This window comes from Orcinus orca, chromosome X (assembly GCF_937001465.1).
Source record: "Orcinus orca chromosome X, mOrcOrc1.1, whole genome shotgun sequence".
Lineage (NCBI taxonomy): Eukaryota > Metazoa > Chordata > Mammalia > Artiodactyla > Delphinidae > Orcinus > Orcinus orca.
In genome coordinates this window covers 73,019,444-73,307,801 of record NC_064580.1, presented here as the reverse complement: position 1 = coordinate 73,307,801, position 288,358 = coordinate 73,019,444, and the positions used below count along the sequence as shown (strand labels likewise).

The 288,358-nt window shown below is 37.1% G+C and overlaps 2 protein-coding genes across 11 annotated transcripts; one reads left to right on the top strand and one right to left on the bottom strand.

The window, feature by feature from the left end:
- Nucleotides 1-8,601: 8,601 nt before the first annotated feature.
- On the bottom strand, nt 8,602-10,966 carry LOC105748469 (uncharacterized). The gene is made up of 2 exons (XM_049705120.1): nt 9,009-10,966; nt 8,602-8,695 (listed from the first exon to the last, which is right to left on the bottom strand). The coding sequence occupies exons 1-2, from the start codon at nt 10,104-10,106 to the stop codon at nt 8,657-8,659; spliced, it is 1,137 nt and encodes a 378-aa protein (XP_049561077.1). The 5' UTR covers nt 10,107-10,966; the 3' UTR covers nt 8,602-8,656.
- An 83,593-nt stretch (nt 10,967-94,559) lies between these two features.
- RPS6KA6 (ribosomal protein S6 kinase A6) lies at nt 94,560-266,071 on the top strand. Of its 10 annotated transcripts, XM_049705089.1 has the most exons (24): nt 94,560-94,895; nt 95,085-95,354; nt 97,008-97,117; nt 126,734-126,793; nt 162,995-163,111; nt 170,008-170,089; nt 170,755-170,835; nt 181,236-181,315; nt 191,754-191,860; nt 192,154-192,191; nt 199,264-199,406; nt 202,009-202,079; nt 202,314-202,402; nt 203,425-203,483; nt 205,164-205,266; nt 205,897-206,027; nt 206,468-206,590; nt 207,121-207,210; nt 208,392-208,550; nt 210,841-211,002; nt 215,650-215,726; nt 217,516-217,633; nt 259,580-259,720; nt 260,999-266,071. In XM_049705089.1, the coding sequence occupies exons 3-24, from the start codon at nt 97,037-97,039 to the stop codon at nt 261,122-261,124; spliced, it is 2,238 nt and encodes a 745-aa protein (XP_049561046.1). In that variant the 5' UTR covers nt 94,560-94,895; nt 95,085-95,354; nt 97,008-97,036; the 3' UTR covers nt 261,125-266,071. The 10 variants fall into 10 exon arrangements, 8 of the variants coding, with proteins under 8 accessions (XP_049561046.1, XP_033259930.1, XP_004278957.1 ...); XM_033404039.2 differs by having other exon boundaries at nt 94,560-95,354; XM_004278909.4 differs by lacking the exon at nt 97,008-97,117 and having other exon boundaries at nt 94,560-95,354.
- The last annotated feature ends 22,287 nt before the right edge of the window (nt 266,072-288,358 follow it).

Below are 288,358 nucleotides of genomic sequence, written 5' to 3'. Positions count from 1 at the left end.
TAAATATGTTAAAAAAAGAAAAAATGGAGAAGACTCAAATCAATGGAATTAGAAATGAAAAAGGAGAATTAACAACTGACATTGCAGAAATACAAAGGATCATGAGAGAGTACTACATGCAACTCTATGCCAACAAAATAGACAACCTGGAAGCAAAGGACAAATTCTTAGATATGCACAACCTTCTGAGAATGAACCCAGAAGAAATAGAAAATATGAACAGGCCAATCACAAGCACTGAAATTGAAACTGTTATTAAAAACCTTCCAGGAAACAAAAGCCCAGGACCAGATGGGTTCACAGGCGAATTCTATCAAACATTTAGAGAAGAGCTAACACCCATCCTTCTCAAACTCTTCCAAAATACAACAGAGGGAGGAGCACTCCCCAACTCATTCTACAAGGCCACGATCACCCTGATACCAAAACCAGACAAAGATGTCACAAAAAAGAAAACTAGAGGCCAATATCACTGATGAACAAAGAAGAAACATCCTCATCAAAATACTAGCAAACGGAATCCAACAGCACATTACAAGGATTAAACCATGATCAAGTGGGGTTTATCCCAGAAATGCAAGGATTCTTCAATGTATGCAAATCAATCAATGTGATACACCATAGTACCAAATTGAAGGAGAAAAACCATATTATCATCTCAATAGATGCACAGAAAGCTTTTGACAAAAGTTAAAAACCATTTGTGATAAAAACCCTGCAGAAAGTCGGCATAGAGGGAACTTTCCTCAACATAATAAAGGCCATATATGACAAACCCACAGTCAACATCATCCTCAAAGGTGAAAACCTTAAACCATTTCCACTAAGATCAGGAACAAGACAAGGTTGCCCACTCTCACCACTCTTATTCAACATAATTTTGGAAGTTTTAGCCACACCAATCAGAGAAGAAAAGGAGATAAAAGGAATCCAAATCGGAAAAGTAGAAATAAAGCTGTCACTGTTTGCACGTGACATGATACAATACATAGAGAATCCTAAAGATGTTACCAGATAACTACTAGAGCTAATCAGTGAATTTGGTAAACTAGCTGGAAACAAAATTAATGCACAGAAATCTCTAGCATTCCTATAAACTAATGATGAAATATCTGAAAGTGAAATTAAGAAAACAGTCCCATTTACCATTGCAAAGTGAAGAATAAAATATCTAGGGATAAACCTACCTAAGGAGGCAAAAGTCCTGTATTCAGAAAACTATAAGACACTGATGAAATAAAGTAAAGGTGATACAAATAGATGGAGAGATATACCATTTTCATGGATTGAAGGAATCAACATTGTGAAAATGGCTCTACTACCCAAAGCAATCTGCAGATGCAATGCAATCCCTATCAAATGACCACTGGCATTTCTCACAGAACTAGAACAAAAAAATTCACAATTTGTATGGAAATGGAAAAGACCCCAAATAGCCAATGCAATCTTGAGAAAGAAAAACGGAGCTGGAGGAATCAGGCTCCCTGACTTCCGAATATACTACAATGCTACAGTCATCAAGACAGTATGGTACTGGCACAAAAACAGAAATATAGAACAATGGAACAGGATAGAAAGCCCAGAGATAAACCCATGCACATATTGTCACCTTACCTTTGATAAAGGAGGCAAGAATATACAGTGGAGAAAAGACAGCCTCTTCAAGAAGTGGTGCTGGGAAAACTGGACAACTACATGGAAAAGTATGAGATTAGAACACTCCCTAACACCACACACAAAAATCTCAAAATGGATTGAAGACGTCAATGTAAGGCCAGACACTATCAAACTCTTAGAGGAAATCATAGGCAGAACACTCTATGATATAAATCACAGCAAGATCCTTTTTGACCCACCTCCTAGAGAATTGGAAATAAAAATAAAAATAAACAAATGGGACCTAATGAAACTTAAAAGCTTTGGCACAGCAAAGGAAACCATAAACAAGACCAAAAGACAACCCTCAGAATGGGAGAAAATATTTGCAAATGAAGCAACTGACAAAGGATTAATCTCCAAGATTTACAAGCAGCTCATGCAGCTCAATAACAAAAAAACAAACAACCCAATCCAAAAATGGGCAGAAGACCTAAATACACAATTCTCCGAAGAAGATACACAGATTGCCAACAAACACATGAAAGAATGCTCAACATCACTAATCATTAGAGCAATGCAAAGCAAAACTACAATGAAATATCATCTCACACCAGTCAGAATGGCCATCATCAAAAAATCTCCAAACAATAAATGCTGGAGAGGGTGTGGAGAAAAGGGAACACTCTTGCACTGCTGGTGGGAATGTATATTGATACAGCCACTGTGGAGAACAGTATGAAGGTTCCTTAAATAACTACAAATAGAACTACCATACGACCCAGCAATCCCACTACTGGACATATACCCTGAGAAAACCATAATTCAAAAAGAATCATGTACCAAAATGTTCATTGCAGCTCTATTTACAATACCCAGGAGATGGAAGCAACCTAAGTGTCCATCACCAGATGAATGGATAAAGAAGATGTGGCACATATATACAATGGAATATTACTCAGCCATATAAGAAACAAAATTGAGATATTTGTAGTGAGGTGGATTGACCTAGAGTCTGTCATACAGAGTGAAGTAAGTCAGAAAGAGAAAAACAAATACTGTATGCTAATACATATATATGGAATGTAAGAAAAAAAATGAAAAACAAAGGAAAACAAAAACTTCATGAAGAACCTAAGGGTAAGACAGGAATAAAGACACAGACTTACTAGAGAATGGACTTAAGGATATGGGGAGGGGGAAGTGTAATCTGTGACAAAGTGAGAGAGTGGCATGTACATATATACACTACCAAACGTAAAATAGATAGCTAGTGGGAAGCTGCTCCATAGCACAGGGACGTCAGCTGGGTGCTTTGTGACCACGTACAGGTGTGGGATAGGGAGGGTGGGAGGGAGGGAGATGCAAGAAGGAAGAGATATGGGAACACTTGTATATGTATAACTGATTCACTTTGTTAGAAAGCAGAAACTGACACACCATTGTAACTCAATTATACTCCAATAAAGATGTTAAAAAAATCTACAAACAGTAAATGCTGGAGAGGGTGTGGAGAAAAGGGAACACTTTTTTACTGTTGGTGGGAATGTAAATTGATACAGCCACTATGGAGAACAGTATGGAGGTTCCTTAAAAAACTAAAAATAGGACTACCATATGACCCAGCAGTCACACTACTGGGCATATACCCTGAGAAACCATAATTCATAAAGTGTCATGCAAGAAAATGTTCATTGCTGCTCTATTTACTATAGCCAGGACATGGAAGCAATCTAAGTGTCCATCATCAGATGAATGGATAAAGAAGATGTGGCACATATATACAATGGAATATTACTCAGCCATAAAATGAAACGAAACTGAGCTATTTATAATGAGGTGGATGGACCTAGAGTCTGTCATACAGAGTGAAGTAAGTCAGAAAGAGAAAGACAAATACCGTATGCTAACTCATATATATGGAATTTAAGGAAAAAAATGTCATGAAGAACCTAGGGGTAAGACAGGAATAAAGACACAGACCTACTAGAGAAACGACTTGAGGATATGGGGAGGGGGAAGGGTAAGCTGTGACAAAGTGAGAGAGTGGCATGGACGTATATACACTACCAAACGTAAAATAGATAGCTAATGGGATGCAGCCGCATAGCATAGAGAAGTCAGCTCGGTGGTTTGTGACCACCTAGAGCGGTTGGTTAGGGAGTGTGGGAGGGAGGGAGATGAAAGAGGGAAGAGATATGGGAACATATGTATATGTATAACTGATTCACTTTGTTATGAAACAGAAACTAACACAACATTGTAAATCAATTATGCTCTAATAAAGATGTTAAAGAAAAAAAAATGAAAACCTAAATGTAAAATGTTACTTCTTTCAGAATAATTTTCTTCCCTAACTAAGAAGTGTACTAGCTGGTTAAGAGCTATGATCACCAACTGAACTAGCTAATTGCAACGGTAAATGAGACATATATGCATATTGCCATTGGGACCACAATTGAGAAATCAGGAAAATATGTTGCTCTTGCCTTTCTGAACTTTTCCTTCTCTTGGCCGTATACTTTTTTCACTCCCCTACCCCATTACCCACAGGTCAGCTTCCAAGTGCTTTTTTATATGCCCCTTCACCTATTTGAAGATGCCCTCAACTTTTTTCGTGTTCCTGAGAATGTGCCTGGCACATGGTAGACACTGTAAGTGTTTTATTAAATGAATAAACAGACCTTGGAGCATTAGCAGTTTAATCGAGGAAGACATTTTGGGAATAATTGTGCTTTCTCACTGTACCCTTAAATCACACCGTAAATGATCCTCCTTCTTCTTATTAGTACAGTTCTTAAAATCAGAAGAAACATAAGTGGATTTAGAGTCCCTTAATTTTACTTTGACTTTCTAGTGGTAAATTTCCTTTCACACCACAGACTAGATCAGAGATAGATTTTTGGAGGGAAAAGGTATATTGCTGATTTTGGTTCTTAGGTCTGTTGACTGAAAAAAGATGCACAACCTAAAAGTTGAGAATTATGTTTTATTTGGGGCATTACTGAGGACCATAGCCTGGGACACAGCCACTCAGCTATCTCTGAGAAACTATTCTAAAGAGGTAATGGAGGAGACTATATATATACATACACACATACACTTATTTATTTATTTATTTATTTCAGTTTTGCTGGGAAAAAAAAGTGTAGTTGAACATCAAAAGATTACTGCTAATAACAAAAAACAGTCCTCTCAAGTTAATGATTTTAGTGCTGTTCTATGTATAGGAAGATGCAAGAGTACCGGCTCATTGAAATTATTCCTTTGATATGCATCTTAACTATCTAGGACCAGAATCTTATTTTTCTACATTCTGAATTCCCCTCAGGGTACACTGTTGGGGGCTGCTGCAGTGGCTGATGGCTTTATGGCCACAACATCCTTTGTTTACTGAAATGTCAGGTGACATTTTGTGTCCACAGGTCAGATGTAAAATAAAACTCATTTTGGAAGAGTGGTGACATGATAACAGATATTAACACTTCATAGTCTCAAAGTTTATTTGTTGGTATATCCATTCCACTGGCTTAGTTTATTGTTTTTCTGGTCTGAGTCAGGACAGTGAAAGACTTAAATCCATCTGACAAGTATGTCAATTACAGCAGGAACTGCAATTTCCAACTCTCAGGGGAAGTCACACCTTGTTGTAATGACTAAAGCAATGAGAAAGAAGCAGATAGACTTGGGGTGCCTATGGAAATAGCAATGTGAGGCCAGTGACACACATCATAGTGGAGCGGTGTGTGTGTGAATATCATTGATATATTTTCTTCTGTTCAGAGCTCCATTTCAAGGTAAGTCACTTGGAAACCAATGAAATCGTTGAATGCAAGCCACCTTGGATCTCAATGTACAGCACTTCTCAAAATGGCCACAGCTCTCTTTAGAGGAGTTGGAAAGGAGAATCTTCACATTTTGATTCGTTGAGTTAAATATTTGGCTGACCTCTGGCACAAGTATCAGGTGAGGAAATGTTACACTCAGGGCCCTTCCACTTCTGTATGCAACCCATACTAAATCCCTGGGTAAGGCATATCAATAGGCAGATGCCTGAGTGATATCATTTGAAATATCCCTTCTTTTTTAATGGGAATCATAGATACTTCTAAAAATGAAGAAAATTAATACTAATAACCTACCTAGGAGTCAGAAACTTCATGCAAAAGAAGTAGAGGGGTGTCTTACAGAACATGGGAATTCCAGAGGGGATCTCACTCCAGATAAGAATCCCTGCCCAAGTAACTGGCTTGAGTCCTCCCCCTTTTGTGGTTTTCCCTGTGCTCTACTCCCTGCTGGTGGTGCTTCTCCTACTCAGCTTCCAGGGCTACCTCAGAATTAGACAAGCTGTGAAATGCCCACGGTCGCGAGACCCCTCCACAAGACCACCAGAGTCGAGAGTCAAAGCCAAACGGCAAGGGTCATTTATTGCAGGTTCGAACCTGGACCTCCGCGCACTCGTTGCCGGTGACGCTAAGAGGTCCCGATGGAGTTTAGTTCAGCTCTTTTATAGACAGGTACAAACAAGTTCGGGACTTTCCAAGGGTGGGGAGTACTGATTGGTTAACCTTTAAACAAAGACACTAGTCGCCGTCTGATTGGTTGGATAATTACAAGGGGGGGTCAGCAAGCGTAGTTACAGAAGCGAGAGCGGCTGGTTAAGTTTCGGTTTCCTGAGGTTTCGTTTCTCAATTGGAGATACTTAAGACGGGGCCATGGTTACAAAAAGAAATAGTGCAAACAGGAAAACTGATGCAACCCTAGCAGCGCTGCGGCCTCCACCAGCCCAACGGCAGGGCGGCGGGAGGCTGTGCGCCCAACTCCGGGCGGCGCTCCCAAATGTGGCAACCCAGCGCTGCGCCCTGGAAGGGCCCTTTTTCGGCCCTTCTCCTCCGAACAAAAAAGAAACTCCAGGATAAAGCACAGACTGAATGCAGGGCGTCAATTCAGTCTTATTCCCACCAAAGTAGAACGCAGTCCCCTCATTCCCCCCTTTCTCATGAACCAGAGGAGCCAATCTTGGGTCCTCAAGGCTCAGTTTCTTCAATTTCTGAGGCCTCGCAGGGCTGATATTGTGTTCTTAATATCATTAGGTGGACTGTATTTATTCTTTCGTGAACAAAATCCATGACTTTACTGAGTATGCAGGGGCCTATAGTGAAGAGGAGAAGGAGGCATAGTAGAGGGCCCAGGATGGGGAGGAGGTAGGGGAGCATCCCATGAAATCCTGACCAAAGGGGGTTATCCGCTAATTCTTGCCGGCGGCGAGCTAGGTCTTCCTGGAGCTGGTGGATCTTGGTTCTTACAATGCCTGATTTATTTGCATAGAAACAACATCTTTCTTTTAGGGCAAGGCATATCCCACCCTGTTCAGCTGTCAGCAAGTCTAAGCCCCTCCTATTTTGTAGGACTACCTCGGCCAATGAATCTAATTGGTCCTGTAAGTCCTGAATGGTACCAGAGAGGGCTCCTATATCTTCTATTAATTGCCTAGATAGCTGATTATAGGAATGAAGGGAAACCCCAAGGCCTATACTTCCTGTGGCCACAGCTCCCGTAATTCCTAATCCTACCAGGAGGGGTATGACTGTAATGGCTCGTTTGGTTCTCCCTGCCCAAAGGTCAAAGCTGGGAATGGGCAATGGGGTGTCTCCCGAGATCAGGTCTACATTGGGGAGGAGGGTGGCTAGGGTGCAGACCCCTGTCCAGTTCGGGGGTAAATAGGTGTATGCTATGTTATTTCCGCAGACAAAAACAGTGGTGTTAGGACTACAGAGGGAGGAGTTCACGGGGATATACTGACTACATCTAGTGGATGAAAGGATTCCCAAGTCAATACTGGCGTTAGAGAGGGAATCGTTCTCGACAAAGCACGAGGTATTAAAGGTGGTTGAAAATTCTGAAAATTGTATGGGGAATGGCTCGGGGAGTAAAGTAGGGGTACATTGTTCGTTGATATTTAAATTGGCGAAGGTGGGGATGGCTATAGGGCGGGGCGGTCCTTGTGGAAGGCAAAGCCAGCAATCCTGTGCTAAGTTGGGGTTGGTAGCATTCAAAAGTATAAAAGTAGCTTTTAGTATAATCATGGTCCGGGGGTCCAATTCAGAGGGATTGACCTTAGGGAGAATTAGGGGGTGGTAGTTAAGCTTTGGGTACAGATGTTGATAGACCTCTTCTATTTGTCTTCGGGTTTCTATCTGGCGTATTCCGTCCTGGGGCCCCCCACCGTCTGACATATGTAAGGGGGCCCTGATATTCCAGCATACCGGGGTCCCGGGGGTGCCAGTGCATCCAGCCTGAAGGTATCTATTACCTTCATTAATGGTGGGGCTTTTATTATTCTGTAGTATGTCAGTGAAATAAGTCTGGTTATTGGCCCCTATACATTGTTGGTAAGAGGAATAGCACATGCTATGCATTGATTCCTGGAAGGTAGAACAGGGGCAAGTAGCAGGTTCACGAGGAGGGAGTGGGTATGGCTGAGGGTTACGGTAGCATTTCCAGCCTGAAGGGGCCCCGGTAACCCCATATGTCTGCTCAAGATATGCAATTATGCCCCCACAGTTCTGCATAAGAGCATGAGCATGGGGGGGGGAGCAGGAGTCTCGCTAGTACCTCCCCTACAGTCGCACGGTGCACCATATAGTTGTTGCATTAAAGTATTTTTATCGGGGGGAGGGTTGAGTCCTCCCCTCGTGGCCCAAGGATTGAGGGTTAGGACTATCATTAGGGCTATCAGCAGTACCTTGGTCATCATGTGGGAGGGTACGGCGCAAGGTCAGTTTGAGGGGATTGTCCTTACTCCGGTCAACAGTCCAGGTGACGTCAGCTTTAGTGGACTTGATGAGGTCAGAAAATGGATCCACCGGCTTGACGTGGGTGTAATGGATCCAGGCAGCTATGCTGTCCACCTTGATGGCCGTCAGCGTTGTCAGGATGATCTGGTAAGGTCCTTTCCACCTGGGTTCTAGGGTCTCTTGTCAATGGCGTTTGACAAGGACCCAGTCACCTGGCCAGAGCTGGTGTGGAGTAGGCGGGGGTCCTGTTGCATATAGCTCTTTTAGTTTGGGCCAGATTGTCTCGTGTGTCTGCTGTAAGGCTTGGAGGGAAGACAGGAGATTATTTTCTGGGTCCAATTGGATAAGGTTAGTCTTTAGGTTAGGGATGATAGGAGGAGGCCTACCATGCATTATTTCGTAGGGAGTAAATCCTAGCTTATAGGGGGAATTTCGCACCCTAAACAGAGCGTAGGGGAGTAGGACTACCCAGTTAGCACCAGTCTCCATGGTCAATTTAGTCAAGGTCTCTTTTAGAGTTCTATTCATTCTTTCTACCTGTCCTGAACTCTGGGGGCGGTATGCACAATGTAATTTCCAATTAGCCCCAAGTATGGAAGCCAGATCTTGACTTACCTTAGAAACGAAGGCTGGCCCGTTGTCGGACCCTATCATAACTGGAAAGCCATACCTGGGCAGGATCTCTTCTAGTAGTTTCTTAGCTACTATTTGTGCAGTCTCTTTCTTGGTTGGGAATGCCTCAGTCCAACCTGAAAAGGTATCTATAAACACCAGTAAATATTTATACCCATATTTGCCAGGCTTTACCTCCGTGAAGTCCACTTCCCAGTAGGCTCCGGGCTGGTTTCCTCTTTCCCGGATGCCAGTGGTTGACAGGTGGGTGCTGGCATTATGGAGTTGGCAGACTGCACAGTCAGCAACCAGTCGTTCAGTCTTCTCGGAGACATTTTTAATTTTAAGTCCAGTCTGCCTGATGAGATCCTGTAGCCGTCGGGCGCCCAAGTGGGTGCTACGGTGGATCCGTTCAAGGACCAGGGTTCCTAGTTTCTCAGGAAGGAGGATATTGTTCTTAGCGTCCCACCACCATCCGTCTCTAACCTGGGTTAGAGGGAGCTTGCTCATCCATCTGATGTCATCCTCCGAGTAGTCGGGTTGGGGCGGTAGTTCCCGGGGCCCTGGATCCGGCAGTTGCAGGGGAAGTAATGGTATTGGAGTGTGTGCCGCCTTTCGAGCCGTCTGGTCTGCCAAATTGTTGCCTCGGGCGACTGGATTCGTGGGTTTTTGATGCCCCGGGCAGTGTACAATGGCTAGCTTTTTGGGTTCCCATATGGCCGCTAGCAAGGCCAGGATTTCCTCTTTGTTCTTGATGTCTTTGCCCTCTGCTGTGAGTAGTCCCCGCTCTCGGTATATTGCCCCATGTATATGTGCGGTAGCAAAAGCATACCGGCTGTCTGTATATATGGTGGCTTTTTGGCCTTTGCTCATCTTGAGAGCTTGGGTCAGGGCAATTAATTCAGCTTTTTGGGCTGAGGTCCCCGGGGGGAGAGTCTCTGCCCATATCACCTCAGTCTCTGATGTTACCGCTGCCCCCGCATACCTCTGACCTTGCTGGACAAAGCTGCTGCCGTCAGCAGCTTTGTGCATCCGGTAGGGGCTGGTCACGTAGGTCTTCCCAAACCCCATGGATCTGGGCCAGTACCTCTGCACAGTCATGGAGTGGGGAGTCTAAATCTGGGTCAGGTAATAGGGAGGCAGGGTTTAATGCCCGCGGCGGAGTGTAGCTGATTCTGAGGGGATTTAACAGTAGACCCTGGTAGTGGACCAGTCGAGCATTGCTCATCCATTGGTCGGGAGGCTGTTTGAGAACCCCGTCGATGGCGTGGGGGGTGGTGACATGCAACTCCTGTCCCATAGTTAGTTTGTCAGCATCCTTTACCATTAGGGCCGTGGCGGCGATCATCCGGAGGCAAGGAGGCCAGCCGGCAGCCACTGGGTCCAATTTCTTTGATAGGTAAGCGACAGGCCTGGGCCAAGGACCGAGGGGCTGGGTCAACACGGCCTTAGCTATGCCTTTGCTTTCATCCACAGAGGTGGAAGGGTTTGGAGACATCAGGGAGACCCAGGGCGGGTGCGGATAGCAAGGCAGTTTAGATCTGCTGAAATGATTGCTCAGCCTCCTCTGTCCATTTAAAGGGCGTCTGCTCTTTGGTGGCTAAGTATAGCGGTTTGGCCATTTCAGCAAATTTGGGTATCCATAAACGGCAGAACCCCGCTGACCCCAAAAATTCCCTCCCCTGTCGAGGCATGGTGGGTCTGGGGATGCGGAGGACGGTTTCCTTCTGTGCATCTGTGAGCCATCGTTGCCCCCCTTTCAATAGGTACCCCAGGTAAGTTACCTCAGGCCTGCAGATCTGCGCTTTCTTGGCAGAGGCCCGGTATCCCAGGGTGCCGAGAGTCTGTAGGAGGTTTCTGGTTCCCTGCAGGCAGGCTTCAGCGGTTTCAGCAGCTATTAAGAGATCATCAACATACTGCAGGAGGGTTACATTGGGGTTTTGTCTCCGGTACTCACTGAGATCCTCGTGTAGGGCCTCATCAAACAAGGTGGGCAAATTTTTGAATCCTTGGGGAAGTCTGGTCCAGGTGAGTTGTCCGTTTATGCCTCTCTCGGGATCCGACCATTCGAAGGCAAAGAGTTCTTGACTTTTGGGTGCCAAGGGTAAACTAAAAAAGGCATCTTTGAGGTCCAGCACAGTATACCATTGTTTTTCTGGACTAAGGGCGCTCAAAAGAGTATATGGATTGGGCACAGTAGGATGGATGTCTATGACCCGTCTGTTAACTTCCCTCAGGTCCTGCACTGGGCGGTAGTCTTTACTGTTAGGTTTGCAGACTGGCAGCAGGGGTGTATTCCAGGCCGACTGGCAGGGACACAGTATCCCCAGGTCAAGAAGCCGGCGAATATGAGGAGTGATACCAGTTTTGGCCTCTAGGGGCATGGGATACTGTCAGACACGTGCAGGATCTGCTCCTGGTTTGATCTCTATGAATAGGGCTGGGCGATGTTTGGCTAGTCCCATCCCACCTGTTTCTGCCCATGCTTCGGGGAACTGCTGAAGCCATGACTCTATATCTTGATTTTGGGAGGGTGGTTCCTGGTGAAGTCGGTACTCATCTTCCAAGTTCAGGGTGAGCACAGATATGGGTTGATCGTGAGGGTCTGTTACGATTGGCCCCTCTGGCCGAAAATGAATTTGTGCTCCCATTTTAGTGAGTAAGTCTCTCCCCAGTAAGGGGCAAGGGCTATCGGGAATGACCAGAAAGGTATGGGTTACCCTTCCTGTGCCCAAGTCCACAGTTCTCTGAGTGGTCCAAAGGTAACGTTTGACTCCCATAGCTCCCTGGACCCAGGAGGATTTGTTAGAAATTTGCCCGTGGGGCTTAACCAAGACCGAATGCTGTGCCCCCGTATCCACCAGGAATTGGACTGGTTTCCCCTCCACTCGTAGGGTTACCCTGGGTTCGGGGAGGGGGTCCGAACCCCGTCCCCCCTACTTTGTATCATGTGTAAACAGGACTGGGGTGGCCTTCGGTTGCCATTGCCCCTGGTTGGGGCGCGGCTGCCTTTTCTTGGCGCACTCCCGAGCCCAGTGGCCCTTTTCCTTGCAATAGGCACATTGATCTCTGTCCAATGGTCGCCTGGGAGGTCGAGTGGCTGGGGGGCCCTCTTGGTCTTTCTGAACAATGGCGGCCAGGACCTTAGTCATTTTCTCAGTGGCTTTAAGTTGTTTATCCTCTGGGGCGTCTCGGTTATTAAAGACGCGCTGGGCGATACGGAGTAGGTCCTGTATCTGTTTGCCCTCCAGATCTTCTAACTTCTGGAGTTTCTTTTTAATATCAGGGGCTGCTTGGTTAATGAAGGACATTACAACGGCAGCCTGATTTTCGGGGGCCTCTGGATCCATAGGGGTATACTGCCTAAAGGCTTCCATTAATCTTTCTAAGTAAGAGGAGGGACTTTCTGTTTTACCTTGTACAATTGAATATACCTTGGCCAAATTAGTGGGCTTGCGCGTGGCAGCCCGGAGACCCGCCATTGGAGTCTGGCGATAAATGAGCAGTCGTCCCCTACCTTCTCCGGTGTTATAGTCCCAATCATCCTGCGGGGGGCGAGTTAAGGGAAAGGCTGCATTGATGAGGTCAGGGTTAGCGGTGGGTTGACCATCATCTCCAGGAACCAGTTTTCTCGCTTCCAGCTGGATTCGCTCCCGTTCTTCGGTAGTGAATAGGATCCGGAGGAGCTGTTGGCAGTCATCCCAGGTGGGCTGATGAGTGAACATAACGCTATCTAGAAGAGCTATCAAGTCTTTAGGATTATCAGAGAAGCGGGCATTCTGGGTTTTCCAATTATATAAGTCACTGGTAGAGAATGGCCAATACTGGAGTCGGGGGTTCCCTGTCTCATCGGGAGGGCCTATTTCTCGCAGGGGTAGGGCTATGGTGGAATCCGGATGGCGGAACCCTGGGTCGCGCTGAGTGCGTCCACGGGTGCGTCCAGCCGGCCCATGGGAGTTATTTTCATTGGGCAGGAGGACCGGTAGTGCTTCTGCCTCTCAGTTCTCCGGTTCTGACCTGGGTGGCCCCTCGGGAGGGGCCGCAGGAGGTTCTACCAAGGGGAGAGGAGCAGGGCCAGGAGCAGGAAGGGGGGCCGGTTGTGGGGCCAAAGGAGGAGGTTGATATGGGGGGGGTCTAGGAGAAGGAGGTCTTGGCTATCAGAGAGTATGGGTGCAGTTGGGGTCTGAGGCTTGGGAGGTTTAGTTGGTCGGGCCGCAAGGATCTTACATGACCCTGATGACAAAAAGGGGGTCATCCAGGGAGGTGGGTTTTCTGTCAGGTCCTGCCATACCAGGATGTAGGGGATCTGGTCTGGATGGCCTTCTTTTCCTGGCAAGAAAACTCTAGATTTAACTTTTAGGATTATAGGAAGACAAAAGGTACCCTCGGTGGGCCAGCCAACCCCGAAAGTTGGCCATTCACAGCGGCAGAAGGTAATTAGTTTTCTTCTCCGGATGTCCAGACTGAGGTTGTGTCCTCGGGACTTTACATCCCCGAAATTAGCGAGAAGGAGGGAGAGGGGGGTACTCTGTGCTTGGCCCATGTCTAGGTCCTGGAAGAGATTGGTTAGAGAAGGTTACTCTGAAAACAAAAGTGATTAAGAGCGGTCCCAATAGTGGAGCCTGTAAAAGGAGGAAGGGGAGGTTATCGCGTGCGCGCTTCAGATGGGCTATCAGCCCCAGATGGGTCGTGGTGGACGCCTCCAACCACACCCGACTAGGTGTCCTATAGCGCGTCCGCCAGGACTGTCCTAGTCCCCAAAACAGAAGGTACCCTGAGCCGGCTTACTTACCGATCGGTTGTCAGCGATGACCCGTTGACCTGATGTCTGGTGGGCTCGGGGGCATCCCGGACGAGCCCCCAAATGAAATTCCCACGGTCGCGAGACCCCTCCACAAGACCACCAGAGTCGAGAGTCAAAGCCAAACGGCAAGGGTCATTTATTGCAGGTTCGAACCTGGACCTCCGCGCACTCGTTGCCGGTGACGCTAAGAGGTCCCGATGGAGTTTAGTTCAGCTCTTTTATAGACAGGTACAAACAAGTTCGGGACTTTCCAAGGGTGGGGAGTACTGATTGGTTAACCTTTAAACAAAGACACTAGTCGCCGTCTGATTGGTTGGATAATTACAAAGGGGGGTCAGCAAGCGTAGTTACAGAAGCAAGAGCGGCTGGTTAAGTTTCGGTTTCCTGAGGTTTCGTTTCTCAATTGGAGATACTTAAGACGGGGCCATGGTTACAAAAAGAAATAGTGCAAACAGGAAAACTGATGCAACCCTAGCAGCGTTGCGGCCTCCACCAGCCCAACGGCAGGGCGGCGGGAGGCTGTGCGCTCAACTCCGGGCGGCGCTCCCAAATGTGGCAACCCAGCGCTGCGCCCTGGAAGGGCCCTTTTTCGGCCCTTCTCCTCCGAACAAAAAAGAAACTCCAAGAAAAGCACAGACTGAATGCAGGGCGTCAATTCAGTCTTATTCCCACCAAAGTAGAACGCAGTCCCCTCAGCTGGAAACCAGAACTCCCCCTTACTTTAACTGCTACCCCTAGCTACATTTTCCAGAGAATTCCATTTTCATGTATCCTGATTTATCTTGAGATGGTATTTGCTTGTAAAAAAAAAACACCTTTAAGCAGAGGATTTGTTAAATTAGGCACAGTTGTACTCCTGGGAACAGCAACACATTAAGCCACCCACACCTTAGGGGTATTTGTTTGCTAAATGACCAGAGGAAAGGTGGTATTAAAAGAAGTAAGAATTAGCTGGGGGAAAGGGTACAAGTGGCACTGACAAATCCACAGTTTTGGCTAGGGCTGGATTTGCTCTCTACTCTTCTTAGTTCCCTCCCTTTGTTTTATAACCACCCCCAGCCCCATGGAGGTGTCTAACACATCCTCCTATGAATTTCTACCTTAGTTTCCATCCCTAGTTTTCAAACTTTGTAGGATTCCCCAACCCCCCCTAAACTCCACAGATCCTGTCAATGAAGTCCTTGATAATAGCTAATCTTATTATTCTAACTAAAGTGCTAATGGCTTAAGTGTTCTCTCTCCCAGATAGAGTGTTTGTATGCTAATGGATGCCTTTAATGACTTTACTGAAACCTGGTATGCTACGAATATTGCGTCCAGGCCACACTGTGTGCCAGTGGGAAAAGTAGATATTATTGAGACCCTACCCTTGGTAGTCTACTTTAACAACCATAAAAGAAGCAGTAAATGGGGTGGAGGAGGTGGTGAGCAAGTGGATTTGATGATGGTAATAATAAGAGCTACCATCTATACTGAATTGCTATATGTCAGATACTTGTACATGCAAACCTATAAGGTAAATACTAATTTTTTTTAACATCTTTATTGGGGTATAATTGCTTTACAATGGTGTGTTAGTTTCTGCTTTATAACAAAGTGAATCAGTCATACATAAACATATGTTCCCATATGTCTTCCCTCTTGCGTCTCCCTCCCTCCCACCCTCCCTATCCCACCCCTCCAGGCTGTCACAAAGCACCGAGCCAATATCCCTGTGCCATGCGGCTGCTTCCCACTAGCTATCTACCTTACTACGTTTGTTAGTGTGTATATGCCCATGACTCTCTCTCGCCCTGTCACAGCTCACCCTTCCCCCTCCCCATAACCTCTAGTCCGTTCTCTAGGAGGTCTGCGTCTTTATTCCTGCTTTACCCCTAGGTTCTTCATGACATTTTTTTTCTTAAATTCCATATATATGTGTTAGCATACGGTATTTGTCTTTTTCTTTCTGACTTACTAATTTAATTGACATTTTAATAATGAGGAAACTGAGGCACGGAGATTAAGTGGTTGTGTCATAATTCAAACCAAGGCAATCTAGCTCCAGAGTACTTGAATACTTGCCCTTAACCATTATGTTATACTGTTTCTTCCTCTTTCTGTTTTTTTTTTTTTTTTTTTTTTTGGCTGCACCTCACAGCTTGTGGGATCTTAGTTCCCTGACCAGGGATCCAACCTGGGCCCTCGGCAGTGAAAGCACAGAGTCCTAACCACTGGACCTCCAGGGAATTCCTGACTATCACGTTACACTGTTTCTTGACATGTGAATTAGAGTTAATATATTTATTATCCTCACAAGAGCTCCACAAGGGAGCTATTTTAATGCCCATTTTACAGATGAGAAAAACAAGGCTTAGAAAGGTTTACTAACTAATTTGAGGTCAGATAGCTAGGAAGTAGTATTTTTGGTGTTTGAACCCATGTCTGCAGTTCTAAAGTCCATGCTTTCTACCATGATGGCACACTGCCTCTGTAGGCACTCAGGAGACTTGCTTTGCATCTAGATTTTGCCTCTAAATCACTGTAGTACCCTGGCCAAGTCATCTTGTCAATTTTAAAATGAGAGGGTTGGGCTGAATGATCTCTAGTAACCTTCCAACTCATCTCTGTAGGCAATAGGTCCTTGCCCTCTGTGTTGTAACAGAAGATTGAAGATTACTAAACTTTTGTTTACTTTTCATGAATTCAGTGGAGGACATTCTACTTAGGTATCAATAAATGTTGAAAACACATCCTTTCTCTGCTAAGTTACTATAAGGGCTGGGAGGGTTTTACTGCACATCTGTAAATATGTATATATATAGTTTAGTGAGAATGAGGTTTTCTATCCTATGATACCACTTTCATATGATGGTCAAGGCATTTCTTCTATGTTCAATAGATCGTGGTGAATCATCAACAGATTGAAAATTTGTGAACCTTTTCTCTTCTTGACTGCCTGCGCAGGGAGAGACATTACTTCTCATCAATCCCATTCTCTGAAAGAAAGTTGAAACTTCAAAAACTCATACTTTATTTCTAGTTATTAAACACTATGTATAGGCATTTGACACTATGAGAATGCAGTTCCTTCATTAATACAAAACCAATGTGTGATTCATTGGGTTTTTACCAACAGACAGATCAACCAGCAAGTTATTATTTAAGTCTTTCACTTGTTTCACATTCCCAATCAGAGTGCTTGTTAACAGTAAGTACACTAGGAACTGAACTTTATCAGAAACTAAAGGCCCTATATCACATTGTGAAGCAAAAATCCCAGAATGTTAGCCTCCGAAGGAGTTTTGATATTACCTAGTCCATCCCCCTTATCTTAACAAATGAGAAAACTGAGCTCCAGAGAGCTCTTACCAAGTGTTTGGTCTTCAGAGCTTTTTCTCCCTCCACCCCATATTCCCATCCCAAAATATCTTCTTGTGTCTATACCTTTATCCAACACTTTCCTCCACCCTATATATCCATTCCACGAATACTAGATTCTGAGGAGCCCATCTCATACCTCCTCCTTCAGTTTCTCCTGGACTTTACCATCCCTTCCCAGGTCAACCTTAGATGGAATATTAGAAAAAAAAAAAAAAAAAAACCTGTTCTCAGGGGTTTCCCCAATACAATCCTGCCCTTCTAAATACCTTCCCACCAAAAAAGAAAAAAAAACCTCAAAAATCTAAACTTCTGTGGATTTATCCCATTCCCTTCAGGCCTTGCTCCAAGCAAACCTGATAGAGCTAATCTGAGAAAACTAATAAATGTCAATGGTGTGAACTGGTTAATATGTTACCTCTTCCAGGAATGATATTTGCATTTTAAAAGAGACTATTGAGACAAAGCTAATGAACTGGAGTGATTCTTTCCTGGTAATTTCAGACCAGGCTAGTTAAGAATAAGGTTCTGAGTGGGAACCCTTTAACCTCGAATCACAAAATAGAGCCTATCACTGTACCTCAGGCTAACAGTGTTACCCATCTCTAAGGATTTTTCTGTTTGGCAAATTAATATATGACCAACCATGTGCAAAGGCATCTGAATGTTTCCCTTAAAAAAAAAAAAAAGACCAGTTCTTAAAGATGTTTTAAGGCAGGAACAACCTTGAAACCAGCTTTCAACTTCAAGGAGAAAGTCATTTGTATGGGTAAAATGGTCTTCAGTGGGCCCTATTCCAGATTAGGTACAGAATCAAACTATTTTTCCTTTCATATGACAAATTAGAGTTCTCCTCAGAAAACCATTTACCTAGTTTTCTTCTTTCTCCTTTCCAGCTTTGTTCAATCCCAGTCTCTATTCGATATTTTACATGGCTTAGCCTTCTCTTTCTCTTCCCATAAACTCTCTCTCTTTGATTAGGTCCTTTCCCTGACTCATCTGTCATTTTCCATATTCTTTCTCACATTTTCCTTTTCCTCTAGTTCTCTTTCCATTATTTATCCTGCCAAACTTGGCACCTCACAGTACAGAGAAGCCCCTGATGATTTGGCTTTTAAAGCATCCAGGGAAATCCCACTTTCCAAAGGGAAAATTCCACAACTCCAGTGCCACATTCCTGGTCTCTGGGGAAAAGTAGTGTGTAGTCCCCTTAATAAAATCAGGGCACCTTAAAGATGTTACTACCAGTACTCTCTACAAGTGTAATATCTTTAACTTGAGTGATTTTTTTAAACGTTAAATGTTCACATTTCATTTTTCCCCTCTGAATATTCATTCTCATGTAATATTGTGCTTAGTTTCAAGCTTACTATGTTCTTCAATTGTTTTTAATGTTCTTTTTTATAAGCAGGTATTTGTTTTTCTCATACTGAGTGTGCTATCTCCTCACCCACACTCTTCCCACCTCAGCAAGCATTGTTTTCAAGGCATGATTATTCTGCTTCTCCCTGTATCTGACATATTCTTGAATGACTCTAACTTTGTACCCCATGATTTTCAAACTTTAGTGGACATTAGAATCAGCTGAGGACCTTGATAAGGTGCAGATTCCTAGTCCTCACTGACCCAGGATATTATTATTTATAGCAGGTTGGAATGGAACCATAGAACATGCATTCCATGTGATTCTAATGAGGATAACCCCAGGTTACACTTTTTGAGATGTTGCTGTGTGGGTGATTACATAACATCAATCCAAGTACTCTGAAAGGCCTTGTGCAGTATCTAAAGTTGACAACCAGGAGAGTACTTAGACAAGTACTTTTTGCTAAAAGCGCCATGTCACATAATGAAATAATTAGCATGTGCATGTCCTTTGACATCACTCACCTAGGCCAATGGGCAGAATTGTATCCTATATTCTCAGGCATGGAAATTCAATTGATGGAGGTGGAAGAGACCTTAGATATCTTCTAGCTCAGTAAATCATTTTAGTTATAGAGGAACTATGGTCCTGAAAGGGAAAGTGACTTGCCAAATATAGTAAACATCTGGAGCAGGACTAGAACTCAGGTCTGCTAACTCAAACTTTATTATTTGCTCTTCTGAAAACTGAGATTTCCATAGGTAAATCTTATTTTTCCCTTACACTTATGTCCTTTCACTGACCTATATCAATTTAAAGAGTTCATTGGTGTTTGGGTTGTCCAGCCAGATTGCGATGTAGTTAAGGAAGCAGAGGACCAGGAGAAAGATTAAGAGCTAGAAGCATTTCAAACCCATTGCAGAGTACTTTGAAATACCAGGACCTAGGCCCTATAAGATTGACCGTGACTTCAAGATCAGGAGAATACGTTTTTACATTTAAAGACTTTTAACACTTTCCCTTTGAATTTATACAAAGTCTTGGAATGGTCAAAGAGCTTCAGCAAAAATATATCCAGATAAGGTGAAATCAATAACTACTGATATAAAGCATTTAGAGCAAAATAATTATCTACTTTCTCATATTAAAATTAAATACAAAAATAGCTTCAATAAACAAATTGTACTAGATCACTTTTTAAAAGTTAAATAGAGGGCTTCCCTCATGGCACAGTGGTTGAGAATCTGCCTGCCAATGCGGGGGACACGGGTTCGAGCCACGGTCTGGGAAGATCCCACATGCCGTGGAGCAACTGGCCCATAAGCCACAATTACTGAGCCTGTGCGTCTGGAGCCTGTGCTCCGCAGCAAGAGAGGCCGTGATAGTGAGAGGCCCATGCACCATGATGAAGAGTGGCCCTCGCTTGCCGCAACTAGAGAAAGCCCTTGCACAGAAACGAAGACCCAACACAGCCAAAAATAAATAAATTAATTAATTAATAGTAATAAAATAACAAACCCTACATTAAAAAAAAAAGTTAAATAGCATAGAGCTATCTAAACCTGCATTTAATTAGGAAGTGGTGATAGTCTAAAGCAAATTTGGACTTCAGCAGCCTACTCATAAATCTTGCAGAGGCTACAGCAAAAGTAAAGGTAAATAATTGCTCTCTCTCAAGCAATATATCTTCCAGAATCTAAGATTGATCATGGACTATTTTTCCTAAAATAGGGCTTTTTTGTTTTTGTTGTTGTTGTTAAAGATCTTTAGCTTCATATAATCCTTGTGAAAATATATTAAATTACAGCAATTCACTTCAATTCAATCTTAATAAGTACATATGTGAAAATGTCCAGCTCTCTGCCTAGAACTGTGGGGAAAAAGGAAAACTATAAAAAAAAATACTCAACCTTTCTTATACTGGTCTAGCATTTTATCATTTACAACATTCTATATCATCTATCATCTCATCTGATCCTCTCATTCTCTCACCTCAAATATATGAGCAAGGCAAAACAGCACTATCCCCATTTCACAGATGTGAAAAGAGAGATTGTGAGACGTGATGAAACTAGGGCCCAAAAATGTGCACTAGGTGTTGTTACCTGGTGGTATTTGAGTTTGCTTAGGGCTCTCAAAGTATCTTTAAATAAATGCCTTTCCAGATCCTATAGAATGAATCTCTCATGGTATGATTTCCAGCTAGCAGAAAAGATAGTTGTTTCTGGGCCAGAACCTGTCTTCAGATCATTATACTTGGACCCAGGACCTAGCCTGGCACCCCAACTCTTGGTGCCCTTAAGTCTTTTCACCCCAGGCCTAGTGCTGTTTTCCTGCTGCCTTCCATCTCCCCAGGGTCCCCTTACAATGTACATTCAGGTACTACCTGTTCTCTGAAACTTGTTTACTCCTTTTTTCTTCCTAATCAATATTGCTCTATTTTGTGCTTGTGACCCAGTCCCTCAGGGCACTTTGCTCCTCGATAAGAAATCTCTCTCTGAGGTGTTAATAAGTGTTAATGAACCAATGCATTACCCTCCCAGGGAACATAATTTGCATTTTAACTGAGGCTTTTTAGAGAATTGTGCTTCATCCTGTTCAAGTCACCCCCTGGACAAAACCTTCAAAGTCTCCCTACTATCAATCAAATTAATTTCAAATGCCACAACCATGAGGTATAAAGCCCCACACAATCTGATCTCATTTTAACCTTTCTCTCCCAGAAACCTACTCTGTGTGTCCAGCAAAATGGACTACTCTCTTTGCCCCAAATAGTCACACTTCAGAAGTTAACCACTCTTCTCCGTAAACGCTTCCCTAATCCCTTCCCACTTCCCCACCTTCAGCATTTAAACTATTATCAGCTAACATTTGAAGAACTTTAGGTTAGCTGTTGGAAGAAGTGGGGGAGGAATTGAAACAAGCAGCAAAATTAGAAGTGCCCACAGAATTAGGAAGATGGAAGGATTCCAGAGATAAGCTTTGCCAACTTAATACTTTTGCCAAGTATTATGCCTGGAAATGGATGTCTAGTAGTTACCAATTAGGAAAATTTGTCCTAGATTCGGCCTTGGTGAAAAAGTGGGCCTGTGGGTATCAGAGATTCACAAATATCAAGAATATCCCCAGAGATAGGAAAATTGAGGTCTGCTTCCAGAGAGGAAGTGACATACACAAGATCATATAGCCAGTAAAGTGGCAAAACAGGACTTGTCTCATGATTCACTGCTCTTGAAGCTCCCAATGGGAAGAAATTTGCCCTGTAAAGGTATGCCTTTACACAGAGAAAGAAACCATCAACAAAACAAAAAGGCAACCAACTGACTGGGAGAAGATATTTGCAAACAATATAACAGATAATGGGTTAATATCTAAAATATATAAATATCTCATACAACTCAATATCAAAAACACCAAAAAATACAATTAAAAAACAGGCAGAGGACCTAATAGACCTTTTTCCAAAGAAGATATGCAGATGGCCAACAGACACATGAAGAAATGCTCAACATCCCTAATCAACAGGGAATACAAATCAAAACAACATGAGATATCGCCTCACACCAGTCAGAATGTCCATCATTAAAAAGTCTACAAATAACAAATGCTGGAGAGGGTGTGGAGAAAAGAGAACCCTCCTACACAGTTGGTGGGAATGTAAATTGGTACAGCCACTATGGAAAACAGTATGGAGCTGCATCAAAAAATTAAAAATGTAACTACTAAGATGATTCAGCAATTCCACTTCTGAGTATTTATCCAAAGGAAAAAAAAACACTAATTCAAAAAGTTATATGCACCCCTATGCTCATTGCAGCATTACCAACAATAACCAGGATTTGGAAGTAAACTGCCTATTAATAGATGAATGGATATATATATATATATATATATATATATATATATATATATATGATTAAATGGAATAAATGTTTACTACTAGTCCTTTTCCTACAGATTCTCCACTCTTCTTTCAGTTGACCAGCCATTCATCATTTGGTAGGGTTTTTTACTTTAATGAAATACTTCATTTGGTAGTTCTCCCCCTCTAAAAAATGTTCTCATGTTAGTTATATAGTCTGAGTTCTTTCATGCTTTAGAATGTGTGCCTGTTAGATTTACATTTAAACTTTGCTGGTATTCTTGTATCACAATGTCTTTTAGAACACTTTAATTCTTTTCCATTTTCTTCTGGCATTAGCTGTATCTCTGGAGAAGTACCATGTCAACAAGTTTGTTTTTATTTTCCCCTTGTGTATATTATTTGCCTTCTGTGCCTGGTTGCCATCTTTATCCTTGTTTAATAATGTAATCAGGATATGACTTGATTCCAGTCAATATCTGTCAGATTCACCTCAAACACAGAGTATATTCTTTAGATTTGCAAATGCAGTTCTTCGATTATTTCAGGAAATATTTCTGCTGTTTTATCTTCTAATATGTTCTCTGTTTTATTGTAGAATAGAAGTTATTCTGCTTCAGCATTATTATTATTAGATTATCTTTGATCCCAACTCTATTGTTTTGTAACTAATTAGTTTAATTTGTCTTTATCCTTTTCATTCATTGTGACTACCCCAGAATTTTTCTTCATTTTATTAATTTGATTTTTAACAATTCTACTGAGTTCCTTGCTCTTTACATTAGTTCTTAAATGATCTTTTGGGGTCTCAATTTGTTTTCTCAACTATTTACAGATACTTTCTCAAGTCCCTGCTTTCAATTCTTTTGGATATAATCCTAGGAATGGAATTGCTTGGTCATATGTCAACCAAGATTTTATGCCCAGGAAAACTGTCATTCAAAATGAAGCAGAAATTAAAACATTTTCAGATAAAGAAAAGCTAATGGAGTTTGTTGCTAGTAGTCCTCCCCTACAATAAATGCTAAAGGGAGTCCTTCATGCTGAAAGGAAAGGAAACTATATGGTAACTCAAAGTCATATGAAGAAATAAAGATCTCCAGTAAAGGTAGCTACATAGGTAAAAATAAAAGCTAGCATCATTGTATTATTGGTTTGTAACTTCTCTTTTTGTTTTTTATATGATTTATAAAAACAAATGCATAAAGTGATAATTATAAATCTATGATAATGAGCACACAAAGTAAAAAGATTTAATTTTTGACAATAACAACATAAAGGGAGGGATGGAACTGGATAGGAGCAGAGTTAAGGTATGGTTCTTGAAGCTAATTTCGTGTCATTTCAAATTAGATTGTTATAAATTTGGATGTTAACTGTAATCCCCATGGCAACTACTAAGAACATAACTAAAACATGTAGAAAAGAAAATAAAGATGAAATCAAAATGTTACACTAAAAGAAATTAACAAAGACAAAGAAAAAGGCAATATTGGAAGAACAGAGAAACAAAAAAACATATAAGATATATGTTAAAACAGCAAAATGGCAGAAGAAAGTCCTTCATTATCAGTAATCACTTTAAGTGTAAATGCATTAAACTCACTAATAAAAAGACAGAGACTGGCAGAATGGACAAAAAACACAGTCCCACTATATGCTGCTTACAAATTACTCATTTTACACCCAAATACACAAATAGGTTGAAAATAAAAGAATGGAAAAAAATATTCCATGCAGAGTAACCAAAAGGTAACTGGGATAGCTATAATAATATCAGAAAAAATTGACTTTTTAAAAAAATTTCATTTTATATTGGAGTATAGTTGGTTAACAATGTTGCATTAATTTCAGGTGTACAGCAGAGTGATTCAGTTATACATATATGTGTATCTATCCTTTTTCAAATTCATTTCCCATTTAGATTGTTACAGAGTATTGAACAGCGTTCCCTGTGCTATACAGTAGGACCTTGTTGGTTATCTATTTTAAATATAGCAATGTGTACTTGTCAATTCCAAACTCCCAATCTATCCCTCCCCCCAACCTTTTCCCCTTGGTAACCATAAGTTCATTCTCTAAGTCTTTGAGTCCGTTTCTGTTTTGTAAATAAGTTATTTTGTATTAATTTCTTTTTAGATTCTGCATATAAGCGATATCATATGATATTTATATTTCTCTGTCTGACTTACTTCACTTAGTATGATCATCTCCAGGTCCATCCATGTTGCTGTAAATGACATTATTTCATTTTTTTAATGGCTGAGTAATATTCCATTGTATATATGTACCACTTCTTTTTTTAATGTTGCCATGAAGTTATTAATTTATTCTGGGGAATATTTTTAGCTTTTAACGTATCTGTTTATAATTAATAACCTAAGTAACAGGAGAAATATTTTTTTAAGATTTTAAAAAAATTCATATTGGAGCATAGTTGATTTACAATGTTGTGTTAGTTTCAGGTGTACAGCAAAGTGAATCAGTTATACATATACATATATCCACTATTTATTTTTTAGATTCTTTTTCCATATAGGCCTTGCAGAGTATTGAGTAGAGTTCCCTGTGCTATACAGCAGGTTCTTATTACTTATCTATTTTATATATAGTATTGTGTATATATCAATCCCAATCTCCCAATTTATCTCTCCTCTGACTTACCCCCCTGGTAATCATAAGTTTGTTTTCTATATCCATGACTCTACTTCTGTTGTATAAATAAGTTCATTTGTACCCATTTTTTTTAGATTCCACATATAAGCGATATCATATGATATTTGTCTTTCTGTGTCTGACTTACGTTTGAGGTATGTCACACTGAGGTATGACAATCTCTAGGTCAATCCACATTGCTGCAAATGGCATTATTTTGTTCTTGTTTATGGCTAAGTAACATTCCATTGTATATATGTACCACACCTTCTTTATCCATTCATCTGTTGATGGGCATTTAGGTTGCTTCTATGTTTTGGCTATTGTAAATAGTGCTGCAATGAACATTGGGGTACATGTATCCTTTTGAACCATGTAGTAAAAATTGATTTTAAATCTGAACAGTTACAAGAGACAAAGAAGGGTATTATATATTAATAAAAGGTTTAGTTCAGTACAGCTAGAAGATATAACAATTATAAACATTTATGCATCTAATAACAGATCCAAATATACGAAGTAAAAATTGACAGACTGGAGGGGAGAAATAGGCAGTTCTACAAGAATAGCTGGAGACTTCAATATCACACTTTCAGTAATGGATAGAATATTTAGACAGAAAATCAATAAGGAAATAGAAGACTTGAACAACTCTATAATCCAACTAAACACAATAGACATATACAAAACAGTCTGCCTAACAACAGACTGTGCATTCTTCTCAAGTGCAGATTGAACATTTTCCCTAGGCCATAGGTTAGGCCACAAAAGAAGTCTTAATAAATTTAAAAAGATTGGAATTATACAAAGTATCTTCTCCCTCAACAGTGGGCTGAAGCTAGAAACCAATAACAAAAGGAAAACGAAAATTCACAAATATGTGAAATTAACAATATGTTCTTTCTTTCTTTTTTTTTTCATTAACAATATATTCTTAACCACTGGGTTAAAGAAGAAATCCTAGAGAAAGTAGAAAATACTTTGAGGTTAATGAAAAGGAAATACAAATAACAAAATTTATTGGATGCAGCAAAAGCAGTGCTCAGATGGATGTTTGTAACTATAAATGCCTACATTAAGATCTCAAATCAGCTGCCCAACTGTACACTTTAAACAACTTGAAGAAGAGGAAGATTGTGAGAGGGGAAAGGGAATATATTTTTGAGAGGTAACTCTATTATCAAAACTATACATATAATAATCTCATTTAATCCAGAAAACAACTCCATGTTTACAGGGGAAGAAACTGAGATTCAAGGAAGTTAAATAATTTGTCCAAGATCTCACAGTAAGTTGTTGAGCTAAATCCAAATCTAAAAAGACCTTTGTTTAGGCCAGTGCCTATGAGGACATAAAAAAGGGTACATATTGAAAGAAATACCAGAGACTACTGATAAGACGTTATGAGAAATTACATGTAGGTACCAAGAGAGGGAAAAAATTCAAAGAAAACTCACCCCCAGTTTTCTGACTTGAGTGAGTAGATTATGATGTCAATAACTGATACTGGGAAATCAGGAGAAGCTGGTTTAGGGAAGGAAATTCATTCAGTTAGGAGCATGTTGAGTTTGAGGTGCCAGATGGACATCTAAGTTGAGTATGTCTAGTACCTAAAAGTACGTCTAACACTGTTTGATCACCACTGTATGCCAAGTACTTTACATATTTACATTCATTTATGTAAGGTGAGAGATAAAGATTTAGAATTCATCAGTCTGGAGGTAATGCTGTTGAGAATGGAAAGGAAGGAACAGATACAAGAGATCTCACAAGGGAAGAATCTCCTAGATTTAGTAAGTGCCTGGATTTGGAGAAGTACTCCAAGTCCCAGGCCTAGGTGCCTGGGTAAACAATGTCCTTGACCCTGAATGAGAAAAACAATACTTTATATTTGTACTTGTCCTTATAGATGTCAAAACATCTTTCCCACTTTAGTGGGAACTGGCTTGGAACAGAAGGTGATAAATCTGACATTTGATGGGTTTGAAGTGGTGTCTAAATGTCGCTGTGGAAATGTCCAGGAGGCAGCTGTGATACAGATTTGGAGTTAGTGTGATAGGATAGGGCTGCAGATATAGATTTGGGAGTTGTCCACATAGATATGATAGTTGAAGCCATGTTAGTGGGCAAGATCTTAAAGGAAGAGAATGTAGAGGGAGAATAACTCCCAGAATAACTCTTGGTCTCCAGTGCTCCACGCCTTTTTGGTATGTCAACCAAAGGCATGAATTTCTCTTCTGGAATATTATTCCCTGTTAGTAAGTTGTTATTTATGACACTGAAATTCATATATCAAGGCTTCCCCTCCTTCAAAGCCAGGCTTTTGGCTGAATTCTCAGTAGATTCAGAGGCTGTTTGCTACATTGTTACTGGTTACCAATTTGTGCAGGGTTGGTCTCCTTCACTCTTGGAGGAGAATATTTATTTATCCCCTGGCAAATGTTTCATATCTGAACTGAAAAGCCACACATTTCTCCCAGTTTTTCGGTTTCCTGATGAAAAGGCTAAGCTCTTCCCTCCCTTGACCTATGACTCAAAACATTCCTCCTTCTTCTCAACATCACTAAGAAAAGCATTGGCATGCCATGGCCCTTTCATGCAATGTAAGGGAAAGAACTGATGTGGGTTTTTTGGCTTTTAGCTGCTATTTTAGCTGCCACTGGAGATTTCAATATTCCTTTGATGGGAGACTCTTAACATGTTAGAGCTACAGGGGACTCTAGAAATCAACCCAATCCCCTTATTTTTATGAATGTGGAAGCTAAGGCTCAAAAAAATGTTGTAAAGCAGCAGCATTTCCTACTGGTTAAAAGTGTGAACTAAGGAGTCAGATGTACCTGAGTTTGAATCCTGGTTCTGATACTTACTAGCTGCTTGAACTTTGGTTCTGAAAACGTCCATAGCCTTAGGCTATGTGAAACTTTGGGCAATTTTCTCAACTTCTCTGAGTTTCGGTTACCTAAACTACAAATATTAATTATAATAGTTTATATCTTGTAGAGGTGTTGTAAAGATTAAATAGAATAGGGCATCTAAAGTGCTTCTTTAATTGCTTGGCAGATAGTAAATAGGCAATACACATAAACTATTATCATTGTTGCTGTTGTTATGCTGGGAAAGGAAAGTAACTTGCCTAAAGTTACACAGGAATTAAGTGATGCATATGGGACTAGAATGGAGACCTCAACTCCTAGTTCAGTGCTGTTTTCTCTACCCTAGGCTGCTTCTTTATCAAGAGTTTCTTTGAGGCATCCTCATGTCCTCCCCAATACAACTGAATTATAGTATTCAATGCTGTTATTATTACTTAGAACATTGTTAGTGTTAGACATTTTTAAATATATAGTATATAAAATACAGAAGAAGAAATGTCCTTCTAATAAATCTGCATAATTCACAATTAGAATAAAGAAAAATACTACTGAGAAACTAGAAAAATATTGAATGAGAAGATGGAAAATTTTTCTCAACATTTGGATTTGAGTTTGATTCTGTCCAGTCTTTCCTGTCAACTTGATATTTATTGGTTTATAAATGAAATATGGGTCAAGGGCATCCTGAAAAATCTTGGTTTAAAATGACTTTAGAGAAAGTGATTGGCGATAGCTCTGTGAGGCCAACATATCCCAGGGAGCCAAGGAAAAGGCAAGAAATGAGGGGCAGAGGGCTAGGCAGAAAGGGGAGAAACAGTAAAACAGTCAGTGGAAGAGGAACTGGAGGATGGAAAAGGCAGCAAACTTGGGGAAATACAAAGAGTGAGCTCAGCCAAGAGATAGGCCCCAAGAGGTATCACTAAGTTGCAGGATAAGATGTTTAATGACTACTGTTTTCCCTCTCAGAGAAGGGACCAGGTAAAAAGAGACAATAGTGTCCTACTATCTCCCACACTGGTTTTCTAGTAAGGGCAGAATTCACCAATAATCTTCGTAATTTCTTCTGGCTGTGATCTACACCTGTACAACCACACCCAGCAAATAGGTTAAAATCAACCAGAAACAAATAGATGTTGCTCTCAGATGAAAGCTAATTGACCTTACACATCTTTCATCCTCTTAACAACTTTCAGACCTCTAAGCCTCTGGAATCTGCTTTCCTTCATAACCAGCCTATGCCTAAATTTAGACCTGTACATCTGTCCAATATCTTATTTTATGGGGCAGAGCATATTAAACAATTAGAATATTGTTAGCCAAGACATGGAAACAACCTAAATGTCCATCAATAGATGAATGGGTAAAGAAGATGTGGTATATATATATATATATATATATATATATATATATATATATATTCACAATGGAATATTACTCAGCCATAAAAAAGAGTGAAATAATGCCATTTGCAGCAACATGGATGGACCTAGAGATTATCATACTAAGTGAAATAAGTCAGAGGGAGAAAGACAAATACCATATAATATCATTTATATGTGGTATCTAAAATATGACACAAATGAACATATCTATGAAACAGAAACAGACTCACAGAACATAGGGAACAGACTTGTGGCTGCCAAGGGGGAGGGCAGGTGGGCGAAGGAAGGATTGGGGGTTTGGGATTAGGAGACACAAACTATTATATATAAGAAGTATAAACAACAAGGTCCTACTATATAGCACAGGGAACTATATTCAATATCCTGTGATAAAACATAATGGAAAAGAATATGGAAAAGGATATATATGTATAACTGAATCACCTTGCTGTACAGTTGATTATAAATCAACTACACTTAAGTAAAATTTTAAAAAAAGAATTATAATAGTCTTGATTGGGAAAGGAGCTTATATTGAATATAATCAAGGGAGTTTAGAAAAGTAATTGTTGACTTTAAAAATCCAGGAAGGGAATTCCCTGCAGGTCCAGTGGTTAAGACTCAGCACTTTCACTGCAGTGGCCGGGGTTTAAACCCTGGTCAGGGAACTAAGATCCCGCAAGCTGCACAGCAATGGCCAAAAAAAAAAAAAAAATCCATTAATATATTCTCCCCCCCACTTTTTTTCCCTTAGCCATTTCTTTTTGCAAGAATAAGCTTTTATAATTACATTAGCAAGGTGAGGAATAGTTCTCTTCCACTCTAAGAAGCTTGGATTCCTTCCTATCTTTGATTGGTTGTCTTCCTCTTTCTTCCATTGCCCACTAATCTCAGTGGGTCTTAGATAGTTTTTCCCATTACACCTAAGGAAATAGTTGTACATAACTGAGGAATTTAAATCACGAGAGGATAAAAATAAAACTTCAGCTATGTAAAATAACATCTCAAAGTAGTTGATTCAATATATGAGGAGTTTTACCACAACTTTACGTCCTTTTAACAGCTGTGATTAAAGAGCTTGGAAAGTTTTGCCTGGCTGATTTAGTGAGTAATTTATAATTCTATTCAATCAAAACCATTTATTGGGTGCCTACAATACAATGTGCCAGGCTCTGTGCTAAGTAGGCACTATGCCAGCTTCTACAAGGAAAGCTTCGTGTGGGTGTTATTTTAAATGGAGCCACTTGAGAACAAATTCAGTTTTTCTCCTGTATTTCTATTTACACAATCTATTTCAACATCTGGTCACCATTTCACACCTTCAGCCCTTGGCATGTTATTTTGCTACCACTTGGCCCCTTCTTTGCCAAATGCTTTTCATCAGTTCTCATTTCCATGGAGAACAGGGATGTGTATAGTTGTTTTTATAAATGAGAAGCCTGGTCTACATCAGATATAGCCCTGAGACACCTCTGGCAGGGACCAGTTTTACCATGACAAGTCCTGCCAAGAGTTAATACTATTTCCTCTCCCGTTCTTGTCCCCTATGGCCATTGACGTGGTGAGGAGTAGACTTACCATAGCAGACCTCTTTCCTGGCATACTATCTCAAGTCCTGAGTTATATTCTGTGACAAACTAGTCTGAACTTGGAATAAGTATGAAGGTAAATGAGCAAGAAGCAATAGAGAGCACCAAGAGATAGAAAGAGAAGTATTTTGCCTACAAGTCATCCAGGACTGAATATAAGTTGGGATACCCTAATCTTCAAACCAGAAAGACAATCTTTATATTCTATCTAGGTAGAGCATTTGTCCCAAGATTTAGTTAGACCCAGTATAATACCCCAGAACACTGTACCCTGCTTGGGCTTCAATTCTGAATCCTTATATAGCTCTACTTCTTTCTCTAGAGTTCTTGCTTTTCTATACCAGGTGAGGTACTGAAAATTGGTACTCCCAGCCTAAGAATTTCAGACATATTATGGCTTCTGTACTATGGGGACCTATTTGAGTGTATCAGAGGTTAGGCACTATTATTAGACTCAGTTTGTACCCTGTTTTCCCCCTGTGTTTTATCTTTAGACTCCACTTCTGTTCATGCCGGTTAGGATGTCAAGTTACCAAATTCTGTTTGAATGTTAGGACCCTTCTTTGGTATGTGCTTTTGTGCCAAGCCTGGATCTGTAAGCATTAAACCCACTGCCAATTTTAACTTTGTCCGTATCCTATTCCCTCTGTTTTAACATGGCACACGGGTCTCTGACCTTAGTTTTTCCCTTTGGATCCATTATACACTTGAGCCCCTTGTTCTGTAGGACTTGACTTCTCTCTTATTCTCCTCATGTTGACTGTGAGTGAGACTTGTCCTCCAGAGGAATTGTCTGTGAGAACTGGGGGACCCAGGTACAGGGTCTGGACAGCAGGCATGAGACAGCAGCTTCTTGATTTTGAGGCCAAGTCCTGCCTTCAGTTAGGAAGCTGACAACACTGATGGAATGTCTACATAAACAGGTTTAAATCAGACATGGTCAAAAATTTGGGAATTCTGACTTACGATTGGTGAGGACAGAGATTCCTGGAGTCCTGCCACTCCCAGGAGTGTATAAATAGGCAGCATTGAATTAGAATCTTCACAGGTGGTAGAGAGAAGGCAGACAGAGTGACCAGCACAGGCTCAGGAGCACAGAGCAGCAATCAGGTAAGATTTCTGATTGCTATGGTATATGAACAGCCTGAGCCTTTCATTAAGATTGTGTGTGTGTGTGTGTGTGTGTGTGTGTGTGTGTGTGTGTGTGTGTGTTCTGGGCACTGAGAGCTTCTCAAGCAAGTTTCACTCAAATCACAGATTTCTCCCCTGGAGAGTGTTCCAGCTTTCTTTCTACCCTGCTTCACACCTACCACATAGGTAGTTTGCGCCTGAAGAGTTGTTGGTGTTATAGAAGATGGAGTCTTTTCCTGAGGAGGACTGGACCTCTCTAGGAGAGACTAAAACTGATGAAGAATAATTAAATTCAGCTGGCATCATTAAGGAGGAAGCTGGCAAGAGAAGGCTGGGTGGGAGGGGTGGTGAAAGCTTCTGTTCCCAAGCCAGGTAGGACTTGGAGGGAGCAACCAGGGATTTGGGGATCCTGTGCCAAAGCTGAGGAGGCCTCGAGGGTGATACCAGAAAGGCTGGCATGAAATCTACTTGGATAATAATCCCTCACACTTGTACAGTGCTCTTTGCTTTGCAAAGTGCTTCCACCTCCGTGATTTCATTGTGTTCTTCTAGTACCTCTGTGAGGTGGTTAGATCCGGTATTAGAGGTGAAGGAACTTGCTCAAGGTGACAAAACGAGTCAGTGACAGAGTTGGAACTAAAAAACCTAGGCTCTCGCTTCCCTGTCCTGTGCCCTGCCACCGAAGCAGACTGCTGCCTCTGCATGCCTATCAAAGGCCAACTTCTCTGTGGTGAGTAGTTTTTCAAGAGTGTTATTAGAACAAGCGTGGAAGCCCCAGAGTGAAGGATTAACTTGTCACTTGTTATTCCTGGGGACTGGAGCTCCTTTTTCTCAGTACACTCAAAGAGCTTTCCAGAATTCAACTTTGCTTTCTTTAGCATCCATTTTCTAACAGACAGTTGTTGGTTATTGCTTTCTTTTATTCTTCCATTTTTAAGAAAATGTTTATTTCTGCTATTCAAGCTGATAACCTTGCCAAACATTGATTTTTCTTCCTGCAGAGCACTGGAAATAAACAGGCAGGTCTTACACACCCCTTGTGAGGACCACTAGGCTGTCTTTTGATCACAGCCAGCCATTTGAAGTGTGGTTGCTGTTCTAGAGAAGTACACCAGTATTGGCATTCAGAAACAGAGAGACACAGAGATTAAGCAGATAATCTCTCTTTGAATCATTATCTTCAAGCATTGTTCTGGTTGTTAAGGTGAGCTGAAAAATGGGCATTTTCTCTCCCCTAGTCAGTAGGCAGAACTGTTCCTAGAATATGACAAGCGGTACTGAGCTTCATGGGGTTGTAACTTTTAGGTACCCCTGTGGGCAGATAGAAAGTAAGGGAAGCACTTCATCAACTGGTACTAAAAGATCTGAAGCATATGTATGCAAACACATAAACATCACATTCCCCCTCTGCAGCCACCCCCACCTTCTGCTCCAAGTTACAACAGGGAGGGGTGGCTTCCTTTCCTCTCCTTCATACATGCACCCTGAGGCTGGCCTCTAAGTGACTACTCTTTCACTCTCAGACTCCTTGTTATTTCTTGTAACACAAATGTTGAAAGAGGGAGAACAACACGTGATTCCCCTAGGGCTCTCAATATCCTAGGGATGAACCTACCTTTAAGCAAGTTATTGAGCACAGACATACCTAGGAAGACTGCCTACCTACTTTTCTTCTCATTCATAATTGCAATATGAATTATGATAGATATGATAGATATGATAGATAGGCCTTTCTATCTATCCGTAACTACAGGTATAGCTCAGCTTCTCTCCAGAATCAAGCAACTCCCTAACTATAGAAGTAAATTTGGTAGTTGCCCTAAATTTGAATCCCTCTAGCTCCTGAGCTATGTCACTATTGTTTAAAACTAAATGAGAGCATATAATAATAATATCTGAAAGAATAAGAGAAAATCTCAAAAGTACATCATGTATATAAACAAGTAGTGACTTAACACTCTGGAAGAATCTGATTTACATTACCCCACATGGGTCTCATGTTTCAGTTATTAAAACACTGACAGTGCTATTAATTGATGATTTAGATATTAGCCTTATCAAAATGAGAATAAATCAGTCTTTATTTCTCAGACCTTAAAACTTTTGAAAGTTGCTACTGGGCGCACAATCCCCTTCCCCACCTCCCAACCCTCCAGTTTCTTCCTTAAGGATGGTTTCCTGCCTTTGTTTACATACAGTTTGTCAATGTCCTGATTCTTCAAATGTGTCCTCCCTCATATATATACACAGTGGATATGGTATGCTCCATTCAGAGAACTGTGTTAAGAGCTTGATCTGGACTGTACTGTTTTAAATGACATTAACTTTGCTTTAAATTGCATTAGCTTTGTCTATTGGTGGTGGTGTTTTCTATTCCTGGATTTATTTTTTTCCAGCAGGTACTGGCTTATTGCAATTACAATCAACAAAAAAAAACTTCCAGTGACCATTATATTGATACTGCTGTTAAGGCAGGTCTCCTTGTATAGATAATTTCATAAACTAAGATATTTTGCATTAATTACTTTTTCCATTTCATGTGGCTAGATTTTATCCATCCTTTCAGATTGGCATCACACTCATGTGCTCTCCCTTCCAGTTTTGTCATCTGCCAATTTAAAAAGCATTCCTTTTCTATTTTAATTTTCGGGCCCCTATAACAATGTGAATAAAATAGGAGAGCCTATAACTTTCCACTCTTGTCAACAACTAATTAATTAATACATTTGGTGGAATGGTTGGTTACCTAACTACAAATCCTCCTATTACCTCAGGCCACACTTTGTCTGTCCTAACAACAGGAAGATGATGTTTTGTTCAATTCAGATATGCTAGCTATAAGGCATTCATCTAATCTTTCAGACTATTCACACTATCAAAAAAGGAAATAAGGTTAGTTTGGCCCAACTCATTCTTTGTGAACCCTTGCTAACTTATTGAAGGTGAAATGATCTCTGTCTTGCCAGTTCAAGTTATCTGGATTTAACAAGCATAAATTATGTGCCCTCAGACTTCAGAGCACTTGTACTGTCCTAACCAACCCCAGAAGTGGAACTAAAATTCCAGTCGACAGAGCTCATGTTTCAGAAGCAGCCATTTTTGATACAAAACTGACCCAGAAGTCAGGGTGACAGACAGAAATAAAAGCTGGAAAATTATGAGAATATGACCTTTGTCTAATAGGAAAGAAAAGGAGAGAAATACTAGTCTGTCACATTTTTTGTCCATTTTAAGCTTGGGTTAGAGACCAGGTGGAAATTTAAAGTATGTGTGTTAATAGGAGGATTGAAGCAGCCTTAAACAACAAAAGGAAGCAAAAGAACTTAAGGCAGCTGTGGTCTAGTAAAAAGAGAGTAACTTGAGGTAAAAACTTGATCTCAAATATGAGACTCTAGTACATATTAGCTAAGTGACCTTGGGTAAGTCATTTAATACTTTTGAGCCCTGGTTTCAGGGTTTTTGCTTTTTTTCAGATGGATGGTACCTCATAAGGTTTTTGTGAAGATTAAAATCCTTCTTCACAAAATATAAAAGCAAAGAGAAACTGTACTCAACAGGGACTTATTTTCCTGCTCTTCTAATTTTGGGTACTGTCTTTTTGGAGAGTCTTAGTTTGCCATTTCGTAAAGTTTCACTAGTGCAGGATACACATGTGAAACTGATAAAGTGTTATAGGAATCTCCATGCCTTTTGAATTGATGGCAAAGCTTGAAATTCAGAGAGCATTATTAATGATGAGTATTTTACTATTTTTTTACCTTAGAAATTCAAAGTATGTTTTTTCTATAACCTGAATTTCTTATCAATAACCTCGGTTAGACAAATCAATATTTTTTTTTCAGTTTTTCAAATTGGAAAGACAAGGTATAGCTAAATTATTTAGATAAGCGGTCTGCAACATGGGCTGTGCAAAACAAGCTATTGGAATATGGTAAGAACAATAGTATAATTATTTACAGTTACTTTTAACTCACTCTTTTACATTTTCTACTTTTTGTATAAGTTTTATATATAATTAGATTGATACATTAATATAATTGCCCTACAAATTTAGGGGACACATATCCAAAAGTTACTGATAGGGTGTACAAAGTTTAAAGATCAGTGGTTTGGAGGATGAAGAAATAAGATTGGAGAACTTTTGCCAGAAATTCATCATGCCTGAAATCAAATGCCTCTGTTTCCCTTATGAATCTACTTTTCCTCTTGAACTACCTGGTTCTATAAATGATATGATCATTCTCCTAGTTATCAAAACTAGGAACTTAGGAGTCATTCTTTGCCCCCTCTCATGCATCACATAAAATTAGTTGCCACGTTCATCATTTCTGAAACATCTTTCACATCAGCCTCTCCCTTTTTAATTCTACTGCACTAATTCATGCTTTAGGTTTTTTTTTTCTTATTGCTTGTTTGTTTGTTTTTAACGTGGGTTACTGCAGTATTGTAACAGCTTCCTAACTGCCTCCTTTTCTCTTGACCCAATTTAACCTACCCACTTTTTTGTATGTATGCATGTCTTATCCCTACTATTTAGAGTATGAGCAGGCATGGGCATGTCTTTTATCTCTTCTTATTTGGTGTTTTGCATGTGGTAGGCACTCAAATATTTCTAAGTGAATAAAATTAGATTGGGATTTGTTTTTCTGTCTGGAACTGAGTTAGGGTTCAGGCCTTGGGGTTTAGAGCTCACATAATTCTCTCCAATTTATACAATCAAGTAAGTTTAGAGTTAATATGGCACTCTGAAGAAAGCAGTGCTTCCTAAGATCATATTCAGCTATTTATTTATTCTTGTTAGCTACTCTGAAGAATCTCACTTTGTCTGAGAAAAGTATTTCATGAAGAAAATAAGCATTATCATGGATGAAATGACACTTCTCTTTCCCAAAACATGCTCACAGGGAGCATTCTTTCATTCTTTCTCTTTGTCTTGGAAATCAGTGTTGAATTCTGGGCTGTACTTTTTATTCAACTTCCTACGATTACCTGGGTGAATTGTTACAAATCATAGGTTTGCTGTTTATAGAAATAATCAGATCTGCCCTTCCACCTCCCTTTACCTACCTTCCTCCAGCTACCTTATAGAGATGGAAGAAATGTGATCCTACATCTGACATGGCTTAATATTCTTAGAAGAAAAACTCTTTATAAATTCAGAACAATGTGATAAAGTTGCCTCTTGGGAAGAATGCAGAATGAAAATAAGATTGAACTGGATCATTCCTGTATAATTATGAACTTGCATTTTTATCTTGTTTAAAGATCTTCAGAAATAGTGTATATCAAATAGTCTCCATGAAAAGGACTTATTGAATGAATAGATAGTAACGCCTATAGTCTTTCATATTCATGTTACAAATACACTTGGTGAATTCTGCCCTCCCACCCTCTACCTACCCAGCCACCAGCTCTAGCATTTCCCTTTGAGTTCCCCATGACAATTCCAATCCACTTCTGTATGATATTTAGAATATAAACCATGTTCTTTCTATAAATCTCTCCTGTTTTCATTTTAAGCACTAATTCACATATTTAATATACACATCTTTCATTTCATGTTTCAAGCCCAAGTCTTCTTCCTTTTGTTTTTATCAGATCGTTTTAGCACCAGTGAAACTGAGCACTCAATGCTGATGATGACAGCAGTGGCTTCTCCTTGCTTAAGACTGATTATAGCCAACTTCTTTAGGTCTGCATGACAAAGAGGCTGCTGACATCACCATTGATTGCTGTGTTTCTCCCACACCAAAGCAATCTGTTAAATCAGTGCAAAATTGATTTTTGCAACTGAAGCTACAAGGATACAATTGGTTTCTAAGCTGCCACATCAATCAGATGTTTTAAAAAATCGTTAGTGAGCCTGGGTGTGATTCATGGATGTGCCTATCCATGTGATTAGATGATGTGTTCTATCTACATACATTTTTTCCTTGAGGATCATGTAATATGTGCAGAATAAAAAAATGCAGGGAAGTATACCATACTGTGTAGGCTACTTCACGTAGGTTACTTGTCGTGAATCACAGCAATTGTTATAGCAAATTTCTAAGCAACACTTGACTGTTCAAGAGAGTATGTTCTTTAGGCCATTTTAAGCTGATAAAATCCCAGAGGCATTTTCTTGACCAGCTTCTAATTTGGTGAATTAAATTTTGCCATAGATCTACTGCTTTTAGTAGTTCCAACTGAGTAAGGTATAATTCTCTGGAGTCATTAGGGCTTCTACAGTTATCTCCATTTCACACATCCTATCGAAGTTTATTGTAACAGTTTGCCTGAGCTTTAACTCTGTCAAATGTACTCTACCACAGAATTAGCTTTGTTATAAAGATGTATGGACAAATTTCTACAACTGTTATGTTTGTGAAGAGTTTTTAGGCTGTGGAGAGTACAAATAACTTCATAGTATTGAGAAAGATGGGATTTTGGTTTCTTTCCAGGACTGAGATTTTATGAAACTGTCACACATGTTAGAAATAGGAATTTATTGTTTTGTAGGCATTTTCCATGTGTATACAGAGGGAACTGAAAAGATTTATATGATGGTAAACAAACTAACTAAAACTTCAGACAACTAGAGAAGTTAATTTATTCTAAAATTTGGATCCCCAAATCTATGAGAGCAAACCTAGCTTATGTGACTGGTTTTGGAAAACAAGAACTAATGAAAGACAAGTACATAAATTGTTTCCTGATTGATATTCCTTCCTACTGGCTTCCTGGTGATTTATTCATGAGTTCTTAATAGCTGAGACCCTTGTATAAGGGTCCAATGCTTCATGTTATTTTAAGATCAGCTATACTTACTGCCACTATGTTCACAAGGAGAGGGAGTGCCTTAGTTCTGCCCCTCTTACCTCCTGTTTATGCACAAGGGAGTGTCTTTTCTCTGATCCACAGACTAAGAATTAATTTTATAAAATTAATGAATTAATTAATAAACTAAGAATTAATTTTATAAAAATGACATATTACATGCAAGGTATTTTCATATAAGCTATAACTATTCATCTCCATTACAATCTCCATTTCACAGTTGAAAGAAGTAAAGCTTACATATGTTAAGTCACTCATCCAAGGTCACAAATTAATAAAAGGCAGAATTGTTATTGGAGCCCCTCATCCTCTTGGATTGTTAATGATGAGACTGGAAGAATTTAGCTCTACCTGGACCCAAATACAAGCACCCAGGAAGAAACCGTCTCCTAAGAGATGCTCTTTGTTTGTTGCTAATCTGGCGTAAATTCTTCATAACATGAAATCAGTTGCCCAATATTCTTACAGTAATTTGCTTTGGGGATATAAATATCCTGATAACTTGAAATAGTCTCTATAAATGTCACTTTGTAGATTGCACATGGACATGATCTATAACCAGGATTTATCAACCCTCTCTAGTTACCAAACTGATGCCTGGAAATTTATCTCCCCATTTACCAAAGCTACATTCTTAATTATTTTTTATGTAAGTTTTTAAATATATACGTATTGAGAGACAACTGTGGAAAAGCAGCATGAGAGAGACTTAGAATCCGAAGGTCAGATTTTATGTTCTGGCTCTGTTGCTGTGACCTTGCACAAGCTAGTTAGTCTATGGGAAACCAAGCTTAATTTATTGGTTGTAATGACTAACAGAGATGATGTTTGTGAAAGGCTTTGTGAACTGTGAAAGTACTATAAAAAGTTTAGATAGTAAGCATAATAGCTACATCTGAATATTGCACAAGTGAACAAGTGAACTATGTCAGAGGGTTTGCTTAATGGCCAAATTCTTTGTCTCTTGGCCAGACTTTTTTGGTTTGTTGTTATAGCTCCTCCCCAATCCATTTCATGATGATGATGAGAAATAGCCATAGAGTTCTTTTATCAGCTTTATTTGAGAGATAATTATTGGTGAACCAAATGTGGTGAGGTCTTGTCTCTTGTTTTAAAATCAACCCTATATTTTTCACGTGTCAGTCTCTCTTAATTTGCTGGTGAATCCTGGGACCATTACTTTTATTTTGGTCAATATAATTTAAGAATTGCCAAATATATTTGTAAGTTAAATGTGTGCCTCAATCACTCTTCCTTTTTTTTTTTTTTTTTTTTTTTTTTTTTGCGGTACACGGGCCTCTCACTGTTGCGGCCTCTCCCGTTGCGGAGCACAGGCTCCGGACGCGCAGGCTCAGCGGCCATGGCTCACGGGCCCAGCCGCTCCGCGGCATGTGGGATCCTCCCGGACCGGGTCACAAACCCATGTCCTCTGCATCAGCAGGCAGACTCTCAACCACTGCGCCACCAGGGAAGCCCCACTCTTCCTTTTTAAAACAAAATGGAAACTTTTAGTTTATCTAAAGGATGTGTAGTATTTTTATAAATCTCTGAAGAATTTGATCTGAATGTTATTTTCAATGACCATCATCCTAAATCACCAAACCCTTCAGTGTCACTAACCAAGCTATCTGTTTTTAGCCTTAAGATTAATTAGATGTATGGGCTTCCCTGGTGGTGCAGTGGCTAAGAATCCACCTGCCAATGCAGGGGACACGGGTTCGAGACCTGTCTGGGAAGATCCCACATGCCGTGGAGCAACTAAGCCTGTGTGCCACAACTACTGAGCCTGAGCTCTAGAGCCCGCGAGCCACAACTACTGAGTCTGTGTGCCACAACTACTGAAGCCCACGTGCCTAGAGTCTGTGCTCTGCAACAAGAGAAGCTGCTGCAGTGAGAAGCCCATGCACTGCAACAAAGAGTAGCCCCTGCTCACCACAACTAGAGAAAGCCCACGTGCAGCAATGAAGACCCAACACAGCCAAAAATAAATTAAATAATAATTTTTTAAAAAAGATAATTAGATGTAGCTTTACATTTAAAATATTGCCTAAGCCAATATAAATCAGAATAATGAAACTCAGTTTTCAAGGTGGATTTTCCTCTTAGGTTGTTGTAGTATAATTAAGGAACAAATACACCATCACCCACTCTTATTTTAGTGGTGTAGAGCTAGTCATTTCCTCAATACTATTATATAGATTATAACCATACTTGCCCTAAAAGGTTTATTTCAAGTGTGACAGTTTGGGGGCAATTTAAATTTTCAATATTTATTATTCCTCTCCTTTGCCTCCATGTGAAAAGCCTATGGTTCACTTGCAGCTTTCAGGTGAGACATGATATTTTGTCATTAGTAGTCTGAGACTTCTGTCTGTTTTGTCCATTATTATAAGCCGGCAGTCAAGTGTCACCAAAAAAAGTTGAGATTCTTTATAAACCTCTATCCCATTTCCAAATGATTACTAGTAAGTATCCTTAAGTCCTAAACTCCAAACTCACTTTCTCTTTCAGTAGTCCTTACATTGACCTTGCCAGGATGTTCGTATAAATGAGTCCTTTTTCTTCTCTTCACCTCAAATCTCTATCTTTTCACTCTCTAGCATTTCCACATTCCTTTCTCGCTATGGAATGTGTCATTCCTTTATTTACATTGCTAACCCCTATATCCATGTCCATAATTTTACTTTTATTCTGCCTTTACAGGAATTTTGCATCACCTATTATCAAGGTCTGTACACAGGACCAACTTTTGGCCCAATAACAAATCAAGTAAGCAAATTTTTCTTCCTCCTTCCTTTATTTTAATATCTTCTGCTGCAATCTTGCCCTAAGGGTCCTTTCCACCATAAAGTGTAGTACTCTCAACTAGTAGTCACATTTGTGAATTTAACTGTTAAAGTACTATGGTGTTAACAATTGATAATTATAAAAAGATCAGTGTTTGGCCTTCTTGTGGAATAATTACATTTCAATTTGGGGATAAAGGACGTGCTGAAATCTACCAGATTTGGAAAACTTTTATTAGTGAATCCTTAAGGATGGAATTTCAACCATTAGTTAAAGCGGTAATTTGGGGCATATGCCTTTCCCAATGTCTCGTAAATCACGCCAGATAGGCAAGTGAGCCTATTTTGGCTACTTTAAAATCAGCCTTGTTCACCATTCATATTATTCTTGTCACAGTTTGAGTGGGTATTTTCTAGAATTATTTGGTAGATGGTAAATGTCCACATGGTGGAATTTAAAACAGTGCTGTCTAGTGCTGTTTTTTACAATATTACCTAGAAATATTTTGCAATAGCTCTGGGTATTGGCATGAGCATCTTGTATTAACAATTCTGCAACAGTTCAGAACCCAGTACTTTCAGATGGCTAATGGGTGTGGATAGAAAATTTTGTCCAGATAGTCTAGTGGGTAACATTTGAATAATTATCCATTAAATAAGTTCCCATTTTGTTTAAAGCATGTTGCTTCAGTGCTATATTTTGTTGTTTCCTAAATGCTTGCCTAAAATTCCAAAATCTTATAATTGAGTGCCCAACCTCCTAATATTCAACTTGGAGCAGTTGTAATCAGTATAGCTTTTATTTTGGTTCTTCTAGAAATTCTTATTGAACTTAGCATGTGAATACTTTTCTAAATAGGTGACTTGTCTTCCCCTTCTGTCCAGCTCAGCTCCTGCTCCTTGAGGCTGGAGCTTATGTAAAATTCCAATTTTCATAAAAAAATTAATCGAGGGGGCTTCCCTGGTGGCGCAGTGGTTGGGGGTCCGCCTGCCGATGCAGGGGACACGGGTTCGTGCCCTGGTCTGGGAGGACCCCGCATGCCGCGGAGCGGCTGGACCCGTGGGCCGTGGCCGCTGGGCCTGCGCGTCCAGAGCCTGTGCTCCGCGGCGAAAGGTGGGGGGTGGGCGGCCGCAGCGGTGAGAGGCCCGCGTACCGCAAAAAAAAAAAAGTTAATCGAGGTTATTCATTAACACTTCTTGTAGATAGTGCTGTGACGTCCATAATCTCTACTATTATGAGACACAGCTTTCTTTTTTTTAAATTTATTACTATTATTTTTTTAGCATCTTTATTGGAGTATACTTGCTTTACAATGGTGTGTTAGTTTCTGCTTTATAACAAAGTGAATCAGCTATACATATACATATATCCCCATATCTCCTCCCTCTTGCATCTCCCTCCCACCCTCCCTATCCCACCCCTCTAGGTGGTCACAAAGCACCGAGCTGATCTCCCTGTGCTCTGCAGCTGCTTCCCACTAGCTATCTATTTTACATTTGGTAGTGTATATATGTCAATGCTACTCTCTTACTTCATCCCAGATTTCCCTTCCCCCTCCCCGTGAGACACAGCTTTCTATTTGTGGCCTTTAAACTAGCCTATTCTTTCCTCTTTATTTGCAAACCTTTAAGTAAATACTTAACAGGGAATGACTAGAGTTTAAAATAAATTCACAATACTTGCTTTGGAATATTTTTAATATTTGACAGATTTGATGATATGTAACTTTTGGAGGAGAACATCCCTGGAATTCTGTCCAATGGAGCTTTAATATTTTTAAATAAGCTCATGATAACATTAAGATAGTTTTCTATTACGTCAAACAGTTATAGACTCTTCATCCACAGGCACCACTTGATCTTTCTTTGTCTTCTTTCATCATTCCAAGCAATAGCTTCATCTTCTGATTCATCAGCTGCAGGGGCGCCTTCATTTACTATTTGGTTAAGTTTCCATTCTTCTGCGACCTCCTGTTTAAAGGCATTGATTTTATCTGTAGATAGCATGTTTCTTCCACTATGGCTTGCTGCCAATCTGAAATATTTTGTTCATTTTACCTACTTTCCTGTTCTGAATGAGGATGCAAGGGAAGGGGTGGAGGGGAGCTGTAGAGATCCATTGCTGGCCTATCCTTTGTTTTATCAGTTTCCAGTTGAATGGCTTAATAAGAATAGCATAATTCCATCCCACTTGTCTATTTAATGTCCTGGGAAATGTGACTGGGTGATTAGTTGACTTGTATTTCAAACAATCACCCAGTATTTCCCAACCCCCTCTGAGACTATTGTACTGGATCTCTTGAAATCTTTTGTAGTGCCTAATCACTGGGTAGTAACAGTCATTCCACTGTCCACAATTTGAGAGTGACTTTTGGTGAAAGCAATCTTTCACTTTTGCTCTGCCTCTTCTTATTTTGGTCATAGTAATCAAGACCTCCAGGAATGAGCCTTCACCATACTAATTTTATTTTCTCTCTTTCGGGATTGTAAAATCATCTTAAAAGGAATAAAATGGCAACCATTTCTTGATGAGGAGCCACTTGTATTTAACTGAAGGTTGTGATGGTTGCAGATATGCAGGGAAATACGAGTTGCTAATTTAAATGATTAGTTACCCCTGAACCAGATTGTTGCATGCAACCTCCCTCCACTAGGCTTCTCTGTAAATCTTAGAGAGGAACATGTGATTGGAGAAGCGGACCTACATATCAACCTTTCAACCCTTGATCTACATGGCTTGGAGACCACCCAGGTAAGGCTTTGAGATCTACTAGTAGATCATTATCTAATTGTTGGGGACAGTTGACCTAGGCTGATAGGACTATAAGATGTTATATTTTGAGAGGATTGTTATTATTATTAATGACTAAGAATCCCACTAATAAAGAAAAAGCAGACGGAAAAAGCCATAGGGGAATAAGAAAGGGCATACTGACTCATTCTGTTCTACCCAAGCTGCTGTTCTTATCCATAAGGGATTGTGGCTGATGATGCAAAGTGGATGGTATAACATCCCTCTGTAAATGATGACTAAGATAATATCTCCAGAAACCCTTATCATTCTCTTCATAATGAGGGATTCATTCAAAACTTATCCTGAAAAAAAAATATTTTAAAGTATTTGAAAAGATCTCTCTATTTTCTTTTTTAAAATTAGTTATCATTTCAACCAAATGATTTTGCCTAGATTAAGTATCAGCAAACGAGTCATGAAACTCCTGAGTGGTAAACCATCAAAGCTTGAAATTACAGATAATAAAATGGATTAAAATGACAAGAGGGGAGGCCACAACAGCGAGAGGTCCACGTACAGCAAAAAAAAAAAAATTAAAAAAAAATGATAAGAGGATTTCAAGAGTTGAATAAAAAACTTAAAAAGAGATAGAAGAGATTATTGCAGAAAAAGTAAAGATGAATAATGAGAATTCCAAAAACAAAGAAGAGAATGATGGTCAGTAGGGAAATAGAGATAGACAGTTATTGCCAGGAGAGTTAGAGATTTCTAAAAAAAAAAAAAATATATATATATATATATATATATATATATATATATGTATATATATAGTTTACCAAGAATAGAGGGAAGGAAATAAAATATTGATGCTTCCTCCCTATTTACCCCTCCTCCCCCAAATAATTTTTTTTCTGGAAGAAAGGAGGAGGAAAATGATTATTCAAGAAGAGAATAAAAAGGAAATGAAGCATCTCAAAGCTGTCAGAATTCAAGGACTACAGAACAGATTGCAAAGAAACTTTTCAATCATTGCTTTGAATGAGGAGATGTTAAATTTGAAAATCGAGCAGGGAGAGGGAGATATGAAAACTAAAAGAAGGAGAATGGGGTGGGCAGAAAGCAATGGTAGCTGGCATATCATGTGGTAACACCATTAGAGAGGAGAGTGAGCAGGGGAAGAAGAATTAACAGCTTCAAAGTTATTGTTAGAAAGTTATTGGATTTTTAAGACATCTGAAATCTTTGGGCTCAACTCAAAACTTTATACTGCTAAAAACTTGATCAAACTTAAGTACCTCTGAAGTTTTGAGCTCCTAGTTTGGGCTCACAAGAAAAATAAACTCTTAATTGGAATCTTATTTAACAGCAATCTACCCACCCCTACAGTATTCACTTAGCAGAGCAGAGCAGGCACTGAATATGGATTGAGTAGCTCAGGTTTTCTAATGATTCAACCCACTGTTAATGAAAATGCATCCCTTTATATGACTGCCTTAAGTGATGAATAATGAACCGCTTTCTTTACCTCTCTATATACCTTCATATCTGGTTACTGTAAACTGTGCTTTTAGGTACATTCAGAAGTAAGGGATTCTGGTTTGTGGACTGCTTTATCCTTAGGTCCTTTTGTTATTGCTGTTCCACAAGTATGAGCTATTTGATTTTCTTTTTTTCCTGCAGCTCTAGAAGGTAGACTTCATTTGTAATTTGAGAAGACAAAGCTAGAGGGGCAAAAATGGCAGTGTAAGGATTCAGTTTGGAGCCTGCAATTTCCTTTGAGAATTGACACTCTTGTCAACAAGTATTTATTGAACACATAATGCAGATTGGACTTTTTAAAACGTGTGTAATTAAGACATGGAACACTTTCTTTTTTTGCCAGCTTGTAGAGTTTGAAGTAGCAGGAACAGTGCAGTTAAGTGATTTTCTTCTATTACTCTGTAAGTAGAGGAAAAGAGGTAGGAGTTGGGGGTTGTCAATGAACCAGGCATCCCTATTTTCAATCTAGTATTTCCTCTGGTGGCTCTCTGCTTCTCACTTCAGTCTACTCTAATTCAGCCAAGGACTATACTCATAGAAATAATAAGTAAAATCTAGAAATCAATTAAACATTATATCTAACCCCTCAAATGACTATTCCTTTTAAGACCACAGCAGTCTGCCAGATTGGATATCCAGAGCCTCCAACTAAAAAGAAAGCTTGAATCTCATCCATTACCCAAATAGAGAAACGCTTGGAATGCTGTTTGTGTATGCACTGAACTTATTGGGATAAAAGTTTGAGACAGGCAATTTGTATGATTTGTAAAGTATTTGTCATATCAGAGCTTACACCAGATTTCTAATTTTGATTGCAAATCTAAGAGAGTTTACCTATTGTGGAAATATTTCTTCAAGGGAGACAATAATATTTGCCTTCATGGCCATAATCTTCCCCAGGAATGTTGAACAGGTTATTAATTTTAAAGAATATTTGGATTTCAATCAGTGCGTGCATCAGTAAATGATTCCACATAGCCTGAGTTAGTATATACCGTTCAGAGGAGAAAAACATTACTCATGTGTGCATTAGCATTTTCACTTTTACTGCAGCAATACATCATGCCTTTTTCAGGATGCTGAGAAGTGTTGCTGCAAAATGCACTCCAGATCTCAGGTAAAAGTCCATGACTAGCTTTTAAAAAGCTGCTCATTTAAATACAAATATCAGCTGAAAGGCAAGGGAAATATGCTTCATCATCTTTGCCTATTTGTTCACCCTCTCCCAAGAGAATTAATACCTTCTGCTTCTTCTGTGTGATTATTAATTGCAATTTCTGATGCAGTGCTTGGTCAGTAATTAGGCAGATGGGCAGGAAGGGTTCTAGCACCACTAGTTGACTCCAACGACTCAGAAAAAGCAAGTGGCATTGGTTACAGCAGCTGCAAAGAATGATCATTTAGTCTCTGACAATGTGGACTGTAAATGAATATGTAGGTATGAGTATGAGGGAGAAAAGAGACCTAGAGATAGAAAGGGAGATGGAGAGCTAATAGTGATTCATGGCAAGTATAAAAACAGAAGTAATTTTAAACGCAATGGATGACAGACTATAAAATAAGCCCACTTAACTCAATACTAAGGAGAAATTGTTGTGCTTAATGCTACCAAGTATTTTTCCTTAAAAAACCCTGTTTGGATGATTTGTATGACTTTTCATTTTAGAATTTCTATGATAGGTGTTATATAAAACAGAGCTTAAGCTAGAAAAATCTGAGGTGAGGTAATAAAAAATAAAAATTAAAAACTTTCCCATCCACCATTTGAGTTAATAACCAACAGGGAGAAAATGGATTTTCTTGACTTGAAATAAACAAAAAGAGCTTTCAGAATTGTGTTTATGGGAAATAACTAAGCAAACTTTGAACTTTAGTGCTTTCAATTGAGCATATGAGCAGTTCTCAAATGGGTTTGGATTTATCCATGGTACTAACGTTTTAAAATGCCATCCCTAACATATATGTAAGTAAGTCACAGAGTGTAGCCGAATGATTTGATTAGTGTAGTGGTGAATGGGTCTCTGCAAGGGATGTACAGAGACCTGACTAGGCACGGCCTCTCCTTGCAATGCACAGGCACTAATTGGGTATTGCCAGGAATGTGGGATTGAAAGGAGCACTGAACCCAGAGTATCCATTTGCCCCTAAGTGCTAACCAACATGATCCTTTTACTGGTTTACTTATTCTTTCAGTTTATTAAGAAAAAGAAAAAGCCAAATGCAGAGGACTCTTGAGCATATCCATAATTAATAACATAGGTGTCTTTGTCCAGGCACTTAACCACTTGCCAAACAGGGAGAATCACAATGTTAAGGAGGGAAAGAAAGGAGGAGATGCCCCAGGCAATATTTGATAAACTATAGAGGTTCTTTACTTTCACTGATTGTAAGTGATAGGTAATAAGGTTTTTTTTTTTTCTTTTCTTTTTTTTTTTAACATCTTTTTTGTTGTTGTTGTGGAGCACAGGCTCTGGACGCGCAGGCTCAGCGGCCATGGCTCATGCGCCTAGCCGCTCCACGGCATGTGGGATCTTCCCGGACCGGGGCACGAACCCATGTCCCCTGCATCGGCAGGCGGACTCTCAACCACTGCGCCACCAGGGAAGCCCTAACATCTTTATTGGAGTATAATTGCTTTACAATGGTGTGTTAGTTTCTGCTTTATAACAAAGTGAATCAGTTATACATATACATATGTTCCATATCTCTTCCCTCTTGCGTCTCCCTCCCTCCCACCCTCCCTATCCCACCCTGCTAGGTGGTAATAAGGTTTGATAGGTAAGAATAAAAGGAGAGAAAAAGGAAACTATGTGCCTGCTATCAATCTGCAAAGAAGCTCAAGAGATTCTGGTTGGCCTCTGCAGGATGATTTAAGGAGTACTAGAGAAGGCCGAAATCTCTCAAGTCTTCCATAGTGCCTGAAACTATTGCACTTTGGGGTTAAGAAGATGTGGAAGGCTCTTATCACAGTCCTAACTTGCTACCTCAAAGCAGAAACTCATTAGGCTTTTATCATCTATTATCTTAATATGGGTTATTTTCTCAGATCAGTTTCAATTACCTAGCAAATGCTTGAGAGAAAAGAACACAATAATAGGTGAGGGTTGCTAGTGAGAAACAGGAGGAGAAATAGCCAGAGCATAAGTGGTTACTCCAGCCAAACAGGTTTGGGTGGGGAACCTAGACAGTCTAGGTGATAATATAAAGACAATGGAGGCCTAGGCATCGTATAGGCAGGGGCTAGAAGAGGTAGAAAAAGAAGACATAAGCACAAGGCCAAAAAAGCTTCTCTCTCTCTTTTATAGCTTAGCTGAGCATACTAGCCAGTCTAATATACTGTCTTCTCTCTATGGCATCTATTTTTTTCACCCTTTGTTGAACAGATGATGGTCATGGTAGTGAAAGAAGACGCTTAGTAACCACAGGCCATCTCTTCACCTTTCTGGTCCTTTACTTTTAAGGTTGACAGAGAGTGAGGAAAAATATAAAACCAGCCTGACTCACAAGAGGCTAGGACATTGTTATTCCTTGTGGGCATAGAGTATAAAGCTGAGGAGAAAAGTCTTGAGAAAGCGTAGAGTATAATATCAATTAATTGGAAACAATTTTGTCAAAATTTGTGGGTTGGTTAACAGACTTCTTTGTGAAAAGCCACCTGTAAGGGAATAATCAGCTTGCAGAAATTCCATAGTATTAATATTGCCTTCACGTGGAATCTGGCTGTAAAGAAGAGTGACATTGATAAAGAGCTAGAAGTTGTATACCATGAGTAATTCATTAGTGTTTTTTTAACCCCTACACACTCTCATTTGCAGACTGGGATTAATAAGAAAAAAAATAAAGACATTGCCTTTGTGTAGTTCTGAATAGAGGATTGGAAAAGACAAAGGCATTCCTGTTGTTTTGTTAAAATGCAGGTTCTCATCCTCTAAGCTGGATATCTTTTATTACTATAAAATGAGTCTTTAGTTAATTTGCTTTTTGGAAATAACATTCTATTTGGTTTAAGACTTGGAAAAACTGGAGGGACTCTCCTGAAAATAATCAGCAAGACTGAGACTCAGCCCTAACACAATTAAGGCTACTCTGTCCAAAGAAGACAATAATAAGGGATAATGTAGTTGCTGTATACAAGAAAATGTAGGGGGGTTATGTAGAGGAAAGAGAGATGCTGACCACTTGTCTTCTATAACTATGAAATAGTTTGCAGAGGGAAAAAACAACTTAATTTTAAAGCAGAACAGATCTGGGTTGACCCAAAAATGTTTTTGAGCATTAAGTCAAAAAAATTCATGGGAATGAAAACTATGTGACAAAGGTTGGGGAGTCTCTGAGTTCTTGAGGGATAATAATCATGAAGACACAGGAATTTGCTATAATATTCTTTACAGCTTTTTGTTATAATATATATATATATATTTGCCACACCATGCGGCATGCGGGATCTTAATTCCCCGACCAGGGATGAAACCTGTGCCCCCTGCAATGGAAGAGGGGAATCTTAACCACTGGACCACCAGGGAAGTCCCTGTTATAAAAATATTTTAAAATAATAAAAACAGAATAATGATACCATTGTAGGAGATTATTTTCTTTTTAAAAATGTTCTGTATTTTCTGATAATCCTACAATGAACACTATCTTTTTTATAATTAGATAAAAAGTGATTAAAGAGTGTTTATGTTGAGAAAAAAATACCTCTATTTTCTATAGATTGGAAATTTTTATATTTCCTTACCAAAACATCTTTGACATTTTTCTCTAGTTTTCATTTGTCTGCCCTATTCATTTTGTTAAGATTTAAAAAAAATATTCAATAAATTTTTATGTGCCAATGTACTGTATGAAATGCATGGATACAAATATGACCAAAGCACAGCCTCTACCTTCACATTACTTGCAGTCTTATGGGGGATACAGAGAAGTCAATGAAATAAATGGGATAATTATCACAGTAGAGTTGTGAATAGTCGGTAATGGAAACCTAGAGGAGTGAAGTCTTGGAGGGATACTTAATATAAAATCTGCAAGAGTCAAACTGAGTGAGATAAGTAGGAAATGTCCTAAGAAAAAAGAAAGAAAGGGGAGCATTTTAGGCACAGGAGCACTATTTGCAAAAGCAGAGTGTAGGGAATGTCTAGAGAAAGGGCTGACCATGTCTAGAGAATGGTGAGAAGTTCAGTGAAGAAGGAGGAGTCAAGGTTGACATCTAGCTTTCTGGGTTAGGAAAACATTTGGTTGGCGAGTCCATTTACTGAGACTAGAAACAAAGGGGGAGGAGCTGTTCCAATATTTTTGGGCTGGAGATGGGTGTTGATAAATTCAGTTTTGGTTATGTTGAATTGGAGTAGCCTGAAAGACGTTCAAGTGGAGAAATCTAATAGTTTAGAAGGGAAGTCTGGATTGAGGATGAAGTTTGTGATATATTAACATACAGTAATAAGATCACATGGAGAAGAGAGTGTAAAATGAGAAAAGTTAAGGGCTAAGGGTAGGACATTTAAAAAGACCAATGTTTAAGGGACTTTTGAAGGAAGTAGAGTTCCCACCAAAAAAGACTATGAAGCAGTAGCTAGGAGGAAAAGCAAGATAGTGTCTTTTTTTTTTAAACACCTTTATTGGAGTATAATTGCTTTATAATGGTGTGTTAATTTCTGGTTTATATCAAAGTGAATCAGTTATACATATACATATGTCCCCATATCTCTTCTCTCTTGCATCTCCCTCCCACCCACCCTCCCTAACCCACCCCTCTAGGTGATCACAAAGCACCGAGCTGATTTCACTGTGCTATGTGGTTGCTCCCCACTAGCTATCTATTTTATGTCTGGTAGTGTATATATGTCCATTTCACTCTCTCACTTTGTCACAGCTTATACTTCACCCTCCCCACATCCTCAAGTCCATTCTCTAGTAAGTCTGTGTCTTTATTCCCATCTTACCCCGAGGTTCTTCATGACCTTTTTTCTTAGATTCCATATATATGTGTTAGCATACGGTATGTGTTTTTCTCTTTCTGACTTACTTCACTCTGTATGACATACTCTAGGTCCCTCCACCTCACTACAAATAACTCAATTTCATTTCTTTTTATGGCTGAGTAATATTCCAGTGTATATATGTGCCACATCTTTATCCATTCATCTGTCAATGGACACTTAGGTTTCTTCCATATCCTGGCTATTGTAAATAGAGCTGCAATGAACATTGTGGTACATGATTCCTTTTGAATTATGTTTTCCTCAGGGTATATGCTCAGTGGTGGGATTGCTGTGTCATATGGTAGTTCTAGTTTTAGTTTTTTAAGGAACCTCCATACTGTTCTCCAGAGTGGCTGTATCAATTTACATTCCCACCAGCAGTGCAAGAGTGTTCCCTTTTCTCCACACCCTCTCCAGCATTTATTGTTTGTAGATTTTTTGATGATGGCCATTCTGTACCGGTGTGAGATGGTATCTCATTGTAGTTTTGATTTGCATTTCTCTAATGATTAATGATGTTGAGCATTCTTTCATGTGTTTGTTGGCAGTCTGTGTGTCTTGTTTGAAGAAATGTCTATTTAGGTCTTCTGCCCATTTTTGGATTGGGTTGTTTGTTTTTCTGATTTTGAGTTGCATGAGCTTCTTGTAAATTTTGGAGATTACTCCTTTGTCAGTTGCTTTATTTGCAAATATTTTCTCCCATTCTGAGGGTTGTCTTTTGGTCTTATTTATGGTATCCTTTGCTGTGCAAAAGCTTTTAAGTTTCATTAGGTTCCATTTGTTTATTTTGTTTTTATTTCCATTTCTCTAGGAGGTGGGTCAAAAAGGATCTTGCTGTGGTTTATGTCAGAGAGTGTTCTTCCTATGTTTTCCTCTAAGAGTTTGATAGTGTCTTGCCTTACATTTAGATCTTTAATCCATTTTGAGTTCATTTTTGTGTATGGTGTTAGGGAGTGTTCTAATTTCATTCTTTTACATGTAGCTGTCCAGTTTTCCCAGCACCACTTATTGAAGAGGCTGTCTTTTCTCCACTGTATATTCTTGCCTCCTTTATCAAAAATAGGTTGACCATATGTGTGTGGGTTTATCTCCCTGCTTTCTATCCTGTTCCATTGATCTATATTTCTGTTTTTGTGCCAGTACCATACTGTCTTGATGACTGTAGCTTTGTAGTGTAGTCTGAAGTCAGGGAGCCTGATTCCTCCAGCTCCATTTTTCTTTCTCAAGATTGCTTTGGCTATTTGGGGTCTTTTGTGTTTCCATACAAAACTACAGGCCAATGTCACTGATGAGCATAGATGCTAAAATCCTCAACAAAATACTAGCAAACAGAATCCAACAGCACACTAAAAGGATCATACATCATGATCAAGTGGGGTTTATCCCAGGAATGCAAGGATTCTTCAGTATACGCAAATCAATCAATGTGATACACCATATTAACAAATTGAAGAAGAAAAACCATATGATCATCTCAATAGATGCACAGAAAGCTTTCGACAAAATTCAACACCATTTGTGATAAAAACCCTCCAGGAAGTAGGCATAGAGGAAACTTTCCTCAACATAATAAAGGCCATATATGACAAACCCACAGCCAACATCATCCTCAATGGTGAAAAACTGAAGCCATTTCCACTAAGATCAGGAACAAGACAAGGTTGCCCACTCTCACCACTCTTATTCAACATAGTTTTGGAAGCTTTAGCCACAGCAATCAGAGAAGAAAAATAAATAAAAGGAATCCAAATCAGAAAAGAAGAAGTAAAGCTGTCACTGTTTGCAGATGACAGGATACTATATATAGAGAATCCTAAAGATGCTACCAGAAAACTACTTGAGCTAATCAATGAATTTTGCAAAGTAGCAGGATACAAAATTAATGCACAGAAACCTCTTGCATTCCTATACACTAAGGATGAAAAATCTGAAAGTGAAATTAAGAAAACACTCCCATTTACCACTGAAACAAAAAGAATAAAATATCTAGGAATAAACCTACCTAAGGAGACAAAAGACCTGTATGCAGATAATTATAAGACACTGATGAAAGAAATTAAAGATGGTACAAATAGATGGAGAGATATACCATGTTCTTGGATTGGAAGAATCAATGTTGTTAAAATGACTGTACTACCCAAACATTCTACAGGTTCCATACAATCCCTGTCAAACTACCACTGGCATTTTTCACAGAACTAGAACAAGATAGTGTCGTAGAAACCAAAAGGCAAATAAGCGTTTTGGTAAGAGAGAGAGGTCAATATAACCTTTGGATTTAGCAATAAATTGGTCATTGTAGACTGTGGAAATTCCAATGGATCAGAGGAGTGGAAACAATATTATAGTAAGTGGCAGAGTAAATAAGAGGTGTGGACATTGAACCAGTGAGTGTAGACAACTCTTTAAAGAAACTTGGCTCTTATGCAGAAGGAGTAATATTTCAGTAACTAGAAGGGGACATCAGATTAAAAGGAGTCATGTTTGTTTGCTTGTTTGTTTTTTTGAAATAGAGACTTAAGCATGTTTCAGTGCTGTTGGGAACTAGCAGGGAGGTAAAGATTAAAGATACAGGAGAGAAAAAGAGTGAGTTTTGGATGGGGTCTTGATAGAGTGGCAACCCTGAGATATCAGGAAGCAGTAAGATTAAGAATATATGTTATGTGGCAGAAGTGGATCATCTGGAGAGACTGAGAGCTGAGCAGGTATGTCTATAGGTGGCATGGCAGAAAATTTGAGGGTTTCTCATATGATGGTTTTTAATTTCTCTACAAGCAGGAGGTGAGATTGTCTAAAGAGACTACGGGGCAGAGGGGTGGTGGTGGTAGGAGAGATGAGAAGATTTGAAATAGCTCTTAAAAGAGAGGGAGATAGGAGGATAACTGGGTGGCATTGAAAGCAAGTCAAGATTAGAGACAAAGAATTTGCATTAGACCAATTTGTAATTTTATCCAACAACATTCATGAGTTCAATACAGTAGGGCTAGAGACGTGGACATTTGGGTTGATATATATTTTGGAATTTACTGTGTGGATGCTACATAAAGACAGTGAGTATGAAAGGTGAGGGCATTGGCATACTGAAGTGATAGATAATGGGATCTAGGCTGGATAGGGCAGGTAACATAAGGATGGTCTCTTGATTACTCTGCTTTTCCACTGATTGTGTTTCCAAGGGATATGTAGTCCAAGAAAGCAGGTAGACAGTGGAATTACAGTTTCTGGGTTCTTAACTATGTCAAAACATTAGTAATCTTTATTGCCTAGCAGGGCTACTCGATATGTTGTATAGCCTTATCAGAAGAGCAAAGATAAAAATTGAGTCTTGGAAGGCAATAAGTATTAAATATAAAACACCAATCCTTGTAACTAAGATTTTAGTGGAGAGTCTTGGCAGAGGGAAGTGCTCAATGTATAGTGATTTGGGATAACAGGGTAAGTAGTACAGTGAAAGCATGGGATTTGGATTTAGTGAGATTCTGGAGGCACAATGCAAAATGCTGGTGGTAGCTTTGTATGTCACTCTAGCTGTGGCTTGGGCAGGTGTGTCCAATTGACCTAAAGGCATAAGAACAGTGGGAAAGGAAGAATTTGATAGGAGTTGGTGATTGACGTGATAAAATGGGTAAGATGATGAATTGTAGATGGAAGAATGTTATGAGAGAGAGAGAGAGAGAGAGAGAGGGTGGGAGACAGGAAAGGGACATTTATGAGGAAAATATGATGAGTTTGTTTTGGACTTGAAGAATCTATAGTAATGATTATTAGCCATGTAAACATTTTTAGTAAGATGTGTGAGACTGGATATTGCCCAAAGATCTAGATTTAGCTGTCATCAACACAGATGTGATAATGAACGAAATTTCTAAGGTAAAGAGTGAAAAAATGGCAGGGACATTAAAAACTAAGTCCACAGAAACATGTAGAAGTAAGAATAACCAGTGAAGTAAATAAAGAATAAATATGTGGGAAGAAAGGAAAAGAATCAGGATAGATACTGTTATGGAGGTCAGAGGAAGAAAGAGCTTCAAGATAGAGGTGATGGGTAACAATGTCCTGTGAAGAGAGAATGTGGATTTTCTTTTTATTAATTAATTAATTAATTTATTTTTGGCTGTGTTGGGTCTTCGTTGCTGTGCATGGGCTTTCTCTAGTTGCAGCCAACAGGGGTTACTTTTCGTTGCGGTGCACAGGCTTCTCATTGCGGTGGCTTCTCTTGTTGTGGAGCACGGGCTCTAGGCACATAGGCTTCAGTAGTTGTGGCACGTGAGCTCAGTAGTTGTGGCTCACGGGCTTAGCTGCTCCGTGGCAAGTGGGATCTTCCTGGACCAGGGCTTGAACCCATGTCCTCTGCAATGGCAGGCAGATTCTTAAGCACTGTGCCACAAGGGAAGTCCCAGAATGTGGATCTTTTAAGAAAGAGGTTAGTGGTGAACTCTGAGAAAGCAGTTGTCCTAGTGGGGTGGGGCAAAGTAAAAATTGAAGTACTATGTATAGGGAGGTTACATAGAAAAAGGAGAACGTTTATGTACACCATTTGAAAAGTTTGACTATGAAAGAAAAAAAAAAACGGTAGTAGCTAGAGAGAGCAATAGGATATCATAATAGTTGTTTTCAAGGTTGGGTATACCTATGCTTCCAAAAAGTTGTTAAATATTAAAATATTTAATTATTACATGCATGTTCTGGTTATAAAATCTTCTAGTTATTGTTCAGATCCATCAAGCTGTCATCCAATGTACAGAGCCAATAAAGACCTTTAGCTGATTGCACATTGGTGCTAAAATATTAATGCTACAGTCATGTCAGCTCATGTTTAATCATGTATAATATACCCTGACAATGTTTTCCTTTAATTTGATCTTTGGAATAGAGTCTCAAGAGTTTATGTGTCGGTATAAATGATTAGATTATAAACACAGGCTAAATTTGGAGGCTTGGAATATTAATGGCATTTAATGCTTAGAAATAACAGTTCTAAGGTTTAATCCTTAGGATTCATTTTTCTGTTCTTTATTTCTAAATCCAGGAAAGAAAACTCTGAATCCATTTTTATAAACATAATTTATTTAGAAATCGTTCAACTCTGCAAAAATATTTTGGAACTGAATAGAGAAACTATATTATTTTGTTTTATTGTTCAGTCAAAATAGAAGAATAGTGGGGAAAGGAATGAGTAGCCACTCTATTGGAAATTAGTTTCTGTTTTTGTGCCTCATTCTTCATTATGTTCTCCCTTTACCAGAGTGGTGAGAGATGGAAAAGACACAGCCTTTGGGCTCAGATTTCAATTCCAGTGTGAACTATGCCACTAATTAGCCGTGGGTACTTAACCTCTCTGAACTTTAGTTTTCTTACCTGCAAAATGGGGATATTATCTACTTTACGATTTTGAGGATTTAAATTGTGTAAAGCATCTAGCTGATTGTCTAGCCTAGATTTTTTTTCGTTTCTTCTTGCATTTTCTTCTTCATATCAGCTACAAGGCTTATAGCCAACTATTAATTCAATCCAGGGTCATTAACAGTCATGAATTTGGTGGCCTTGGTAATGGATTCTAACAAATGTGAAGAAATGTTTTCAAAAAGTAATGCTGGGCTTCCCTGGTGGCGCAGTTGGTGGGAGTCCGCCTGCCGATGCGGGGGACGTGGGTTCGTGCCCCGGTCTGGGAGGATCCCGCATGCCGCGGAGCGGCTGGGCCCGTGGGCCATGGCCGCTGAGCCTGCGCGTCTGGAGCCTGTGCTCTGCAGTGGGAGAGGCCACAACGGTGAGAGGCCCACGTACCGCAAAAAAAAAAAAAAGTAATGCTGATGAATGAGGAAAAAGACAATGTCATATAGAAGTCATATCTACCTCTAATAGGGTGAACTCTTTTTTTTTTTTTTTGAATCACATTGTGTTATTGGAGAGAGTTGAAAAGGAGGGAGATAGGGACACATTAGTTTGATGGAGAAAAATGTTCTATCACCCATCCATTCCTTAAAATAAAGATCTGCTCTTGCAGCAATACACTTTGTAATCCTCATCATCACTAAATACTCCTATAAAAAGGATACAACCATTTTTCAACCTAGTTATTTGGGGATATTTAAGTAAAAATAGAAATGGTGCAAATATACAGAATCTTTTAAAAAATATTTGAATGAAATACTTCAAGAGTAATTGATGAAAGCACATCTCCAATTCAATGTCAGCTGCTGCCTCTAATCATTTTTAGAAGTACGTATAGTATGTTATAAATAAATAAAATAAAATTTCAATGTCAGACTCCAGCTGTCCTCTGTCCCACATAAATCTAAGTGCTTAAAACTGCAAATTAACTTTACCTACATCAATACTAGGGAAACTGAAATGCCAAGTATCTTTTCAATTAGTACATACTTCAATCTCCCCAAACGCTTAATACTTGGTATTATCTATTTTAAGTTTCAGCACAAACTTACATTGACATAATAATACCCTGGTTTATTGTTAACTTAGTATATATTGAATGTGAATGGCATAGTAGATGCTGTCGATCAGGTTCACAGTCCAAATTAATTACTCATGATGATATTTGTAACATCTAAATGCTGTATAATTAGGGATAATCTAATTATTGATAGAAGAGACATGCCAGTTGGCTGGAGGCCCAGAAGGTCTGAGCTGAGGTGGAAGGGTATATTTATGCCAGGAACTGCCCAGGGATAGAGAAAGTTCTGAGATGGGAATGCCAGGAATTTAAGTGAGAAAGAGTAAGTGAAGATCCCAGGAGAAAATAGATGAAAAGGGAATAATTCAGCCTATTTTCTCCTTCCGTGCCTGAGAAATACGTAAAACCCAGGCTTTATAGAGGGTGAAGTCTCATTCAATTTTTCTCCTGCCTTCTCTTCCCCTTGTCCAAGAGAGAGAGTTAACCTAAAGAGTTGCATTATTATTATTATTATTGTTACAGCAAGCATAAAACTTTCTGCATCCCCAGAGAGTAAGGGTTAAGGTAAGATCACCTATTCTGGAAACTTCTTCCCCCACTCCATCTCCTCTCCCTTCCCATTCATTGAACTGGTGTGTTTTCCAGCTCCACCACTGTTCTCCATCCCAGTCACATGTTTTTTTTCAGGCTGTACTCCAGGGGGAACACACTTATAGATAGTATACACTTTGAGGCACAATGAGTTCTAGAAGGACACATAGTAGAGTGTCTGGCAATAGGTCCAACTCCAATTTAAGCCTGTGCTGTTGCCTTCCACACTTCAAATATCATTGGGGACCTGAGAATCAGGTAAGAACATCTAGAAACAGGGCTTTGGGTTGTTTTTTGTTTTGTTTTGTTTTTAAATAATGCTTTAGCCATCTCGGCTTTTATTTTTATTTTTTATTTATTTGGCTACGTTGGGTCTTTGTGGCATGTGGGATCTTTCGTTGTGGCAAGTGGGCTCTTCGTTGCGGTGCACAGGCTTCTTTCTAGTTTGTGGTGTGCAGGCTCTAGAGCACGCAGGCTCACTAGTTGCAGCATACGGGCTTAGTTCCCCTGCAGCATATGGGATCTTAGTTCCCCGGCCAGGGATCGAACCCACATCCCCTGCATTGGAAGGCAGATTCTTAACCACTGGACCACCAGGGAACTCCCAAGGCTTTGGGTTTTATTAAGCTGTGACTAAGGGGCAAAAATTTGGGAAATGTTGAGTGTCTTTGTATCATGACTGTGCAGATCTGCTAAATAGGTTTATCATGCTTGAGAGTTTTTCTAAGGAACTCATACAAGTCCAAAGAATTCTGCCTTTGTGGGTGGGTGTGGGGGATTGAGGAGGTGGGATAAGATTGGGATTCCAAACAATTTTGACAAGCTGAAGTGGGTAAAAATAAACAAAACAAAGTCTATTAAAGGCAAACTCACTTAGGGAGGAATACCAGATTACAGAAATGAGTACAAGATGGTTCTGGATTGGTATGTATAAGTATAGGAAATAATTGCCTTGGGACTGTGGGAGTCATGAGTCAAAACGTCAGTAATAAAGTGCCATATGGCTGAAAATGGTGAACATTATCTCCTATATAGATATAGAGATAAATTAATAGCATGAAAGGGCTGAGATGTAATGTTCTTTTTGTATTCTGTATTAGTTAGGTTTTTATCATGTCTTCTATATGATAATATATTCTATATATAATATATATTCTATAATATATTGCTTAAGTATCTATGGCTTAAATGAGATGTGGGGTATTTAGAGAAGGACCAGGGTAAGCTAGCCAAAGTGATTCCTTTGAAAGATTTAGAAAATTTTCTCTGTAAAATAAGCCTAAGAGAACTGAAGGGTTAGCTTAACCACGTCTTCAAATAGTTGGAAAGATATCATATGAGGAGTGGAAGGGGTGGGTCAGGCAACTGTTCAACATATCCACTCAAGTCAGACCAGAGGAGATAAGCTTTAATTATAGTGGGGCAATCAGAAGTTTGTTTTTATGTAATAACACTTCTCACTCTACAGTAAGGAAAAAGTAGACTTCTTTAATAGTAAAGATAGATTTAAAAATTTTCCCTTTTGAGATTTCTTTGAATAGAGCAAACAGCTAACTTTATGAAATGACTTTATTGCAGATTGGCCATATGGCAAAGTGAATCTATTAGTAGATTTTTGGAAAGCCTTTTAAATAATAGAAGTCTGTGAAATAAGATTCATTTGCGTTGGCATCAACAGTTCAAAGGAGAAAATTGGATTCCTAAACATCTATTTTGTTTCTCATTATAATTTTGATAGCATTTGCCCTCAGGGGTGTTGTTAAACAGTTTCATAGACTTTAAGATTTCCCGAGCTCTTTTACGTTTGTAAATATTTAACAATGACCTTTTTTTTTTTTCAGTTCTTAATGTGTCTACGCACTTGTAATTTGTTTATCCTAGGCTGTGTTCTAACAACATAAACATGATATATGTGAAAATATTTCTATTTAATCATCACATTTCTGGTTTATCAGATTATTCTAGTTTTACTTAGTTTTCTTTCTCTAGAATTTTTCTCCAAGTCCAAAGTAGATATTTGTGGTAATTGCTAAAATAAAGTGAGCTACTAAGCTGCCCCTCAACTCATTTTTTATTCTGTACTGACATAAATTCTCATAACATAAACTTATTTCAAGAGATAAAATGAGCAATTGAAGAAAAGTAAGAATTTTTAATGTTCTAACTCACTGAATATATATGATTGAGCACTGTGGTAGGCATGCTGAAGGGATGCTTATTTTTCTTTATTCCAATTTCACCACGGCTATATCTAAATGCACTAAGGCTGGATAACCAAACAACTGGTAATTTCAGGCAATTAGCAACTTGTTTGGGCTTAAAGATACTCAACACTGGTTTGTGACTATTTTTTTTTCACTGAAATTTTCAGTGGAAGTTTCACTCAATTAGTTGTTTCACTCAAAGTGAAGTGAAGAATTGGAGCAATTATCCACATGATTTAAACAAAAAGATGACCTGTTTGACCTCAATTATAGTACCTGAATATTTTAAGCAAAATGTGAGTTTTGCTTGAAAACTGGAAAGAATGTTGGTGTTAAACATTTACAAATGTAAAATTTGTTGAGAAACTGCCTAAATTCTCAAATTATTTTTTGGTGTATGTGTGTGTGAACATTAACTGCAATAATGCTAATTAATGCAATGTATAGTATACTGATTCCTGATAAGAAAGGCATTGTTTGAAGACAAATAGCAATTCTAAACTATCCTTGTGAAAACAAGCTTATTAAAAAAGGAGAAAAGATAACAGAGATTCTAAGCTGTCTATAGTTACTGGTGTGGTATTGTACCAAAAATGTGTAATAAGGAAAAATAGCCTCTAAAATTAGCATTTGAAATGGCAGCAAGTCAAATAATACACAGCATACTAACAAGTGGCAACAAACAGTGGTGGCTGAGTAATTGGAGGGTTTTTTTCTCCACTACAAACATGTATCGTTATTTCAGTGAGCTGAAATAGGGCAACAATAGTCATTTATTGCTGAACAGAGCTTTAAAACAATAGAAAATGCAACATAATTAATTTATAATCATTACTTAGCAAATCAAGAAAACAGGAAAGCAAATCAGCCCAGATAACATGACTATGGAATAAGTTGTAGAGTCAGTGAATTTAGAATTTTGAAATTGAGGGTGTTTGTATAACTACAGAAAAACAGACAACACAATTATATAAATTTTGGCCTAGTGTGATCAATATAAATTAGTAACAGAATGGGCATACATTTGCAATAATTAACCATTACTATGGCACCTTCCATCCCCACCTCCCCCTCCTTCCAATTGCTAGTGGGCATTTTCATATATTATCTTTTATAATTCTCACAACTACTCTACAAGATAGCTTCAGTTACATAAACATAAAAATTGAGGAATTGGAAGTTAAGAGAACTTAAGTAAATTTCCCAATATCACATAGCCAACATGTGGTACAAGCCATAATTTAAATCCAAGTCTGTCAGAAGATACATCACACTGCTACTTGTTGATGACAGAAAGTCTATATAGAGAAGTAGCTATTAAAAAAATTGTTAGTGAATAGATGCCACTGTTTCTGAATACATTTATTATGTTACAAGGTTTATTTGGAAGCCAATTTGTAATATTTACTAGCTGTGTGACTTTGGGAAAATCTTTTAATCTGGGCCCAATTTTCCTCACTTATAGAAAAAAACATGCAAATGTATAAAGCCTTTTCTTGGCACTTCCATCTATATCATGTATGTAATTTCATCAAAACCGCTCTGCTTTCAAGATAGTAGAATAGTCATGTACACAGGTAAGTGCAATAAGAGAGATATGTACAAAGTAAAGAAGTGACACAAAGGATCAATATTTATTCATCCAAAAATTGTTTATTGAGCATTTACTATGTGCTAGGTGCTGTGCTGGATGATGGAAATATGCAGTGGTGAGAAAAAGCAGATATGGCCTTATCATCTTATAGTTTACATTTTAGTGGAAGACTCAGATAATAATAAAATGATATCACAATACTTGTATGTATACAGACTATAAGTGCTCTGAGGGAAAGGTATGTGATGTTATCAGAACAAAAAGGAGAGGAATTTGGCATGATATGTTGAGTTAAGAAGGCTTCAGAGAGGAAGGGTTCCTTGAAGTAGGCTACAACAGAAATTTAGGAGTCATTTGAGTAGGTAAGGAGGAGAAGGGAGAAGTACAGAAATGGCTTATACCAAGACACATAAACTTAAGCAACATGACATAGTTAAGGAAATACAAGAAGTAAATGGAGAATTGTCAGAAGATGAGGCTGGAGAGGTATACAGGTACCAGTTCATAGAGGGTCTTATATGCTACTGAGTTTAGATTTAATTCTGAATGTGATGGGAAGTCGGTGAAGGCTTTTTAAGCCAGGAGATGATGTGATCAGATATATATGTTAGGAAGATCATCTTACCCTTCCTTCAAAGTCCAACTTAAATCTTAAATTCTAAAAAGCCTTCTTTTATTTTCTCATCTTGTAAGAATAAATCTTTTCCTTTTCCATAATGACAACATACAATCTGCTTTCTATCAATATTTCTGACATATGAGTCTGTCTCCCACATTAGACTGTAAACTTCTGAAGGTTGGGACATATCTTGATCTCCTACCATATCTTCAGGGGAAAGGCACATGTGAGAAGCCAGAGAGATAAAAAGAGGAGTCTCAGAGGCTTCACAAGTTAGACTCCCAGTTTAGGTCCAGAAAGCAAGTTAAGGAGACTATTTGGAGGCTCTTGAAATAGTCCAGATGAAAAATTATTGTGGGGACCAGTAAAAGGAGGAATGGAGAGGAGAGGACAGATCTAAGAAATTCATTTATACATGCATTTAATTTTTTCACAAAGATTTATTGAGCCCCTTATATGTGTCAGAAACTAACTTGGCTGTTGAAGATACAGCATCGAACAAGACAAATATAGTTCTTGTCCCAGTGAAGTTGATGCAGTACAATATGGTAGTTCAGAGCACTGGCTCTGAAACAGCTGGGAATTGAATCTAGGTTCTCTCAGTTAGTTGTGTGACCTAGGACAAGTTATTTAACCTTTCAAATCCTCCTCATCTATTAAATAGAGATATAAAAATCACCTGTCCCATAGTAAGTTTTCAATAGATATTAGTAAAATTATTATTAATAAGTGATACAAAAGTAAAATAGAGTGGCTTGAAAGTGTTTGGCAGGAGATTCTAATCTAGTGGAAGGGGTGGAGCCAGAAAAAGCTTTCCTAAGGAAAGGAAGGGAGCAGTTACATTGGGCACCCATGGATGAGTAGGAATTAGCTAAGCAAAATCTGAGGCATGGGGAAGAAGGTGGGAAAAGGGTCAGTGTGACTGGAATTTAGTAGTAAAATTAGGCTGGAGAGATACACAGAGCCTAATAGGCCATTGAAAGGAGTTTGGATTTTATTTTAGGCATATTGAAGATCTGGTGAATGTTTTCAGAAAAGGAGATAGGATGGTTTCATTTGTGGAGAACTGACTGAACTTGTCAACTGCATGTGGGAAATGAGGAAGGCAGAGAAGTGAAAGATAATTACAATGTTTCTAACATAAATGGCTGTGTGGAAGATGATGGGGAGAAACAATGAATTTGGTTGGTTACACATTGAATTTGAAATGACTGAGGGATTTCATGTAAAGTTGTTTAGCAGGTGTTCAAAGATTACACTCAGAGTCAGGGAGAGGGTCTGACTGAAGACATTGATTTAGGAGTTATCAGTGTATAATGGTATAATGGGCTGGTTGAAGCTATAGGAGTAGATGATGGATTGGATATGAGAGAGAGAGTATGAGAGAGAGAGAGTGAGAGAGAGAGAGAGAGAGAGAAATAAAAGGGAAAAAAATGTCTATATTTTAGAGGTGCTCAGAGAAAGAGGAGTCATCATAGAAGACTGAGGAAAGGTCATAAAGTTATGAGAGAACTTGAAAGATACATCGAGAGAGAAGCTAAAATGAAATATAGTGAGGCCCAAACATATTTTATAATCTTTCAGACACAATCTGAAATGGATCATCCTGTTGAGTGTTTGGTGTGAGCACTCTGGCATAAATATTTATAGTATATTGTTCCCTGATGAAATCTGCAATCCCCAGTTGTCTGGAATCTTTCAAAAGTCGGTCAAACCCACCTTGCATTAGTTCTATTCTGGGAAATGACCATTCATCGTTGAGGAAATAATATATCTCAGTTGAGTGCTAAATATTGCTAATTTCCATCATTTAACTACTTGGATAATCATATGTAGATGAAATAACAGGAAAAGGTAGAACAAGTGATCTACCAAGAGAAAATGGTCAAATTGCCAGAGTGAATACAATGGACACGAACAGAAGTGACTGCATTGTAAATCCATACTTTTCAGAAACATTATGTATCATGCATGCCAAAACACACATACACATAAACACAAACTCACCTTCTGTTCCAACACAAAGAAATTATATTCAGTCCCCCCAAAGCAACAGGCTTTCTCATGCTTTAAGACTTTTGTATATGCTGTTTCCTTTTGCCTAGAATATCTCCACTAATCTTCCTCTTTCCCTGCTCTCCCTCCTTCCATCTTCAGGACAGATGCAAGCAAATCTCCATTTTCCCTTAAAGACTAATCTCTTGGAAACTCTCCAAAGATCTCTGTCACTGAGGCTGTCCCCAATTGCCACAACACTGAGTACTGTCGCCTTTCCCGTACTCCTAAATCACATTATACCTATAATTATAAAATTTATCACACAGATATACTTTTATTTATCCATTCTCCAGTATTCTTCTCCCACTAGACCATTTCATTTGTAATAAACTTTTTACTCTAAAACTGTTTTAGATTTACAGAAAAGTTGTGAAGATAGTACAGAGAGTTTCCATATATCCCACACCAATTTCCTCTATTGTTAACATTTTACATTAATAGGTACATTTGTCACAACTGATATTGATACATAATTACTAACTAAAGTCCATAATTTATTCAGATTTCCTAAGTTTTTATTTAACGTTATTTTTTTTTGTTGTTCTGGGTTTCCATCCAGGATATCACATTACATTTTCTAGACTGTTTATCAACATAAGCTACCATGTTTTGTTCATTTCTCTATCACCACTACCTAGTAGAGTGCCTGTAGATGCTTAGAAAATATTTGTTGGATTAATAGAAGAATGAATTAATACAGAAATTGGTGAATAATATTTTGAAGAGGTAATATGCTCTCTACCAAGGGCAACTTTTATCTCTCCTGATAGTGTTAGATTATAGATTTGTGACTTTAACTACACCAAGATAAAAAATACATATTGCAGATTTCATATTACACTACATATTATTAAATCTGTAATTACAAAATAAGATACTGCAAATGACTATGAAAGTCAGCTGGAAAAATGATCCATTGAAACAGAAAATTAAATAATTAAATGGCATAATTTATTGTATTTCTCTAATATTTTATTTGCAGAGCTCTTACACATGTATTATTTTACTTGAGCTTCATAACAACGCTATGAAGATACCTTAATACTAAACATAAAGCAGAATCAAGATGGAACTGTTGAGGATTCCTCTACTTATGCACACTTAGGACATTGTGAAAGGAATATCTCATAAATTATGTGTCCAAAACAAGGCTTCTGGCAGCTAATTTCTATTTCTGCACAGAATAACTGTGGGTGAGACCATCTTGTACCCAGGATGAGGGCTAGGATCTTCCCTGTAGAGTTGGTCCTAGGCTGGATCAAGAAAGAGGAGAATGTAAATGAATAACCAAAAGTAGTAGGTTAAACAGAGATTAGGTCTGATAGAGATAGGTCTGGAAGGAACAAATAGTAAAGGAATCTTCTGTAGCAATAAGGTATTATCTGAAGAAATGGGCAGGAAGTGAAAGTAAAGGAATGGAGGGTGGGGTTTGGCAGAGATATCTTCTACTGAAGGTTTTGCAGAAAGAGTAGCTCATCCTGGACCAGATGCTACAATGCGGGGATTTCCAAATGGATTCGTTGTGCTGACAAAAGTTTGTAGCCAAATACTTCTGGCAACACAGTGGTTACGGCCTTTTCTTGACATACTATACACAGAGTGAGCTTTTCTGGCTTTAAAGACTCCCAGCCCTTGGGGACAAAAGTCTATGCCTTCTTTAGACTAGGAGTTCCTACCTCCCCCTTGCCCCCTGAAAAAATCTGTTTTAGAAAAATGGCATTCTACACTAGAAGGGAGTTGAAGAAATTGTCACTCTCTGATTTTTCCTTTGGGGTCAAGCCAGCCTCCTTGCAGCCTTGTATTTGACCATAATACTGACAACTCAGGCTCGATGGGGAGAAGTACTGGCAATGTAAAACAAGTTTTATATTGTGATATTTTACTTGTATTTTGTTTTCTATAAATTATCCTTACTTATTTTATTCACTTAGTTCTAGGACAGACTAAAGCAGGGAACAACCATAAATATTTTAGCTATAAACAAGTTCTTCCAATGATTGAAAAAGAAGACCTGCCAGAACATATGTCAGGGATGATACACAGTTCATTTCTATAATGGTTATAAGGTCAGGTTCATTAAATATTTTCGGGCAGCTTGATTTTTATCTCTGAAAACAAGATAGGATTATTTATCATAATGAATGAATATTTCTAAATCAGGATCTTTATTCAGGTAAATGGGACTTACCATATATAATTGATCTAATTCTAATTTATCCTTTAGGCATGTAAATCAAAATGCAGATTATTGTTAGAAGTATAAGTAGAAAAGTGAAAGTAATTTGCTTTAAAATTGCAAGTATATTAGCTTCTATGCTAGGTGGAGGTGATCTAATCTAAGCACAGCCCTGTGCTTCTGATAAAGGTTTTAGTGCTGGTTCTAATCAAGTTGACATCAATAGTGCATTGTTCTCTTTCTATAATTCAGATGAAACAAATGGGTTACATTAATTCAGGCCTGAGTAGATGGATAGCCATATCAGAGTAACACAATTAAGACTGAAAAGTATCCTTAATTGAAGAGCTAACATAGATGCAAGTACTGAATAAATTCTAAAGACTCCACTCTTCTGTCTAGTCATTCATATAGAGTTTACCAAAGTAGCAACTGCCTGAAATCTCTGTAGTAGGAGAGAGATTCAGTATGCTAGGAAGAAAAGCATGCTATGGGTGGGTAAATGGATTAAGAATGCCCTCTGCCAGTAGCAGATGGTAGCCATGGGTGGGCCATTATGAAGGCCTAATAGTCTGATGACCCCTCTTTCCTTGCTGATGTCGGGATGAAAATTTTTCTGACTACATGTACTATACTGACTCTTTCAGGTAACTGGAGCTCAGTATTGCAAGACAAGTGATTTAATAGAGATTTTATGATAGTCACTACATTTTCAGGAATTTGAAGAGAGTATGGCCCTAAGTTGTAGTTTCTTTTATTAAGAAAAAATTTTAAGAACACTTTTAGGTTTATAGCAATATTGAGAGGGAGGTACGGATTCCCATATATCCCCTGCTGCCACACATGCATAGCCTTCTCCATTATCAACATCACTCACCAGAACGGTACTTTTTTTTTTTTTTAACCATGGATAAACCTACACTGATACATCATAATCACCCACAGCCCATAGTTTACTGTAGAGTTCAATCTTAGTGCTTTATATTCTATAGGTTTGGAAAAATGTATAATAACATGTATCCATCATTATAATACCATACAGAGTACTTTTCTCTGCCTGAAAAATCTTCTGTGCCCAAAGTTCTTTCTCCTTTTGCATAAATTATTGATCATCTCTTTTTCAAAGCTTACCTACTACCAGTTCTCCACCCCAATGACTAAAGGAGAAATGTATTTAGACTTCACAATGCTATCTTTTAAAAAAATTTTATTTATTTATTTAATTTTGGCTGCATTGGGTCTGTTGCTACGTGCGGGCTTTCTCTAGTTGCGGTGAGCGGTGGCTGCTCTTCGTTGTGGTGCGCAGGCTTCTCATTGTGGTGGCTTCTCTTGTTCCGGAGCACGGGCTCTAGGCACGCAGGCTCAGTAGTTGTGACGCACGGGTCTAGTCGCTCCGTGGCATGTGGGATCTTCCCGGACCAGGGCTCAAACCCGTGTCCCCTGCATTGGCAGGCAGATTCTTAACCACTGTGCCACCAGGGAAGTCCCACAATGCTACCTTATCCAGGCAATATAAATCACTATCATAGAACATGAGTAGAATTGGAAGGTTTCCATATGCAACTTGATATTACATGTATCACTTCTGTATTGAAATCAAGTCTTTTCAGGAGATGTGATACATTTTTTTCAAATTCCTTGTATTAAAAACCTGCTTGTTGGTCAGCAAGGGAATATTATTTCTACCACCTTAATAAAATTGGAAATTGGATTATGTAACACACAATATGTTCTAAATAATTCTTTACCCATTTTATTAAAGATACTCAGATGTTCTAGCATCCATGTTTACATTATATTCTGTTGTAAGAAGAATAGCAATCAGAATATATGATCACCACTGTTTATGTCAGAATGGGAACTCAGAGGAAAGCATGATAGACCATATGCCATGAGAGGCGAGTAACTGGAGTCTAACACGCCCAGTGGGATGGCCACTTTGGAATAAGTTTAGTTGCAGATAATAAAAAGACACACTGAAAGGCAGGTGGGAGTGTTTAGAAGGCATAGTGGCAGCTAAGAGTTGGTAATCAAAGTAGTAATAGGGAGGTAGTAAATGAGTGTTCCCCAAATCAGATGAGGGCCTAAGAGGAGAAGGGAGGGAGGGCAGGAGATCAGGGCAGACATAAGGAATGAGTGAGAAGGTGGCAAAAGGTTAGGGGACTGGGCCTGATGAGAAGGGAATGAGGGAGTAAGGAGAGAATGCAAAGGAGAGAGAAAGGGTGAGTTCTTGAGGGAAGAAGCACGGTAGAAGGGCATGGAGAGAGTGCAAAGGGGCTCAGGAAGCCTGAACATGGAATAGGGAGAGAAGGAAGTGGGAAGGCAGAAGCAGGAGGGGGTTGGGAAGGGAGGTTGAAGGAGATGAGGTATTGTGGAGGCAATCAGCTTGTTATTACAGATTTTATGTTTTGCAAGCAAAGAGGATGGATGACATCTATGGATAATTTAATTTCTATTAATTTGAGTCACTTATTTAATTCCTATTTCTTTGCTCCAGTGAGTTTAAACAATGTGGCTCCTCAAATTGTTTTGGGGCATAGGCAGAGTAAATAAATTATATATGTAAACAAAGTATTAATAAATAATACAATTCTTTCACTACTAATCTACCTTCTAAAAAGAGGTACAATTAAGATTAAGCAATGGGATAATTAGCAATGGCATGTAGCCACCTGTTTGAAAGAGATGTTAGTTACTGAGAAGACTGGTATTATAGCTATCTTTTCTTTTCAAAGAAGATTAAAGTGTTGCTTCTTTCTCTGAAATACTTCCATCTTGAATTTGTGATAATGTGAGAATGTGCACAGGCTTAAATGGTCATAAGAAACTACAAAAGGCAGTGTGCAAGAAGTAGCGTTAGCTTTTACTTTAAGAAAATATTTGCAATATCGGTGTTTATTAAATCTGTATGTACAGCATATTTATTTCTCTGATATTGAATATGAATGTTACATTTTAACGATATTGTCTTTCCCAAACATACATTCTTAACTATACATATTTCAAACACTTTCTAAAGGAAATTAAGATCATTCAAATAATGATTTTTATTCCTTTTGTAAAATATGTTAAAAGGTAAGCAATTTCTTTGCCATTTAATAAAGCAATTTATGCTCTACTGTGGCCTCATTTAAAGAAACATATATAAAATGTAAAATATCTAAATTTGAATGTGCTCCTTTCTGGGTATATCCAACAAAAATTTTTTAGGTGGAACAGTTGATGCTAGGGTGTAGCATATCAGAGCTATCCCTCTGGGCCTCCCATTTTAGGATGCTGTGCACTATTGTAGGGAATGTGTTGCTTGCACTGCACAAATACTCTGGAAGGACAGTGACTCAGTATGTTAGTGGGAGGGAAAAATCAGGTGACAGAACAGGCTATTGCTAAAAGGATTTGAGGTATTCTTGTATAATTAGCACATAAACACCCACACCCATAACCAAGGTAACAAGGCTAGTTTGGTCACAAGGTTTCCTGCCCTTTAAATACTTTCCTTGGGCCTCAAAATGCCCTTTTGCAAAATCCACTCTTTGTACTTCCTTACACACTCCTCAACTCTCTTTACATTACCCTTTACTATTGTTCACATTTTGTGTGTGTGTGTGTATTTCCTTTATTTTGGTCTGTTTGATGCCCTTTTTAAAAGTCAGGTTTATTGAAGGATACTTTTTATACAATAAAACACTATTTTAGGGTATAGTTCTATGTTTTGATAAACACATAAAGACATATAATCAAAAATACATAACTTTTCCATCACCCACCAAAACATCTGCCTCTTTGAACAAAGCCCTTCCTTTCACCTCCAGCCCCTGGCAACCACTAATCTGTTTTCTGCCCCTACAGTTTGCCTTTACCAAGTTGTCACACAAAAGGTATAAGAGAGTATGAAGCTTTTTGAGGGTATGATTTTTCACTTAAAATAATGTATTTACACTTCATTCATGTGTTGCAGGTACCAGTGGTTCCTTCATTTTTATTTCTGACTAATATTCCTTTCAATATACCACAGTTTATTTATCCATTTTCCAGTTGAAAGGCATTTTGGTGGTTTCCAGTTTTTGGAGATTAGGATTAAAGCTGCTATAATCATTCACATGCAAGTTATTATGTGAAAATATATTTTAATTTCCTTGGATAAATCTAGGAGTAAGGTGCTAGGTTATTTGATAATTACATGTTTAACTTTACAGGAAACTGTTTTCCTAAGTGGCTGTAAAATTTTGCATTCCACTTAGCAATCAAAGACTGTTCCAGTTGCTGTGTGTTCTCTTTAGCTTTTGGTATTGTCAGGTTTTTCTTGTTTGTTTTTTTAGTCATACTATTAGGTATTGTCTTAGTCCATTTGGGCTGCTACAACAAAATACCATAGATTGAGAGGCTTAAACAAAGAGCATTTATTTTTCACATTTCTTGAGGCTGGGAAGTCCAAAACTAAGGTGCTGGCAGATCTGGTGTCTGGCGAGGGCCCACCTCCTGGTTCTTAGATGGCTGTCTTCTCATTACATCCTCACACGGCAGAAAAAGGACAAGAGAGCTCTCTTGAGTCCCTTTTATAAGGGCACTAATCCCATTTATGAGGGCTCCACCCTCATGACCCAATTATTTCCCAAAGGCCCCATTTCCTAATACCATCACATTGGTGTTATGGTTTCAAAATATGAATTTTGGGAGAAAAGAAACATTCAATCCCTAATAGGTGCTCAGTGGCATCATATTGTGGTTTTCATGTGGATTTCCCTAATGACTAATTGTGTTTAGCATTTTCTCATATGCTTTTTCTTCATCAGTATATCTTTTTGGTGAGTTGTCTGTTCAAACAATTTGCACTTTTAAAAAGTTATTTTTCTTTTTATTATTGGGTTTTGAGAGTTCCTTATGTATTCTGGATACAAATCCTTTGTCAGATATATGATTTGCAAACATTTTCTCCTACCCTGTGGCTTGTCTCTTCATTCTCTTAATCATATCTTACAAGAGCAGACATTTTAAATTTTGATGAAGTCCAATTTTTTCTTTTATGGATAATGCTTTTAGTGTTAAATCTAAGAAACATTTGCCTTAAAAATGTCACAAAATTTTTCTTCCTTTTTACATTCTTTCTTCTAGGAATTTTATAGTTTTAGGTATTACATTCATGTTTATGATCCATATTGAGTTACTCTTTGTATATGCTATAAGGAGTGGATCAAAGGTCATTTTCTTCCACATGGATACCCAATTTTTACACCACCTGTTGTTGAAAAGTCTACTCTTTCTCCACTGAATTGCTTTTCCAACTTTGTAAACAGTTGACTATGCATGTATGGTTCTATTTCTGAGTCTATATTGTGTTCCATTGATCTATATCTAATAATACACTCTCTAGATTACTGTATTTTTATAATAAGTCTTGAAGTCTGACACTGCACATTTTTTAACTCTTGTTTTTGAGTTGTTTTGGTTATTCTAGGTCTTTTGCCTTTCTATATCAATTGTAGAATCAGCTTACAAATTTCTATAAAAATCGTGCTGGGATTCTCATTTGAATTGCATTGAATCAATAGAGTATATTGGAGAAAATTATGTTAATAATATTGAGACTTTGAATCCAAATGCAGTCCATCTCTCCATTTACAGAGGTTTTCTTTGATTTCTTTCATCAGTGCTTTGTAGTTTCATCACATAAAGTCTGAAAATATTTTGTTAGGTTTATATCTAAGTGTTCCACATTCTTTTATGCTATTATAAATGGTAGTTTATTTAATATTAATTTCCAATTCTTTGTTGCTAGTATTTAGACATAAAAATGATTTTTTCATATTGGTCTTGTAACCTGTTACCTTGATAAACTCACTTACTAGTTCTAGTAGATTTTTAATATATATTTTTGGTTTTTCTGAGGAGATACTCGTTTTCTATGAATAAAGAGTTTTAATTTTTCCTTTCCAATCTATATGCCTTTTAATTATTTTTCATCTCATATTTCATTGGCTGGAAGTGCCAGTGTAATGTCAAACAGCAGTGGTGAGAATGGACATTCTTACCTTTCTTCTCCCTGACTTTTTTTTTTTTTTAATTTAAGGTAACATTGGTTTATAACATTATATAAGTTTCAAGCGTACAACATTATATTTCTACTTCTGTATACACTGCAGTGTGCTCACACACACAACATTTTAGTTTCCATCCATAACCATCTGGTTGACCACCTTTACGCATTTCACCCTCCTCCCCACCCCTTTTGCTCTGGTAACCACTACTCTGTTCTCAGTATCAACATGTTTGTTTTTGTTTGGCTTCATTTGTTCATTTATTTTGTTTTTGTTTTCTGTTGATTTGTTTTTTTATATTCCACATACAAGTGAAATCATATGGTATTTGTCTTTCCCCATGTGACTTATTTCACTTAGCATAATACCCTCAAGTTTCATCCATGTTGTCACAAATGGCAAGATTTCATCTTTATGGCTGAGTAGCATTCCGTTGTGTGTGTGTGTGTGTGTGTGTGTGTGTGTGTGTGTGTGTGTGTTTGTGTGTGTGTATCTTACATCTTTATCCATTTGTCCATTGATGGGCACTTAGGTTGGCTCCATGTATTGGCTATTATAAATAATGCTGATGATCTTGGTCATGATCTTAGGGGGAAAGCATTCGGTATTTTATCATTGAGTATGAAGTTAGCTGTATGTTTTTCATAGATGTCCTTATTCAGGTTGAGGAAGTTTCTTTCTGTTCTTAATTTTCTGAGAGTTTTTATCATGAATGGATGTCAGATTTTGTCAAATGCTTTTTCTGCGTCATTGAAACAATGTGATTTTTTCTTCTTCAGTCTCTTAATTTGTTGAAGTACACTGATTGTGTTTCCAATATTGGACTAATCTTTCATTCTCATGAGAAATATCTTTTGGCCATAATGCCTTTTATTTTTTTTAATTTACTTGGGGACTCTGCTCATATTTTGGAGAAGATATTTGCTTCTATGTTCTTGAAGTATACTGTATTTTTATTTTCTTGTTATTTCTCTCTGTTTTGGTATCAGGTTAATATTGGAATTAAAAATAACTTGGAAAGTGCTTCCTCCTTTTATTTTCTGGAAGAGCTTGTGTAGAACTGGTATTAGTTATTAACTAAATATGTGTTAGAACTCACCTATTGAGCTATCTGGACCTAAATTTTCTTTGTTGGAATGTTTTTAACTATGAATTCATTACTCTAATAGATACAGGATTATATTCATGATATCTATTTATTTTTATTGATATATAATTCACATACTATAAAATTCACCCTTTTGAAGTGTAGAATTTAGTATATATACGAGATTTTATCACTGACACCACTATATAATTCCAGCACATTTTCATCTCCCCCAAAAGAAACCCACTACCCATTAGTAGTCACTCCTCATTTTCCCGTCCGCCCAGCCCCTGGAAACTACTAATCTACTTTCTATCTTTATGAACTTGCCTATTTTGGACATTTATATAAATGTAATCATAGGGGACTTCCCTGGTGGTGCAGTGGTTAAGAATCTGCCTGCCAATGCAAGGGACACTGGTTCGATCCCTGGTCTGGGAAGATCCCACATGCTGCAGAGCAGCTAAGCCCATGCACCACAACTACTGAGCCCGTGCTCTAGAGCCCATGAGCCACAACTACTGAGCCTGCATGCCACAACTACTGAAGCCTGCGTGCTCTAGGGCCTGCATGCTGCAACTTCTGAAGCCTGCACTCCTAGAGCCCGTGCTTCACAACAAGAGAAGCCACCACAATGAGAAGCCCACGCAGTGCAATGAAGAGTAGCCCCCTCTCACCACAACTAGAGAAAAGTCCACACACAGCCAAAAATTAAAAATAAATAAATAAATGGAATCATGCAATATGTGGTCCTTTGTGTCTGGCTTCTTTCATTTAGCATAATGTTTTCAAGGTTCATCCATGTTGTAGCATGTTTCAATATTTCATTCCTTTTATGGCTGAATAATATTCCACTGAATCTTGAGTGAGCTTTTGTTTGCTTCTTTCAAGTAACTGGTCATAACTAACACAACATTATAAATCAACTATACTCCAATATAATTTTTTTTAAGTAAAAAATTTAAAAAATATAAAATGAAAGAAACTGGTCACTCTTATCTATTGGATTTATTGGCATAAAGTTGATTTAGTATCCTTTATTATACTTTTCATATATATAGAATTTTTAGTGATATTTCTTACTTCATTCTTGATATCTGTAGCTTGTGCCTTCTACCTTTTTTTCTTGATTGGTGAAGACAGTGGCTGATAAATTTGATTCACCTTTTCAAAAAGTATCAGATTTTGGTTCTATTGATTTTCTATATTGTTTTCTGTCTTCAATTTCATTGATTTTCAGTCTTATTTTTATTATTTCCTTCTTTCTGCTTGCTTTGAGCTCAATTTATTCTCCTTTTACTACTTTATTAAGGTAGAACTTTAGGTTATTTATTTGAGAAGTTTCTTCTTTTCTAATATAAGCATTTAATGCTATCGATTCTAAGTATTTATCTAATATTGGGGAGACAAAAACATTCATACCATAGCAGTTGAATATCTTATTTTTAAAAAAATAGACACTTTAAAGAGCAATTTTAGGCTCACAGCAAAGTTGGGAGAAAAATACAGAGATTTCTCATATACTCCCTGCCTGTATATATGAACAGCCTCTCCCACTATCAACATCTCACACCAGATGCATTTGTTACAACTGATGGACCTACACTGAAACATCATTATCACTAAAGTCCATAGTTTGCTTTAGTGTTCACTCTTGGTGGTGTACATTCTATGGGTTTTGACCAATATGTAATGGCCCGTATCCACTATTATAGTATCACACAGAATAGTTTCACTGCCCTAAAAATCCTCTTCGCTCCACCTATTTATCCCTTCATCCTCACTGACTCCTGATAACCATTGTTCTTTTTATGGTCTCCATAGATTTGCCTTTTCCAGAATGTCATATAATTGAAATCATAATCTTTTCAGATTGACTTCTTTAACTTAGTAATATACATTTAAGGTTCTTCCGTATATTTTAATGGCTTGATAGCTTATTTCTTCTTAGCACTGAATAATATATTATCTGGATATACCACAGTTTATGTATCCACTCACCTACTGAAGGGCATCTTGATTGATTCCAAGTTTTGGCAATTATTAATAAAGCTGCTATAAACATCCATGTGCAGGGTTTTGTGTAGACATAAGTTCTCAGTTCCTTTGGGTAAATAGCAAGGAGCACAATATCTGGATCATATGTTAAGAGCATGTTAAGTTTTTTAAGAAACTGGCAAACTGTCTTCCAGAGTAGCTTGTACCATTCTGCATTTCCATTAGCAATGAATGAGAGTTCCTGTTGTTCTACATCATTGCCAGCATTTGATGTTGTCAGTGTTGAATATCTTTTCATGTGCTTATTGGCACATATGTTCTGTCTGGTGGAGTGTTTGTTCTAGTATTTTTCCTATTTTTAAATTCAATTTTTTTGGTATTTTTTTTCCTTTTGAGTTTACAGAATTCTTTATATATTCTGGATCAAGGCTTTTGTCAGACACGTAATTTGCAAACATTTCCCCCAGTTTGTGGCTTATGTTTTCATACTTTTAATAGGATCTTTTGCAGAAAAAAATTTAATTAGATGAAGTCTAATTTATCAATTTGTTCTTCTATGGATCATAGCTTTGATGTCATATTTAAGAACTCTTCATCTATGACTTGTGACCCTAAGTCACAAATATTTTTCGTATGCTTTCTTCTAAAAGTTTTATAATTTTAAATTTTACAATATGATCCATATTAAATTAATTTGCTGTTGCTTTTTATTTGGTACATGCTAGCATAGTGGTAGGACAAGGGGATTTCTCTGTTGTCCCGGTGTAGCCTCAGTCTTAGACAGACCTTGTGTACCTTGGTTTACCAGAGTGGAGTTTTCTCAGCCATACTGCCTCTCCTCTGCATGGCAGCTAAATATTGCCTTATATCTTTGGTGGGCCTTTGAAGGAGAGTTTTCTGCCCCTTCTCATTGCTAGGAAGCCTCTAATTGTCTGGGTCTGGGACAGCTTTCTGCCACTCTCCTAAGGAACAGGGGGATTTTTTTTTCCTTTTACCCTTCTTTGGAAACAGTGGGTGTTCACACATTTCCTGAGGGGCAACAGTGTGCACTGCCGCACCTCCCCCTACCAGCTAGTAGCATTTGTGCAGAATTTTTGCCTTTTCTGTAGCAATGGCTTCCCCTCTCTTCCAGGCCTGCAATATTCAGAGAGTCTTTACCTGGTGTTCTGCCCTGCCACCCATCTTTCTCATGATCACCAGGTGTAAGTCTGTGGAGAACAGCCTGAGAGTGGATGCAAACTTCCCTGGTCTTTGCAGTTCCAAGTTTTATAATATCATGGCACTCCACATTTGGACTTTAGAAAAATCATTTTAAAATTTAACTCAATTCTCCTTACTGCTTTATGGCATCATATATCTTTTACTCCTGTGTTGTGCTACGGGTGAACCAGTGCTAGCATTCCATCTCTCCTTGGAAGGCTTGTCTTTGGATTTTAGGCTACTCTGTTGCCCTGTAACCTCAGCTTTCTGATGGGTTCAAGAAAAGTTATTACTTTGTTCTTTATTTGCCTTTTTTGTTGTTGTTAGGACAGAAATGATGCAGTTACCATCTTTTCTACATCCTAGGCTGAAGTGGAATTCTGGGTGATATCTTTTAAAAAATCAATTTGTTTAAAGAATATTTAGGGAGAGGTCATATAGGAGTTTCCTTTGGCACTGTATGTCCTTGTTTATAAGCCTAGTCATCTATTTTAGTTCTAAGATGTATTGCAATGTTAATATTTTATTATTTTTAAAAGGAGGTCAAATCTTCCTTGAGTTAAGGTATAATATTTATGTTTTTAATGGGATTTTTTCTCATTTAAATGCCATTTGATAAACAACAAAGTGTTTCTAAGGTATGAAATTAGATTCATTTTGAATAGCTATTAATTTAAGTAAGGCTTTAACTTAAATTCTTTTCTTGAAAGGGATTAAAATCCAAAAGATAAGAAATGCCATTGCAGGACCTCTGATTAAGGGTCAATTTTACTAAAAATTGAATTACCATATGAACCAGTAATCCCTCTTCAGGGTATATACACAAAGGAAATGAAATTAGTACTTCAAAGAGATATCTGGACTCCCATATTCATTTCGGCATTAGTCACAGTAGTCAAGATATGGAAATGACCTAAGCGTCTATTGATGGATGAGTGGATTAAGAAAATGTGATATTTGAAATATTATTCAATCATAAAAAATAAGGAACTCCTGCCATTTGTAACAATATGGATGAATCTGAAGGACATTATGCCAAGTGAAATAAGTCAGCCACAAAAACAAAGTACTGCATGGTCTCACTTATACGTAAAATCTAAAAAAGTTGAATAGGGCTTCCGTGGTGGAACAGTGGTTGGGAGCCCGCCTGCCGATGCAGGGGACATGGGCTCATGCCCCGGTCCGGGAGGATCCCACGTGCCGCAGAGTGGCTGGGAACATGGGCCATGGCCGCTGGGCCTGCGCGTCTGGAGCCTGTGTTCCGCGGCGGGAGAGGCCACAGCAGTGAGAGGCCTGCGTACCACACACACACACACACAAAAGTTGAATACATGGAAACTGAGAGGAGAATGGTAGTTACCAACGGCAAAGAGGTGAAGGAAATGGGGAAATATTGTTCAAAGGGTACAAAGTTGCAGTTATGTAGGATGAATAGGTCTAGAGATTATCTTCAACATGATGACTCTAGTTAATAATACTGTATTGAATCCTGGAAATTTGCTAAGAGAATAGATTTCAGGTGCTCTCATCAGACATCAAAAATGGTAAATGTGAGAATATATGTTAATTAGCTTGACTGTAGTAAATCTTTCACTATGTATATCGAATTATCGTATTGAACACCTTAAGCATATACAATTTTTATTTTAAAAATACATTTTATCTTGCTTGTATTAAATGTCCAATTACATATACTAGATCATACTCAAAGATGTAGAAATCACAGAAGTTAGGTAGAAACTGTGTTGCCTTTAAGAACTTTTCCTGATTATATAGGCTGTATTTTCTAAGAGTGTGCTAAAGAGTTACAAGATTATTCTCTATAACATTCACTTTGAAAATCTCTTGAAACTAGACTTCAGGTCAATTCAATAAATAATTTAGGAGCTAAATGAACTCTGAACCAATAAATGCAGGAACAAAATAATAAAAATAATCTTCAGTTTTAGGATGGAAAGCCAATTATTGTTTTTTTATTTTAACACCTTTATTGGAGTATAATTGCTTTACAATGGTGTGTTAGTTTCTGCTTTATAACAAAGTGAATCAGTTATACATATACATATGTTCCCATATTTCTTCCCTCTTGTGTCTCCCTCCCTCCTACCCTCAATATCCCACCCCTCTAGGTGGTCACAAACCACCTAGCTGATATCCCTGCGCAATGCAGCTGCTTCCTACTAGCTATCTATTTTACGTTTCGTAGTGTATATATGTCCATGCCACTCTCTCACTTTGTCACAGCTTACCCTTCCCCCTCCCCATATCCTCAAGTCCATTCTCTAGTAGGTCTGTGTCTTTATTCCTGTCTTACACCTAGGTTCTTCATGACCTTTTTTTTCCTTTTCTTAGATTCCATACATATGTGTTAGCATAAGGTATTTGTTTTTCTCTTTCTGACTTACTTCACTCTGTATGACAGACTCAAGGTCCATCCACCTCACTACAAATAACTCAATTTCGTTTTGTTTTATGACTGAGTAATATTCCATTATATATATGTGCCACATCTTCTTTATCCATTTATCTGTTGATGGACACTTAGGTTGTTTCCAGGTCCTGGCTATTGTAAATAGAGCTGCAATGAATATTTTGGTACATGACTCTTTTTGAATTATGGTTTTCTCAGGGTATATTCCCAGTAGTGGGATTGCTGGGTCGTATGGTAGTTCTATTTGTAGTTATTTAAGGAACCTGCATACTGTTCTCCATAGTGGCTGTATCAATTTACATTCCCACCAACAGTGCAAGAGTGTTCCCTTTTCTCCACACCCTCTCCAGCATTTAATGTTTCAAGATTTTTTTGATGATGGCCATTCTAACAGCTATGAGATGATACCTCATTGTAGTTTTGATTTGCATTTCTCTAATGATTAATGGTTTTGAGCATTCTTTCATGTGTTTGCTGGCAATCTGTATATCTTTTTTGGAGAAATGTCTATTTAGGTTTTCTGCCCATTTTTGGATTGGGTTGTTTGTTTTTTTGTTATTGAGCTGCATGAGCTGCTTGTAAATTTTGGAGATTAATCCTTTGTCAGTTGCTTCATTTGCAAATATTTTCTCCCATTCTGAGTGTTGTCTTTTGGTATTGTTTATGGTTTCCTTTGCTGTGCAAAAGCTTTTAAGTTTCATTAGGTCCCATTTGTTTATTTTTGTTTTTATTTCCCTTTCTCTAGAAGGGGGGGCAAAAAGGATCTTGCGGGGCTTCCCTGGTGATGCAGTGGTTGAGAGTCTGCCTGCTGATGTGAGGGACATGGATTCGTGCCCCGGTGCGGGAGGATCCCACATGCCACAGAGCGGCTGGGCCTGTAAGCCATGGCCGATGAGCCTGCACTTCAAAAATAAGGATCTTGCTGTGATTTATGTCATAGAGTGTTCTGCCTATGTTTTCCTCTAAGAGTTTGATAGTGTCTGGCCTTACATTTAGGTCTTTAATACATTTTGAGTTTATTTTTGTGTATGGTGTTAGCGAGTGCTCTAATTTCATACTTTTACATGTAACTGTCCAGTTTTCCCAGCACCACTTACTGAAGAGGCTGTCTTTTCTCCACTGTATACTCTTGCCTCCTTTATCAAAGATAAGGTTACCATATGTGCTTGGGTTTATCTCTAGGCTTTCTCTCCTGTTCCATTGATCTATATTTCTGTTTTTGTGCCAGTACCATACTGTCTTGATTACTGTAGCTTTGTAGTATAGTCTGAAGTCAGGGAGCCTGATTCCACAGCTCTGTTTTTCATTCTCAATATTGTTTGGCTATTCGGTGTCTTTTGTGTTTCCATGAAAATTGCGAAATTTTTTGTTCTAGTTCTGTGAAAAATGCCAGTGGTAGTTTGATACGGATTGCACTGATTCTGTAGATTGCTTTGGGTAGTAGAGTCATTTTCACAGTGTTGATTCTTCCAATCCAAGAACATGGTATATCTCTCCCTCTATTTGTATCATCTTTAATTTCTTTCATCAGTGTTTTATAAATTTCTGCATACAGGTCTTTTGTCTACTTAGGTAGGTTTATTCCTCGATATTTTATTCTTTTTGTTGCAGTGGAAAATGGGACTGTTTTCTTGATTTCACTTTCAGATTTTTCATCATTAGTGTATAGGAATGCCAGAGATTTCTGTGCATTAGTTTTGTATCCTGCTACTTTACCAAATTCATTGATTAGCTCTAGTAGTTTTCCTGCAGCATCTGTAGGATTCTCTATGTATAGTATCATGTCATCTGCAAACAGTGACAGCTTTACTTCTTCTTTTCCAATTTGGATTCCTTTTATTTCTTTTTCTTCTCTGATTGATGCAGCTAAAACTTCCAAAGCTATGTTGAATAAGAGTCATGAGAGTGGGTAACCATGTCTTGTTCCTGATATTAGTGGGAAGGGTTTCAGCTTTTCACCATTGACGACGATGTTGGCTATGGGTTTGTCATATATGGCCTTTATTATGTTGAGGAAAATTCCCACTATGCCTACTTTCTGCAAGGTTTTTATCATAAATGGGTATTGAATTTTGGCAAAAGCTTTCTCCGCATCTATTGAGATGATCATACGGCTTTCTTCCTTCAATTTGTTAATATGGTGTATCACATTGATTGATTTGCGTATATTGAAGAATCCTTGCATTCCTGGAATAAACCCCACTTGATCATGGTGTATGATCCTTTTAATGTGCTGTTGGATTCTGTTTTGTTGAGGATTTTTGCATCTATGTTCATCAGTGATATGGGCCTCTAGTTTTCTTTCTTTGTAACCTCTTTGTCTGGATTTGGTATCAGTGTGATGGTGGCTTTGTAGAATGACTTTGGGAGTGTTCCTCGCTCTGTTATATTTTGGAAGAATTTGAGAAGGATAGGTGTTAGCTCTTCTCTAAATGTTTGATAGAATTCACCTGTGAAGCCATCTGGTCCTGGGCTTTTGTATGTTGGAAGATTTTTAAACACAGTTTCAACCTCAGTGCCTGTGATTGATCTGTTCATATTTTCTATTTCTTCCTGGTTCAGTCTCGGCATGTTGTGCATTTCTAAGAATTTGTCCATTTCTTCCAGGTTGTCCATTTTATTTACATAAAGTTGCATTTAGTAATCTCTCATGATTCTTTGTATTTCTGCAGTGTCAGTTGTTACTTTTCCTTTTTTATTTCTAATTCTATTGATTTGAGTCTTCTCCCTTTTTTTCTTGATGAGTCTGGCTAATGATTTATCAATTTTGCTTATCTTCTCAAAGACCCGCTTTTAGTTTTATTGGTCTTCACTATAGTTTCCTTCATTTCTTTTTCCTTTACTTCTGATCTGATCTTTATGATTTCTTTCCTTCTGCTAACTTTGGGGTGTTTTTTTCTTCTTTCTCTAATTGCTTTAGGTGTAAGGTTAGGTTGTTTATTCAAGATGTTTCCTGTTTCTTAAGGTAGGATTGTATTGCTGTAAACTTCCCTCTTAGAACTGCTTTTGCTGCATCCCATAGGTTTTGGGTTGTCGTGTCTCCATTTTCATTTGTTTCTAGGTATTTTTTGATTTCCTCTTTGATTTTTTCAGTGATCACTTCGCTATTAAGTAGTGTATTGTTTAGCCTCCATGTGTTTGTATTTTTTACAGATCTTTTCCTGTAATTGATATCTAGTCTCATAGCGTTCTTGTCAGAAAAGATATTTGATATGATTTCAATTTTCCTAAATTTACCAAGGCTAGATTTGTGACCCAAGATATGATCTATCCTGGAGAACGTTCCATGAGCACTTGATAAAAATGTGTATTCTGTTGTTTTTGGATAGAATATCCTATAAATATCAATTAAGTCCATCTTGTTTAATGTATCATTTAAAGCTTTTGTTTCCTTATATATTTGCATCTTGGATGATCTGTCCATTGGTGAAAGTGGGTTGTTAAATTCCTCTACTATGATTGTGTTACTGTCGATTTCCCCCTTTATGGTTGTTAGAATTTGCCTTATGTATTGAGGAGCTCCTATGTTGGGAGCAAAAATATTTCCAATTGTTATATCTTCTTCTTGGATTGATCCCTTGATCATTCTGTAGTGTCCTTCTTTGTCTCTTGTAATTTTATTTTAAAGCCTATTTTGTCTGATATGAGAATTGCTACTCCAGCTTTCTTCTGATTTCCATTTGCATGGAATATCATTTTCCATCCCCTCCCTTTCAGTCTGTATGTGTCCCTAGGTCTGAAGTGGGTCTCTTGTAGAGAGCATATATACGGGTCTTGTTTTTGTATCCATTCAGCCAGTCTGTGTCTTTCGGTGGGAGCATTTTATCCATTTACATTTAAGGTAATTATCGATATGTATGTTCCTATTACCATTTTCTTAATTGTTTTGGGTTTGTTATTGTAGGTCTTTTCCTTCTCTTGTGTTTGTTGCCTAGAGATATTCCTTTAGCATTTGTTGTAAAGCTCGTTTGGTAGTGCTGAACTCTCTCAGCTTTTGCTTGTCCTTAAAATTTTTAATTTCTCCATCAAATCTGAATGAGATCTTTGCTGGGTAGAGTAATCTTGGTTGTAGGTTTCTCTTCCTCATCACTTTAAATATGTCCTGCCACTCCCTTCTGTCTTGCAGAGTTTCTGCTGAAAGATCAGCTGTTAACCATACCCTTCTGTGTTATTTTTTGTTTTTCCCTTGCTGCTTTTAATATGTTTTCTTTGTATTTAATTTTTGACAGTTGGATTAATATGTGTCTTTGTGTGTTTCTCCTTGGATTTATCCTGTATGGGACTCTCTGTGCTTCCTGGACTTAACTATTTCATTTCCCATATTAGAGAAGTTGTCACCTATAATTACTTTCAGTATTTTCTAAGTCCCTTTCTTATTCTCTTCTCCTTTGGGACCCCTATAATTCAAATGTTGGTGCATTTAATGTTTTCCCAGGGGTCTCTGAGACTGTCCTCAGTTCTTTTCATTTTTTTTTCTTTTTTCTGCTCTGCAGTAGTTATTTCCACTATTTTATCTTCCAGGTCACTTATCCGTTCTTCTGCCTCAGTTATTCTGCTATTGATACCTTCTAGAGTATTTTATACTTCCTTTATTGTGTTGTTCATCGTTGTTTGTTTCCTCTTTAGTTCTTCTATGTCCTTGTTAAATATTTCTTGCATTTTCTCTATTCTATTTCCAAGATTTTGGATCATGTTTATTATCATTATTCTGAATTCTTTTTCAGGTAGACTACCTATTTCCTCTTCATTTGTTAGGTCTGGTGGGTTTTTACCTTGCTGCTTCATCTGCTGTGAGTTTTTCTGTGTTTTCATTTTGCTTATCCTACTGTGTTTGGGGTTTACTTTGCGCAGGTGCAGGTTCGTAGTTCCCGTTGTTTTCGGTGTCTGTCCCCAGTGGCTAAGGTTGTTGCAGTGTAGGGTTCCTGGTGGAGGGGACTAGTGCCTGTGTTCTGGTGGAAGAGGGTGGATCTTGTCTTGCTGGTGGGCAGGTCCACGTCTCGTGGTGTGTTTTGGGGTGTCTGTGGCCTTATTATGATTTTAGGCAGCCTCTCTGCTAATGGATGTGTCTGTGTTACTGTGTTGCTAGTTGTTTGGCATAGGGTGTCCAGCACTGTAGCTTGCTGGTCATTGAGTGAAGCTGGGTGTTGGTGTTGAGATGGAGATCTCTGGAAGATTTTTGTCATTTGATTTTACATGCAGCTGGGAGTATTCTTGTGGACCAGTGTCCTGAAGTTGGCTCTCCCACCTCAGTGGCACAGCCCTCACGCCTGGCTGGAGCACCAAGAGACTCTTCTCAACACGGCTCAAAATAGAAGGTAGAGAAAATGAAAGAAAAAAGAAAGAAAGAGGATAAAATAAATAAAGTTATTAAATTAAAAAATAATTATTAAGGAAAAAAATTTGTTTTATTTTTTAGCATCTTTATTGGAGTATAATTGCTTTACAATGGTGTGTTAGTTTCTGCTTTATAACAAAGTGAATCAGTTATACATATACATATGTTCCCATATCTCTTCCCTCTTGCCTCCCCCTCCCTCCCTCCTTCCCTATTCCACCCTTCTAGGTGGTCACAAAGCACCGAGCTGATCTCCCTGTGCCGTGTGGCTGCTTCCCACTAGCTATCCATTTTACATTTCGTAGTGTATATATGTCCATGTCACTCTTTCACTTTGTCACAGCTTACCCTTCCCATATCCTCAAGTCCATTCTCTAGTAGGTCTGTGTCTTTATTCCCATCTTACCCCTAGGTTCTTCATGAGCTGTTTTTTTTTTTTCTTAGATTCCATATATATCTGTTAGCATACAGTATTTTTTTTTTCCCTTTCTGACTTACTTCACTCTGTATGACAGACTCAAGGTCCATCCACCTCACTACAAATAACTCAATTTCGTTTCTTTTTATAGCTGAGTAATATTCCATTGTATATATGTGCCACACCTTCTTTATCCATTCATCTGATGATGGACACTTAGGTTGCTTCCATCTCCTGAGTATTGTAAATAGAGCTGCAATGAACATTTTGGTACATGATTCTTTTTGAATTATGGTTTTCTCAGGGTATATGACCGGTTGTGGGATTGCTGGGTCATATGGTAGTTCTATTTGTAGTTTTTTAAGGAACCTCCATACTGTTTTCCATAGTGGCTGTATCAATGTACATTCCCACCAGCAGTGCAAGAGTGTTCCCTTTTCTCCACACCCTCTCCAGCATTTATTGCTTCTAGATTTTTTGATGATGGCCATTCTGACTGGTGTGAGATGATATCTCATTTTAGTTTTGTTTTGCATTTCTCTAATGATTAATGATGTTGAGCATTCTTTCATGTGTTTGTTAGCAATCTGTATATCTGTTTTGGAGAAATGTCTATTTAGGTCTTCTGCCCATTTTTGGATTGGGTTGTTTGTTTTTTGGTTATTGAGCTGAATGAGCTGCTTGTAAATTTTGGAGATTAATCCTTTGTCAGTTGCTTCATTTGCAAATATTTTCTCCCATTCTGAGGATTGTCTTTTGGTCTTGTTTATGGTTTCCTTTGCTGTGCAAAAGCTTTTAAGTTTCATTAGGTCCCATTTGTTTATTTTTGTTTTTATTTCCATTTCTCTAGGAGGTGGGTCAAAAAGAAAAAAAAATTAAAAAGTAAAAAACAAAGAAAAATACGGACGTACGGATCCCTAGGACAAATGGTGAAAGCAATGCTATATAGACAAAATCTCACACAGTAGCATACACATACACACTCACAAGAAGAGGAAAAGGGGAAAAAATAATCTATCTTGCTCTCAAAGTCCACCTCCTCAATTTGGGATGATTCCTTGTCTATTCAGGTATTCCACAGATGCAGGCTACATCAAGTTGATTGTGAAGATTTAATCCGGTGCTTCTGAGGCTGCTGGGAGAGATTTCCCTTTCTCTTGTTTGTTCGCACAGCTCTTGCGGTTCACCTTTGGATTTGGCCCCGCCTCTGCGTTTAGGTCGCCTGAGGGCATCTGTTCTTTGCTCAGACAGGACGGGGTTAAAGGAGCCGCGATTCAGGGGCTCCGTCTCACTCAGGCCTGGGGGAGCGAGGGGTACGGATGCAGGACGATCCTGCGGCGGCAGAGGCCAGCGTGACGTTGCACCAGCCTGTGGCGTCCCGTGCGTTCTCCCGGGGAAGTTGTCCCTGGATCTCGGGACCCTGGCAGTGGCAGGCTGCACGGGCTCCCGGGAGGGGCGGTGGGGATAGTGACCTGTGCTCACACACAGCCTTCTTGGTGGCGGCAGCAGCAGCCTTAGCGTCTCATGCCCGTCTCTGGGGTCCGCGCTGGTAGCTGCGGCTCGCGCCCGTCTCTGGAGTTCCTTTAAGCAGCGTTCTTAATCACCTCTCCTCACGCACCAGGAAACAAAGAGGCAAGAAAAAGTCTCTTGTCTCTTCGGCAGCTCCAGATTTTTCCTGGGCTCCTTCCCAGCTAGCCATGGTGCACTAACCCCTTCAGGCTGTGTTCACACCGCCAACCCCAGTCCTCTCCCTGGGATCTAAACTCGGAAGCCCGAGCCTCAGCTCCCAGACCCCGCCCGTCCCAGCGGGTGAGCAGACAAGCCTCTCGGGCTGGTGAGTGCCGGTCGGCACCGATTCTCTGTGCTGGAATCTCTCTGCTTTGCCCTCTGCACCCCTGTTGCTGTGCTCTCCTCCATGGTTCCGAAACTTCCCCCCTCTGCCACCCGCAGTCTCCATCCGTGAAGGGGCTTCTGGTGTCTGGAAACCTTTCCTCCTTCACAGCTCCCTCCCACTGGTGCAGGTCCCTTCCCTATTCTTTTGTCTCTGTTTTTTCTTTTGCCCTACCCAGGTACGTTGGGGAGTTTCTTGCCTTTTGGGAGGTCTGAGGTCTTATGCCAGCATTCAGTGTGTGTTCTATAGGAGCAGTTCCACGTGTAGATGTATTTCTGATGTATCTGTGGGGAGGAAGGTGATCTCTGCATCCTACTCTTCCGCCATCTTCTCCTGTCTCCAATTATTGGTTTTAAATGTCTTGTTTTGTCTAAATATGTCAGGACCCTGACATAGGCCTACTTGGGATTCTAGATGTCTCTGATACGGGTTCTGAATGTTACTTGGGAAATTAAAATAATCCTCTGCCCCCTAGTATCCACGGGGTCCCCTTTCATAAATGTGTGAGCTCCTTGAACATTCATAATTCTAACAAAGTGTGAGGTTCTAAATAGAAAATAAAAAGTCTTTGGTGAGGCTAGACTTAAACTCAAAGCAAATTCTCCTCCAGGGAGCTATCCAGGGTACTACACTACGTTTACCTGAAGTTGTCCTGATCCCCTGGACAAGAACCCTCTGCCCATATCAATGTCTATGTATCTTCCTAATTTCAACTTGCTTATCTCTGACTTGTTGACCATAAGTAACCTAGAAGCTTTGTCACCTGTCCCGGTCTGTGCCCAATCTGAATCTGAATATATATATATATATATATCTTTTTCTTCTGTAGCCACCCCCAAATTTGCCTATTTTCCCAGTTGAACTCCTAATATAGGGCATCACAAAAAAGGCACTTTTATTACCTTCAACTGTATATACTAATAATAAGTTGTTAGCTTGCCAACTGTTTTTATATAATGAGGTCTTAAAGGGCTTCAGTGGAGTTTGTACCTTTTATAAGATTTCCTTTGTAGATTTTTTTTTGCAGTTTAAATTCGCATTTACTGTCCAATACCTATAATTTTTTATATGAGTTTAAAAATCTGAAATTTGAATGAATCATATAGGCTTTTTGAACAAAATTACTCTCTAAAATATCTGTCTCTTACTTTGGCTTATTCTAACTTAAAACAGTGGTTCTCAAAGTTTGACTCTAAGACCAGCAGCATCAGTATTACCTGGGAACTTGGTAGGAATGCAAACAGTCAGTCCCCAATCCAGATTTAATGAATCAGAAATACTGGGGCTCAGCAACCTGTGTTTTGACAGAGCCCTGCAGGTGATTCTGATGTGCACGAATCTTACCAACGACTTAGAGTACAATGTTAATAAGACCATGACCATAAGTCTGAAATTATCTGGTTCAGTTTAATATAATTCCTATTTAGAAACTTTAAATACCAGGGGAACCTAGTGAACACGTATGGATGGGCCCAGGGAAATCTTTTATCATTACCTCAGTCATGGGAACTCTAATCACATGTTTTATTGTAGGTGACAAGAGTCTTGAAAATTATATGCAAAAGACAGTCTGACACTAGGTAAATTGGTGGATGCACAAATTTACATTTTTTATTGCTTTACAGATTTATGAGTTATGTTTGAAGTCTTAGCAGGGTAACATGATTACTCTCATATCCTTAATCAAAGAATGGTCCACTTTTATCTCAGAAAGAACTCTCCTCAAAAAAATTCTAAGATTTGCAAGGGACCCAATTGAAAAATTGTGAGCTAGGGAAGAAACATTATATAACCAGTCAAATTAATTGGCTCTACCTTGGTTAATAATGCTGTGAAGGATGTGGGCAGCCAGATTACCTTCAAATCTGGTGCTATTGCTTGGGCTTATAAAAATGTATCTGTTTTGTCAACTATGGCTGGTTATTACATTTATGTATGTCATCCTCGGAATTCATTTCCTGTTTAGTAGATCCATCATTCTAACATTTTGGCAAACCCACTATTAAGATCAGCTGTTTTTTTTTTTCCAGAAAATGTCATTATAACCAAATATGTTGGCTGGATTTAAAGGTATTTAGAAATAAAAAGAAAATAAAATTTTACTTTTTGATATTTTGCTTGTACATAATACAGAAGAACTCCTTTGTAACTTGTGCCATTGTTAAAATGAAATGAGTTGGAGTTCTAGCTAAATGGTAAAATGTAAGTATCTTTCATAAAAATCTTAGGAGTTAGACTACAAACAATGGTTAATACTCTTCCCCCTCTCTAGTATTATTAAGTGATTTTACTCTCTGTGTACTATAAACTTTACTGTCCAAAGAGGAATAACTACTAAACTATGGTCATATCTATCATCTATTTACTGTTTAATCTCATTCATCTCAACAAAAATGCAATAATGAAACATATTTCACAAGTATGTGTGACTTGCTCCCCCTTTTGAAGTTGATTTGTAGAGGGACCGAAGTTACTTAGTATTTTTAGAGAACAAAAGTTATCTGACAATCCTAAGGAATGATTTAAATATAAGTATTTGCTAAAACAAACGTTTCCTGTTTCTCTACATAGATCCCGTTTTTATATTTTTCAATCAGAGTATCTCCAAAATAAAATATTTGAATATCTTTCTAATAGTGCTTTTATGCTCTGTGTTGGCTCATCACTTTCCAGCTATGGATTATAAACTTCGGGGAACTAAGCAGAGATTACTGAGAGATTGTGTGGCTCTTTCTATAATTATACCCTAAATATGCATTACTTTGTATATGTCACAGTTTTGGAATCAGAACCACAATGTAGGATCTGTGGGTGTTATGTGATCTTCTGATCAACGGTCCTTGGTTCATATTTCACACCCCCTTAGTGGAGCCAAGATGGGTTGTGTTTTATCTCCATATGGGTCAGTTAACTTTTTTCAGCTAAATTGCATGATCACCCACTTTCACACCTGACCCTGATCATCCAGTGTGTGCCATTTGTCACAGGCCAAAGAAGTCAGTGTGGAGGTTTGTGTACCCTTTCCCTAGTCCTGGAAATACTCAGAAAACATGCTCTAATGATGGTAGAGTCCATCTTATCTTTTTTTTTTTTAGTTTTTGTAGCTGAGCATTATTTTCTTAATTTTTAAATGTATTTTATATTGGAGTATAGTTATTTTGAACAATATATTATTTAGAAACTAGTTATAGTACATCCCAGTTACAGAACCACCAAAATATTGCCAAATATTTTGTAAACTTTTAATGCTACGCTACAATAATTGGAAATCCAGAGATACATAGGCATATAGAAATTTTGAGGCAAAAATGTCCTGAAGACTGAAGGGAAAGCAACAAACTCTGCTGTGTGTACTTTGTAGAAGATTTAGAATTTCCACTCTTCATGTACTTTGTAGAAGATTTAGAAGTTCCAGTCTTCCTTAGTATATGCCTTTGTGCTTAAGTAAAGTCATCATATTTTTCACCAACAATTCAAGGGTCTTCTCGGCTAGTAGAAATTAGATCTAATAGTCCCTGGTTACTAATAACTTAAAATCAGACAATACATCTTTTATACAGGGAGTCAACACAGAACAAATAGGCATTAAACTTTGCAGAGTTAAGTACTGTCATACATTTTTATACCAGATCACAGCTTTAATACAGTGTCTGGCTAAAGTAGAGACGTGTTGTTTGTCCATCCAACATATTTATTGAGCACCAGCCATATGCTGTGAATGCAGAGCTCAATATGTTAATACAGTAACATAAAACAGCTCAAAGTTCTCTGGTAAAGAAAGATAAAGAAGTGCTAAAATTAGTATATGGAAAAGATATTATGGAAGTACAGAGGAATGGGTGACTAATTTATCCCTGGGATGAGTGGAAGGATGGAATGAAGAGGGGAAGTTAAGCTCAGAGAGGTTTCACAGAGCACCAGAGTGGGGTAGAAGGTTTGACACCAGGTAGACCTGGTTTTAATTCTAGATTTTTCATTTAATATCTGTGAGGTCTTGGGGAAATCACTGAACCTTAGGCTCAGGTTCCTCGTCTGTAAAATATAGATAATATAAATTTTCACAAGTTGTTATGCGGGCTAAATGAATTCATGATGAGCATATGTCTGGAGCATAGTCAGCTCTCAGTAAGTAGTAGTTAATGTTGACTGCTATTAAGAGAAAGTTGTCTAGGAATACTAAGATAGGGAGGAGACAATAACATATGCATAAATTTGACTGGAATATGAACTGGTAGATGAAGCTAGGAAGATAGTCAGAGACCAGATGGGGAAAACATTTAAACATTTGCATTTAGAGCTAAGGAGTTTGGATATTTTACTGGAGATGATAGAAGAAACATTGGAGAATTTTGATCAATGGGCTGCCAAGTGAGGAGGATGGATTGGGGACAGTATAAATTTAGAGTCAGAGAGATCAGTTAAGAGGAATCATTGTTATCATTGGTTCAAGTAAATATTTTACAAGGTGGACTGAGTCAATGGCAGTGGGATAGAGCAGACATTGAAAAAATATTTGAGATAGAAGAAAAAAGACTTGTTAACTGATGGAAGATTTGAAAAATGGGAGTCTATTAAAATCATTGAGTTGAGGAAGGGATTTTCATTAATTTTTTAATAAGAGAGACATATATATGTTTATATGCTAAGGGGAATGTTGAATGAATAAACATATATGAAGGTTAAATTGTATATAGAAGCAGAGTAATACATTCATAGTGAGGAAGCTCCTTAATATAGTTGATGTGGTGTATTTATCAAATGCATAAAACAAGAGCAAAGGACAAATTCATTCATTCAGAAAATATTTACTAAGCCTCATTATGTTCCAATTATTGTGCTAGGTGCTGGAGGGAATAAATACATAAATAAATAATATACCACATGTTGATTGGTGTTATGAAGAAAAAGCAGGGTGAGGTTAGATAGTTATGGGATGGTGTTTTAAAATGGATGGTCATAGAAAGACTCTGAGGTGACATTTGAGCAAAAAACTAGTGGATGGTGGAGGTCATTAATTATTCTGAAGAAGACTAGGTGAGGAGTTGGTTGGTTAGGGTCGAATCAAGAATTCAGTTTGAATGGGTTGTTTGAGATACCTACCAGGTATCCAAACAGAATAGGCAGTTGCATGTACAAGTCTTGATTTCAAGAAAGAGTTTATGGTTGGAGGTAAAATTTGAGAGTCCTCAGCATACAGATGGGATTTAAAGCCATGGAACAGGATGGGATATGGAAATGCCTAGAATGTTGGGGAAGGTAGAGGTCAAGGACTAAGCCCTGAAGTTCCAACTTTTAGAGATTAGGAAGGCGAAGGATGATCTGGCAAAGGACACTGAGAAGAAATGGCCAATGATGGAGGAGGAAAATGAACAATGTTTTGTTCTGGGGGCCAAGTGAAGAAAATGTTTAAAGAGTCATGAACTGCATCAAATGCTAATGAGTGGTCCAGCAAGTTGAAGTCAGTAACAGCATGTTTTTTGTTGTTGGGAAATGTCCAGTAAAGGGAGGAAAATAGATGTTGTGAAAGGGGCGGGTGGGGGATTGCAGAACAAAGCCTTTGAGTAGGCAAGAAAAGATGATATCCAAATCTCAGAAGCATTGGCCTAAGACCGTTGTCAGTTCAGCCAAAGGGGAGTTTATGTGCGTGTGCGCACACACTCACATATTTTCACTGTTTATAGCCCCATGCCCCCACTACTTTCAAAACTTTCATTTTCACAGAATCATATTCATAAAGCTCACTTTCTCCCTGGAATTTTAAGCAGAGTAGGTGGGAGTGACCTACTAGTGATCTTTGTTTGCGATTCAGGGACAATCTCTGTGGTCCGCTTTACTTTGCTAACGCTGGACACTAGATGGTGAAATAAATAGAGGGCACAGTTCAACGTTTTCCGCGAGCACAGCACCACAGCCCTAGGTGTAGTAGGTGGGAGGGGGTGCTTTATGTCTACCATTAGAAACCTCTCCAAGATACTGAGCTGGCTTAGTCGCTGTTACAGTTGCTTTTTAAGTTCTTTTAAGTGTCAAATATGGAATAACTTTTTAACTTTAAGTTCTGAAGTATTTCCATGAGCAGGATCTTGATCATCTCCCGTGTATGAGGCTGTCCTTTATCTCAGTTAAATTGCTAGCGCCTAGTACAGCGTGTGGCTTAGAGTAGCAAAGCAGTAAATGTTTGATTTGGAGAAGAGAGAAAAATGATAATTACTGTCACTATAGGTCCAATATACTCAGAGCGGGGTGGAGGTGAGGTTAGCTTCATACATTCTGCCTTTACTGCCACAAGTAGAGTCCAATAAGTGGTGGTGTATGTGAATACTGGAAACATTGTGTGTCATCAATAATATGAAGACAACCAGCGTAAACACCAACACCGTGAGCGGAACAAGCGGGGGGCCGGGAGTTAGGGAGCGCAGGTGTATTGATTTATTTTAAAAGGATTTTATTCCTGTCACCAGCTTCTAGGAGGATAATGTAAAATGGATTAAAACCCCCGCCCTAGTATTTGTCACTAAGTACCAAAACGGGCGTGGTTGGGTGTATAGGGCGCCTGCTTTTGCGAGCCCGGCAAGCAGATATTCCTGGAGTCCTCCCCTGACACTGACCCCTCCAACGCTCAGGAGGGTCCCCGGTTCCCCCAACCTTTTTGGGAATCCTCCCGCCGGCAAGACTGCTCGGTAGACTTGAGAGGGCCTGCTGAGCATGTGTGAACAGCGCCGCGCATGCTCCGTGGAGAGGGCAGGTTTACCGAGGAGCTAGCAGAGGATTTTACTACTCCTCTCCCGCCTCCCCCGCCCAGCACGCCCCCCTCCCCTCTTTCCCACCCCCCACCACGCCGTCTCCCACACCCACCCACCCCCTCTTTCCCACCCCCCCCTTCACCCCAGGCTGGGGAATCTCCATTGACGTTCGGGTGACGCTGCTGTGCCGCCGCGGTGGGGGGTTCCAGGCGCTGCACAGGTAAAGCCGCCGCTGCCGCCATATTGACAGAACTGGGAGCTGGGAGGGGGCCCGAGGAAGCGGGGTGGCCGCGGGGGGAGTCACCGCTGAGCGACTGTCGCGGAGGCTGCAGCGGCGGCAGTGGTGAGCACGAGCCAAGCGGCAGCTCTTGGAGAGGCAGCACAGAGTTGTCTTCTCTATGGGGAGCAGCAGCCTGCGGCGGCGGCGACCCCTCGCTCCGAGTCTCTGAGGGACCCCACGGCGAGGGCAGCTGTCGCAGAAGGCAAGGCTGGGGATCCCGGCGGCGGCAGCGGCGGCGGCAGTGGCAGGCAAGCTCCAAAGACGGGATGCGCGGCCGCGCGGGCGGTTGGCAGCTCCTGTTCGAGTGCTCCTGAAGGGGCGATGCTACCGTTCGCTCCTCAAGACGAGCTCTGGGACCGAGAAATGGAGCTGTTCGGCGGCAGCGCAAGCAGCTGCGAGGTTAGTGCGGTGGCCAAGAGGGGCTGGAGCTGCCACCCTCCTTCTCTCAGGACCATTGCCGGGGGCCCGAGAGAGAAGGGGCGTGGGGCTGGGAAGCGAAGTGCCCAGGCCAGCCTCCTTGAGGCTGCGGGGCGGCGGAGCACGCTCTGCCCAAACCGAGCTTTCGCCTGGGAGCCGGCGGGGACTGGGCGGCGGGCTCTCGAGTTGGGAGTGAGTGCAGCCCGGGCCCGGGCTCGGCCTCGGGCGGAGTGACTGCCTCGCGGGCCACGCCAGAGTTGTGACTAAGTTTCTTCACTTTGCGACCTGAAGTGGAACTGGGGGAGGCGCCAGGTGCCGCGCCTGGCTCCGCGTGTCCCTCTTTCTACGCTGCGCCAAGTTTGCTAGTTGGGAACATTTTGGGGGACAGCTGCTGACTGCAGCTCTCTATTGAACCCCGGGCGCCTTAGGAACCCAGCGCAACAGAAACACAGCAGAGTGACAAACTCTGGGGAGATATGCACATAGGGATGAGTGCTCCTTACTTTTCTCATTTCTTTGTGGCTTATTGTGGTTCTTTGTAACAACCTAAGTGGAGATTAACTGGAGGCGAGGTTTCTTTATCTACATTCAGGTGATGTTCTGCAGCCTCCTTTGCGGTCCCCTGAATTCTACTGCCCTCTTCCTCCCGCCCCTTCTCCCTTGCCCAACTGTTGTCCCCGCCCCGTTGGTCAGTAAAAGAACACGCAAAGTAAACCCCAGCCCTTATGAGACCAATCTTTGGTAAGACAGCGAGGTTCAACCGAAGTATTTTGGTTCGCCTCTTTTCCGTTCTTCTTACTTTGAAACTGTTCTGGTTGGGCTTTGGTCAGCTGTACAGTGAGAACTTAGATGTGCACAGGTACTTTGTTTTTATTACTGCTGCTTTGTTGTTTGTTGTTCTTGTTATTAAAGCAAGAGACATTTAAACACAAAAACGAGACTTTGTGGATAGAAAGTCAGATATTTTTCTGATAACCTAATCATTGACAGCCTAGTAGTACAGTAGAGACCATCACAATCACAGACCTAAAAATACTGAATGCCAAATTGATTCACAGTAGGATATTTTGAGGTAGGACTTGCAAGCCTCCACATCTCTAGGTGCAAATTTGTCTTGAAGTACTTGCTTCATCCTTAAAAATACACGTTGGACTGCTGTCTAACTTGTTCTTTTTTCTTTTCAAATTTCCAAGTGAACTGGGGTTAAAGTTACATGCCAGAATAACATTTAACAAGAAATGTAGTGGAAACATGGAAGGAGTCTAAAGTTGAACCCTCTCTACTTATAGGAAATATTTTACTAGTACAATAAGGAATTCCTAAGTACATTTTAATATTCTACATCTCTTAAGAATGGGATAAATGAAGAGGGGTTTATTTCTTCTTGGAATGTTTCATAGTTGCAAGAATTTTCTAGAAGACTATTCAAGGGGAGAGGAATTTTGTTTTATTTATGTATGTAATCTATTGACTTGTAGTTCCAGGCATCTGGTTTATAAAAACAGTTAAATGCTTGGATATAAGGTTGGGATGGGGGGGGAGCTTTCGCATGCCTACTCATTATTTTTGTTAACTTTGAATGTAGAAATGTTTTAAATTGTAATTACTGCATATGGTTTTTTTTATTGTTTGCAGTATGTTTTAGGTATTATAGAGATTTAACAATGGGTCTCTCTACCTCAGCAATTTGGAAAAATACTGGAGTGGAAATTGTTAATCCCTATGAAGTAAAACGAAAGGTGAAGGTAATGTGGTAAAGATAGTATTTCTGCCTTCTTTGTCTAAAACAGTTATGATTGGTTAGATTTAACCCTGCAAGTGACTTAATTAAAAATATTCTTGGTGAAAACTAAATGCTACATCTGAATCTGCTTAGACCTGCTTAGTACTTAGAAGAGGGTTTTGTTGTTGTTGTTGTTGTTGTTGTTGTTGTTGTTATTGATGTTTGTTTATAATGGTATTCTTTTGATAAGAAGGAAACAATTTTACTTCCCAGAATTTATATTTATTTTAATTACATGTTTGTTGATGTTGGCTTTAGAAATGTTAACCTTGAGCATGAGCTTTGCAGCCCTCAATCGTGATAGTTTTTAGGACTAAGGGTGCTTTCATTGTAGAATATATTTTTTGAAAATGTGTTGGAGTCCTTAAAGAAAATGTAAGTAAGAATCTGTTAACTTTAATGTCAAAGGAAACTTTAATGTCTATTTCTGTGTGTGTTAAATCTTGGTAAAATTAAAGATTATATACACTATTATATATTGTGGAGTGTTTTTCAACATCTTTTACCTGTCTTGTTTCATGGGCAGCTGTTAACCTTTGAATTATCATTCAGAAGTGTGAGAGTTGGTTGTTTAGACTCAACATATTTTTTCACAGGAAAAAATTATTAAGGATAGTTACATTTTTAGACCAGTGCACAATAGTGAGGTATAGTGATGAAGAGTCTAATCATTGTTTGTAAAATTGTCCTATGGGAAAATGTGTCAGAGGTTTCAAACAAGAATTAGGTTGGCTCCAGTGAGAGGTGGAGAATGGGCCTGAAAAATGGAAATATGGGCTCTATTGACTCCTGAGAAGAGGGTTCTTGGGAGAGGGGAAATAGGATAAGCAAGAAGCTTTGGTTGTGAGAACTCTTACAGGGACTGTCTCAATTAGGTCTACTGGGAATAAGGACTTCAAAGGGTATCAACCCTCAGGCAGCCATATTTTACCTGTTGCCTGGATTCTGTCAGGATCAGGGAAGAGGTATAATGATGAAGAGCCTAATCACTGTTTGTAAAATTGTCCTGTGGGAAAATGTTTCAGAGGTTTCAAGCAAGAATTAGGAGGTGTGATAGGTATTGGTCATTCCTGGACAAGGGTCATTAAGAATAGCCTGTTTTAGTAAAGTGGACTTTTCATGAGGTAGTGCCATGTACATGGTTTGTGCGTTTTGTGTTTTGGTGAGGGAGTGCTTGGTTCCTGATGGAGTTTACTATAGAGTTTTCAAATTGTATATTATATCATATCATCATATTATATTAAATTTTAATTGGTACTTATTTCTTTAGCAATACTGCTTTTGTTTAAGAAGTTAGCTTTGAAAATAATACAGTTCACTGCTAAAAACAGTTTGGAGCTAAAGCCACAGACTCTAAAAATTTAACTAGGATGTCAAATATATGTCAGATTGGGAAAAACTGCTAGTTTTAATTAACTTCATGAGACCCTGTAGTAATAGGGGAAAGAATATGGGCTTTGGAGGCCAGTTTAATCTGGGTTCCAATCTCACCTCCAACGTATACTAGCTATGTGGCCCAATGCAAGTTACCTAACCTCTCTGAGCCTCAATTTCTTCATCTGTAAATGGGAGAAGAACCATCTTCAAGAGTTGTTATGTAAAAACTGAATACTGTACTGTGTTTAATTCACTTGGCAAGGTGCTTTGCACATAGTAGTCCTCCAGTTCCTTCTCTTTCCCCACAGTCATCATCATGCCCCTTGCTCTGCCGCTAAACTCTGAATTATTGTCAACTATGTTAAAATCTTAGGATTTAGATAGCCATGGTCATAGCTCCAGCTTTCCCTTTTATGAGCAGTTTTTCTTAAGACCTCCTTCGTAGATCTGATTATTTCATTTAAGTATGGTGATCACATTTGTAATCACAGGATGATTAAGGATGAAATATGAAGTCATATTTAGGACTACTTTGGGGGATAAAGAGAGAAAAATAATTTAATTTGTTATAACTGGCCAGTGAGGTGTTTCACTGACATTTATTTTTTCCTATTCTAAACTTTTGTCATGGTAGGAATTGGTTCAATTCATGAAGTGTTTATTTGGTACAAGGCAGTGCAGTACATAGCATTGTGATGTGAAGTGTCTAAAGATATAACATCCTGAATCCCATCCCAGCCCCATGGGTTTACATTCACGTGGGCTAGATAGACATACATAGAAACTGCTATTATACAGATCACAAGACCATCAACAATGGGGTGGTTGTGGTGGTGGTTTAGGGATGGATCTAGTAAGGCCTTGTGAAACAGGTGGAATTCGAGCAGGGCGTTGGAGAGTGGATTATATTTTCACAGACAGATTAAAGGAACATATTTCTGGTGGATGGGGACAATATAAACAAAGGCATGGAGGTGTTCTTGGAGGAAGGAGGAATCTGATATTGCTAGGATATGTCTGTGATGTGAGAATGGGGATATAGTGTGAGATGAGGTATTCATCTAAAGGTAGGCAAGGCCCAGATTGTATGGGGCTTTTAAAGCTAGTTTAAGGGTTTTCAGTGTTGTTCTGTAAATGGGAGCTACTGAAGATTTTTGAGTTCATGAATGACATGACCAGACCTATGCTGGCGATAATGGATGGCAGTGTATAGGATAGATTGGAGTTGGGGAGAGACTGAGGGTAGGGAATATTAATCAGTGGAAGTAGTAATGAGATTTTTAAACTAGGACAGAAGGGGTAAAAGGTGAAGACTGATGGGAGATACCTTGCAGACTTAAAATAGTTTGGCAACTGATTAGATGTTGGGGAGTAAGAGAAATTAGGAGTGTTGTGGTAGGACTTAATTCAATATAACAGATATTTAATGCTTGTCTGCCAATAAAAGGGTCTATGCTAGCCACTGGACAAATATAAATAGATATTTGCAGCATAGGGAGATAGAAAGCTAAAATGATCCCCGCACCACCATAGTGTCTTGAACAAGAGCAAGCCACTCTAAAGATTTCTGGTTATGCTTGGCATGTTTAAAATCTTTACTACTAATGGTGAATGCACTTACTACTAGCTAAAAAGTTTTTCAGTGCTTTTAAAATGGTGCTCAGGCCTGTAATTTTTGCTTTATCAATATTCATCTTAAATAGCAGCCCCCAGTGCAGAGGGCTGTGCTGAAAATAGTGACTGGTGCTTCTTTCTAGAATGTGGAAAAGAGAACAGGGACATCTATATTTCTTATATACTTTCACCAGGTTTATTTGGACTGGAAAGTGGGGAGTGGCCAACAGGGCCCTGACCCTTCACCACCACTGGTGCCTTCCCAGTTTCTCCAACACTATCTTCCTTTGAACCAGCCTGGTCTGGAAATATTCAGGTCAGTTCCTTCAGGGCAGGACCTCTATATTTCCCTACCTTGATTATTTCATCGAGAGGTAATCATTACCTCACCATTCCAAAATAAGGCCTGACTTGGTGCCGTTTCTCAGGCCATATTGTTGTTTCAGTACCACCCCTCTCAGTCTCTCTCATGTATAATTTTGAGAGGGAAGTATAAGATTTTTTCCCTTCTTGTTATTTCTCTCTTGGTGGATGCTGTCATTATCTTTAGCAGCAGTTCTCAGGATCTGGTAAGTACTTCGAATCTTGAAGTCTTACATTTTAGTACTTTGTCAGAATTTGCAGTATAATATTTACACATTTATGGTATTTCTAAAGATTATTTACTGTTCTTGATGATAGTAGTTTTTTTTCTTTGTCTATATTGTTTTATTTTGTTTGTTTTTAGGTGGGAAGGGAGTTGAATGGGAGAGAGATTTAGAGCTAAGCTTAAACTGGCTTTTGTAGATAATAGAGATGTTTTCTGAATTGCCCTGGAGGCATTCTATGTAACTGATTTTGCTGCTGGATTTTAACTTATATCTGTACATTTGAAGTAGGTCCTGCTGTGTGTGTGTGTGTGTGTGTGTGTGTGTGTGAGAGAGAGAGAGAGAGAGAGATAGAGAGAGAGAGAGAGAGAGAGAGAGATTGAGAGGGAGAGTGTGTTTTGCTTATTCCTTGCTTCATTTCATCAAGTATTTGAGATGGTTTATAGGAAATAAAATCCAATAAAAATCATTTTGATATTCAGGATACAGGAAAACATAAAGTAGAAGGTATATGGAAAGGATGGAGGATGGAGTTGGAGGGCGAACTAGAACACAGGTAAGCAGGTTCTAGAGGTTTGCTACACATTTAAAATATAGTTGAATTGCAAATTTGGCCTTGAATTTCCTTGGGCTGGTAGTTCTCAGTTCTGACTATAGATCAGATATACCTGGGAATTAAAAAAAATTTTTTTCCATGCTAGTGCCTAACACAGAGATTCATATTTAACTATCTGGTGGGTGCCTGGGCATCATTTCCCAGATGATTATGATGTACAGCCAAGGATAAAGAACCATAGCTCTAGGCCAAAGTAAAAAGAGAAATAGTCATATAGTTCTCATTATTCAACAGGAAAAAAGCATATCAGTTCCTAAGCTAGCAATTAGCTCTAAAATAAATTTTCTGTGAATTGTAATGATTTTCTGTATGTTTTATTCTGTTGTTGTTCTAAGATATGACTGGGGCAAAGGAAGTATTTGAACTGTCTTGTATGCTCTTGCTGTGTAGTTTTGAGGAATTTGCTTTTCCATAAGAGAAAAAAAATATAGTGTCCCAGCTGATTTTTGATACAGTTTAGCCTTATAATTTGGAAGCTAAATAATCTGCATACCTTATTTCTAGCTAAGTAAGGGGATAGTGACTCCGTTGTGAATAAAATATCCTATCACATCTCTAACAAAAATTTCAAAGGCGGCAAATAATTATTCTTACTATAGGACCTGTCTCTCTCTCCTATAAAGTGGTTGGGGACAGACTTTAAGAGGAAATAGTAATTTTAACACCCAGTGTAAATTTTTTTACCCAAAAAGACATTGGACTCCATTCCATCTTAAATGTATCGCTTAACTTAAGGGAGAAATAAATGACATTTATTGAGCATGTATTATCTTTTCAGTTTTATTCACTCTTCAAAACAGTTTGGTGAGAAAAGGTGTATCTTTTTGATACATCTCATCTTTTAGACAGATGAGAAAGACATATAAATTAGTGGAAGGCACAGCTGGAATTTGAACGTAGATCGTTTTAAATTCATGCTTTTTCCTCTATACATTGTTGTCTCCCTTATAAGGACGATATTGAAGATAAGGAGAAGATACAGACAAGTTGTTGACAACCATATCAGATCAGTAAATCAGAGCTGCTGATTCAATAGCTATTTTTACTCAAAATGAAGGTCAATAAAATCCAACAAGGTTTTATGTAGACATAGACAAGTTTATTCTAAATTTCATATGTAAAAGTACAGGACCTAGAATATCTATAACAATATTGAAAAAGAAGACTAAAGTGTAAGAAATCACTCTATATGGGATGGTAATGCAGTAACAAGTAATTAAGGCAGTGTGGTATTGGAAGAATAGACACATAGATCGGTGGAACAGAATAGGGAACCCAGAAACAGATATACACAAATAGGCTCAACTGATTTCTGAGAAAAGTGCAGAAGCAGAGTAAAGGTCTTCAGTTTCCTCATATATAAAATGGAAATTAATGTGTTTATCTCCGATTATTTTGAGAATTAAATAAAATGTTCTTTATGTATAATATTTGACAAGAATAATAAATTTATTGTTTTCAACTCTTGTCTTAACTCTAAGATTTAGGTGTCCTAGACAAAGTACTTCTTTTAGCCAGATAAATAACTCAACGGACAATTTAGACTTATCTCACATTCCCCAAGGTTATATTTTAATGAAATTTCATGGACCTCATATCTCTAAGAAGTTACTACGGTAAGAAGAATTACTGCTAAAGAATGCTATGTGTGTACACATGTCATATATATATGTGCATTCATCTGTACTACACACAATACGTGTATCCTTTGAAAGTAAAATTTCCAAAGCATATGTTGTAGTTCCTATGAGACTGGCCAGATGGCCAGTGCCTTGGCATGGGGAACATTTTGGAGCTATTTAGAACCATTAAAGTCATTAGCTCTGATTTCAACCACACAGAGTAAACATATTCCTGCCTGAACAGTAACCAGGGAAGCTGCTTTACTGTCACTGGACCAAAGTTTTAAAATGTTCCACAGATACCTTCTAATGTATATATAATATTGATATGCTTAGCTCAACTCATAGTAACCTATCATTTGCACAACTACCAGTCCTTTTAAAAGCATGATGATACTTAGATTGGTTTTAATTGGTTCTAAATATTATTTTGCATGCATTAATTAAGCAAATGATCATTAAATGCCTACCTGTGTAAGTTATTGTGTTAGTTACTAGATAGGATTCATTTGGTTATTGCTCCGGGTTTCTACTGTGATAACTGAAAACCAATTAACTGTATATCCATCCATTCTTCATAGTCACAAGGAAATGTCTGAAAGGACAGTATATTATGTCACAAAGACCAACACATTTAGGCTGACAGAAAGCTTTTTAAAATTTTAATTTTTCTGGGGTATTAATGTCTTAATTCCATACTCCTGTGAAATTACTCACAGGTTCACTGATAACTCCTTCCAACTCCTTTGCTTTTTAAAAATATTGATAGTTTTAAAAAATATTAATAGATTTCCACCTATTCAAATCAGCTATCAAGAGTGGAGCCTCAGTATGTATGGCAATTCTATTTGTCTTATTTTTGCTTTATGTACCTCCACTCCTGGCAGTGGATTATGGCAGTTGAGGAAGATTATTATTTGGGGGCATGTGTCCCTTTTGCTTTTATTTAGTACTCTTCTACAGCCATTTTTGCTACATGGGAAAGGAAATATATTTTCTTAATGAATTGTCTTTGAATTTGGGTCTCTTAGTTATTGATATAGAAATAATGAAGAGTCTACATGTTGGTTTTCTGGGTTAGCAAGTTACCCTTCAAGTTGCTAGTGATGGTTGTGTTTGATCTTGTATATTTCACCTCCAAGTTTCTGAGGTGTATGCTAAAATATGGCAGAGAACATAAATGGCTATTGTAGTAGTAGTAGTAAAATTTTGAAATTAGGTTTATCCTCATTGTTTTCATAATGAGATTATTCAGAAGCTGGGTAGCAAGATAAATAATAGCTTATGTGACCAATTTTAACAGATAATGTAAGCAGCGGCTGGGAAACATGGGCTTGGCTAGATAACATAGGACTGACTTAGGCCCTTTTATTTAAACTTTTGGGCTCTGTGTTGCAGAGAGATTATTAAGAGGGCCATGGCATGACTCTTTTTCTAGAAATAACAACGTCTCTGAAGATACAGAGTGATCCTGAATTAGGGTATTATTTTGAAGACTCATCCCAATTGAATAAATTTAGTAACTTTAGAGTCATTGTTTCTTTTTAATTTGAGAGAAACAGAAATGTCATCATCATTATTTCAGTTTTTACATTTTTAGATTCTTTGTTTTTAAAAAGCAGTGTACTTGACTCTATTTGTTTTAAATCCTTGTAACACTTAGTATGACCCAGTGAAATACTGAAAATGATTTGACTGAATTATGCCAGTTCCAAAAAGTGAACTAAATATTCATTAGTCTCTTATTAGGGCTAACAACTTCTAAAAATCTAACATACTCTTCTTCCTGCCTTAAGGGAGGTGATTATCACAAGTTTCTGTCAATAAAGTTATTGGTTTCAAAAAGCATGGAAAATAAGAATCCATTCTGATGGCCTTTTTTTTTTTTTTAATTTACAGGGTGCAAGGGACATTGGAGTAAAAGTAAATTGAAAATACAGGTGGAGTGGTATGAAATTATGAATATAATCTGGATGAAGCAATATTTGTGTGTACTGCAGCAATTATAATCCCATAGAGTAGATAATTTTAGTTTGTTATTTCTTTGCTAGGCCAATTTGGTACTCTTTTGTGCATTTTTAAAAGTAAATGCTTCTAATTACTAAAAAATTATATAGTTTAGACCAAGGAGTGGTAAACTTTTTCTGTTAAGAGTCAGATAAATATTTTAGAGTTTGTTTGCCTTTTATAATCTCTATTGAATATGTTTTAAACAATCCTTTAAAAATATTAAAAAAAAATTAGCCTATGGGGCCCAGTTTAGACAACTGGCTTTAAAATGTGGTTTGCAAAGTTAAGTTTGTACTTATCTGCTGACAAAATTTAGGGTTATGAACCTTACTGAAAAAAAATATGAACCTTTGAAATAACTCCCATGCAGTATATGAATTATCAAGAATTTATCATTTTTTTCTGAAAAATATCTTACGAATGACCAAAGCTATGTGTTTTCAAAATGATTTTGAAGAAGTTCAATTTCTGTTGGCTGTTAGAATTTAAAATTCAGTCAGAAATGATAAGCAAAATGACTACTGGAAATACTTCATGAAATTAAGTTTCAAAGTTGCTTTTAAATGTTTCAAGTAAGAAAATTAATAAAAACTAAGGAAAACCTATAGCAGCTACTTATTACTGAAGTTATTTTTACATTTAATTCTTTCAGATTACAAATTCAGTCATTCCATTCCACAAATATTTTTCCAGGATCAATTATATTATAGATAATATGCTAGATATTGGGGTTACAAGAGTCATAAGACATGATCCTTTCCTCAGGGAACTTACAGTGTGATAGAGGAATGCGACAGACACCTAAGTAAGACAGTATTTATGGATAGAAGTCTGTGTGTGGTAAGGTGGAAGGAAAAAAGGGAAGATGTGACATTGAGTCTTGATAAAGGTGAGTTAACATTCAAAAGCACAGGTATTTTAGAGATTAATCCTTTGTCAGTTGCTTTGTTTGCAAATATTTTCTCCCATCTTTAGGGTTGCTTTTTGTATTATTTATGGTTTCCTTTGCTGTGCAAAAACTTTTAAATTTAATAGGTCCCATGTGTTTATTTTCGTTTTTGTTTTCATTACTCTAGGAGGAAGGTCAAAAAAGATCTCGCTGCAATTTATGTCAAAGAGTGTTATGCCTATATTTTCCTCTAAGAGTTCTACAGTGTCTGGCCTTACATTTAGGTCTTTAATCCATTTTGACTTTATTTTATTTTATTTTTTTATGATGTTATCTATAGGTTTTTTTGACATCTTTTTTGGAGTATAATTGCTTTCCAATGGTGTGTTAGTTTCTGCTTTATAACAAAGTGAATCAGTTATACATATACATATGTTCCCATATCTCTTCCCTCTTGCGTTGCCCTCCCTCCTACCCTCCCTATCCCACCCCTCTAGCTGGTCACAAAGCACCGAGCTGATCTCCCTGTGCTATGTGGCTGCTTCCCACTAGCTATCTATTTTACGTTTGGTAGTGTATATATGTCCATGCCACTCTCTCACTTTGTCAGAGCTTACCTTCCCCCTCCCCATATCCTCAAGTCCATTCTCTAGTAGGTCTGTGTCTTTATTCCCATCTTACCCCTAGGTTCTTCATGGCATTTTTTTTCTCTTAGATTCCATATATATGTGTTAGCATACGGTATTTGTCTTTCTCTTTCTGACTTACTTCACTCTGTATGACAGACTCTAGGTCCATCCACCTCACTACAAATAACTCAATTTCATCTCTTTTTATGGCTGAGGAATATTCCATTTTATATATGTGCCACATCTTCTTTATCCAGTCATCCAATGATGGACACTTAGGTTGCTTCCATCTCCTGGCTATTGTAAATAGAGCTGCAATGAACATTTTGGTACATGACCCTTTTTGAATTATGTGCCCCTCCCTCCCCCCGGCCTGAGTGAGCCAGAGCCCTTGAATCAGCTGCTCCTTTAACCCTGTCCTGTCTGAGCAAAGAACAGATGCCCTCTGGTGACCTACACGCAGAGGCGGGGCCAAATCCAAAGGTGAGCCCCGGGAGCTGAGCGAACAAAGGAAAGAAAGGGAAATATCTCCCAGCAACCTCAGGAGCAGTGGATTAAATCTCCACAATCAACATGATGTAGCCTGCATCTGTGGAATACCTGAATAGACAACGAAACATCCCAAACTGAGGAGGTGGACTTTGAGAGCAAGATTTATTATTTTTTCCACTTTTCCTCTTTCTATGAGTGTGTATGTGTATGCTTCTGTTTGAGATTTTGTCTGTATAGCTTTGCTTTCATCATTTGTCCTAGGGTTCTGTCCGTCTGTTTTTTTTTTCCTTACTTTAAAAAAAATTTTTTTTCTTAATAATTATTTTTTTATTTTTTATTTCAATAACTTTATTTTCTTTTATCTTTATTTTATTTTATTTTATCCTCTTTCTTTCTTTCTTTCTTTCTACTTTTTCTCCCTTTTATTCTGAGCCGTGTGGATGAAAGGCTCTTGGTGCTCCAGCCAGGAGTCAGTGCTGTGCCTCTGAGGTGGGAGAGCCAACTTCAGGACACTGGTCCACAAGAGACCTCCCAGCTCCACGTAATATCAAATGGCGAAAATCTCCCAGATATCTCCATATCAACACCAGCACCCAGCTTCACTCAACGACCAGAAAGCTACAGTGCTGGACACCCTAGCAAACAACTAGCAAGACAGGAACACAACCCCACCCATTAGCAGAGAGGCTGCCTAAAATCATAATAAGGCCACAGATACCCCAAAACACACCAGTAGATGTGGACCTGCCCACCAGAAAGACAAGATCCAGCCTCATCCACCAGAACACAGGCACTAGTCCCCTCCACCAGGAAGCCTACACAACCCACTGAACCAACTTTAGCCACTGGGGACAGACACCAAAAACAACAGGAACTATGGACCTGCAGCCTGCAAAACGGAGACCCCAAACACGGTAGGATAAGCAAAATGAGAAGACAGAAAAACACACAGCAGATGAAAACGCAAGATAAAAACCCACCAGACCTAACAAATGAAGAGGAAATAGGCAGTCTACCTGAAAAATAATTCAGAATAATGATAGTAAAGTTGGTCCAAAATCTTGGAAATAGAATAGACAAAATGCAAGAAACATTTAACAAGGACCTAGAAGAACTAAAGAGGAAACAAGCAACGGTGAACAACACAATAAATGAAACTAAAAATACTCTAGAAGGGATCATTAGCAGAATTACTGAGGCAGAAGAATGGATAAGTGACCTGGAAAATAAAATAGTGGAAATAACTACTGCAGAGCAGAAGAAAGAAAAAAGAATGAAAAGAACTGAGGACAGTCTCAGAGACCTCTGGGACAATGTTAAATGTACCAACATTCGAATTATAGGGGTTCCAGAAGAAGAAGAGAAAAAGAAAGGGACTGAGAAAATATTTCAAGAGATTATAGTTGAAAACGTCCCTAATATGGGAAAGGAAATAGTTAATCAAGTCCAGGAAGCACAGAGAGTCCCATACAGGATAAATCCAAGGAGAAACATGCCAAGACACATATTAATCAAACTGTCAAAAATTAAATACAAAGAAAACATATTAAAAGCAGCAAGGGAAAAACAACAAATAACACACAAGGGAATCCCCATAAGGTTAACAGCTGATCTTTCAGCAGAAACTCTGCAAGCCAGAAGGGAGTGGCAGGACATATTTAAAGTGATGAAGGAGAAAAACCTACAGCCAGGATTACTCTACGCAGCAAGGATCTCATTCAGATTTGATGGAGAAATGAAAACCTTTACAGAAAAGCAAAAGCTGAGAGAGTTCAGCACCACCAAACCAGCTTTACAACAAATGCTAAAGGAACCTCTCTAGGAAAGAAACACAAGAGAAGAAAAAGACCTACAATAACAAACCCAAAACAATTTAAAAAATGGAATAGGAGCGTTTTGAGTTTATTTTTGTGTATGGTGTTAGGGGGTGTTCTAATTTCATTCTTCTACATTTAGCTGTCCAGTTTTCTCAGCACCACCTAATGAAGAGGCTGTCTTTTCTCCATTATATTGGGTTGGCCAAAAGTTCCGTTCAGTTTTTTCTGTAAGATGGCTCTAGTAGTGCTTAGTTGTCGTTAACTTCATTCAAAACATTTTTGTTAGATTGCATTGTGACAGCTGTCATAGCATGCATGTAAAAAAAATCTTATCAAAATAGGTGAATTTTTGTGTAGCCATTTTAATATTGAAGATGAAAGGAAAAAAGCAACGTTTTCAGTGTATTATGCTTTATTATTTCAAGAAAGGTAAAAGCGCAACTGAAGTGCAAAAACAGATTTGTGCTGTGATTGATCAAACATGTCAAAACTGGTTTGTGAAGTTTTGTGCTGGAGATTTCTTGCTGGACGATGCTCCACAGTCTGGTAGATCAGTTGAAGTTGATAGCGATCAAATCGAGACATTAATTGAGAACAGTCAACATTATGCCATGTGGGAGATATCCAACATACTCAAAATATCCAAATCAAGCACTGAAAATCATTCGCACCAGCTTGGTTATGTGAATCACTTTAATGTTTGGGTTCCACGTATGTGAAGCGAAAAAAACCTTCTTGACCGTATTTCTGCATGCAATTCTCTACTGAAATGTAACAAGAACGTTCTGTTTTTAAAACAAATTGTGATGGGCCATGAAAAGTGGATACAGTACAATAATGTGGAATGGAAGAGATTGTGGGGCAAGTGAAATGCACCACCACCAACCACACTAAAGGCCAGTCTTCATCCAAAGAAGGTGATGTTGTGTATATGTTGGGATTGGAAGGGAGTCTTCTAATATGAGCTCCTTCCAGAAAACCAAATCATTAATTCCAACAAATGCTGCTCCCAAGTAGACCAACTGAAAGCAGCACCCGACAAAAAGCGTCCAGAATTAGTCAACAGAAAATGCATAATCTTCCATCAGAATAATGCAAGACTGCATGTTTCTTTGATGACCAGGCAAAATCTGTTACAGCTTGGCTGGGAAGTTCTGATTCATCTGTCATATTCATCAGATATTGCACCTTCAGATTTATTTCAGTCTTTACAAAATCCTCTTAATGGAAAAAATTTCAATTCCCTGGAAGACTGTAAAAGGCACCTGGAAGAGTTCTTTTGCTCAAAAAAATAAAAAGTTTTGGGAAGATGGAATTATGAAATTGCCTGAAAAATGGAAGAAGGTAGTGGAAGAAAATGGTGAATATGTTGTCCAATAAAGTTCTTGGTGAAAATAAAAAATGTGTCTTTTATTTTTACTTTAAAACTGAAGGAACTTTTTGGCCAACCCAATATATTTTTGCCTCCTTTGTCATAGATAAGGGGACCATAGGTGTGTGGATTTATCTCTGTGCTTTCTATCCTGTTCCATTCATCTATATTTCTGTTTTTGTGCCGGTACCATGCTGTCTTGATTACTGTAGGTTTGTAGTATAGTCTGAAGTCAGGGAGCCTGATTCCTCCAGCTCCATTTTTCTTTCTCAAGATTGCTTTGGCTATTCAGGGTCTTTTGTGTTTCCATACAAATGGTAATTTTTTTTTCTAGTTCTGTGAAAAATGCCATTGGTAATTTGATAGGGATTGCTTTGAATCTCCAAAATATACAAGCAGCTCATGCAGCTCAATAACAAAAAAACAAACAACTCAATCAAAAAATGGTAGAATACCCAAATAGACACTTCTCCAAAGAAGACATATAGATGGCCAACAAACATATGAAAAGATGCTCAACATCACTAATGATTAGAGAAATGCAAATCAAAACTACAGTGAGGTATCACCTCACACTGGTCAGAATGGCCATCATCAAAATCTATAAACAGTAAATGCTGGAGAGGGTGTGGAGAAAAGGGAATCCTCTTAAACTGTTTGTGGGAATGTAAATTGATACAGCCACTATGGAAAACAGTATGGAGGTTCCTTAAAATACTAAAAATAAAACTACTGTATGACCCAGTAGTCCCACTACTGGGCATATACCCTGAGAAAATCATAATTCAAAAAGAGTCATGTACCACAATGTTCCTTGCAGCTCTATTTACAATAGCCAGGACATGGAAGCAACCTAAGTGTCCATTGATAGATGAATGGATAAAGAAGTTGTGGCACATATATACAATGGAATATTACTCAGCCATAAAAAGAAACGAAATTGAGTTATTTGTAGTGAGGTGGATGGACCTAGGGACTGTCATACAGAGTGAAGTAAGTCAGAAAGAGAAGAAACAAATACTGTATGCTAACACATATATATGGAATCTAAAAAAAAAAAGTGATTCTGAAGAACCTAGGGACAGGACAGGAATAAAGACAGATATAGAGAATGGACTTGAGGACACGGGGAGGGGGAAGGGTAAGCTAGAATGAAGTGAGAGAATGGCATGGACGTATATACACTACCAAATGTAAAATAGATAGATAGTGAGAAGCAGCCACATAGCACAGGGAGATCAGCTCGGTTATTTGTGTCTACCTAGAGGGGTGGGATAAGGAGTGTGGGAGGGAGATGCAAGAGGGAGGAGATATGGGGATATATGTATATGTATAGCTGATTCACTTTGTTATACAGCAGAAACTAACACTCCATTGTAAAGCAATTATACTCTAATAAAGATGTTAAAAAAAGACACATGCACCCCAGTGTTCATAGCAGCACTATTTACAATAGTCAGGATATGGAAGCAACCTAAATGTCCATCAACAGAGGAATGGATAAATAATATGTGGTACATATACACAATGGAATATTACTCAGCCATTAAAAGGAACGAAATTGGGTTATTTGTAGAGATGTGGATGGACCTAGAGAGTGTCATACAGAGTGAAGTAAGTCAGAAAGAGAAAACAAAAAACAAATATTGTATATTAACGCATATATGTGGAATCTAGAAAAATGGTAAAGATGACCTTATTTGCCAGGCAGAAATAGGGACACAGAGGATAAATGTATGGATAGCAAGGGGGAAAGGGATGGAGTGGGAAGAATTGGGATATTGGGATTGACACATATACACTATTGATACTATAAATAAAATAGACAACTGAAGGGAACATACTGTATAGCACAGGGAACTGTACTTAATTCACTGTGGTGTCCTAAATGGGAGGGAAATCCAGAAAGATGGGGATATATGTGTATGTATGGCTGATTCATTTTGCTCTGCAGTAGAAATTAACACAACATTGTAAAGCAACTATACTCTACTCCAATAAAAATTAATTTTAAAAATAACGTTATTGTCAACAATACGAAAGAAAAAAGCACAGGTAACCTGAAATGGTAAATACTTCAATGATCATTCATATTTAAATTTGGACTCTGTTATTATGCTTTGATTTGAACATGGATGTGTTTTATCAGCTATTTTACTTTATAGCAGAGTCTCATATTTGTTTTTAAATACCTGACTAACCGAATAGCTCAGAGGTGGTTCTCTTTTTCCCAACCCGAGACTCTCTTTTAAAAAGATAACTCTTTCAGAGGAATTCCTGTGCTGTCCAGTGTGTGACCTACTAGCACGTGGACTTGAGGATATGGGGAAGGGGAAGGGTAAGCTGTGACAAAGTGAGAGAGTGGCATGGGCATATATATACTACCAAACGTAAAATAGATAGCTAGTGGGAAGCAGCCGCATAGCACAGGGAGATCAGCTAGGTGGTTTGTGACCACCTAGAGGGGTGGGATAGGGAGGGTGGGAGGGAGACGCAAGAGGGAGGGGATATGGGGATATATGTATACTTATAGCTGATTCATTTTCTTGTACAGCAGAAACTAACCCACCATTGTAAAGCAATTATACGTCAATAAGGATGTTAAAAAAAAAAAAAAAAAGACTCCACTCTTCCTATCCCTGGTCAGGGAACTAAGATCTCACAAGCCGTGTGGTGCAGGCAAAAAAAAAACCCCAAATAATAACTCTTTCAGATCGATTTGAAACACAATTGCCCTTTCTTAAATCTTCCCTGAAGCAGTGACAGTGGTTAGGTGGGTATGTTTGAAAGGACTAACCTATTGGGATAAAAACAACAGGAATATTGTATAATTAGAAAACCATAAAGATCAAAGCAAATCATTTTAATGAATATTGCAGGTGCTATCAAATCATCTATAAGTAGTCTGTTGATTGTAGAATTCAATCTAAAATATTAAAAATATAAAAAGTCTACTGGGGAAATGGCCATAACTATTAATAAACCTTTGAAAATATTTAGTAGTTTAAAACTCAGGATACAAATTAAACCTTCTATGTGGAAAGCAAAACAAAAAGACTTATTTTTGGAAATGCCCAACTAAAAGACTGTTAGTGAAATTGATAAAGTGTGTTATAGTAAAAATATGCAAAGATAACTTCTCACTTCACTCCAATTTGTGATTCTTAAAGTAAGGCATCTATGCATGAATGTATGTACCTTTATGGGTTGATTTGGAAGATTGTTTTCAAGTTGACCAAAAATGATTCTATCATTATTTAAGAGTAATGTTCCCACGATAGAATGTCAAAACTAAATCTATTAAATCAGTAGCATATGATGATGTAGCAGTAAGTTTTGACTCACAGATATATTATTTTGCACACAGGTAGCATTATGCACCTTTGGTGAATTATTAACTAAAATGTTTCATATACTTTTTTCCTGTATTTTCTTTTTGGCAAGAAAACATTCACACATCAGGTATTTATTGAGCACATGTCAGACACTGTGCCAGCTGCTTTAAGAACATTATATTCATCCTGAAAACAAAATGGGGGTTATCATGATAATATGTTTTGTTGTTGCACAGTGAGGTAAATGTGGGTGTTTGGAAGCTGGATCTGATGTTTCCAGGTAACCTCAGGATTCTCTTGGAACAAATGTTCCTAAGGAACTGTTGGGCATTTGGTCTAGTTCTGTTGACCAAACAGGGAAAGGGAACTGTGGATTTGAGTAGATGGACACAATATGCTAGGAGAATAGATGAATTCTAAACAAGACATGGTAGGGGGATACCAGTAAGATTGGAGGTAACTAAGGTAAGGGGATCTCAGTACTCAGTGAGTAGTCTGGAGCACTGATGATATATCCAACAGTCTGTTTGATTTCCTGCAGTGGCTAGACTTTGGGAAATGTGGATTAAGGGATTATTTTCCCAGGCGTAAGGGGTCTGTATGGATATTAAGAGAGACATTATAACAACATAACTCTAGTGAAAGAACTATGCCAAGAAAAGTCAGCCATTTTAATATAAAGGGGAGTAAGGGTGCCTCATTGGCCTTGGTTATTGAAAGAATCCCAAGCTGAACAGATTAATCAGATGGCCAAGAATTGGGGCCAGAGGCTTATTCCCAGCAGAGTTAAAGCAAGATCTATGGTTTTCATAGAATTACCACCAACAGAGGATGCCCCACTGTATGTAGTAGGGCACAGAGCATTAAGAAACCTGTAGCCACAAGGAAGAGTCCCAAAAGTTCAGTTCTCCAGTCCTTCAAAATTAGGGGACCAAAGGGCCAGGGTCACTTTTTCTGAACTGTCATTCTAGTTGTAAACCCATTCATGAAAATTTTCACTCTTTGAAAATGTGTCTAATATAAGAAGGAGTATAAGGAGAGTGGTAGGTTGATGCATCACCAGATATTACATGATGAAGGAGATATCACAACTCTATGGTGACCACAATTAGAACAAGGGTAATGAGAGAAATTTCATTTCTGGGGATCATGGAGAGTACTGGCCTGGTCCAGAGTCTTGGAAGAGCCATCTATATCAGGTGTCATCTGTTTCACTTCTGGGTCAATTTCAGCTTTAGGTCTCCAACTGTTTCAGAGGCCCACTCAGGTGGAAACACCTTTTTAAAATGTGAAAAATGAATCCAAGAATCAGTGCTTTTAAGTTTAGCAGCATAGGGGTTGGTTAAAAGTATTATGATAGGGTCCCTTCCATCTGGGCCGTAAGGAGTCCTTTAAAAGATGTCTTTTCCAATAAACATAGTCCCCTGGTTGTAAATTGTGGTGGTCTATACCTTTGTCCCCTGGGAGCACAGTGTGAAAAGATTTTTCAACCAGGTGCTCATTTTTCTTTAGAGCTGTAATGAGACTTTAACAATAATGTAAAAGGTCTCCCTCGACTAGAAGTGGCTCATACAGTCCTGAGTCGTGAATCATGGGCCTTCCAGTGATTATTTCAAATGGTGACAGTTTCTGTTTTCCAAAGGGTATAGATCTTCAGTTTAATAGAACTATGGGTAGCAATTTAAGCCAACGAAGGCTGAAGGCCTTAGAGAGTTTTGCCAATTGAGTTTTGATTATGCCATTGGTCTTTCTACTAGACCAGAAGATTGAAGATGATAGGCACAGTGGAAATGTAATACAGGCCAGATCACAAACAGCATTTAGAATTTGTCCAGTGAAGTGGGTACCTTTATCTTTATGTAATTCCAAGGGCATTCCCCAAGTAGGAATAGTCCTTTCCAACAGTATTTTGTCTACTGCAAGGGCATTTGCTCGTTTGTAAGGAAATGCTTCTAACCAATGGGAATACATGCAGACCATCACCAGAACATATCTGTATCCTTGAGAGTGAGGCAGCTGGATAGAATCCAGTTGCCAGACAGCAAAGGAACAAGGAGGCAAAGGAAAGTGGCCTTGAGAAGTATGAGTAGGTTTTACTTAGGACAGATCTGACACCTCTGACATATTTTGGTTGCTACTGTGGGAAAAGGTTTCAAAAAGTATTGTTTTCCCCAGGCTTTCATTTTATCAGTTCCCCAATGAGTCATTTCATATGTTAATCTTAACATGGTTTCTTGAGTGACTTCAGAAAGAGCAGGGCAACCATTTGGCCCATACCAAAGCCCAGTATGTTGATCAAATGTGCATCCTTCAGAAACTCACCTCTGTTCCTTAGCTGTAGCATGCAATTGCCCATCTCTGATAATACCCTTTCAATCTTGGTGTCCTTCCAAGTAGTAGGTAACATGGTGTAAATAGAATGACCAACAGGAGGAGGTTCCTTTATGGAGCCTGAATCTTGTAATGCTGCCACCTTAGTGGCTCTATCTGCTCATTAGTCCCCTTTCCTTCCTCAGTGTTGTCTTTGGGACATGCTAGGACCATTATTATTGTCAGTTGTTGTGAGCAAGATTGCATCCTGTAAGGCCTTAATAAAGGGGCCACTTTAAATTTAATTCCCCCCTGAGGTCAGGAGACCTCTGTTTCCAAAGCATTCCAAAGTCATGAGCTACTCTAAAAGCACACCTGCTTTCTGTGTAAATGTTAGTGTGTTTGCCAGAGCCCAGAGTACAGGCATGAGTGAGTGCTTATAGTTCAGCTTGTTGGGCTGAAGAAGTAAAGGGCCAAGCATTGGATTCTATTAAAGTGAAGGGAATAGTGATAGCATACCCAGTTTTCAGATGCCCATCATCATTTCGTAAGTAGAGGTCATCGGAAAACTAAGAAGCATCGGAGTTGTCTAAAGGTGTTTCTTGTAAATCTGGATGTGGACTAGTCAAAAGATCAGTTGTGGTTATGCAGTCATGTGGGGTCTCATCTCTTGGTGATGGTAAGAGAATAGCAGTATTTAGGGAGTTACAGTGAGACAAAGTGACATTTGGAGAGGAAAGCAATAAGATTTCATAAGATGTAAGTCAGCTAACAGATTGTGTTGTGTATAGTGTGAGTTACTGAGTATCTCAACAGAGTGAGAGACAAACACTTGTAAAGAAGACCCTATAACTGTCTGTTCTGTAGTCTGCAGAAGGGCAGCAGTGGCTGCTGTTGCTCAAAGGCAAGGTGGAAGTCCTTGAGTTAAGGGTTCCAACTGTTGGCTATGATAGCCGATAGGCATGCTTTTGTCTCCGTGCAGCTGAACGAGCACTCCAAGGGTATTTCCATTAACTTCATAGTATAAAGGGAAGAGAATAATTAGGATTTCCTAAAGCAGGGGCTGTGGCCAACTGAGTTTTTAAAGTTTTAAAAGCTGACTCAGCCTCATGATTCTAAACAAGAGGATTGTGTCTCTTGTCCTTTAAAAGGGAATAAAAGGGTTTTGCATAAAAGGAGAAATTGGGGACCCAACTCCTATAATAGCCTGCTAGCCCGGAAAAGCCTCTCAACTGGCATTTGGTGACAGGAAGGGGAAACTGTGATATGCCTTGGATGTGTGTAGTATCCAGCATTAGCCTTTGAGGGGTAAACAAATGACTCAAGCATCCTACCTTGGTTTTGCTGACTTAAAGAAAAACACACAACATAAGAGTTGTGAGTTGAAGTTTTATTCAAGGACCTTAATGAACACCTTTTTATATGCCCAGGAGACAGCCTCTCCATAGGTCTGAGGGAACTGCTCCACGGAGGTAGGGGAGAAGCCAGTATATATATGATTTTTTAGCTGGAGAATATGTGCAGGCAAGCATAATGCATCTTCCTTAAAGATTACTGCTAGTCACGAAGAACAGATATCTCAAGTTATGATTTCAGTGCTTTTCTATGTATGGGAAGATGCAAGAATCTGGGTTCATTAAAATTCTTCCTGAGATATATATCTAACTATTTAAGGGGCCTGCTTGTCCAAAGCACAGAGCATCCTGTTATTGTCTTAATTTCCTCTCAGACCGTGCTGTTGGTCAGTGACTGCAGTGGGTTGTGACTTAATCCTTGTAGAACTGGGTGGTGAGCAGAAACACTCTTTGCTCTTCTTTGTTTATATCTCGAACAAATTGGAACTTAGCCCTTGAGACCTTATGTTCTTTATGTGCTAGCTGAGTGAGGAGCTGTAGGCTATCCTTGAGGCTTGCTTTCTCAATGGGGGGAGCATAACAAAAGGTCATCACCATATTGGAGTAAAGTAGAGCCTTGGGAAAAATATAAATTGGCCAAGTCTTGTCTCAGGATCTGTGAAAAATAAGTAGGGCTGTCTGTGTAGCTCTGAGGCATAACGGTCCAAGTAAATTGATGTCCTTCCCACATAAAGGCAAACAGGTACTGACTATCTGGGTGGAAAGGAATGCTGAAGAAAGCACTACATAAATCTCTGACTGTAAAGAACTGTGTGTTTAGAGGGATTAACTTGAGAATGGTATGAGGGTTGGGGACCACAGGGTGACACGGTATGACTGTATTGTTTATAGCTTGAAGATCTTGAACAAAATGCCAACCTTGACCATGAGGCTTGCATACGGGAAGAATTGGTGTGTTGCAGGTACTGGGGCATGGGCTCATTAGGCCCTTCTGGAGGTGTGCCTCTACATTGAGATAAATTCCTTCCAGGACCTCAAGCCTGAGAGGGTATCATCCGAGGTGAGGCAAAGTTTTATTAGGGTCTACCTGGATCTTAATTGGTGGTGCTGAATGAATGCATCCTATGTTATTTAAAGAGGTGGGCCATAGATAGGAAGAACAGAATTTAGCAAATCCTTGTGATTGGGAGTTGACAAGACAGGAGCAAGGAGGGGATCTCAATATTAGGACTAGAGTTAGAAGTAGATCTTGAGGAGTCAAGGATATGTAAGTGTATTTCCCCTTTTGGGAAAGAGGAAATATTAGGTTTTAATTTTTCCAGGAGGTCTCAGCCCAAAAGGTGTACATGAGCAGAAGGAGCAAGAAGGAACTGGTGAGTTCCCTAAAGAGAGCTTATCTTGAAAGACAAGGGGGCCACCATTTGTACTTTTTCTGTACTCTGAAGAAGGGGGGCCTTGAGGCTGGTGGGATTCAAGACAGACAAAGTTGCTCCTGTGTCCATAAGAACAGTAATAGCCGTGGCTCCTATAAAAAGGTCCAGTTCTCCCAATGGGAGTACTGGGAAGACCCCGACACTTTCCTCAGAGCATCCCTATTCATGAGTCTACAAAAAGGAGGCACTTCTCAAATTTCTCAGAAAGTTCATGAAAAAAGTCAGAGCAAGGGGTCTCGGGCTGCTAATAGGACCTTCTTTTTAACTTTAGGCAATTCTTCCAGTGGCCAGTCTACTTACAATAGTGGTGGGCACTTGGCTCCTGGAAGTGGCCCTTATGGGAACTCTGGTCTTTCCATTGAGGTGGTCACTGAGCAGCAGCAGCCAGTTGATGCAGTTGCAAATTCATGATTTTAGTGGTCTTACATTTTTTTGTATATTTGATTGTTAGATAGCTGATTAGCCAAATTGACTAGATCAGGAGAGACCACTGTTTCCCAATTTGATCGTACCCATTTCATCAGCAGTCCAAGTTCCTCATCTAGTCCCCAACAAAGATTGAATTAAAGAGGGTTGAATATTGTTTACCCCAGCATGTAGTCTGGAGTTTTCCCAGAATACTAATTTTAGGTATGAATGATAATCATGGACAGTTTTATCAGGTCTTTGTGTAGTAGACTGAATTTTCCCGTCAGTGGGGTGCGGAAAAGCCTAAGGAATTGCTTCATGAAGGGCTTGAGCCACCTGAGAAGCTGGTGCCATCACACTGATATCCTTTCTGTGGATATCATCTAAAGGGTGAAGCCAGCTGGCAGTAGTTTGCAGTGTCTGGCTTGATTTTCTCCAACTAAGATTCCTTTTAGTTGATACAAGTCAGAGAAGCCTGGATCATAGGTTTATATCACAAGGTTAAATTCTTCTGCAAAGCGGAGGGGATCCTCAGTGACCTTGGGAAATTCCTTGGCTATGACCCGTAATTCTGCAGGGGATGAAGGCCTGTAGTCTACCAGATGGCAAATGCCATCAGTGTTCAAAGTAGTGACAAAGGGAAAGGTTTTTATTGGAGGGCTAGGAGGTGGGGGTAAAGATTTTGGAGGAGGAATAGGAGAAACAGAAAGATAGAATGGCAGCTCAGCAAGTTTAGGATACGTAGGAGCCAAAGGAGAAAGAGGGGAGGAAGAGGGCCCTTGAGCCTTTTCTGGAGTATTTAGATGAGAACATAGATCTTTATTTGCAGCAGTGAGTTTGGAAACAGTATCCTGAAGTGAAGCAGTTTTAGATTTGCAAACCTTTTGGGTTTCATGAGCTCACTGGGAGGCTTCAATGTACTAATTGAAATAGGCTTCCCATTCTATTTGTTTAGTTTTAAACCCTTTAGCTTCTAATTGTGCACATAAAAAGACCAATTTTGAAATTTCAGAAGTTCCCCATTGTAGCCAGATGTTATCTCTGGTATACCATTGCCATTCATCTAGCTAAGCACAAGAGGCAGCACCATACTTTTTGTACAGGTACCCAGCTGGAGGCCCAGATGGGCGAGAATCCTCCCCCAAAACAGTCTTAGACTATGAACATCCCATTATAGTGCACTCACCAAAAGGGAGCAAGCCCTTAAGCAATTGACCAAACAAAAGACACCCACAATATGGGCCTGACTCTCAACCTAGGAGGGGGGTTTGGGACTGAGAGGACTTATTACCCAGACCCAACGCCACTGGGGAGGCGACAGAGCACAAGGGGCTCATGCAAGTATCTTGCTCGAATCCACGGCGGCTTTGGAGATGGGAGGAAGACTGCTTTGGATCCCAATTCTGACACCAAAAACGTCAACCAAAAGGACCATAAACTGTAAAGAGGCAGAAAGACAGTTTATTTGGGGTCTTAGAATTGCAATTCGGGGATCACAGATTCTGGAGGAACCCAGAATAGTGTCCCACTGGAAGAAAATAACAGGTTTTTTAATAGGAAAAAGAGGGCAGTTAGCATAGGCTTTCATAGGTTGTTTACCAAGAATTTGGATTGGAGGGTAAAATTGTTCTTTACATGCAATTGGGTTTTGAAATGTATCTCATTCATTACTAGGGAAAGGTTTGTTTTCTTTAGTCCAGAAAAAATCCAGTTCTCAGCATTATTCTTTGCTTTTAGCAACACAGGAACTATTCAGCAGTTTTAACTTAGAGCGTTCAGCAAAAGTCCAGCATGAACAGCAAACATGGAGGTCCTCAGGTCACATGTCATTCATTCCTGACATAGTTCTTTTCACAACTCATACCAACTTTCCCAAAGTAACCTGGATGATATTTGTAAAAGTTGATCCTGTGTTGATGCATGCCACCAGCATTACCCTGGCCTCCTGGATACTTCTCGTGTTTGCCAGTGCAGTCATGGCTATGGCTCACATGGCCCTTAAGTGTTTGGGTCTTCCTTAGTCTGGATGGCATGTCGGCAGCTAAGATCTGTGATCAGTGATCTTTGATGTTACTGCTACAATTCACTGAAGGCTCAGATGATGGTTAGAAGTTTTTAGCAATAAACTATTTTTAAATTAAGGTATGTACATTGTTTTTTAAGACAATGCTATTGCACACTTAATAGACTACAATATAGTGTAAACATAACTTTTATATGCATTGGGAAACCAAAACATTTGTGTGACTTGCTTTATTGCAATAATCTCTTTATTGTGGTGGTCTAGAACTGAACCTGCAATATTTCTGAAGTATGCCTATATACAGACAAAGACCTTTGTTTTAGGCAGATGTGGACCCACCTCCAAATTTAGATCTGATTTGCTGTAGCTATTTAAATGAAGTGAAAATAATCGAAGAACTCTTGTTTCTGAATCTTTTAGCAACTAACCTGTAAACATGAAGCTTATTTGAGAGAGAACATTTTCTTTATATGTGAACTTCTTAAACATTTTTAACATTAGGTACTATATAAATATAGGACTTTTGTCTACTGGGTGGAATTTGGGGATCCTGGAGACTACTTGAAAGTTTAATACTATCAAATTTGTTGTGAATACTGGTGTCCTAGGTATGTTTTGTTAATGATTTACATCACCCATACTTCTCACTTACCTTGTACCTTGTTCTTCCTTGCTTGTTTATCTCTCTACTTCTTTCTTCAGTATATCTGTCAACACCAAGTCATGAGCTTCTTGAGTTTGACACTGAGAAACAGATGTATGCTTAATAGTGTTAGCATGGCCAGATTGCAGTCTTTTTACAAAACTCTGTGCACTTATGTGTTCATTTCCCACACCACCTCCAATTCTAAGGATCTGAAGGGAAAATATTTTTTCTCAGTTTAATTTTCCATGATGAGCTGCTTTTGTCATTAGCAGTAAGAAAATGATAGTTTTGGGGTGACCTATATGATTTTCTGAGATCAGGTGAGTACTTTGACTCAGTTTAGTATTTCTATTTGTCCAGAATCTTTTAAAGTGATCTATTTAATTATTTTCTGAGAGGATGAAAATAATTTAAAAGAATTCTCCACTAGGCTCTGATATGAGAGGGTGTTCACTTGGGTTTGAGTATTTGAGTAAATTATTACTATCTTTATAGTTGTTGATAAGCTTTTCAGAATCTTATGTAGGAATTTTTTTCTTCCCTATTTGGCACTTAATTGGGGAAAACAGCCTATCTGCCTGCTTTTTCAAATTATAAATTTTATTTTTGAAATAAAGGTTTATCATCCCAGAGAATTCTGAAAATGTTTTTGTTTTCATGCAGGTAAAAATGACTTAATTTATAGTAAATATCACTGAATACTGAGGTCCTTTATAGGAATGAATATTCTTATGCTTCATGCTAAATTAATCATAAGATGGTATGAATTGGAAGTAACCAGTAACTGAGGTAACAGAGGAAAGCAGTATTACCTTTTTCTACAGATAGTCCTGAGAGCCATTTTGTAGTAAAATTTCAGTATTCTGAAATTTCAGTATTTCTGTCTTAATATTGGTTTGTGGACTCTCTTGCTGAATGTGCCTTTTCCTATATGCTAGTGATGATTTCATTACCGTGTTTTTTTTCATTCCCCATAGTCTATATGTGCTTTTGAGTTAAGATGATAAATAGTGGTGCTGTTTATTGAAATCGGGAACCCTGGGGGAAAGCAGATTTATGTGTGTGTGTGGGGGAGATCACTAATTTGTTTTTGTATTGGTTATTTTTGAGACATGTGAGATGAGCAAGTGGAAATGTCAAATAGGCAGTTCGTTATATGGATCAGGAGCTCAGAAGAGTAGTGTCTGAGTAAATGTTAGTCATGTCAGTAAATTAGCTATCTGGGGAAAGAATGAGGAGCGAGATGAGAAGGTGAGCCAAGTCCATTTCCTGAGGATCTACAATGTTTCAAGGATACTGAAAAGAGCAAAGAAATTGGAGTAAAAGAAAATTAAAGTATGGTATCACAAAAACGCAAATAGAAGACAGTGGTTGGTCAACTGTGACATGCTACAGCAAGGTCAAGTAAGATAAGGACATAATTGGTGATGAACCATCATTTATTTGGTTCTTGTTGAGATTTTAGAAGAAAGATGCTAGCCAAGTAAATAATGCAGGGTAAATTACTATTTAATAAGTTAATTTTAAAATTTACCTACAGTAAAATTCACTCTTTTTCATGTAAGGTTCTGAGCTTGGACAAATACGTAGAGTTGTGTAACCACCACCACAATCAAGGTATAGATTAGTCCCATCATTCCCCCCCGCCACCCCCCGTGATTCCCATTGGTGCCTACCCCTGGGCCTAACCTCTGACAACTGCTAATCCATTCTCCATGCCTTATAGTTTTACCTTTTCAAGAATGTCCTATAAATGGAATCATACAGTATGTAGCCTTTTAAGGCTGTTTTTTCCCATTTACTATATAATGTATTTGAGATTCACCCATGTTGTTGAATATATCAATAGATAATTCCTTTTCATTGCTGGATAGTATTCCGCCTTCCTCTCTCCCCTTCCCCTGGAAACCAGTGATATGAATTCTTTCCCTATAGCATTTTTCAGTCTCATATACATGTAATCATACAATATTTAGCCTTTTGGGTTTGGATTCTTTGTCATCACAATGCATTTAAAATTTATCCATGTTGTTACAAGTATCAATAGTCTTTTCCTTTTTATTGAGTAGTATTCTATTCTTTCTCCACATTGAAGGACATCTGGAATGTTTCCAAAAAAGTTATGAACAAAGCTGCTATACACATTCATGTATAGAGATTTTTATGTTAACATAAGTTTCCATTTATCTCAGGTAAATATTCTCTTACTGGTTTCTGACCTCCATGATTTCTCATAAGAAGTCTGCAGTTATTTAAGTTGATGTCTATGTAATGTGTTTTTCTCTCATTACTTTCAAAACTTCTTCCTTTTTTCTTTTGATTTAGAGTAGTTTAATTCAGGTATGTCTTGAGGTGGCTTTCTTTAATTTTATACCTTTTGGGTTTCACTGAGCTTCTTAAAACTGTAAATTTATAGTTTTCACCAAATTTGGGAAATTCTCAGCCTTTTTTTTAAAAAATAGCTTTATTGAAGCATAATTCACATATCACATAATTCACCCTTTTAAAATGGACAACCTTGTGTATACTTAGTATACAGTTCACAAATATGTACAACTGTCACCACAGTCAATTTTAGAACTTCTTTGTCACATCAAATAGAAAGCTTTTACTATAGTTTTAGCTATCACCCCCATCTCCCCATCCCCCAGCCCTAAGGAACCACTGATTTACCTTCTGTCTCTACAGACTTTCCTCTTAACATTTTATGTGGATTGAATTGCCATTATTTATTTAATTTTTTCTGTGATGTTAATGATATAGATTTTAGATCTTCTGGTATTGTTCCACATGTCTCTAAGACTCTGTTCATTTGCTTTTAATAATTTTCACTCTCTTCTTCATATTGGTTAATTTCTATTGATCTGTCTTCATTTATGATTTCCTCTGCCATCTCCATTCTTTTATTGAGCCCATCCAGCATTTTAAAAATATTTCATACATTGTAATTTTTAGTTTTAAAGTTATTTACATTTGATTTTTTATAATTTCTTTTTCTCTGTCTATAACTTTTAATCTTCCCATTCAAGTGTATTTATTTTCACCCAAAAGAGCATAGTTATAATAGCTGCTTAAAGTCCTTGTTAGCTATTTCAACATTGGAGTTGTCCTGGAATTGATACCTGCTGATTTTGATTGTTTCAGCAGACAGTCTGTGTGGTTAGGTTCAGACTCCCAAGTTTTATCTCTCCCTTTTGGGTGTTGGTTCCAATGTTAAATATGTTTTCAGAGTGTTTGGGTCAGCACCCTGCATTTGCCACTTAGTGCCTGTGCTAAGTCAGTGGTTTAGTCTGAGACTTGAGCAGTGATTGATATTGCAGTTCCATTTTCAAAGCCTGTTTTAGACTTCTTTGGTTCTGTTCCACACATGTGCAGTTTGCTGTTGAGGCCAGGACTGTGTCTGTTCATACACAGAATTAGGGAATATCCTTTTCCCATTTGATCTCCTCCATGATTTCCTCTACGGATTCTCCAGTTGACATGGACCTTTTATTCTTCTTCCTCTGACCAGAAATGTGAATTTCTTGCATAGTCTTAGCCTTTCATGCTGTTACATAGCTTTGCACTGTTGGGGCTGCCTGTTGGGGTGAAGTGAAGGAGAGAGTGAAAAAAACAACAACAGGGATTACTCCCCATACTATTCTTATACGAGCCTCTTTTTCTGGTTCCTCTGACCAGAGAGAGAGGTTTTCTCATGAATGAGGCTTGCCTTGGAGCAGGAATGGCAGTCAAAAAAGGGGAAAAAAGTGGGAAAGAAAGAAAACGTAGGGTTCTCATTATGCTCACCAGCTTAAAAGTGTGTCTTTTTCTGGTCCTCTGTTTAGGAAGTGGGATTTCTCTTGGAAATTTTGTTCATACAGGTGTTCCATGACTCAGTCTCTCCTTGGTTCAAAATCAAGAGATAAAGGTGAAAAATAAACCCAAGAAACTCACCAGAGTACTAGTTACTATTCAAATTTTGATTTCCCTTCCTAATCTGCTTGCTATTATTTAGTTTTCAGAGTCCTCAGGTAGTTGCTTTTTGTGTTTTCTCCAAAGTTTTTAGTTAATAATCAGAGGAGAGATGGTCTTATTCCATCTTGGCTGTCGTCAGAAGCTCTATTTAATTTACTTTTTTCTTCTCTCTTTCTTTTTTAATATTTAAAAAATTTTCTGTGGACTCATAAATAGACAGTGGTAAAATTTATTTTTTAGACCATCTTGCTGTTGCTTAATTTTCAAACATTTTAAATCAGTGGTTGGCAGACTTTTTCTGTAAAGGGCCAAACAGTAAATATTTTAGGCTTTGCAGGCATAGGTTCTCTGTCAACTGTTCAACTCTGCTGTTGAAGTGAGAAAGCAGCCATAGATAACATGGAAACAAATGGATGTGTCTGTGTTCCAGTTAAATATTATTTATAAAAACAGTGGGCCAGATTTGGCCCATGGGCTACAGCTTGCAGACCCTTGATCTAAGTTCTCTATGCTTACTCATTCCTGAAGTATTGCTTGAAGAGTAGTATTATACACTAAGCTTTGTATTTTGAAATAATTTTGTTTCCATGGCCATTTATATTTTTCTCCTATAGTTTATTATTTCTTCTGTAGAGTAACTCAAATTTTAATTGAACTGATCGAAAGGAAAGGAATTCACAACAGTGCAATTATATGAAACTCTTCCCATCCTAATTTGCTTTGAATATATCCTCACAATAAATTTCCTCTGTGGTATTTTTCCTGTCTCATATATATTTGGTTTGGGACAGTCCTAGTGAATGTATACAGGTCATATGTTCAGTATATGTTCATTCACCATAGCAAAGCTCTAAACAATATGAAATGAAATACACAGCTCTGAAATTCAAGGATTTTCAAAGACAATCTGGAAATCATATTAATAATGTTCCTTTTTTAAGTACCTTCTATGTGTCCTTTGTCCTTTTGTGTTTCAGTAAGTGTGGATCTTGTTAAATTGTGAAGGGCAGTGCCTAGGGTTATATTTTTCTTAGTTACTACTCTTGTTCTATTACTCTTGAACTTCAGTTTTTGAACAATATTTTTCAGGTGAATGGTCTTAAAATGGTTGATGAGCCAATGGAAGAGGGAGAAGCAGATTCTTGCCAAGTAAGTACCCATGTTAACTTATTAAGCTACATTTTTAGACTATAAGGAAAGAGAATAATATGAAAGGAGAAAATCTATCAAAGAAATGTATTTAGGTAAGTTAATAAGCAAATTCAATTATTAATAAAACGGCAACAGTTCAAAATATAGGCCAGATTTTCTTGCCAGAAATTCTTATCCATAAAGTTTTTTTTAACAACTTTATTGGGGCATAATTTGCATGCCATGAAATTTATGCATTTTAAATGTAATGGATGAAATTTTTATTACCAGTATATGAGTAACTGGATTATTTAAATATAGAATCCACTGAATTAAATAAGACTGTCTTCAACTTTAGGGTAGAAAGGAGATCTAACGAGAAAACATTTAACTAAAAGGATAAACTGAGGTCATTTAAAATCTATTTCCTGGCTTTCAAAAAGGATTGCATGTAAATTATTTCAGAAATTTCTAACTAGTTTAAAAGACTGCTTAGCTATTAGGTCATTCTATGCAAGGCCTGCAATCCTAGTCTCTCATTTTACAAGATCTAGTTATACAGAAGAGAGTTCTTAAGATTTTAGGGAGGGTCTGACTAAAGTAGACATCCCCATCGATGTTGTTATTTTGATTATCATTTCTGTAGATATTTTCATAGAATTGTAGATTTTGTTTAAACCTGGAAGGAGCCTCAGAGATAGTATTCTATAATACCTTCATTGTATAGATAAGTCTACTGAGACCTGTAGAGGTTATTATGATTTATACTAGGCCATAAAACTAACAAGTAGCAGAATCAAGGCTTAATGACCCAGTGTGCCTCATGTTAGGCCAGTTGTGTATTGTGTAGATGCAAAGAAGTGGAAAATAAGGCAAGCACTGTTCTTTTCTTATTTAGTTGTGGATAAAATCATCCTTCATGTCTTTATTTTCCCCCTGAAACAGGTTAAAGTGAATTTTTCTCAGATAGGAACCAGCAGAGAGATTAAAATTGGGTTTGTCCAAGACTCTCCTTTGAAATGTCCTATGTAAAAATCAACTTTCTCTGCAGATACTGACGTTATAACAATAATCTCAGTTCTGATTAACAAGATGGGAGGTAAAATGTTGTCATTTTAGCTTTTGTAATTTACATAATAACTTTTATGTTAATTTTGAATGTAATTAAATGTAAACTTCTATCAAAATCATCTAGAGCTTTATCTGCAGATCATATGCGCTAAGGCATAGTAATATTTATGTTGTTAGTTTATAAACAATAGAGTGTAAGGAAATACAAAGGCAATGGGGAAGTGTGCATTTCAGTATTAATAAATTAACAGAGAAATACCATGCCCCACAACACAGGAGGGAAAAAAATGTGTGTGTGTATGTATGTATGTGTACATGTGTAGCCAATGTAAACACATAGACATATACATAGGGTTATTGCTAAATATTTACCTTTCTAAATTTAATTAAAAAAATGATGGTACAAAAGAACTTATTTACAAAACAGAGTCACAGATGTAGAAAACAAACTTATGGTTACCAAAGGGGAAGGGGGGAGGGATAAATTGGGAGATTGTGATTGACATATACACACTACTATATATAAAATAGATAACTAATAAGAACCTACTGTATAGCACAGGGAACTCTACTCGATACTCTGTAATGACCTATATGGGAAAAGAATCTAAAAAGTAGTCGATGTATGTATATGTATAACTGATTCACTTTGCTGTACAGCAGAAACTAACACAGCATTGTAAATCAACTATATTCCAATAAAAATTAATCTTAAAAAATGAGCCAAGAAGTACAGTTTTAATGGAAAGACAGTAAAAATATAGTGCTCGATGTTAATGTGATTTACATTAGGCAGTCAACTTCAATGGCTAGAAAGGGGAATCTAAAGTTTTGCAGAATAAGGAACCTAGAATCACTTCCAAGGATTTGATTTAATTTGTGGCCTGAGTTATTGGTCCTTAAAACATTATGTATTTCTGCTGTGTGAGAGTTCAAATATTCATTTTGTGTCAGTTAAATGATCTGGGTGATAAGAAACACTAACCATATAAATTTTATTTTATTTTAAAATTATTTTGCCTTGCCTCACCTGGCTCCTGAGTCTAGCCCATAACTGATCACAGGGCCATGGGAATACTTGGTGCTGCGTGGATTGGATTTGACCAAAATCCTGGGTAGAGAACAGGGGAAAAGTGGGTTCCCAAAGGAAATTCTGGGAGCTGTTTTACCAGATGAGTGATGCTCCCTACTCTCTCTGAGGGAGGCAGGACAGAGAGAGCACTGGATTGAGAGGAGGCCTGGGTTCCCATTCTGGTTCTGCTGTGGACTCACTGTGTGACCTTGAGCAAGTTACTTATTAACTTCTCTGGGCCTGGCTGTAAAATGAGGGGATGAGGTGGGATGCTCTCTAAGGGACCTTCCAGCATCAACAAGCTTACCACTCGGGGGCTTTTCCCATCTGTTTAGTCCATCTGTTTTCTTGTGCCTCTAGATTCTAGTAGTAAGAATCTTTAGAAAACCCAGTGGGTTTTTTGTAGGGAAAGTTTTGGAGAGTAGGGCTAAGTTTGGGAACTGTAGCAGGGCTAGAGAGGTTTAATTTTCCACATGAAAGACTGGGTTCATGGGAGAATTTGGGGCCTGAGCATATGTCCAGGGGCTACTAAGATTTAGGGCTTGTCTGCCACTGGGATTAAACCTCACCCTGTGCCAGGTGTCAGGGCTTAGTATGTGGCCAGAGTTGGGGTCATTGTGAGCGTTGGGTTTTTTTTTTTTTAATTTTCGAATTTTACTTTATTCTTTTATACAGCAGGTCCTTATTACTCATCAGTTTTATACACATCAGTGTATACGTGTCAATCCCAATCGCCCAATTCATCACACACCCACACCCAAACCCTGCCGCTTTCCCCCCCTTTGGTGTCCGTATGTTTGTTCTCTACATCTGTGTCTCAATTTCTGCCCTGCAAACCGGTTCATCTGTACCATTTTTCTAGGTTCCACATATATGTGTTAATATACGATATTTGTTTTTCTCTTTCTGACTTACTTCACTCTGTATAACAGTCTTTAGATCCATCCAATTCTCAACAAATCACCCGATTTCGTTCCTTTTTATGGCTGTGTAATATTCCATTGTATATATGTACCACATCTTCTTTATCCATTCATCTGTCGATGTGCATTTAGGTTGCTTCCATGACCTGGCTATTGTAAATAGTGCTGCAATGAACATTGGGGTGCATGTGTATTTTGAATTATGGTTCTATCTGGGTATATGCCCAGTAGTGGGATTGCTGGGTAATATGGTAATTCTATTTTTAGTTTTTTAAGGAACCTCCATACTGTTCTCCACAGTGGCTGTATCAATTTACATTCCCACCAACAGTGCAAGAGGGTTCCCTTTTCTCCACACCCTCTCCAGCATTTACTGTTTGTAGATTTTGATGGTGGCCATTCTGACCAGTGTGAGGTGATACCTTATTGTAGTTTTGATTTGCATTTCTCTAATAATTAGTGATGTTGAGCAGCTTTTCATGTGCTTCTTGGCCATCTGTATGTCTTCTTTGGAAAAAAATCTATTTAGGTCTTCTGCCCAGTTTTGGATTAGGTTTTTGTTTTTTTAATATTGAGCTGCATGAGCTGTTTATATATTTTGGAGATTAATCTTTTGTCCATTCATTTGTTTGCAAATATTTTCTCCCATTCTGAGGGTTCTCTTTTCATCTTATTGTTTCCTTTTCTGTGCAAAAGCTTTGAAGTTCTATTAGGTCCCATTTGTTTATTTTTGTTTTTACTTTCATTACTGTAGGAGGTGGGTCAAAAAAGATCTTGCTGTGATTTATGTCAGAGAGAGTTCTTCCTATGTTTTCCTCTAAGAGTTTTATAGTGTCTGTTCTTACATTTAGGTCTCTAATCCATTTTGAGTTTATTTTTGTGTATGGTGTTAGGGATTGTTCTAATTTCATTCTTTTACATGTAGCTGTCCAGTTTTCCCAGCACCACTTATTGAAGAGACTGTCTTTTCTCCATTGTATATCCTTGGCACCTTTGTCATAGATTAGTTGACCATAGGTGCGTGGGTTTATCTCTGGGCTCTCTATCTTTTTCCATTGATCTATGTTTCTGTTTTTGTGCCAGTACCATATTGTCTTGATTACTGTAGCTTTGTAGTATAGTCTGAAGTCAGGGAGTCTGACTCCTCCAGCTCCGTTTTTTTCCCTCAAGACTGTTTTGGCTATTCGGGGTCTTCTGTGTCTCCATACAAATTTTAAGATTTTTTTGTCCTAGTTCCATAAAAAATGCCATTGGTAATTTGATAGGGATTGCATTGAATCTGTAGATTGCTTTGGGTAGTATAGTCATTTTCAAAATATTGATTCTTCCAATCCAAGAACATGGTATATCTCTCCATCTGTTGCTATCATCTTTCATTTCTTTCATCAGTGTCTTATAGTTTTCTGCATACAGGTCTTTTGTCTCCCTAGGTAGGTTTATTCCAAGGTAGTTTATTATTTTTGTTGCTATGGTAAATAGGAGTGTTTCCTTAATTTCTCTTTCAGATTTTTCATCATTAATGTATAGGAATGCAAGAAATTTCTGTGCATTAATTTTGTATCCTGCAACTTTACCAAATTAATTGATTAGCTCTAGTAGTTTTCTGGTGGCATCTTTAGGATTCTCTATACATAGTATCATGTCATGTGCAAACAGTGACAGTTTTACTTCTTCTTTTCCAATTTGTGTTCCTTTCATTTCTTTTTCTTCTCTCATTGCCATGGCTAGGAATTCCAAAACTATGTTGAATAATAGTGGTGAGAGTGGACATCCTTGTCTTGTTCCTAATCTAAGAGGAAATGATTTCAGTTTTTCACCATTGAGAATGATGTTTGCTGTGGGTTTGTTGTATATTGCATTTATTATGTTGAATTAGGTTCCCTCTATGCCACTTTCTGGAGAGTTTTTATCATAAATGCGTGTTGAATTTTGTCAAAAGCTTTTTCTGCATCTATTGAGATGATCATATGGTTTTTGTTCTTCAATTTGTTAATATGGTTTATCACACTGATTGATTTACATATATTGAAGAATCCTTGCATCCCTGGGATGAATCCCACTTGATCATGGTGTATGATCCTTTAATGTGTTGTTGGAATCTGTCTGCTAGTATTTTGTTGAGGATTTTTGCATCTATATTCATCAGTGATATTGGTCTGTAATTTTCTTTTTTTGTAGTATCTTTGTCTGGTTTTGGTATCAGTGTGATGGTGACCTCATAGAATGAGTATGGGAGTGTTCCTTACTCTGCAATGTTTTGGAAGAGTTTGAGAAGGATGGGTGTTAGCTCTTGTCTAAATGTTTGATAGAATTCACCTGTGAAGCCATCTGGTCCTGGACTTTTGTTTGTTGGAAGATTTTTAATCACAGTTTCAGTTTCATTACTTGTGATTGGTCTGTTCCTACTTTCTATTTCTTCCTGGTTCAGTCTTGGAAGGCTACACCTTTCTAAGAATTTGTCTATTTCTTCCAGGTTGTCCATTTTATTGGCATAGAGTTGCTTATAGTAGTCTCTTAGGATGCTTTGTATTTCTGCGGTGTCTGTTGTAACTTCTTTCTCATTTCAAATTTTATTGATTTGAGTTCTCTCCCTCTTTTTCTTGATGAGTCTGGCTAATGGTTTATCAATTTGGTTTATCTTCTCAAAGAACAAGCTTTTAGGTTTATTGATCTTTGCTATTGTTTTCTTTGTTTCCATTTCATTTATCTCTGCTCTGATCTCTATGATTTCTTTCTTTCTGCTAACTTTGGGTTTTGTTTGTTCTTCTTTCTCTAGTTCTCTTAGGTGTAAGGTTAGACTGAGATTTTTCTTGTTTCTTGAGGTAGGCTTGTATAGTGATAAACTTCCCTCTTAGAACTGCTTTTGCTGCATCCCATAGGTTTGGGATCGTCGTGTTTTCATCGTCATTTGTCTCTAGGTATCTTTTGATTTCCTCTTTGATTTCTTCAGTGATCTCTTGGTTATTTAGTAACGTATTGTTTAACCTCCATATGTTTGTGTTTGTTATGTCTTTTTTCTCTGTAATTGATTTCTAATCTCATGGCGTTGTGGTCAGAAAAGATGCTTGATATGATTTCAATTTTCTTAACTTTACTGAGGCTTGATTTGTGACCCAAGATGTGATCTATCCTGGAGAATGTTCTGTGCGCACTTGAGAAGAAAATGTAACCTGCTGTTTTTGGATGGTATGTCCTATAGATATGAATTAAATCTATCTCGTCTATTGTGTCATTTAAAGCTTCTGTTTCCATATTTATTTTCATTTTGGATGATCTGTCCATTGGTGTAAGGGAGGTGTTAAAGTCCCCCGCTATTATTATGTTACTGTTGATATCCCCTTTTATAGCTGTTTGCAGTTGCCTTATGTATTGTGGTGCTCCTGTGTTGGGTGCATATATATTTATAATTGTTACATCCTCTTCTTGAATTGATCCCTTGATCATTATGTAGTGTCCTTCCTTGTCTCTTGTAACATTCTTTATTTTAATGTCTATTTTATCTTATATGAGTATTGCTACTCAGCTTTCCTTTGATTTCCATTTGCATGGAATATCTTTTTCCATCCCCTCCCTTTTAGTCTGTATGTGTCCCTATGTCTGAAGTGGGTCTCTTGTAGACAGCATATAGATGGTTATTGTTTTTCTATCCATTAAGCCAGCCTGTGTCTTTTGGTTGGAGCATTTAATCCATTCATGTTTAATGTAATTATTGATATGTATGTTCCTATGACAATTTTCTTGTTTGTTGTGGGTTTGTTTTTGTAGGTCCTTTTCTTCTCTTGTGTTTCCCACTTAGAGAAGTTCCTTTAGCATTTGTTGTAGAGCTGGTTTGGTGGTGCTGAATTCTCTTAGCTTTTGCTTGTGTGTAAAGCTTTTGATTTCTCCATCGAATCTGAATGAGATCCTTGCCAGGTAGAGTAATGTTGGTTGTAGGTTCTTCCCTTTCATCACTTTAAGTATATCATGTCACTCTCCTCTGGCTTGTACAGTTTGTGCTGAGAAATCAGCTGCTAACATTATGGGAGTTACCTTGTGTGAGTTTTGTTGTTTTTCCCTTGCTGCTTTCCATAAGTTTTCTTTGTCTTTAATATTTGCCAATTTAATTACTATGTGTCTCGGTGTGTTTCTCCTTGGGCTCCTCCTGTATGGGACTCTCTGCATTTCCTGGACTTTGGTGGCTATTTGCTTTCCCATGTTAGGGAAGTTTTTGACTATAATCTCTTCAAATATTTTCTCGGGTCCTTTCTCTCTCTCTTCTCCTTCTGGGACCACTATAATGCGAATGTTGTTGTGGTTAATTTTGTCGCAGAGGTCTCTTAGGCTGTCTTCATTTCTTTTCATTCTTTTCTCTTTATTCTGTTCCACAGCAGTGAATTCCACCATTCTGTCTTCCAGGTCACTTATCTGTTCTTCTGTCTCAGTAATTGTTCTATTGCTTCCTTCTAGTGTAGTTTTCATTTCAGTTATTGTATTGTTCATCTCTGTTTGTTTGTTCTTTAATTCTTCTAGGTCTTTGTTAAACATTTCTTGCATCTTCTCGATCTTTGCCTCCATTGTTTTTCCGAGGTCCTGGATCATCTTCACTATCATTATTCTGAATTCATTTTCTGGAAGGTTGCCTATCTCCACTTCATTTAGTTGTTTTTCTGGAGTTTTATCTTGTTCCTTCATCTGGTACCTAGCCCTCTGCCTTTTCATCTTGTCTACCTTTATGTGAATGTGGTTTTTCTTCCACAGGCTGCAGGATTGTAGTTCTTCTTGTTTCTGCTGTCTGCCCTCTGGTGGATGAGGCTATCTAAGAGGCTTGTGCAAGTTTCCTGATGGGAGGGACTGGTGGTGGGTAGAGCTGACTGTTGCTCTCCTGGGCAGAGCTCAGTAAACCTTGAATCTACTTGACTGCTGATGAGTGGGTCTGGGTTCCCTCCCTGTTGGTTGTTTGGCCTGAGGCAACCCAACACTGGAGCCTACCTGGGCTCTTTGGTGGGGCTAATGGCTGACTCTGGGAGGACTCACACCAAGGAATATTTCCCAGAGCTTCTGCTGCCAGTGTCCTTGTCCCCACGGTGAGCCACAGCCATCCCCCACCTCTGCAGGAGACCCTCCAACACTAGCAGTTTGGTGTGTTTCAGTGTCCCCTGGGGTCACTGCTCCTTCCCCTGGGTCCCGATGCGCACACTACTTTCTGTGTGCCTTCCAAGAGTGGAGTCTCTGTTTCCCCCAGTCCTGTTGAAGTCCTGCAATCAAATCCCAGTAGCCTTCAAAGTCTGATTCTCTAGGAATTCCTCCTCCTGTTGCTGGACCTCCAGGTTGGGAAGCCTGACATGGGGCTCAGATCCTTCAGTCCAGTGGGTGGACTTTTGTGGTATAAGTGTTCTCCAGTCTGTGAGTCACCAACCCACCAGTTATGGGATTTGATTTTACTGTGATTGCACCCCTCCTACCATCTCATTCTGGCTTCTCCTTTGTTTTTGGATGTGGGGTATCTTTTTTGGTGAGTTCCAGTGTCTTCGTTTTGATGATTGTCCAGCAGCTAGTTGTGATTCTGGTGTTCTCAGAAGACGGAGTGAGAGCACGTTCTTTTACTCCCCCATCTTGGTTTCTAATCCTAAGTGTTTCTCAACCATATAAATTTATCTTCCCCCTTTTTAATATTTTCATATATAGGATTTGTTTTTATTTATTTATTTATTTTTTGTTGTGGTTGTCTATTCCAATGTGATGCTGGCAGCTGTGTGTTTTTTTGTGGGTGGCTTTGTTTTTTTTTATTTTTTTACATAATGGTCGATTGTAGAGACTGCTGTATGATGCATAGATTCTTTGAAACAGTATTCTTTAAATTTGAAGTTTACCTATTGCCTATCCTGGCCTGATGCTGCTTTGTGATTGAGTGTTTTAGATAACCAGTCTGCTCCATTGAAATTATTGTCACTTTAGACTTTCATGGCCATTTGATTTCCTCAATTAAAACAAGCAAAATTAAATAAAATGCTTCCCACACTCCATATATATAGCATATGATTGGCAAAGCTGAATTATAGTTAATACAATTTTAATATGTCTAGATTTGTTATGAGGAATTTGTCCATCTCCCTGAGGGCTGAAGACAGGCTTCACATTTGGTAAGCATTCAGTAATAGGTCACTGATAAAACATACCTGATATCATATTTCACCATTTGGTCCCATAATTCTCCAAACACTCTCCAGGTTAGAAAAAATACATTATGATTTTTCATTAGTAGATGACTGAAATGAGTTAATTTTTTACATTGTCAAAATAAGCATAGGTATCATATTTGGTAGATTATGACCCATTTATATTTAATTTTGTGTGTGTGTGTGTGTGTGTTGCAAAGAGTGGCTATATCTTTTTTTTAACAACTTTATTGAAGTATAATTGCTTTACAATGTTGTATTAGTTTCTGCTTTATAACAAACTGAATCAGCTGTACATATATCCCCATGTCTCCTCCCTCTTGCGTCTTCCTCCCACCCTCCCTATCCCAGCCTTCTAGGTGGTCACAAAGCACTGAGCTGATCTCCCTGTGCTATGTAGCTGCTTCCCACTAGCTATCTTGTTTACATTTGATAGTATATATATATATATATATATATATATATATATATATATATATATATATATATATACACACATGTCCATGACACTCTCTCACTTCGTTTCAGCTTACCCTTCCACCTCCCCATGTCCTCAATTACATTCACTACATCTGTGTCTTTATTCCTGTCTGGACTCTAAGTTTTTCAGAACCATTTATTTTCTTTTTTAGATTCCATATATATGTGTAAACATAAGGTATTTGTTTTTCTCTTTCTGACTTCACTCTTCATGACAGACTCTAGGTCCATCCACCTCACTACAAATAACTCAATTTCATTTCTCTTTTCGGCTGAGTAATATTCTATTGTATATATGTTCCACATCTTCTTAATTCAGTCATCTGTTGATGGACACTTAGGTTGCTAACATGTCCTGGCTATTGTAAATAGAGCTGCAATGAACACTGTGATACATGACATTTTTTGAATTATGATTTTCTCAGGGTATATGCCCAGTAGTGGGATTGCTGGGTCGTATGGTAGTTCTATTTTTAGTTTTTTAAGGAACTTCCATACTGTTCTCCATAGTGGCTGTATCAATTTACATTCCCATCAATAGTGCAAGATGGTTCCCTTTTCTCCACATCCTCTCCAGCATTTATTATTTGTAGAGCTTTTGATGATGGACATCTGACTGGTGTGAGGTGATACCTCATTGTAGTTTTGATTTGCATTTCTCTACTGATTAGTGATGTTGAGCATCCGTTCATGTGTTTGTTGACAATCTGTATATGTTCTTTGGAGAAATGTCTATTTAGGTCTTCAATCAATTTTTGGATTGGGTTGTTTGTTTTCTTGATATTGAGCTACATGTGCTGCTTGTAAATTTTTGAGATTACTAATTTGTCTGTTGCTTCATTTGCCAATATTTTCTCCCATTCTGAGGGTTGACTTTTTGTCTTGTTTATGTTTTCCTTTACTGTGCAAAAGCTTTTAAGTTTCATTAAGTACCATTTGTTTACTTTTGTTTTTATTTCCATTTCTCTAGGAGTTGGGTCAAAAAGGATCTTGCTGTGATTTATGTCAGAGAGTGTTCTGCCTATGTTTTCCTCTAAGAGTTTTATAGTGTCTGGTCTTACATTTAGGTCTTTAATACATTTTGAGTTTATTTTTGTGTATGGTGGTAGGGAGTGTTCTAATTTCATTCTTTTATATGTAACTGTCCAGTTTTCCCAGCACCACTTATTGAAGAGGCTGTCTATTCTTCATTGGATATTCTTGCCCCCTTTTTCAAAAATAAGGTTACCATATGTGATGGGGTTTATCTCTGGGCTTTCTATCCTGTTCCATTGATCTATATTTCTGTTTTTGTGCCAGTACCATACTGTCTTGATTACTGTAGCTTTGTAATATAGTCTAAAGTCTGGGAGCCTGATTCCTCCAGCTCCGTTTTTCTTTCTCAAGATTGCTTTCACTATTTCGGGTTTTTTGTGTTTGCATACAAATTGTGGATTTTTTTGTTCTACTTCTGTGAAAAATGCCATTGGTAGTTTGATAGGGAGTACATTGAATCTGTAGATTGCTTTGGGTAGTACAGTCATTTCCACAATATTGATTCTCCTAATCCAAGAACGTGGTATATCTCTCCATCTGTTTGTGTCATCTTTAAGTTGTTTCATCATTGTCCTATAGTTTTCTAAATAGAGGTCTCTTGTCTCCTTACGTAGGTTTAGTCCTAGCTATTTTATTCTTTTTGTTGCAATGGTAAATGGGAGTGTTTCCTTAATTTCCTTTCAGGTTTTTCATCATGAATGTATAGGAATGCAAGAGATTTCTGTGCATTAATTTTGTATCCTGCTACTTTACCAAATTCATTGATTAGGCCTAGTAGATTTCTGGAGCACCTTTAGGATTCTCTATGTATAGTATCATGTCAGCTTCAAACAGTGACAGTTTTTCTTCTGCTTTTCCGATTTGGATTCCTTTTATTTCTTTTCCTTGTCTGATCACTGTGGCTAAAACTTCCAAAACTATGTTAATTAATAGTGGTGAGAGTGGACAACCTTGTCTTTTTCCTGATCTTAGAAGAAACAGTTTCAGTTTTTGACCATTGAGAATGATGTTGGCTGTGGGTTTGTCATATATGGCCTTTATTATGTTGAGGTAAGTTCCCTCTATGCCTACTTTCTGTGGGGTTCTTATCATAAATGGGTGTTGAATTTTGTCCAAAGCTTTTTTTCCATCTATTGAGATGGTCATATGGTTTTTCTCCTTGAATTAGTTAATATGTTGTATCACTTTGATTGATTTGAATATGTTGTAGAATCCTTGCATTCCTGGGATACACCCCACTTGATCATGGTGTATGATCCTCTTAATGTGCTGGGGATTCTGTTTGCTAGTATTTTGCTGAGGATTTTTGCATCTATGTTCATCAGTGTTATTGGCCTTTAGTTTTCTTTCTTTGTGACATCTTTTTCTGGTTTTGTTATCACGGTGATGGTGGCCTCCTAGAATGAGTTTGGGAGTGTTTCTCCCTCTGGTATATTTTGGAAGATTTTGAGAAGGATAGGTTTTAGCTGTTCTCTAAATGTTTGATAGAATTTTCTTGTGAAGCCATCTGGTCCTGGGATTTTGTTTCTTGGAAGGTTTTTAATCACAGTCCCAATTTCAGTGCTTGTGATTGGTCTGTTCATATTTTCTATTTCTTCCTGGTTCAGTCTCAGAAGGTTGTGGTTTTTAAAAATTTGTCCATTTCTTCCAGGTTGTCCATTTTATTTGCATAGAGTTGCTTGTAGTAATCTCTCATGATCCTTTGTATTTGTGCCATGGCAGTTGTTACTTCTCGTTTTTTATTTCTAATTGTATTGATTTGAGTCTTCTCCCTTTTTTTCTTGATGAGTCTGGATAATGGTTTATCAATTTTGTTTATCTTCTCAAAGAACCAGCATTTAGTTTTATTGATCTTTGCTATTGTTTCCTTCATTTCTTTTTCATTTATTTCTGATGTGATCTTTATGATTTCTTTCCTTCTGCTAACTTTGGGTTTTTTTTTTCTCCTTTCTCTAGTTGCTTTAGGTGTAATGTTTGGTTGTTTATTTGAAATGTTTCTTGTTTCTTGAGGTAGGATTGTATTGCTGTAAACTTCCCTCTTAGAACTGCTTTTGGTGAATCCCATAGGTTTTGGGTCATCCTGTTTTCATTGTCAATTGTTTCTAGGTATTTTTTTTCCTCTTTGATTTCTTCAGTGATCTCTTGGTTATTTAGTAGTGGATTGTTTGGCCTCCATGTGTTTGTATTTTTTACAGTTTTTTTCCTGCAATTGATCCTAGTCTCATAGTGTTATGGTCGGAAAAAATACTTGATAGAAATTCAGTTTTCTTTAATTTACCAAGGCTTTATTTGTGACCCAAGATATGATCTATCTTGGAGAATGTTCCATGAGTACTTGAGAAGAAAGTGTATTCTCTTGTTTTTGGATAAAATGTCTTATATGTGTGTGTATATATATATATATATAAATTAAGTCCATCTTGTATAATTCAAAGCTTGTGTTTCCTTATTTTTTTCATTTTGGATGATCTGTCCATTGGTGAAAGTGGGGTGTTAAAGTCCCCTTCTATGCTTGTGTTATTGTCAATTTCCCCTTTTAAGGCTCTTAGCATTTTTCTTATGTATTGAGGTGCTCCTATGTTGGGTGCATAAATATTTACAATTGTTATATCTTTTTCTTGGATTGATCCCTTGATCATTAGGTAGTGTCCTTCTTTGTCTCTTGTAATAGTCTTTATTTTAAAGTCCAGTTTTTCTGACATGAGAATTGCTACACTAGCTTTCTTTTGATTTCCATTTGCATGGAATAACTTTTTCCATCCCTTCACTTTTAGTCTGTATGTGTCCCTAGATCTAAAGTGGGCCTCTTGTAGACAGCATACATACGGGTCTTGTTTTTTATCCACTTGTCCAGTTTATGTCTTTTGGTTGGAGCATTTAATCCATTTACGTTTAAGGTAGTTACCAATATGTATGTTCCTATTACCATTTTCTTAATTGTTTTGGTTTATTGTCGGTCTTTTCCTTCTGTTATGTTTCCTGCCTAGAGAAGTTCCTTTAGCATTTGTTGTAAAGCTGGTTTGGTGCTGCTGAATTCTCTTAGCTTTTGCTTGTTTGTCAAAGTTTTAATTTTTCCTTCGAATCTGAATGAGAACCTTGCTGGGTAATCTTGGTTTATGTTTTTCCCTTTCATCACTTTAAATATGTCCTGACTTTCCCTTCTGCCTTGAAGAGTTTCTGCTGAAAGTTCAGTAGCTAACCTTATGGGGATTCCCTTGTATGTTACTTTTTGTTTTTCTTTTGCTGCTTTTAATATGTTTTCTTTGTATTTAATTTTTGATACTTTGTTTAATATGTGTGTTGGCTTGTTTCTCCTTAGATTTATCCTGTATGGGACTCGCTGCACTTCCTGGACTTGATTGACTATTTCCTTTCCCATTTTAAGGAAGTTTTCAACTATAATCTCTTCAAATAATTTCTCAGTACCTTTCTTTTTCTCTTCCTCTTCTGGGACCCCGATAATTAGAATGTTGGTGCATTTAATGTTGTCCCAGAGGTCTCTGAGACTGTCCTCAATTATTTTTTTTCTTTTTTTCCTTTGTTTGCTCTGCAGTAGTTATTTCCACTGTTTTATCTTCCAAGTCACTTATCCGTTCTTCTGCCTCAGTTACTCTGCTGTCAATTTCTTCTAGAGAATTTTAAATTTAATTTATTGTGTTGCTCATTATTGTTTGTTTGCTCTTTAGTTCTTCTCAGTTCTTTCTAAACGTTTCTTGTAGCTTCTTCATTGTATTTCTAAGATTTTGGATCATCTTTTCTATCATTACTCTGTTTTTTTCCGGGTAGAGTGTCTATTTCCTCTTCATTTGTTTGGTCTGGTGGGTTTTTACCTTGCTCCTTCATCTGCTGTGTATTTCTGTGTCTTCTCATTTTGCTTACCTTACTGTGTTTGGGGTCTCCCTTTTGCAGACTGCAGGTTCGTAGTTCCCTTTGTTTTTGGTGTCTGCTCCTAGTGGCTAAGGTTGGTTCAGTGGGTTGTGTAGGCTCCCTGGTGGAGGGGACTGGTGCCTGTGTTATGGTGCATGCGGCTGGATCTTGTCTTTCTTGTGGGAAGGACCATGTCCGGTGGTTTATCTTTGGGGTGTCTGTAACCTTATTTTGATTTTAGGCAGCCTCTCTGCTAATGGGTGTGGGTTTGTTCCTGTCTTGCTAGTTGTTTTGCATAGCTTGTCCAGCACTGTAGCTTGCTGGTCATTGAGTAGAACTGGGTCTTAGCATTGAGATGGAGAGCTCTGGGAGAGCTTTCACCATTTGATATTACATAGACCTGGGAGGTTTCTGGTGGACCAATGTCCTGCAATCGGCTCTCCACCTCAGACTCACAGGCCTGACACCTGGCTGGAGCACCAAGACCCTGTCAGCCACACGGCTCAGAAGAAAATGGAGAAAAAAGAAAGAAAGAAAGAAAAACATACAATATAATACAATACAATAAAGTTATTAAAATAAAAATTTTAAATAATTATTAAAATTAAAAGAAATGTAAAACATAATTAAAAAAACGGACAGACAGAACCCTTGGACAAATGGTTAAAGCAAAGGTATACAGAGAAAATCACACAAAGAAGCATACACATACACCATCACAAAAAGGGAAAAAGGAAAAAAAATAGCTATATATAAAAACATTTTAAAAGGAAGAGAGCAACCAAATCAATAACCAAATCTACCAATGATAATAAACTCTAAATACTAAACTAAGATAAACATAAAACCAGAAAGAAATTAGATGCAGAAAGCAAACCCCAAGTCTACAGTTGCTCCCAAAGTGCACTGCCTCAATTTTAGGATGATTTGTTGTCTATTCAGGTATCCCAGAGATGCAGGGTACATCAAGTTGATTGTGGAGATTTAATCTGCTGCTCCTGAGGCTGCTGGGAGAAATTTCCCTTTCTCTTCTTTGTTCACAGAGCTCCTGGGGTTCAGCTTTGGATTTGGCCCTGCCTCTGTGTGTAGGTCCACTGAGGGCGTCTGTTCTTCTCTCAGACAGGATGGGGTTAAAGTACCAGGTGATTAGAGGCTCTGGCTCACACAGGTCGGGGGAAAGGCGGGGTGTGGAATGCAGGGTGAGCCTGCGGAGGCAGAGGCTGGAGTAACGTTGCAACAGCCTGAGGTGCGCTGTGTGTTCTCCCAGGGAAGTTGTTCCTGGCTCATGGGATCCTGGCAGTGATGGGCTGCACATGCTCCTGGGAGGTGAAGTGTGGATAGTGACCTGTGCTTGCACACAGGCTTCTTGGTGGCTGCAGCAGCAGCCTTAGTGTGTCATGCCTGTCTCTGGTGTCTGCACTGATAGCCGTGGCTCATGCCCATCTCTGGAGATCATTTAAGCAGTACTCTGAATCCCCTCTTCTCTTACACCCCGAAACAATGGTCTCTTGCCTCTTAGGCAGTTCCAGACTTTTTCCCGGTCTCCCTCCTGGCGAGCTGTGGCACACTAGCCACTTCAGGGTGTGTTCACGCAGCCAACCACAGTCGTCTCCCTGGGATCTGACCTCGGAAGCTGGAGCCTCAGCTTCCAGCCCCCACCCGTCCTGGCAGGTGAGCAGAGAAGCCTCTCAGGCTGGTGAGTACTGGTCGGCACTGATCCTCTGTGCAGGAATCTCTCTGCTTTGCCCTCTGCACCCCTGTTGCTGCACTCTCCGCCATGGCTCTGAAGCTTCCCCCCCATCACACCCTGTCTTTGCCAGTGAAGGAGCTTCCTATTGTGTGGAAACTTTTCCTCCTTCACAGCTCCCTCCCAGAGGTGCAGGTCCTGTCCCTATTCTTTTGTCTCTGTTTTTTCTTTTGCCCTTCCCAGGTATGTGGGGAGTTTCTTGCCTTTTGGGAAATCTGCGGTCTTCTGCCAGCGTTCAGTAGGTGTTCTGTAAGAGTTGTTCCACATGTAGATGTATTTCTGATGTATTTGTGGGGAGGAAGGTGATCTCCACGTCTTACTCCTCCACCATCTTGAAGGTCTCCCCTATATTTACTTTTAAAGTTTGTATGGAATGGTTATCATTCCCTGAAATAAAATACATATTTTTAATGCTACCAGTGTTTTAGAAATTTTAAAAGAAGATTTTGTATATTTTATTAGCACAAGGTCAGCAATATTTTAGTCTCTAATTTGATTTATATTTTTATTATCCAGAAATGTAAATGTAACTTTTAACTGAAAATATATATTCAAAAAATAAAACTGATTTCCTGACATTTTTAAGCCATCAGTTTCGAATTTTAGAAACCATTCTTGACGTGTATCTCTCATAAGAATTTTTTAAAAAATAGTCTCACAAGGGTGTTTTACTTAAACTTTTGTGTAGCCATAAGTAGGGAGTATTTTAAGATGGAGGGTCTGCTCCTTATATGGTGTTTTTCGTTCCACTATTTGTCTTTCCATTTTGATGGACATTTAGCCTTTCTCTGCTTCAGTATTTTTCTTCCCTTTCAAAGTTGATGCTTGCTTCTGCTTTTTATTCACTCACCCTGTTTAGAAAGTAATTGGGGGACTTCCCTGGTGGCACAGTGGTTAAGAATACGCCTGCCAATGCAGGGGACACGGGTTCGATCCCTGGTCCGGGAAGATCCCACATGCCACGGAGCATCTAAGCCCGTGTGCCACAACTATTGAGTCTGCACTCTAGAGCCTGTGAGCCACAACTACTGAGCCCGCGTGCCACAACTACTGAAGCCCACGCACCTAGAGCCCATGCTCCTCAACAAGAGAAGCCACCACAATGAGAAGCCTGCGCACCACAACAAAGAGTTGCCCCTGCTCACCACAACTAGAGAAAGCCCGCGTGCCACAGTGAAGACCCAATGCAACCAAAAATAAATAAATAAATAAATAATTCTTTAAAAATTAATAATAATTGGAACCCTTCTACTACAGATTTGCAAAACAATTATTGTTCAGTTAAATGTTGGTGGGCAGCAACTATAAAGTGGAGTTGTATGCTGCACCACAAGGGATGCAAAGGTTAATAGTACAACTAAGTTTAATAGCTTTAATTTTTATAGGTGTTTTGTGGTGTTTCAGAATTCTCAGTTGACTCTTATAACCAAGATCTGAAATGGATTGGGTAGGTTTTATTCCCATTTTATATATGAGGGAACTAAAGAGCTGACTCTAGTAAGTATTGAATAGAATAAACCAACCCCAGTGGGAACTAGTTTGTCACCCTTTTTTGTTTTTCAGACATCACTACAAATTGATACAATTTTGCAAACCTAAGTATCCTGCAATTACTTTCCAGTGTGTACATCATTTGATGTGTTTAGTTCACTCTAGTGGCGTTTTGACATGTAAATTATTATTAGTGTTAGCCTTCTTTCAAAGTATGCTGACTCTTGGCTTGGTTTTCAATGACCCTGGATTATTCATTGCATGAAAACGGTATATCAAGATGCTTTTCCAGAGCTCTGCATGTATCTTCTAACAAATCTGTAGTTTTAATGCTTCTTGGAATTTCAGAGTGATCAAACTGGCCTATCTATCCACAAATAAAGCAAATGTTTGAACAGGTAGGTGGATGTTGCATTATTACATAAAAACCAAAAAATTTAGGCTTTAAAAATCCCTCCTTTTGTTTTGTGTGTTTTCTGTGGGTATCTATGCTGAGTTCCACAGTCCTATGAAACTGTTGTAATAGAGTTATATAGTATGGCTTCCTAATAGATTGTCATCACAGTATGTTTCTCCAGTGTTATAGCATTGTTGGCTCCCTGAATTGAAAAAGATGATTGCAGATTTTAGAGGTCAGAGCACATTATTTTGGTTGTGGTTAAGCCTTCATAGTTTTTCTGTTTATCAACAATTACTATGAAGATCAAAAAAAAAACATCTAACATATAATGATCCTTGCCTCAAATTTGTCATTTGATGTTGGAAAGAATAGTAGTCCCTATTTCAAAGTCATTAAATCTTAATTTTATAGTACCAACTTTTTTTACACAGATACCTATGATTAGGTATACTGAGTATAAGTTTTCTAGGGCTGTCATAACTAAGTATCACATACTTGGTGACTTAAATAACAAATTTGTTTTCTCACAATTCTAGAGGCAAATTCGAGATCAAGGTGTTGGCAGGGTTTGTTTCTTCTGAGACCTCTCTGCTTTGCTTGTAGATGGTTGTCTTCTCCCTATGCCTTCACATGCTTTTTCCTCTGTGTGTGTCTGTGCCTAATCTCTTCTTCTTATAAGAACACCAGTCATATTGGATTAGGGCCCACCCTATTGACCTAATTTTACCTTAATTACCTCTTTAAAGGCCCTATCTCCAAATACAGTCACATTCTGAGGTACTATGGGTTAGGACTTCAGCATATGCATTTGAGGGGACATGTTTCATCCCATAACATATTGTATACCTTTTTGTTTTATTAAGGGACATGATATTTCTAACAACATTTGCTCTCCTCAAGTCCACATTTTATCTCTGTATCCCCAGTGTGTAGTATAGTGCCTGATACATAGCATGTGCTTCATGAATGTTGTTGATTTTTTGAGTGAGAGAATATAGAGAAAAGAGTGTATTATGAGAAGAGAAGGTGATGTATCACAACTTTATTGTACCAGAATAGGAAGAATTTTTTGGAAGATGATTCACTCAGGAAAAACAAATGGATCACTGATAAGTACATTACTACCTTATTTTGAGCTAGATTCCTGACACTCTTAAGCTTTCAGAATGGTGCAGAACCAGAAGAAAGGAAGGTAGAGGGAGGAAGGAGGATTGCAGATGAGAAAAAAAAAGAATATTTTAATAGTAAGCATCAATAAATATAACCTCGGGAAAGCTGAGAATTTTTAGGCAATAGACAAGAATGGGGCAGGGAGAAGATGAAATAAGAAAGACCAATATTGGAAGTGATGGAACAGGAGGATACCAGATAATTTGGCACTACAAAAGAGCTAGTGGCATACAAATACAACAGCACTTCTGTAATAAGTAGCCATTTGTGTGTGTGTATATGTGTGTATATATTTGTGTGCACATCTATCTATCAATCTAACTATATATCTTAGAAGCACCTACATAGTGTTCCCCAATTCTGACAATTTATTAGAATCATCTGGGAACATTTTAAAAAATACATATGCCTGAGCCCCATCCTACATCCTTTTTTTTTTTTTTTTGGAATATAGATTCTTTAGGCTGCTGTGTCAGTTGCTGCTGTACAGCAAAGTGAATCAGCCATATGTATACATAATATATCCCCTCTTTTTTGGATTTCCTTACCATTTAGGTCACAACAGAGCACCAAGTAGAGTTCCCTGTGGTATACAGTAGGTTCTCATTAGTTATCTATTTTATACATAGTAGTGTATATATGTCAATCCCAATCTCCCAGTTCATCCCACCCCCACCCTTTCCTCCTTGGTATGCATACTCTTGTTCTCTACGTCTGTGTCTCTATTTCTGCTTTACAAGTAAGATCATCTATACCATTTTTCTAGATTCCACATATATGTGTTAATATACAATATTTGTTTTTCTCTTTCTGACTTACTTCACTCTGTATGACAGTCTCTACGTCCATCCACGTCTCTACAAATGACCCAATTTTGGTCCTTTGAATGGCTGAGTAATATTCCATTGTATACATGTACCATATCATATTTACCCATTCCTCTGTTGATAGACATATAGGCTGCTTCCATGTCCTGGCTATTTTAAATGGTGCTGCAGTGAACAATTGGGGTGTGTGTATCTTTTGTGTGTGTGTGTGTGATACACAGGCCTCTCACTGCTGTGGCCTCTCCGGTTGCGGAGCCCAGGCTCTGGACGCGCAGGCTCAGTGGCCATGGCTCACGGGCCCAGCTGCTCCGCGGCATTTGGGACCTTCAGGGACCGGGGCACGAACCCGTGTCCCTTGCATCGGCAAGCAGACTCTCAACTACTGCGCCACCAGGGAAGCATGTATCTTTTTGAAATATGGTTTTCTCTGGGTATATGCCCAGTAGTGGGATTGCTGGGTCATATGGTAATTCTATTTTTAGTGTTTTAAGGAACCTCCATGCTGTCCTCCATGGTGACTGTATCAATTTACATTCCCACCAGCAGTGCAAGAGGGTTCCCTTTTCTCCATACACTCTCCAGTATTTATTGTTTGTAGATTTTTGATGATGGCCATTCTGACCAGTGTGAGGTGATACCTCATTGTAGATTTGACATACATTTCTCTAATAATTAGTGATGTTGAGTGTCTTTTCATGTGTTTGTTGGCCATCTGTATGTCTTCTTTGGAGAAATGTCTATTTAGGTCTTCCACCCATTTTTTGATTGGATTTTGTTTTTGATATTGAGTTGCATGAGCTGTTTGTATATTTTGGAGATTAATCCTTGTCAGTTGCTTCATTGGTAAATATTTTCCCCCATTCTGAGGGTTATCTTTTCATCTTGTTTATGGTTTCACTTACTGCACAAAAGCTTTTAAGTTTATTTAGGTCCCATTTGTTTATTTTTGTTTTTATTCTTATTACTGTAGAAGGTGGGTTAAAAAAAGATCTTCCTGCAATTTATGTCAAAGAGTGTTCTGCTGTGTTTCCTCTAAGAGTATGATAGTGTCTGGCCTTACATTTAGGTCTTTAATCCATTTTGAGCTTATTTTTATGTATGTTGTTAGGGGGTATTCTAATTTCATTCTTTTACATGTAGCTGTCTAGTTTTCCCAGCACCACTTATTAAAGAGGCTGTCTTTTCTCCATTGTATATTCTTGCACCCTTTGTCATAGATTAGGTTACTGTAGGTGCATGGGTTTATCTCTGGACTTTCTGTCCTTTTCCATTGATCTATATTTCCCTTTTTGTGCCAGTACCATACTGTCTTGATTACTGTAGCTTTATAGTATAGCCTGAAGTCAGGGAGCCTGATGTCTCCAGCTCAGGTTTCCTTTCTCAAGATTGCTTTGACTATTCGGGGTCTTTTGTGTTTCCATTACAAATTGTAAATATTTTTGTTCTAATTCTGTGAAAAATGCTGTTCGTAATTTGATAGGGATTGCATTGAATCTGTAGATTGCTTTGGGTAGTGTAGTCATTTTCACAATATTGACTCTTCCAACCACGAGCATGGTATATCTCTCAATCTGTTTGTGTCATCTTTGATTTCTTTTATCAGTATCTTACAGTTTTGTGCATACAGGTCTTTTGCTTCCTTAGGTAGGTTTATTCCTAGGTATTTTATTCTTTTTGTTGCAGTGGTAATTGGGATTGTTTCCTTAATTTCTCTTTCTGATCTTTTGTTCTTAGTGTATAGGAATGCAGGAGATATGTGTGTATTAATTTTGTATCCTGTGACTTTACTAAATTCATTGATTAGCTCTAGTAGGTTTGTGGTGGCATATTTAGGATTTTCCATGTATAGTATCATGTCATCTGTAAACAGTGACAGTTTCACTTTTTCTTTTCCAATTTGGATTACTTTTATTTCTTTTTCTTCTCTGATAGCCGTGGCTGGGACTTCCAAAGCTATGTTGAGTAATAGTGGTGAGATTGGATATCCTCATCTTGTTCCTGATACTAGAGGAAATGCTTTACAATTTTCACCATTGAGAATGATTTTTGCTGTGGGTTTGTCATATATGGCTTTTATTATGTTGAGGTAGGTTCCCTCTGGCCACTTTCTTTAGAGTTTTTATCATAAATGGGTACTGAATTTTGTTAAAAGCTTTTTCTGCATCTATTGAGATGGTCATATAGATTTTATTCTTCAGTTTGTTAATATGGTGTATCACATTGACTAATTTATATGTTGAAGAATCCTTGCATCCTGAGAATAAATCCCACTTGATCATGGTGTATGATCCTTTTAATGTGTTGTTGGATTTCCTGAGCTAGTATTTTTTTTTGTACTACACTATCTCACTCTTTTTTTTTTACATCTTTATGGGAGTATAATTGCTTTACAATGGTGTGTTAGTTTCTGCTTTATAACAAAGTGAATCAGTTATACATATACATATGTTCCCATATCTCTTCCTTCTTGCATCTCCCTAGCTCCCACCCTCCATTTCCCACCCCTCTAGGTGGTCACAAAGCACTGAGCTGATCTCCCTGTGCTATGCGGCTGCTTCCCACTAGATACCTATTTTACGTTTGGTAGTGTATATATGTCCATGCCACTCTCTCACTTTGTCACAGCTTACCCTACCCCCTCCCCATATCCTCAAGTCCATTCTCTAGTACGTCTGTGTCTTTATTCCTGTCTTACCCCTAGGTTCTTCATGACATTTTTTTTCTTAGATTCCATATATATGTGTTAGCATACGGTATTTGTCTTTCTCTTTCTCACTTCACTCTGTATGACAGACTCTAAGTCTATCCACCTCATTATAAATAGCTCAATTTCGTTTCTTTTATGGCTGAGTAATATTCCATTGTATATATGTGCCACATCTTCTTTATCCATTCATCCGATGATGGACATTTAGGTTAGTTCCATCTCCCGGCTATTGTAAATAGAGCTGTAATGAACATTTTGGTACATGACTCTTTTTGAATTATGGTTTTCTCAGGGTATAGGCCCAGTATTGGGATTGCTGGGTCATATGGTAGTTCTATTTGTAGTTCTTTAAGGAACCTTCATACTATTCTCCATAGTGGCCTTACCAATTCATATTCCCACCAGAAGTGCAAGAGTGTTCCCTTTTCTCCACACCCTCTCCAGCAGTTATTGTTTCTAGATTTTTTGAAGATGGCCATTCTGACTGGTGTGAGAAGATATCTCATTGTAGTTTTGATTTGCATTTCTCTGATGATTAATGGTGTTGAGCATTCTTTCATGTGTTTGTTGGCAGTCTGTATATCTTCTTTGGAGAAATGTCTATTTAGATCTTCTGCCCATTTGTGGATTGGGTTGTTTGATTTTTTTGTCATTGAGGTGCATGAGCTGCTTGTAAATTTTGGAGATTAATCCTTTGTCAGTTGCTTCATTCGAAAATATTTTCTCCCATTCTGAGGGTTGTCTTTTGGTCTTGTTTATGGTTTCCTTTGCTCTGCAACAGCTTTGAAGTTCCATTAGGTCCCATTTGTTTATTTTTGTTTTTATTTCCATTTTTCTAGGAGGTGGGTCAAAAAGGATCCTGCTGTGATTTATGTCATAGAGTGTTCTGCCTATGTTTTCCTCTAAGAGTTTGATAGTTTCCAGCCTTACATTTAGGTCTTTAATCCATTTTGAGCTTATTTTTGTGTATGGTGTTAGGGAGTAATCTAATCTCATACTTTTACATGTACCTGTCCAGTTTTCCCAGCACCACTTAATGAAGAGGCTGTCCTTTCTCCAGTGTACATTCCTGCCTCGTTTATCAAAGATAAGTTGACCATATGTGCATGGGTTTATCTCTGGGCTTTCTATCCTGTTCCATTGATCTATATTTCGGTTTTTGTTCCAGTACCATACTGTCTGGATTACTGTAGCTTTGTAGTATAGTCTGAAGGGAGCCTGATTCCTTAAGCTCGGTTTTTCGTTCTCAAGATTGCTTTGGCTATTCGGGGTCTTTTGTGTTTCCATACAAATTGTGAAATTTTTGTTCTAGTTCCGTGAAAAATGCCAGTGGTAGTTTGATACGGATTGCACTGAATCTGTAGATTGCTTTGGGTAGTAGCGTCATTTTCACAGTGTTGATTCTTCCAATCCAAGAACATGGTATATCTCTCCATCTATTTGTGCCACCTTTAATTTCTTTCATCAGTGTCTTATAATTATCTGCATACAGGTCTTTTGTCTCCTTCGGTAGGTTTATTCCTAGATATTTTATTCTTTTTGTTGCAATGGTAAATGGGAGTGTTTTCTTGATTTCACTTTTAGATTATTCATCATGAGTGTATAGGAATGCCAGATATTTCTGTGCATTAATTTTGTATCCTGCTACTTTACCAAATTCATTGATTAGATCTCGTAGTTTTCTGGTAGCATCTTTAGGATTCTCTATGTATAGTATATGTCATCTGCAAACAGTGACAGCTTTACTTCTTCTTTTCTGATTTGGATTCCTTTTATTGCCTTTTCTTCTCTGATTGTTGTGGCTACAACTTCCAAGACTATGTTGAATAAGAGTGGTGAGAGTGGGCAACCTTGTCTTGATCCTGATCTTAGTGGAAATGCTTTCCGTTTTCCACCGTTGAGGATGATATTGACTGTGGGTTTGTCATATATGGCCTTTATTATGTTGAGGAAAGTTCCCTCTATGCCTACTTTCTGCAGGGTTTTTATCATAAATGGGTGTTGAATTTTGTCGAAAGCTTTCTCTGCATCTATTGAGATGACCATATGGTTTTTCTCCTTCAATTGGTTAATATGGTGTATCACATTGATTGATTTGCGTATATTGAAGAATCCTTGCATTCCTGGAATAAACCCCACTTGATCATGGTGTATGATCCTTTTAATGGGCTTTTGGATTCTGTTTGCTAGTATTTTGTTGAGGATTTTTGCATCTATGTTCATCAGTGATATTGGCCTGTAGTTTTCTTTCTTTGTGACATCCTTGTCTGGTTTTGTTATCAGGGTGATGGTGGCCTCGTAGAATGAGTTTGGAAGTGTTCCTCCCTCTGCTATATTTTGGAAGAGTTTGAGAAAGATAGGTGTTTGCTCTTCTCTAAATGTTTGATTGAATTCGCCTGTGAAGCCATCTGGTCCTGGGCCTTTGTTTGCTGGAAGATTTTTAATCACAGTTTCAATTTCAGTGCTTGTGATTGGTCTGTTCATATTTTGTATTTCTTCCTGATTCAGTCTTGTCAGGTTGCGCATTTCTAAGAATTTGACCATTTCTTCCAGGATGTTCATTTTATTGGCATAGAGATGCTTGTAGTAATCTCTCATGATCTTTTGTATTTCTGCAGTTTCAGTTGTTACTTCTCCTTTTTCTTTTCTAGTTCTATTGATTTGAGTCTTCTCCCTTTTTTTCTTGATGAGTCTGGCTAATGGTTTATCAATTTTGTTTATCTTCTCAAAGAAACAGCTTTTAGTTTTATTGATCTTTGCTATTGTTTCCTTCATTTCTTTTTCATTTATTTCAGTTCTGATCTTTATGATTTATTTTCTTCTGCTAACTTTGGGGGTTTTTTGTTCTTCTTTCTCTAATTGCTTTAGGTACAAGGTTAGGTTGTTTATTCGAAATGCTTCCTGTTTCTTAATGTAGGATTGTACTGCTATAAGCTTCCCTCTTAGAACTGCTTTTGCTGCATCCCATAGGTTTTGGGTCGTTGTGTCTCCATTGTCTTTTGTTTCTAGGTATTTTTTGGTTTACTCTTTGATTTCTTCAGTGATCACTTCGTTATTAAGTAGTGTATTGTTTAGCCTCCATGTGTTTGTTGTTTTTACAGATCTTTTCGTGTAATTGATATCTAGTCTCATAGCGTTGTGGTCAGGAAAGATACTTGATAAAATTTCAATTTTCTTAAATTTACCAAGGTTTGATTTGTGACCCAAGATATGATGTATATGATCTATCCTGGAGAATGTTCCATGAGCACTTGAGAAAAATGTGTATTCTGTTGTTTTTGGATGGAATGTCCTATAAATATCAATTAAGTCCATCTTGTTTAATGTATCATTTAAAGCTTGTGTTTCCTTATTTATTTTCATTTTGGATGATCTGTCCATTGGTGAAAGTGGGGTGTTAAAGGCCCCTACTATGAATGTATCACTGTCAATTTCCCCTTTTATGGCTGTTACTATTTGCCTTATGTATTGAGGTGCTCCTGTGTTGCATCCATAAATAGATACAATTGTTATATATTCTCTTTGGATCGATCTCTTGATCATTATGTATTGTCCTTCTTTGTCTCTTGTAATAGTCTGTATTTTAAAGTCTATTTTTTCTGATATGAGAATTGCTACTCCAGCTTTCTTCTGATTTCCATTTGCATTGAATATCTTCTTCCATCTCCTCACTTTCAGTCTGTATGTGTCCGTAGGTCTGAAGTGGGTGTCTTGTAGACAGCATATATATGGGTCTTGTTTTTATATCCATTCAGGCAGTGTGTGTGTTTTGGTGGGAGCATTTAATCCATTTACTTTTAAGGTAATAATTGATATGTATGTTCCTATTCCCATTTTCTTAATTGTTTTGGGTTTGTTATTGTAGGTCTTTTCCTTCTCTTGTGTTTCTTGACTAGAGAAGTTCCTTTAGCATTTGTTGTAAAGCTGGTTTGGTGGTGCTGAACTCTCTCTACTTTTGCTTGTCTGTAAATGTTTTAATTTCTCCATCAAATCTGAATGAGATCCTTGCTGGGTAGGGTAATCTTGGTTGTAGGTTTTTCGCCTTCATCACTTTAAATATGTCCTGCCACTCCCTTCTGGTTTGCAGAGTTTCTCCTGAAAGATCAGCTATTAACCTTGTGCGGATTCCCTTGTGTGTTATTTGGTGTTTTTCCCTTCCTGCTTTTAGTATGTTTTCTTTGTATTTAATTTTTGAAAGTTTGATTAATATGTGTCTTTGTGTGTTTCTCCTTGGATTTATCCTGTCTGGGGCACTCTGTGCTTCCTGGACTTGATTAACTTTTCCTTTCCCATATTAGGGAAGTTTTCAACTATAATCTCTTCAAATATTTTCTCAGTCCCTTTCTTCTTCTCTTCTTCTTTTGGAACCCCTATAATTCGAATGTTGTTGCGTTTAATGTTCTCGCAGAAGTCTCTGTACCTGTCCTCAATTCTTTTCATTGTTTTTTATTTCATCTGCTCTGCAGTAGTTATTTCCAATATTTTATCTTCCAGGTCACTTATCTGTTCTTCTGTCTCAGTTATTCTTCTATTGATCCTTTCTAGAGTATTTTTAATTTCATTTATTGTGTTGTTCATCATTGCATGTTTCATCTTTAGTTCTTCTAGGTCCTTGTTAAATTTTTCTTGCATTTTCTCTATTTTATTTACAAGATTTTGGATCATCTTTACTATCATTATTCTGAATACTTTTTCAGGTACACTGCCTATTTGCTCTTCATTTGTTAGGTCTGGTGGGTTTTTATCTTGCTCCTTCATCTGCTGTGTGTTTTTCTGTCTTCTCATTTTGCTTATCTTACCGTGTTTGGGTTCCCCTTTTTGCAGGCTGCAGGTTCTTAGTTTCCATTGTTTTTTGGTGTCTGTCCCCAGTGGCTAACGTTGGTTCAGTGTGTTGTTTAGACTTCCTGGTGGAGGGGAGTAGTGCCAGTGTTCTGGTGGTTGATGGTGGGCAGTTCCACGTCTGGTGGTGCGTTTTTGGGTGTCTCTGGACTTACTATGATTTTAGGCAGCCTCTCTGCTAATGGATGGGGTTGTGTTCCTGTCTTGCTAGTTGTTTGGCATAGGGTGTCCAGCACTGTAGCTTGCTGGTCATTGAATGAAGCTGGGTGTTGGTGTTGAGATAGAGATGTCTGGGAGATTTTTGCTGTTTGATATTACGTGGAGCTGGGAGGTCTCTTGTGGACCAGTGTCCTGAAGTTGGCTCTCCCAACTCAGAGGCACAGCACTGACTCCTGGCTGCAGCACCAAGAGCCTTTCATCCACATGGCTCAAAATAAAAGTGCGAACAAATAAAAAGAAAGAAACAAAGAGGATAAAAGAAAATAAAATAAAGTAAGGTGAAATAAAATAAAGTGATTAAAATAAAAAAAATATGATTAAGAAAAATGATTTTTTAAAAAGTTAAAAAAAAGAAAAAACAGATGGATAGAACCCTAGGACAAATGGTGAAAACAAAGCTATACAGACAAAATCTCACACAGAAGCATACACATACACACTCAGAAAAAGAGGAAAAGGGGCTAAAATAATAAATCTTGCTCCCAAAGTCCACCTCCTCTATTTGGGATGATTCGTTGTCTATTCAGGTATTCCACAGATGCAGGGTACATCAAGTTGTTTGTGGAGATTTCATCCACTGCTCCTGAGGCTGCTGGGAGAGATTTCCCTTTCTCTTGTTTGTTCGCACAGCTCCTGGGGCTCAGCTTTGGATTTGGCCCCGCCTCTGCTTGTAGGTCACCTGAGGGTGTCTGTTCTTCGCTCAGACAGGACGGGGTTAAAGGAGCCACTGATTCAGGGGATCCGGCTCACTCCGGCCGGGCGGAGGGAGGGGTATGGAGTGCGGGACAAGCCTACGGTGGCAAAGGCCAGCGTGACTTTGCCCCAGCGTGAGGCGCGCCGTGTGTTCTCCCGGTGAAGTTGTCCCTGTATCCCGGGACCCTGGCAGAGGCGGGTTGCACAGGCTCCCCGGAAGGGAGGTGTGGAGAGTGACCCGTGCTTGCACACAGGCTTCTTGGTGGCAGTAGCAGGAGCCTTAACGTCTCATGCCCGTCTCTGGGGTCCACGCTGTTAGCCATGGCTGGCGCCCATCTCTGGAGCTCCTTTAAGCAGTGCTCTTAATCCCCTCTCCTCGCGCACCAGGAAACAAAGAGGGAAGAAAAAGTCTCTTGACTCATTTGCAGGTCTAGACTTTTTCCTGGACTCCCTCCTGGCTAGCCGTGGTGCACTAACCCCTTCATGCTGCCAGTCATCTCCCTGCGCTCTGACCGAAGCCTGAGCCTCAGCTCCTAGCCCCGCCCATCCCGGTGGGTGAGCAGGCAAGCCTATAGTGCTGGTGAGTGCTGGTCAGCACCGATCCTCTGTGCGGAAGTCTCTCCACTTTGCCCTCTGCACCCCTGTTGCTGTGCTCTCCTCCACAGTGCCGAAGCTTCCCCCCTCCGCCACCCGCAGTCTCTGCCCGCGAAGGGGCTTCTTGTGTGTGGAAACCTTTCCTCCTTCTCGGCTCCCTCCCACTGGTGCAGGTCCTGTCCCTATTCTTTTGTCTCTGTTTTTTTTTCTTTTGCCCTACCCAGGTATGTGGGGAGTTTCTTGCCTTTTGGGAGGTCTGAGGTCTTCTGCCAGCATTCAGTATGTGTTCTGTAGGAGTTATTCCACGTGTAGATGTATTTCTGATGTATCTGTGGGGAGGAAGGTGATCTCCACATCTTACTCTTCTGCCATCTTCCCCTCGATCCAATTTGCTAGTATTTTATTGAGGATTTTTTCATATATGTTCATCAGTGATATTGGCCTGTAATTTTCTTTTTTGTGATATCTTTTTCTGGTTTTGGTATCAGGGTGATAGTGGCCTTGTAGAATGAGCTTGGGAGTGCTCCTCCCTCTGCAATTGTTTGGAAGAGTTTGAGAAAGATAGGTGTTAGCTCTTTAGGTTTGTTGCTTTAGGTTTGTTTTGGTAGGTCATTTTCTTCTCTTGTACTTCCCGCCTAGAGAAGTTTCTTTAGCATTTGTTGTAAAGCTGGATTGGTTGTGTTGAATTCTGTTAGCTTGTGGTTGTCTGTGAAGCTTTTGATTTCTCCATCGAATGTGAATGAGATCCTTACTGGTAGAGTTATCTTGGTTATAGGTTTTTCCCTTTTATCACGTTAAATATATCCTGCCACTCACTTCTGGCTGCATAGTTCTTGCTGAAAAATCAGCTTGTATCCTTATGGGGATTCCCATGTGTGTTATTTGTTGCTTTACCCTTGCTGCTTTTAATGTTTTTTCTTTGTATTTAATTTTGTTAGTTTGATTAATATGTGTTGGCATGTTTCTCCTTGGTTTTATCCTGTATGGGAATCTCTGTGCTTCCTGGACCTGGGTGACTATTTCCTTTCCCATTTCAGGGAAGTTTTTGACTATAATCTCTTGAAATATTTTCTCAGACACTTTCTCTTCTGCTTCTTCTTCTGGGACCCGTATAATTCAGATGTTGGTGCGTTCAGTGCTGTCTCTAAGACGTTCCTCGTTTCTTTTTCTTTCTTTTTTCTTTATTCTGCTCCATGGCAGTTATTTCCACCATTCTGTCCTCCAGCTCACTTATCTCTTCTTCTGCCTTAGTTATTCTGCTGTTTATTCCTTCTAGTGTATTTTTCATTTCATTTATTGTGTTGTTGATCACTGATTGTTTGTTCTTACTCCTCTAGGTCCTTGTTAAACATTTCTTGTATCTTCTTGATCCATACCTCCATTTTATTTTCACGATCTTGGATCATCTTTACTGTCATTACTCTGAATTCTTTGTCAAGTAGATTGCCTCTTTCCTCTTCATTATTTGGTCTTGTGGGATTTTACCTTGCTTCTTCGTCTGCAGCATATTTCTCTGTCATTTTGTCTGACTTACTGTGTTCATGGTCTGCTTTCCGCAGGCTCCAGGGTCGTAGTTCATTTCGCTTCTGTTATCTGCCCCCTGGTGGGTGAGGTTGTGCAGGGGTTTGTGTAGGCTTCCTGGTGGGAGGGACTGGTGCCTGTGCTTTGGTGGGTGTAGCTGAGTCTTTTCCCTCTGATAGGCAGGGCCCCAACAGTTAGTGTGTTTTGGGGTGTCTGTGAGCTTAGTACGATTTTAGGAGCCTGTCTGCTGATGGGTTTGGCTGTGTTCCTCTGTTGCTGGTTGTTTGGCATGAGGTGTCAAGCAGTAAAGCCTGCAGGCAGTTGGGCGGAGCCAGGGCTTGGTGTCGAGATGGATACCTCCAGGAGAACACACACCAATTAATATTCCCTGGGCCTGGGGCTTCCCTGGTGGTGCAGTGGTTGAGACTCTGCCTGCTGATGCAGGGGACACGGGTTCGTGCCCCGGTCCGCAAAGATACCACATGCCACGGAGCGGCTGCACCTGTGAGCCATGGCTGCTGAGCCTGCGCGTCCGGAGCCTGTGCTCCGCGATGGGAGAGGCCACAGCAGTGAGAGGCCCGTGTACTGCAAAAACAAAAAACAAAAAAAAACACGGTACTTTAATATTCCCTGGGCCTGGGAATCCTCTGGTGATGTAGCATCCTGGACTCAGTACTCCCACCCAGGAGGCCCAGCCCTGACCTTTGGCCAGAGAATGAAGAGCCTGCAAGCAGCGCATTGTGGCCAGAGAAAAAAGAAAAAAAGGGAAAAGAAAACCAACAGACAGACAAAACCCAATGCAAATAGCAGAAACAAAACCCAACAAACTGCAACAACAACAACACAGGAAAAGAAAGAAAACAAACATACAAACCAAACCCAAGACAATTGGTTAAAACAAAAGCAAACAAACAGAAACAAAGAAACACACCAAAAACCCCAAGAAAACATAAAACGAGAACAAACAAAATAACTCAAAAATGAAAGCAGTCAATAAAGGCTAAACTAGGAAAAAAAAAAAAGAAAAGCAGAATAAGAACAGAAAGCAAACATCAAAAAAAGCAAAGAAACATAAAACACATAAAAATGATCAAAAATGGAAAAAAGGGCTAAATACAAGAAAAAAACACAAAACAACAAAAAAAAATCAAAGTAAAAATAGAAAAATATATATTAAAAAAAAAATTAAAACAACAACAAGAACTTCACCTTCCTGAGTCCCCTTTACTTTTTTTCTTTCTTTCATCCTACCCCATTGCAAGGGGGTTTTTCTTGTCCTTTTAGGTGTCTGAAGTCTTCCACTAATGTTTATCCGGTGCTTTATGAGAATTGTTCCATTTGTGGATGTATTCTTTATGCACTTGACAGGAGAGATGAATTCTGTCTCCTCCTATTCTGCCATCTTGACTCCTTCCCCCCACCCCATCCTAATTCTAATGAACCATAATCTCTGAGGGTGGGAACCAAACATGCATATTGAATGAATATTTTATAAGTGATTTTTTTGAAACTAGAGCATTGTAAACAACTGTCTACTTAAAGGCAAACTATCTATAATTTAGTAATATACATATAGTTGTTTGTCTAGGAACATATATCTATAACAGGCAGATGAACAATCAGTAAGTTAATATCAGCATTTTTTTAAAAGTGCAGATTCTGGGGTCATTATACCCTTCATTTGTGTTGAGTACAACACAGTGTAATAAAAATACTGATCATGAGGAATTCCATGGTGGTCCAGTGGTTAGGAGTCTGCACTTCCACTGCAGGGAGTGCGGGTTTGATCCCTGGTTGGGTAAATAAGTTCCTGCATGCCATGTGGCGTGGCCAAATCATGAATTATCTGGAAAAATGTTTATTTATATTCCTCATATCTAAGGAAAAATGCTTATATTATTCAATTTAGATATATTGTCATCACAAAGTCAGTTATATTCAAAATTGACATAATTCCATTATTCAGAATGAATCTCCTGTTTCCCTATTACCTTTATATGTTTAAAAATAAATTATTCATACATATTTTTCTGTTATTTAAAAAGGTATTTAAAAATAATTTTGAAGTTTCTTATTGATTAATTTTACTGTTACAAATCTTTATTTTAGAAAATAAGTTTCTCTTCATTCCCTTTTTATGAAATTGGTTGGATTTTTTTGGCTGTCTGCTCCCATAAGGTCAAACAAATATTGTGCTAAGCATTATGAATGCAGACATGAATGTGATATTACCTGGATACAGGTTGCTTACCTGTCTAGTGGGAGAGAAAGACAAGGTAATAAGTTGTTAGGACACAGTGTAACAATATTCTTTGCTGGCTGTCTGCTGGAAAAAGATGTCTTTTCTTATAGCATTTTCATGTTTGAAATTTTATAGTGTAATGCTGCTGAAAATTGAAAGAGATATTGCATTTTTAAAAGATGGGCATATGTGGATTTTAATTAGAAGAGGCATTGAGCAGACATTTCCTTTTGAAGACTTGCTTAGGTTTGGTGAAACTAAGTAGGATAGAGTACAGTTGTTTCCTAGCTCTGAATGTTTTTAAAAACCGATGTCATGACCCATGTTTATAATGATGATCTTAAATGTGGCAGAAATTGAAGTGCCTTCTTAAACATAAAAATATTATATTGTGTTCAATATAATATCACAGACTTGAAGGGGACTTTAAAGAACAGTCTAACATAATCTGTTTGTCATGTGAGAACACTGAAGTAGAGTAGTTTGTGATTTGGCCAAGGCTGCTTAGCTTATGCATGGGAGAACTAGGAGGAAAAATTAGGCTGTGACTCTTCCGTCAGTGTTCTTTACACTGGAGAAAACTTCCAGTATGCTTTTGTTATATACCATTCTTTGAAGACTATTACTACATTCATAATATGTGGTATAAAATCAGTTAAAATAATATTAATAAGAGTATACAATTTGACGTTGCTTTTGATGTACATGTATTGCAAAAGTGCATAAAGATATGCCATACTTTAATATAATTCCAAAATGTCAGCTACAGAACATATGTATGTGCATTAAAAAAGGTCCTTGACTTTTTACAAAAAAGATGCCTTGAAAAGGGGAAACTCACTCTCATAGCTATTTAAAAGAGTCCAGTGAAACCCTCAGAATGGGAGAAAATATTTGCAAATGAAGCAACTGACAAAGGATTAATCTCCAAAATTTACAAGCAGCTCATGCAGCTCAATAACAAAAAAAAAGCAACCCAATCCAAAAATGGGCAGAAGACCTAAATAGATATTTCTCCAAAGAAGATATACAGATTGCCAACAAACACATGAAAGAATGCTCCACATCATTAATCATTAGAGAAATGCAAATCAAAACTACAAAGAGATATCATCTCACACCGGTCAGAATGGCCATCATCAAAAAATCTAGAAACAATAAATGCTGGAGAGGGTGTGGAGAAAAGGGAACGCTCTTGCACTGCTGGTGGGAATGTGTATTGGTACAGCCACTATGGAGAACAGTATGGAGGTTCCTTACAAAACTACAAATAGAACTACCATATGACCCAGCAATCCCACTACTGGGCATATACCCTGAGAAAACCATAATTCAAAAAGAGTTGTGTACCAAAATGTTCATTGCAGCTCTATTTACAATAGCCAGGAGATGGAAGCAACCTAAGTGTCCATCATCAGATGAATGGATAAAGAAGATGTGGCACATATACACAATGGAATATTACTCAGCCATAAAAAGAAACGAAATTGTTATTTGTAGTGAGGTGGATGAACCTAGAGTCTGTCATACAGAGTGAAGTAAGTCAGAAAGAGAAAAACAAATACCGTATGCTAACACATATATATGGAATCTAAGAAAAAAAAAAGTCATGAAGAACCTAGGGGTAAGACAGGAATAAAGACACAGACCTACTAGAGAATGGACTTGAGGATATGGGGAGGGGGAAGGGTAAGCTGTGACAAAGTAAGAGAGTGGCATGGACATATATACACTACCAAACATAAAATAGATAGCTAGTGGGAAGCAGCCGCATAGCACAGGGAGATCAGCTCGGTGCTTTGTGACCACCTAGAGGGGTGGGATAGAGAGGGTGGGAGGGAGGGAGACGCAAGAGGGAGGAGATATGGGAACATATGTATATGTATAACTGATTCACTTTGATATAAAGCAGAAACTAACACACCATTGTAAAGCAATTATACTCCAATAAATATGTTAAATAAAAAAAAAAGAGTCCAGTGAAATACTCTTTTGATGTATAAGAAACATCCATGGACATATTTTCAGAACAGATACTTCATTTCTGACTGATTAGTGGTTCTTAATACCTAAAGCTAAAACTCCTCTGCTGGATACCCTTCTTTGAGAGTAAATGTCTGACTACTTATGTAACATGGCAGTTATTTTAGCTGCCATGAAGCCACCTTACTTGGGACCATGCTCTTGCCCATTATGACCACAGTCGCCATTGATTAATCAGTTAATTAAAGGGTGAATGGATTGGGAACATTCTTGCCATCCAGACCAGAATTGATATGATATAATGGAAAGCTACCAAGACTTCTAGACATCATGATTAACTAGTCATGTGAACTTAAACTCTGTGTGTCTCAGTTTTCTCCCCTATAGTGTCAGAAGGTTGGATAATATATCCCAGCTTTTGTTATTTTGTGATATATAATACATTTGAGGGTTTTTTTTTCATCCTAGCTACTGTGCTAGGGACTAGAATTACAGTTCACCTGAGTGTAGTCTTGATATAGAGTCCTATATGAAGGAGCAGAAACACTTCCAAGGTGACTTCCTTCTGCCTGACCCAGGTGGTAGTAAATCTGGCATATAATTTATATATAAAGTTTCAATAAAAGTAGGCTCATGGCCTGGAAACATATTTTTGGGCTTTGCAGATTTTGTTTGTCTAGGCTAGTTTCTTTTTCACTGATATGGCTAGCTGGACATTTAAATATTCATATATTACTGACTACTTAAAATGGTATAGTGAAATACTATTTAAAAGAACTCTTGAGGTTCACATTTTTTGTCATGTCCCACAATTTACAAGGTTTTATCTATCTCTTGACTTTCTCTGCATCTACCTCATAAGTCATACTCCATTGAGGTTCTTAAGACTCTGTTAGTTGTTGATGTTTTACTTCTGTCTCTACCTAGTTGGAATAGAAGCTGAAGCATAGATTTTACATGCTTCTGTTTACATGAAATTATATAATAGGGGTGGTGGTGGTGATGTTCTATCTCTATGTGTTAGAAAACCCAGGAAATGGGGATGCTAGTAGCCCATAAAACTCTGTGCTAGATTTAAGGAGTTAGGTATTAAATTATTTCTGTTGTGATTTCTGGTTCTAAATGGAGCTAATAATAAGATGTTGTAAGTATATTTGAGTATTGCTTGGATTTCTTTTTTCAGGATGAAGAAGTTGTTAAAGAAATCCCTATTACTCATCACGTTAAGGAAGGATATGAGAAAGCAGATCCTGCACAATTTGAGTTACTCAAAGTTCTTGGTCAGGGATCCTTTGGAAAGGTAATGGATGCCTTTTTCCCCATTTGTTTTTCTTCTAAACATTTAACAAAAAAAGTATACACATAGGTAGAAATCTGATAAATGTGCTGTTTCTAAATTGTCAAAGGATACACACAAAGGCGGCTCTAATTTTACTGCTTTTTATTTCTGTTGTATTTTTAGTTCAATTTCTTTATTCTTCTCTGTAATAATAAAGGTTTTCTAATCCCCTGGGATCACTGATATCTCTAGGACAAAATATAGCATGCTATTTATTAGCTGCCTAAATCAAGAAAGTTTGAATTTTGTAAAAGAGATCTTGTTTCTCTGTTCACATGCTGGCATGACCTTAGCTTTCTTTCTTGGTGATTTCATCTGTATTCCTTAGCTCTATCACAGAAGCCAGAATGTATGTATCAATTCATGTACTGAATACATAAATTAATCTATCATCTTTTAAAGCAAATATGTGTGTAAAGTACAGCTATGGTAAGTACTGGGTGATATATGGATTATGTGAAACTCCTGCCTTCAAAGGGCTTAAATTTCAAGGGAAAAAGCAAAATTGAGGAAGATAAACTCTGACACTCATTATTAAAATTGGTTATTAAGGGCTTAATGGTATATGATTCTTGGAAAAGATGTATGTAGGTCTGGTTCCTGACTTTTGTATACCTAACATCTAAGACATGAAAAGTATTGCATACACATATTAAGTAACAGCCTTTAGGAAACAGCAACAGTGGCAATTTAAGGGGAGGAAGTTAATGAGAAACTACTAATTTCAGGGTGGCTGAGATTTAGTTTCAAAGGGGAAAGTAAGGAAGTTGAGCATTGCTTATTTATTATGCTCTGAAACATTATAAAAGAAAGACATTTATTGAACACTTGGTTTGTGTATAACACTTCAAAAAACAACATTGGTTAATATAAAGTAGACATAATTGTCTTAAAGTAATCTGATACCTGTGTGGTATAGAATACAACATGTAAAATATAGAGAAACATTTTCAGGACACAAAAAGTACAAGCTAAGGTGGATTATGGTTTGGCAGTGAATTGGTACAGGAGGTATATGATGACAAGGAGATAGGACTTGAATAGTTGTGCTAGGGAGAGTAAAACTAGAAGGAGCTTTCAATAGATTGTATGTGTGGGGGGTGTATTTATAGAACTGACCTGTAGAGTAGGCATGTGCATTTTGAACACCTTTATTTTTTAAAGTTACTAAAAGTACAGTATATAAACAAATATTTTACATTATATTTTATGATGTTAATTTTAGAACAGAGATGAAGTTCTTTTACATCCCCAATATATAAATGCTTACATAGCGACTCAAATAAAATATCACCAGGCAATCATTTCAAGCCATTAAAAGTATTTGTTTTGTCATTTGATATATGTAAATTTATTCATATGTGTATTTATTTATATCCAGCTTTGTTCCAGAAAGGATTTAAGGCTTTCATAGATGAATACTAAATAAAATAAAATTTAAAATAAGTGGGGAAGATGATGGAAGCAGAAAAATTGGAGCAGGAAAGATGAGATGAAGCCAGGAATAAACTCTGTTGTTCACAGATGCATGGTATAAGGGCCTAGAAATGGGGCAAAAGTGAAGACAAATATTTTGGCAGCCATTATAAAGAGGCTGAAACATTTAATTGTATGATTATTGACAGTATCTTTAAGAAACAGATCAAACAGACCAGAGAAATTTTTCTTATGGGGCTTCATGAAGAAAATACAGTATAACATAATAAAATGTCTTCAGTAACATCTTCACATTAATTATAGCAACACGCTGACAAGTTGTCAATGCAGTCCTTAAAAAAATCAGGGAACACTCAGCTTTGTACAGGAACTTTGGTTTAACAAGGATATCATAGAAGCCTTTAAAAAATTCCTAATACTAAAATACAGAATAGTGATCCTTGTGCAGTTCATCAACCAAAGAAATATTAAGGAGGTGGCTTATTTTTTTCTTCCTAGGATGTGAACATACTTGCTTGTCAGTATTATGTCATTTGCGTAGGCATTGTGTGGGTGGGACTTGTTATATGCTGAACCTATTCAGGAATTTGGCCAAGGCTGTGAATCAGATAAGTGTAGGAGCAATTCCAAGAAACTTTGGGCTGCAGTCTTATTTATAAGTTTTTCTGTGAAAGTCCCATTGTTAAAATGCAATAAATGGAATTTTAACCTATATAATGCTTTGTGACATTGAACATCTATATAGTCTATTTAATCGGGAAAATCCTACGAAAATCAGTTGTAAAATTGTACTTTAAAGAAGCATGCATTATCATAAAAGATGCATATAAAATTCTGTACTAAGCACATCAAGTAATGTGTGAATTTAAATGAAGTATACCAAACAACTTACATTACTTATTTTAAAACACAATAAAATAAAACACTTGAAAACATGTTTGACATTGTCAGACTAGCCTTTCGTATATTTCACGTCAAATCATTTACACAAAGCATACATACATTTTAACATTCATGCTTCGTATTATTTTTGCTTTTGTGATAGTAAAGCCTTTAAATATAGGACTTAAAAATGGATTTTTGAAAATATCAAACCCTTGCCCTCCTTAGTAATTGATTAGCTATCAAGAGATAGTTTTAAAAATATATGTTTACAACTTAAAATTTCTTGCAAATGGTCCTTTCTCTTCAATCAGTGTTAAAGCTGTGCAGTTCTGCAGTTCACTTCAGCAAACACTTCTTAACAGAAAATATAAAAGTCCATATGACAGAGAGAAAAGTATATTGGAGTAATTCACTCATTCATTTCTCTTCTGAACAATTTCTGAGAATTGGATTAGAGTGACTGAAAAGAAACCTCTCTGATCAGGAAAGAGATGGTTTTAGAAACAGTAGTTTGAAGTCATGCAGCTTCTTCTGTAGTTGATGATGGGAAGAGAGCAGAGTGAGATGATGTTTTCTTGTGCTAGGAAAGTTCACTCATTAGACCTGAAAAGAACAAATCAGGTAATGAACAAATAAACAGTTATATCTCTAGACTGTGAATGATGGCTTCTATTAGATGCCATATTGAGATACTAGTGAGTGTTTTAAGAGATAGGGGAAAAGTGGCTGCTTTGTGCTTTGGGTTTTTCTTTCTTCTTTAATTGTCTCTTTTTACCCTCTGTATTCCATTCTTTTCAACTCCACTAAAGGCTGTGTTCTAGAACAGTGGTTCTCAAAGTGGGGTCTACTACCCCTGGATATCCACAGGACACTTTCAGGGGGTTCTCAAGGTCAAGACTGTTTTATAATACTAAGATATTATTCGTAAAACTTTTGGCACTTTGGCACAGTCAAGGAAGTGATTTTAAACTACATCAGTAATCATATTCTTCACTGTCACCCACTTACAGTTAAAAAAATGTGTTTTACTTAAGAATGTCCTCGATGAGGTTTTAACAGTGATTAAATTTATCAAGTATCAACCCTTGAGTACACATCTTCTTAATATTGTGTGATGAAATTGAGAAGTACACAAAGTACTTTAGCTGCATACCAAAAGTATGATTGTCTCAAGACAGAGCACTTTTGTAATTTTTTGAGTTGTGAGCTAAATTAGACACTTTTTTCATGGAAAAGCATTTTTACTTGAAAGAATGATCGACAAACTATGGTTACTTAGACTTGGGTATTTGGTAGATGTTTTCTCAAAAATGAATGGAGCGAACCTGTTATTTCATGGAAAACAACTGATAATATTTTTGTCAATGATAAAATTCGAGCTTTGAAGCAAAAAATTAGAATTTTGGAAAATTTTTATTTGCCACTGTAGGCTCAACTGTTCTCAATACTCAGAAGACTTTCCTGATGAGATTGCTACTGTCAACATTTGGAAGATCTGAATAACTCAGTGACCCAATGTTTTTGAGTTGACCAAACACATGATGTTATCAAATCAGACATCAGTACAAAATCCATTCAAAGTGTCAGGTAGATCATGGATTATTATATAAAAGAATATGGACAGTTAATTGATGTGGTTTCAGATTTTTCATTGCAGCTAATCTTTAAGAAACTGCCACTTGTCAAATTCTTGTGTCGTATCAAAAAAGAATAACTACAATTATATGGAAAGGCTATTAAAATAGTACTCCCTTTTCCAAATACATATCTGTGTGAGGCCTGATTTTCTTCTTATAATTTAAGCAAAATAACTTAATTGCAACAGATTGAATGTAGAAGCAGATATGAGAATCCAACTGTCTTCTGTTAAGCCAGATATTAGAGACTTGCAAAAATGTAGATCAGTGTCAATCTTCTCATTGATTTTTTGTTTTGGAAAAAATATAGTTATCTGTATAAAAATATTTATATTCACATATAACAGGTATTTATTATTTTTAATGAATTAATACATAGTTAATTTTTTTCTGTTTTAATTTTTAATATAGTAAATATCAATAGATAAAACCCACAAAAACAAAAGTACTTTAGAGTCATCAGTAATTTTTAGGATTGTAAAAGAATTCTTTTTTTTATTATGTTTATCATCTTTAAGGTTTTTATTTTTATTTTTTTAATATTTATTGGAGTATAGCTGCTTTACAATGTTATGTTAGTTTCTACTGTACAGCAAAGTAAAAGAATTCTTGAGACCAAAAATATTGAGAATTGCTTTCTTGGAAGAGACTGAGAAAGTTCTCTTACTTGTGGTGTAGTCAACACTCACGAAATGACTTGACTCCTTTGTTGTCAACATCTTGGTCACATGATATTGATTAGGAAAGAGGAAACTGTTTATCTACCTTTATTTGCCCATGTCAGTAAAACTGAATGAAAACTTTAAGTCTGGTGCTTAGGGTTAATGCCATTTGCTTAGCTTTGAAACGTGTGTGTGTGTGTGTGTGTGTGTGTGTGTGTGTGTGTGTGTGTGTGTGTGTGTTATGGCAATTAATTTAACCTGCTGTTTAAAAAACTGATATAGACTGAAATCAGCTATACAAATACGTACAAGTCCACTTGTTTGCCAACAGCAGAAAACTTGAAAAATACAGATAAGAAAATGTGCATCTGGGGTCATAGCTTCTTTAGCTCACTCAATAAGTTTTATATGACATTTAGAACCCCATGGTAATCTAGTTTGTGTTTGTATTCTCTCTAACCCAGATTGAATATATTCTTCTGTGATTAAAAAGCCTGATTTAGCACTGTTCATTTATAAAATACTAATTTTATTTTCTAGTGAATCTTCATTATAAAGGAGACCGAGGGTAGGCTATAGGTGTGTTAAATTTGACATTCTGTTCCATTGCTTACTATTTTCATCAGTGAAAAATCATGGATTTTTAGGACTATCCTCTCCAAGTTTAAATGCACTAAAAATAACTCCATGGAATGAAGCTACTGAAATCTTCTGTGGCAATGCACACTTCCTTGGGGTTCTACATTGTTTGGGGAGATCTTGTTGGAGTTCAGAGTAGATATTAGACATGAAAGTAACATAGGGTAGTAGCTTTGTTAGTTCTTTCAGTACAGAAATGTTTATGGTGATATGCAATTTTATGATTTGGTTCAAGCCCTGAACTTTTCTTTTCTCCAAAGATAGTTTTATGTTGCAAAACCCAGCCATCTGTTAATATGTGAATTCTCTTGATTAGTCTACTCCAAGTGTGGTATGAACTGTTACTGGCTTACTGTAAGACATGTTCAAAAACTGAGAGTAAGCATTTAGCAACTTTTACAGAAATTTGACAAAGTAATTTTATGTGTAGAATCAATTAGTATAAAAAGGGATTGTATTTTATGACATTTAAATTTCAATTTTCTAAATAATTCATTTTGATTATATTTTATAGAAGTATGGTCTGCAATGGACTTGGAGAAAAGGGGGAAAAAAGACTGGTTGGTCTACACAGAAAGTGTGAGAAGCACTACACTAGATGAGTATGAAAACTGTAAACCTGAAATGGTCCTTGAGTTTAGGTCTGATATAAAGAATAGGAGAAGCAGAGATTAAATGAAGTAAAGATTCCACCCCCTCACCTGCCCAGTTGGCTGATACATAATTATCACATAAAATATTTGGATTAAAGGGTTTTAAGCTCTACCTTAGGAAAGAGGCAAGACAAAAAATTAGTTAAAATCTCTCCCATCTGCAGTTTTGTGTGAACAAGTTAGTTACTTGACCACATTTTAAAGTTAAGCAACACTTGAATAGAACTTGTTAGAGTTGAGGATGGCAGGTAAGGCAGTGAACACGTTTTACTAAATAGTTAAAAAATTGAAACAACCCTTTGCTAATAAATAACTCATAAAACTGTAATATACTCATAATTATCTTCATAACTGAGGCTTTTTAAAACTTAGCTTTTAATGAGTCATAATACTGGTTTGAAAATATGAGATATTATTACTTAAGCTTACTTGGTAACTTTAAATAATTTAACTTTCATTTCTTTATTGAAATATTTGCCATCTTGATTCTTTTTCTTGGCAGACAGATAAGAATTGCCTGATTTCTTATTAGAAAATAAAATACCTGGTAACTTCTAAAATGGACCAATAGGGAAGTAGAAATGAAGGTATCAAATTAATGGTCATCACATTTGTTTGCTCCTTATTAAGGTAACAAAAAGGAGCTTGGGTCTTATAAGGAGCTCCCTTAGCTCAAATTGTCTTTCGTTATATTATTTATCTCTTACATCAGAAACTTCTCAAATGTTCTTTTAAATTTTCTTTTCCACAATAGGATGTACGGGAGTGTGATTCACTAAGTGACTGAAAGTGAGAAAATATTAACCAAGTATAATTTATAGAGAAAGGTATATCTTTATAAAATTAGAGAAAATGCAGGGCCGTATGTATGTGCTAATGTATATGTTTAGCAGGAATGGCTTGGGATGTGAATTTCACTGTTTTAATTTTAATTCTCCTATTAGGTTTTTCTTGTTAGAAAGAAGACTGGTCCTGATGCTGGACAGCTCTATGCAATGAAGGTGTTAAAGAAAGCTTCTTTAAAAGGTAGAAAATTGGAAACCTTATTAAAATAGAATGTGGTAAAGCTTGTTTTAAGAAATATGCTGTGCACTGCTTATATAAGATGAGTAGATTTAGTTTCCTTTTAACATTAGTAATTGTTACAGATTTCTAGTGGTAAGTGATATTTCTAGGTTTGATATTGGCATATACCCTAATTTAGTGAGAGTGTACCCTAGTAAAAATTTAATGGGATAAAAAGTGACATGTTTTATTTAAAGTGAACTTATTTTATTAAACTATATTCTTTTATTTCAAGATTCTTATTTTTTCTATCTGTTTTGGTATTGCATATTGAGAAAGCACAGCCACCTGCATACACTTATATACACTGTCTTCCAGGCTGTGATAACAATAACACTGTGCTCAGTTTTAATCAATAAACTCATTTGAACAATTTGGAGACTAATATATAATAAATGCTTATTCACCAAATAACTTTGTGTCTCCTTAACACATCTCTAGATCTAAACTGAATTTGTTAGCTTTCTGAGAATATGGTAATTACTGTCTAGGAATATAGACTGCAAATTTGGGCACTTATAAAGTTATGTTTTATATTTCTGTATTTTTGTTGGGTGAATTACTGATGGGATCTCTACTGAAATTATATACGAGAGCAATATATTCTACCCTTCTGTAATTTTTAGTTCGAGACAGAGTTCGGACAAAGATGGAGAGGGATATACTGGTGGAAGTAAATCATCCATTTATTGTCAAGTTGCACTATGGTATGTAATCTTTTTTTAAAAAAAATATGGAATTAGAGAACTAAGATTTCCTTTCAGACAATAATATAACAGGATATAAATACTTCAAACAGGAAATGAATATGGAATGATTTAATACATTCAACTATGTAAAATGTATTTATCTGAAATAAGAATTAATATCTAGCTTTTAGTTGTCTTTCCTGTATTTGTTGGTTAACTTGTCTAAGGTAACAAGATAGTGTCTTCTGATTACTTGTCTAGTAGTATTTCTGTACTAGGCTATACCTCCAGGGATCTTAGGCTATAAACTACTGTGACAATTTCTTCAAAACATTTTTGTGTTTGGAAGGGCCCCTCTTACATGTTCATAATGAGCATATTAATCTTACTTCCTCATTCTGTTGAAGAGGACCATATGGTATATTAGTCTATTTGAGTTATTTTTTCTTATATTTGGCAGGAGAGGAATACAAGTGAGAAGCAATAGGTACAATGGAAAGAACATGAATTTGGAGTCAGACAGTTCTGAGGTTTTTTTTTTTTTTAATTGCGATATAGTTGACTTACAGTATTATATAAGTTTCAGGTGTACAATATAGTGTTTCACAATTTTAAGGTTATATCCCATTTATATTTACTATAAAATATTGGTGATGAATCCTTGTGTTGTACTATATATCCTTGTAGGTTACTTATTTTATACATAGTAGTTTGTACCTCTTAATCCCCTACCCCTATCTTGCCCCATCCCTCTCCCTCTCCCCATTGGTAAACACTAGTTTGTTCTCTATATCTATGAGTCTGTTTCTTTTTAGTTATATTCCCTAGTTGGTTTTACTTTTTAGATTCCACTTAGAAGTGATATCATATAATATTTGTCTTTGATTTTCACTAAGCATAATATTCTCTATGTCCATTCATGTTGTTGAAATGGCAATATTTCATTGTTTTTTATGGCTGATTAATAATCTCTGTGTGTGTGTGTGTATGTGTGTGTGTGTGTGTGTGTGTGTGTGTGTGTACGCCACATCTTTTTGTTTTTCTCTTATTTTTTTCTTATTGGAGAATAATTGCTTTAAAATGGTGTGTTAGTTTCTGCTTTATAACAAAGTGAATCACTTATACATATACATATGTTCCCATATCTCCTCCCTCTTGCATCTCCCTCCCTCCCACACTCCCTATCCCACCCATCCAGGTGGTCACAGAGCACCGAGCTGATCTCCCTGTGCTATGCGGCTGCTTCCCACTAGCTATCTATTTTACATTTGGTAGTGTATACATGTCCATGCCACTCTCTCACTTTGTCACAGCTTACCCTTCCCACTCCCCATATCTGCAAGTCCATTCTATAGTAGGTCTGTGTCTTTATTCCCGTCTTACCCCGAGGTACTTCATGACATATGTTTTTTCTTATATTCCATATATATGTGTTATCATATGGAATTTGTCTTTCCCTTTCTGAATTACTTCACTCTGTGTGACAGACTCTAGGTCCATGCCCCTCACTACAAATAACTCAATTTTGTTTCTTTTTATGGCTGAGTAGTATTCCATTGTATATATGTGCCACATCTTCTTTATCCATTCATCCGATGATGGACACTTAGGTTGTTTGCATCTCCTGGCTATTGTAAATAGAGCTGCAATGAACACTTTGGTACATGACACTTTTTGAATTATGGTTTTCTCAGGGTATATGCCCAGTAGTGGGATTGCTGGGTCATATGGTAGATCTATTTTTAGTTTTTTAAGGAACCTCCATACTGTTCTTCATAGTGGCTGTACCAATTCACATTCCCACCAGCAGTGCAAGAGTGTTCCCTTTTCTCCACACCCTCTCCAGCATTTATTGTTTCTAGATTTTTGATGATGGCCATTCTGACCGGTGTGAGATGATATCTCATTGTAGTTTTGATTTGCATTTCTCTAATGATTAATGATGTTGAGCATTCTTTCAAGTGTTTGTTGGCAATCTGTATATCTTCTTTGGAGAAATGTCTATTTAGATTTTCTGCCCATTTTTGGATTGGGTTGTTTGGCTTTTTCTTGTTATTGAGCTGCATGAGCTGCTTTTAAATTTTGCAGATTAATCCTTTGTCAGTTGCTTCATTTGCAAATATTCTCTCCCATTCTGAGGGTTATTTATGGTTATTTATGGTTTCCTTTGCTGTGCAAAAGCTTTGAAGTTTCATTAGGTCTCATTTGTTTATTTTTGTTTTTATTTCCATTTCTCTAGAAGGTGGGTCAAAAAGGATATGGCTGTGATTTATGTCATAGAGAGTGCTGCCTATGTTTTCCTCTAATAGTTTGATAGTTTCTGGCCATACATTCAGTTCTTTAATCCATTTTGAGCTTATTTTTGTGTATGGTGTTAGGGAGTGATCTAATCTCATACTTTTACATGTACCTGTTCAGTTTTCCCAGCACCACTTATTGAAGAGTCTGTCCTTTCTCCACTGTACATTCCTGCCTTGATTATCCAAGTTAAGGTGATTATATGTGCATGGGTTTATCTCTGGGCTTTCTGTCCTGTTCCATTGCTCTATATTTCTGTTTTTGTGCCAGTACCATACTGTCTTGAGTACTGTAGCTTTGTAGTATAGTCTGAAGTCAGGGAACCTGATTCCTCCAGCTCCCTTTTTCGTTCTCAAGATTCCTTTGGCTATTCGGCGTCTTTTGTGTTTCCATACAAATTGTGAAATTTTTTGTTCTAGTTTTGTGAAAAATGCCAGTGGCAGTTTGATAGGGATTGGATTGAATCTGTAGATTGCTTTGGGTAGTAGAGTCATTTTCACAATGTTGATTCTTCCAATCCAACAACATTGTATATCTCTCCATCTATTTGTATCATCTTTAGTTTCTTTCATCAGTGTTTTATAATTTTCTGCATACAGGTCTTTTGTCTCCTTAGGTAGGTTTATTCCTAGATATTTTATCCTTTTTGTTACAGTGGTAAATGGGAGTGTTTTCTTGATTTCACTTTCAGATTTTTCATCATTAGTATCTAGGAATGCCAGAGATTTCTGTGCATTAACTTTGTATCCTGCCACTTTACCAAATTCATTGATTATCTTTAGTAGTTTTCTGGTAGCATCTTTAGGATTCTCTATGTATAGTATCAAGTCATCTGCAAACAGTGACAGCTTTACTTCTTCTTTTCCGATTTGGATTCCTTTTATTTCCTTTTCTTCTCTGATTGTTGTGGCTAAAACTTCCAAAACTATGTTAAATAAGAGTGGTGAGAGTGGGCAACTTTGTCTTGTTCCTGATCTTAGTGGAAATGCTTTCAGTTTTTCACCATTGAGGATGATGTTGGCTGTGGGTTTGTCATATATGCCCTTTATTGTGTTGAGGAAAGTTCCCTCTGTGCCTACTTTCTGCAGGGTTTTTATCATAAATGGGTGTTGAATTTTGTCGAAAGCTTTTTCTGCCTCTATTGAGATGAGCATATATTTTTTCTCCTTCAATTTGTTAATCTGGTGTATCACATTGATCGATTTGCATATATTGAAGAATCCTTGCATTCCTGGAATAAACCCCACTTTATCGTGGTGTATGGTCCTTTTCATGTGCTGTTGCATTCTGTTTGCTAGTATTTCGTTGAGGATTTTTGCATTTATGTTCATCAGTGATATTAGCCTGTAGTTTTCTTTCTTTGTGACATCCTTTTCTGGTTTTGGTATCAGGGTGATGGTGGCCTCATAGAATGAGTTTGGGAGTGTTCCTCCCTCTGCTATATTTTGGAAGAGTTTGAGAAGGATAGGTGTTAGCTCTTCAGTAAATATTTGATAGAATTTGCTTGTGAAGCCATCTGGTCCTTGGCTTTTGTTTGTTGGAAGATTTTTAATCACATTTTCAATTTCAGTGCTTGTGATTGGTCTGCTCATATTTTGTATTTATTCCTGATTCAGTCTTGTCTGGTTGTGCATTTCTATGATTTTGTCCATTTCTTCCAGGTTGTCCATTTTATTGGCATAGAGTTGCCTGTAGTAATCTCTCATGATCTTTTGTATTTCTGCAGTGTCGGTTGTTACTTGTCCTTTTTCATTTCTGATACTATTGGTTGGAGTCTTCACCCTTTTTTTCTTGATGAGTCTGACTAATGGTTTATCAATTTTGTTTATATTCTCAAAGAACCGGCTTTTAGTTTTATTGATCTTTGCTATTGTTTCCTTCATTTCTTTTTCATTTATTTCTGATATGATCTTTATGATTTATTTCCTTCTGCTAACTTTGGGTTTTTTTGTTCTTCTTTCTCTAATTGCTTTAGGTGCAAGGTTAGGTTGTTTATTCGAGATGTTTCCTGTTTCTTAAGGTAGGATTGTATTGCTATAAACTTCCCTCTTAGAACTGCTTTTGCTGCATCCCATAGGTTTTGGGTCATCGTGTCTCCATTGTCATTTGTTTCTAGGTATTTTTTGATTTCCTCTTTGATTTCTTCAGTGATCACTTCGTTATTAAGTAGTGTATTGTTTAGCCTCCGTGTGTTTGTATTTTTTACAGATCTTTTCGTGTAATTGATATTTAGTCTCATAGTGTTGTGGTTGGGAAAGATACTTGATAAAATTTCAATTGTCTTAAATTTACTAAGGCTTGATTTGTGACGCAAGATATGATCTATCCTGGAGAATGTTCCATGAGCACTTCAGAAAAATGTGTATTCTGTTGCTTTTGGATGGAATGTCGTATAAATATCAATTAAGTCCATCTTGTTTAATGTATCATTTAAAGCTTGTGTTTCCTTATTTATTTTCATTTTGGATGATCTGTCCATTGGTGAAAGTGGGGTGGTAAAGCCCCCTACTATGAATGTGTTATTGTCGATTTCCCATTTTATGGCTGCTAATATTTGCCTTATGTATTGAGCTGCTTCTATGTTGGGTGCATAAGTATAAGTCTTATATCTTCTTCTTGGATCGATCCCTTTATCATTATGTAGTGTCCTTCTTTGTCTCTTGTAATAGTCTTTATTTTAAAGTCTATTTTGTCTGGTGTGAGAATTGCTACTCCAGCTTTCTTTTCCTTTCCATTTGAATGGAATATTTTTTTCCAGTCCCTCACTTTCAGTCTGTATGTGTCTCTAGGCCTGAAGTGTGTCTCTTGTAGACAACATATTTATGGATCTTGTTTTTGTATCCATTCAGCCAGTGTGTGTCTTTTGGTGGGAGCATTTAATCCATTGACATTTAAGGTAATTATTGATATGTATGTTCCTATTCCCATTTTCTTAATTGTTTTGGGTTTGTTATTGTAGGTCTTTTCCTTCTCTTGTGTTTCTTGACTAGAGAAGTTCCTTTAGCATTTGTTGTAAAGCTGGTTTGGTGGTGCTGAACTCTCTCTGCTTTTGCTTGTCTGTAAATGTTTTAATTTCTCCATCAAATCTGAATGAGATCCTTGCTGGGTAGAGTAATCTTGGTTGTAGGTTTTTCTCCTTCATCACTTTAAATATGTCCTGCCACTCCCTTCTCGCTTGCACAGTTTCTGCTGAAAGATCAGTTGTTAACCTTATGGGGATTCCCTGTGTGTTATTTGTTGTTCTTCCCTTGTTGCTTTTAATATATTTTCTTTGTATTTAATTTTTGACAGTTTGATTAATATATGTCTTGGCATGTTTCTCCTTGGATTTATCCTTTATGGGACTCTCTGTGCTTCCTGGACTTGATTAACTATTTCATTTCCCATATTAGGGAAGTTTTCAACTATAATCTCTTGAAATATTTTCTCAGTCCCTTTCTTTTTCTCTTCTTCTTCTGGATCCCCTATAATTCGAGTGTTGGTTCGTTTAATGTTGTCCCAGTGGTCTCTGAGACTGTCCTCAGTTCTTTTCATTCTTTTTTCTTTCTTCTGCTCTGCAGTAGTTATTTCCACTATTTTGTCTTCCAGGTCACTTATCCGTTATTCTTCCTCAGTTATTCTGCTATTGATCTCATCTGGAGTATTTTTAATTTCATTAACTGTGTTGTTCATCATTGCTTGTTTCATCTTTAGTTCTTCTAGGTCCTTGTTAAATGTTTTTTGCATATTGTGTATTTTATTTCCAAGATTTTGGGTCATTTTTACTACCATTATTCTGAATTCTTCTTCAGATAGACTGCCTATTTCCTCTTCATTTGTTAGGTCTGGTGGGTTTTTATCTTGCGCTTTCATCTGCTGTGTGTTTTTCTGTCTTCTCATTTTGCTTATCTTACTGTGTTTGGGGTCTCCGTTTTGCCGGCTGCAGGTTCATAGTTCCTGTTTTTTTTGGTGTCTGTCCCCAGTGGCTAAAGTTGGTTCAGTGGTTGTGTAGGCTTCCTGGTGGAGGGGACTAGTACCTGTGTTTTGGTGGATGAGACTGGATCTTGTCTTTCTGGTAGGCAGGTCCACGTTTGGCGGTGTATTTTGGGGTGTCTGTGGACTTATTATGATTTTAGGCAGCCTCTCTGCTAATGGGTGAGGTTGTGTTCCTGTCTTCCTAGTTGTTTGGCATAGGGTGTCAAGCACTGTAGCTTGCTGGTCATTGAGTGAAGCTGCATGCTGGTGTTGAGATGGAGATCTCTGTGAGATTTTTGCCTTTTGATGTTATGTGGAGCTGGGAGGTCTCTTGTGGCCCAGTGTCCTGAAGTTGGCTCTCCCACCTCAGAAGCACAGCACTGACTCCTGGCTACAGCACCAAGAGCCTTTCATCCACATGAATCATAATAAAAGGGAGAAAATGTAGAATGAAAGAAAGAAAGAATGAAACAAAGAAAGAAATATAGAGAGAAAGAAAGAAAGAAAGAAAGAAAGAAAGGATAAAATAAAATAAAGTAAGATAAAATAAAATAGTTATTAAAATAAAAATAATTATTAAGAAAGAAACTTTTTTAAAAGAAAAAACAAAACGGATGGATAGAACCCTAGGACAAATGGTGAAAGAAAGCTATACAGATAAAATCTCACACAGAAGCATACACATACACACTCACAAAAAGAGGAAAAGTGGAAAAAAATAATAAATCTTGCTCTCAAAATCCACCTCCTCTGTTTGGGCTGATTCTTTGTCTATTCATATATTCTACAGATGCAGGGTACTTCAAGTTGATTGTGGAGATTTAATCTGCTGCTTCTGAGGCTGCTGGGAGAGATTTCCCTTTCTCTTCTTTGTTCGCACAGCTCCTGGGGCTCAGCTTTGGATTTCGCCCTGCCTCTGCGTGTAGGTCGCCGCAGGGCATGTCTTCTTCACTCAGACAGGAAGGGGTTAAAGGAGCAGCTGCTTCGGAGGCTCTGGCTCACTCAAGCCACAGGAAGGGACGGGTGCGGATGCAGGGTGAGCTTGCAGTGGCAGAGGGCGGCGGGACGTTGCACCAGCCTGAGGTGCGCAGTGCGTTCTCCCAGGGAAGTTGTCCCTGGATCCTGGGACCCTGGCAGTGGCGGGCTGCACAGGCTCCCTGGAAGGAAGGTGTGGATAGTGACCTGTTCTCACACACAGGCTTCTTGGTGGCCGCAGCAGCAGCCTTAGCATCTCATGACCGTCTCTGGGGTCCACACTATTAGCCGCGGCTCATGCCCGTCTCTGGAGCTCCTTTAAGCAGCGCTCTTAATCCTCTCTCCTCACGCACCAGGAAACAAAGAGGGAAGAAAAGGTCTCTTGCCTCTTCATCAGGTCCAGACATTTCCCCGGACTCCCTCCCGGCTAGCCGTGGTGCACTAACCCCCTGCAGTCTGTATTCACGCCGCCAATCCCAGTCCTCTTCCTGCGCTCCAACCAAAACCCGATCCTCAGCTCCCAGCCCCGCCCGCCCCGGTGGGTGAGCAGACAAGCCTCTAGTGCTGGTGTGTGCTGGTCTCCACCAATCCTCTGTGTGGGAATCTCTCTGCTTTGCCTTCTGCACCCCTGTTGCTGCGCTGTCCTCCGCTGCTCTGAGGCTTCCCACCTCCGACACCTACAGTCTCCGCCTGAGAAGGGGCTTCCTAATGTGTGGAAACCTTTCCTCCTTCATGGCTCCCTCTCACTGGTTGTGGGTCCCATCCCTATTCTTTTGTCTCTGTTTATTCTTTTGCCCTACCCAGGTACGTGGGGAGTTTCTTGCCTTTTGGGAGGTCTGTGGTCTTCTGCCAGCGTTCAGTAGGTGTTCTGTAGGAGTTGTTCCACGTGTAGATGTATTTCTGGTGTATCTGTGGGGAGGAAGGTGATCTCCGTGTCTTAGTCTTCTGCCATCTTCCCGATTCCTCCCACCACATCTTTTTTATCCATTCACCTGTTGATGGACACTTAGGTTGCTTCCCTATCTTGGCTATTGTAAAAAATGTTGCTGTGAACATTGGGGTGCATATATTTTTTGTGGTAATATTTTCTTTTTCTTCATATATATACCCAGGAGTGGAATTGCTGGATCATATGATAGTTATATTTTTTATTTTTTTGATGAACCTCCATACTGTTTTCCACAGTGGCTGCACCAATTTACATTCCTATTGACAGTGTATGAGAGTTCCTTTTTCTCTACATCTTCTCCAACATTTGTTATTTGTAGACTTTTTGATTATAGCCATTCTGACAGGTGTGAGGTGATACGTCATCGTTGTTTTGATATGGGGTTTTGATACTCTGATGATTAGCGATGTTGAGCATCTTTTCATGTGCCAGTTGGCTATCTGTATATCTTCTTTGGAAAAATGTCCATTCAGGTGTTCTGCCCACTTTTTAATTGGGTTGTTTGTTTTTTCTGATGATGAGATATATGAGCTATTTATATATTTTGGATATGAATTCCTTATTGGTCATATCATTTGCAAATATTTTCTCCCATTCAGTAGGTTTGTTCATTTCATTGATGGTTTCCTTTGCTGTGCAAAAGCTTTTAATTTTAATTAGGTCCCATTTGCTTATTTTTGCTTTTGTTTCCATTTCCTGAGGAGTCAGATCCAAAAAAAAACATTGCTACGATTTACGTCAAAGAGTATTCTGCCTGTGTTCTCTTCTAGGAATTTTATGGTTTAGGTCTTTAATACATTTTGAGCTTATTTTTGTATGTGGTGTTAGAGAATTTTCTAATTTCATTCTTTTACGTGCAGCTGTCCAGTTTTCCCAGCACCACTTATTGAAGAGACTGTTTTTCTCCATTGTATATTCTTGCCTCCTTTGTCATAGATTCATTGACCATAAGTGCATGGGTTTATTTCTGTGGTCTCTATTCTGTTCCATTGATCTGTATGGCTCTTTTTGTGACCGTACCATACTGTTCTGATTTTTGTAGCTTTTAGCATGGTCTAAAAGTCAGGAAGTGTGATGCCTCTAGCTTTATTCTTCTTTTCCATTATTGTTTTTGCTATTCAGGGTCTTTTGTGTTTCCATACAAATTTTAAAACTATTTGTGCTGTTTCTGTGAAAAATGCCATTGTTATTTTGATAGTGATTGCATTGTATCTGTAGATTGCTTTGGGTCACCAATATTAATTCTTCTAATCCATGCAGTTCTGAGTTTTAATCATGGCTCCATTGCTAGTTTAATGTATGCATGAGATTGTGGCATTTGGCTTTCCTGGAGAATTCAGTGGCATATACATTATTAAATCATTGATCCAATCTACTATGTCACTCTCAATTTTTGAAATTTAAAAAGATAGCAGCTATTGATTTTATTCTTAGGTAATTTTGACAAATAATGCATTATAGTATGTACCCAACTCTCTCTGTAAAAATTCCTCTAGAATTTTCCACCTATTATTCTTTTATTCCCCATTACCCTAATGGAATGAGAGTAGTCGTATTATCTAAAGATTTCCTTCCTTGAGTCTCTAGGATATCATTAGATTAATCACTAAAGACCAGTTGTGTTCAAAACATTCTATTCAATTCAGTGGGCTCTAGAGGTGAAATAATCTCTGATCTCAAGAAATTTATAATCTATAGGGAACACAGACATGTGAGTCCAATTAATTGTATAAATCAAAATGGATTAAGTACCATAAGAGAGACATAAATAAAGTGCAATGAGATCTCAAAAGTAGTAACAAGTAATTCTGATGGGGAAGAGGTTAAGGATGCTACAGGGAAATGTGAAAAGAGGGAAATCCTTAATAGAAGAAAGCTAAATAGAGGGGGTGGCATTTTTGTTGAGCTTGACAGAATTAGTAGATTTTAAGTAGGTGGGGAAGTAGAGTTAAGGCAATTGCAGTAGAACATGGTGCTCCATAAATCAGGAAAACGACGGTGGTACAAGTTTCTGTGTAAAACTACATCCAAGGTTGATTATGTTCTGGCAAGGGGTTTATAGCTTTTTCAACACTAGTTTTAATTTTGAGATAATGTTATCCAATCATGGACCATGTAAGTAAATGCTTAATTGTTTTATAGTGTTCAGTAATAAAATTCTAAACATATATATTAATTAAAAACTATGCTAAGCTTTGTAAGCCTTAAAAATTATTATTACTACATTCTAATTTCTAATTAGCCTTTCAGACTGAAGGGAAGCTGTATTTAATACTGGATTTTCTCAGGGGAGGAGATGTCTTCACAAGATTATCCAAAGAAGTGAGTATTTGTAAATTTTTGCTATACTTTATTGAAACAAAACTAAGAATAATTGTTTTTTTTTTCTTTTGCTAATTTTTTTCCTACGGAAATTTTAATTATTCTTTTTTTGTTACATAGTATTTAGTGAATGTGCCAGTTAATGGCATTTTCTGTCTGCCTGTCATTTAGATCATCTCAATGTGTTACTCATTTTTCTCTTAGGCACAAGATCAGTATAAATAACTGGATGAAGTAGCTAGGGGCAAACCTAGGACTTTGGCTACTCAAGCTACCAAAATGCCTCTGGGAGTAGTGTTTAATTTATTCATGTTTAAAACAGCTTCATGGAGGTACAGTTGACATACACTAAACTGCACATATTAAAGTACATGCTTTGATAATTTTTGACATTTGTATAAACTTGTGAAACCATCAGCACAATAAAAATATTTAGTTTATTCATCATCCCCAACAGTTTTCTTATGCCCTTTTTTAATGCTTCCCTCCTGCCTGACCCCTACTCAATCTGCTTTCTGTCACTGTTTGGTTTGCATGTTCTAGGACTTTATATCAATGGAATCATATAGTATGTGTTCTTTTTTTGGTCTGGCTTTTAAACTCAGCATAATTATTTTGAGATTCATCCAAGTTGTTGCACGTATCAGTAGTTCCTTTTTATTGCTGAGTGGTATTCCACTGTATGGATATACAATGATTTGTTTATTCATTCACTTGTTGATGGATATGTGTGTTTTTTTGCAATTTTTGGATATTACTAATAAAGCTGCTACAAACTTTCATGTGCAAGTGATTGTATGGACATGTGTTCGTCTTTCATGGTTAAATACCTAAGAATATAATGACTGGGTTATATAGTAGGTCTATATTTTAACATTTTAAAGACACTGTCAAACTGTTTTCCAAAGAAAATTGTTATATAATTTGTTATATAATTTTTACATTCCCACCAGCAGTATATGAGAGTTTCAGTTGCTCCATCTCCTTACCAACATTTGGTATGGTCAGTCTTGTTTTAATTTTGAACATCTGGTAAGTGTGTAGTGATACCATATTGTGGTTTTGAATTGCATTACCCTAATAACTAATGATGTTACGCATCTCTTCATGTGCTTAGTTGACATATATCTATCTTTTTTGATGAAATGTCTGTTTAAATCTTTGGCCCATTTTCTATTGGGTAATTTTTTTACTGAATTTTGAGTCTTTATATATTTTGGATGGTAAGTCTTTTATCATGTATGTTTGAAAATATTTTCTTCTGGTCTATGACTTGTCTTTTCATACTCTTTACAGGGTCTTTCAAAAAGCAGAAGTTCTTAATTTTGATGAAGTCTGATTTATATATATTTTTTCCTTTTATGAATTGTGTTTTTTGGTGTCCTGCTTAAGGCATATTCGCCTAATCCTAGGTCACAAAGATTTTCTCTTATATTTTCTAGAAGTTTTGTAGTTTCTGGTTTTACATTTATGTTTATAATCAATTTTGAGTTCATTTTCATATATGGTGATAAATATGTGTTGAAGTCCTTTTTATCGTATATAGATATCTCATTGTTTTAGCATCATCATTGGAGAATACTGTGCTTTCTCCACTCAATTACCTTGCATTTTTTGTTGAAAATCGATTGACCGTATATGTGAAGATCTATTTGTAGACACTGTTCTGTTCAGTTGATCTGTTTGTCTGTCTTTATGCCAATACAACACTTTCTTGATTACTGTACTTTTATAATATGTCTTAAAGTCAGTTACTGCAAATCCTTGAGCTTTGCTCTTCTTTTTCAAAGTTGTTTTGCCTCTTCCAGGTCCTTTGCATTTCCATATCAATTTAAAAATCAGCTTTTCACTTTCTACAAAAAAGCCTGCTGGGATTTTGATTGGGATTGTATTGAATCTGTAATTCAATTTTCCAATAATTGACATTTTCACAGTATTGAGTCTTCCATCCATGAACATAGTATCTCTCTCCATTTATTTAAGTTTTCTGTAATTTCTCTCGGCAGTGTCTTGTCATTTTCAGTGTACAGGTCTTGCATGTCTTTTGTCAGATTTATCTCCAAGTATTTTCTTTTTAAAAAATGCTGTTGTAACTTGAATTACTTTCTTAATTTTATTTTCAAATTGGATGGAAATATGATTACTATTTTTGTATATTGGACTTTGTATCCCACAGTATAACTAAAATTACTGATTTTATCTAGCAACTTTTTGGTAGACTACAACTAGAACTTTCTGTTGGTAGTCTACACATGAGTTTTACTTCTTCTTTTCCATTATGGGCATCATTTATTTGTCTTTGTTACACTGGCTTGATCCTCCAGATCAGTGTTGAAAAGTATTGGTAAGAGCAGACATTCTTGCCTTATTTCTGATTTTAGGGGGGAAAGCATATTTTCACCATAAATTACAAAGTTAAGTATAGGTCTTTTTGCATGTTCTTTATCAGGTTGAGAAAGTTCCCTTCTATTACTAGTTTGTTGGGTTTTTATCAGGAATGTATGTTAGATTTTGTCAAATCCTTTTTTTTTGCAGTTATTGAGATGATGATCATGTTTTTTTCTTCTTTAATATTTTAATATGGTGAATTACATTGATTGATTGTCAAATGTTGAAGCAGCTTTGCATCTGTGGATGAACCCCATGTAGTCATGATGTATTATCCTTTTTGCATATTATTGGACGTTATTTACTAAAAGTTTGTTAAGAATTTTTGCATCTATTTTCATGAGAGATATTTGACTGTAGTTTTCTTTATTGTTTATATCTAATTTTGGTGTCTGAGCAATTCTGGTTTCATAGAATGAGTTGGGTAGAATTTTCTCCTCTTCAGTATTTTGGAAAAGTTCAATGTTAAATTGTCATTAAATGATTGGTAGTATTCACTAGTGAAGCTATATGGGCCTGAAGTGTTTTTTTAATGGTATGGTGTTTAACTATAAATTCAATTTATTTAATATACTTAGGGCCATTCGGTTCATCTTTCTTTTTGAATGAGCTTTAGTATCTTGTGTCTTTTAAGGAATTTGTCCATTTCATCAAAGTTATCAAATTCACTGGCATAAAGTTTTCATAATATCCCCTTATGACTTTTATAGGTATAGAATCGTTAGTGATGTTGATATCATCATTCCTGATGTTGGTATTTTGTGTCTTCTTTTTTTATCTCACTTAGCCTTGCTAGAGGTTTATCAATTTTATTGTTCTTCTTAGAGAATCAGCCAGCTTTTGGTTTCACTGATTTTTTTCTATTGTATTTGTTTTCTGTTTCATTGTTTTCCACTTTAATTTTTATTACTTCATTTTTCTCTACTTAATTTTGTGTTTCACTAGCTTTTCTGGTTTTTAAGATGGAAGCAGAAATTATTGATTTGAGACCTTTTCTTCTTTTCTAATATAAGCATATAGTGTTACAAGTTTCCCTCTAAATACTGCTTTAGCATCATCTCACAAATTTTGATATGTTATGTTTTTATTTTCTTTTAGTTCACCGTATTTTCTAATTTCCTTTTATTTCTTCTTTGTCTCATGGGTTATTTAGAAGTATGCTAATTAATTTAAAAATATTTAGGCAGTTTCCAGATAAATTTCTATTATTGATTTCTAAATTAATTTTATTGTAGTCATAAAGCACACTTTGTATGACTTGAATTCTCTTAAATTCACTTAAATTATTTTATGCTTCAGAACATGGTATATCTTGGTAAATGTTCCATGTGTACTTGAGAAGAATGTGTATTCTGCTTTTGGGTAGTAGAAGGTTCTGTAAATGTCGATTAGATTAAGTTGGTTGATAGTGGTATTAAGTCTACTATATTCTTCCTAATTTTTTCTCTACATGTTCTAACATTTTTTGAGAGACAGGGATTGAAACCTTTTACTATAATTATGGATTTATCTATTTCTTCTTGAATTTCTGTCAGATTTTGCTTCATGTATTTCAAAGTTCTGTTATTAAGTGTGTAAACCTTTAGGGTTATCATTCCCTCTTAGTGAATTTACACTTTGTCATTATGAGATGACTTATTTTATCCCTGCTAATGTTCTTTGCTTTGAAATCTACGTCAATATTAATACAGGCACTCCAGGTTTTTAAAAAATTAGTGTTAGTTTAGTATATTGTTTTCCATATTTTTATTTAATCTATTTGTCCTTATATTTAATGTGCAGTACTTAAGGCAGCATGTAATTGTCCCTGTCTTTTATACAGTCTGAAAATCTATGCTTTTTAATGGGTGTGTCAGACTTGTAACATTTAATCTGACTATTGATATGGTTGGGTTTGAATCTCCATCTTTCTATTCACGGAGTTATTTTTGTCCCTTCTGTTCTTTGTTCTTTTATTTCTCTTTTGCTGCCTCTTTTTTTTTTTTTTTTGTGGTACATGGGCCTCTCACTGTTGTGGCCTCTCCCGTTGCGGAGCACAGGCTCTGGACATGCAGGCTCAGCGGCCATGGCTCACAGGCCTAGCCACTCTGCGGCATATGGGATCTTCCCGGACTGGGGCACGAACCCGTGTCCCCTGCATCGGCAGGCGGACTCTCAACCCCTGCGCCACCAGGGAAGCCCTGCTGCCTTATTTTTAATTAATTATTTTACATGATTTTATTTTTATACCTTTGGTTGGCTTTTTATCAAAATAACATTTTGTTGTTGTCTTATTTTAATAGTTGCTTTAGGGTTTGTAGTATAAATTTTTAACTCAGGAGTCAGGAATCTATAGTCTCAGGCCAAATATGGCCTGTTGATTTTTTTGTAAATAAAGTTTTATTGGAACACAACCACACCCATTTGTTTAAGTATTGTCTATGGTTGCTTTTGTGCTTCAGTGGCAGCATAATTGTATGGTCATTTTTTATTGGATGGCAGGTCATTTTTTATTGGATGGCAGGTGTTATGAATTTAATTTTCTTGTACTCTAGATACTTGTGTTTTCTTATAAGTAGTATTTAGCTTTGTTCTGGGATGCAGTTAACCTGTTGAGTCTTGCTTTTAACCTTTGTTATGTGGTACCAAAGCAGAATTTAGGATTAATTTTTCCCAATACTGAAACATGACCCTTCTTAGTACTCTAACCAGCCTATCAATTATGAGATTTTTCACTCTCACTGTTTGGTACAGGACTTATCCTGGTCCTTTGTGAGCTCTGTGAATTCTTTTTTAAAAATCTTTTAGGGTTGTTCTTTTCCTGGGCTCAAGTAGTTTCCTTAGATCCATGATTGGGAATTCTTCATTGGATGGCAGACATCCTGAAATTCACCTTGTTAGGTGATGGATTGTTTTGTATTCCTATAAATATTATTGAACTTTGTTCTGGAATTTGTGCGGAACTAGTTTATTTCAGATTGTTAAACTGGACCAGAGCAGTGTCTAATCGGGATGATTTTACACCACTGTGAAGCATCTGATTACTCTGTCCAGTGCCCTGTGAATTATGAGGTTTTCTGCTCTGTGTGGAGGTAATAGGAACTATTCCTGGCCCTGTGTGAGTTCCATGGATTAGTCCCTCTAATACTTCCATTGGTTATTTTTCTGGCTCAGGTTTCCTCACTCACATGCGCTGAGCATTTCTCTGCTGAATACTTGAGAGAGACCATCTACATAACTCTACGGTTCTCTCTCTGTAATTCTCCCTTCTGTACTCTATCTTATGAATTCTGTCCTTCTTGTCTCCCCACTCTCTCAGCTCCATCTCATCAACTCAGGAGCCTTCCAGGCTCTGGCCTGACTTTGCCCTCCCTGCATTGCTGCTTAAGAACTCTTTCCAGGTAGTGAGCTAGGACAGTTGTATGGTTGTTTCCATCTCTCAATATTCACTGTCCTTTGTTGCGATGTCCAGTGTCTTGAAAAGTGTCATTTCATATATTTTGTCCTGTGTTTTAGTTGTTTCAGATGGGAGATTAAATCCTGTCTTTGTCTACCTCATTTTGTCTTGAAGTGGTAGTCTGGGAGTAGAATTTTAATTGGGTAATAGTGGTTCAACATTTCACTTCCATAATTAAAATATGAGAAAACTACTCTTGATTCTCAGAATTCTAGAACTTGCTGTGAGAAAGGAACAGTGTGATTCTGGGATGCTAGCTAGTGCTTAAGTGGCTAAAACCTGTCTCTCTGTCTGCCTCTACCTGTCTACCTCCAGTATAGAACATTCCATGCATGAACATAGACTGTGACCTTGGTATATTCTTTACTCTAAAACAGAGTTCAGTATGTGATGGGGTCTGTCTAGGACCCCCTTCCCAGTGGGTCTTTAAAGGACCTTATTAAAAGCTGGTTCCAAGACACAGAGGGACAATAGTATAACAAGTATTCATGATTTCTTGTGTTAGATTGTAGAAGCGTGAAGAATATGTTTGAGAAATTCTTACTTGTAGTCATTTCTAATTTTCTTTTAAACTCTTCAGACCTCCATTCTCGATGTGGGACTATCTAAACCCATACTAGCACAGAGATGCAGTCAGTAAGTTTTGATTCCTAAGTCTGGAATATTAGGTAAGAACAAGCATTTTAAATGCATTTCCCAAAAGACAATAAATTCCTATATTCATTGAACAGGCTGCTAAGAAATGATTTAATGGTTACTTCTATAGACAGCTTATTAATAAGTTTTTTATTGGTTATACTTCATGTGTATGTGCAAAAAACTGCTATATCATCAAAAATGAGAACTTTATGCCTTAGAAAAAGACTTTTAAAAATACATTTTTGTATTTGTTAAAGAAATTTATAATGTATATCATATATATTTTAAAGGGAACAGCACCTCCCCAAATTTCTCTCCTCACAAACACACACACACACACACACACACACCTCTTAGATCATACCATATTTTGCTAATGTCAAGAAAATACAATGAGATGAATGGCTGAGAATTATAAAACTTCCATTTCTTCCAGAATCAATTTGTAGACTTAACAAAATTTCAAACAAAGTCCCAATAGGAATTCTTGTTTGAATTGACAGATGATTTTATCAGCGTGTTTGGAAAAGTAAACAAGTGAAAAGAACTAAGACATTTTGAAAATAAAGAACACCATTTCCTTGCCCTACCTCTTGTTTAAAACTTTATAAAGCTACTGCTATAAGCAAACCATCACAGTATCAACACAAGATTAGAAACATACTGTATAGTCCAGGAATATTCTGGTATATATGACTTACCATATATTATTATAATAGAGGAAGAATCACAAGTTAATGGCAAAGAGATTGATTGTTCAGTAAACCGTATATGAGAAATTGGTTAGGAATTTCAGGAAAAAACCATTTTAAATTGTTATCACTACCACATACAAAGATAAATATTACTTACATTAAAGAGCTAAATCTGGAAAACTTCTCATGCTAAAAGAAAATGCAACTGAATGTGTAGTTGACTATTGAATGGAGGTCTCCTAAATCATTAAAATAATGAAGTAAAATCATACAGAAATTATATATAAATTTGACTACATAAAATTAAGAATTACTGAACATCAAAAACCAGCACAAAGTGGGGAAAATGTTTACAAATAATATGATGGAGGACTGACATTTTTAATATTTAAAGGGCTTGTACCAATTGAAAAAACAGTAAGTAAATAATGGAACATAGGCAAAAACATTGCTGATAATTCACTAAAAAAATGGAAAGGCCACTAGACATGGAAAATTATATAGCCTAAGAATCAGAACAATTGATTCCATTTTTATATATCAAATTAGAAAAGATATTTTAAAAGGATATATTCAATGCTATCATGGATGTGGTAAGACAAATGCTTTCATAAGCTGCTGATGGGAATGTAAGTTATTGTAACCCTTTGACAAATAATTTTGTTCTGTATGTCGAGAGTCTTGGACTATTTATTCTCCTTGACTGCCTAGTATTTGCTTTTTTATTTCTCAGAAATCCATTTTGGGGAAATAACCATAAATATCAAAAATATATATGCATTTACAGAGTTATTTATAATAGTGAAAAACTGGAAATAACCTAAATGAACATTAGGTAAATTATAGTAAATTAGTATGTTGAGATTGTACAGCTATTGAAAACTCTTTATTAATAAGTTAAAGATATAGAAGAATGCCTATAATATAATATTAAGTGGGGAAAAAGGAGGCCACTAAATAGTTTATGTAGTGTGATCTCAAATATGTTAAAACACACACCCTCATAGATACATACGTGAACGACTTGAAGAGCAGACAGAAAGACTAGCAGTCCTTACCTCACGGTGCTGGGGCTTTAGATGATTTTTATTTAGGGGGAGACTCAGGATAATTAGTGAATAGAAAAACATTAATGGTAGTGAACCTGAAACTTAAAAAGTTGTAACATAACATATGGCAGAAGTGGCTTCTGGGGAAGAGGTAGTTCTTAGGGACAATTATTTCTGAGTTCAAATCCTGCCTGCTTCTTACTGTGTTTTTCTAGGCAAGTTACTTTATCACTCTGAGTCTCCATATGTAAGGTGGTGATAATACCTACCTCATAGGGTTGTTTAGAAGATTGTAATAACAGATTGTAATAACATAATGAAAAGTGGCTGGCACGTGATAGTTACTTAATAAGTTTCTTATTTGTGTCCATCATGAAGCTTTCCTCAGAGACAATTTCATGACAAGGTAATATGCTTGTCATAAACTGTAAACTAGGCAGTTTTCTTCTTTTAGCGTTTGAAAGACTTTTGTTTAGGGTTTTCTTATGTGTTAAATTTCCATGAACGTTTTGATTAGCCTTCCTCAGAAGTGAAATAGGTAACATCTGTTTTTCTTCTTAATAAAATACCAAGTGAAAATGATGTTCTTATACTTTTACCATTATAATATTCAAATGAAGTCTCCTGAAACTTAGATAATGAACAATCATTGTTTTTCTATAGAACATTTTAAAAAGTGGGTATAATATCAAAATTTATCTTTCATTGTTCATTCTCAGAAATTTTACTAGTACCTGAGTCTGCATAATGTAATTCAGTGGCCATAATTCTAAGTGGGCAAGCCAGTTATAAGATTTTATGATATTTCATTAAAATTTTGAGTTTTCCTAATAATCTAGATATTTCTTTAATGAAAATAACCAATTTCTAGACAAGTTATTTGTTTTGCCAATTGCAAGCCCTTGATAAATCTTAACAATTACATCTAATGGTTGAGTAATGCCCAATTTTGTGTGTAAATTAACACTCACTTTTGAATGGATATAGACATAAACCTATAACAATAATACCTCATGGTTACACACATAGGATTTTACAATTTACAAAGTATTTTTCCCCACATAAACTAAGCTGACTCTTAAAACAACCTTGTTAAGTAGATGTAGCAGATACTATTATCCTTATTTTACAGATTTGGAAACTGAAGCCCCGAGGGCTAAGTGAAATGTCAAACATTACACTGCTAATTCTAATTCTAAGTCCAGTGCACTTTTCACTTCATCATAGCACCTCTGTTCCCAGGCAGAAAAAGATTGAGGAATTCAGTGCCTTTAAGCTCATGTATTCTACTAGCAGAAGAGTCTTGGAGCTACCCCTTAGGTCAGAGATTGGGTTTAGAACCGTGTTTAATATGAGTTACTAATTTGACAACTTTTGTTGGTATAATTGAAGCTTTAGGTTAGTAGAGCTGCTAAAAGCAAAATTCCTGAGAAGTGATAGTAGACAGTGAAAGAGAAAATAGTGGAAATAGTGGAATTACCAATGCTAAAACAAAATATCTAATATACTGCAAAGATCCTGAGAGCATCCCTATATAGTAGTGTACTAAATATAATAACCGAATTATGACACTAAGTCATTTTTAAAAAGGTAAATCCTGTGCAGTACATTCAGGGTAAAAAGATATGCAAGCTACATAATATGTTTTAGGAAGATCTACATTAAAATGTTGAAGAGAAGGATTTTTAAAAAAATTTTTCAGTATATTTTATTTTATTTATTTATTTTAATTTATTTATTTACTTTTATTTTTTGGCTGCATTGGGTCTTCGTTGCTGCATGCGGGCTTTCTCTAGTTGCAGTGAGCGAGGGCTACTCTTCGTTGTGGTGTGCAGGCTTCTCATTATGGTGGCTTCTCTTGTTGCAGAGCACGGGCTCTAGGCACGTGGGCTTCAGTAGCTGCAGCACATGGGTTCAGTAGTTGTGGCTTGAGGGCTTTAGAGCGCAGGATCAGTGGTTGTGGCGCACTGGCTTAGTTGCTCCGCGGCATGTGGGATCTTCTCGGACCAGGGCTCCAACCTGTTTCCCCTTCATTGGCAGGCGGGTTCTTAACCACTGCACCACCAGGGAAGTCTGAGAAGGATTCTTAAATAGTTTAGTTCCATCTATATACTTCTTTTATTTTCTTGTTTGCCTAGACTTGTCTGTTTACTGGTTTTTAAAGAAGAAATTTTAAATAAATTCAACATTAAAAAAAAAAGATCAAATGGTAAATTATTATTTTATTCTAGGTTCTGTTTACAGAGGAAGATGTGAAATTCTACCTCGCAGAACTGGCCCTTGCTTTGGATCATCTGCACCGATTAGGAATTGTATATAGAGACCTGAAGCCAGAAAAGTAAAGCTATATTGTCTTTATGTATCCCTGTTACCAGTATTTCTATAACTACTTTTTTCTCCATTAAGTCTTATATTTTAAAGATTATATGAAAATATACGTGAATTATGCAGTTATATGAAACTTACTTTAAAAAGTAATCTTCATAAGATACCCATTGATTTTAAATTAGTCATTTCAAAATTTTCCAGTATATCAAATAGATATTGACCTCTTTTATGATGATTTTTATGTAAATGTTTTATGTAAAAATATTTTATCCCACGTTGTTGAATGTGAATTTTGCTTTACAGCATTTTGCTTGATGAAATAGGACATATCAAGTTAACAGGTATGCAAATTTTCTCATTCTACCCTAAGCCTGTTTTATATTTTTTGTTATTTTAATATATATATTTGTCTAAGCCTGTTTTTTTCCCTCTTTCTTGATTTAATTTGCATTTTGTTTATTTCTTTGGTGAACTAAAATTCATTTAAAGGGTGGATAAGATAACTCTCAGTATGCTCTAATTGTAATACCAAAAAATTATATGGTAGAGTCACTGTCCTCATTAAGAAATGACATTTGGTTTTCTAGGAAAAATCACATCATTTTTGTTTCAGTCTAGGCTGAAAGATTTATCATAAGTAGTTATCACAGTTGAAATATAGTGAATTATAAACTTCTGAACCAAGTGTTTCATAATAAGAGGTTCATTTTATTCTTTCTTTTGTAAAAACACATTTTATTTTACTTTATTTTGAATGTTGAGTGTTTACTGTATGTGAAACACTGATAATTTTCACAGGACCTTTAGGCATAAGGTATCCTTATTATACCATTAAAAAAACCTTTACTTTTAAAATAATTATAGACTCACAATAAGTTGCAAAAATAGTACCAAGAGGTCCTGTGTATCGTCACCCAGCTTCCCCCAATGGTGACACTTTACAAAATTACAGTGCATTATCAAACCCAGGAAATTGATAGGTACAGTTACAACTAACTAGACTATATACTTTACTTGAATTTCACCAGTTTTTGCACATATTCTTTTTTTGTTTGTCTTTGTGTATATCTCCATGACATTTTATTCACATATGTAGAGTCAAATACCATCACCACAATCAATAATCAAAACTGATCTATAACCACAAAAGAACTCTCCTGTGCTGCCCATTTATAGTCACCCTTCCCACCTTCCCTAAATCCTGGCAACCACTTATCTGTTCTATATCTCTAAGTTTGTTATTTTAAGAATATGATATAAATAGAACTGTATAGTAGTCACACACCTGAACATTTATCCTAGAGAAATAAATACTTACATGCACACAAAAAACCTAAACATGAATTTTCATAGCAGCTCTGTTTGTAATAGCCCAAGGCTGGAAATGTCCCAAATGTCCTTCAGAGAGTGAATGGATAAACAAACTGTGATACATCTATGCAATGGAATACTACCCAGCAATAAAAAGGAAATAACTCTTGATATATACAGCAACTTGGATGGACTCAAGGGCATTGTGCTGAGTGAGCCAATCTCAAAAGGTTACTTATGTTTTAAATAGATAGTAAATTCTGTATTTAATTATCAGAATGTTAAAACAGAGATAAAATGAAGATGTGGGCTTTACAGAGAATTTTGGACCAGTACACTTTAAAGGTAAGTTGCTTTAAATTCCTAAGTATACTTCTTCAATGTAAAAATAAAGTATAAAGTTGTTAACTTGAAAGCTCAAGTAAATGTGACAAAGTTCAAGTAAAGTTTAGTAAATCTTTTTTTGATTCATAGCCTGATTCTCTTTCTACTATATGAAAGAAGCAAAGCAGATTTAAAGAGATTCAAAGAGGATAAGGAAGAGAAATATGAAGAGAACAGTAGAGTTTTGAAATTTTATATAATACAAAATTTTTATTTTACAACAGTCAATCTTCAGTTGCAATGCTAATTAGAATTTAATTCTTTTCATTTTTCTTAATAAGTTATGCCTGTTTTGTCATGGGTGAGGAAGAAAGGTGGGGAAAGAGTAGAATAAATTCTACCTATATCTCTCTTCTACATTAAGGTTAATTGGGTGAATAATGATGTCAACTTGTTTTATATTTAGTCTTATAATATGAATTCTGCTTTTACACCTTTTGGACTTAAACGGGCTGAGGAGTAAAGAGTAGTTAGAATCAATGTTAATTTATAAGCAAGGGACACAAGGCTTGTGACAGGAAGAAACTGTGATTTATATATATTTTTAAACAATTTAATCTATTTTCCTTTAAAGTGACACCAATATTTCTTTAAAGAAAGTACACAATGATAAATATTAGATACTTTACAGTTTCATGATCATAACAGAATTCAAAGTCTTGTAATGAATAATAAATTTATGGATGTAACCTCACAACATTCCAGTAAGGTTGGTTAAAGTATGATCATTCATAGCAAGTGTTTTAAGACATTTCATTTTTTTTCATTCTTTCCTTTAATTTCTTTTTATTTTTATACTTCCTTTCTTTTTCTTTATTTTCTTTTTCTTCCTTTCTTGCTTTCTTACCTGCTGTGCCTTTTTCCTCCTTCCTTCCCTTCCTTTTTTCCCTCCTTCTCTTTCTATCTCCTTCCTTCCATTTTGAATACTATCATCGAGTACTATTTGCTCGATGAACTATGGTTATTCTTTTGGTTTATTTGGTGAACTATGTTATTCATTTCTATCACAGCCTGTGGAATTTGTAGAGGAAGCACAGGTCACATTGGCATCTTTTTAGAAGCAGACAGAAAGATTCCATAGCTGTCTCTTCCTGAGTTCAGTTTTCCTTGTTCAAGTTTGCATGCTTTGGCTGGTCTGGTAAATGTGCTAAGTCATGTGTAGTACTTTCAGTGAGCCCTTAGGGTTCTCATTTTAGGCAAAGGATCTAATTTCTCTGAGACATTAACTCAATTAACAACACAGCCCTGTAAATGAAAAGGCAGGAGAGGCCAGAACTGGGAATCAGGTGTGAGGAGAGGGTGCTATGGATGTGGAGGGTCAGGGCATTTGGACAAGGATGGATGTAAGAGTATCACAAACCTGGGTGGGAAAGGGAATCTGGAGTCTCCAGAATCACTTCTGAGGGACATAATTCAGAAGTAATTTTTATAAAGAGAGGGAAGATAAAATATGCAGTGTCAGAAATTAAATCACACAGTACTTGAGCTGAATATTTAAGAAAAAAATGTATACATAAGAAAATAGTTTTAAGTAATTTTTATGGCTATCTGAAAATTAGGCACTGAAATTACTTTTACATATAGTAGATACTCATAAAAGTGTTGTGTTTTGGACATGCTTTTAAAATTTAACGTCTTTAAAAGAGTCATTTAAGGAAACAAAGGTATATCTCACCCCCGCCCCCGCCAAAAACCCTTTATATAGCTGATTTCTACATTTTCTTTTCAAATTAGTGTTTTGGAAAAAACACTGATTAACATATGTCTTATTTAATCTTGTAGCTAACTCTTATTATTGTAAAAATTTTTGTCCGTTGATTGCTGAGCAAATTCTAGTGTTAAATGTCAGTTTTGTCAGAAATAGTACAGCAAAGGACCTTTATGGAGTGGTGTCATCTCTGAAAGGTAACAGAGGATAAGAAAATTCTCTTCCCCTCTTCCTTCTCTGTGGACTGGCCAAAGAAGCCAGTGTTCTTCTCTACAAGGTATGTTGTTATATTCAGCTGAACTGACCTCAGAGACTAGGTTTCATTAAATTTAATTTTGAAATGGAATTGCAGAGTTTAAAAGCCTTAAAATGTGGAGAAAGAGCATAGTACATTGAAAAGATTTTTTAAAATTATGCTGAAAATCATAATGCATTCAGTTATTATACAAGAATAAGTAATTTTTAAATGAAAATATTGATTATGGTTAAAAAATCAGTTTCAAGGGGTCCTAAAATTAAGTATTAATATTGTATTTTATTTTAAAAGAGAATTATAGGGCTTATAATTTTTTCATTTATAGAATTAAGGTATAATTTACATAGAGTAAAACTCATTGTTCTTGTGATAATGGAACTAATTTGTATCTTGACTGCATCATTGTCATTATTGTGGTTGTGATGTTGTAATATAGCTTTGTAAGATAATACCATGGGGGAGACTGGCTAAAGGGTAAACGGGATCTCTGTAGTATTTCACATAATTGCGTGTGAGTCTACAGTTGCCTCAAAATACAAAAGTTTATTTTTTAAAGTTACTTTTTTGTGTATAGTTCTGCAAACTTTGACAAATGCATACAGTCAGCATCAAGATATAAAACAGTTCCCTCACCCCCCGGAATTTTCCCATTATAAATCAATTCTCCCTTTACCCCTTGACAACCACCAATCTGCTTTCTGGTCCTATGGTTTTGCCTTTTCCACAAAATAATATAAATAGGAAGACAGTATATAGTCTTTTGAATCTGGCTTTATTTATTTAGTATGCATTTGAGATTCATCTATATTGTTGTGTGTATCAGTAATTTCTTTTTTTATTGCTGAGTAGTATTCCATTTTATGATGGTACCATGGTTTGTTTATCCAATCCCCAATTAAAGGGCTTTTGGGTTGTTTCCTGTTTTTGACAGTGACAAATAAAGCAACTAGAAATATTTTTGTACAGGTTTTATGTGAACATAATTTTTTATTTCACATCAGTAAATACCCAAGTGGTGGGATTGGTTGATCATATGGGAAGTGTGTGTTTAACTTAATGAGAAACCTCCAAACTGTTTTCCAAAGTGCTTGTACCATTTTGCATACCCATCAGCGATGTATGAGAGTTCCAGTTGCTCTGCATCCGTGCCATTACTTGGTATTGTCGGTATTTTTTTATTTTAGCTCTAGTAAAAGGCATAGAGTAGTACCTCACTGTGATTTTATTTTGCATTTCCCTAACAAATGATGACATTGAGCATCTTTTCATGTATTTCTTTGGAGAAGTGTCTGTTCAGGTTTTTTTGTCCATTAAAAAATTGGGTTGTTTGTTTTCTTATTACTGAATTTGAGTTTTTAAAAATATACTCTGAATACAAGTCCTTTATATGATATGTGATTTTCAAATATTTTCTCCCAGTCTCTAGTTTCTTTTTGATTTTCTGAACAATATATTTTGAAGAGCACTTTTTGACTTTGATAAAATCCAGTTATCAACTTTTTTCTTTTATGTATTATACTTTTTAAAATATATATATTTATTTTATTTATTTATTTTTGGCTGCATTGGGTCTTTGTTGCTGCATCCAGGCTTTCTCTAGTTGCGGCAAGCGGGGGCTACTCTTCGTTGCATTGCATGGGCTTCCATTGCAGTGTCTTCTCTTGTTGCAGATCACGGGCTCTAGGCGCACGGGCTTCAGTAGTTGTAGCATGTGGGCTTCAGTAGTTGTGGCTCACGGGCTCTAGAGCGCAGGCTCTGTAGTTGTGGTGCACAGACTTAGTTGCTCCTCAGCATGTGGGATCTTACCGGACCAGGGCTCGAACTCATGTCCCCTGCATTGGCAGGCAGATTCTTAACCACTGCACCACCAGGGAAGCCCTGGATTATACTTTTGATGTTGTATCTAAGAAATCTTTGCCTAACCCAAGCTCACAAAGATTTTATCCTGTATTTCTTTTGGAAATTTTGTAGTTTTAGGTTTTACACTTAGGTCTATTATTCATTTTGAATTAATGTTTGTTTATGAGGTATGGTATGAGGACGGATTTTTGTATATCAATATTCTGTTATTCTGGCACCATTTGTTGAAAAGACTGACCTTTTCTCCATGGAATTGCTTTTACATCTTTGTCAGAAATCAGTTGGCTATATATATAGCCAGTTCTGTTATAATGCAACACATATGATCTTAAAAATCACTGTACTATGCATAATTGCATAGTAAAAAATATGACTTATGGAGAAAATGGTGTTCGGGGTTTAACACTAAAATATATAACCAGTGACACATTAAAGAAAGATAGGAGGCTGTTAAAAATGATGGCATTGTTTTATATGTTCTAACTGATTAAGAATAGATAAATACTACAATAAATATGATACCTTACCTTGAAAAAATCCTGAAATTTGCTTCTATAATTGGCATCAGAAAGATTGCAGTTTGTAAGTTATTGTGAAGTAGTGGGAGGTAAATTATCTGGAATTGGGAGTTCTAATACTACAGGTGAACAGAAGTGGCTTGTAACACACATGATGTGCTGAAATAGCTGGTAGATATTTGACGTGTGTGCATGTATGTATTTCTGCTTGGCTCAGTTCAACTAGGTGCAGTTTTCTAGTGTTTCACCTATTATTTCTTGTGGGCAAAATTGCACATAAACCAAGCTGAAATTTGAAATTCATGTTATATTCGCCAAGCAAACTCTAGTGTTAAATGTCAGTTTTGTCAGAAAAGTACAGCAAAGGACATTTGTGGAGTGGTATAAATCTCTGAAAGGTAACAATAAGGTATCAATCGCATTGGAACAAATTTGCAGTTTTAAAACAAGAATAGCAGAGCGACTGTATATGTCAGTCTATTCTTGGACGCTGTTTTGTTGCATTCATATATGTATGTGTGTGTGTAGTCTTTCTCCAGTACAACGCTGTCTTGATTACTATAGCTTTATAGTAAGTATTGAAGTCAGGTAGTGTGAGTCCTTGAATTTTCCTTTTTTATTCAGAATTGTTTTGGCTATTCTATTTACTTTGTCTTTTTATATAAATTTTAAATTCAGCTTGTTGATTTTTACAGAAGAAATCTTGCTGGGATTTTTATTAATGTTTCATTGACTCTGTAGATCAGTTTAGGGAGAATTGACATCTTTAACAACATTGAATCTTCCAAATCATGACCAGTATCTCTCTCCATTTACTTAGATCTACTCTGATTCCTTTCATTGATGTTTATAGTTTTCAGCATGCAGATCTTGTATATGCATTCTTTGTATATTTATACCTGTGGATTTCATGAGGGTTTTTTGGTGATGTTATAAATAGTACTTTTAAAATTTCACCTTTCAATTTTTTATCTCTGGTATATAGAAATAAGATTGATTTTTATATATTAGTACCTTTAGCTCTTCTAAGACCATAAACAAAGTGGAAGTTCACCAAAACCAAAGCAAAATTTGCTTTCCTAATATTTTAAAAAGTGCAAATTACTATCATTTTTTGTCTTAGTCTGTTTTAAAAATTAGATCACTATGACAGTGTTGATTTAATTTAATTGTCCTTTCAAAATTGTTGAATCATATTCCTGTATAGACATGAAAACATGTATTTTGAGGATGAGGTTTAACTGAGGTAAGGAGCTTTCTTAATGGTAATCGTAGGCCATCATGAGTAGGTTTAATTCATCGTTTAGTTTCTTTTGGTATTTTCTATTTTCTGAAGATCTTCAGATATGTTTTTTTGTGTAATATTGTTATTATAGATTTTGGACTCAGCAAAGAATCAGTAGATCAGGAGAAGAAGGCCTACTCATTTTGTGGTACAGTGGAGTATATGGCTCCTGAAGTAGTAAATAGAAGAGGTCATTCCCAGAGTGCTGATTGGTGGTCATATGGTGTCCTTATGGTAAGTAGTGTTTTTTTTTAATTATGCCAATATACAATTAGTATTGTTTAGAATTTTAATCTGAGTGTTGGGATGTGTTAGGTGAGAATAGGGTTCTCAAGTTCATGACTGTTAAAAAACTTGATTGGCTAGCTGTTATACAATAAAAATTAGGGTTTTGGTGTTCTGATTTCTTTTAGTTGCTAGATTAAAAGGTAAATGGCAGCATTCTTTTACAAGTTATTCAAATTTAAAACTTAGATAAAGGCCTACCAGATTTTAGATTTCAGAATACTGTGTTTAGTAGTTACATGGTATTTTAACTAGGTATCACAGAATTTAGCACCTTATGGTATATTATCTTATTGTCACATTTTTTCAAGCATGTCCCTAGAAAGATTGTAAACCTCTTAAGGAGGGCAATCCTGTCTTCTACTACTTATAATCTCCCACAGTATCTAGCATAATGAGCATATGGACTGACTGATTTGGCATAAGATTAAGCATAGAATTTGTAGTATTAAGTAGGGTGATAAGTGAATAGCTGTTGAATCAGATACAATTTGCTCTAGAAGCCTGATAATCCATTTTTGCCTCTTTATCACTGAATTACCGTATGATGTATCAATATATTAAGTGGCTATTATAAGCCTGGGATTTGGTAAGGGCAGTGGGGTGGGAACAGATAGAAGTACAATATTTGGCATTTTCCATGACCTAAGAAAGCATGCTATCTGGTTGGGGAAACAAATGGAATAGCTAAATAAACTGCCTGGAAATACCTTAGAAGTTCAGGCAAGAATTCATATAAGTTGATGTAAGAAAAGCGGAGGAGATAGAACTTAAATTAAGCCCTAAAGAATGGATAAAATTCAAATAGCTGTGTGTCAAGAAGAATAGTATTGTGATAGTATTAGGAAAGACCTGGAGAACCAGTTTGACTAGAGTAGTAGTGGAGAATGAGGGTGAAGGTGGAGGAAATGAGGCTATAAGCCTATAAGGATTTGCACGCAATTCTCTGGGTGGTTGGAAACTTTTGTAGATTCTTGAACACGACAGTAATTAGAGAAAAAATGTATTTTAGGAAAATTAGCCTTGGTAGCATTATATAAATGGCTTGCAAATGGAGGAAACTGAAAGTAGGGAGACCAAGAAGTTCTCCTTAGAAGACAGTTGTAAGATTATAGAATGAAAAAAAGGAGATCTTAAAGACATTTCAAGGTAAGAAGTGGCTGACCTTAGTAACAGATTAAATGCCACAGATGAAGCAGAGGGGAAAGGTCAAAGATAGAGATACCTCTAAAACTTCAGGGGATCGAAAGAAAGGTAGTTCAATAGAAAAGAGATAGCTTGGAAGGACAGATGATTTTGAAAGTGGGGAAATAATTTATTTTTAACACGTTGCATAGGTTACTGTGGGTTAGTGTTTAACCCCTTGATAGTAATGAATTAGGAGAGGGCAGTGGAGAGAGCATCAGAATCATCTGAAGACCTTAAAAAACAACAACAACAACAACAACAGCAACAACAAAAAATTACTCTGCCAGCCAGCATATAGTTTATTTGAGGGGAAGGTGTGATTCCAATGTACTATCCTTCTCTTTTTCTTTTTGTTCTTGCCTTTCCACCTCTTATTCCTCCAGTCCCCAGGAGAGAACCATTATTTTAGGTTTGGGGGCAGGGGACTGGAGCTTGAGAGAGATGATCCCCATACACCATACTTCCCTTCGTCTTCATTCCCTTTCTATGACTCCTACCCCTATCTCTTCAGGCTCCAATTGAGAACCATTACTTTAGATTTGGAAGGGAAAACTGGGGATTGAGAGAGATTGAAACTGGAATCGATTTGAGAGTCATCAGTCATCAGGAGAGAGTTGAATGCATAAGCTAACTAAGGTTGTAAGTTCAAATAAATGAACAGAGGAATGAGGCCAAAGCCATTTTTGAATCTAAGCTTAAGATTTAAATATTAGGGATATGAAAACGTTTCTCTCTAGTGAGCTATAATGGTCTTCATTTTCAGACCTACTTTTTCTTTTAAATATGATTATTTAATGTTCTAGTTATCCACATTTCAATTAACTCTCTTAGGGAAAAAGTTTTCATTATGCTGTGTACAACTGTCTCAAATTAAAATACATATATCAGTGTGTGGTGTGTGTATCTGTGTGTGTAGCTTCTTGTTTGGTTCCTTTTTTTTTTCGTAAAGAGAGCAAAGGGAATGAGAATGATTATCTTTCTTGAGCATGTATGAATTTGAAATGGCTCAGTACTTATTTTTGCTTTTCTTTCACTGTTAAATGTTTGCTTTAAAAGCTTATCTTTGTTTTAAAAGAAAATGCCTTGTGTCTATTTCCACATTGCTTTGGTTTGAGGAATTTAGGATTGAAAAAATGGTTGGTTACATTTGCTACAAATCACCTCTCATTTGGCCTATATACTGTGGGGTACCAGAGGTGTATTTCCTTAAGTGACCTAGTTTTCTGGTCCTGTTTTGACCTACTATCATGTAGATTCTGCATGATTTGATGATCATGTATTACAAGTCTCATTTTTTTTCCTGAAGAATTTCATTGTAAATTCTAAGTTTTACTAAGTTGACTTGTGGTATTTTTTGTTTTAGTTTGAAATGCTTACTGGTACTCTGCCATTTCAAGGTAAAGACAGAAATGAGACCATGAATATGATATTAAAGTAAGTGTAAACATTTTTTTTTCTTTTGGGAAAAATTCCTTGCTTTCAGTTTTGAGAAACTTGTTATGGTTTTCATTTGACACAAAAGAACATTTTTCACTGTCTCATTCCCTTCCACCGTATAGGGGACATTATTTGCCATTGTGATAGCATTCTTTAAAATTATTTTTGGGATTTATAAATTTAGAAGTATGGCTAGATTTAAATGAAATTTTCTGAAATCCTCTTTTCCAGAGCAAAACTTGGAATGCCGCAGTTTCTTAGTGCTGAAGCACAAAGTCTTCTAAGGATGTTATTCAAAAGGAATCCAGCAAATAGATTGGGTATTATTTATTTTCTTAGCTTTTATAACAATATACTACATGCTTTGGGAGAATAATTATGACTTTATGTTTTCTGGCCTAAGTTCATTTACTACTGTTATGTGTTTATACGTAGAATTCTATGTTTTATGTATGCAAAGATTCCAGTAAACTCTGTTATACCCATCATTAAAAATGGAGTGGTCTAGTTATTCAGAACTTATGTTTAATATATATCATTATATCATATGAATGTCTCTTTTGACATAATTCACAGAGTTCTCCCTTCTATAGGTAATCCTTTTAGATATTTGAAGATAATTATTTTGTCCCTTCCAATATTCATCAAGATAAATGTTATGTTTCCATAACTGCTCATTATTTGGCTACTTTCTAGTAGCCTTTCCCTGGATCCAAATGTGATCCTATTATCCTGTTTATGTCCATGTGTTAAAATTTCGATGCCACTTTATTCATTGCATTTTTAATTTGGCCTATAGATATGAGATCATAAATTGAATTATGAAGAAAATGAAGGGGCTTCCCTGGTGGCGCAGTGGTTGAGAGTCCGCCTGCCAATGCAGGGGACACAGGTTCGTGCCCCAGTCCGGGAAGATACCACATGCCATGGAGCAGCTGGGCCCGTGAGCCATGGCCGCTGAGCCTGCACGTCCAGAGCCTGTGCTCCATAACGGGAGAGGCCACAACAGTGAGAGGCCGGTGTACGACAAAAAAAAAAAAAAAAAAAAGAAAATGAAAATTGCTTAAATTTTAATGCTATGTTAGACATGATTTTTATTTGATTCAGAAGGTATTTTAGTATTTCATGATACCCTATGTGCTTCAGCATGAACATCAACTATTTTTTTTATTATATTGAATTCAGAGGACCAATTAATAAAACATCAGATAAGAAATTGTAAACTTTTCACTTCAAGGAATCTATGAAATGTGTGTACTCCTATTTACAGATAATAGCCTGGAAGCCAGGTAAGCAGATTAAAAAATTCAGACTGGTAAAAACATTCTTTCCATTTTTATAGGTTCAGAAGGAGTTGACGAAATCAAAAGACATCTTTTTTTTGCAAATATTGACTGGAATGTAAGTTCAGTAGCAAGTTCGTTACTGAGTACCTTTAATAAAAGCAAAAACCCAAGAGTAAATGGTAATATATGGACTTTGCTGATAAACTTAATCCATTTGTTTTATTTTTAGTATGAGATTTTATTTACAGGTGTAGCATTTCATGCAATTACCTTGAACCAGTAGATGTGTGGATGATATGTAGTAAATTTTTGTTGCTCATTTGTCTTACCTGTTAAATATGGTTAATATTCTCCCCTATTCTAGGTTGGGGAATGTGGGGGGAAGAAGAGAAAGGAGAAAGGGGATGAATCATAGGACAGATTCTTATAGAAAAATGAATTCTAAAGAATCTAAGATGTTATTTGATTTCAAATGGTTCTTTGTCATGTATTAGAACAAATTTAATTTGTTAAGAAGTGAAAATCTTTGTATATAGGTATTTTACTAAATTTTGAGAGAACATGAAAACAGAAACATTGTGAAATTCTGCAAAGTCATGTATTAAATTTTTTTAAGTTGCAGCTCCCAGACTAATGAGCTTTTCTTAGAAAAGCTCACTTTTTATTGTTGTTTACAACTCAGCTTTATGTATTTTATGTACTATTAATCATCATAGGTAAGTGTTTTTGATTATTTAATTCTGGCACTGGTATTGAAAATTATCCCTAAAGAAAAAGTGTCTCTTTTGGTTTCTAAGGCAGAGGTAGAGAGCCACTAATCACTGACCAAATTATTATTTCTTCTGGCTTGTAGAACAGGTTTCAGAAGTTAATATTTTGATTTAGTTTTTATAGTTGTAAAACTGCAACACATTAATAGTATTAATAACCTGAAAGGCCACACAGTGAACATACTGCATGGGAGTCTGCCCTTTGTCACATCTGTGTGCATCCCTCTTTCGGTGTCCTTGCATTCCCTTGTCATTTTTTTCTAATGCTTCTCTGCTCTTCCTTTTTCTTTAACTAGAAAAACTAGAAATGATTTTTCCATTCTAAACAGTTTGTTTATTCTTCTTAAATAATAAGAGTGGAATGTGTACATGTTTAAATAAATGAAAATTACTTTAAAGTAATCCTCTATTAATTTTCCCTCACTGTGAGACTGTGAGCTTTTAAAAAAGTAGATTTCCAAAAAATAGTTATGTTGTAAGATATTTTATATGTCTTTACAAAACATAAATTTTAGGAAGTTAGATTGTTAGACAAGTTTCAATTTTTGAATTCTATAAAAAGAGCTCTAATCAGTGCATCTAATACATATTATTATGTGAAAACAAAATAGGTATAATGCATATTTCTTGGAGTTAGACTAATTATTAATTTTGATATCCTAGAATGTTATTAGTTATTTCTGCATGGTAACATTGTGATATGTTCTGTATGGTTATTTTACCAGTGAGAATTCAAGTCAGTTTTTGAAATCCAAAACTGAACAGAATTATTCCTCGTGAATGCAACCTGTGGTATTGCTGCTGTGTTTCTTGGTCTCATTTGATTCTGTACATTATCTCTCAAGTTTAGATGATACACAGAATTTGGTTAACAGGTTAGAATTTGGTTAACAGGTATCTGAAGCCTGTTGAAATTTCATTTATGAAATTGTGAGTCTTCTGTTAAGGACTGTGAATATCATGTTCTGCTTTAATAATTTTTCAAGTATTAATACATTTCTGTGTTATTCTGTTATTTCTTCTAGAAATTATATAAGAGAGAAGTTCAGCCTCCTTTCAAACCGGCTTCTGGAAAACCAGATGATACTTTTTGTTTTGATCCTGAATTTACTGCAAAAACACCTAAAGGTAATGCATGTTTATGTGTAACATAAGGGCTTTTATTCAGTTAGATGGTTAAAAAAGTAAACTAGCTTCTTAGGTAAAAACTAAAAGAATTGTAAGTTTGCAGAGGGTGGTTTGCCCTGTGTGGAAGTGTGGATCCTATATACAGCATTGCTTGGACACCTTTCAAACAGAGGCTTTACATGGGAAGTATTTACTAGGGAAGCAGAGACTAGAGCAAAGGGTGAACGTTTTCTTTTTTTCTTACTTTAAAAGTTTTTTGACATGCTAATGCATTAAAGGATGGCGATAAGAGGTAAGATATGAGATATATCACTCTGACTCTTATAGTTTACAATTTAATGAGGTTTACTTTTATTGGCATCTGTTTCATACATTCATCAACAAATATTGAATACCTACTATGTACTAAGCAGTGACAGTGTAGAAGTGAACAGAACAGACAAAAATTATAATCTCCATGGAGCTTGCATAATAGTATGGGGAAACAGATAATATAAAATAAATCAAATACCTAATATAGTATGTCTGATGATAACATTTAATGGTTTCCTTTATATTCAAAGAAATGTTCACATTTCATATCATAAAATTCTGTGTAGTTCTAATTAAATATAATTATTTGGACATTAGATTCTCCTGGTTTGCCAGCTAGTGCTAATGCTCATCAACTCTTCAAAGGATTCAGCTTTGTTGCAACTTCTATTGCAGAAGAATACAAAATCACTCCAATCACAAGTGCAAATGTATTACCAATTGTTCAGGTAAATTCCACTTAGATTATTCAGATTGGGGGTAATTATTTCTTTCAGTTATTGCTAATGGATTTACAGTGGTTTTTAAGTGATTTTCAACTGCTTCATTTATCTCTGTATAATGAATTAAAGATGTCTCCATATGTTTTGGAAAAAAGCAGACAGTAGTAACCTTTAATTATATTTATGTGATCTCTTTTGGCAAGAAAATGTAATGGGTGATGTATTAGCTAGTTGATTTAATTATTGTATTGGCTTTGGGGATCTAGAAAGTCTACAATTTAGGATCAGTTCAGAATCTGTGTAAACCATTTATAAATACTGATAAAACTTCTCTAGAATTATTCTTGATTTTTAAAAGATTTAAGAAGAATGTATACTTAGGAGAGAAGATAAAAAATGTGAAACCATATCATTCTATTTTGTATTTTACTTTTTAACAAAAACAGATAAATGGAAATGCTGCACAATTTGGTGAAGCGTATGAATTGAAAGAGGATATTGGTGTTGGCTCCTATTCTGTTTGCAAACGATGCATACACACTGCTACCAACATGGAATTTGCAGTGAAGGTATTGTCTCTGAGGCTAACTTTTTTTTGTTTGTTTTATATGTGTAAGTTAAATTGCAGGTCAACTGACAGACAGTTTTTCAGTGGAGCAAGTGGAGAAAGCAAAGATAAAATGATGAGGAAAACCTCTTAAGACTTAATATTTTCATTTTGAATTTCTTTCCAAGACTTTATTTTGTTCAATAAAAAAAGACTTATTTTGGAGGAACAGTGTGTTTCATGAATGTCTTGCTTTTGAATAATTTTATTTTAATGTAGTATGTTAAGATTGAGCAATTGTGACAATTACTGTCACATTTGGATCAAATTATCAGTATAGTTTTAGTTAGATGGAATATAATGTTGAAGAAAGTGCTCTGTTTTTTATTGTTTCAGTTATAGGAAATTTTTAAATATTAAAATAATGTGAGACAAACATTACTCTGGAGTTTTATTATTTGCTTGAAAATATAACCAAATTTAAATTATGTCATTCATTTTTAGACAAAGAAAATATTTTTCCTCTGAGATTTTTCTTGTCTTATTTCTTAGATCATTGACAAAAGTAAAAGAGACCCCTCAGAAGAAATTGAAATTTTGATGCGCTATGGACAACACCCTAACATTATCACTTTAAAGGATGTAGGTATTTAAAATCTGTGTATCAGCTAAGCTAATGAAGTTATGACTTGGCACTTTATTTTCTTATTGAAACTTTTCATGTCCATGGTATGTTTACTTTCATGCCACAAAATCTTAAGACTCTTAAATTTGCCACTTCAGTTCTTCTTTTTCCCCTGATGATTTTATACTACTACCCTTCTTATAAAACGTCCGAAAGGAACTATGACGGTTGGTAAATGAGAGTGTCCTGATTACTTGAATGTATTCTAGCTGTTAACTAGTTAACATTATCACCAGCAACATTTATTATTCTCTAGTACTACAAGTATAGAAGATACAGGAGATTGGGAATCTGCCAAATTCTAGGAGATTTTACTTTCTTGATTGTACAGCAATTGGCTGTAGCACTGTGTATTGTTGCTTGGCTGAAATAGTATTAGTCTACTTTTTTAAAAGTGAACATATGACTTATAGTAATAGATGTTACTGAATGCTGACTTTTCATGTAAAGAAAATAATGCTCTTTCCTCTGTAGAAAAGGCAGACAATAAACCATCACCTTGATCAGTTTGTTTCAGATAATATGATATACATTTTGATTTATAATCCTTAAATAGTATTTTATATATATGTAAATGTATGTATGTGTGTGGATAGATAGATATATGTCTACACATATGTGTTTGTATGTGTAGATGTAGATATCACGTGCTCTGAATAAAAGGGTATACATATTTTTAATATATTCTCCTTGATATAGTATTTGAATTCAACAAATATTTAAGACACCATGTCAGATAATAGACTATGGGGAAGATATTAAAAAACAAATAATATATTTGCTGCCAGAAGGAAGCTTACTATCATTAAGGAAGGAAAGTGCCTATAATACAGTAAAAAAGTGAGACAGATGCCATTTGAGAGGCACAAAGTTCTATTTTTCCATTTATATTCTTTGATGAAGTATAACAGAAAACTTCAAAAGCTAATACAATTATATGTTTAACATGGTCTCACAGAATGGTGTAAGAGTCCATTTAGCCAGTTTAACCTTCAGTAGAGCCTGCACTATATTAATACTAAAGGAATAATATTTTTTAACACTAGAGGTTCATTAGAAAAGCAAAGTAAATATAATTTAAAACATTTCAGAATTGTAATTATAAATAATATCATTTTGAAAATATGTTCTTTTTTAGGTTTATGATGATGGTAGATATGTTTACCTTGTTACGGATTTGATGAAAGGAGGAGAGCTACTTGACCGTATTCTCAAACAAAAATGTTTTTCAGAACGGGAAGCTAGTGATGTACTGTTTATAATAACTAACACAGTTGACTATCTTCATTGTCAAGGAGTAAGTTGTAGTTATAGTCTTCCTTTTAATTCTGGGGCTTATATCTTCACAAAATAATATATAGGATATGACACCTAAAATGAATTACTTTTTATCACATATTTTTATACGGAATAGCCTAATAAAATTCATAATTTAGTGAAGGTTATAGGATTAGGAAATTGGGTAATACCTTATTAATTTTCTTCACTCTACCTGTTAGCCCTAATTTAATAGCATATTAGTTTTAAAAGTGGTTTGAATTATATATCTAACCTTGACTTTTAAATTATTAAACCTAATCAAACTTAAAAGTGAAACATAAAAGAGTTATCCAAGGGCATGTTGTGAATATTATTCAGATTATACTATGCCTAGCATGAAAGTTCTGGCAAGACTGCATAACTTGATTGTTGCCAGCCCCTCCCCCAATACAGTAAGAAATTTGGATTCTAAACATTTGAAGTATTACTATATTGAAATTTCTAGTGGAGGTGCAGGCCTGTTATTTTGCTTCCTATCTCTTCATAAAGAAAGCAAATGAACTGAGTTATCAAAACAAGGTAACTTTTATTATATATATAGCTAAACAAGAAAAGAGAGTCACAAATAATTTAAAAATGTAAGTTTGAATAGTTGTAGTAGTAGATATGTACCCACTTACATATAAACAATAAAACAATGAACGACTCAGAAATGACATAATGAAAATTCTACAGGGGCCAGAACTCATTTTTGAGTGTGGTTTTACAGAGTACGTTTTCAGCATTTTGAAATGTAAATTGTATAATGCTAAAGGAGTAGTTCTATAATAATTTAATTCCTTGATTGTCTTTATCAACACACTCTAAAATAAAGGATGACCAGAATTTTTGAGAAGAAGAAAATGATAAACATCTCTTTTGTTTATTATTTTAGAAATTAAACTACATCAATTAGGTAAATTAATGACAAACGTGTTGAGCATTTCTACATGCCAGACATTATAAAAGGTATTGCAGATTCAACCATGGGTTTAAGTCTTGATCCTTGTCTTGAAAGACCTTTTAACGTAGTAAACTGCTGATTAAAAATAGGACTAGATTGAATGAAGTAGATAGTGTATCAGAAAGAAAATCATCACAGAGAATTTCAGAATATTTTCCATTTCTAGCATTTCATTTGGTTCTTACTGTTTCTGTTTTTCTGCCGAGTTTTCATGCATTGAAAGTGTTTTGTTTTACTACGTTATTTTTTTAAATTTCTCTTATATTTATTTAGTCTTGTGAATGTTGAACAAAGGCATTTTGATGAGCTATAATTGACATACAACATTGTGTACGTTTAAGGTGTACATGTTGATTTGAGACATTTATATGTTATTTTGCCACCATAGCATTACCTAGCACATCTATCATATCACAATAATAGCCACTTTAAAATGCTTGCTGTTAGGTCCAACATGGTTTATATTGGAGTTGGAATTGATTTTCTTTTTTCTTGAAACTGTGATCTGTTTTGGGGGGAGGGGTTCTTTGTATATCAGATAATTTTGGATTGTGTACTGCACATTTGTGTATTAACGTACGGAGATTTATTATATTCTGTTATTTTTCTCCAGTGATTATTTTTTGTTTTGTTTTCAGTGGGTAATTTTCTTAGGAGGGTTTGTGCTGAAAAATCTGCTTTGTGACAAGTATGTACTCCCCACCAGAGTCTTGTCTCCTTTTGCTCATTCCCCAGTACCTTCAAGGTAGTTGATTTTTCTACTTAGGTTTTATAGTTGTTTACCGTGGGGAGGGGGTGTTGAGTAGGGTCTTAGTCCATTATATCTACAAGTGGAACTGATAATTGAGTTTTGAGATTGGAAGTGGTTAACAAAACTGGTGGCTTGATAAAAACTGGCACATCTGGGGCTTCCCTGGTGGCGCAGTGGTTGAGAGTCCACCTGCCGATGCAGGGGACACGGGTTCGTGCCCCGGTCCAGGAGGATCCCACATGCCACGGAGCGGCTGGACCCGTGAGCCATGGCCGCTGAGCCTGCGTGTCTGGAGCCTGTGCTCCACAACGGGAGAGGCCACAACAGTGAGGGCCCACGTACCGCAAAAAGAAAAAAACAAAAATAAAAAACCTGGCACATCTGTCTGATAGAGATAATTTTGTCTGTGTACTTCAGGTTGTCAGGGCCATCATGGTTGGAGAAAGTATCATTTTCAAAATTTTATGATTGAGACATTTCCCTTTCCTGGAAATATATTAACTTACAATGTTTTATTCCACAGATATTTAGTTAGCTATAGAATTGTAAAGCTTTTTTTTTTTAATGTTCAAGGTTGTTCATCGTGATCTTAAACCCAGTAATATTTTATACGTGGATGAATCAGCCAATGCAGACTCCATTAGGATCTGTGATTTTGGGTTTGCAAAACAACTTCGAGGAGAAAATGGACTTCTTTTAACTCCATGCTACACTGCAAACTTTGTGGCACCTGAGGTATTCTTTAAAACTTCAGTATTTGCCTTTCATTCTTTTCCTTTAGTTAAATGTATTTGATATCATGTATATGTTATGGTAGGTAGGTAAAAGCTGAGTTATCTTGTCCTTTCCCAGCTATAAAGCTCTTTAAATCATTGAATTCTGATAACTCCCAATATAAATATTCAAACTAATAACTAGCATCTGAAACCAACCTGAATGTAATAATCAGATTATTCTATTCTGCTGGGTTACATGGTGGTTTCAGAATCATACCCTTTTAGAGCAGGGCAGAGAGTGAAGATAACCTCACCTTAAACATATTAAATATTCTAAAGGAGGAAACTGAGGCTCAAAATACTTAATATCAGCATTCACTGTGTAACAAAGCCAGGATAGATTTTCAGATATTTTGGTTTGTGCTGAACATGAAGTGATTTATATTGTTTAGCATTATACATAACATGGGCAATGCCATCCCCGATTATCTTTAAGATCTTCTAATTCATGGAGAAAACAGCTTCACAGGGTTTTTTTAATAAGCGGTAGGGTTTTTCTTGGCAAATAACATTCGTATGTAGATCTTAGAAGAGACAGGAAAGGTGAAGATGAGGAAGTCAAGGGGTGCACGTTTCACATTTGGCAAGCTCCAGCAGTCTGTCAGTTCTGATAATGGGGATGGGAGCTTTGACAGTAGCAACTCCCACAGCAGTGAGAGTATGGGTGATGAAAAATGAATCAGGGATGGCATTGGTCATATAGATTGTTTATAAGTTTTCTTTGTAAAAGTCAAGAACTGTTCTTATATGTTATGAATAATGCTAAGTCATATGAATTATCGGATGTTTAACACAAATGAAAATACACAGATATCCTCAGGTTAGAAAAATTGAATTTTCCAAGTCAGAAGAAGAATAAAATAATTTGAGGATGAATTCCTATCTCATGTGCATGTTTTTTTTTTGCATTAAATACTAGTCCTTTATGGATAATATTGCACATCAGATATAATACAAGACACAGCATATTTCTTATATTGAAATATCAACAAATCTGTATTTTAATGTAGCTATTAGAAAAATAATATTTCTAGTGATGAAAATAGAAACATAGAAAATAGGAAAATAACTTTCTAATAGTGAAAAGTTCCCATGTTAAAATTTATTAAATCTTCCTTTAAGATGTTAATGTTGAGGAAGAAGTATAACACCTGCTTTACAGGGTTTTTATGATAAGATTTTCCCTGTAAGAAATTGTGTATGTATGCAGAGAATGTGCTCTAATCTATATTTTAATTATATTCATAGAATAATGAATGTACAAATTTTTATCACATTAAAATATATAGAAACTGTATGTCCCAAAACAAAAATTGGGATGCATGCATGATCCAAGAAGGGGTTATTGTACTGCCCCCAGATGTAAGAGATATCTTAGGCATAAAAAATTAGCTTTTCTAGGGCATTTTAATGGTTTTATAGAATAGGAAGATAGAAATTTGAGATTAAGTTTCTTCTGTTAAATATAGGGTATACTGTATATTTCTCATTTCATTAAAATGAAAAATATACAGTATGTCTGTGTTTAGATTAATGGTTAGGTAAACATTTTTAGATTAATGGCTAGGTAAACATTTTCCTAGGTAAATGAGTACAAATCTGCAGAGTAGAATACAGCCCATTGATGCTTTTTATCCTAACAGACTTCCATTGTAGTAAGACACTCTCACCATTGTAATAGTGAAGGTTTTCAGGTGGGCATGTGGAGACCACTTGTCTGTAACTAATGCCTCTAGTGTCTGAACTACCTTTGGCTAGGTTATAATTTGTATTTTCAAAATGCTTTGAAAAGTTTTATTATCAAGAGCTGAAGCCTCTGCTAGCAATCAATGCATATTTGTAAATTGTTATAAATGTAAAACAGGTTTGGGGTAAGATTTGTTTCTAAAATTTCAGACCCCTTCAAAAATTATTAGTGAAGTGAAATGCATTATCTTTTCAACTAGAATCAGAAAGATTCAAGTATCCATGCAGATATTTGAATAAATAATAGCATTTATGAGAGTATAAATTCATTATTCATCACAGTTCATTAAGATCCCTTATTTGCTAAAAGAGAAACTAATTAGTAGTACTAATTTCAGCTGAACAATAAGGAATATTCATTCACTTTTTTGATATGCATCAATTCAGTCAACCTCTTAAGGCTTATTTACTTAATAGATGTGCTTTTGTACTATACCTATGTCACAAAAATTAATGTATCTCAAAAAATATTTATTCTTTTATAAAAGCAAATCTATCATATTATTCAACTGACATTTAATGTCTACTGAGGTCTAAGAATGATCCTGAACTAAAGGAATTTACAATATATTGGATGGATGCTATGCCTGTAACTCTTTTTAAAAAGTAAATGTGAAATTACCCTGCTTTGCTCTGGCTTTAGGCTGTCATATGTTTTCCTCCAAATATGAATTTATCTGAATGAGCATCTCTGTCTATGTTACCTTTTGATGATTTGGGAAGCCAAATGAGAGAGAAAGTAAAGTCATTAACTACTTTAATTTTGACTTCTATCTTCTTTGTATTTAACTTGATGCAAGTAAGAAGGTATGAAGCACGTTACTTTCTACATTGTACTCTTTCCTTCATCCCGCTACCTTGCCTTTTTTTTTTATGGCTGTATGTTCTTACTATTAATAGGACATTGAGATCTAGAACAAAAGTAGACTGCCTCTTCTTTACAGCTACAAAATGGGTTTAAGTGTGTGGTAAAGCTAAACCAAGTTTTTCATGATTGATCCTAATTAGATTAAGCAATATGATCCCTCCAGTGCCTTTCTTCTCATTAACTCTGAAGGTTTTGGGAGTATGAAATACCTATAGCTGACTCACTGATTAACCCTTGCCTGTCCAACTAGTTCACTAAGCAGTCCCTCAGCCTTGGCTTTGCATTGGATCATCCGGGAACCTTTAAAAATATTGTCCTAAGGGAACCAGGGAAAACATGGTGATGCCCAGAACTGCAAGAAATGATGAGAGGGCTTCCCTGATGTAGCAGTGGTTAAGAATCCTCCTGCCAATGCAGGGGACATGGGTTCGAGCCCTGGTCCGGGAAGATCCAACATGCCGCAGAGCAACTAAGCCTGTGCACCACAACTACTGAGCCTGTGCTCTAGAGCCTGTGCTCCACAACTACTGAAGCCCACAAGCCACAACTACTGAAGTCCACATGCCTAGAGCCCATGCTCCACAACAAGAGAAGCCACTGCAATGAGAAGCCCGTGCACCGCAACGAAGAGTAACCCCCACTCACCGCAACTAGAGAAAGCCTGCGCACAGCAACAAAGACCCAATGCAGCCAAGAATTATAAATAAATTAAATAAATAAATGTATTTTTAAAAAAAAGGAAGTGATGAGAAAAGGAAAGAGATAAGGGAAAAAAGCAGGAGAGGTTTATGTTTCACTAGAGGATGCCAGGTTAGGCTTATCGTGATGTGAATTGTTTAGCTCTACCTCATTATTTATTAGGGCCTTTGTAGTCTCCACTAGTGTTATTTACATAAGCCAGTTAAATAGGTATTTTGATAGCCTATTCAGCTTCCCAAGTTTGCAGATACGTGTGCTCTTATAAATACACTTTGACTATGAAAAAAACATTATATCTTGAATTTTAAGTTAGTTAGATACGTATTATTCAAGTCTGGCCATTGTCAAAGCTAAACATTAATATTTTTAGCCTTTTATAAATGAAATGTCCATTCTGGTGGTTATACAGTCCCCAGTGTTAACGCATTAATAATGTTTCTATTTTGTTCCTATGTCTAAAGGCTTTAGCAGTGGGCTTGTTTTTCTAAATTTAAAAAAAGGCCTCATTTCACCTCAGACTAGCTATTAACTTCACAGAGAATATTCACATGAATATATAATAAATATGTTATTTGATTTTTATCAATACTAGTCTCAAAAGAAAAAAGCTACCTAAATTATTATATGAAAAATTAACAAAACCATTCAGAATTTATCAAATGTGTGTTTGTGATCCAGAAATATACTGATTTTTTTTAAGACATGAGCCTTGTATATAAAATATAAATTCATCTTGCTTTCATGAGATTATATATTATCTTACCACCTCTTGTGTAATAAGGAGGCAATTATCATAGATATTAAAATCACAGACACCAGAGTAAGAATGCCTGCTCCACTACTCACTAGTTTTGTGATATTGGGCAAATTACTTACCATTTACGTCAGTTTCCTCATCTTCAAAATGGAAGTAATATCTATCTCATAGAGTCAGTGTTAGGGTTAAAAGACAGTACTCTGTGTAGAATATATTAAGCTCTCTATACATATTATTTTAAATTTTGATGTGTCTGGATTTCCTGAGAGGAGGAGTGAAAGCTCATTGAGGTCAGGGATCATATCTTTAAAGGCTGTTTTTTTGTATCACTCATGTTGCTTAATCACATTAATAGCCACTTATTGAATGCTTGTTAATTGCAGAAGACTTTCCCTTTAACATTGTGAATTTATTTTTGAAAAGATTAAAATGAGCTAAATTGTGAACATTTGTGAGATTATTAGAAGCACAACTTTCTTTTAGATGAGAAAACTGAGTTTATACTGAGTAGTACCAGATGAGTATTTCTTTCTCAGGTTCTTATGCAACAAGGCTATGATGCTGCTTGTGATATTTGGAGTCTGGGAGTCCTTTTTTACACAATGTTGGCTGGGTAAGAAATTTATATACTCAAATTAATTCACATCATTATTTGAATTTCACCTGTATATTTTCATCTAGAAAGAGGACAGATGAAAATAACCTTAAGGAAAATGCTATCAATATTTCAAAATATTATATACTTATAAAATTAAAAAAAATAAGGTGTTTAAGGAGGCATTATTTAGATATATAATTAAAAGATTGTTCAGTTAGAACTAAAACTTCAAAATAAAGCATTTATTTTTATTTTGATATTTTACATTTGAGTGCATTACTTTTTGAAAATGTTTACTTGAGCATGAAATAATTTCATGGTTCAGCAGATGCTTACCCCTGAACTTGCTGGTGTTAATTTTTTTTAAGTACTTGAATTTTGGTTCTCTTGGCAATAGAGATTTAGTAAGATCGAGCTTTATAACAAAGCTAAATAAAGTGGTAACAATACTAAACTACAGAAACACGCACAGCTGCCTTCTTTTAAAAGGATAAAGAAATACTAAAAAATGTAACCATTGGATTGTGTTAATATTGTTAATTTATAAATAATACAAGTGCTGTTTTAATAATGAGTAGCACTTTTATTTAGGAGTAAAAATGTGTAGCCGTAGATAAAGGCTAGGTTTAGCAAAGTCTAATGTGTAGAATGAAATTTGAAGAATTATAATATAATTGTACTTAGGTGTGAGTTTTTAAAGAAGCCATTTAGTATAATTAAATATGCTTGATGTAGCAGGAGCTTTATAAAGATAAGTTATGAAAATGGTGACTCTAAATTATTTATTGGCTTGGTGATAATTACATGTCAGTATATTCCACGTACTTTTAGACATAGGCAAAATAGTTATAGACCACAGCAAGTGCTAAAGTTAAGGGTAGCTCAAGTTTTCATGTGAACAGCAATCAGCAGTATTGGTTTCAAACCATGGGATACAATTTCTAGATAGCTGCTTTCAAATATTTACTTTATGACTAAACAAAACATTTTGTGTGTGTGCATATGTATGTGTGTTTTTGTCAACTTAATGGTTACATGAGAGAATTAACACATTAACGTATTAAGACATCTTCCTCATACTTTTTAACCATAAGTCTTTCTGTTCCCAAATTTGAATACCATTTTTAGTTCCATTTGTTACAATGGTATAAAACTGATCACTTTTTGTCATTCTATAATTATTTTTTAAACTATTTTAACTTCATACAATGTATTTGTCTTCCTGTCTGTGAATACTGATCCATGTAATAATTTTAATGGCTATAGAGGATTTTTCTGTTACATTGATATAAATATTTAACCAGTTTTTCATAAACATTAATTAAAACTATTGTTAACTTGTTTTCACTGATAATATTGATAAAATGCTAATGAATAAATTTGAGCCAATTCAATAAATATATTATGAATATATAAAATTAACAATTTCTTCATAGTAGGTATATTTGGTTTGCTAACTTATGCCCGTGAGAATATAAAATTTGCATGTTTCATTCTGGTCTGATTTTCAGAATGTAGAGCTACATAAAAAGCTACCTTTATTTTATTTTACATTGATTAACTGATCAAAGGCAAAAAAAATGATTGCTGTAGGCAAGACTCTTCATTTTATTAAATAATTCATTAGGATTAAGTTTATTGTTTGAAATATAAAATTTGATATGAACAGTAAAGGGAAATTTTAGGTGGTATTCTTAATTTGCTATAGTAAATATATTCTTGTAGTTCTATACTCATCACTTTCAATTAGATTTAATATATATGTTAGGCCCTTATGTATACTTAAATCTTTTTTTATTAATAGATATACTCCATTTGCTAATGGCCCCAATGATACTCCTGAAGAGATACTGCTGCGTATAGGCAATGGAAAGTTCTCTTTGAGTGGTGGAAACTGGGACAGTATTTCAGATGGAGCAAAGGTATAAATTATAGATGTTTTGTTTTGTTGAATTACTGTTAATTCCTGAAATCTTTAAGTTATAGCCTAGTCTGCATTCGCAGAGTATCTGATGGTGTTTTATGTCAGTATTTGTTTTTAAATCACAGTATTTGTTTTTAAGTCAACTCACATATATGTGTGGATTGAAGAAGACAAAGGCTGAATTTTTTTTTTTTTTTTTGCCATGCTTCTGGGACACATTTCTCTCTTATCAGTTCACATGTGATCAGGGAATATAAACCACTTCCAGTATTAACCAAAACCAAAAATGTAAATCTACTGAGGAAAAATACATAAAGCCAACTAAAGTTGGTTTCTGCATTTAATATGTTTTTACACATCATATCTTCTTTAGCACAGACATTGACTAGTGATTATGTAGGTGATTTTTATATGTTAACTTATTCTTAGAGAATATACAAACTTTTTATCAGTTGTACCTAGATATTTACGATTGATGGCTAAGAGCTGTTCAATAGAAATGTTCAATATGCAAGCCACGTATGTAATTTTAAAATTTCTAGTAGTCACATTAAAAAAAAAATAAACAGGCAAAATTAATGTTAATAATATATTTTATTTAACCTGGTATATCCAAAATATTTCAACATCTAATCAATATTTTAAAAATTAGTGAGATTTTACATTCTTTTTTCATACTAATTTTTCAAATTCTTGTGTGTATTTTATACTTATAGCCCGTCTGAATTTGGACGTACCTACATTTTAAAAGTGCTTAATAGCCACAGGTGGCTAGTGGCTGTCGTTATTAGTGAAGTTTCAAAGTAACTGGCCTTACTTAATTTAGGGAAAAAATAATAGGTCAAGGCTTGAATATTAATTCTTACATTTATAGTCTAAAAATTTTAAGTTTTAAAACAACAACCCAAAGTTGTCAGCATGTGGTTTATAGGGCCCTGAAGCTTTTAAGCTACATTTTGAAGTAGAAAACATTTTAAGACAAAAGGATTTGCTTGTATTTAATATCTGCTAATGATAAAACCTAATTGTCTCAGGGACATTAGCTAATCTGTAGGATACATTATGTAGTAAATCTTGTATCCTGATCACTGTAGAATAAAAAAAATCAGGGATTTGATTATCATTACCTTTCAAACATTAGAAACACAGGGAGGGGATTGTGTTTGGATCTTAGCCATAACACAAGTGTGCTGTGTGGTGTAGTAAAAGGAACACCTGATTGGAAGCCAAGAGAACTGAGTGCTAGTTTTTGATCTACTAACTGCCTGCCTCAGTTTGCTCATCTGTAAAATTTGGGGATTAAGTTCTCCCTTTGGTTCCTTCCAATTCCAAAATTCCATTTCTATGCAATTTGGTTTATTTATAATTTGTCAGATTTCCCTTTATAAAGTGATTTAAACTACTAATATTATTCATTAAATATATGTATTTTCTAATCAGCCAGGTCATGCGTCAAAAAGTACATTTTCCCAAGGAACAATTCCAATGTTTAAAGCTATACACATGAAACTCTTGTGTTCCTCTAAAAAAAATAACTAGCAACAGTGAATCTAATGCTGAAATAGAGATTTATATGCCACTTGTGCTTAGATTTTTGGTTTTCCATGTTCTTTGTGTTTTATGTTTGCGTCTGTGTAATGCTTAAGGAATAATAGATATCAAAATTCAGTTTTATTCTTACCTCATTTAGTCTGATATTCTGGAGAAATTAACATAGAAAAATATATTGGGGGATGTTGAAATATTTCACAAGGTCTTTCATGTATTCCCTTTTTATGGATTAAATTACTTTAGTTCTGTCTTTGGAATTTTTCTGAAAATGGTGGCAGATTACTGAGCAAATGAGCTATATGAACTTTAAAAAAAATCTGTACATTTTAACAGTTCGATAATTTCTTGTCTGTTTTAAATTAGTGATGAAGGTAAACTATTGTTCAGTTACCCATAACTCCTTATACTAGTTCCCTTTAGTTGGGAGAACTGTAACATTTACTGTCACCTCATGACAATTGTTTTACTCAATTATAGTTCCTTATAAGTTGTTTTTCCCTTTCCAGTGCTTTTCTTGACATTGGTGAGTATCACTATCAGAAGCATATAGAAAATGATTCTGTTTGCCTCCTGTCCATGCACAGTTCCTAGAATTTGTTCATTCAATTAAATGGGGTGGGGGTGGGGGTGATAGTGGAAGTCATGTTAGCTTTGTGTGTCTTATTGCTACAATAGTTTCAGCATTGAGAACATTGACATTGCTGCTTCCCTTTTGTTAAACAGTGGGGACAAGGAGAAGAATCTGGTAAACAAAACAAAAGTAGAAGAGGCAAGAGAGTAATGAAATTTTCATGGTGTCACAATATATTAAAAATAAACACAGTAATACCTGATTAATTACAAGGCATTTCTATCTAAAATTTACAATAATTTAAGTAAGTAAAATGTCACTTATTTCAAATACATACACCCTTGACCAAAAAAAGAATTGCCCAGTAGAAGTTTTTACAGGACGGTTATTTGTGGCTTCCTCCCTTGCCTTCTTTAAAAAGAGCAACTTGTGCTTTTCCTCAACTGCATTCCTATTACTGCATTGTATGTACTTTTACTAGAGCATTAGTACTTAATCACTTTCTCCCTGGTTATATATTCATTTGTATGCATTTTTACTTTTCCCACTCAGGGAGCTTTAAATGTCATATTCACTTTTGCATTTCCTATCACCTAGCATAATAAATACTTAATTGAATACTCTTTTCACAAGCTATTTAATCTTTTCCTCAAGTATACCTTGCATTGTTAATTTACACTCTAAGCTTTTTTTTGTCCAATATAGAAATATAAATATTTTCCTATTGTGAATGACTATAAATTTGAAATAAGTGGTCTTTTTTTTTGATTAATCAATATAATGCCAATTTATAATAACACCAAGTTCTCATTATATGTGGGTCATTTCTTGAGCACTCTGAACTGTTACATTGACATACAGTACCTGCCCACTCCCATGCCAACATTACACTACTTTTATTTTAAAAGTCTTGTTATTGCATAAATAAGTCTCCACACCTTATCACTACCACATCTTCTTCCTCTTCAAAATTGTCTTGGCTGTTTTGGTTCTTTCTTTTTTTTTTATACAGCAGGTTCTTATTAGTCATCAGTTTTATACACATCAGTGTATACATGTCAATCCCAATCGCCCCATTCATCACACCACCACCCCCAGCCCCCCGCGGCTTTCCCCCTTTGGTGTCCATACGTTTGTTCTCTACATGTGTGTCTCAATTTCTTCCCTGCAAACCAGTTCATCTGTACCATTTTTCTAGGTTCCACATACCTGCGTTAATATACGGTATTTGTTTTTCTCTTTCTGACTTACTTCACTCTGTATGACAGTCTCCAGATCCATCCACGTCTCAACAAATGACCCAATTTCATTCCTTTTTATGGCTGAGTAATATTCTATTGTATATATGTACCACTGTGAATGGCTATAAATTCGAAATAAGTGGTCAGGTTTTATGTAAATATTTCTTTACCATTTTTGGCTTGAAGTTGCTTTTAAGTGAAGTTTTTTGTTCACATATTTAAAAGTCATAGATTTCTAGAGCTAGGTGGGATCTGGTCCATCATTTTGCAGAGAGATAAACCAAGGTGTGCAGAATTTATCTTGTCCATGGTCATACACTGAGTGGCATAGCTGGAATTGATTTTCATTCCAGTACTCTTTTCAGTCTACCACATGTTAGGGAAGACTTTCTGGAGGAAGAAAGGCTTGATTAGCTTGGATTATGTGGATGGAATGGAGAAGAAAGAGGTCTATAACCCTTTAAGGCTCAGAGGAAAGGTGTTATCGTTCACCTACTTCTTTCCTATAATATGGAAATTAAGTATACCAAAGCTTATTACTTGTTACTTAGTCTATATTGAACAGCAGCTTTACAGTTAAAACACTATATTGAAATGTAAGGCTGGACACTATAAAACTCTTAGAGGGAAACATAAGCAGAACACTCTTTGGCATAAATTGCAGCAAGATCTTTTTTGATCCACCTCCTAGAGTAATGAAACTAAAAACAAAAATAAACAAGTGAGATCTAATTAAACTTAAAAGCTTTTGCACAGCAAAGGAAACCATAAACAAAACAAAAAGACAGCCTTCGGAATGGGAGAAAATATTGGCAAATGGAGCAACCAACAAGGGATTAATCTCCAAAATATATGAACAGCTCATGTAGCTCAATATCAAAAAAACAAACAACTCAATCAAAAAGTGGGTGGAAGATCTAAATAGACATTTCTCCAAAGAAGACATGCAGGTGGCAAAAAAAAGCTCATAAAAAGATGCTCAACATCACAAATTATTAGAGAAGTGCAAATCAAAACTGCAATGAGGTATCACCTCACACCGGTCAGAATGGCCATCATCGAAAAATCTACAAACAATAAATGCTGGAGAGGGTGTGGAGAAAAGAGAACCCTCCTACACTGTTGTTGGGAATGTAAATTGGTACAGCCACTATGGAGAACAGTATGGAGCTTCTTTAAAAAAACTAGAAATAGAGCTACCATACGACCCAGCAATCCCCACTCCTGGGCATATACCCAGACAAAACCATAATTCAAAATGATAGATGCACCCCAATGTTCATTGCAACACTATTTACAATAGCCAGGACATGGTAGCAATCTAAATGTCCATCAACAGAGGGATGGATAAAGAATATGTGGTACATATGTGCAATGGAATATTACTCAGCCATAAAAAAGAACAAAATAATGCCAACTGCAGCAACATGGATGGACCTAGAGATTATCATACTGAGTGAAGTAAGTCAGAGGAAGACAAATATCATATGATATCACTTATATGTGGAATCTAAAAAAAGGTACAAATAAACTTATTTACAAAATAGATGTAGAGTCACAGATGTAGAAAACAAACTTAAAGTTACCAGGGGATAATGGGGAGGGATGAATTTGGAGATTGGGATTGACATATACACACTACTATATGTAAAATAGATAACTAATAAGAACCTGCTGTATAGCACAAGGAATTCTACTCAATACTCTGTAATGACCTATATGGGAAAATAATGTAAAAAAAAAAAAAAGATTGGATATATGATGTATGTATAACTGATTCACTTTGCTGTACACCTGAAACTAACACAACATTGTAAATCAACTATACTCCAATAAAAATTTAAAACAAAAACGAAAACACTATACTGAAATACTTCTAGAACTTCTAGTACTATAGCTTTCAAACACCTTGTGCCAAATAATACTAGAGAAAGACTACAATGTCTAAACAAAGCTAGGGAAATGCACTAGCAAATTCAATAATTAGAATTTTATTCTTATTTAATTGTGAGGGATAATTTGTTGTTACCTTTAATCAGGGCAGAAAGTGTTACTTATGTATGGAACTCAGTCTTTTATACTGAGGAAGTATGAATTGTAATACATTTGACCAAATTAAAATGCTTGCAGTATAATTAGTAATAACTGCAGTGAAAATAATGGTTTATCTCAGTCACATGATTAAATTTGAAATAGAAGTGATGAATTATTAATCAGTAGTTTCCAAGCTTTAATGAATTTGCCATCTGAGTACTGTGAGAAGAATAGGAAAATTGCTATTCTCCCGTATTAGTGTTTGTTCAAAGAATTTAGAGTTTTGCTGACTTTTACTTAAAATGGATATTAAAAAAATATGAAATCTTTAAGTCTAGATTAGATTAAGTTAATAATTTTAATTAGTAATGGCTTTCTTCCAACTAGATTATCTAACTAAATACCCAGTGATTGTATATAAGTGATCATTCTTGTCATAGCTCAGTATCTTTTCTTAAAACTGGCCAACACTACTATATCTACTTTGAAAAAAGTGCAAAATTATTCATAATGTAGGGACAGATTTTTGTGTACTGTGGGTGAGCTCATTTTCCTCTTAGCTATCAAGAAAATTCAGTGAATATTACCTAAGATAATGACACATTTGCTTTTTCATCTGTCATCCATCCTCTCGTCATTCTGTCAAGGAGATTTTACTTCTTCTTTTTCAGGGAGGTTAAAAAGAAGTAAGATAGATTAAGCCCTATTAAAACAACTTCAAGTTCTTTAAAAGAAAGTAGCAAAATGTTGATACTGTGCTATGAAGCTATTTGATATTGTAAACTAAACAGCATTTTGTTCATCTTTCCAAGGAAACAATAATTAAAAAGTTTTATAAGCATTTAGGATATGGCCATGTTTACTGCATTTTCATTTTCATTTAAGGAAAATCCACTTTGTTTTTGGAAATCAGTCTTTGTCTCCAAATATAAATTGACAATTTCAGTCTTATATAACTTAGCTGAATTTTACCCCAGAAATAATTATATCCTTTTTGCTTTAACAGGGTTCACCATATATCACAGTTTGCTTGGAACAGTCCTGGTTTATGCCTTTGGCTCTCAACTTTCCCATTTTGGATAACAAATTGTATGGCCATCTTAGCTTTAACTGTCCTTAATTTCAGTTAAATTTTTTCAATGAATATATAATAAAGCAATATTGTTGAACTTTGTTATGAAAAACTGATTTTTTTTTCTGAAACAGATTTTGATATTTTTCATGAATGCTTACTTAGTGCTGTGAACATTGAGCACTTATTGTGTGTATATGATAGTTATTACTTTAGAAAGAAAGCAGCAATTAATTATGTAAAATTCAGACATCAATACTGAGTTTAATAGGGAAGATTGAGAGGTAGTATAGTTTAGTACTTATGAGCCAGACTCTGACTGACTGCCTGGATGCCTATCCTTACTTACTAGTTATGTGTTACATACTTAAAAGCTATGTGACCTTGGTAATGGTGCTTAACCTCTTCATGCCTTAGTTTTCACATCTGTAAAGTGAAGATAGTAATAGTACCTACCTCAGGGTTGTTATGAAGATAAACCAGGTTAATAAATGTAGCACATAGTCATAATAAGTGTTCAGTTAGTGTTAGGTAATATCATTAAGAATGTATAAAGCACTTTGATGATCAAATGTTAATCTTTGAAATTCCCATTAGCAATAAAAACCCTCATGAGTGAAATTAAAGCCATAGTAGTATATTTCAATATTTGTATAGGCCCATCTCCTAAAATTCTTTTTCATTCTCTCACCATCACTACCTGTACCTTTCAGTAAACCCTCAGAATCCACAGGAAAGTACTAAAGCTCAAATAAGGTTTAATGAGGAGCAGAGTAGTGTTAAATTTTAGTATGTATAGTTAGTTTATATGTTGAAACATACTTTGGTGAGTGGGAGTAGAGGAACCTATTGTTTTGGGCTAGACCATTGATTTTTTAAAACAACTTTACTGAGGGGTGCTACACAACAAAATGAGTATATAATTTAATGTCATGACATATTTACACACCAATGAAACCATCACAAAATCAAGATAATAAACATATGCATCACCCCTAAAAGTTTCCTCATGTTCCTTTATAATCCTTCCCTCCTGCCTCACATCCTGAACTCACAATCCCCCGCCCCTCACTCCCTGGCAACCAGGGACCTACTGTCTGATGCTACGGGTTAGTTTACATTTTCTCGAAATGATTATAAATGGAAGCATATAATGTATACTCTTTTTTGTCTCTTTCTCTCATAATTATTTTGAGATTCATCCATGTTGTTGGAGTGTATCAATATTTTGTTACTTTACATCACTGAATAATAATCCATTGTATGGATACACAACAGTTTGTCCATTTACCTGTTGATGGACATTTGGGTTGTTGGCAGTTTTGTGATATTCCAGTAAAGCTGCAGTGAGTATCCATGTGAAAGTGTTTACATGGATGCATGCCTTTCATTTTTGTATGAATACTCAGGAGTAGAATGATTGGATCATATATTTAACTTTTTAAGAAACCACCAAACTGTTTTTTAGTTCCTGTACCATTTTACATTCCCACCAGCAGTGTATGAGAGTTTTAGTTCTTCCATATCCTTGCCAATACTTGATTTGTTTGTTTTTTTGTTGTTGTTGTTTGTTTTTTTTTTCCTTCTTTGGCCGTGCAGCATGTGGGATCTTAGTTCCCCAACCATGGTTTGAACCTGCGCCCCCTGCATTGGAAGTGCGGATTCTTAACCACTGGACCACCAGGGAAGCCCCCACCAACACTTGATAATGATCATTCTTTTTTAATTTTAGCTCTTTTAAAATGTATGTAATGGTATCTCATATTATTTTAATTTGCACTTCCCTAGTAACTAACGATGTTGAGCATTTTTCATGTGCTTACTTGCCATCCATTTATCTTCTTTGAATTGCCCATTGACATCTTTTACCCTCTTCTTTTATTTTGGTCACTTTTTTTATTATTGAGTTTTGAGAGTTCCTAATATAGTCTAGATGTAAGTCCTTTATCAGAGCTATGCCTTACAAATATTTTCTCTCAGTCTATAAATTGTCATTTAATTCTCTTAATTGTTTCTAATGTTGATAAAGACAGTGTTTCACTTTTATTTTCTTCTCTGCAGCATATTTTTGGTGTTATAGCTAAGAAATCTTTGCCTTGCCCAAAATTTCAAGTGTTTGCCCCTGTGTTTTCTTTTAGAAGTTTTATAGTTTTAGGTTTTATCTTTAGATCTATGATACATTTTGATTCAGTATTTGTTTTTGGTGCAAATATATGGTTCAAAACTAAATTTTCCACACAGACACCTGATTATTCTAGCACCATTTGTTGAAAATACTATCCATTCTCTGTGGAATTACATTTCTATCTTGATCAAAAATCAGCTGCCTAAATATGCATGGTTCTATTTCTATAAATTAAGTCCCCTACATATGAACGAGTTCCGTTCCAAGAGCACGTTCATAAGTCCAGTTTGTTCGTAAGTCCAACAAAGTTAGCATAGGTACCCAACTATCAGAATTGGCTCTATAGTACTGTACTGTAATAGCTTTATAATATTTTCCCACAAATGATACATAAAAAATGAACAAACAAAAAAATAAAACATTTTTAATTGTACAGTACCTTGAAAAGTACAGTAGTATAGTACAACAGCTGGCATACAGGGCATTGGCATTGAGTGAAGAGGTAAGAAGCGTTACTGACTGGAGGAGGGAGAGGAGGTGGGAGATGGTAGAGCTGAAGGATCATCAGCAGTAGGAGACAGAGGGAAAGCTGCAATTTCACTCATGCTTGACGTTGATGACACAGGTTCTGGTTCCTTGCTGGATTCAATTTTATCTACCCTCTAGAAAAAATGATCCAGTGATATCTTGGTAGTAGCTCTTTTTTTCTCGTCATAAATGACACAGCACTGGATTGCATTCTGAACGGCTGCTGCAACCTTCGTGTACCATTCTACATTCAGATCCTGTGCCTCAGAAACTAACAGTGCCTCCTCAAATAAAGAAAATCCCCTTGCCATTTCCTGTGTCGTGAATCTCTTTGATTCTTCAGTTACTTCTTCTTCCTATTATCTCTCTTTGTCCTTTCTCTGGGCTTCCAATTCCTGGCGCTTCTTAGCAGTACCAGCTACATCACCACTGCTTTTACACTTACTTCCAGACATCCTGGGCTTGAAATAAAGATACTGTACTACTGTACTCTATACAGTACTGTACAGTAAAGTACACAAAAGCACAGCCACTTGTACATGATTGGACATGCGAATGCATGTTCGCATCTTTGAAAGTTCGCAACTTAAAGGTTTGTATGTGGGGGACTTACTGTACTTTCTATTCTGTTCCATTAATCTGTTTGTCTGTCTTTACTCCGTTGCCACACTGCCTTCATTACTGTTTCTTTATAATTAAGTTTTGAAATTAGGTACTGCTAATCATCCAACCGTTTTCTACTTATTCAGAGTTGTTTTGAAATGTGTCCTTTGCATTTCTTTATGAATTTTAGAGTCAGCTTTTCAGTTTCCACCAAAAAAGGCTACTAGGATTTTGATTGAGATGGGGTTGGATCTATAAGTCAATTGGGGGAGAACTGACATTTTAACAACACTGAGTCTTCTGATCCATGAACATGGTATCTCTTTCCAATTCGTTAGACCTTCTTTAATTTCATCAGTGTTTTATTGTCAATGTGCACATCTTACACATCTTTTATTGTGTATTTTACCTGTTTCCTATTTTTCATGCTATCATAAATGGCATTGTTTATAATTTCATGTTCCAATTTTTTTTGCTGCTAGTATTTAGAAATACAATTGTTTTTTTTATATTGAACTTGTATACTACAACTTTGATAAAATGACATTCTAATAGCTTTTTTGTAGATTTCATCAGTTTTTCAATGTACACAATCATGCCATTCATGAATAAAGAGTTTTAATTCTTTCTCATGGATGTATTTTCTTTATTTTCAGTGGCTAGAACTTGCAGTATAGGGTTACAGAAGTGAAGAGGATGGACATTCTTATTTTGTTCCTGGTCTTGAGGGAAATCATTCATTTTTTTACCATTAAGTATGATGTTGGCTGTGATTTTACATAGATGCTTTTAATTAGGTTGAGGAAGTTCCATTCTGTTCCCAGTTTGATGAACATTTTTCTTAGGGATGGATGTTGGATTTTTTCAAATGCTGTTTGTATATCTGTTGAGGTAAATTACATGTTTTTTTTTTGTTTTTTATTATAACATTTATAATTACATTGGTTTTCAATTGTTAAACTAACCTTGTATCCCCAGGATAAACACTTCGTCGTGATATGTTATCCTTTTTATATGTACATATAACTGAACTTGATTTGCTAAATTTTTGTTCACAAGTTTTATATTATGTTGATGAGGGATTTTGGTTTGTGGATTTCTTGTAATATCTTTCTGATTTTGGTATCAGGGTAATAATGGCCTCATTAAATGAGTTGGGAAACATTACCTCTTCTTCAATTTTCTGGAAGAATTATTTAGAATTGGAATTGCTTTTAAAATATTTGTTATATTGACCTTAAAAAAAAAAAACAGAAGAGCCAGTTATTTTACCAGGAAAATGAGTTTATTTGGGGAGAAGCAGAGAATTGCAATTCAGGACAAGCAAACTAGGGCAACCTATAGGCAAGACTCCATTTTAAATGAGGTTTCCTTTATTTATTTTACAGTTATAATTCACCAGTGAATTCATCTGGGCTTGGGGTTTTCTTTATTTCTCCTTGAGTGAGCATTGGTATTCTTTTCCTTTCAAGGAAATTGTTCATTGTTGAATATGATGTCATAAAGTTTTTCATAAAATCTCCTTACTAATCTATTAGTGTCTGTAGACACTGTCGTGATGTCTACTTTCATATTTCAACCATAATTATGGATTGGTCTTTTTCTCTTTTCAGATATATCAGTTTTTGCTTCATGTATTTTGAAGCTCTGTTTTTAGGTGCATAAATCGTTTATAAATTTGACCTCTTGATTAGTTGTCCCCTTTATCATTATGAAATGACCTTCTTAATCCCTGGTAATTTTCTCCATTATTATTGAAAGATATTATTGAAAGATATTATTGAAAGATACTCAGTATAAAATTCTAGATTTTCATTTCTTTGTGTTTTTTTTTAATTTCTAGTTTTTTGAGATATAATTGACATACAGCACTGTATAAGATTAAAGTGTGCAACATAATGATTTGACTTATATACATCATGAAATATTTGTCACAGTAAGTTTAGTGACCATACAGCATCTCATATAGATACAAAATTAAATAAATGAAACCCAATTTTTTACTTGTAATGAGAACTCTTAGAATTTACTCTAACAACTTTCATATAAAATATACAGCATTTTAATTATATTTATCATGTTGTATATTACATCCTTAGTACTTACTTATCTTGTAACTAGAAGTTTGTACTTTTTAGCTACTTCACACAGTTCTATTTCCCCCACACCCTGCCTCTGGTAACCACAAATCTGATCTCTTTTTCTATGAATTTGCTTGTTTGTTTTTGAAATATAATTGACCTACAACACTGTGTTAAGTTCCTGTTACACAACATAGTGATTCAATATTTCTATAAATTTCAAATTGGTCACCACGATGTCTAGTTACAATATGTCACCAAAGATTGACTATATTTCCCACACTGTACATTTCATACCCATGACTCATTTATTGCACAACTAGAAGTTTGTACCTCTTAATCTCCCTTACCTATTTCTTTCTTCACTGTACTCCCCTCCTCTCTCACAAACACCTGCTTGTTCTTTGTATCTATAACACTGTTTATGTTTTGTTATGTGTGTTCATTTTGTTTTTGTAGATTCCACATATAAGTGATATCATGTGGTATTTGTCTTTCTCTGACTTATTTCACTTCACATAGTACCTTCTAGATCCACTCATGTTCTTGCAAATGGCAAGATTTCATTTTTAATGGTTTATTAAAATTCCATTGAATGTGTGTGTATATATACACACATATATATACACATATATATGCATTTGTTAATGATGGACATGTAGGTTGCTTCCATATCTTGGCTATTGTAAAAATTGCCACAATGAACATTGGACTGCATATAACTTTTTGGATTAGTGTTTTTTGTTTTCTTCAGGTAAATACCCAGATGAAGTTGCTGGATCATATGGCAGTTCTATTTTTAATTTGTTGAGGAACCTCAATACTGTTTTCCTTTGTGGCTGCACCAATTTACAGTCCTACCAACAACAGTGCATGAGGGATCCCTCTTCTCCACATTCTCTCCCAACACTTCTTCACATTCTTGCCAACACTTGTTGTTTGTTGTCTTTTTGATAATAACCATTCTGACAGATGTGAGGTGGTATCTCAGTGTGGTTTTGATTTTCATTTCCTTGATAATTAGTGTTGTTGAGCATCTTTTCATTAGTCTGCTGGCCATCTGTAGGCCTTTGGAAAAATGTTGATTCAGGTCTCCTGTCCATTTCTTAATCAGATTTTGTTCTTTTGCTGTTGAGTGTATGAGTTGTTTGTGTATTTTGGATGTTAACTCCTTATCAGTAATATTATTTACAAATATTTTCTTCCATTCAGTAGGCAGCCTTTTTGTTTTCTTGATAGTTTCCTTTTCTGTGCAAAAGTTTTTTTTTAGTTTGATGTTGTCCCATTTCTTAATTTTTGGTTTTGTTTCCTTTTCCTGAGGACACATGTTCAAAAAATATTGCTGTCTGATGTCAAAGAGTGTACTGTTTATGTTTTCTTCTAGGAGTTTTATGGTTTCAGGTCTTAATTCTTTAATCTATTTTTAGTTTATTATTGTATACAGTGTGAGAAAGTAGTCCAGTTTGATTCTTTTGCATGTAATTATTCAGTTTTCTCAACACCTTTTATTGAAGAAACTGTCTTTTCCCCACTGTATTGTTTTGCCTCCTTTGTTGGAGATTAATTGACCATATATGCATCAATTTGTTTCTGGGTCTTGTTCTTTTCCATTGATCTATGTGTCTGTTTTTGTGCCAGTACCATAATTTTTTGATTACTGTAGGTTTGTAGTATAATTTGACATCAGGGAGCATGATATCTACAGCTTTGTTATTTTTTCTCAAGATTCCTTTGGCAATTTGGGGTCTTTTCTGGTTCCATATAAATTTTAAGATTATTTGTTCTAGTTCTCTGAGAAATGTCATGGGTATTTTGATAGAGATTGCATTAAATATGTAGATTGCTTTGGGTAGTATGGACATTTTAACAATATTCTTTCAATCCAAGAACAAAGGATATCTTTCATTTCATTTTATTGTCTTCAGTTTCCTACATCAATGTTTTACACTTTTCAGAGGATAGTCTTTCACTTCCCAGGTTAAGTTTATTCCTAAGTATTTTATTCTTTTTAATGTGATTTTAAATGGGATTGTTTTCTTGCTTTCTCTTTCTGATAGGTTATTATTCATGTATAGAAAAGCAGTAGATTTCTGAATATTAATCTTGTATCCTGCAACTTTACTAAATTTATTTGTTCTAATAAATGGAGACATGAATTTTCTCTATATAGCATCATGTCATCTGCAAATAGTGACAGTTTTACTCCTTCCCTTGCAATTTGATGTATTTTATTTCTTTTTTTTTAATTGAAGTATAGTTGATTTACAATGCTGTGTTAGTTTCAGGTGAACAGCAAAGTGATTCAGTTGTATATATACATGTATATATTCTTTTTCAGATTATTTTCCCATATAGGTTATTACAAAATATTGAGTATACTTCCCTGTGCTATACAGTAGGTCCTTGTTATTTATCTATTTTATATATATTAGTGTGTATATATTACTCCCAAACCTACAATTTTTCCCTCCCCCGCCACCATTTCCCTTTGGTAACCATAAGTTTGTTTTCTACATCTGTAAATATGTTTCTGTTTCGTAAATATGTTAATTTTGAATCCCTTTTTTTACATTCCACATATAAATGATATGATATTTGTCTTTCTCTATCTGGCTTACTTCACTTAGTATGATAATCTCTAGGTCCATCCATGTTGCTGCAATTGGCATTATTTCATTCTTCTTCATGGCTGAGTATTATTTCATTGTATATAAAACATCTTTCTCATTTCATCTGTTGATGGACATTTAGGTTGTTTCCAAGTCTTAGCTATTGTAAATAGTGCTGCAATGAACACTGGGATGCATGTATCTTTTTGAATTATGGTTTTCTCCAGATATATGCCCAGGAGTAGGATTGCAGGATCGTATGGTAACAATATTTTAATTTTTTTTAGGAACCTCCATACTGCTCTCCATAATGGCTGCACCAACTTACATTTATACCAACAACGTAGGAGGGTTTCCTTTTCTCCACACCCTCTCCAGCATTTATTGTTTGTAGACATTTTGATGATGACCATCCTGACCAGTATGATGTGATACCTCATTGTAGTTTTGATTTGTATTTCTCTAATAATTAGCAACGTTAAACATCTTTTCATGTGCCTGTTGGCCATCTGTATGTCTTCTTTGGAGAAATGTCTATTTAGATTTTCTGCCTATTTATTGATTGGGTTGTTTCATTTTTTGATATTGAGCTACCTGGGCTGTTTGTATATTTCAGAGATTAATCCTTTAATTAGTCTATAAGATGTCTTTTCATTTTGTTTGTGGTTTCCTTTTCTGTACAAAAGGTTTTAAGTTTAATTAGGTCCCATTTGTTTATTTATTTTTTTTCATTACTCTAGGAGACAGAGCCAAAAAGAAATTGCTGCAATTTATGTCAAAGAGTGTTCTGCCTGTGTTTTCCTCAAGGAGTTTTATGGTGTTCAGTCATACAGTTAGGTCATTTTTTAAAATTTTATTTAATTTATTTCTGAATGTGTTGGGTCTTTGTTGCCGTGCACAGGCTTTCTGTAGTTGTGGGAGTGGGGGCTACTGTTCGTTGAGGTGCATGGGCTTCTCATTGAGGTGGCTTCTCTTCTTGTGGAGCACAGGCTCTAGGCTCACGGGCTGTAAAGCACAGGCCCAGAAGTTGTGGCACAAAGACTTAGTTGCTCCATGGCATGTGGGATCTTCCAAGACCCAGGCTCGAACCTGTGTTCATGGATGGCAGGTGGATTCTTAAACACTGTGCCACCATGGAAACCCCACATTTAGTTCTTTAATCCATTTTAAGTTTATTTTTGTGTATGGTGTTCGAGAATATTCCAATTTCGTTCTTTTACATGTAGCTATCCAGTTTTCCCAGCACCACTTATGAAAGAGACTGTCTTTTCTCCATTCTATCCTCTTGCCTCTCTTGGTGTAGATTAATTGACCAAAGATGTGTGTGTTTATTTCTGGGCTTTCTATCTTATTCCATTGATATATATTTCTATTTTTGTACCAGTACCATACTGTTCTGATTACTGTAGCTTTGTAGTATAGTCTGAAGACACAGAGTGTGATTCCTCCAGCTCTGTTTTTCTTTCTAAAGTTTGTTTGGGCTATTCAGGTTCTTTTGTGTTTCCATACAAATTTAAAAATTTTTTGTTCTAGTTCTGTGAAAAATGCCATTGGTAATTTGATAGGGTTTTCATTGAATCTGTAGATAGCCTTGGGTAGTATATTCATTTTCACAATATTGATTCTTCCAATACAAGAACATGGTATATCTCTCCATCTGTTTGTGTCATCTTCCATTGCTTTCATCATTTTCTTATAGTTTTCAGAGTACAGGTTTTTGCCTCCTTAGGTAAGTTCATTCCTATGTATTTTATTCTTTTTTTTAACATCTATATTGGAGTATAATTGCTTTAAAATGGTGTGTTAGTTTCTGCTTTATAACAAAGTGAATCAGTTATACATATACATATGTTCCCATATCTCTTGCCACTTGCATCTCCCTCCCTCCCACACTCCCTATCCCACCCGTCTAGGTGGTCACAAAACACCGAGCTGATCTCCCTGTGCTCTGCAGCTGCTTCCCACTAGCTATCTATTTTACGTTTGGAAGTATATATATGTCCATGCTACTCTCTCACTTTATCACAGCTTATCCTTCTCCCTCCCCATATCCTCAAGTCCATTCTCTAGTAGGTCTGTATCTTTATTCCCCTCTTGCCCCTAGGTTCTTCATGACCTTTTTTGTTTTTTTCTTAGATTACATATATATGTGTTAGCATACGGTATTTGCTTTTCTCTTTCTGACTTACTTTACTCTGTATGACAGACTCTAGGTCCATCCACCTCACTACAAATAACTCTATTTCGTTTCTGTTTATGGCTGAGTAATATTCCATTGTATATATGTGCCCATCTTCTTTATCCATTCATCTATTGATGGACACCTAGGTTGCTTCCATGTCCTGGCTATTGTAAGTAGAGCTGCAATGAACATTTTGGTACATGACTCTTTTTGAATTATGGTTTTCGCAGGGTACATACCCAGTAGTGGGATTGCTGGGTCATATGGTAGTTCCATTTTTATTTTTTTAAGGAACCTCCATACTGTTCTCCATAGTGGCTGTATCAATTTACATTGCCAGCAACAGTGCAAGAGTGTTCCCTTTTCTCCACACCCTCTCCAGCATTCATTGTTTCTAGATTTTTTGATGATGGTCATTCTGACCAGTGTGAAATAATATTTTATTTTAGTTTTGATTTGCATTTCTCTAATTATTAATGATGTTGAACATTCTTTCATCTGTTTGTTGTCAATCTGTATATCTTCTTTGGAGAAATGTCTCTTTAGGTCTTCAGCCCATTTTTGAATTGAGATTTTTTTTTTTTTATATTGAGCTACATGAGCTTCATGTAAATTTTGGAGATTAATCCTTTGTCAGTTGCTTCATTTGCAAATATTTTCTCCCATTCTAAGGGTTGTCCTTTGGTTTTGTTTAGGGTTTCCTTTCCTGTGCAAAGGTTTTAAGTTTCATTAGGTCCCATTTGTTTATTTTTGTTTTTATTTCCATTTTTCTAAGAGGTGGGTCAAAAAGGATCTTGCTGTGATTTATGTCATAGAGTGTTCTGCCTATGATTTTCTCTAAGACTTTCATAGTGTCTGGCCTTACATTTAGGTCTTTAATCCATTTTGAGTTTACTTTCATGTATGGTGTTAGGGACTATTCTAATTTCATACTTTTATGTGTACCTGTCCAGTTTTGCCAGCAGCACTTATTGAAGAGGCTGTCTTTTCTCCACTGTATATTCTTGCCTCCTTTGGCAAAGATAAGGTGACCATACGTGCTTGGGATTATCTCTGGGTTTTCTATCCTGTTCCATTGATCTATATTTCCGTTTTTGTGACAGTACCATACTGTCTTGATTACTGTAACTTTGTAGTATAGTCTGAAGTCAGGGCGCCTGATTCCTCCAGCTCCATTTTTCGTTCTCAAGATTGCATTGGCTATTCGGGGTCTTTTGTGTTTCTATACAAATTGTGAATTTTTTTGTTCTAGTTCTGTGAAAAATGCCAGTAGTAGTTTGATAGGGATTGCATTAAATCTGTAGATTGCTTTGTGTAGAAGAGTCATTTTCACAATGTTGATTCTTCCACTCCAAGAATATGGTATATCTTTCCATATATTTGTATCACCTTTAATTTCTTTCATCAGTGTCTTATAATTTTCTGCATACAGGTCTTTTGTCTCCTTAGGTACGTTTATTCCTTGATATTTTTTTTGTTGTTGTAGTATTAAATGGAAGTGTTTTCTTGATTTCACTTTCAGATTTTTCATCACTAATGTATAGGAATGGCAGAGATTTCTGTGCATTTATCTTGTATCCTGCTACTTTACCAAATTCATTGATTAGCTCTAGCTGTTTTCTGGTAGCATCTTTAGGATGCTCTATGTATAGTATTATGTCATCTGCAAACAGAGATAGCTTTACTACTTCTTTTCCAATTTGGATTCCTTTCATTTGTTTTTCTTCTCTGATTGTTGTGGCGAAAACTTCCAAAACTATGTTGAATACTAGTGGTAAGAGTGGGCAACCTTGTCTTTTCCCGATCTTAGTGGAAATGGCTTCAGTTTTTCACCATTGAGGATGATGTTGGCTGTGGGTTTGTCATATATGGCCTTTATTATGTTGAGGAAAGTTCCCTCTCTGCCTACTTTCTGAAGGGTTTTTATCATAAATGCATGTTGAATTTTGTCAAAAGCTTTCTCTGCATTGATTTAGATGACCAAATGATTTTTCTCCTTCAATTTGTTAATATGGTGTATCACATTGATTTATTTGCATATATTGAAGAATCCTTTCATTCCTGGGATAAACCCCACTTGATCATGGTGTATGATCCTTTTAACGTGCTGTTGGATTCTGTTTGCTAGTATTGTGTTGAGGATTCTTGCATCTATGTTCAGCAGTGATATTGACCTGTAGTTTTCTTTCCTTGTGACATCGTTGTGTGCTTTTGGTATTAGGGTGATGGAGGCCTCGTAGAATGAGTTTGGGAGTATTCCTCCCTCTGTTATATTTTGGAAGAGTTTGAGAAGGATAGGTGTTAGCTGTTTTCTAAATGTTTGATAGAATTCGCCTGTGAAGCCCTCTGGTCCTGGGCTTTTGTTGTTGGAAGATTTTTAATCACAGTTTCAATTTCAGTGCTTGTGATTGGTCTTTTCATATTTTCTATTTCTTCCTGGTTCAGTCTTGGAAGGTTGTGCATTTCTAAGAAATAGTCCATTTCTTCCAGGTTGTCCATTTTATTGGCATAGAGTTGCTTGTAGTAATCTCTCATGATCTTTTGTATTTCTGCAGTGTCAGTTGTTACTTCTCCTTTTTCATTTCTAATTCTATTGATTGGAATCTTCTCCCTTTTTTTCTTAATGAGTCTGGCTAATGGTTTATCAATTTAGTTTATCTTCTCAAAGAACCAGCTTTTAGTTTTATTGATCTTTGCTATCGTTTCCTTCATTTTATTTTCATTTATTTCTGATGTGATATTTATGATTTCTTTCCTTCTGCTAACTTTGGGGGTTTTGTGTTCTTCTTTCTCTAATTGCTTTAGGTGCAAGGTTAGGTTGTTTATTTGAGATGTTTCCTGTTTCTTAAGGTAGGATTGTATTGCTATAAACTTCCCTCTTAGAACTGCTTTTTCTGCATCTTATAGGTTTTGGGTCGTCGTGTCTCCATTGTCATTTGTTTCTAGGTATTTTTTTATTTCCTCTGATTTCTTCAGTGATCACTTGGTTATTAAGTAGTGTATTGCTTAGCCTCCATGTGTTGTATTTTTTACAGATCTTTTCCTGTAATTGATATCTAGTCTTATAGCATTGTGGTCGGAAAATAACTTGATACAATTTATAATTCTTAAATTTACCAAGCCTTGATTTGTGACCCAAGATATGATCTATCCTGGAGAGTGTTGCATGATCACATGAGAAGAATGTGTATTCTGTATTTTTTTTGGATGGAATGTCCTATAAATATCAATTAAGTTCATCTATTTAATGTATCATTTAAAGCTAGTGTTTCCTTTTTTATTTTCCTTTTGGATGATCTGTCCATTGGTGAATGTGGGGTGTTAAAATCCCCTACTATGATTGTGTTACTGTTGATTTTCCCTTTTATGGCTGTTAGTATTTCCCTTATGTATTGAAGTGCTCCTATGTTGGGTGCATAAATATTTACAATTGTTATATCTTCTTCTTGGATCAATCTCTTGATCATTATGTAGTGTCCTTCTTTGTCTCCTCTAAAAGTCTTTATTTTAAAGTCTATTTTGTCTGATATGAGAATTGCTACTCCAGCTTTCTTTTGATTTCCATTTGCATGGAATATTTTTTTCCATCCCCTCACTTTCAGTCTGTATGTGTCCCTAGATCAGAGTGGGTCTCTTGTAGACAGCATATATATGGGTCTTGTTTTTGTATCCATTCAGCCAGTCTGCGTCTTTTGTTGGGGGCATTTTATCCATTTACATTTAAGGTTATTATCGATATGTATCTTCCTTTTCCCATTTTCTTAATTGTTTTGGGTTTGTTATTGTAGGTCTTTTCCTTCTCTTGTATTTCTTGCCTAGAGAAGTTCCTTTATCATTTGTTGTAAAGCTGGTTTGGTGGTGCTGAACCCTCTCAGCTTTTGCTTGTCTGTAATGGTTTTCATTTCTCCATCAAATTTGAACGAGATCCTTGCTGGATACAGTTCTCTTGGTTGTAGGTGTTTCTCCTTCATCACTTTAAATATTTCCTGCCAGTTCCTTTTGGCTTGCAGAGTTACTGCTGAAAGATCAGCAGTTAACCCTGGGGGGGGATTCCCTTGTGTGTTATTTGTTGTTTTTCCCTTGCTGCTTTTAATATATATTCTTTGTATTTAATATTTGATAGCTTGATTAATATGTGTCTTGGCGTATTTCCTCTTGCATTTATCCTGTATGGGACTCTCTGTGCTTCCTGGAATTGATTAACTATTTCCTTTCCCATATTAGGGAAGTTTTCAATTATAATCTGTTCAAATATTTTCTCAGTCCCTTTCCATTTCTCTTCTTCTTGTGGGACACCTATAATTCGAATGTTGTTGTGTTTAATGTTGTCCCAGAGGTCTCTGAGACTGTCCTCAGTTCTTTTCATTCTTTTTTCTTTATTATGCTCTGCAGTAGTAATTTCCACTATTTTATCTTCCAGGTCACTTATCCATTCCTCTGCCTCCATTATTCTTCTATTGATCCCTTGTAGAGAATTTTCAATTTCATTTATTTTGTTGTTCATCATTGTTTGTTAGCTCTTTAGTTCTTCTAGGTCCTTGTTAAAAGTTTCTTGTATTTTCTCTATTGTATTTCCAAGATTTTGGATCATATTTACTATCATTATTCTGAATTCTTTTTCAGGTAGACTGCCTATTTCCTCTTCATATGTTATGTCTGTTGGGTTTTTACCTTGATCCTTCATCTGCTGTGTGTTTTTTCTGTCTTCTCATTTTGTTTAACATAATGTGTTTGGGGTCTGCTTTTCGCAGGCTGCAGGTTTATAGTTCCCGTTGTTTTTGGTGTCTGTACCTAGTGGCTAAGTTTGGTTCAGTTCGTTATGTAGGCCTCCTGTTGTAGGGGATTAGTGCCTGTGTTCTGGTGGATGAAGCTGCGTCTTGTCTTTCTGGTGGGCATGTCCACGTCTGGTGGTGTATTTTGGGATGTCTGTGGCCTTATTGTGATTTTAGGCAGCCTCTCTGCTAATGGATGGTGCTGTGTTCCTGTCCTGCTAGTTGTTTGGCATAGGGTGTCCAGCACTGTAGCTTGCTGGTCGTTGAGTGGAGTTGGGTCTTGGCATTGAGATGGAGATCTGTGGGAGTTTTTTCCCATTTGATATTACCTGGAGCTGGGAGGTGTCTTGTGGACCAGTGTCCTGAAGTTGGCTCTCCCACCTCAGAAGTACAGCACTGACTCCTGTCTGGAACACCAAGAGACTTTCATCCACATGGCATAGAATAAAGGGGAGAAAATTTAGAAAGAACGAACGAAAGAAAAAAGATAAAATAAAATAAAGTAAAATAAGGTTACTAAAATACAAAATAGACAGAATTATTAAGAAAATACTTTTAGAAAGTAAACAAACAATGGATGGAGAGAACCCTAGGACAAATGGTGAAAACAAAGCTATGCAGACAAAATCACACACAGAAGCATATACATACACATTCACAAGAAGAGAAAAAGGGGCAAAAATAATATATCTTTACTCCCAAACTCCACCCCCTCAATTTGGGATGATTCGTTGTCTATTCAGGTATTCCACACATGCAGGGTACCTCAAGTTGATTGTGGAGATTTAATCTGCTCCTTCTGAGGCTGCTGGGAGAGATTTCCTTTTCTCTTCTTTGTTCGCACAGCTCCAGGGGCTCAGCTTTGGATTTGTACCCGCCTCTCCGTGTAGGTCACCTGAGGGCATCTGTTCCCCCTCAGACAGGATGGGGTTAATGGAGCAGCTTATTCGAAAGCTATGACTCAGTCTGGGGGGAGGGAGGGTACGGATGTGGGGCGACCCTGTGGCGTCAGCAGCCGGCGTGATGTTGCACCAGCCTGAGACACACCGTGCATTCTCCCAGGGAAGTTTTCCTTGGTACTCAGGACCCTGGCAGTGGCGGGCTGTACAGTCTCCTGGGAGGGGAGGTATGGATAGTGACCTGTGCTCACACACAGGCTTCTTGGTGGCTGCAGCAGCAGCCTTAGCGTCTCATGCCCGTCTCTTGGGTCCGCGCTTATAGCGCTGGCTTGCACCCATCTCTGAGCTCCTTCAATCGGCACTCTTAATCCCGTCTCCTCACGCACCAGGAAACAGAGAAGAAAAAGTCTCTTGCCTCTTCGGCAGGTCCAGACTATTTCCTGGACTCCGTCCAAGTTAGCCGTGGTGCACTAGCCCCCTTCAGCCTGTGTTCACGCAACCAACCCCAGTCCTCTCCCTGGGATCTGATCTCTGAAGCCCAAGCCTCATCTCCCAGCCCCTGCCCTCCCTGGTGGGTGAGCAGACAAGCGTCTCGGGCTGGAGAGTGCGGGTCGGCACCGATCCTCTGTGCAGGAATCTCTCCGCTTTGCCCTCCACACCCCTGTTGCTGTGCTCTCCTCGGTGGCTCTGAAGCTTCCACCCTCCACCACCCACAGTCTCTGCCCGTGAAGGGGCTTCTAGTGTGTGAATACCTTTCCTCCTTCACAGTTCCCTCCAGGTGCAGGTCCCATCCCTATTCTTTGTTTCTGTTTTTTCTTTTTTCTTTTGCCCTACCCAGGTATGTGGGGAGTTTCTCACCGTTTGGGAGGTCTGAGGACTTCTGCTAGCATTCAGTAGGTATTCTATTGGAGCAGTTCCACATGCATATGTATTTCTGATGTATCTCTGGGGAGGAAGGTGATCTCCTCGTCTTACTCTTCCGCCATCTTAAAGCTCCTATTCTTTTTGATACAGTGGTAAATGAGAATGTTTCCTTAATTTCTCTTTCTGATCTTTCATTGTTAGTGTATAGGAATGAAAGAGATTACTGTGCATTAATTTTGTATCCTGAAACTTTACCAAATTCATCGATAAGGTCTAGTAGTTTTCTGGTAGCATCTTTAGGATTTTCTATGTATAGTATCATGTCATCAGCAGGCAGTGACCATTTTACTTCTTTTCCAATTTGAATTACTTTTATTTCTTTTTCTTCTCTGATAGCCGTGGATGGGACTTCCAACACTATGTTGAATAAAAGTAGCAAAATGCACATCCGTGTCTTGTTCCTGATCTTAGAGGAAAAGCTTTCACTGTTGCGTATAATGTTAACTGTGGGTTTTTCACATATGGATTTTGTTATGTTGAGGTAGGTTCCCTCTATGCTCACTTTTTGGAGAGTTTTTATCATAAATTGATGTTGAGTTTTGTCAAAAGCTTTTTCTGCATCTGTTGAGATGATCATATGGTTTTTATTCTTCAACTTGTCAGTGTGGTGTATCACAATGTTTGGTTTGCAGATATTGAAAAATCCTCATATCCCTGGGAAGAATTCCATTTGATCTTCTTGTATGATTCTTCTAATGTATCATTGTTTTCAGATTGCTAGTATTTTGTTGAAAATTTTTGTGTCTTTTGTTCATTGGTGATATTGGCCTGTAATTTTCTTTTTTTATGATATCTTTGTCTGGTTTTAGTATCAGGGTTATGGTGGCCTCACAGAATAAGTTTGGATGTGTTCCTTCCTCTGCAATTTTTGTTTTTGTTTTTTATTTTTATTTTCTTATTTTTTTCGGTATGCAGGCCTCTCACTGTTGTGGCCTCTCCCATTGCGGAGCACAAGTTCCAGATGTGCAGGCTCAGCGGCCATGGCTCACGGGCCCAGCCGCTCCGTGGCGTTTGGGATCTTCCTGTACCAAGGCACGAACCCAGGTCACCTGCATCGGCAGGAGGACTCTCAACCACTGCGCCACCAGGGAAGCCCCTCTGCAATATTTTGGACTAGGTTCAGAAGGATAGGTGCTAATTGTGCTCTCGACGTTTGGTAGAATTCGCCTGTATAGCCATCTGGTCCAGGATTTTTATTTGTTGGGAGTGTTTCTTTTGTAATTATATTCAAGTATAGTTCATTCACAATGTTGTGTTTAATTTCTGCTGTACAGCAAAGTGACTCAGTTACATATATATAGATAGATAGATAGATAGATAGATAGATAGATAGATAGATATATTCTTTTTCATATTCTTTTCCAATATGTTTTTTTAAATCTTTATTGGAGTATAATTATTTTACAATGGTGTGTTACTTTCTGCTTTACAACAAAATGAATCAGTTATATATATATACATATGTTCCCATATCTCTTCCCTCTTGCGTCTCCCTCCCTCCCACCCTCCCTATCCCACCCGTCCAGGCGGTCACAAAGCACTGAGTGTATCTCGCTGTGCTATGCGGCTATTTCCCACTAGCTATCTACCTTACGTTTGGTAGTGTATATATGTCCATGCCTCTCGCTTTGTCACATCTTACTCTACCCCCTCCTCATTTCCTCAAGTCCATTCTCTAGTAGGTCTGTGTCTTTATTCCTGTTTCACCCCTAGGTTCTTCATGACATTTTTTTTCTTAAATTCCATATATACGTGTTAGCATACGGTATTTGACTCTCTCTTTCTGACTTACTTCACCCTGTATGACAGACTCTAGGTCAATCCACCACATTACAAATAGCTCAATTTTCGTTTCTTTTTATGGCTGAGTAATATTCCATTGTATATTTGTGCCACATCTTTTTATTTTAACATCTTTATTGGGGTATAATTGCTTTACAATGGTGTGTTAGTTTCTGCTTTATAACAAAATGAATCAGTTATACATATACATATGTTCCCATATGTCTTCCCTCTTGCGTGTCCCTCCCTCCCACCCTCCCTATCCCACCCCTCCAGCCTGTCACAAAGCACCGAGCCAATATCCCTGTGCCATGCGGCTGCTTCCCACTAGCTATCTACCTTACTACGTTTGTTAGTGTGTATATGTCCATGACTCTCTCTCGCCCTTTCACAGCTCACCCTTCCCCCTCCCCATATCCTCAAGTCCGTTCTCCAGTAGGTCTGCATCTTTATTCCTGTCTTACCCCTAGGTTCTTCATGACATTTTTTTTTCTTAAATTCCATATATATGTGTTAGCATACGGTATTTGTCTTTTTCTTTCTGACTTACTTCACTCTGTATGACAGACTCTAGGTCTATCCACCTCATTACAAATAGCTCAGTTTTGTTTCTTTTTAAGGCTGACTAATATTCCATTGTATATATATGCCACATCCTCTTTATCCATTCATCCGATGATGGGCACTTGGGTTGTTTCCATCTCTGAGCTATTGTAAATAGAGCTGCAATGAACATTTTGGTACTTGACTCTTTTTGAATTTTGGTTTTCTCGGGGTATATGCTCAGTGGTGGGAATGCTGGGTCATATGGTTGTTCTAATTGTAGTTTTTTAAGGAACCTCCATACTGTTCTCCATAGTGGCTGAACCAATTCACATTCCCACCAGCAGTGCAAGAGTGTTCCCTTTTCTCCACACCCTCTCCAGCATTTATTGTTTCTAGATTTTTTGTTGATGGCCATTCTGACCGGTGTGAGATGATATCTCATTGTAGTTTTGATTTACATTTCTCTAATGATTAATGATGTTGAGCATTCTTTCATGTGTTTGTTGGCAGTCTGTATATCTTCTTTGAATAAATGTCTATTTAGGTCTTCTGCCCATTTTTGGATTGGGTTGTTTATTTTTTTGTTATTGAGCTGCATGAGCTGCTTGTAAATTTTGGAGATTAATCCTTTGTCAGTTGCTTCATTTGCAAATATTTTCTCCCATTCTGAGGGTTGTCTTTTGGTCTTGTTTATGGTTTCCTTTGCTCTGCAACAGCTTTGAAGTTCCATTAGGTCCCATTTGTTTATTTTTGTTTTTATTTCCATTTTGCTAGGAGGTGGGTCAAAAAGGATCCTGCTGTGATTTATGTCATAGAGTGTTCTGCCTATGTTTTCCTCTAAGAGTTTGATAGTTTCCAGCCTTACATTTAGGTCTTTAATCCATTTTGAGCTTATTTTTGTGTATGGTGTTAGGGAGTAATCCAATTTCATACTTTTACATGTACCTGTCCAGTTTTCCCAGCACCACTTATTGAAGAGGCTGTCCTTTCTCCACTGTACATTCCTGCCACCTTTATCAAAGATAAGGTGTCCATATGTGCGTGGGTTAATCTCTGGGCTTTCTATCCTGTTCCATTGATCTTTCTGTTTTTCTGCAACTACCATACTGTCTTGATTACTGTAGCTTTGTAGTATAGTCTGAGGTCAGGGAGCCTGATTCCTCCAGCTCCGTTTTTCGTTCTCAAGATTGCTTTGGTTATTCGGGGTCTTTTGTGTTTCCATACAAATTGTGAAATTTTTTGTTCTAGTTCTGTGGAAAATGCCAGTGGCAGTTTGATAGGGATTGCATTGAATCTATAGATTGCTTTGGGTGGTAGAGTCATTTTCACAATGTTGATTCTTCCAATCCAAGAACATGGTATATCTCTCCATCTATTTGTATCATCTTTAATTTTTTTCATCAGTGTCTTATAATTTTCTGCATACAGGTCTTTTGTCTCCTTAGGTATGTTTATTCCTAGATATTTTATTCTTTTTGTTGCAATGGTAAATGGGCGTATTTTCTTGATTTCACTCTCAGATTTTTCATCATTAGTATATAGGAATGCCAGAGATTTCTGTGCATTAATTTTGTATCCTGCTACTTTACCAAATTCATTGATTAGCTCTAGTAGTTTTCTGGTAGCATCTTTAGGATTCTCTATGTATAGTATCAAGTCATCTGCAAACAGTGACAGCTTTACTTCTTCTTTTCCGATTTGAATTCCTTTTATTTCCTTTTCTTCTCTGATTGCTGTGGCTAAAACGTCCAAAACTATGTTGAATAAGAGTGGTGAGAGTGGGCAACCTTGTCTTGTTCCTGATCTTAGTGGAAATGCTTTCAGTTTTTCACCATTGAGGATGATGTTGGCTGTGGGTTTGTCATATATGGCCTTTATTATGTTGAGGAAAGTTCCCTCTATGCCTATTTCTGGAGGGTTTTTATCGTAAATCGTTGTTGAATTGTGTCGAAAGCTTTCTCTCCATCTATTGAGATGATCATATGTTTTTTCTCCTTCAATTTGTTAATATAGTGTATCATGTTGATTGATTTGCATATATTGAAGAATCCTTGCATTCCTGGAATAAACCACACTTGATCATGGTGTATGATCCGTTTAATGTGCTTTTGGATTCTGTTTGCTAGTATTTTGTTGAGGGTTTTTGCATCGGTGTTCATCAGTGATATTAGCCTGCAGTTTTCTTTCTTTGTGACATCCTTGTCTGGTTTTGGTATCAGGGTGATGATGGCCTTGTAGTATGAGTTTGGGAGTGTTCCTCCCTCTGCTATATTTTGGAAGAGTTTGAGAAGCATAGGTGTTAGCTCTTCTCTAAATGATTGATAGAATTTGCCTGTGAAGCCATCTGGTCCTGGGCTTTTGTTGGAAGATTTTTAAACACAGTTTCAATTTCAGTGCTTGTGATTGGTCTTTTCATATTTTCTATTTCTTCTTGCTTCAGTCTTGTCAGGTTGTGCCTTTCTAGGAATTTATCCATTTCTTCCAGGTTGTCCATTTTATTGGCATAGATTAGCTTGTAGTAATCTCTCATGATCTTTTGTATTTCTGAAGTGTCAGTTGTTACTTCTCCTTTTTCATTTCTAATTCTATTGATTTGAGTCTTTTCCCTTTTTTTCTTGATGAGTCTGGCTAATGGTTTATCAATTTTGTTTATCTTCTCAAAGAACCAGCTTTTAGTTTTATTGATCTTTGCTATCATTTCCTTCATTTCTTTTTCATTTATTTCTGATGTGATTTTTATGATTTCTTTCATTCTGCTAACTTTGTTTTTTTTTTTTTACTCTTCTTTCTCTAATTGCTTTAGGCACAAGGTTAGGTTGTTTATTCGAGATGTTTCCTGTTTCTTAAGGGAGGAGTGTATTGCTATAAACTTCCCTCTTAGAACTGCTTTTGCTGCATTCCATAGATTTTGGGTCATCGTGTCTCCATTGTCATTTGTTTCTAGGTATTTTTTTATTTCCTGTTTTATTTCTTCAGTGATCACTTCGTTAGTAAGTAGTGTATTGTTTAGCCTCCATGTGTTTGTATTTTTTACAGATCTTTTCCTTTAATTGATATCTAGTCTAATAGCATTGTGGTAGGAAAAGGTACTTGATACAATTTCAATTTTTTTAAATTTACCAAGGCGCTTGATTTGTGACCCAAGATATGATCTATCCTGGAGAATGTTCCATGAGCACTTGAGAAAAATGTGTATTCTGTAGTTTTTGAATGGAATGTCCTATAAATATCAATTAAGTCCATCTTGTTTAATGTGTAATTTAAAGCTTGTGTTTCCTTATTTATTTTCATTTTGGATGATCTGTTCATTGGTAAAATTGGGGTGTTAAAGTCCCCTAGTATGAATGTGTTACTGTCGATTTCCCCTTTTATGGCTGTTAGTATTTGCCTTATGTATTGAGGTGCTCCTATGTTGGGTGCATAAATATTTACAACTGTTATATCTTCTTCTTGGATTGATCCCTTGATCATTATGTAGTGTCCTTCTTTGTCTCTTCTAAAAGTCTTTATTTTAAAGTCTATTTTGTCTGTTATGAGAATTGCTACTCCAGCTCTCTTTTGGTTTCTATTTGCATGAAATATCTTTTTCCATCCCCTTACTTTCAGTCTGTATGTGTCTCTAGGTCTGAAGTGGGTCTCTTGTAGATAGCAAATATATGGATCTTGTTTTTGTCTCCACTCCACCAATCTGTGTCTTTTGGTTGGAGCGTTTAGTCCATTTACATTTAAGGTGATTATCGATATGTATGTTCCTATTCCCATTTTCTTAATTGTTTTGGGTTCGTTATTGTAGGTCTTTTCCTTCTCTTGTGTTTCTTGCCTAGAGAAGTTCCTTTAGCAGTTGTTGTTGAGCTGGTTTGGTGGTGCTGAACTCTCTCAGCTTTTGCTTGTCTTTAAAGGTTTTAATTTCTCCATCAAATCTGAATGAGATCCTTGCTGGGTAGAGTAATCTTTTTTGCAGATTTTTCTCCTTCATCACATTAAATATGTCTTGCCAGTCTCTTCTGGCTTGAAGAGTTTCTGCTGAAAGTTCAACTGTTAACCTTATGGGGATTCCCTTATGTGTTATTTGTTGTTTTTCCCTTGCTGCTTTTAATATGTTTTCTTTGTATTTAATTTTTGACAGTTTGATTAGTATGTGTCTTGGCGTATTTCTCCTTGGATTTATCCTGTATGGGACTCTCTGTGCTTCCTGGACTTGATTAACTATTTCCTTTCCCATATTTGGGAGGTTTTCAACTATAATCTCTTCAAATATTTTCTCAGTCGCTTTCGTTTTCTCTTCTTCTTCTGGAACCCCTACAATTCGAGTGTTGGTTCGTTTAATGTTGTCCCAGTGGTCTCTGAGACTGTCCTCAGTTCTTTTCATTCTTTTTTCTTTATTCTGCTCTGCAGTAGTTATTTCCACTATTCTATCTTCCAGATTACTTATCCGTTCTTCTGCCTCAGTTATTCTGCTATTGAATCCATCTAGAGTATTTTTCACTTCATTTATTTTGTTGTTCATCGTTGTTTGTTTCATCTTTATTTCTTCTAGATCCTTGTTTAATGTTTCCTGCATTTTGTCTATTCTATTTCCAAGATCTTGGATCATCCTTACTATCATTTTTCTGAATTCTTTTTCAGGTAGACTCCCTATTTTCTCTTCATTTGTTAGGTCTGGTGGGTTTTTATCTTGCTCCTTCATCTGCTGTGTGTTTTTTCTGTCTTCTCATTTTGCTTATCTTACTGTGTTTGGGTGTCTCCTTTTTGCAGACTACAGGTTCGTAGTTCCCGTTGTTTTTGATGTCTGTCCCCAGTGGCCAATGTTGGTCCAGTGGGTTGTGTAGTCCCCCTGGTGGAGGGGACTAGTGCCTGTGTTCTGGTGGTTGAGGCTGGATCTTATCTTTCTGGTGGGCAGGTCCACGTCTGGTTGTGTGTTTTGGGGTGTCTGTGGACTTATTATGATTTTGGTCAGCCTCTCTGCTAATGGGTGGGGTTGTGTTCCTCTCTTGCTAGTAGTTTGGCATAGCATGTCCGGCACTGTTGCTTGCTGGTCGTTGAGTGAAGCTGGGTGCTGGTGTTGAGGTGGAGATCTCTGGGAGATTTTCACTGTTTGATATTATGTGGAGCTGGGACGTCTTGTGGACCAGTGTCCTGAAGTTGGCTCTCCCACCTCAGAGGCACAGCACTAACTCATGGCTGCAGCACCAAGAGCCTTTCATCCACATGGCTCAGAAGAAAAGGGAGAAAAAGTAGAAAGAAAGAATTAGTAGAAGAAGAAAGAAAGGAAGAAAGAAAGAAAGAAAAGAAAGAAAGAAAGAAAAAAAGAAAGAATGGAGGGAGGGAGGGAGGGTGGAAGGAAGCAGCGAAGGAAGGAGAAAAGAAAGAAAGAAGATAAAGTAAAATAAAGTAAAGTAAGATAAAATATAATAAAGTTATTAAAATAAAGAAAATATTTATTAAGAGAAAAAGAAAACAAAAAAACAGACGCATAGAACCCTGGGTCAAATGGAAGCAAAGCTATACAGACAAAATCTCACACAGAACCATACACATAAACACTCACAAAAAGAGGAAAAGGGGAAAAAATCATAAATCATGCTCTCAAAGTCCACCTCCTCAATTTGGGATCATTCGTTGTCTAAAGGAGGGATGGAAGGAAACAAAGAACAAAGATAAAGTAAAATAAAGTTATTAAAATAAAAACTAATTATTAAGAAAATTTTTCTTAAAAAATACGAATGGATAGAACCCTCGGACAAATGGTGGAAGCAAAGCTATACAGACAAAATCACACACAGAAGTATACACATACACACAAAAAGTGAAAAAGGGGAAAAAATCATAAATCTTGCTGTCAAAGTCCACCTCCTTAATTTGGGATGATTCGTTGTCTATTCATGTTTTCCACAGATACCGTGTACATCAAGTTGATTGTGGAGCTTTAATCCACTGCTTCTGAGGCTGCTGGGAGAGATTTCCCTTTCTCTTCTTTGTTCTCACAGCTCCCAGGGGCTCAGCTTTGGATTTGGCCCCGCCTCTGCGTGTAGGTCGCTGGAGGGCGTCTATTCTTCGCTCAGATAGGATGAGGTTAAAGGATCAGCTGATTCTGGGGTTCTGGCTCACTCAGGCCAGGGGTAGGGAGGGACACGGAATGCGGGGCGAGCCTGTGGCGGCAGAGGCCACCGTGACGTTGCACCAGCCTGATGCGCACCGTGCATTCTCCCTGGGGAGTTGTGCCTGTATCACAGGACCCTGGCAGTGGCGGGCTGCACAGGCTCCCTGGAAGGGGGGTGTGGATAGTGACCTGTGCTCGCACACAGGCTTCTTGGTGGCAGCAGAAGCAGCCTTAGTGTCTCATGCCTGTCTCTAGGGTCCGTGCTATTAGCCGCGGCTCACACCCGTCTCTGGAGCTCCTTTAAGCAGCATTCTTAATCCCCTCTCCTCACGCTTGAGGAATCAAAGAGGGAAGAAAAAGTTCCTTGCCTCTTCGGCAGGTCCAGACTTTTCCCCAGACTCCCTCCCATCCAGCTGTGGTGCACTAACCCCCTGCAGGCTGTGTTCACGCCACCAACCCCAGTCCTCTCCCTGCGTTCCAACCGAAGCCCAAGCCTCAGCTCCCAGCCCCGTCCATCCCAGCGGGGGAGCAGACAAGCCTCTCGGGCTGGTGAGTGCCAGTCGGCCCTGATCCTCTGTGTGGGAATCTCCCCGCTTTGCCCTCCACACCCCTGTGGCTACGCTCTCCTCCACATCCCCGAAGCTCCCCCCCTCCGCCTCCCACAATCTCTGCCCACAAAGGGGCTCCTAGTGTGTGGAAACCTTTCCTCCTTCACAGCTCCCTCCCACTGGTGCGGGTCCCATCCCCATTCTTTTGTCTCTGTTTATTCTTTTTTCTTTTTCCCTACCCAGGTACATGGGTAGTTTCTTGCCTTTTGGGAGGTCTGAGGTCTTCTGCCAGTGTTCAGTAGGTGTTCTGTAGGAGTTGTTCCACGTGTAGATGTATTTCTGGTGTATCTGTGGGAAGGAAGTTGATCTCCATGTCTTACTCTTCTGCCATCTTCCCGGAAGTCCCCCATAATGGTTTATCACAGGATATTGAATATGGTTCCCTGTGCTATACAGTAGGACCGTGTTGTTTATCCCTCCTACATATAATAGTTTGTATCTGCTAATCCAGAATTCCCAATCCTTCCTTCCCCCACCCTCCCCACCTTGGCAACCACAAGTCTCTTCTCTGTATTTGTTAGGTTTTTTTTCGTAGATATGTTCATTTGTATTGTATTTTAGATTCCACATAAAAGTGATATCATATGGTATTTGTCTTTCTCTTTATGACTTACTTCACTTAACATGATAATATCCAGGTCCATCCACGTTGCTGCAAATGGCATTATTTCATTATTTTTTTATGGCTGAGTAATATTCCATTCTACGTATGTACCAGAACTTCTTTATCCATTCATCTGTTGATGGACACTTAGCAATGGTTGCTTCCATGTCTTGGCTATTGTACATAGTGCTGCTATCAACATAGAGGTGAATGTATCTTTTCGAATTATAGTATTGCCTGGGTATATGCCCACGAGTAGGATTGCTGGATCATATGGTACCTTTATTTTTAGTTTTTTGAGAACCTCTGTACTGTTTTCCATTATGGCTGCACCAATTTACATTCCCACCAACAGCGTAAGAGGGTTCCCTTTTCTTCACACCCTCTCTAGCATTTATTATTTGTAGACATTTTAATGATGGCCATTTTGCCTGGTTTGAGATGATACCTCATTGTAATGTTGATTTGCATTTCTCTAATAATTAGTGATAATGAGCATCTTTTCATGTGCCTTTTGGCCATCTGTATGTCTTCTTTGGAGAAACGTCTATTTAGGTGTTCTGCCCATTTTTCATTTGAGTTATTTGTGTTTTTTTGTTATTGAATTGTAGGAGCTATTTGTATATTTTGGAAATTAAACCCTTGTTGGTTACATGATTTGCAAATATTTTCTTCTAGTCCGTAGGTTGTCTTTTCGTTTTGTTTATGGTTTCCTTTACTGTGCCAAAGCTTATATGTTTGACTAGGTCCTATTTATTTTTGCTTTTTTTTCTGTTGCTGTGTGAGACTGACCTAAGAAAACATTAGTAGAATGTATGTCAGAGAATGTTTTGCCTGTGTTCTTGTTACCGAATCCATGCTCACTCTGCTTGCCGCATGACTGGTCAATAAATTGGGAGATGAGGTGTTGAGGCACGGAATATGACTTTTTTTGGGAAGCTGGCAGACCGAGAAGATGGCAGGTTAATGTCTCCAAAAAACCATCTTATCGGGGTCTGGATGCCCACTTGTTTTATAGAAGAGAAAGAGGGAGGAGGTGAGGAAGTAAAATAAAAAGGCTGTGTCTTGCAAATATCTCCTGGAATGGCCAGCCTTGGGGAGGAGATGTGTTAATTTCTTCTTTTTTGCAGCCATTCACAGGTAGACAGGATCAGGATGTTTCCCTGAACAAAGGCACTTTGGTTTAACATTCACGCAGAGGGGCAGGGTTCCACAAGGCAGGCCATTATGTATAGACAGTATCCTGTCAGTGAACAAAAGTAACAGGAAGCAAAGGTTAAAGTAAAGAAACAGATCCAACATGGAGTCAGGATTGGCTCTTCCCTGTTACACTCTCTTCTAGGAGTTTTATAGTATCTTGTGTTATATTTAAGTCTTTAAGCCATTTTGAGTTTATTTTTGTGTATGTTGTGAGAGAGTGTGTTCTAGCTTCATTGATTTACATGTGACTGTCCAGCTTTCCCAGCATCACTTGCTGTAGAGACTGTCTTTTCCCCATTGTATATTCTTGCCTCTCTTGTCAACGATTAATTGCACATAGGTGTGTGGGTTTATTTCTGGGCTCTCTGCTCTGTTCCATTGATCTGTCTCCTTTTGTGCCAGTACCACGCTGTTTTGATTACTGTAGCTTCATAGTAGTGTCTGAAATCTGGGAGGGTTGGTTATGCCTCCTGCTTTGTTCTTTTTCCTCAGGATTGCTTTGGCAATTCTGGGTCTTTTATGGTTCCATATAAATTTTAGGATTATTTGTTCTAGTTCTTTGAATAATGTCATAGGTATTTTGTTTAGAGCTTTAAATCACAGATTCAATTTCACTACATGTAATTGGTCTATTCGTATTTTCTATTTCTTCCTGATTAAGTCTTGGGAGATTGTACCTTTCTAAGAGTTTGTCCATTTCTTCTAGGTTGTCCATTTTATTGGCATATTGTTGCTTGTAGTAATCTCTCATGATCCTTTGTATTTCTGTGGTGTTCGTTGAAACTTCTCCTTTTTCATTTCTAATTTTCTTAATTTGGGCCCTTTCCCTTGTTTTCTTGATGAGTCCGGCTAAAGGTTTATCAATTTTGTTTATCTTTTCAAAGAACCAGATTTTAGTTTCATTAATCTTTTCTATTGTTTTCTTAGCGTCTATTTAATTTATTTCTGCTCAGATCTTTGTGTTTCCTTCTACTACCTTTGGGTTTTGTTTGTTCTTCTCTCTCCAGTGCCTTTAGGTGTAAGGTTAGCTTCCTTATTTGAGATTTGTCTTGTTTCCTGAGGTAAGCTTGTATTGCTATAAACTTCCATCTTAGAACTGTTTTTGCTGCATCCCATATCTTTTGGATCTTCATGCTTTCATTTTCACTTGTCTCTAGGTATTTTTTTTAATTTCTTCTTTGATTTCTTCAGTGATCCATTGGTTGATTAGGAGCATATTGTTTAGCCTACATGTGCTTGTGGTTCTTTTTGCAGTTTCTTTCTTGTAGTTGATTTCTAATCTCATAGCATCATGGTTAGAAAAGATGCTAGATATGATTTCAATTTTCTTAAATTTACCAAGGCTTGCTTTGTTGCCTAGCATGTGATCTATCCTGGAGACTGTTCAGTGTGCACTTGAAAAGAATGTGTATTCTGATCCTTTTGGATGGAACACTCTATAGATATCAGTTAAGTCCATCTGGTGTAATGTGTCACTTAAGGACTGTGTTCTTTATTGATTTTATTTCTTTTCCTTGTCTGATTCCTTTGGTGAGGACTTCTAGTACTATGTTAAATACAAGTGGTGAGAGTGGACGTTTTTATCTTGTTCCTGATTTTAGAGGAAACACTTTTAGATTTCATCATTGACTATGATGTTACCTGTGGGTTTGTCATATATGGCCTTTATTATGTTGAGGTATATTACCTCTATACCAACTTTGTTTAGAGTTTTTATCATAAATGATGTTTAGGGGCTTCCCTGGTGGTGCAGTGGTTGAGAGTCTGCCTGCCGATGCAGGGGACACGGGTTCGTGCCCTGGTCAGGGAGGATCCCACATGCCGCGGAGCGGCTAGGCCCGTGAGCCATGGCCGCTGAGCCTGCGCGTCCGGAGTCTGTTCTCCACAATGGGTGAGGCCACAACAGTGAAAGGCCCGCATACCAAAAAAAAAAAAAAAAAAAGATGTTTAATTTTTTTCAAATGCATTTACAGCATCTATTGAGATAATCATATGATTTTTCTTCTTCAATTTGTTAATGTGGTGTATCACATTGATTGATTTGCAGATACTGAAGCATCCTTTACATCTCTGGGATAAATCCTACTTTATCATTTTGTGTTCCACTTAATAGGTTGTTCAATTTAGTTTGCTAATATTTTATTGAGGGTTTTTATCTATGTTCATCAGTGATATTAGCTTGTAATTTTCCTTTCTTTGGTGGTATCTTTGGTTTTGGTATCAGGGTTATGCTTGCCTTATAAAATGAGTTCAAAAGTATTCTTTTTTGTTTAATTTTCTAGGAATTCTTTGAGAAGGATGTGTGTTAACTCTTATTTAAATGTTTTTAGAATTCATCAGTGAAGCCATTTGTCCTGGACTTTTGTTTGTTGGGAATTGTTTTTATTACTGATTCAGTTTTATTACTGGTAATTGGTCTGTCCACATTTTCTAGTTCTTCCTGGTTCAGTCTTGGAAGAATGTATGTTTCTAGGAATTTATCCATTTTTTTCTAGATTGTCCATTTTTTGGAGTATAGCTGTTTGTAATAATCTCTTATGATCCTTTTTATTTCTGTGCTATTAGTTATTTATCCTCTTTCCCTTCTGATTTTATTGATTTGGGCTCTTTCTCTTTATTGATTGGGCTCTTGATGAGTCTGGCTAGAGGTTTTTAATCTCTATTTCATTTGTTTCTGCTCTGATCTTTATTATTTCTTTCCTTCTACTAACTTTGAGTTTTGTTTCTTCTTTTTCTAGTTCCTTTAAGTGTAAGGTTAGATTGTTTGGCATTTTTCTTGCTTCCTGATATAGGTGTGGATCACTATCCACTTCCCTCTAATAACTGCTTTTGCTGTGGCCCATAGATTGTAGATCATTGTGTTTTTGCTTTCATTTGTCTCTAATTATTTTTTGATTTCCTCTTTGATTTCTGCAGTGATCCATTGGTTGTTTAGTGCATGTTGTTTAGACTCCACATGTGTGGGGTTTTTTTTTTTTTTGAAGTTTTTTGTTGTTGTTCTTGTACTTGATTTCTAGTCTCATACCATTGTTGGAAAATATGCTTTATATGATTTCAGTCTTCTTAAATTTATTGAGGCTTGTTTTGCAACCCAGCATGTGAGCTGTCTTTGGAGCATGTTCCATGTGCCCTTGAAAAAAATGTGTGTTTTTTTGTTTTTGGATAAAAAAGTTCTGTATATTTGTATTATTTTCATCTAGTCTAATGTGTCATTTAAGACCAGTTTTTCCTTATTGATTTTCTGTCTGGATGATCTCTCCATTGATGTAAGTGTGATATTGACATTGACTACTATTATTGTGTTACTGTCAATTTGTCTTTTAATATCAGTATTTGCATTATGTATTTAGGTATTCCAACTTTGGTTTCATATATATTTACAATTGATATACATCTTGCTGGATTGACCGCTTCATCATTATGTAATGTCCTTCTTTGTCTCTTGTTACAGTCTTTGTTTCAAAGTCTATTCATCTAATATAAGTATTGCTACCCCAGCTTTCTTTTCATTTCCATTTGGATGGAATACCTTTTTTATCATGTCACATTCAGTTTTTGTGTGTGTTTACATCTGAAGTGAGTCTCTTATAGGTAGCATATAGATGGTCTTGTTTTTTTTAGTCATTCAGCCACTTTCTATGTATTTTGATTGGAACATTTAATTTATTTACATTTTAAATAATTATCAATAGGTATGTATCAATACTTATTGCCATTTTGTTAATTTTTTCTGGTTGTTTTTGTCTTTTTTATCTTTCTTCATCTTTTGCTCTCTTCCCTTGTGATTTGATGATTATCACTAGTGTTATGTTTGGATTCCTTTCTCTCTCTCTCTCTCTCGTGTGTGTGTGTGTGTGTGTGTGTGTGTGTCTGTTACAGGTTTTTGCTTTGTGGTTACCATGATGTTCGTATTTCACAATATATATGATTATTTTCAGTTGATGATCTCTTAAGTTTGAACTCATCTAACAACGCTGCATTTTTATACCCCTCTTATGTTTAATGTTTTTAACATCATATTTTCCATGTTTTTATGTGTATTTCTTAACTACTTTATTTGTATATATAGGTGATTTTACCACTCTTGTCTTTTAACCTTCCTAGTAGTTTTATAAGTGGTTGACTTTTACTGTGCCTTTGCCTTTACCAGTGAGATTTTGCCTTTTGTAATTTTTATATTTCTAGTTTGGGTCTTGTCTTTGCTACTTATAGAAGTCCCTTTAGCATTTCTTGGAGAGCCATTGGTTTAGTGATACCTACCTCTTTTAGTGCTTGCTTCTCTGTAAAACATTCTCTCTCCTTCAAATCTGAAGATAGCCTTGCTGGGTAGAGTAGTCTTGGTTGTATGTTTTGTCCTTTCATCACTTTGAATACGTCACTTTGGCACTCCCTTCTGGCTTGCAGGTTCTGCTGAAAAGTCAACTGAAAGTCTTATGGGAATCCCTTTGTATGTAACTAGTTGCTTTTCTCTTGCCATTTTTAAGATTCCCTATCTATAATTTTTGCCGTTTTAGTTATAGTGTGCCTTGGTGTGGATCTCTTTTCGTTCAGCTTGTTTTGGACTCAGTTGCTTCCTGGACCTGGATGTCCATTTCCTTTCCCAGGTAGGGGAAGTTTCCAGTTAATATTTCTTCAGATAAATTGTGTCCCTTTCTCTCTTCTCCTTTGGGACCCTTATAATGTGACTATTTGTACTCTTGGTATTTTTTCCAGAAATCTTTTAAAAGCTATCCTCATTTCTTAAATTCTTTTGTTCCCTTTTTCTGTTCAGCTTGGGTGATTTACATTATTCTGTCTTTCAGTTCACTGATCTGTTTCTCTGTATTATGTCATGTACTCTTGATTCCTTCTTAGTGTTATTTTTTTTTTTTTAATTTCAACTATTGTATTCTTCAGCTCTGTTTTATGGTTCTTTATACTTTGTAACTCTTTGTTAGACTTCTCACTGTGTTCATCCATTATTCTCCCAAGTTCATTGAGCAGTTTTATGATCATTACCTTGAAGTCTTTATTGGGTAGGTTGCTCTCTTCCAGTTTGTTTAGTTCTTCTGAGATTCTGTCTTGTTCCTTTGTTTGGAACATATTCCTCTGTCTCCTCATTTTGCCCAGTTCTCTGTGTTTATTTCTATTTATTAAGTAGGTCAGTCATGTTTCCTGATCTTGGAGAAGTGGCATTATGTAGGAGATATCCTATGGGGCCAATCAGCATACTCCACTCTGGTCACCAGAGCTATATGTCCTAGGGGTGCCCCATGTGTGTGCTGCGTGGGTTCTTCTGTTGTGGTGGGGCCACTACTCTGGGTGTGCTGGCAGACAGGGCTGGCTCCCAGCCCAGTTGGTTGCCAGGCCCTGTGTTATGGTGGCTGCCAGCCCACTGTTGGGCAGGGCTGGGTCCTGGCATGAGTGGCTGTTCAGCCCCAGTGGTCCCAAGGCTGGTGCTGCCTTGCTAGTAGGGGGGACCAGGGGCCTAGGTGACTGTCTGCAGGGTCTGGGGGGACCTAGGGCTGGTACCTCACCACTGGTGGGTGGGGTTGTCCCAGGGCAGCTTAATGTATGTGCCTATGGGGCTTTTATTTTTATCTTTGTTTCATCATATGTAACATGTCTTTTTCTTTTCTCAGTTACTTTTAAAGTTTTCTCTGTCTTGGGTTTTGAGCAATTTGGTTTGATGTCCCTTGGTGTAATTTTCTTTATTTCTTTTACTTGGGGTTCACTGACCTTTGATATGTGGGTTCATAGTTTCCATAAAATCTGGAAATTTTAGAGACATTATTTCTTCAAATATTGTTTTCTTCCCTCTTACTTTCTGGGACTCTAATTGTAGTTGTGTGCTTTGTCAGTTGAAGTTGTCCCATAGCTCATTGATGCTCTGCTCTTTTGCTTGCTTGTTTTGCACTTTTTTTTTCTTTTTTATAGTGTTTATTGCCGTGTCTTCACCAGTCTTTTTACCTGCCATCTTAAATTTGCCATTAATCCTATTTGGTTCTTTTTATTTTTTTTTTGTCTCACATTTTAGTTTTCATCTCTGTTTTATTTGTTTCTTTTTATGTCTCTCTACTTAACTTTTGAACATATGTTTCAGTTGTGGGTCAATTTTGATTGATTGATTTTTTTCTTTTCATTTTGCCTTGTATTTTCCTTCTCTTTTGTATGCCTTGTAATTTTGGATAAGAAGCTTGACATAGTGAATTTTACCTTGGTGAGTGCTGGATGCTTTTGTATTCCCATTCTTGAGCTACTTTCTGAGTTAAATTAGGGAAAACAATTGATACTTTTGTGCCTTCCTTTTAAGATATTTTTAGGCAGGACCAGAGTAGTGTTTAATCTAGGGATACTCACTACTCAGGCAGGTTTCTTTCAAGTTCTCTACCAAATACTCAATGAATATGAGATTTTTCCAGTCTGACTGGTGGGAACAGGCAATATTCTTCACCCTGCATGAACTCCCATTTCCCTCTAATCCTTTCATACAGTTCTTCCCATGACCTTTGTTATTTTTTTCACCACATATGGGTTTGTAATGAAGACACTTGAAAGAGACCCCCTACAGGGTTCTCTCTCTGCTCCTCTTACCTCTTCATTAATCTTTCTTGCTTTTTCTGCCCTGGTCTTCCCTGACTCTCAGTTCTGCTTCATCACCACAGGGAATCTGCCAGGCTCTGCCTGAGTTTTCCTTAGCTACCCAGCATCCTGAAAACTCTTTCAAGGTTCTAAGCTAGAGCAATCATAGGGCTTACTTGATTTGTTTCCCATCTTTTAGGGGTTACTTTCCTTCATTGCCTAATATCTGATCTCTTGAAAACTGTTGCTTCCTATATTTTATGGGTATGTTTTTTTGGAGGGGCTGGGTTTCAACCAGGTGAGTGAATCCAGTTCCTGGTTTTACATCTTGGCCAGAGGCACAGAAGTTCTGGGAACTTTAATCATTTTTATGATTATCATTTATGTCTGTTTTATTGATGTAATTTACTGTTATGTTCTTTTTAATATTATTTTTTCATTTATTTCTGCACATATGTTTTTTCCAATAGATTTTTTTGATTGGTTGTTCTACTCCTCTACATAGTTTCAACCAATTACATTATTCTTCAAATTATGACATTACAGTGTAGTCTTTGGTTTCTCACTACCTCTGCTAGTGATAAAAAGTTCACAAATGCTTTTGTTTCTATATTAGAAGATGCTTGTTAAGGAGAGTTTAATTCTCCTTTCTATAAAAGATGCTTGGTAGAGAGTTTATTTTAAATTGTTACATCATTTAATAAATTTAAAATTGTGTTTTACTATGAGGTTATATTACATTTATAAGTTTTTATTACAACATAGAGAAAATAAGCATATTTACATTTACTCTGATGAAAAATATATGATATTCTGACCACTACATTGCTAGAAATCAGCTGCTAACCTTGGATTTATGTTTTGCTTTCTTTAGTATTTTATACAGTAAACCACCAGTTACTGAGCATATTAACAACATGGGACCCCCATTCTATGATGTTGTATCTGTATACAGATACACTTATACTTTGGGGCCCAGATTACCAGCAAAGATCTATAGTTCCTTTCTCCTCCTGACCATTTAGCATATTCCACCATAGTTCCTGCTACTTTACATTTTTCTCCTCCCTCACTAACCACATTCAAGTTACACAGCATTGGTATCCCCTGATTTTAGAATGGTAAATAAGATATGCTGTATTTTGAAAAATCTGTTTTAAGATTCTCTTTTGACAGTTAACTATGCAGTATATGGGTTTTGTTTACCCTAATGATAGGTCAACTAAAACAGATTGCAAAGCTATTAATCCTCTCATACTTTGAGAAAATGTGAAATGATATATTTTACTAAAACCTTTAATGATATGTAGTTTCATGTATGTATATATATATTTTTTTCATTTTAATTTAGGATTTGCTTTCCCATATGCTGCATATGGACCCACAGCAGCGGTACACTACAGAACAAGTATTAAAACACTCGTGGATAACCCACAGAGATCAGTTGCCAAATGATCAGCCAAGTAGAAATGATACATCACATGTTGTTAAGGTAAAACAAACATACTTTTAAGCACTTTCTAAATGCTTGATACTAATAATGCCATTGCATGCCATCCACTGATGACACATATAATTACTTTAAAGTATCTTTATTTTTTAAAGGTATATTTATAGATTTTTTGTTTTGGTTTGCTTTTTTAAGTAACAAACTTTTTTAGCTACTGCCCTACTGATGATAAATAAAATTTTCTTGATTGTATTTGACTTGCTCTTAAGAGACACTGGGGCTAGGAGCAGACTAAATTCAAGTTTTGTATGGAACCAAAAGATGGCTAGTGGTTCCTAAATTAATAACCATTGGTTTCCATATTTATAGACATTGGACCTAGATTTTAAAGTTTAGTGTTTTATCCATTTATCTGTTGATGGACACTAAGATGTTTCCATATCTTGGCCATTGTGATATTGCTGGAATGAACATGGGAATGCAGATAATCTCTGAGGGTAAAGAAATTGTGATGTGTGTGTGTGTGTGTGTGTGTGTATGGAATATATTATATATAATAGAATATTATTCAGCTTTTTAAAAGGAGATCTTGCCATTTGCCACAACATAGATGAACCCATAAGACATTATTGTTAAGTGAAATAATGTAGACACAGAAAGAAAAATAGTACATGATCTCTCTTATATGTGGAATCTAAAAAAGTCATATATGTAGAAACAGAGAGTAGAACAGTGGTTACCAGGGGCACGGAGGTGGTGGAAATGGGGAGATATTTGTTAAGGTATACAAAGTTACAGTTATGTAGGATGAATAAGTCTAGAGATCTAATGTGAAGCCTGATGACTATAGTTAATAATACTATATTGAGTACTGGAAATTTTCTAAGATTTCAGGTGCTCTCATCACACAAAAAGTGATAACTGTGTGAAGAGAAAATATGTTGATTAGCTTGACTGTAGTAATCATTTTACTATAGATATCAAAATAACATGTTATATGCCTTAAATGTATACAATTCTTATTAAAAATAAGATTAAAAAGATATTTAAAAGCAAATTCAAAGAGTTTTGAAAGACTGATAAAAATAATACATTTTAGTGTTTTAAAAATTTGTAAGAAGCATAGTTATTGAAGCAAAAAATATACAAGTAATCAAGTGTTAATTAATCAAGGGAGCATCAATGCACAGATTAAGGATTCTCAATTATTTTCCTGGGGGGAAAAAGTTGTAGTCTAGTTAAATTTCTCATGATATAATGTGGAAGTTTTCTTACTTCCAGAGATTGTTATTCATTTTGTGATATTTTTCATTATTTTAGGGAGCAGTGGTCGCCACATATTCTGCCCTGACTCACAAGACCTTTCAACCAGTCCTAGAGCCTGTTGCTGCTTCAAGCTTAGCTCAACGACGGAGCATGAAAAAGCGAACATCAACTGGTCTGTAAGATTTTTAGTGTTCCTCAGCCTAACTGGATGAATAAAAATTTAAATGTGTGGCTTTTTGTCTAATCCTATATCAAAGGCATTGTTTTCTACTACATTACTTGAATATTCTGTTTAAGCTTCCTTTTTTTAAGGGGGAGTGAGATTAAAAACATATACAGGTCCACAATATTCATACCGCATTGTTTTTCAGTAGTGTCCAAGTGTTTATTTAAGTATAAAATTGGTGTCTACAAGGTCCTACCAACTTCTCTGCACACTAACTTCTAAAGTTCCTTTCAAATAAAGTTACTTTAATAGTTTTTCTGGTTGTGTAAATAATGGTTTGGGGAATCATTACCAACAGTTAAGATGGAAGTATAATAGTATAATGCCAAGCAATGTCGGTATTTTTTAACATTAGATCCTGAAAGGATAGGCTTCTTTTTTTTTTTTTTTAAGAAAAACAAACAAAAAATGTATTGTAGAAGCTTATTATGTGTAACCAAAGGACTCCGTTCATTTGACTCTCTGTAGTTACTAAAATGTAAACATAGTAGTTTGGTGCCAGATTAAAAAATCATTTATGCTAATATGTTAACTCCTAATATGGTTGATGCTAAATTTTACAGGAGAATTAAATCACAGATAATGTGTACCGACAGACCTGTGTATTATCCATAAAGGGCCTCATCTAGAAATAAAGGTTTTCATAAGGCTTCTGTAAATTTTACATCTAATGGAATTGTAGTACAAGTGAAGAAAATTTTAGCCAAAGGCTTTATATTGGTGTTGTAATCTACTAAATAGGTCATAGTTAAGCCTTTGAAAATAAAGTACATGGTGTTGGCACTACCTTGGTGTTATGTAAGCTGACTTTCAAGTTAACCAATTGGATTTAATTATCATCTGTCCCTTTATAATGAACTACACTGTTGTTTTTTGGACTTCCATGTGCTTTGAATTACAGTGTAGCATATTAATATATCTTTAATCCTATGGTCATATAGTTGAAACTTTACTATAGTGGACTTGTGAGCTTAGCACACATCATATAGTTATAATGCACTTCAGTAAACTTTAGATAATGCTACATAATAGTTTACTTCAAGAAGATAAAGTCTTTTTAAATAGGAAGTAATGTTAATGATATGCATAAAATTTGAACACATTTTAAAATCATATTTATAATAAAAAGCTCTGGCCAAATTTGTCCTATTATTAAATTTTATGATTCAGAACCACTGCGTAGTATGTATTGTTTTCTCTAAATGATGGAATTTGAAAGAATCTTTTTGTGTTGTTGAAGAAAATACCATTACTACTACTTTAAATACCATTACTGCTACTACTACTGCTGCTACTGCTACTGCTACTGCTACTGACAGAAGGAACTCATGAATGTAAACTGGAGGATATTATACTTTTCTTTAGTGAATATAAGTGATCTACTTGTGCATGCTTGGTATTCTGTTTGCTGTGTATTTTATTTTGCTTAGTTCAGAGAGAGGTGATTATTGAGTGCTGAAGTATACAATTTAGTCTAGGAGACTTGTAACTTCAGTATTTAATAAAAGAAACTATACATAATTCTCTTTATAATGTAAGTGATGTATATTCCATTCACAAAGGTCTGTTTCTTGTGTGTGATATATAAAAGTATGTATCCTTATTTTGAGGTGTCTTTTTGCAATAATGGAAAGACATTAAAGAACATCTAGTGTTACATGTGAAACATTACTTAGAAACATACTGGGATCATATCTTGTAGATTTTTATGTCCCAGTTTGGCTTTTTCTTTCCTCATTTTGCTTTATTACTAGAAGTACTTGTGTGTGACAGTTTGTGTTCTTATATTCTGGCTTATTTTCCTCTTGTCATTATCTTGTGATGTTATATCTTCTTATCAGAATTGATATGACAAACTCAGAGGTAAGATTTTGGTGTTCAGCTTTTCAGGACAGAGATGCTCTTTCCATGTACGCTTTTGTAGTAGTAGAATTAGGGTAAGTAAAGTTGGAAAATGAAAAATGACCACAAAATAACTTTCAGTCTTTCAATAATCAGTAGTTTTTGAAAGTAGATGATCTTAATTTTTCAATGAGTATGCTCAGAAAGATCATGTCATACAGTCCCTTCCTGAAAGGAACGTGATCAGAAATAAGCAATGAACAGCATGATTCCTTATCACTCAGTGAGGATTGACAGTGTATAAAAGATGCAGATGTGCTAGTGGATTTTTCCAATAATTGTGAGAGCTTTCTTCTGGAAAATTCAAACATGGTAGCTTAACAGTAGTAGGGGGCAACCTTATTATAAGGGAAAACTTCAAATTACACCCTCATTCTGTAGGAGGAACCCAGGTAGGGATACCTAACCATGTCTATTTTGGTTAGAACTCTAGAGCAACAAGAGCAGATATGAACGGGACATTTTTTTGATGGGATTTCTACAAATACTTAACCAGTATAAACAAATCCTTTCTTTGAGACTTTAGAATACTTTGGTTTCTAATGGATTTGTGAGCACTATTTTGCATTGCTTTTCTTTCTAGTTGATGGTTCTTGGTAGTATTTAATCATAGCACAGTTTGGGGGTTTTATTGTTGTTCTGGAAAGGAGAGGATATTGTATTGTTTTTCTCGAAGGGAAAAACCAGATTTTCCCAGATAGACTTTACCATCTATTGTACTAAAGCACATATTATTATGAATAAACTCAGGAAACCATTTGTATGAAAATTAAAATGTAGTGCTGGTATTGGTGATTTTGTGGAAAAAAGCAATGGTTTTAATTCTTTCATGAAAATCAAACTTTAGCCTATTTTCTTAGATCCATGAATGCCTAAACTTTGATTTTTGTCATTCATTGCCATTGGTAATTAAACATAGTAAAGCATTTTGATAGCACCTCTGGTTAGCCCAAAGAGATTTTATATGTATAGGCAACTTGAAACCTTAAGAATAGATGCTTGGTGTTTATAACAGGGGTCCCCAATCCCCCGGGCCACAGACCCATACCGGTCTACGGCCTGTTAGGAACCAGGCCACACAGCAGAAGGTGAGCGGTGGGTGGGCAAGCGAGCGAAGCTTCATCTGCTGCTCCCCATCGCTCCCCATCACTTGCATTACCACCTGAACCACCCCGCCCCCCCACCCCCGATCCATGGAAAAATTGTCTTCCATGAAACCAGTCCCTGGTGCTAAAAAGGTTGGGGACTTCTGGTCTATAATGTCTCCTCTTTGAAACGTCATGTTAAAATAGTACTTCCCACAGAAACTTATTCATACTGATTGAGTAGCATTTTCCTGACAGTAAGAGGCCCTTCATATATGAAGAAGGAAAAGAACCACTTACCTTGGCTTTAAGACCAACTAGAAAACTTAGGCTTTAAACTAGGCAAAGTATGTCTTTGGCATTCTCTACATTCTCTTCCTCCTGACTTTCCAGCTCCTGCCTGCTATCCTACTTGAGTAGCTCACAGAGGACTCCAATGATTAAAGCTTAATCCAGAAGGATTCTGTGCTCCAAAAGGACCTCTACCCTTCCCCTTCCATGAATCAGAACTTCCATTCTCACAGAGCAGCTATTTTCAGCTAAAAAGGTGAAAGGAAAGCGATTTTATTAAATTAATTCACATTTTTCTGTCAGTGGCTAATAGATAATTTGACATTTTTCAAGGAAGAGGTCCATTAATCAAATGAGTTTCTAGTTGCTGGATTTTCAGGCAGTCTAGCCAGATGAGAATAATTTTAAAATCAGTTATTATCAGGGAAGATATTTTGGGGCAAGGAACTTACACAACGTGCCCCTAGTATCAGATTATCAAAAAAAAAAGTGTCCTTTTTGTGGTTTTTTTGTTTTTTGTTTTTTTGCACAGCTCCTTCCTTACTACTTCTCAATCTACATTTTCTCTTAAAAACTTCCAAGCTCTTTCATCACAATGAACTTCACAATGAACTTTTATGACAGAATTGTGTGGAGGGAGGCAGCTGTTGTTAAGCCCATATTTATCTGTATTCTTGTTTCTCATATTACATAGTCCATATAACATAAGTAGTCTCCCCCCTAGCCCCAGACTCTATTCCTATTTTATTGATAGAGAAACAAGAGCACAGAAAGATTGAATGCAAACTATCAGTGCAGTCAAAGTCTCCAGATCCTTTGACTAGATTTCAGGACACAGAGAACCTATTTATCACAATGTTATTCCTCAACAAGAATGCAAGCCATATTAGGTATAGATTTGTCAACTACACTTAAACTCCTTTAGAACAAGTTCTTACATTTCAAAGCTTATTCAAGTATTTTTGGCGTGTATCTCAAAATGAATTAACAGAATAATTCAGTAGTGTGCTACCTGCCTTCCTATGCAAGAGTGTAGTGTCATTGATAGTGATTATTATCAAATACATTATTATCAATACATTATGCTCATGGATGCACTGTTCCTGGTTTTAGTCATACAATATAGTGAAGTCCATCATATAATTTGAATGAAATGATAAAGCTTGATCATCTAAAATTCAGTTTGATTGCTAATACTTGAAGGTATAGTAAACCCTAAATTATAGGCATAAGCTTCTTTGAAATATGAAGAAAAACACAAAGGAAAATAATTTTTATAATATAGAAATTCAAGATTGCTTAGTTAGATAATATTTCACAAATTATGTACCTTTTAGTTTATTGACCAGCAAGAAGTCTTAGCTGAATGCTTAGGAATATAGACATATATATGTATATATACATATGTATATGATAGACACATTCGAATTTGTTTTATATTCACATTTCTAAACCATGTACAATAGAACTTCTTTGGATGACTTTTGCTTTCATTTTGTTTGTGTAATAACATGAACTAATTTACTCGTCAAAAAATGTCTTATTAAGCATCTAAGTTTATGTGGGACAGTTTTAGAGAATGTACAAAGTGCATTAGTTTCTTAATAAATTGTCAGAATGTGACCAATTAGATTTATTTGCTTCTTTTCTTTCCTATCAACTAATATTTCTCAGGTCACATTTGAGTTCTCTTTTCAAATTCTCTCCCTCTGAAATTGATACCACTTATAGCAAAAATGTTGTTTGTTTTTTAGTATGATAAAATCATTTTAAACATCATGGAAGCAGTGTAGCAAGAAACAACCATTTTAAAAGTTATACAAGGGAACTTCCCTGGTGGTGCAGTGGTTAAGAATCTGCCTGCCAATGCAGGGGACACGGGTTCAAGCCCTGGTCCAGGAAGATCCCACATGCCGTGGAGCAACTAAGCCCAGCACCATAACTACTGAGCCTGTGTTCTAGAGCCCCTGAGCCTCAACTACTGAGTCCACATGCTGTAACTACTGAAGCCCGTGCACCTAGAGCCCATGCTCCACAAAAAGAGAAGCCACTGCAATGAGAAGCCCGCGCACTGCAAGGAAGAGTAGCTCCCACTTGCTGCAGCTAGAGAAAGCCCGCTCACAGCAATGAAGACCCAACACAGCCAAAAATAAATAAATAAATAAATATTTTAAAAATAAATAAATAAAAGTTATACAAGAAACTTTGATTAAATATCCAAATGCAAGCATGGTTTGGAAATGAGAATTTATTTTGCATTAAATTCCGTACTACAAGAAAAGGAGAAAGAGGTTTTCCTGTGTTTGATTTTTTTTTAACAGTAAATAGTGTTGGTAGTTGTGAGTTACATAGGATTTATGCAGAAAGAGCATAGTTTGCTATAGCCACAGTGGCAAAAAAAAAAAAAAAAAACAATTGTCCTGCCAACACTTCCCAAGCACTTTGGGATTCATCGGCTTATTTTCTGATGTAAGAAATATGATATTTACTGACGTTTTTTGCACTTCTCAAGACAAATGGCATTAAGTAGAAGTTGTGTGTATATTTGATTCACGTGTACTTAAAAACTCAAAAGCTGAAATTGAAAGAAAAGGTCCTCAGTAGTCAGATTTTTAGTATTTTCTTTTTCTGCCTGCATTATGGAGTTTATACCATAATTTATTTTATAAATGTTTTCTTTAAGATACTGTTCCTTTTGACATTAAAGTTTTTATTGTATTACATTTTTTGTGTAAGACCAAATCCAGTACTGCATTTATAGTGTTTTTCCCCCTCATAGTGCTGCTAAAGAAATAGCTATCATTTTGAATTTACAGCATGCCAAACATGACATAGAAATTTTATTTATTTTTATTCTTGTTAAAACTCTGTGAGCAACATTTATCAAGATATCATGTTAAATTACTAGCATTCTCTGGGTACTAAATAAAAAGGCTGCAACTTTCTAACATTTTACATTAGACCTTGCTTGATCATTTATGGATATAAAATTGTGTCAGCTTTTATACACACGTATATCTTCTTTCATATTTCATTGAAAATTGCTATACATTGTTCAGGAGCCAGTTGTAAAAAAGGCGTATCAAGATATCATTTGTTTATGCATATAACCTTGATATTTGAACTGTAATGTTTTCCCACTTTAGGATTACTCTTCTAATGTTATTAAAAGGCATGGGAATTCAAGAAAACAAAGATGAAAACTTACAGTATTTTTAGGACTTATCAGGAGAATTCATCTGTCTGTTAGTTAAGGTGACAACTTAATCTTTTCTACAGTAAGGACAAATGAAAATCTTAGTCTCTAAATATTGGAAAATTTATTTTAAGCTTGAAATCAAGTAGAATAACAGAAATTATATCCCCTAACATTTGTAGGCCATGTTAGGTTATAGCAGCTATGCATACACATGTAGAAATTTAATTTCATATGAGGTTCAGAAATGCATCTAGAGCCTGGCAGTCAGAATCTCCACGTACCTCTTCTGTTTTTCTCAACTTCCTAAAAGTAAATAGATAGACCCTAGTACAACTTTGCGAAGACTTCAAAACTTGCTTTCTCATTGGCCACATCTTTTTCATCACTCTTATGCTTTTGCTTCTTTCATGCCTCCCATCTACCCCATCCCTTAATAAAATATCTGATCACTGCTTATACATCATAATACTTTAAGAAACTTCTTCCCACTAAAGTATACTTCATTCTGCATTTGTCTTTTAAACATTAGCTACCAGGATAAAGAATGCATTTTTGTTGACTGGTGCCCTGAAATAATTTAGTCCTACCAGGCTCAACTTGGTTTAATCTTCTTAGGTTGACTTGGAGGGTAGGGTGAGGGGTAGAAGAAGCAGACCACAATTTGTTTCTCCCATGATTCCCCCAGTGCCCTCCTATTTACTTGGAGAGATAGATTGAAAATTTTGGGGACCTATTTGTGAAGGTAAGGTTTATGTTCTTTTACCACTGGATTTTTCTAGAATTAGAACCTGCTCTATTCAAGCCTACAACAGCCTCTGTTTCTTTATCTCTTTCCCTCATCTCCATGCCCCATCTCCCTGCCTAAGCACAGGTTAGGAGCCAAGCCTTGCCTTTCTCTCTCCTTTTGCTTCAAGACTCTCAGATACATTTGTTATATTTTCTAAACATAGGTATTTTACATTTTCTTTTAGTATTGTAAAGTAAGCCACTGTACTTTACTTCCTCTGATTATTCAGATTCTGACAAAAAATACATTCTCTTTGTTAATAGTTGCAATTTTTACTTAACAGATGTATGGTGTGTTTTCTTGCCAGACACTATTACTGATTTTATTCTTCATTCTTCTAAAGGAGATTCAAGGTTATTTATAGTAATAAATATGTATGCAATAAGGCCGTTAAAATTGAAACACAAAAACAAAACTGTGAAAAATGATAAGGAAAGTGTGCTGAGAGCCAGGGCTAACAGGTCATTTAATTGAACATTAAATTGAGCTCTGAGCTTCCTGACAGGGAAGGCAAGAAGAGAAACTCAGCAGATTAGATAACAATTACGTGACAAGAAGCATGCCAGTTCTGCAAGAGATGCTTTTTGCTGATGCTGAAGTTTTGAAAGTATTTAACATAGGATAACCTTATATAAGGGGCACTGAACTAAATAATGTCTTTAACCATGGTGTTGTAGCAAATCCATTAGGATCTTTTTAGTTGCAATGCTAACACCTAACTCAAACTGACTTAAACAAGCAAAGGGGGTTTGTTGACTGGATTCATGTCTTAGGCAGTATCATGAGGACATTTTTTCTCCATCCTTCAGATCTATTTTCAATGCTGACCCATTCTCAGGCTCTACATGATGGCAAGATGGCAGTAACAGGTCCAAACATTACCTTTTCCCTCATGTTTAACTCTTGGGGCTAGAGTCAACTCTGTAAGAAATACTTGAATAGAAAATGGGAAGAGGAGTGATCCTTCAGATGGAAATTGATGTAGCCATAATAAGGGCAAATTGATGCAGCATAACATATCATGTCCGCTATTCCCCTATTGGCTACCCAGTATCCTTCCCACATATACACTTTTCTAAATGCCTATGTCTACATAAAATTCACATACCACTCTTCCCCAAACAGAATACTTAAAGTATCTTCCACTTAAACAATGTACTTTCAGGACCATGAACTCTAGGTGACGTGCAGTTTCCTCAGTCAGGTAGGGATGCTGGATGACTTATGACTAAGTTTGTTGTTGTTTCTCTTTAGTGTGGTTATGTTTTTCATTTGATGTTCATTTGGGTTTGTTTAATTTCATTTGAATTTTACCTCCCCCTTTCTATTCTTATTGGTTTAATTTAATTTAATTTGAGATATAATTGACATATAAGCTTGTATTAGTTTTAGGTGTACAACGTAATGGTTTGATATATGTATATATTGCAAAATGATTACCAGAATAAATTTAGTTTAATATCCATCACCACACAAGTTATAATTTATTTTATTGTGATGAGAACTTTTAAGATCTAGTTTCTTAACAACTTTCAAATATACAATACAGTATTAACTATGGTCACCATGCTGTATATTACATCCTCATTACTTATTTATCTTATAGCTAGATGTTTGAACCTTTTGACGATCTTCACCTATTGTATTAATTTTATTTTTAAGAATACATAGAATTTCAGTGTTTTCAAAAGTCAAAACTGTACAGAAAGGTATACTCAGAGAACTATCACTCCCTTCAGTATCCTCTCTACCCCATTTTCCCACACCCCTTATAGGTAGCCAACTTCATTGTTTTCTGGTTCATCCTTTCAGTGTTTCTTTATATAAAGATAAACAGATACATGCATGCTTTATTATTTTCCCTCTTTTCTTGCATAAAAGATCGAATATTCTGTGTTCTCTTGCACTTTGCTTTTACACTTAATATATTTTGGAAATTCGTATAGGTTTATAGATATCCTCCATATTCCTTTTTACTGTTATTTATGGCAGCCTAATTTGTTATTGTAAAATATTGGAAACTACATAAATGTGAAAGCATGGGAATATATAAGTTTTCTTATTTTTGAAGTTGCATGGTCAGAGTAAATTTCTAAAAGTGAGATTGCTCGATTGAACGGTAAGTAAATATGTAGTTTTATTACATACTGCCAAAATTCCCTGCAAAGTCATAAAGCTATTTTGCATTCTCCCCAGCATGTATGAGATAACCTGTTGTTCCTAGCCTCATCAGCCGAGTATATTGAAGGACTTCGGTACTTTTTTAAAATTTTTATTGTGTATTGGAGTATAGTTGATTAACAATGTTGTGTTAGTTTCAGGCATACAGCAAAGTGATTCAGTTGTACATATACATGTATCTATTATTTTTCAAGTTCTTTTCCAATTTTTATTGGAGATTACAGATTTTTACAGATTTTTTTACAGTGTTGTATTATTTTTTTTAATTTTCATTTTATATTGGAACATACTTGATTAACAGTGCTGTGTTAGTTTCAGGTGTACTGTAAAGTGATTTAATTATACATATACATGTATCTATTCTTTTTAAAATTCTTTTCCCATTTAGGTTATTACAGAATATTGAGTAGAGTTCTCTGTGCTATACAGTAGGTCCTTGTTGGTTATCTATTTTAAATAGAGTTGTGTGTATATGGCAATCCCATACTCCCACTCTATTCCTCCTCCCCACCCTCCACACAAGTTCGTTCTCTGAGTCTGCTTCTATTTTGTAAATAAGTTCATTTGTATTATTATTTTTTAATTCTGCATGTAAGCAATATCATATGATATTGTCTTCCTTTGTGTGACTTACTACACTTAGTACGATAATCTCCAGGTCCATCCATGTAGCTGCAAATGGCATTATTTCATTCTTTTTTTTTTTTTTTTTTTTTTTTTTGTGGTACGCAGGCCTCTCAGTGTTGTGGCCTCTCCCGTTGCGGAGCACAGGCTCCGGATGTGCTGGCTCAGCAGCCATGGCTCACGGACCCAGCCACTCCACGGCATGTGGGATCTTCCCAGACAGGGGCACGAACCCATGTCCCATGCATCGGCAGGCGGACTCTCAACCACTGTGCCACCAGGGAAGCCCTATTTCATTCTTTTTAATGAATGAGTTATATTCCATTGTATATATGTACCACATCTTCTTTATCCATTCATCTGATGATGGACATTTAGGTTGCTTCCATTTTGGCTATTGTAAACAGAGCTGCAATGATCATTGAGGTGCATGCATTATTTTGAGCCATGGTTTTCTTCAGATATATGCCCAGGAGTGGGATGGTGGCATCATATGGTAGATCTGTTTTTAGATATTTAAGGAACCTGCATACTGTTCTCCACAGTGGCTGTACCAATTTCCATTCCCACTAACAGCGTAGGAGGATTCCCTTTTCTCCACACCCTCTCCAACATTTACTGTTTGTAGTCTTTTTGATGATGGCCATTCTGACTGGTGTGAGGTGATACCTCATTGTAGTTTTTATTTGCATTTCTCTAATAATTAGTGGTGATGAGCATCTTTTCATGTGCCTGTTGGCCATCTGTATATCTTCTTTGGAGAAATGTCTGTTGTGGTCTTCTGCTCATTTTTCTGATTAGGTTGTTTGTTTTTTTGATATTGAGCCACATGAACTTTTTGTGAATTTTGGAGATTAATCCCTTGTCAGTCGCATTGTTTGCATATCTTTTCTCCCATTCTGTGGGTTTTCCTTTTCTTTTGTTTATGATTTCCTTTGCTGTGAGAAGCTTTTGAGTTTAATTAGGTCCCATTTGTTTATTTTTGTTTTTATTTACATTACTCTAAGAGAGAGATCCAAAAAGATCTTGCTGTAATTTATGGCAAAGAGTGTTCTGACTGTTTTCCTCTAAGAGTTTTAGAGTATCAGGCTTTATATTTAGGTCTCTAATACATTTTGAGTTTATTTTTGTGTATGGTGTTAGGAAGTGTTCTAATTTCATTCTTTTACATGTAGCTGTCCAGTTTTCCCAGCACCACTTCTTGAAGAGACTGTCTTCATTATATATTCTTGCCACCATTGTCAAAAATAAGATGACCATATGTGGGTGGGTTTATCTATGGGCATTCTATCCTTTTCCATTGATCTATATTTCTGTTTTTGTGCCAGTACCATAATGTCTTGATTACTGTAGCTTTGTAGTATAGTCTGAAGTCAGGGAGCCTGATTCCTCCAGCTCCCTTTTTCGTTCTCAAGATTGCTTTGGCTATTCGGGGTCTTTTGTGTTTCCATACAAATTGTGAAATATTTTGTTCTAGTTCTGTGAAAAATGCCAGGGGTAGTTTGATAGGGATTGCATTGAATCTGTAGATTTCTTTGGGTAGTATTGTCATTTTCACAATACTGATTCTTCCAACCAAGATCATGGTATATGTCTCCATCTGTTTGTATCATCTTTAATTCCCTTCATCAGTGTCTTATAGTTTTCTGCATACAGATCATTTGTTTCCTTAGGTAGGTTTATTCCTAGGTTTTTTATTCTTTTTGTTGCAGTGGTAAATGGGAGTGTTTCCTTAATTTCTCTTTCATAGATTTTGTCATTATTGTATACGAATGCAAGAGATTTCTGTGCATTCATTTTTTATCCTGTTACTTTAACGAATTCATTGATTAGCTCTAGTAGTTTTCTGGTAGCATCTTTAGGATTCTCTATGTATAGTATCATGCCATCTGTAAACAGTAACAGTTTTAAATGTTTTCCAATTTCGATTCATTTTATTTCTTTTTCTACTCTGATTGCTGTGGCTAAAACTTCCAAAACTATGTTGAGTAATAGTGGTGAGAGTGGGCAACCTTGTCTTCTTCCTGATCTTAGTGGAAATGGTTTCAGTTATTCACCATTGAGAACGATGATAGCTGTGGATTTGTCATACATAGCCTTTATTATGTTGAGGTAAGTTCCCTCTACACCTAATTTTTGGAGAGTTTTGATCATAAATGGGTGTTACATTTTGTTGAAAGGTTTTACTGCATCTATTCAGATTATCATATGGTTTTATCCTTCAATTTGTTAATATGGTGTGTCAATTGACTGATTTCTGAATCTTAAAGAAGTCCTGCATTCCTGGGATAAACCCCACTTTATCATGGTGTATGACCCTTTTAATGTGCTATTGAAATTTTTTTTGCCAGTATTTTGTTGAGGAATTTTTCATCTATGTTCATCAGTGATATTGGCCTGTACTTTGCTTTTTTTGTGACATCTTTTTCTGGTTTTGATATCAGGGTGATGGTGGTCTCATAGAATGAGTTTGGGAGGGTTTCCCCTTCTGCTATATTTTGGAAGAGTTTGAGAAGGATAGGTGTTAGCTCTTCTGTAAATGTTTCATAGACTTTGCTTGTGAAGCCGTCTGGTCCTGGGCTTTTGTTTGCTGGAAGATTTTTAGTCACAGTTTCAATTTCAGTGCTTGTGATTGGTCTGTTTATATTTTCTATTTCTTCCTGGTTCAGTCATGGAAGGTTCTGCTTTTCTAAGAATTTGTCCATTTCTTCCAGGTTGTCCATTTTATTGGCATAGAGTTGCTTGTAGTAATCCCTCATGATCATTTATATTACTGCAGTGTCAGTTGTTACTTCTCCTTTTTCATTTCTAATTCTGTTGATTTGATTCTTTTCTCTCTCTTTTTTTTTTTTTTGATGAGTCTGGCTAATGGTTTATCAATTTTGTTTATCTTCTCAAAGAACCAGCTTTTAGTTTTATTGATCTTTTCAATTTTTTCCTTCATTTCTTTTTCATTTATTTCTGATCTGATCTATATGATTTCTGTCCTTCAGCTAACTTGGTTTTTTTGTTGTTGTTCTTCTTCTTCCTCTAATTATTTTAGATGTAAGGTTAGGTTGTTTATTTGAGATGTTTCTTTTTTCTTGAGGAAGGTTGTATTTCTATATACTTCTCTCTTAGAACTGCTTTTTCTGCAACCCATAGGTTTTGGATCATCGTGTTTTCACTGTCATTTGTTTCTAGGTATTTTTTGATTCCCTCTTTGATTTCTTCATGGTTCTCTAGGTTATTAAGTAGTGTGTTGTTTAACCTCCATGTGTTTGTATTTCTTACATATTTTTTTCCTGTAATTGATATCTAGTCTCATAGCATTTTGGTCACAAAAGATACTTGATATGATTTCAATTTTCTTATTTTTACCAAGGCTTGATTTGTGACCCAAGATATGATCTATCCTGGAGAATATTCCATGAGCACTTGAGAAGAATGTGTATTCTGTTGTTTTTGGATGGAATGTCCTATAAATATCGGTTAAGTGCATGTTGTATAATGTATCATTTAAAGCTTGTGTTTCCTTATTTATTTTCATTTTGGATGATCTGCCCTTTGGTGAAAGTGGGGTGTTAAAGTCCCCTACTATGATACTGTTACTGTCGATTTCCCCTTTTATGGCTGTTAGTATTTGCCTTATGTATTGAGGTGCTCCTGTGTTTCGTGCATAAATATTTACAATTGTCATATCTACTTGGATTGATCCCTTGATCATTATGTAGTATCCTACTTTGTCTCTTGTAATAGTCTATATTTTAAAGTTTATTTTGTCTTATATGAGAATTGCTAATCCAGCTTTCTTTTGATTTCCATTTGCATGGAATATCTTTTACCATCCCCTCACTTTCAGTCTGTATGTGACCCTAGTTCTGAAGTGGTTCTCTTGTAGACAGCATATATATGGATCTTGTTTTTGTAACCAGTCAGTCACTCTATGTCATTTGGTTGGAGCATTTAATCTTTTTACATTTAAGGTAATTATCGATATGTATTTTCCTGTTACCCTTTTCTTAATTTTGGGGGGTTTACTTTTGTAGGTCTTTTAATTTTCTTGTGTTTCTTGCCTAGAGAAGTTCCTTTAGCATTTGTTGTAAACCTGGTTTGGTGTTGCTGAATTCTCCTAGCTTTTTCTGTAAAGATTTAAATTTCTTTGTCAAATCTGAATGAGATCCTTGCTGGGTAGAGTAATCTTGGTTGTAGGTTTTTCTCCTTCATCACTTTAAATATTTCCTGCCACTCTATTCTAGCTTGCAGAGTTTCTGCTGAAAGATCACCTGTTATCCTTATGGGGATTCCCTTGTGTGTTATCTGTTGTTTTTCACTTGCTGCTTTTAATATGTTTTCTTTGTATTTAATTTTTGATAGTTTGATTAATATATGTCTTGCCATGTTTCTCCTTGGATTTATCCTGTATGTGAATCTCTGTGCTTCCTGGACTTCATTAACTATTTCCTTTCCCATATTCAGGAAGTTTTCAACTATAATCTCTTCAAATATTTTCTTCATCCCTTTCTTTTTCTCTTCTTCTTCTGCAATCCCTATAATTCAATTGTTGGTACATTTCATGTTGTCCCAGAGGTCTCTGAGACTGTACTCAATTCTTTTCATTCTTTTTTCTTTATTCTGCTCTGCAGTAGTTATTTCCAATATTTTATATTCCAGGTCACTTGTCCGTTCTTCTGCCTCAGTTTTTCTGCTATTGATTCCTTCTAGAGAATTTTTAATTTCAGTTATTTTGTTGTTCATCACTGTTTGTTTGCTCTTTAGTTCTTCTAGGTCCTTTTTAAGCATTTCTTGTATTTTCTCCATTCTATTTCCAAGATTTTGGATCATCTTTACTATCATTATTCTGAATTTTTTTTCAGGTAGACTGCCTATTTCCTCTTCATTTGTTATGTCTGGTGGGTTTTTGCTTTGCTCCTTCATCTGCTGTGTGTTTCTCTGTCTTCTCATTTTGCTTAACTTACTGTGTTTGGGGTCTCCTTTTCACAGGCTGCAGTTTCGTAGTTCCCGTTGTTTTTGGTGTCTGTCCCCAGTGGCTAAGTTTGGTTCAGTGGGTTGTGTAGGCTTCCTGGTGGAGGGGACTAGTGCCTGTGTTCTGGTGGATGAGGCTTGGTCTTGTCCCTCTGGTGGGCAGGTCTATGTCTGGTGGTGTGTTTTGGGGTGGCTGTGGTGTTATTATTATTTTAGGCAGCCTCTCTGCTGATTGATGGGGTTGTGTTCCTGTCTTGCTAGTTGTTTGGCATAGGGTGTCCTGCACTGTAGCTTGCTGTGTGGTGCGTGGAGCTGGGTATTGGCCTTTAGATGGAGATCACTGGGAGATTTTCACCGTTTGATATTACGTGGAGCAGGGAGGGCTCTTGTGGACTAGTGTCCTGAACTTGACTCTCCCACCTCAGCTGCACTGCCCTGACACCTGGCTGGAGCACCAAGAGCCTGTCCTCCACACGGCTCAGAATAAAAGGGAGAAAAAAAAAGATAGAAAGAAAGAAGAAAAAATTAAATTAAATTAAATTTAAAAGTATAATAAAATAAAGTTATTAAAATGAAAAGTAATTATTAAGAAAGAATTTTTTTAAGTTATTTTAAAAAAACCCATGAAAGAACGGACAGACAGAACCCTAGGACAAAGGGTGAAAGCAAAGCTATACAGAAAAAATGACACCCTGATACTTACACATATACACTCTCAAAAAGAGAAAAAGGGAAAAAATATAGATATTGTTGCTCCCAAAATCCACCTCCTCAGTTTGGTGTGATGTGTTTTCTATTCCGGTACTCCACAGATGCAGGGTACATCAAGTTGATTGTGGATATTTAATCCGCTGCTGCTGAGGCTGCTGGGACAAATTTCCCTTTCTCTTCTTTGTCTGCACACCTCCAGGGGTTTAGCTTTGAATTTGGACCCACCTCTGCGTGTAGGTCACCTGAGGGCCTCTGTTCTTTTCTCAGACAGGACAGGGTTAAAGGAGCAGCTGATTTGGGGGCTCTGGCTCACTCATGCCGGGAGAAAGGAGCGGTATGGATGCAAGGTGACCTTGCGATGACAGAGGCCGGCATGACATTGCATCAGCCTGAGTTGTGCCATGCGTTCTCCAGGGGAAGTTGTCCCTGGATCACTGGACCCTGGCAGTGGCGGGCTGCACAAGCTCCCAGGAGGGGAGATGTTGATAGTGACCTGTGCTTACACACAGGCTTCTTTGTGGCTGCAGCAGCAGCCTTAGTGTCTCAGGCCCATCTCTGGGGTTTGTGCTGGTAGCCGCAGCTCGCGCCCGTCTCTGGAGCTCCTTTAAGCAGCGCTCTTAATCCCCTCTCCTCTCACACCAGGAAACAAAGAGGCAAGAAAAAGTCTCTAGTCACTTTGGCAGCTTCAGACTTTTTCCCGGACTCCCTCCCGGCTAGCTGTGGCGCACTAGCCCCCTTCAGGCTGTGTTCATGCAGCCAACCCCAGTCGTCTCCCTGGGATCCAACCGAAGCCCGAGCCTCAGCTCCCAGCCCCCAACCCCCACCCATCCCAGCGGATGAGCAGGTAAGCCTCTCAGGCTGGTGAGTGCTGGTCGGCACTGCTCCTCTGTGCAGGAATCTCTCTTTTTCCTCTGCACCCCTGTTGCTGTGCGCTCCTCCATGGCTCCAAAGCTAGCCCCCTCCACCACTCGCAGTCTCTGCCCACAAAGGGGCTTCCTAGTGTGTGGAAACCTTTCCTCTTTCACAGCTCCCTCCCACTGGTGCTTGTCCTGTCCCTATTCTTTGGTCTCTGTTTTTTTGTTTCTGTTTTTGTTTTTTTTGTTTGTTTTTTGTTTTTTTTGCCCTACCCAGGTACGTGGGGTGTTTCTTTCATTTTGGGAGGTCTGAGGTCTTCTGCCAGCATTCAGTAGGTGCTTTTTAGGAGTTGTTCCACATGTAGATGTATTTCTGATATATTTGTGGGGAGGAAGGTTATCTCTGCATCTTACTCTTCCTCCATCTTGAAGCTCCTCCTTTGCTTGCTCTTTAGTTCTTCTAGGTCCTTGTTAAACGTTTCTTGTATTTTCTCTATTCTATTTCCAAGATTTTGGATCATCTTTACTATCATTACTCTGAATTATTTTTCATGTACACTGCCTATTTCCTCTTCATTTCTTTAGTCTGGTAGGTTTTTTACCTTGCTTCTTCATCTGCTGTGTATTTTCCTGTCTTCTCATTTTGTTTAACTTACTGTGTTTGGGGTCTCCTTTTTGCAGGATGCACATTCTTAGTTCCTGTTATTTTTGGTGTCTGCCCCCAGTGGTTGAGGTTGACTCAGTGGCTTTTGTAGTTTTCTCGGTGGAGGGGACTGGTGCCTGTGCTCTGGTGGGTGTGACTGGATCTTGTCTTTCTGTTGGGCAGTGCCACGTCGGGTGGTGTGTTTTGAGGTGTGTGTGAACTTAGTATGATTTTAGGCAGCCTCTCTGCTATTGGGTGGGTTTGTGTTCCTGTCTTGCTAGTTGTTTGGAACGGGGTGTCCAGGACTGGAGCTTGCTGCTTGTTGAGTGGAGCTGGGTCGTAGCTTTGAGAAGGAGATCTCTGGGAGGGCTCATGCCAATTGATACTATGTTGAGCCGGGAGATGTCTGGTGGTCCTGTGTCCTGCACTCAGCTCTCCCACCTCCGAGGCTCAGACCTGACACCCAGCCAGAGCATCAAGACCCTGTCAGCCACACGTCTCAGAAGACAAGGGAGAAAAACAAAAAGAAAGAAAGAAAAATAAAATAAAGTTGTTAAAATAAAAATTAAGGAAATATTATTAAAATAAAGTATTTAAAAGTAATTAAAAAATAAGACAGCAACCAAATCAATAATCAAATCCACCAATGATAACAAGTGCTAAATACTAAACTAAGATAAATATATAAATCAGAAACTAGTTGGTCACATACAGCAAAACCCAAGTGTATAGTTACTCCTAAAGTCCACCACCTCAATTTTGGCATCATTGTTTGTCTATTCATGTATTCCACAGTTGCAGGGTTCATCTAGTTGATTGTGGAAATTTAATCAACTTCTCTTGAAGCTGCATGGAGAAATTTCCCTTTTTCTGGTTTGTTTGCACAGCTCTTGAGGATCAGCTTTGGATTTGGCCCTGCCTCTGCATGTAGGTTGCCCTCTGGCATCTGTTCTTTGCCCAGACAGGGGGGGTTAAAAGTGCAGCTGATTAGTGGGCTCTGGGTCTCTCAGGCCTGGGGGAGGGAGGGATACACAATACGGAGTGAGCCTGTGGTGTCAGATGCTGGCGTGACATTACAACAGCCTGAGGCATGCCATGTTTTCTTCTGGGGAAGTTGTCCCTGGATCACAGGACCCTGCCAATGGCAGGCTGCACAGGCTCCTGGGAGGGGAGGTGTGGATAGTGACCTGTACTTGCACACAGGATTCTTGGTGGTTGTAGCAGCAGTGTTAGCATTTCATGCCCGTCTCTGTTGTCTGCACTGATAGCCATGGCTCGCACCGGTCTCTGATCTAGTTTAGGTGGTGCTCTGAATCTCCTTTCCTCGAGCACCCTGAAACAATGGTCTCTTGCCTTTTAGGCAGGTCCAGACATTTTCCTGGACTCCCTCCCTGCTAGATGTGGTGCACTAGCCCCCTTTAGGCTGTGTTCATGCAGCCAACCCCAGTCCTCTCCCTGGGATCTGACCTCCGAAGCCTGAGCCTCAGCACCCAGCCTCCACCCGCCCCAGCGGGTGAGCAGAGAAGCCTCTCAGGCTGGTGAGTGTTGGTTGGCACCTATCTTCTGTGTTGGAATGTGTCTACTTTGCCCTTTGCACCCCTGTTGCTTTGTTATCCTCCGTGGTTCTGAAGCTTCCCCCTCCCCACCCCCGTCTCCACCAGTGAAGGGGCTTCCTAGTGTGTGGAAACTTTTCCTCCTTTACAGCTCCCTCCCAGAGGTGAAGGTCCCATCCTTACACTTTTTGTCTCTGATTTTTCTTTTTTCTTTTGCCCTAGCCAGGTATGTGGCAAGTTTCTTGCCTTTTGGGAAGTCTGAGGTCTTTTGCCAGTGTTCAGTAGGTGTTCTATAGGAGTTGTTCCATATGTAGATGTATTTTTGATGTATTTGTGGTGAGGAAGGTGATCTCGATATCTTACTCCCCTGCCATCTTGAAGGTCCTCCTTCCAGCTTTCTTGTTATTTCCATTTGCCTGGGAAATTTTTCCATCTCCTCACTTTCATGCTGTATGTGTCCCTAGGTTTGAAGACGGTCTCTTGTAGATAGCATATATACAGTTCTTGTTTTTGTATCCATTCAGCCAGTCTGTGTCTTTTGGCTGGAGCCTTTAATCCATTTACATTCATGGTAATTATCGATATGTATGTTCCTATTAACATTTTCTTAATTGTTTTGGGTTTGTTTTTGTGGGTCTTTTTCTTCTCTTGTGTTTTCCACCTAGAGAATTTCCTTTCATATTTGTTGTAAAGCTGGTTTGGTGATGTTGAATTCTCTTATGTTTTTCTTGTCTCTAAACCTTTTGATTTCTCTGTCAAATCTGTATAAGATCCTTGCTGGGTAGATTAATCTTGGTTGTAGGTTTTTTCCTTTCATCACTTTAAATACATCTTGCCACTCCCTTCTGGTTGCAGAGTTTCTGCTGAAAAATCAGCTGATAACCTTACTGGGATTCCCTTGTTTGTTATTTTTTGCTTTTCCCTTGCTGCTTTTAATATTTTTTCTTTGTGTTTAATTTTTGTTAGTTGATTAATATGTGTCTCGCTGTGTTTCTCCTTGGGATTACCCTGTATGGTACTCTCTGCTCTTCCTGAACTTGGGTGGCTATTTCCTTTCTCATGTTAAGAAGTTTTTGACTATAATCTCTTCACATATTTTCTCAGACCCTTTCTCTTTCTCTTCTTCTTCTGGGATCCCTATAATTTGAATGTTGGTGCATTTAGTTTTGTCCCAGAGGTCTCTGATACTGTCCTCAATCCTTTTCGTTCTTTTTTCTTTATTCTGCTCCTCAGCTGTTATTTCCATGTTTCTAAATTCGTGCTCACTTATTCGTTCTTCTGCCTTAGTCACTCTGCTATAGAGTCCTTCTACTGTACTTTTCATTTCAGTTATTGTGTTGTTCATCACTGTTTGGTTTTTCTTTAGTTCTTCTAGGTGTTTGTTAAACATTTCTTTGATTTTCTTGATCATTTCTTCCATTCATTTCTGAGATTTTGAATCATCTTTACTATCATTACTCTGAATTTTTTTTCACATAGGTTGTCTATTTCCTCTTCATTTGTTTGGTCTTGTAGGTTTTTACCTTGCTCCTTCCTCAGTAACATATATTTTTGCATCTAATTTTTTTTTGATGGATGGGGCTCCTTTCCTATCTTACTGGTTCTTTGCCCTGAGGCTTCTAGCACTGGAGTTTGCAGGCTCTTGTGTAGAGCCAGGTCTTGGTGCAGAGATGAGGACCTCTGGGAGACCTTACAATGATTAATATTCCCTGGGGTCTGAACTTCCTTGTTAGTCTATCATTTTTGGCCTGGTCCTCCCACCACAGGAGCTCAGACCCAACCGCAATCCTGTCTTCTTCTTGTATTGATCTCTTGATCATTATGTAGTGTCCTTCCTTGTCTCTTGTAACAGTCTTTATTTTAAAAGTCTATTTTGTCTGATATGAGTACTGTTACTCCAGGTTTCTTTTGATTTTCACTTGTACAGAATATAATTTTCCATCCCCATACTTTCAGTCCGTATGTGTCCCTTGATCTGAAGTTGGTCTTTTGTAGACAGAATATATATGATTGTTGTTTTTGTATCCATTCAGCCACTCTATGTCTTTTGGTTGGAGCTTTTAATTCATTGATGTTTAAGGTAACTATCAATACATATGCTGTTACTGCCATTTTGTTAATTGTTTTGATTGTTTTTTTATAGGTCTTTTTTCTTCCTTTCCTCTTTTGTTCTCTTCTCTTGAAATTTGATGACTAATTTTCGTGTTGTCTTTGTATTCCTTTTTCTTTTTGTGTGGTATCTATTTTACATTTTTGTTTTGCATTTATCATGAGGTTTTGATATAGCAGTCTATGTATAAATAAGACTGTTTTAAGTTGCTGGTCATTTACTATCAAATGCATTTCCAACAACCTGTATTTGTACTCTCCTCACCATTGTTGGTTTTGATATCATATTTGTGTGCAGATGGTTTCCTACATTTACTGTATGTTTGTCTTTACTGGTGAGCTTTTCCATTCATAATTTTCTTGTTTTTAGTTTTGACCTTTTCTTTTCCACCTAGAGAATTTCTTTAGCATTCATTGCAAAGCTGGTCTGGTGGTACTGAATTTTCTTAGCTTTTGGTTTTCTGTAAAGTTTTTGATTACTTCATCATATCTTAATGAGAACTTTGTTAGGTAGAATATTCTTGTTTGTAGATTCTTCCCTTTCATCACTTTAAGTATATCATACCACTCGCTTCTGGCCTGAAGAATTTCTGCTGAGAAATCAGCTGATAACCTTATTGGAGTTCCCTTGTATGTTATTTGTTGCTTTTCCCTTGTTGCTTTTAATATTTTTTGTGTCTTTAATTTTTGTCTATTTGATTACTATGTGTCTCAGCCTGTTCCTCCTTCAGTTTATCTTGCCTGGGACTCTTTGTGCTTCCTGGATTTGGATGACTCTTTCCTTTCCCATGTTAGGGACGTTTTCAGCTATTATCTCTTCAAATATTCTCTCAGGTCTTTTCTCCTTTCTCTTTCTGTTTTCCTTCTGGGAACCCCTATAATGTAAATGTTGGTGTGTTTAATGTTGTCCCAGAAGTCTCTTAGACTGTCCTCATTTTTCCATTATTTTTTCTTTATTTTGTTCCATGGCAGTGATTTCCACCATTCTGTCTGGCAGGCCACTTACCCATTCTTCTGCCTCAGTTATTCTACTATTGATTCCTTCTAGTTTATTTTTCATTTCATTTCATTTATTGTATTGTTCGTTTCTGTCTGTTTCTTCTTTAGTTCTTCTAGGTCTTTCTTAAACATTTCTTGAATCTTCTCGATTGGTGCCTCCATTTTTTTCCAAGATCCTGAATCATCTTTACTCTCATTACTCTGAATTCTTTTTCAGGTAGATTGTATATCTCCACTTCACCTAGTTGTTCTTCTGAGATTTTATCTTTTTCCTTCTTCTGGAACATATTCCTCTGCTGTCTCATTTGTCCAACTTTCTGTGATTGCAGTTTCCTTTCTGCATGCTGAAGGTTTATAGTTCTTCTATCTTCTTATGTCTGCCCCTTGGTGGATGTGCTAAGAGGCTTGTGCAGGATTCCTGGTGCAAAGGACTGTTTCTCACCCACTGGCAAGTTGAGCTGGGTCTTATCCCTCTGGTTGTCAGGGCTGTGTCTGGGGATTTGTTTATTATCAAGCAGCTGTTTATTCAGGAAGATTTTAAGCAGCCTTTCTGCTGATTGTTGGGGCTGTGTTCCCAACTTATTGGTTGTCTGCCATAAGGTGTCCCAGCACTGGAGCATGCAGGGTGTTGGGTGGGGCCTGGTCTCGGTGAGAAAATGGCAGCCTTCTATAGGACCCATATTAATGACACTCACCAGAGCTGCCATTGCCAGTGTCCCTTTCCCCACAGTGAGCCATAACCACCCCCTATCTCTGCAGGGGTCCCTCCACTACTATCAGGTAAGTCTGCCCCAGTCACTTATGAGATCACCACTTTCTTGTCCGGGTCCTGGTGTGCACAAGACTTGTGTGTGCCCTTCAAGAGTAGAGTTTCTGTTTCCCCCAGTCCTGTGTATTTCCTGTGTTCAATCCCTGCTGGCCTTCAATGCTAGACTCTCTGGGGGCTCCCCCTCCCATTGCCAGACCCCAGACTGGGAGCCTCATGTGGGGCTCAGTCAGAACTTCCACTCCTATGGGAGAACTTCTGTGGTAGAATTATTCTCCAGTATGTGGGTTGCCCAGCTGGCATGTATGGGATTTGATTTTATCATGATTGCCCCCCTCCTACCATTTTGTAGTGGCATCTTCTTTGTCTTTGGATGTAGGGTTGAATCTACAATCTTAAAAATTGGTGTCATTGTGTTATGGAAATATACACCTTATAGAAACAAAATTAGAAATTACTTTTAGAAGTGTCATGATCCTTGGAGAGTTATTATTGGATACACTGTCCTTTGAGAACTTTCTTATAAAATTCTAGGTAAGTAGTTTGTAGCAATTAACAAAGCAAGGAAAAAAATGCCAGTAAGCCTCTAAGATTATATGTCAGAATGCGTCCTATGTGTCTAGGGTGCTGTGGCCACAGAGAGATTAGTTTAACATAATTGATGATTAAAAATGACCCTGATATTTCTACCTACTAAACAGTACTCCTACAGTTCACTAAGAATACCCAATGGTCAGTGCAGAGGAAATTTTATGGCTATAGCCCTGTTTTTTCTTTGTCTTTTTTTTTTTTTTTGACTTTGAAATTAAGAAAAGAGAAGAAATGGACATGACAAAAAAAATTGAGCCTCTTCTTGAGCTTTAAATTTGTGTGGGTGGAGTACATTCAACTCTGGTTAAGAAGCCAAATTCATTCTTATGCACCAGTGAAATGGGGAGGCCTTGCTAAGTGGAGACTGACTCAGGACACAGAGTTTTAGAGGGCTAGAAATCTCTCATTAGCCTAATTAGGAAGACAGTAGCCTGTGTGGGAGAAGAAAGGAATTTTTTTCCTTACTCCTCTCTCTGAAGAATTAAACTACTAAGCAGAGCTTCCTTTTAGTTAGTTGGTACACTTTACTGTTTTTTGAGAAAAGACTCTGTTTCAGAAACAGTCCCCTGTAGCTTGTTTTTATACTTGTGAAATAAATGATAATGTCAATGGTAACTCAAGTAGAATTAAACCTTTCTTACCTCATCCTACTTGATTTAACTTTGTCTGGCACTGAAACATAGGTTGGGTGAGGTTTGGGGGAGAGAGTGCAGCCGTGTGTGAAAGCTCTGTACACACCAAGAAAGTGAGTTCTGCCAGTTATTTCTGAAGTGTACACTTTAGCTCTCCAAACCCAAACAGCAGAATATTTGGCATCCCTTGTGTTTCTTCCTTTTATTTTTCACCATCTTATGCTTTCCATATTTCCTTCCCCCTCCTCAGGACCTTGTCTCCAAAACCTTGCCTTGGGCTATTCTCTCATACAGAAGAGGTGGTTGAATTGTTACCTTTTTTCTAAAGAAGATTAGTTTAACGCCATTGTAGGAGACTTTTAGGAGTGTTTCTAAAAAGAGGCTTAATATCAGATCAAAGTAAGAGCCCTTCAATGTAAATTACAGGTATTGAAATAAGATAAACTTTGTAAGAGAAATTCAGTTTGTACCATCAGAAAAAGGTATTGTATGGCTTTGAAAGTTATCTTCAGTCACCCCAACTTTGTTTCCCGTAACTTTTATAGACAGTGAGGGATATAGAGTGCCTATACCTTTCAGTTCAGTGTACAGATCAATGTTTAGTTCTTGACTTAAAATGTGAAAATCTTGTATTATTACTATTTTTTTATGAAAGGATGAATGCTTACTGTAACAAACTCAAATATTACTGAACTGTTTTAGTAAGAAGTCAAATCCCACCCCACCCACCTCTTTTCTCTCCATTCCACCCCTCAAAGTAACCTGCATTAATATTTTAGAGTGTATCTTTCCAAATACTTTCTTATGTATGTAAAAATAATTTTGTGCACATTTTTCTTTACTATACATATTGTATACCTGATTTTTTCAAACATAATGAGATTTTATTTAATTAACAATATTTCTTTCCACGACAATACATACCTCATTTTGTTCGATGTCTACCTAATGTTCCATTTTGTGGATGTGCAATAATGCATTTAGTCTGTTATTGATAGTCTTTTGAAACACATCCAATTTTCCCATGTTATAAACAATACCAGAAAGAATAACCATGTGAATTTATATCAGTATTCACACATGATAGATTCTTATAAGTGGGATTTTTAGGTCATAGGGTCGTCAAGGATATACATTTAAAATTTGAAAGATATTGCCAATTTGTCCTCCAGGAAGTTATCAATTTTCACTCCCACTAAGTATGTATGTGTGAGTGCCAATTCTTCAATGTTGAAAAACTTGAAAAGTATATTTTAAATACCAATAGCTATCATATTGAATTTCTAAGAATGTGGGACCTAATGTGCATTTTCACTCTAGCTCAGCACTTCTAAGATGCTCTACAGCCTAGGTACGAGAGTGACAAATGTGGTTTCTTGGATTTACCCAGGATCAAAAAGTAATAAATTTAGGTTGCTGTTGAATACACTACTGAAATGGTATTCTTTGACATCTAGGCTGGATAGGAGGAAGATCCCAAATTAGTACCCTAATTTTCCATCTTAAGGCACTAGAACAAGCAGAGCAAACAACTAACTCCAAAGCAAGCAGAAAGAAGGAAATGATAAAGATGAGAGCAGAAATAAGTGAAATAGAGAATATTTTTTCTTTTTTGTAGCTATTTAATAATTTATTAACTATTTGGGGATACAGTTTGCCTTATTTCACTGTTTGCAAAGCATGCTTAGTTTCAGTCATTCATTCCTGCTTCCAATTACAAAACTTTTGTCAAAGAAGTTTGTTGAAGAATAAATTATTGTTTAATAGGGATATAACCTCCTAAAAAGCAATAATGTGGTAATCTAATTTCCAAAAAAAATCAATAGTACTTTCCTCAAGCCCTTCTCTTTTCTCTAAACCATTTAGTTTATTTTTTTTCACTCTAAGCATTTCTTGGGGGATGGAAAGCTCTAGAAAAGCCACCTTCACATCTCCAATCAGATAAATCCTGTTTATAAGTAAAATGGCTTAAAAGCTAGTTCAGCTGTCATATGAATACTTTCATATTCATTCCTTCTGTAACGTGCATCATTTTGGAATGTTTTTCAGGATAGACAGAGGTTTCCTAAGAAGAAGTACAGGAGCAGCTTTGTGAAACATCTGACCTGCAACCAGGTCCCTGGCCAGGGTCGAGGGTCCTCCCTGAGCTGCCTCTGACATTGTGGGTCATGGGGCAGGTGGTTTCTGCCACTATCATAAGTAATGGGCTGTCTCCGTGGGACTGGCAAGAAAGAACTAAGAGTGAATAGTACATTAGCCCATAGGAGTGAGAAGATGACCCAGTTTGAGACAGGGAGAGGTTTCAGGATGAGTTCAGAGGCATCATGGCAGAGTAACAGGATGGCTGGATCAATGCCAGTGGTCATGTTGCTGTCCCGCCAGCCAGCCTGTGGCCTTGCCCAGCAGCTTACTTCTCTACTTGGACCACTCTTTTCCCTTCCGTAAAATAAAGGGCCTCTGAAGAGCTTTCTGCCTCCTTCCAAATGTGTTTTTATGAGGACAGGTTTTCAGATATGTATGTTCAGATCTGGAATACGCTGATGTCTCTCCTCAGTAGATACATTTTTTTTTTCATCTGTGCCCATCATTTGCCTCAGAACCAAACTGATTTTGCTTTTCTCTCTTATCTGAAGAGCTATCCATTCTCCAGAACAACACAATCATTTAGTTTGTAAGGTAGTTTCCCTCTCTGATTTGCCTAATCCGGAAGCTGTTTGGTGTCAAAATATTAGAATTATCCTAACATTTTTGAATAGCTTTCTTCCAGTTCCTAATCAAAAACAGAAAAGGCCAGCTGCTTTTACTAATCTGGGTTATTTCAGTGAATGGAGACACAGTGCAGGATGACCATAGTTATTGATGTTATAGCGACCTTGGCTGTGCCCTTGGATGAGGGTAGCTCAGTCTGTCTGTCCATTTATCCATTTATCCATCCATCAATTTATCTGTCTATTACCCATCCATCCACCCATCTATCCTTCCTTCCTCCCTCTATCCCTCCCTCATTTCTTTCCATGCATCCCTATCTATCTATCCCATGTTATAAAGAAATTTTTCCTTAAGCAACATGCTTTTCCTTCCTTTATCAATGCTTCATTGAATCATCTATCATTCATTTCAAAAATTAGAATCCTGTGTTACTATATAGCTGTAGCTTATTTCATGCAGGATCACAAGGAATTTGTTTGTTTGGGTTTTTTTACATCTTTAGTGGAGTATAATTGCTTTACAATGGTGTGCTAGTTTCTGCTCTATAACAAAGTGAATCAGCTATACATATACATATGTTCCCATAT

Excerpts from the sequence above, each read along its gene's own strand:
- LOC105748469 (XM_049705120.1), bottom strand. The coding sequence starts at position 10,106 with ATGACTGTGCAGAGGTACTGGCCCAGATCCATGGGGTTTGGGAAGACC. Across the intron at positions 8,696-9,008 it reads GGCCAGCCTTCGTTTCTAAG|CCTTACAGCAGACACACGAG; the intron begins GTAAGTCAAGAT and ends CTTCCCTCCAAG.
- RPS6KA6 (XM_049705089.1), top strand. The coding sequence starts at position 97,037 with ATGGGTCTCTCTACCTCAGCAATTTGGAAAAATACTGGAGTGGAAATT. Across the intron at positions 126,794-162,994 it reads GAGAAGCAGATTCTTGCCAA|GATGAAGAAGTTGTTAAAGA; the intron begins GTAAGTACCCAT and ends TTCTTTTTTCAG. Across the intron at positions 259,721-260,998 it reads ATACATCACATGTTGTTAAG|GGAGCAGTGGTCGCCACATA; the intron begins GTAAAACAAACA and ends TCATTATTTTAG.